This window comes from Ambystoma mexicanum, chromosome 3q (genome assembly GCF_040938575.1).
Source record: "Ambystoma mexicanum isolate Mex_15411 chromosome 3q, UKY_AmexF1_1, whole genome shotgun sequence".
NCBI lineage: Eukaryota > Metazoa > Chordata > Amphibia > Caudata > Ambystomatidae > Ambystoma > Ambystoma mexicanum.
The window spans coordinates 1,259,497,923-1,259,786,280 of NC_090926.1; the positions used below are offsets into that span (position 1 = coordinate 1,259,497,923).

Sequence of the window (288,358 nt, forward strand, 5' to 3'; positions counted from 1 at the left end):
TTGTGGTCCTTCTTCGGGGTGGGCTCTTAAAGAATACAGTACAACTAGTCTTATAGAGACTTATAATAGAATATGTCTAGTCCATACACCATAGTTAAACAATATATCATCACCCTGATAAGCCTACCTGCTCTTTAGAGAATACAACGTCATTTCCACTTATTTTCACTCGTTTCTGTGTTGATCTGCCTCCCACTCACCAGTACATATTGCCTCGACAGATGTCCAGTCATCATATTGTCAATGGTTCATTGTCGTGTTTGTAAATCAAGGCAGTAGTGTATCAGGGCACCGACACCAATAAACATTTGTAGTGTAGTGGTCTCTAGCTGATGTTTTATAGATGTTATCACCATAGAGTTGTTGCAGGGACACTTGTTGAGCTGATGGCAGTACTTGCGTTGCTCACTGGGGGGTCCTGGCACGTCGGCCCCGCATGGAGCAGAGCCGTTGTCATGGAAACAGGCCATATAGGGATTAGCATGGCCATGGGCCATCAATGACTGGGCAAATAACCAAACAAAACCTTAAGGCTGTGCTTCCCTCCTCATATGCCATTTCCTACTATGTGCACTCTGATGCAATCGTTTTGGCTAATAGGTGGCGCAAGCGACACCTAATTGCCCAAAGTAAAAGGGACAGCTACCACCAGCGTTCAAGTTAAGGTGTCTCCTGTCAAAAATGTGAGTAATAAACCACAAAATAATAGTATAGAGAAACCTAGTGCTGGCCCGAATTGTCTAGGCTCATCCTTCATGGGATGAGCCTAGAGATGACCTTAGAGTCCACTCAGAATATTCTGCTTTGTTATGTCTATTCTTCCCATCCAGCTGACAAAGTACCGCCCTTCTCGGGAGAGGCTGCGCCTCTTAATTGTGGGTAATTTGTGTGTAATTGGGATAAAACCAGCCTCAGATATACTCCAAGGTACCAAATGTGATCTCGAGCCAATGAAAAGCAACTGCGGATTTGAGGGATATGACGTCTCTAGGGATAGTGGCAGTTCCAATATCTCGGATTTAGCTTTCTTTACTTCAGATCCAGAGATCGGATGGAGAAATGATTTATCGCCTCCATAATCGCTGCGGAGCAGACCTCCGGATTCTGAACCGTTATCTTCATGTTATCCATAAACTCATTCACATTTTGTAGATGCATTTCCACACTTTTGCTGGTGTCGCACCTTTTATCCCTGGACCTTCAATTGGCTAAACAGCATATTTTGAAGCTGGAAGTCTTTTTCCGTTAATACCAATAAATAAATCCTCAGAGTACAAATTCTGAACTAATATCCTTATTCATCTCAGTATTCAATACTTCTAGGGTGGGCTTTTGAGGAGTCCTCATATGGAGTGATACAATCTCCAATTATATTAAGAAGCCATTATCTTAACTAAAGGATTTTTCCTCTAGAAGATTAATCATTTGAGTAGTAGTCCTAATAGTTGGCATATATTTCTTTAGATGTATATCCACATGTGGTTCCAGCACTGGATAGTCTTTACACTTATGTATTTTGGGGAGTTTGTTTGTTTGTTTGTTTGTTTATTCACTTATTATGTGCACCAGACCCGTGAGTAATAGGGCGCAGCTGTATGAAAATGCAACGCTTACATAGTTATACAATATACAGATATATGCAAATTTGATATAAAGGATTATGTAGTTGCAACATTATACAATGTGCAAAATATAACAGCTTATATGGTTACAACAATATACAATGTAAACATATACAAATTACAGAGTGTTACACTCCGTAGAACACTTAGTCTCACAAGTGGAATAGATTACACATGAGTTTCAAGTAGCAGTGCAGCGTTAGGTGAGGATAAAGGGTGAGAAGGAGTAGGTAGCTCCAGCTATGGACACAGCCTAAAAAAGGTAGGAGGCTAAGGGTCCGTCGAAATGATGTGTTTTATAACATTTTTTCTGAAGTGTAGGTAAGGTTGGTCAGTTCTCAAATCTTGTGCCAGTAAATTCCATGATTTAGCCGCCTTTACAGGGAAGCTATTACCACCAATAGTGGTAAGCCTGTATCTAGGTATTGCCAGGCAGTTAACATTGCCAGCTCTGGTTGGTCTAGGAGAGATTCTTCTCTGAAGTCTGTCTGTAAGGTAGCTGGGGGCAGCGTTATTGAGAGCTTTATGAGTCAATGACAACGTCTTTAGCTGTATTTTATTGCCCGTAGTCAGCCATTTATGTTGGCGTCTAAGGGAGGAGGTATGAGTTCTTTTGTTTATGCCTAGGGCTGCTCTTAAGGCATTAATTTGGAATGTTTGGAGCTTCCGGATGGTAGTTTTATTGGCACCACTATATAGGGCATTACAATAATCAATTCTAGAGAGAATTAAGGCTCTGGCCAGGATCAGGCAGCTATCATCAGAGAGGAATGGTATGCCAGCTCTCAGCAGCTTGCAAGTGTAGGCCGTGGAGGAGGGTAGGGATTTTATCTGTTTATCAAAAGACAGTGTGGAGTCCAAGTAGAAACCCAGAGATTTTACCTCCTTGGAGACTTTGATGGTATTCCCGTCAATATTGAATGAAGAAAACTGCTGTCCTAGTTTTTTAATGTTAGCCTGTGAGCCCAAAATTAACAACTCAGTCTTATCGTCGTTCAAACATAGGCCATGAATGGCCATCCATGCTTGGTTGATAAGATATACCTTGTTCACCAACTCCGTGTCCTTACTATGAACCCCAGAAAGCGGGAGGAGAATCTGGGTGTCATCTGCATAGTTCGTGTAGGTGATGCCCAGATGGCCCAGATCATCGACCAGGGGTTTGGTGAAGATATTGTAAAGAGTTGGCGAGACACAAGAGCCCTGAGGAACACCACACAGGATAGAGGTCGGGTCTGCAGCTGCCGAAGGAGAGAAGATTCTCATGGTTCTCTCGCTCAGGAAGGATTCAATACATCTGATAGCCTCCGGGGAGAAGTGGGCGGCAGAGTCAAGGTGTCTGCAGAGAACCTTATGATCAACCAGATCAAATGCGGCTGAGAGATCAAGTAGGAGCAGAAGTACTGTCTTCCCTTTGTCTCTCAGCTTGTCTATTTGGGATTTTAAAACGATTAAGGCTGTTTCCGTTCCGTGTAATGGGCGGAAGCCGGATTGTCTATTACCTAGGAGTTTATGCAGTTCAAGGTTTTTTGAATTTGATTGTAGGCGGCTTTGTCCAATATTTTGAGTAAAAATGGAACCGTGGTAATGGGGTGGTAATTAGTGGGGATGAGAGGATCTAAAGTCTGTTTCTTGAGTAGAGGTAGCACCAAAGATTGTTTAAGGTTGGCAGGGATGGTGCCTGAGGCAAAGGAAGCATTATCAGTTTAGTGATAAATGGAGATAGTTCTCTGGCAGCCTCTTTTATTAGTTGTGAAGGAGAGATGTCTCCTTAGCAATTAGAGGGCTTCAGTGACAGGATGATTGTTTCTACTTCCAAAGTAGACATTTTGGAGAAGTGGAATATATTATTGGGTACCAGCGGTGATGCACCAGGCAGAGGGTTTTTGGGCGAGTGCTGTAGATTCGGTGCTTATTTTATTTGCTGGATTTTGTTTTGGAGAATGTTGATTCTATTGGCTAGCACATGGAGTGTGTAAGAGACAAGTAGCCTCAGATGTGTCTGTATCAGAAGAGCTGCCTATTGCTGAGAAATGTAGCCATTATATGTAGCACATACTACTCGGTACTGGAGACACTCGTGACGTCTGGGATCTATATCCAGATGGGAATACGCCACTCGATCTACTGGCTGTCTCGTGCATTCTCCTGTCATTGCACATCATGAGAGTGTGGAGAGGATTTTGAGAAGGAAAACTAGAAATTGCAAACAGGGAAGCCCTAGTGAAGCTATGCGACTCAACATGTAATTGCATCGAGGTGAGAGGGCAAGCTACTAACATGGATACAAGATTTTGATATAATTAGAAGATAATACATTACAAATAAAATACTAAATTTCGCATTCTTTTTTTTTTTTTTTTTTTTTTTTTTTGGTTTTGCATAATTTTAATTTCTTTTTTTTTTTTTATTTTCAATTAACAACGTAACTACATACAACAGACAAACATACGAACATTCAACTGGCATTTTGGCTTTTTCGGCGGATTCTGCCGTGGGGTCATCGTCTTAAAGTGTCCAGCTGCTTATCTGCCCAGTCTGTGGCTGCTTCCGCTAGCTGCCTCCGTGTCCATACGACGGTGTCTATTCTTCCATTCCTTGTGTCTCCCTGTCCTGGGCGCTCTGGTATCCCCCAGCCTCCTCCGGATCCTCCTCGTCGGTTTCCTCTTCTTCTCGTCCAAATAGATTCTGCACTAGGGAATTCCATGCCGCTATTTTCCCAACCGTTTCCCCCTCCCCTCTTTGCACTGCTCTGATCCACACCGCAGTCTCCGCTAGTGTCCACTTTCGGAGGTCTGCCCACCATGCTTCTATGGTCGGGCCTCCTCTAGATTTCCAGGACATGGCTATCCTTCTTTTAGCTAGTATGCAAATCAGGTCTTTCATTTTTGCTAGGTGCACCCTGTCCCTGCCTCCTCGAGGGAAGAGGCCCAGTAGGTACCATTCGGGGTGCTCCATCTGTATCTGGAGGCCACTTTTCGCTATTTTGGTCCTGATGCCTTCCCAAAACGTCTGTATCACCGGGCATTCCCAAAACATGTGCACCATGTCTGCCTCCTCGGTCGAGCACCGTGGGCACCCGCTGGGGTCGCCTCCGCGTATCACTTTCATCCTCTTAGGTGTGAGGTACGCCCTGTGTGTCACGTACAACTGGGCCTGTTTGAACCTTGCGTTCCTGGACACTGTTTTGGGGTATCTCAGCACCCTGTTCCATTCATGGTCGCTGAGCGGCCTTTGGAGTTCTTCTTCCCAACTTTGTTTTATGTGTAGTTTTTGGTCTGTGTGGGGTCTCAGCATCTGCTCGTATAGTCTGGAGGTCGTGTGTGTCCCCTCTGAAATGTCGTACCACATGTCTAATGCTCCTGCCGGTTCTTCTTGGTCTTCCCATTCTGGCCATCTATCCTTGATTCTGAGGATCAGTCTATTATACAGGATGAATTGGCCCTCATGTATTTCGTATTCTTCCCTCATCTCCTGGAAGTCTGCCCATCTCCCCTCTCTTCTCATGTCTCCGATTTGCGCTACCCCCTTGGCCTCCCATTGTGTTCGGAACGCTGCCAACAGGCTCATGTCTGTGCCCACCAGGCCCGCCAGGGGTATTTGCGCTGAGTAGGGGTCCTTCGTCCCTTGCAGCTTCCATGCTCTCCACCACAATCTCACTGCGAGATTTAGCATGTACGGTAAAGTCCTGAGCAGGGGTTTGTCCAGCCACAGTATTTCCCTCAGGTAGTGTGTTTTCAGTGTGGGCTGGAAGTTGGTTTTGTCCATTGTTTCATCCTCCCCTAACCATTTGACCACAAATTGTAACTGTCCAGCCAGATAATACTTTTCAAAGTCCGGCAAACGAATGCCTCCTCCCTCATAGTCTCTCTGTAGAGTGCTCATTGCAACCCTGTTTCTCCCCCCTGCCCATAGGTAGTTTCTTGCTATTGTGTTTAGGTTCGTGAAGAATGTCCTGGGAATGTTATATGGGATGTTGGTGAAAAAGTACAACAGGCGTGGGAGTACTACCATTTTCAGGAGGGCGGCCCTACCTATCATCCCCAGTGGGAGTGTTCTCCAGAAGGCCATGCATTTTCGTGTTGTGTCCAGGGCTGCTTGCGTGTTGTGTCGGTGAGTGTCTGCAATGTCATGATGGACCTTTATCCCCAAATATTTGAAGGACTGTGGCGCCCATGTTAGGCCCACTTCTGGGAGTCCCTCCGGGGGGGCCCGTCTCAGATCTGCCAGGGGGAAGATCAGGGACTTCTCTTTATTTATTGCTATGCCTGAGAGTCTGGTGTATGCTCCTATTGCTTCCAAGAGGCAGGGCAGGTTAATGCTGGGATTTTCTACAAACAATAACATGTCGTCCGCGTACAGCGAGACTTGATGGAGCACCCCGTCCACCTCAATCCCCGTGTCTCCATATTCTGCTCTAAGGAAGACCGCCAGTGGCTCCAGGGCCAGGATATATAACATTGGCGATAGTGGGCACCCTTGTTTCGTTCCTCTATAGATCCTCCATTCCTTTGAAATATATCTCCCTGTCTTAACCCTGGCTCTGGGCTCACTATACAGTAGTCTGATCCACCTGAGGAACCCTTCGCCAATGCCGAAGTGGGCGAGGACCCTCACCATCCACCCCCAATTCACCGAATCGAATGCTTTGACAGCATCAAGAGACACTATCGCACGTTCTCCCCGTACCTGGTTCGTTCTATCTATCACGTGGTGTAGTCTACAGAGGTTCCATGATGTGTTCCGCCCAGGAACGTACCCTGTTTGATCGGGGTGTATCAATGTGGGGATCACCTGCTTCAGACGGTTGGCTAGAGCCGCCGTTAGTATCTTAACGTCCTGGTTTATAAGGGAAATTGGCCTGTATGCCGTACACCTTGTGGGCAGCTTCCCTGGCTTAAGGATCGGGACGATGATTGTCTCCGACATACTAGCGGGTAATCGTGCACTTTCGTATGCATCTAAATATGTCTCCAGTAACCTTGGGGTGATAGTGTCTTTGAACTTTTTATAGAACTCTCCTGGGAGTCCGTCCGGGCCCGGGGACTTGCCTGTAGGAAGCTCTGCTATTATACCCGCTATCTCTTCCTCTGTGAGTGGGGCATCAAGCATTTGGGCCTGCTCTTCTGTTAATTTCGGCAACCTTATTTCTGCCAATGCATCGGTTATGTCCTCAGGGTCTACCTCCGGGTTGGGGGCATATAGTTCCTCGTAGAACTCCGCGAATAACTGATTGATGTGCACTTGGCCCCTCACCTCCTCCCCTGTCTCGTCTTCTATCACCGTTATGGGTTCCCTCTTATTTTCTTGCCTAGTGAGCCAGGCCAGGAGCCTACTGGGTTTGTCCCCTTCCGCATGTAACCTTTGTAAATACCTCCCATAATTCAACCGTCCCAGCTTCTCCCAGAGTCTTATGCACCCCATTCTCAGCTCCATCAGTTCCTCTGACTCCTCCCCCGCTGCCTGCGCCCTCAGTTCCTCTATTTCTATCCGCTTTTCTAGGTCGTTGAGTTCTGCTATGGCCGCTCCCTTTAATCCGCCCATTTTACCGATCGCTGCCCCCCTTAATACCACCTTGAACGCATCCCAAAGCGTGGTATTACACTCCACACTCCCTGTGTTGTGTTCAAAGTAATCATCTATTGCCCCCTGTAGGTGTTCTTGGAATTCGCCCTCGTCCAGAGCTTCTGCCCGGAGTCGCCACGTAGGTATCGGGGCTCTCCCTTGTGTGTGTGCCCATGATGTCAGTATTGGAGCGTGGTCTGAGAGCGTTCAGGCTTTAATGCTAATACCTGTGAATTCGTGTAGTGATTCAGTGCCCGTGAGTATGTAATCTATCCGTGTAAATGTTCCGTGGGGTGCACTGTAGTGTGTGTACCCTCTCCTTGTCCCGTGTACCTGTCTCCAGACGTCCGCCAGCTTCAAGTGATCTAGTGCCCTCTGTAGTTCCTTGGCTGGTGGTGCTGGCCTCCTGAGCTTGTCATCCGATCGATCCAGGAGCGGGTTCAGGGCGCAGTTGAAATCCCCGGCCCAGATGAACATTGTGTCTCTGTACTGGGCTAATTTGGGTGTTAGTTTTCTGAGGTACTCTCTCGTGTCGTGATTTGGAGCATAAGTGTTCACTAGGCACACTTCCCTATTCTCCAACATGCCATGCACGATCACCGTTCTTCCTTCTTGGTCGATCTCCTTTTTAATGAGTTGGAATGGTACTCCCGGGGCGATCCAAATCATTGCCCCTCTTGCATAGTTGGAATATGTAGCACTAAACACCTGCCCTCCCCATTTTTTGCGATCTTGGATTGCTTTTCTCTTGTCAGGTGCGTTTCTTGGAGCATTGCTATCTTGACCTTCATTTTATTCAGCCAGGCGTAAACTCGCAGCCTCTTGACGTACGCGTTAAGGCCTCTCACGTTCCATGTCGCTATCGTTAGCTCATCCCGGCTCATGGGTGTTTGCAGTCCTGGCCTCGTCGTCCCATGGCCCTATTTGTTTGTCCATTTCCCTGCTTCCATGTTCACTGCTGTTGACCGGGGTCGCCCGCGTGGGGCTCAGTCTCTTCTCCTTTTGTAGGCCCCGTCTCCTGGGTCCCTGTTGTGGTTCGCTCCAGTCACGGTGTGCTGGCGTCCCCCCATCATAGTCTTTAACCATTCCTTCAACGCCAATGCCTTCTTCCGATTCTTCCTGTCTATCGATAACCTGAACTGTAACTAAACAACAACAACAAACGCCCAGCCACCCTCCCCCTGCTCGGGCCTCGCCGCTTCTCCTGCCTTGCTCCTCTGGGTGAGGCCGGCTTGCTGCAGCGTGATGCCTTAAAACTGGCATCTGAACTCTCGGTCGCACTTCTTGGGGGTGCGTCGTACTAGGCTAGTGCGGTTTGTTAGGGTTGGTTGCTCCCTTCATATTTATCGTCCTGTTCCTAACTTCTCGTCCGTTTGATACTCTGCACCCTTGGTTCTAATTATCTGCGGATTGCACGCCCGGGCTGGGCTCTGCCTCTGTTAGCGTTTCGCTGCTCCAGTTGGGGGATTCCTTGGGTATCCATCCACGCATTTGCCTCTTCCGTGGACTCGAAGAAGTGTGTCTTCCCCTTGTGTATCACCTTCAATTTGGCCGGAAACAGGAGCATGTATCGTATCTCTGCTTTTCTGAGGCGTTCCTTTGTGGGGCCGAACTGTGCCCTTTGTTTTTGGACTGTCATTGTATAGTCCGGGTATATGGCAATCTTGGATGAATTTCTGATAATCTCTCCTCCCCCCCTCGAGAACTCCAGTATCTTTTCTCTATCCTTAAAGTTCATGATTTTAGCGATCATGGCTCTGGGAGGGGCCCCCGGCTGGGGTCTTCGCATCAGTGCTCTGTGTGCCCGTTCCACCACAAAGCCTTGGGACAGGGTTCCAGCTCCGACCTCCTGTAGGAGCATATTTTCGATATATTCCGTGGGGTCGTTCCCTTCCTCCCCTTCCGGAACCCCGATTATGCGGATATTATTTCTCCTTGCCCTCCCTTCTGCGTCTTCTGCTCTCCTTTCCAAGATCTTGACTCTCTGGAGCACCTCCGTCAACTGGGTCCTCGTGGTGGCGGAGTCCGCTGTGTTCTGCTGTACCTGCTGCTCCGCTGTTGTCACTCTGTCCGCCAGGTTTCTCGCGTCCTGGCGAAGGAGGCCTACGTCCACCATAACTCTGTCCAATTTTTGTTCCAGAGATGCCTTCAGGGCCCCTATGGCCGAGTCCATTTTCTTCTCGAGCGTCGCCTGTAGGGTGGCGATTGCCTCTAGGATTTGCCCCTCTTTACCTGGTGGGTGTGGGGTGTTGGCCTCCACCAATGCTGTCTCCGATGAATTCGGCTGCCTATTGTCTGGTGCTTTGGCAAAGTGATCCATGCTAACTTGTTTCGTTTTCCCCTCCACCTTCTTGTTGGGCATGCTCGCCGTGCGGGCCTCGGGTACTGCACTGCAATGCTTCTTGTCCGCTATCTGTGGCTTGTACACCGGGTCCGTGTGGGGTCCGGTTCTAGTTGGATGGGGACTGTCCGTTGTGCTATTCTCCTCCCGCCAGGGGTTCCCTGTGTCGTCGGGTGTTTCCACACGCCTCCCCGGGTGCCGTGCGGGCCTGCAGGCGCTCTCCTCACCTGCTAGCCGTTGGATCTCTCCGGTGCCCTGAGTTGGTCCGGCGGAGAGCCGTCTCGCCCCTCTGCTCTCCCTTGGGTCCCCTGTTCTCGTGCTAGCGAGGCCGGCAGGGGCTGGAGGTGACGCTGTCCTCGGCACGGATCTCCCTCGGCTTGCGGAGCTTGCTGCGTTCCCTCGGCGCCGCCTTCTCGCGGCCGCGACCGCGCCCTGTCGCCGCTGTTCTCCTCTCGCCAGGCGCTCGCTATTGTCGTTCCGCTTCCTGGGGAGCGTATCCTGCTCCGCCGTGGCCTCTCTTCCTTCCTTCCCGGGTTCGCAGCGCCGAACTACAGCCTTTCGTAGCCTCCCGCTCTGGGTCTCTGGGCCGTTGGCCGTGTGTTAGGGGGCCGCCATCTTGCTTTCGATGCTCCGCGTGTTTGCTGCCGTTTTTCGCCTCGTTCCCCAGTCCGGTTCTCCTCAGGGCTTGGATCGGGTGGTCGGTGGATCTTCCTACACCCGTCGGTAAACTTTCCAGCCGAGTAAGTTAGTTTTAAAAGCGGATTAAGTCAGGATCGTACGGGAGCTTCCCTTTCGTGCTCCTCAACGCATGGCCGCCTAGCCACGCCCCAAAATTTCCCATTCTTAAATATTATTTTATACTTAGATGATTATTAAGAAGTGAATCAACTTACAAACAACTTGTCATTTGGGTGCAAGAGGATACCATACTAAACTCATGGATGGAAGGCAATACCCTTGACATTGTCATTAACTTAAATGTATAATGATAGCTGTAGGGTTAAGTTGAGTTCTGTTGTTCCTACAGCTTGACCATACGTGGACATATCGAAATAGAGGATGATATGCAGTACTCTTTATGGCCCTTATCAATACCCCTGATGAAAGTCTATGCACCAAGGGCATGCGAAGGGCAGAAACATGTACTCGTCGGGGAACATAGATATGATTATCTATGTCTGCCTCTAACATGTTATGCCACAAAGGAGGTTAAAAAAGAGCTATTAGCTGTTATACTTCCCATCCCTGAAACTACTACTATCACATAGGTAGATAGATCCAACTTTACTCTAAATTTAAAATAAGAGAACCATCCAGTGACTAATTTGTTTCCCTCTAGAAAAAGCATAGCTTTGCCTCGATCTGGATGAATATCCCTAGGTAACGGCGGTGTGCTGCTTATCTAGAAAAAGAGGATACAGATCACATGTCCACATATGTGACTGTCTGTAATATGTGCCATTTCGGATCATAAATAATGATACTTAGCATGTCTATATTATGAAATTGGAAGGATACAGGTCATGTTTAGTCAATGGCGTGCCTTTGTCTGTGTATATTATGTGTACCTGTTGATGAGAGGCAGTTGCGAAAAGTTGTTTACATATGATAATCACTTCAATATTAATTTGTTATTAATGTATATTAGATATTTACCAGATGGCAATACAAGCAAGATTAAAAGCATGATGCAAATTGACATTAATTAGGACCTCGATGTATGAGATGATGACATCATGGTATTAGCGGACGACGTGTTCTATAAGCAGTGGATACCAGGTGTCCTTGGTTTCCACGGCAGGTGTGCTCATATCTAATGTGCACACACCCATGGGGACTGGGACTCGGCTGAAGGGGTCTTCCAGAATTCCAAGATGAGAGGCAGAGGGTGCACCCCCAGGTTGGTGAAGGACTGAACATCCAAGAAAGATCACAGGAAGAGACAAATATACCAACTTACCAACTTTTCTGTAAGAAGACCATGAAGCCACCTTATCTGTTTCTGACAAAACCGGGGTCAATAGGTCCCAAGAAGACACCCTAGGAAGATAACATGGAAGGAAACCAGGAACTCAGAATATGAACACATGGATGAGGGGAAGCCATCCTGGTTCAGAGCTATACACAATGGGCCTCATTACAACTTGGGCGGTACCGGCTCGGCTGCCGCCGGAGTCGTTTTGCTTCCGGCGCACAGGAACGGGCAATTATCGGATCATTACGGCCTGCCGGACCTGGTAATTGCCCATTCCCGAGTGCCGGTAAAAAATGCTCCCCATTCCCATTCGAGCTCAATAGGGCTCAATGGGAATGGGGAGGCCGGATGCACCGGCACCATTCAGAATGGTGCCGGTGCATCAGACATGGTCTGCTCGCGGGTGCCGTTCCGCTTGCCAGGTCAGACCTAGCGGGCGGAAAGGCACCCGCGAGCATATCTCGTTGTAAGCCGGTACGGTAACAACTGTACCGGCAAGCTTACCAGTGCCGTTGTTACTGCACCAGCAAACTTGCAATGCCGCCCATTGTATATATTCGCAGAACCCCGGAGTCCCCACTTAACTGAGCGCCCCAATCATTAACACGAGGAAAGGTATCTTTAAGGTCTCTTGGAAAACAGGTGCAGCATTTTGTATTTTCTTAGCCCGGCCTTATGAAGACCTTGAATAAAGATGTACTTGTGTCTCTTATTTCCTGTGTCTGTGTGACGTACCACACTCAGATTTGTGATGGTGAAAATAAAATGGAATTTAATGATATTTTATTTATATTGTGCTCGGACACAAGTGTTTCATAGCGCGACCAGGCAAAAAGGGAGGGGAACAAGGGAGAACAAAAAAGAAAACAGCGATATTACTAGGCCCAGTGACATTTAAGAAAGCGCAAGTGCATGGAAAAGGGAAAAGGGGGAAATTGCATGGAGGGGGGAGTGGAAAGTGTGGAGCAGAGGACAGAAAACAGAAATCAATGTTAAATAAATAAATAAATAAGGGCAATAAACCATGGTAGCACAGCCAGCAAACTGCAGGAGAAAGTTAGTCAGATAAGGTATATCTGATAAGTTCAGAAGAAAAGTGGGAGGGGGACTGTATGGGTACAGATACAGAACCCTAGTGCAGAGGGTGGCCTGGAGGCAGTGCAGGAGGGTGGCAGGGTGAGCAGGTACCTGGGCCCGAATGACAGAGGGGGGCCAGGTGCACGATGCCAAGAGAAGAAACAGATCAACAGGAGAAAAGGGGAGCAAAGGCAGAGGTAAAGAGGAAGGTCTTGAGATGCTTCCGGAACTGGAGAGGGTACAATGCCAGGGCTTGAGGCCAAGGACAAGTCTTGCAGTCCTGTTCCAGAACTTGGGAGACAGTGAGCTTTAGGGAAGGAGAGGAAAGACAGAGTACCTCTGAGGAGTTGCAATGAAAAGTCTGACTTTTTGGAGACGTCAGAGATGTGTGCGGAGAAGGAAAGTGTAGAGTCAATGATAACCCCAAGGTTCTTAGCCGCGCAAGTGGGGGTAGGAGGCGGACCAAGGGAGGCGGGTCAGAGAGTGAGAGGAAAGGATGGATATGATGCACCAAAGAGGAGGATTTCAGTCTTGTTGGCATTTAGGCAAAGATCGTTGGCGGCGCGCCAATTTTGAATGGCGATCAGAGATGAGGGAAGGGGAAGAGGAGGCTGAAGGAAGCCTGAAAATGAGTAGGGTGTCGTCAGCATAGCACTGGAAAGTTGAGCAGAAAATGGAGATGCAGTAAGCGAGAGTTGCCAGGTATTGGTTGAAAAGCCAGGGCAAGAGGTTAGGCCCTTGGGAACACCACATGTGGAGAGGGAGATAGAAGATCGGAAGGACCCAAGTTGTACCTGGGAGGGTCAATCATAGAGAAAAGAGGTAAGCCAGGCCAGACCCTGATCAGTGATACCCAGGTTTTCACAGAGACGATTGAGCAGGGTGGAATGGTTGACTGTGTCGAACGCAGAGGAGAGATCAAAAAGGATGAGGACAGAGGGAATGTTAGAATTGAGGCTGGAGAATAGATCTTCACGGATGTTCAGGAGAGCAGTTTCTGTGTTTCTGGCAGCTCTGAAGCCAGATTGGTGGTCATGGAGGGAGCCAACAGAGTCGGAATCAAGATTAAGCTGAAAGATGGCCAGCTTTTCCAGGAGCTTACCCAAAAAGGGAGTGATGGAGATTGGGCAGTAGTTTGCTGGACATGATGGATCAGCAGTGGACTTCTTACCAAGAGGATGCACAAGTGAGTGCTTAAGAGGGGAGGGGAAAGAGCCAGAGGCAAAGGAGAGGATGCAGAAATCGGCAAGGGTGTCAATGTGGTCCTTAATGGTTTTAGAGGAAGAGGGATGGACCTTTTTTGATGCGGTTTTCACAGATCAGACTTGTCTAGCTACCTAGCTACCTCATCAGGGGGAAAAAGAGGAAAGGGGGGCGGTAGCTGAGGGAGGGTCAGCAAGCTGAGAAGGAGAGGGGGGAGGAGGATGGGGAATGGAGGAAAGGGTGGACAGGATGTCCTGGGTTTTAGAGATAAAGTGAGAGGCAAGGGCATTGCAAAGAGCATGGAAGGTGAGAGGAGGGGTGGAGACTGCAGCAGGGTTGGCCAGCTCCTTGTAGATTTTGAAGAGTTTGGCCGAATTGTTAGATGCCGCAGAGACGCGGGCTTGTATGTGGACTCTCTTCTTGGTGTGGACAGCAAGTTGGTATTGCCTTTGGAGCAGCGGCTGGCCAGTTTGTCAGAGGATGAGCAAAAAGCCCTCCATTTCCTCTCCGCCGCCCTACACTTATGTTTAAGTGTAGCTAGGTCAGAGTCATACCAAGAATTGCACTTGGGTTTGGATCCTCATGACGGGGGCAACAGTATCAAGAGTAGCAGAAACAGAAGAGTAGAGAAGAGAGAGGGCTGTGTCAGGGTGTGAGTCAGCCTGGGGTGGAGGAGGGGGGAAAAGGTTGCAGCAAAGGCCTCAACTGACACACGCTTCATGGGTCAGATATCTGAGAAGGTGGGTGGCAATCTAGGAGTGAACTTGGCTTGGGGGAGGAGATGGTGAGATGCTAGGAGAGGAGGCAATGATCACTCCAGGAGAGAGTAGTGGTAAGGGGGGTAGAGAGAGGGAGGCCAGATGTGATTAAGACATCAAGTGTGTGCCCAGCAGAGTGAGTCGGGCCGGAGGGAAGGATAGAGAGGGAGTGTGAATCGCAGAGGTCACGAAAGAGTGCAGATGAGGGACAGGCAGGAACAAGATGGATGTTGAGGTCACCAAGGAGAAGAAGTTGAGTGGTTGAGGCCAAGCGGGAGGAGGAGAGGTCAGCCCACTAGGAGAGAAAAGAGGTGATTTGACCAGGGGGCCGGTAGAGAGTAGCAACAGTAAGACAGTGGCTAGGAGAGAGAGAGAGCCCGCATACTAGGCATTCAAAAGAGGAGTAAGCTTGAGTGGGAATGATAGAGGCAGGAATCCACTCAGGGAAGATCAGGGCTACACCCCCTCCAGGCCGGTTGGATCTGGGGGCAGAGAGGATCTTGTAGCCATCTGGGGAGGAGAGTGTCAAAACTCGTGACAGAGCTGGTCATGAACCACGTCTCAGTGAGACCGAGGACATCAAGGTTGAGTTCTTCTAGGAGGTGACAGATGTCAGAGGAGTGTTTGACAGAAGAGCGATAATTGAGTGTGGCGAGATGGAGAAGGTTGCCAGCCTTAAAGACCTTTCCGGAGAGGGGTACAGATCAGAGTTATGCCCTGCAGAGTTGTGGAAGGAGATTGAGATGGGGCAGAGGAGGAAGCGGGGGAGGGAAAGGTATCCAGAGGAAGAGAGTAGGGGACAGCTGGAGATGAGAGGAAGTTGATGAGCCGAGGGAACCGCCTATCAAAGGGAAGGAGATTAGCCTGAGGGCCTTGCGCCATGACAGTACCATTTAGATAGACATTAATGATGATTCTGGAGGAGTCAAAGAGATCCATAAGGGCTTCCCAACGAGTTCCACCATTAATAGGAGAGGAGACGTCAAGACAGAGCATAGAGATCACATGAGGGGTCCAGAGATCTGGTGAGGGAACGAAGAAGAGGATGTCAGTGAGGGTTTGTCTGGCAGAGACGCTGGAATAGGTATCAGCGATGGGGAGACCTGGGTTGGAAGCCAAGATATCCTTTTTAAATGTCTTACCAGACTTAGTGAGAAGGGAAGGAAAGTTGATATAGAAACAGTTGGAATAGATAGGAGAAACAGATAACGCCATGGGCAGGTAGAGAGAGGAGGCAGTAGGAGAAATATACAGAGGTATGGAGCAGTCACTGGGCTAGCAGGTTACTTTTGAGGGACGAAGTATGGTGAGAAAAAGAACAGACCCAAATTTGGCTTTCCCAAACAGACCTAAATTTGTCTTGCCCAAACACACCCAAATTTGACTTTCCCAAAACAAACCCAAATTTGGCTTTCCCAAACAGACCCAAATTTGTCTTGCCCAAACACACCCAAATTTGACTTTCCCAAAACAAACCCAAATTTGGCTTTCCCAAACAGACCCAAATTTGTCTTGCCCAAACACACCCAAATTTGACTTTCCCAAGACACACCCAAATCTGACTTTCCCAAAACACACCCAAATTTGACTTTCCCAAAATACCAAAATTTGACTTTCCCAAAGCACACCCAAATTTGGCTTTCCCAAACAGACCCAAATTTGTCTTGCCCAAACACACCCAAATTTGACTTTCCCAAGACACACCCAAATCTGACTTTCCCAAGACACACCCAAATTTTACTTTCCCAAAACACACCCAAATTTTACTTTCCCAAAAGAACCCAAATTTGGCTTTCCCAAACAGACCCAAATTTGTCTTGCCCAAACATACCCAAATTTGACTTTCCGAAACACACCCAAATTTGACTTTCCCAAGACACACCCAAATGTGACTTTCCCAAACAGACCAAAATATTACTTTCACAAACAGACACACATTTGCCTTTCCCAAACAGACCCAAATTTGCCTTTCCCAAACAGACCCAAATCTGACTTTCCCAAAACACACCCAAATTTGGCTTTCAAGGCAATTGCTAAGGAATCAATACGTAAAAGAAATGAGGTTATAGGTGAGTGCTTAGACGAGAGCATGAAGGGAAGACCAGTTGTAAACAAGAAGAAGGTAGAGTGAAGGTCAATGAAGTGATATCAAAAGGGTAGGCAGAAGGAGGGAAACTAACCAATAGCGAGGGAAGTAAGAGTGTTGGACGTCCAATTTCATAGCTGAGGGAGCTAGCTGCCCCAGGGAGGGTCAGGCGACATGTAGCATCGCGCTAAGTGGACAGGGAAACTGACAGGGGTCTCAGAAGTGGGCCCTTGTTGAGGGGGGCCGGTTAAAGCCTGCCGGTGCCCCGATTGGTTGCAAAGGTAGAATAGTAGCCAATCAATTTAGACGATGGAGGAAGGCACTTCTGGAGTCACTGCCTCACAAACACAAAGAATCTGGCAGCCATGTTGGACACATAGCAGCAGCAGGCGAAATTAGCAATTTCAATGACTTTGACTATGAAAGTAAAGGAAACAGGAAAGTAGAACACACTGCCAACTAGCACAGTGTTGTTGCACTAATCAAAAATGAAATTGCACTGCAAACTCCGCTTTTTGGCGATTTTTCGTTTTTCTTTATTTGTGTTTTTGTTTATGGGTGATGCATAGTGACTGCAGAGGCTGATCAAACGTTTTCTTCATTTGATACCGAATAGTCATGAGTTATTTTGTTTAGCAAACTAAATCTTACCACAAAGTTCCACTTCCACGACCCTGTACAGGAGGGTATTCGTGGCTTGACTATCTTGCCCCCCCCCCCTTGTTCTCAGCTCCTCATGTTTTTCGCCTCAATGTGCTCTTGGCAGGTCCCGGAGCAAATTATGATGTCTGCAACTATCCACTGCATGTATGGTGATGATGCTATAACAGCAAACACTCTGTGTGTTTTACATGCAATCATCTCAGTAGTTGTTTTTGTACTAATATACCGTTGCCATAGTACTAACTTTTATTCCTAGTTTGTATTAGTAAGTTTGACTCCTCTTGAAATTAAACTGTTTTCTATTACTGCACTTACTGGAATGATGGCAGTTACTGCACTTACTCGGATGATGGCCGTTACTGCATTTACTGGGCTGATGGCAGTTTCTGCACTTATTGGGATGATGGCAGTTCCTGCACTTGCTGGGATGATGGCAGTTACTGCACTTACTCGGATGATGGAAGTTCCTGCACTTACTGTGATGATGGCAGTTACTGCACACATTTGGACGATGGCAGTTACTGCAGTTACTGGGATGATGGCAGTTACTGCACTTATTGGGATGATGGCAGTTACTGCACCTACTGTGATGACAGCAGTTACTGCACTTATTGGGATGATGGCAGTTACTGCAGTTACTGGGATGATGGTAGTTACTGCACTTACTGTGATGACAGCAGTTACTGCACTTATTGAGATGATGGCAGTTACTGCACCTACTGTGATGACAGCAGTTACTGCACTTATTGGGATGATGGCAGTTACTGCACTTAATGTGATGACAGCAGTTACTGCATTTATTGGGATGATGGCAGTTACTGCAGTTACTGGGATGATGGCAGTTGCTGCACTTACTGTGATGACAGCAGTTACTGCACTAATTGGGATGATGGCAGTTACTGCACTTACTGTGATGACAGCAGTTACTGCACTTATTGGGATGATGGCAGTTACTACAGTTACTGGGATGACGGCCGTTACTGCACTTACTATGATGACAGCAGTTACTGCACTTATTGGGATGATGGCAGTTACTGCACTTACTGTGATGACAACAGTTACTGCACTTATTGGGATGATGGCAGTTACTGCACTTAATGTGATGACAGCAGTTACTGCCTTGATTGGGATGATGGCAGTTACTGCCGTTACTGGGATGATGGCAGTTACTGCACTTACTGTGATGACAGCAGTTACTGCACTTATTGGGAGGATGGCTGTTACTGCAGTTACTGGGATGATGGCAGTTACTACACTTACTGTGATGACAGCAGTTACTGCACTTATTGGGAGGATGGCTGTTACTGCAGTTACTGGGATGATGGCAGTTACTGCACTTACTGGGTTGATGGCAGTTACTGCACTTACACAAATCATGATAGTTACTGCACTTACTGGGTTGATGGCAGTTACTGCACTTACTCAGATTATGGCAGTTACTGCACTTACAGGGCTGATGGCAGTTACTGCACTTATTGGGATGATGGCAGTTACTGCACCTACTGTGATAACAGCACTTACTGCACTTATTGGGATGATGGCAGTTACTGCAGTTACTGGGATGATGGCAGTTACTGCACTTACTGTGATGACAGCAGTTACTGCACTTATTGGGATGATGGCAGTTACTGCACTTACTGTGATGACAGCAGTCACTGCACTTATTGGGATGATGGCAGTTACTGCACTTAATGTGATGACAGCAGTTACTGCATTTATCGGGATGTTGGCAGTTACTGCAGTTACTGGGATGATGGCAGTTACTGCACTTACTGTGATGACAGCAGTTACTGCACTTAGTGGGATGATGGCAGTTACTGCACGTACTGTGATGACAGGAGTTACTGCACCTATTGGGATTATGGCAGTTACTGCAGTTACTGGGATGATGGCAGTTACTGCACTTACTGTGATGACAGCAGTTACTGCACTTATTGGGATGATGGCAGTTACTGCACTTACTGTGATGACAGCAGTTACTGCACTTATTGGAATGATGGCAGTTACTGCACTTAATGTGATGACAGCAGTTACTGCATTTATTGGGATGATGGCAGTTACTGCAGTTGCTGGAATGATGGAAGTTACTGTACTTACTGCGATGACAGCAGTTACTGCACTTATTGGGAGGATGGCTGTTACTGCAGTTACTGGGATGATGGCAGTTACTGCACTTACTGTGATGACAGCAGTTACTGCACTTACTGGGATGATGGCTGTTACTGCAGTTACTGGGATGATGGCAGTTACTACACTTACTGTGATGACAGCAGTTACTGCACTCATTGGGATGATGGCAGTTACTGAAGTTACTGGGATGATGGCAGTTACTGCACTTACTGTGATGACAGCAGTTACTGCACTTATTGGGATGATGGCAGTTACTGGGATGATGGCAATTACTGCGCATACTGTGATGACAGCAGTTACTGCACTTATTGGGATGATGGCAGTTACTGCAGTTACTGGGATGATGGCAGTTACTGCACTAACTGTGAAGACGGCAGTTACTGCACTTATTGGGATGATGACAGTTACTGCAGTTACTGGGATGATGGCAGTTACTGCACTTACTGTGATGATGGCAGTTACTGCATTTATTGGGATGACAGCAGTTACTGCACTTATTGGGATGATGGCAGTTACTGAAGTTACTGGGATGATGGCAGTTACTGCACTAACTGTGATGACAGCAGTTACTGCACCTATTGGGATGATGGCAGTTACTGAAGTTACTGGGACTATGGCAGTTACTGCACTTACTGTGATGACAGCAGTTACTGCACTTTTTGGGATGATGGCAGTTACTGCAGTTACTGGGATGATGGCAGTTACAGCACTTACTGTGATGACGGCAGTTTCTGCACTTATTGGGATGATGGCAGTTACTGCACTTACTGGGATGACAGCAGTTACTGAAGTTACTGGGATGATGGCAGTTACTGCACTTACTGTGATGACAGCAGTTACTGCACTTATTGGGGTGATGGCAGTTACTGAAGTTACTGGGATGATGGCAGTTACTGCACTTACTGTGATGACAGCAGTTACTGCACTTATTGGGATGATGGCAGTTACTGAAGTTACTGGGATGATGGCAGTTACTGCACTTACTGTGATGACAGCAGTTACTGCACTTACTGTGATGACAGCAGTTACTGCACTTATTGGGATGATGGCAGTTACTGCAGTTACTGGGATGATGGCAGTTACTGCACTTAATGTGATGACGGCAGTTTCTGCACTTATTGGGATGATGGCAGTTACTGAAGTTACTGGGATGATGGCAGTTACTGCACTTATTGGGATGATGGCAGTTAATGAAGTTACTGGGATGATGGCAGTTATTGAAGTTACTGGGATGATGGCAGTTACTGCACTTATTGGGATGATGGCAGTTACTGAAGTTACTGTGACGATGGCAGTTATTGAAGTTACTGGGATGATGGCAGTTACTGCACTTATTGGGATGATGGCAGTTACTGAAGTTACTGTGATGATGGCTGTTACTGAAGTTACTGGGATGATGGAAGTTACTGCACTGATTGGGATGATGGCAGTTACTGCAGTTACTGGGATGATGGCAGTTACTGCACCTACTGTGATGACAGCAGTTATTGCACTTATTGGGATGATGGCAGTTACTGCAGTTACTGGGATGATGGCAGTTACTGCACTTACTGTGATGACAGCAGTTACTGCACTTATTAGGATGATGGCAGTTACTGCAGTTACTGGGATGATGGCAGTTACTGCACTTGCTAGGATGATGGCAGTTACTGAGGTTACTGGGATGATGGCAGTTACTGCAGTTACTGGGATGATGGCAGTTACTGCACTTGCTGGGATGATGGCAGTTACTGAGGTTACTGGGATGACAGCAGTTACTGCACTTATTGGGATGATGGCAGTTACTGCACTTGTTGGGATGATGGCAGTTACTGCACTTACTGTGATGACAGCAGTTACTGCACTTATTGGGATGATGGCAGTTACTGCAGTTACTGTGATGACAGCAGTTACTGCACTTATTGGGATGATGACAGTTACTGCAGTTACTGGGATGATGGCAGTTACTGCACTTACTGTGATGACGGCAGTTACTGCATCTATTGGGATGACGGCAGTTACTGCACTTATTGGGATGATGGCAGTTACTGCAGTTACTGGGATGATGGCAGTTACTGCACTTACTGTGATGACGGCAGTTACTGCACTTATTGGGATGATGACAGTTACTGCAGTTACTGGGATGATGGCAGTTACTGCACTTACTGTGATGACGGCAGTTACTGCATTTATTGGGATGATAGCAGTTACTGCACTTATTGGGATGATGGCAGTTACTGAAGTTACTGGGATGATGGCAGTTACTGCACTTACTGTGGTGACAGCAGTTACTGCACCTATTGGGATGATGGCAGTTACTGAAGTTACTGGGATGATGGCATTTACTGCACTTACTGTGATGACAGCAGTTACTGCACTTATTGGGATGATGGCAGTTACTGCAGTTACTGGGATGATGGCAGTTACTGCACTTACTGCGATGACAGCAGTTTCTGCACTTATTGGGATGATGGCAGTTACTGCACTTACTGGGATGACAGCAGTTACTGAAGTTACTGGGATGATGGCAGTTACTGCACTTACTGTGATACTGTGATGACAGCAGTTACTGCATTTATTGGGATGATGGCAGTTACTGAAGTTACTGGGATGATGGCAGTTACAGCACTTACTGTGATGACAGCAATTACTGCACCTATTGGGATGATGGCAGTTACTGAAGTTACTGGGATGATGGCAGTTACTGCACTTACTGTGATGACAGCAGTTACTGCACTTATTGGGATGATGGCAGTTACTGCAGTTACTGGGATGATGGCAGTTACTGCACTTACTGTGATGACAGCAGTTTCTGCACTTATTGGGATGATGGCAGTTACTGAAGTTACTGGGATGATGGCAGTTACTGAAGTTACTGGGATGATGGCAGTTATTGCACTTATTGGGATAATGGCAGTTAATGAGGTTACTGGGATAATGGCAGTTACTGTAGTTACTGGGATGATGGCAGTTACTGCACTTTTTGGGATAATGGCAGTTAATGAAGTTACTGGGATGATGGCAGTTATTGTACTTATTTGGATGATGGCAGTTACTGAAGTTACTGGGATGATGGCAGTTACTGCACTTATTGGGATGATGGCCGTTACTGAAGTTACTGGGATGATGGCACTTACTGCAATTATTGGGATGATGGCAGTTACTGCAGTTACTGGGATGATGGCAGTTACTGCACCTACTGTGATGACAGCAGTTACTGCACTTATTGGGATGATGGCAGTTACTGCAGTTACTGGGATGATGGCAGTTACTGCACTTACTGGGATGACAGCAGTTACTGCACTTATTGGGATGATGGCAGTTACTGCAGTTACTGGGATGATGGCAGTTACTGCACTTACTGGGATGACAGCAGTTACTGCACTTATTGGGATGATGGCAGTTACTGCACTTACTGTGATACTGTGATGACAGCAGTTACTGCATTTATTGGGATGATGGCAGTTACTGAAGTTACTGGGATGATGGCAGTTACAGCACTTACTGTGATGACAGCAATTACTGCACCTATTGGGATGATGGCAGTTACTGAAGTTACTGGGATGATGGCAGTTACTGCACTTACTGTGATGACAGCAGTTACTGCACTTATTGGGATGATGGCAGTTACTGCAGTTACTGGGATGATGGCAGTTACTGCACTTACTGTGATGACAGCAGTTTCTGCACTTATTGGGATGATGGCAGTTACTGAAGTTACTGGGATGATGGCAGTTACTGAAGTTACTGGGATGATGGCAGTTATTGCACTTATTGGGATAATGGCAGTTAATGAGGTTACTGGGATAATGGCAGTTACTGTAGTTACTGGGATGATGGCAGTTACTGCACTTTTTGGGATAATGGCAGTTAATGAAGTTACTGGGATGATGGCAGTTATTGTACTTATTTGGATGATGGCAGTTACTGAAGTTACTGGGATGATGGCAGTTACTGCACTTATTGGGATGATGGCCGTTACTGAAGTTACTGGGATGATGGCACTTACTGCAATTATTGGGATGATGGCAGTTACTGCAGTTACTGGGATGATGGCAGTTAATGCACCTACTGTGATGACAGCAGTTACTGCACTTATTGGGATGATGGCAGTTACTGCAGTTACTGGGATGATGGCAGTTACTGCACTTACTGGGATGACAGCAGTTACTGCACTTATTGGGATGATGGCAGTTACTGCAGTTACTGGGATGATGGCAGTTACTGCACTTACTGGGATGACAGCAGTTACTGCACTTATTGGGATGATGGCAGTTACTGCAGTTACTGGGATGATGACAGTTACTGCACTTGCTGGGATGATGGCAGTTACTGAGGTTACTGGGATGATGGCAGTTAGTGCACTTGCTGGGATGATGGCAGTTACTGAGGTTACTGGGATGATGGCAGTTACTGCAGTTACTGGGATGATGGCAGTTACTGAACTCACTGTGATGACCGCAGTTACTGCACTTATTGGGATGATGGCAGTTGCTGTAGTTACTGGATGATGGCAGTTACTGCACTTATTGGGATGATAGCAGTTACTGAGGTTACTGGGATGATGGCAGTTACTGCAGTTACTGGGATGATGGCAGTTACTGCACTTGCTGGGATGATGGCAGTTACTGAGGTTACTGGGATGATGGCAGTTACTGCACTTACTGTGGTGACAGCAGTTACTGCACTTATTGGGATGATGGCAGTTACTGCAGATACTGGGATGATGGCAGTTACTTCACTTGCTGGGATGATGGCAGTTACTGAGGTTACTGGGATGATGGCAGTTACTGAAGTTACTGGGGTGATGGCAATTACTGCACTTGCTCGGATGATGGCAGTTACTGAGGTTACTGGGATGATGGCAGTTACTGAAGTTACTGGGATGATGGCAGTTACTGCACTTATTGGGATGATGGCAGTTACTGAAGTTACTGGGATGATGGCATTTACAGCACTTACTGTGATGACAGCAGTTACTGCACTTATTGGGATGATGGCAGTTACTGAAGTTACTGGGATGATGGCAGTTACTGCACTTACTGTGATGACAGCAGTTACTGCACTTATTGGGATGATGGCAGTTACTGCAGTTACTGGGATGATGGCAGTTACTGCACTTACTGTGATGACAGCAGTTTCTGCACTTATTGGGATGATGGCAGTTACTGAAGTTACTGGGATGATGGCAGTTACTGAAGTTACTGGGATGACGGCAGTTATTGCACTTATTGGAATAATGGCAGTTAATGAAGTTACTGGGATGATGACAGTTACTGAAGTTACTGGGATGACGGCAGTTATTGTACTTATTTGGATGATGGCAGTTACTGAAGTTACTGTGATGATGGCAGTTACTGAAGTTACTGGGATGATGGCAGCTACTGCACTTATTGGGATGATGGCTGTTGCTGAAGTTACTGGGATGATGGCAGTTACTGCACTTATTGGGATGATGGCTGTTACTGCAGTTACTGGGATGATGGCAGTTACTGCACCTACTGTGATGACAGCAGTTACTGCACTTATTGGGATGATGGCAGTTACTGCAGTTACTGGGATGATGGCAGTTACTGCAATTACTGGGATAACAGCAGTTACTGCACTTATTGGGATGATGGCAGTTACTGCAGTTACTGGGATGATGGCAGTTACTGCACTTGCTGGGATGATGGCAGTTACTGAGGTTACTGGGATGATGGCAGTTACTGCACTTGCTGGGATGATGGCAGTTACTGCAGTTACTGGGATGACGGTAGTTACTGCACTTACTATGATGACAGCAGTTACTGCACTTATTGGGATGATGACAGTTACTGCAGTTACTGGAATGATAGCAGTTACTGCACTTGCTGGGATGATGGCAGTTACTGAGGTTACTGGGATGATGGCAGTTACTGCACTTACTGTGATGACAGCAGTTACTACACTTATTGGGATGATGGCAGTTACTGCAGTTACTGGGATGATGGCAGTTACTTCACTTGCTGGGATGATGGCGTTACTGAGGTTACTGGGATGATGGCAGTTACTGAAGTTACTGGGATGATGGCAGTTACTGCACTTATTGGGATGATGGCAGTTACTGCAGTTACTGGAATGATGACAGTTACTGCACTTGCTGGGATGATGGCAGTTACTGAGGTTACTGGGATGATGGCAGTTACTGTAGTTACTGGGATGATGGCAGTTACTGCACTTATTGGGATGATGGCAGGTACTGAGGTTACTGGGATGATGGCAGTTACTGCAGTTACTGGGATGACAGCAGTTACTGCACTTATTGGGATGATGGCAGTTACTGCAGTTACAGGGATGATGGCAGTTACTGCACTTGCTGGGATAATGGCAGTTACTGAAGTTACTGGGATGATGCCAGTTACTGCACTTACTGTGATGACAGCAGTTTCTGCACTTATTGGGATGATGGCAGTTACTGCAGTTACTGGGATGATGGCAGTTACTGCACTTACTGTGATGACAGCAGTTTCTGCACTTATTGGGGTGATGGCAGTTACTGAGGTTACTGGGATGATGGCAGTTACTGCACTTACTGTGATGACAGCAGTTACTGCATTTATTGGGATGATGGCAGTTACTGAGGTTACTGGGATGATGGCAGTTACTGCACTTACTGTGATGACAGCAGTTACTGCACTTATTGGGATGATGGCAGTTACTGAAGTTACTGGGATGATGGCAGTTACAGCACTTACTGTGATGACAGCAGTTACTGCACTTATTGGGATGATGGCAGTTACTGCAGTTACTGGGATGATGGCAGTTACTGAAGTTACTGGGATGATGCCAGTTACTGCACTTACTGTGATGACAGCAGTTACTGCACTTATTGGGATAATGGCAGTTAATGAAGTTACTGGGATGATGGCAGTTACTGAAGTTACTGGGATGATGGCAGTTACTGCACTTATTGGGATAATGGCAGTTAATGAAGTTACTGGGATGATGGCAGTTATTGTACTTATTTGGATGATGGCAGTTACTGAAGTTACTGTGATGATGGCAGTTACTGAAGTTACTGGGCTGATGGCAGTTACTGCACTTATTGGGATGATGGCTGTTGCTGAAGTTACTGGGATGATGGCAGTTACTGCACTTATTGGGATGATGGCAGTTACTGCAGTTACTGAGATGATGGCAGTTACTGCACCTACTGTGATGACAGCAGTTACTGCACTTATTGGGATGATGGCAGTTACTGCAGTTACTGGGATGATGGCAGTTACTGCACTTACTGTGATGACAGCAGTTACTGCACTTATTGGGATGATGGCAGTTACTGCAGTTACTGGAATGATGACAGTTACTGCACTTGCTGGGATGATGGCAGTTACTGAGGTTACTGGGATGATGGCAGTTACTGTAGTTACTGGGATGATGGCAGTTACTGCACTTATTGGGATGATGGCAGGTACTGAGGTTACTGGGATGATGGCAGTTACTGCAGTTACTGGGATGACAGCAGTTACTGCACTTATTGGGATGATGGCAGTTACTGCAGTTACAGGGATGATGGCAGTTACTGCACTTGCTGGGATGATGGCAGTTACTGAAGTTACTGGGATGATGCCAGTTACTGCACTTACTGTGATGACAGCAGTTACTGCACTTATTGGGATGATGCCAGTTACTGCAGTTACTGGGATGATGGCAGTTACTGCACTTACTGTGATGACAGCAGTTTCTGCACTTATTGGGGTGATGGCAGTTACTGAGGTTACTGGGATGATGGCAGTTACTGCACTTACTGTGATGACAGCAGTTACTGCACTTATTGGGATGATTGCAGTTACTGAGGTTACTGGGATGATGGCAGTTACTGCACTTACTGTGATGACAGCAGTTACTGCACTTATTGGGATGATGGCAGTTACTGAAGTTACTGGGATGATGGCAGTTACAGCACTTACTGTGATGACAGCAGTTACTGCACTTATTGGGATGATGGCGGTTACTGCAGTTACTGGGATGATGGCAGTTACTGAAGTTACTGGGATGATGCCAGTTACTGCACTTACTGTGATGACAGCAGTTACTGCACTTATTGGGATAATGGCAGTTAATGAAGTTACTGGGATGATGGCAGTTACTGAAGTTACTGGGATGATGGCAGTTACTGCACTTATTGGGATAATGGCAGTTAATGAAGTTACTGGGATGATGGCAGTTATTGTACTTATTTGGATGATGGCAGTTACTGAAGTTACTGTGATGATGGCAGTTACTGAAGTTACTGGGCTGATGGCAGTTACTGCACTTATTGGGATGATGGCTGTTGCTGAAGTTACTGGGATGATGGCAGTTACTGCACTTATTGGGATGATGGCAGTTACTGCAGTTACTGAGATGATGGCAATTACTGCACCTACTGTGATGACAGCAGTTACTGCACTTATTGGGATGATGGCAGTTATTACAGTTACTGGGATGATGGCAGTTACTGCACTTACTGGGATGACAGCAGTTACTGCACTTATTGGGATGATGGCAGTTACCGCAGTTACTGGGATGATGGCAGTTACTGCACTTGCTGGGATGATGACAGTTACTGAGGTTACTGGGATGATGGCAGTTACTGCACTTGCTGGGATGATGGCAGTTACTGAGGTTACTGGGATGATGGCAGTTACTGCAGTTACTGGGATGATGGCAGTTACTGCACTTACTGTGATGACAGCAGTTACTGCACTTATTGGGATGATGGCAGTTACTGCAGTTACTGGAATGATGACAGTTACTGCACTTGCTGGGATGGTGGCAGTTACTGCAGTTACTGGAATGATGACAGTTACTGCACTTGCTGGGATGATGGCAGTTACTGAGGTTACTGGGATGATGGCAGTTACTGTAGTTACTGGGATGATGGCAGTTACTGCACTTATTGGGATGATGGCAGGTACTGAGGTTACTGGGATGATGGCAGTTACTGCAGTTACTGGGATGACAGCAGTTACTGCACTTATTGGGATGATGGCAGTTACTGCAGTTACTGGGATGATGGCAGTTACTGCACTTGCTGGGATGATGGTAGTTACTGAGGTTACTGGGATGATGACAGTTACTGAGGTTACTAGGCTGATGGCAGTTACTGCACTTGCTGGGATGATGGCAGTTACTGAGGTTACTGGGATGATGGCAGTTACTGCAGTTACTGGGATGATGGCAGTTACTGCACTTACTGTGATGACAGCAGTTACTGCACTTATTGGGATGATGGCAGTTACTGCAGTTACTGGAATGATGACAGTTACTGCACTTGCTGGGATGATGGCAGTTACTGAGGTTACTGGGGTGATGGCAGTTACTGTAGTTACTGGGATGATGGCAGTTACTGCACTTACTGTGATGACAGCAGTTACTGCATTTATTGGGATGATGGCAGTTACTGAGGTTACTGGGATGATGGCAGTTACTGCACTTACTGTGATGACAGCAGTTACTGCACTTATTGGGATGATGGCAGTTACTGAAGTTACTGGGATGATGGCAGTTACAGCACTTACTGTGATGACAGCAGTTACTGCACTTATTGGGATGATGGCAGTTACTGCAGTTACTGGGATGATGGCAGTTACTGAAGTTACTGGGATGATGCCAGTTACTGCACTTACTGTGATGACAGCAGTTACTGCACTTATTGGGATAATGGCAGTTAATGAAGTTACTGGGATGATGGCAGTTACTGAAGTTACTGGGATGATGGCAGTTACTGCACTTATTGGGATAATGGCAGTTAATGAAGTTACTGGGATGATGGCAGTTATTGTACTTATTTGGATGATGGCACTTACTGAAGTTACTGTGATGATGGCAGTTACTGAAGTTACTGGGCTGATGGCAGTTACTGCACTTATTGGGATGATGGCTGTTGCTGAAGTTACTGGGATGATGGCAGTTACTGCACTTATTGGGATGATGGCAGTTACTGCAGTTACTGAGATGATGGCAGTTACTGCACCTACTGTGATGACAGCAGTTACTGCACTTATTGGGATGATGGCAGTTACTGCAGTTACTGGGATGATGGCAGTTACTGCACTTACTGTGATGACAGCAGTTACTGCACTTATTGGGATGATGGCAGTTACTGCAGTTACTGGAATGATGACAGTTACTGCACTTGCTGGGATGATGGCAGTTACTGAGGTTACTGGGATGATGGCAGTTACTGTAGTTACTGGGATGATGGCAGTTACTGCACTTATTGGGATGATGGCAGGTACTGAGGTTACTGGGATGATGGCAGTTACTGCAGTTACTGGGATGACAGCAGTTACTGCACTTATTGGGATGATGGCAGTTACTGCAGTTACAGGGATGATGGCAGTTACTGCACTTGCTGGGATGATGGCAGATACTGAAGTTACTGGGATGATGCCAGTTACTGCACTTACTGTGATGACAGCAGTTACTGCACTTATTGGGATGATGGCAGTTACTGCAGTTACTGGGATGATGGCAGTTACTGCACTTACTGTGATGACAGCAGTTTCTGCACTTATTGGGGTGATGGCAGTTACTGAGGTTACTGGGATGATGGCAGTTACTGCACTTACTGTGATGACAGCAGTTACTGCACTTATTGGGATGATTGCAGTTACTGAGGTTACTGGGATGATGGCAGTTACTGCACTTACTGTGATGACAGCAGTTACTGCACTTATTGGGATGATGGCAGTTACTGAAGTTACTGGGATGATGGCAGTTACAGCACTTACTGTGATGACAGCAGTTACTGCACTTATTGGGATGATGGCAGTTACTGCAGTTACTGGGATGATGGCAGTTACTGAAGTTACTGGGATGATGCCAGTTACTGCACTTACTGTGATGACAGCAGTTACTGCACTTATTGGGATAATGGCAGTTAATGAAGTTACTGGGATGATGGCAGTTACTGAAGTTACTGGGATGATGGCAGTTACTGCACTTATTGGGATAATGGCAGTTAATGAAGTTACTGGGATGATGGCAGTTATTGTACTTATTTGGATGATGGCAGTTACTGAAGTTACTGTGATGATGGCAGTTACTGAAGTTACTGGGCTGATGGCAGTTACTGCACTTATTGGGATGATGGCTGTTGCTGAAGTTACTGGGATGATGGCAGTTACTGCACTTATTGGGATGATGGCAGTTACTGCAGTTACTGAGATGATGGCAATTACTGCACCTACTGTGATGACAGCAGTTACTGCACTTATTGGGATGATGGCAGTTATTGCAGTTACTGGGATGATGGCAGTTACTGCACTTACTGGGATGACAGCAGTTACTGCACTTATTGGGATGATGGCAGTTACCGCAGTTACTGGGATGATGGCAGTTACTGCACTTGCTGGGATGATGACATTTACTGAGGTTACTGGGATGATGGCAGTTACTGCACTTGCTGGGATGATGGCAGTTACTGAGGTTACTGGGATGATGGCAGTTACTGTAGTTACTGGGATGATGGCAGTTACTGCACTTATTGGGATGATGGCAGGTACTGAGGTTACTGGGATGATGGCAGTTACTGCAGTTACTGGGATGACAGCAGTTACTGCACTTATTGGGATGATGGCAGTTACTGCAGTTACAGGGATGATGGCAGTTACTGCACTTGCTGGGATGATGGCAGTTACTGCAGTTACTGGAATGATGACAGTTACTGCACTTGCTGGGATGATGGCAGTTACTGAGGTTACTGGGATGATGGCAGTTACTGTAGTTACTGGGATGATGGCAGTTACTGCACTTATTGGGATGATGGCAGGTACTGAGGTTACTGGGATGATGGCAGTTACTGCAGTTACTGGGATGACAGCAGTTACTGCACTTATTGGGATGATGGCAGTTACTGCAGTTACTGGGATGATGGCAGTTACTGCACTTGCTGGGATGATGGCAGTTACTGAGGTTACTGGGATGATGACAGTTACTGAGGTTACTAGGCTGATGGCAGTTACTGCACTTGCTGGGATGATGGCAGTTACTGAGGTTACTGGGATGATGGCAGTTACTGCAGTTACTGGGATGATGGCAGTTACTGCACTTACTGTGATGACAGCAGTTACTGCACTTATTGGGATGATGGCAGTTACTGCAGTTACTGGAATGATGACAGTTACTGCACTTGCTGGGATGATGGCAGTTACTGAGGTTACTGGGGTGATGGCAGTTACTGTAGTTACTGGGATGATGGCAGTTACTGCACTTACTGTGATGACAGCAGTTACTGCATTTATTGGGATGATGGCAGTTACTGAGGTTACTGGGATGATGGCAGTTACTGCACTTACTGTGATGACAGCAGTTACTGCACTTATTGGGATGATGGCAGTTACTGAAGTTACTGGGATGATGGCAGTTACAGCACTTACTGTGATGACAGCAGTTACTGCACTTATTGGGATGATGGCAGTTACTGCAGTTACTGGGATGATGGCAGTTACTGAAGTTACTGGGATGATGCCAGTTACTGCACTTACTGTGATGACAGCAGTTACTGCACTTATTGGGATAATGGCAGTTAATGAAGTTACTGGGATGATGGCAGTTACTGAAGTTACTGGGATGATGGCAGTTACTGCACTTATTGGGATAATGGCAGTTAATGAAGTTACTGGGATGATGGCAGTTATTGTACTTATTTGGATGATGGCAGTTACTGAAGTTACTGTGATGATGGCAGTTACTGAAGTTACTGGGCTGATGGCAGTTACTGCACTTATTGGGATGATGGCTGTTGCTGAAGTTACTGGGATGATGGCAGTTACTGCACTTATTGGGATGATGGCAGTTACTGCAGTTACTGAGATGATGGCAGTTACTGCACCTACTGTGATGACAGCAGTTACTGCACTTATTGGGATGATGGCAGTTACTGCAGTTACTGGGATGATGGCAGTTACTGCACTTACTGTGATGACAGCAGTTACTGCACTTATTGGGATGATGGCAGTTACTGCAGATACTGGAATGATGACAGTTACTGCACTTGCTGGGATGATGGCAGTTACTGAGGTTACTGGGATGATGGCAGTTACTGTAGTTACTGGGATGATGGCAGTTACTGCACTTATTGGGATGATGGCAGGTACTGAGGTTACTGGGATGATGGCAGTTACTGCACTTATTGGGATGATGGCAGTTACTGCAGTTACAGGGATGATGGCAGTTACTGCACTTGCTGGGATGATGGCAGATACTGAAGTTACTGGGATGATGCCAGTTACTGCACTTACTGTGATGACAGCAGTTACTGCACTTATTGGGATGATGGCAGTTACTGCAGTTACTGGGATGATGGCAGTTACTGCACTTACTGTGATGACAGCAGTTTCTGCACTTATTGGGGTGATGGCAGTTACTGAGGTTACTGGGATGATGGCAGTTACTGCACTTACTGTGATGACAGCAGTTACTGCACTTATTGGGATGATTGTAGTTACTGAGGTTACTGGGATGATGGCAGTTACTGCACTTACTGTGATGACAGCAGTTACTGCACTTATTGGGATGATGGCAGTTACTGAAGTTACTGGGATGATGGCAGTTACAGCACTTACTGTGATGACAGCAGTTACTGCACTTATTGGGATGATGGCAGTTACTGCAGTTACTGGGATGATGGCAGTTACTGAAGTTACTGGGATGATGCCAGTTACTGCACTTACTGTGATGACAGCAGTTACTGCACTTATTGGGATAATGGCAGTTAATGAAGTTACTGGGATGATGGCAGTTACTGAAGTTACTGGGATGATGGCAGTTACTGCACTTATTGGGATAATGGCAGTTAATGAAGTTACTGGGATGATGGCAGTTATTGTACTTATTTGGATGATGGCAGTTACTGAAGTTACTGTGATGATGGCAGTTACTGAAGTTACTGGGCTGATGGCAGTTACTGCACTTATTGGGATGATGGCTGTTGCTGAAGTTACTGGGATGATGGCAGTTACTGCACTTATTGGGATGATGGCAGTTACTGCAGTTACTGAGATGATGGCAATTACTGCACCTACTGTGATGACAGCAGTTACTGCACTTATTGGGATGATGGCAGTTATTGCAGTTACTGGGATGATGGCAGTTACTGCACTTACTGGGATGACAGCAGTTACTGCACTTATTGGGATGATGGCAGTTACCGCAGTTACTGGGATGATGGCAGTTACTGCACTTGCTGGGATGATGACATTTACTGAGGTTACTGGGATGATGGCAGTTACTGCACTTGCTGGGATGATGGCAGTTACTGAGGTTACTGGGATGATGGCAGTTACTGTAGTTACTGGGATGATGGCAGTTACTGCACTTATTGGGATGATGGCAGGTACTGAGGTTACTGGGATGATGGCAGTTACTGCAGTTACTGGGATGACAGCAGTTACTGCACTTATTGGGATGATGGCAGTTACTGCAGTTACAGGGATGATGGCAGTTACTGCACTTGCTGGGATGATGGCAGTTACTGCAGTTACTGGAATGATGACAGTTACTGCACTTGCTGGGATGATGGCAGTTACTGAGGTTACTGGGATGATGGCAGTTACTGTAGTTACTGGGATGATGGCAGTTACTGCACTTATTGGGATGATGGCAGGTACTGAGGTTACTGGGATGATGGCAGTTACTGCAGTTACTGGGATGACAGCAGTTACTGCACTTATTGGGATGATGGCAGTTACTGCAGTTACTGGGATGATGGCAGTTACTGCACTTGCTGGGATGATGGCAGTTACTGAGGTTACTGGGATGATGACAGTTACTGAGGTTACTAGGCTGATGGCAGTTACTGCACTTGCTGGGATGATGGCAGTTACTGAGGTTACTGGGATGATGGCAGTTACTGCAGTTACTGGGATGATGGCAGTTACTGCACTTACTGTGATGACAGCAGTTACTGCACTTATTGGGATGATGGCAGTTACTGCAGTTACTGGAATGATGACAGTTACTGCACTTGCTGGGATGATGGCAGTTACTGAGGTTACTGGGGTGATGGCAGTTACTGTAGTTACTGGGATGATGGCAGTTACTGCACTTACTGTGATGACAGCAGTTACTGCATTTATTGGGATGATGGCAGTTACTGAGGTTACTGGGATGATGGCAGTTACTGCACTTACTGTGATGACAGCAGTTACTGCACTTATTGGGATGATGGCAGTTACTGAAGTTACTGGGATGATGGCAGTTACAGCACTTACTGTGATGACAGCAGTTACTGCACTTATTGGGATGATGGCAGTTACTGCAGTTACTGGGATGATGGCAGTTACTGAAGTTACTGGGATGATGCCAGTTACTGCACTTACTGTGATGACAGCAGTTACTGCACTTATTGGGATAATGGCAGTTAATGAAGTTACTGGGATGATGGCAGTTACTGAAGTTACTGGGATGATGGCAGTTACTGCACTTATTGGGATAATGGCAGTTAATGAAGTTACTGGGATGATGGCAGTTATTGTACTTATTTGGATGATGGCAGTTACTGAAGTTACTGTGATGATGGCAGTTACTGAAGTTACTGGGCTGATGGCAGTTACTGCACTTATTGGGATGATGGCTGTTGCTGAAGTTACTGGGATGATGGCAGTTACTGCACTTATTGGGATGATGGCAGTTACTGCAGTTACTGAGATGATGGCAGTTACTGCACCTACTGTGATGACAGCAGTTACTGCACTTATTGGGATGATGGCAGTTACTGCAGTTACTGGGATGATGGCAGTTACTGCACTTACTGTGATGACAGCAGTTACTGCACTTATTGGGATGATGGCAGTTACTGCAGATACTGGAATGATGACAGTTACTGCACTTGCTGGGATGATGGCAGTTACTGAGGTTACTGGGATGATGGCAGTTACTGTAGTTACTGGGATGATGGCAGTTACTGCACTTATTGGGATGATGGCAGGTACTGAGGTTACTGGGATGATGGCAGTTACTGCAGTTACTGGGATGACAGCAGTTACTGCACTTATTGGGATGATGGCAGTTACTGCAGTTACAGGGATGATGGCAGTTACTGCACTTGCTGGGATGATGGCAGATACTGAAGTTACTGGGATGATGCCAGTTACTGCACTTACTGTGATGACAGCAGTTACTGCACTTATTGGGATGATGGCAGTTACTGCAGTTACTGGGATGATGGCAGTTACTGCACTTACTGTGATGACAGCAGTTTCTGCACTTATTGGGGTGATGGCAGTTACTGAGGTTACTGGGATGATGGCAGTTACTGCACTTACTGTGATGACAGCAGTTACTGCACTTATTGGGATGATTGCAGTTACTGAGGTTACTGGGATGATGGCAGTTACTGCACTTACTATGATGAAAGCAGTTACTGCACTTATTGGGATGATGGCAGTTACTGAAGTTACTGGGATGATGGCAGTTACAGCACTTACTGTGATGACAGCAGTTACTGCACTTATTGGGATGATGGCAGTTACTGCAGTTACTGGGATGATGGCAGTTACTGAAGTTACTGGGATGATGCCAGTTACTGCACTTACTGTGATGACAGCAGTTACTGCACTTATTGGGATAATGGCAGTTAATGAAGTTACTGGGATGATGGCAGTTACTGAAGTTACTGGGATGATGGCAGTTACTGCACTTATTGGGATAATGGCAGTTAATGAAGTTACTGGGATGATGGCAGTTATTGTACTTATTTGGATGATGGCAGTTACTGAAGTTACTGTGATGATGGCAGTTACTGAAGTTACTGGGCTGATGGCAGTTACTGCACTTATTGGGATGATGGCTGTTGCTGAAGTTACTGGGATGATGGCAGTTACTGCACTTATTGGGATGATGGCAGTTACTGCAGTTACTGAGATGATGGCAATTACTGCACCTACTGTGATAACAGCAGTTACTGCACTTATTGGGATGATGGCAGTTATTGCAGTTACTGGGATGATGGCAGTTACTGCACTTACTGGGATGACAGCAGTTACTGCACTTATTGGGCTGATGGCAGTTACCGCAGTTACTGGGATGATGGCAGTTACTGCACTTGCTGGGATGATGACAGTTACTGAGGTTACTGGGATGATGGCAGTTACTGCACTTGCTGGGATGATGGCAGTTACTGAGGTTACTGGGATGATGGCAGTTACTGCAGTTACTGGGATGATGGCAGTTACTGCACTTACTGTGATGACATCAGTTACTGCACTTATTGGGATGATGGCAGTTACTGCAGTTACTGGAATGATGACAGTTACTGCACTTGCTGGGATGATGGCAGTTACTGAGGTTACTGGGATGATGGCAGTTACTGTAGTTACTGGGATGATGGCAGTTACTGCACTTATTGGGATGATGGCAGGTACTGAGGTTACTGGGATGATGGCAGTTACTGCAGTTACTGGGATGACAGCAGTTACTGCACTTATTGGGATGATGGCAGTTACTGCAGTTACAGGGATGATGGCAGTTACTGCACTTGCTGGGATGATGGCAGTTACTGCAGTTACTGGAATGATGACAGTTACTGCACTTGCTGGGATGATGGCAGTTACTGAGGTTACTGGGATGATGGCAGTTACTGTAGTTACTGGGATGATGGCAGTTACTGCACTTATTGGGATGATGGCAGGTACTGAGGTTACTGGGATGATGGCAGTTACTGCAGTTACTGGGATGACAGCAGTTACTGCACTTATTGGGATGATGGCAGTTACTGCAGTTACTGGGATGATGGCAGTTACTGCACTTGCTGGGATGATGGCAGTTACTGAGGTTACTGGGATGATGACAGTTACTGAGGTTACTGGGATGATGGCAGTTACTGCACTTGCTGGGATGATGGCAGTTACTGAGGTTACTGGGATGATGGCAGTTACTGCAGTTACTGGGTAATGGCAGTTACTGCACTTACTGTGATGACAGCAGTTACTGCACTTATTGGGATGATGGCAGTTACTGCAGTTACTGGAATGATGACAGTTACTGCACTTGCTGGGATGATGGCAGTTACTGTAGTTACTGGGATGATGGCAGTTACTGCACTTATTGGGATGATGGCAGGTACTGAGGTTACTGGGATGATGGCAGGTACTGCAGTTACTGGGATGACAGCAGTTACTGCACTTATTGGGATGATGGCAGTTACTGCAGTTACTGGGATGATGGCAGTTACTGCACTTGCTGGGATGATGGCAGTTACTGCAGTTACTGGAATGATGACAGTTACTGCACTTGCTGGGATGATGGCAGTTACTGAGGTTACTGGGATGATGGCAGTTACTGTAGTTACTGGGATGATGGCAGTTACTGCACTTATTGGGATGATGGTAGGTACTGAGGTTACTGGGATGATGGCAGTTACTGCAGTTACTGGGATGACAGCAGTTACTGCACTTATTGGGATGGTGGCAGTTACTGCAGTTACTGGGATGATGGCAGTTACTGCACTTGCTGGGATGATGGCAGTTACTGAGGTTACTGGGACGATGGCAGTTACTGAAGTTACTGGGATGATGGCAGTTACTGCACTTGCTGGACCAATGGCAGTGGTGATGTTTATGGCCTGTCTTGTATTTCCTTATCATGTGCTTTCTTCTCTCTGTCTCTTGTGTCACTATAATGAAATGAGAGGTGTATATTTTGGCACCTGTATTTAGGTTATATTTTGCAGTGGGCCCCTTACCAGACAGTCCTGTGGCACAGTCAGACAGGAGGTACCATTGGTTTCCCTTTAGTCTGTAAAGAGATGTTGGTTTTCTGTTTGGCTGTATCTTTCCAGCAGAGCGTGTGTGTGTGTCTTTCTGGTGTTATCTGGAGTTTGTAGTTGTGTCTGTTGTGAGCTTTCTTGAGTGTGGGGTTTTGTCTCAAGGAATCCATGGATAAGAAAGAAATGGACAGAGGCAGCCCCATAGCGACCCTTTCTGATAGCTTTCTCCCATAAAAGATGACCCCACATCATATAGAGGAGTAAGTTCACCTTCCTCTGCAACTCCCCAGGGTTTTAAAGTCTTGCATCGCCTTTCCCTGTCTTGGTTCTGTGCATCACAATGTCGAGAGGGCCTGCTCCTAAGGTTTGGCGCCTTCAATCTTTAGCCCAAAAGGGTTAACACGAGAGAGAAGAGTCTTCCATAGGCTCTGTACATTATATTCCATAATTCATCGGAATGACATCATCCCCGTGAAATATGGTCATCACCAGATGGGGAACTGATTATATAAACATGGTCAGTTACACCCACTGTCCTCTAAAAATGCCAATCTCTTGAAATAATGAAAACAGAGCCTGTCTTTGGCCCTCATTCGAATCTGCCCATTGGGGCACATTGTGAGGTGGGCATTGCAGGGAGCAGCTGTGGGCCAAGTTAATCCCTCTCCTCTACCTACTCATCAGCTTTGAACCCATGTAATCAGGCCTCATCGATTAATCGGCAGAAAGGGTTAACTGTAGACAGAACCTATGCAAACCCACGTCTTCTGCAGATCAAATCCTTGGAAAGACATCAGTTTGAAGATGAAATGTAAACATCTTCAGTAAAACCTCATCTCCTGGAGAGCTTGAATGAAGAATAGTTCATATTTGCATTCTGCAGTCTAGCAACTGGGGTGCAACCTGCCTGAACTAACCCCCTTCCAAGAGGAAAACATGTGATACTGATCATTTAAAAAATGTACAAGAAAAGAACATGTCAATGTCTTGTGAACTACAAATGCAAATAACAACACTAATGGACAAATATTTTTATATATTGAAATCACAGGACCGGCTTCTTATTAGAAGATGGTTTTCCGGAATGTAGGATTTCACTCATTGTGTAGCTGACATATTTCTTTACTTGTGATGTTATAAGTACACAATGGATAATGTGTATTATAGTGCACTAATTTCCCTCCTGGGGTTCATGTGATATTTCCAAACACCTCAGCTTTGGGTTTGCGGTTTATCATGCTGCCTACATTACGAGTTGGCCGGTGCGGTGTTAACATGCCGGCAATTCCGTGTATTGGTAATTCCATTTACCGGCATGTTACCGCACCGAACAACTCAGAGTTTGCTGGTGGGGTGGCTGGAATTAGCACAAGCTCAGAGCTGGAGGTAATTTTGGTACCCCACCAGCAAAAATTGCCAGTATCACAGGTACCAGTATACCAGCAACTCCACCCATGGAGACCCGTGGGACTCCATGGAATGGGAAGTAACTGCCCTTACTGCTAATTCTGCCAGACCAAGTGCCGGTAACGGTAATTCCATTTGGTGGTATCCCAGCGGATTTACTGGCGGGATACCTTAAACCTATACAGAGGCCCAATGCCTTTATTGAAGCAAAATAAACAGTTACCTTTTGTGTATTCTATACACGACAAGCCACACAACTCGCTTTAATTTCAGTATTGATGTGAGCTAATATTTAAGCCGAGCATTGCTAAGCACTGGTACAGTGTGAGTTAGGGTTTGATGCTTAATGTGAATTCGCCTGATTACAAATCCGGCGGTAACCCTGCCGGTGCTACCAGTGCGTTACCGCCAGACTTGCAAGATTTACCGGCGCCTGGCTTGCCAGAGACACCAGGGGATTACAATGGGAATGGGGACGACGGAAGCACCAGCACCGTTAATAATGGTGCCTGGTGCTTCCGTGAAACTCTGCGGGCGGGTGCCGTTCCGCCCACCAGGTCCGACACTGGCAGGTGGGACGCACCCACCCCCAGAGTTGTACTATGCCGGTCCGGTAATAACGGTGTCGGTAGGCTGCTGTTACCAGACCGGCACAGTTGGAACAAGGTCCAATGACTTTGTCTAAACCAAGTGTGTGTTGTAATATGGGCATGCAGACTGTTTGTAAACTTGTCCTGTTATTGATACTAGCTTGCACTCTCTAAGAGAGTGTGTCTGTGTGTTTGTGTAGTTGTGCATTTGTTATCTACAGCGGTGGCCAAGTTTGAGCAAATGTGGTGGTTGGTGGTAGATGTGTGTGTTGTTGTGCATGCGTCGTTCATGTGTGTATCAAGGTGTTGGAGTTCAGGTACGCAGGGGCGTCAGTGCGTCATGGGGCAGATTGCAATAGTGGGAGAGGGGACAAGGTTCAGGAGCAGGGATGTGTGCCGTGGTGCATGATGGATGTGTGCATGTCCTTCTGCCGCTTCCACATGTGGTCTGCATTTATAGGCATATTTGTAATAGTTCTGGTAGTGTGAATTCTGCCCATGTCATCCCTAGAGAAGACTCCTGGACATAGGAGCTAAGCACAGAAACACCTATGTCCCTGCCTTGAGATGATAGTGTGAGGATGGCCATTGTTATTCATATCAGCCAGGCCAGTGGAGTCTTTGTCGTGATTGGCTGGGAGCCCTGACCCAGGTTTCAGGAGGCAATGTGTTTCTCTCTTCCTCCCAGCTTACACTCTGCCCCTGTTTCTAGGCCACAGTTTCTCTTCTATTCTCAGCATATTAAAGGATACTCGAGCAGCATGAACTTTCACTACAGGTTCCAGCATGCAGCACTGTTCTCTTTGCTCCGCCCAATGTTCAATATGTGTAGGCGTGCACATTGTAGGGACCCTCTCTACAGATTTCAGGATGTAGTGCAGCTTCTCATGTATTCTCACAATGTTTAATTAGTGCTCGTGCATGCTTGGGGCCCCTTGATCCATGTTATATCATATGTATCACTGTTTCACTACATGCAGTGCTTAATACGTGTGTGAGTTGAGGGGGGGTACCTTCCCAGGGCTCAGCCCCAGCACTTATTTCTGAGCCGGGCACTTATTTCTAAGCCCAGCTTGATTAAGTTGTGGTGTTTTGGCAACTTTATCATTTGAACTGTCAGTCAGTCACAGTAACATAACAATCAACCAGAGTGCACGGGCCCGTGGCTCTGCACCCTGGGCATTGGCAGGGTCTCTGCATCGGGGCCCGGGTCTCTGCATCCTGGGCACAGGCATGGGGCTCTGCACCCAGGCCTGGCTCGTTGTTATTCATAAACCTGATGGCCCAGTCTGGCACGGCAGGGCTGTTCATCCATTTTCATAAATAACAGTGAGTTGGGCAATGCTGGGCCCACCCACACACTACTCCACTCAGCCTGAATAACATTGTTGCACATTCTCTACTGTAATCACCAGCGGGGTGGGTGGAGAAGAAGCAGCCAGCAGCCCCAACACCAGGGCAAGGTCAGTGAAAAGGCCCATACTGGAAAGGAGCGCCTGTCACGAGCAAAACATCACACGGAGATCGTGCCGCAGTGTTTGACAGGCAAGTTCATCAGTTCAGTACAGTTTTGCCTGCATTTGTCCACAATTTACCAAGGGGTAAAGCATGTTTGCTCTTTATTTCTCTGAATAAATGCTTAACATGTTCCTCTTGCCTCCCATAGGATCAGAGCCAAATGTTAACAAAGTCTTTGAAAGAAACATTTAAACATTTATTTTATTTGAAGACACAATGATTATGTTATGCAGCTTAGTATCTGTAAAACGCACAATGTATCCATCATCCTCAATGAACTGGTGCGGTTTGCAGCTTTAACCCCAAATATGTTGACGCTGTATGGAGCAGCCATGGGTCTTCCAAGCGGCAGCTGCACAACTGCAGCAACACATCGACACCAACAATCTCCTCCAGACCCACCATCAGACCCAGATGCAGCACAGAGACAGCAACCATACAGGTAGTCATTAACTCCCTCAACATCCTTGGAGACGGCCACCCCTGCCTCCTGGTTCACAGTAGAGCACCTGGCACTTACAGACACCCTACATCGACACATAGGGATCAGCAGCCTTGTCATACTCTGGTTCAAGTCCTACCTCGCCAACCGCAAGCAGTTTGTTCAGATGGACTCCTCTAGATCGCTAATGCTACCCGTCACCTGTGGAGGCCTATAGAGTTCCATCCTCTCCCCAGTGATCTTCAATCTATACATGGAGCTGATGGGAGCCATCCTTCCCTCACACAACATCCACATCCACCAATCGGCTGACGACATACAGCTACACCTCAAGATCGACTCCATCAAGGACATCCATACGCTCAAAACCTGACCCTTGCTGATCCCCTCTTGAATGCACAGTGCATACTTGAAGCTCAACTCCTCCTCCTCCTCACCAAGAGTGAACACCCAGACATACAAACATGGCTATCAACCATGAACTCTGAGGGATTCACACTTGAACTCGCCTCCTGCAGCAAGTCCCCCGGGTTCCACATCGACAACCACCTCTCCTTCAAGACACACATAGCTAAAAAAAAACTCAAGACAGCTTGGTATCAGCTCTCCCTCATGCAGCAGCTAAGTCCTTTGTCATTAGATCCACAGATCAAGCACTGGTCCTATACCACCTGGATGGGGAAGTGCCTTCCATGAAGACCTCTCGTCATCCTCCCTTGTGCTCCTGAGAAGTGTCCTACATGCGGCCGCCTGCCTCATCAAGGGTCTACGCAGATACAACCACATCACCTCGGCCCTAATTGACCTTCACTGGCTCCCACTGCATGCACAAATCAACTTCAAGTCTTGCTGCATCATCTATTAGGCAGTCACCCTCAATTCACCAGACTACCTTGCCGAGAAACTGCATCTCCTGCGGACAGCGCACCATCAGAAGCCAGGACACGTGCAGACTTCAAATCTGCTGCTGCAAAAAGGGAAAGACCAGAAAACAAGCCTACTCCGCCTACGCCCCAAGACTTTAGAACCTCCTCCCCGTCAGCATCACACTCACCCCCACGCTCCTACAATTCAGAAAAGAACTCAGACCCACATCTTCAAGGAATTTCTCTGCCTCAACACTAAGGTCATCACATCGTCCCTCCCGCCATCTGACTCGCTAGACAGCGGTCACCCCTCTCCTCCCTGCCACTCAGTACAGCTGTACCCCTCTTCTATGCCACTCTGTATCCTACCCACAATGTATGTTGTTACCTCTGAAAAGCACTCTGTTACGCATCTATATTGTTGTATAACTCTGTAAAGCGCTCTGTTATGTATCTGTATTGTTGTTACTTCTGTAAAGTGCTCTGTTATGGATCTGTATTGTTGTATAACTCTGTAAAGCGCTCTGTTGTATAACTCTGTAAAGCGCTCTGTTGTATAACTCTGTAAAGCGCTCTGTTGTGTATCTGTATTGTTGTATAAGTCTGTAAAGCACTCTGTTGTGTATCTGTATTGTTGTTACTTCTGTAAAGCGCTGTTATGGATCTGTATTGTTGTATAACTCTGTAAAGCGCTCTGTTGTATAACTCTGTGAAGCGCTATGTTGTATAACTCTGTAAAGCGCTCAGTTGTGTATCTGTATTGTTGTATAACTCTGTAAAGCGCTCTTTTGTGTATCTGTATTGTTGTTACTTCTGTAAAGCGCTCTGTTATGGATCTGTATTGTTGTATAACTCTGTAAAGCGCTCTGCTGTATAACTCTGTAAAGCGCTCTGTTGTATAACTCTGTAAAGCACTCCTCTGCTTCTCAATGCCAGGTCCGCACTCAATAAATACCATAATAATAATGGGTGGTGTCAACAGAGGGCGGGCAGCTACCTGCCCCGATGTGTTGCAGTAGGCGAGAACATATTTGGGCCCGTTTCTTTCAAATGAAGCACTAAGGTGCACTGCTTGTGTGTGCTCTAGGAAACCAGGCTGTGCCTTTTACCTCTTCACAAAGGTCTGTAGTGGTTGGTATGAGCTTCAGATGCAGGTTCCTCGATGCAGCGCAACCTTCTTTCTTCGTCCCAATGATCAAGTTTTGAGGATGGGCACTAGGGAGTCTTCACTAAGTTCCAGGATGCTGTGTTTTTTCTCTTTCCACGTCTCAGTGCTGCAAGGTGCTTGGCGACCTGCACTGCACTCTTCAAGATGCAGCATGTTTTCTCATGCCCATATAAATCCTGTATGACCCAGTAACGCAGGCTCCCACTTGTTCCGTCGGCCGATTCTCTGTCCTTTGCTTTGATTCTCAGACAGGCACGCTCTTTCCTGCAGAGGCGTCACTAGGGGGGTGGGCTTGCCTGGGCTTTTTTGAAATTTTAAATGAAGATGGATGATGGTAGATCCACCTCTGGAACATGTGTGTGGCTAATCCGCACACAGTTTGCTATGCTCACCGCACCACATACGCATAGACCCGTGTACACTGGGTAAATTAAGCCTACAGGCGCAGTTCCATCTGTAATATTTAGTTGGGATCTGACAGGTGAAGTACACAATGCTTCTCCGGCCTAATTAACTAACAAAGTCTCCATGGATCCACCCTATCCTTTTGTTGAGCCCTGCAGCTGGTGGTAGCATTCAAATACTGTGCAGAGTTTAATTCAAACAGGCCCACATGGGGCCATGCTGCAGAGGTTCAAAAAGGAGACAGAAAACCCCAACACCCTTTCATGTGCACTGTGTCAACCTGAAGCCAGCTCCCTCCATCAGAATCGATTGACAGTGAAGTGTCATTTCTGCAACTGCGTGATTACAGTAGTCATCCCCACAGGGGGTCCCCATTCAGAAGGTATGAGTATGTGATTTGACAGAGCCAGAATGCCTGGTCTCACCGCAGCTTTAAGGGAGACCTGCCGCTTTAATCAGGAACCACAGAGAGCACCATTAACCAGAGGGACCCTTTGATTCACAACATACAGGAAGATGGTGGGACTTAGTAGTACGTGTTTTTGCCACTTTACCTTTTCTGCTGCAAAGGACTCTGGTTATGACCTCACACGTACAGAAGATTTTTGGTGGGGACCCAGGATTGGTTCATTAAGGTAGGGTTAACCTACACCAATCACTGTTGTCCATTTGGCTTTAAATGAGGGCTGATCCCGTCTTTCGGCAGATCATCTGAAGGCTTCACCAGAATCAGAAGGAAGAACTCATCATTGGACCCTGGCTGAAGGTGCACTCTGCCTTACATCTATCACCAGTTAAGGAAAGGCAGGACCTCCAAGAGGAAAGCAAGTTGCCTCCTTTAAACATCTCCCAGGGAACAAAGGGAGATACAGAATCCAGAGGAACCTCCAGCAGCTCCAGAAACAGTACCCAGCCAGCACACAGCGTGCCCTGCTAGGCTCTGCCAGCAAGCTTCCTAGGTGGGAAGTGCCAGAGAGTCTCTGAACCAGACCAAGGGAAAAGCAGCTGCCTGTACCACTCCCCTCAGCTTAGGGCTGTCGGCCTTCAAAGACGACACAAGCCTAGTGAAGAAGCAGGAGAAGTGCATCGAAAAGCATCTACTGGCATCTGCCTTAAAGGACATTTTCAAGCCAGTCGAACCCCTCGAGCTGCAACCGACTGCACCACTGACTGTTGTTATGCCGCAGTCGATAAAGCCGTCTGAGATGCCTCGACCAGTGCTTCTGAACCTCCGACCATCATGGAGACAATGATTCCAGACCCTGACCCACCATGTAGGCCAGCCAGCCTGCAGCTGTCCATCCAGCTTCACTCGCCAAACTGCCTGCTGCCTGATACCCACAGCTGCCTACCGTCTTGCACTCTGTTGCAGAAGCTGCAATGCGCCCTGAAACCAACTCGACCCCTTCAAGCACCAAGAACTTCTACAGCACAAGGTACATTGTGGTTTTGTCCCCCTGGTCCTTCTCCGAAGGCCCCTAGGGACATTTTATGACGCATTGCCCCCTTTGTGTTGAAAACAAGTATCCTTGAATTATTGCGACAAATTACTAGATCGACTACCCTCCTGTCAGTATCCAGAGTGCATTTCTTTTCCTTATTTTAAACTGTCTGTCCTATTCATTCCTATACAAGGTGTGTTGTATTTTGTAGTGTTGCTAGAACTGTTGGTTTTGATAATAGTAAAGTAGATATTTGTATACAACCTTGACTGGACAGTCCCTTTTATCATTGGGTAATAATTGTATTTTTGCTGTGTTTCAACCAACCAACTATCCACAACCTTGCGGAAATAAGCCTGCTGTTCCATCCAGGTTACCAAAATTGGACAAGAAGGTTTATAATTTTCTTGTGTTTCCAATCTGTTTGGATCCCTTCTAGTGTACTCGAGGTGTTGGACTGATTGATGGTTTAGAAACCGATATTCATCCCTGGACCACTGGTGCCCCGGAAGTTGATTTGTCACAGGGAGAACTTAGGGGTAGGGGATATAGCCCCAGGACCTTTGATTTCAGCCCCGGGTAGGAGCTCAGGGGCTAGAACCAAAAGGCTAGCTAGCCCCGAGCCCGACAGTCCCTACATTAGTGTTGACCCGGATCTTTTCCAGACATAGCAACACCCCTAGGTCTCTCATTCAACCTTCACTTTACATCTCCTCCCCTTTCTAGGTGTTCTTCACCCATCTCCTCATGGTGACATCGTGTGCCCCTTGTACACCACTCCCCCTCTTGAGTAATTGCTCACCAGAAGGCTCCTTCCGTCTCGCGTTCGCGTCCCTCCTCGGGTACGTCGGTTGTGTCTCCGCCTTCCTCTCTATCTCGTCCTCCCCCACTGCCACTGCTCAAGGCCTTGGAGTCAGGCCTTCAGATGTGAAGGGTTCTCGTTGGAAGGCACCATCCCTTTGCAAAGTACCAGTCGATGAATCTCGCTGCAGTCTCTCCCCGTTCTCTTCCACTAGAGTAGGATCTCTTCAGCCTTGGGCAAACAATGCCAGCTGGCAGGTTTTTGATCACCTTCCAATGTGTACTCACATTATAGATACATTTCTTTCATAGCAAATATCTTGAGTTTGCCTGATCTGATGTTTGAAACTGTATCTGGCATTCACAAGTTTCACTTAAGGACTAGGTGTAGGCCAACAATTTCTAAAATGGAAGAGGAGAAGTTCAGTCAATTGTTCCCAAAAGTCAATTTGTTGATCAATGGCAAAAAATACCTTCTTTTTCAACATGAAAGTGTTCATCAAAGTTCACCAAAATGTTGGCAAATGTCTTTGGCTGTGGCCTCATTTTTTTCTGGACAACCCTGGTGACAAGTTTTCATGAACAAGCACAAAAGCTACAGAGGAAAATGTCTGTCACATATTGTACCGACAGTATAGTTAAGGTTACATTACACTTTACATGGGAAACAGAAAAAGCCATTTCGCCTATAAATGTTGACCTCTTAATGGAACGTCACCAAATGTGGCCCAACCATTTATTTATTTACATTTTTAAAGTGTTCAACTGCCCCGGGGGCATTGAGACGCTGTTACAGGAATATGTCTTAGTTGCGTATTTATAACGCGCTTATTACCCAGAGGTTTCTAAACGCGGACCCGGGGATCAAACCTGTGTTGCTTCGCGTTGTCTTGTTTCCAAGGTGAGCACGTTGCCCCTGGGCTATCCTCCCGAGACGCAGATTGCAGTGTGCAGGCCAAGATTGGGGAAAATTCATGAACACTTCCATATTTCCAAAACAAACTGAATAACAACAATTTTCACTTTTCACACAAGGGGATTATCCTTAGATCCCCAAAACCCCACTCTTTTAGCACAATTATCTCAAATTGTCCTACTTCACTTTAGAGATTTAGGGTGTGCAGCAAGATCCCTTGGGGCTCTGCTGCACGCAAAGGAAACCTGGAACCAGTCGATACTGAAATATTCCATTGTGAAATTCTCATCATGTAACTAACTTTTGAAGATGAACGCACCACAGGAAAAATACACAGACATAAATGAAAACACAATGGGCCCGATTCATGGGCTATTTTCCCAGTTCAAAGTGAATTTGCACCGCATAGCAAATTCACTTTGAACCGGGCAAATTTTCGATGAATCGGGCCCACAATGTTCTGTGACACACAGGTCTGAAAATTGAAAAATAATCTGAACATTTAAAATCCCATAGGAACATAGGGAAATACCACAGAGGTCCGAAAAAGCCCCGGGTAGGAGCTCAGGGGCTAGAACCAAAAGGCTAGCTAGCCCCGAGCCCGACAGTCCCTACATTAGTGTTGACCCGGATCTTTTCCAGACATAGCAACACCCCTAGGTCTCTCATTCAACCTTCACTTTACATCTCCTCCCCTTTCTAGGTGTTCTTCACCCATCTCCTCATGGTGACATCGTGTGCCCCTTGTACACCACTCCCCCTCTTGAGTAATTGCTCACCAGAAGGCTCCTTCCGTCTCGCGTTCGCGTCCCTCCTCGGGTACGTCGGTTGTGTCTCCGCCTTCCTCTCTATCTCGTCCTCCCCCACTGCCACTGCTCAAGGCCTTGGAGTCAGGCCTTCAGATGTGAAGGGTTCTCGTTGGAAGGCACCATCCCTTTGCAAAGTACCAGTCGATGAATCTCGCTGCAGTCTCTCCCCGTTCTCTTCCACTAGAGTAGGATCTCTTCAGCCTTGGGCAAACAATGCCAGCTGGCAGGTTTTTGATCACCTTCCAATGTGTACTCACATTATAGATACATTTCTTTCATAGCAAATATCTTGAGTTTGCCTGATCTGATGTTTGAAACTGTATCTGGCATTCACAAGTTTCACTTAAGGACTAGGTGTAGGCCAACAATTTCTAAAATGGAAGAGGAGAAGTTCAGTCAATTGTTCCCAAAAGTCAATTTGTTGATCAATGGCAAAAAATACCTTCTTTTTCAACATGAAAGTGTTCATCAAAGTTCACCAAAATGTTGGCAAATGTCTTTGGCTGTGGCCTCATTTTTTTCTGGACAACCCTGGTGACAAGTTTTCATGAACAAGCACAAAAGCTACAGAGGAAAATGTCTGTCACATATTGTACCGACAGTATAGTTAAGGTTACATTACACTTTACATGGGAAACAGAAAAAGCCATTTCGCCTATAAATGTTGACCTCTTAATGGAACGTCACCAAATGTGGCCCAACCATTTATTTATTTACATTTTTAAAGTGTTCAACTGCCCCGGGGGCATTGAGACGCTGTTACAGGAATATGTCTTAGTTGCGTATTTATAACGCGCTTATTACCCAGAGGTTTCTAAACGCGGACCCGGGGATCAAACCTGTGTTGCTTCGCGTTGTCTTGTTTCCAAGGTGAGCACGTTGCCCCTGGGCTATCCTCCCGAGACGCAGATTGCAGTGTGCAGGCCAAGATTGGGGAAAATTCATGAACACTTCCATATTTCCAAAACAAACTGAATAACAACAATTTTCACTTTTCACACAAGGGGATTATCCTTAGATCCCCAAAACCCCACTCTTTTAGCACAATTATCTCAAATTGTCCTACTTCACTTTAGAGATTTAGGGTGTGCAGCAAGATCCCTTGGGGCTCTGCTGCACGCAAAGGAAACCTGGAACCAGTCGATACTGAAATATTCCATTGTGAAATTCTCATCATGTAACTAACTTTTGAAGATGAACGCACCACAGGAAAAATACACAGACATAAATGAAAACACAATGGGCCCGATTCATGGGCTATTTTCCCAGTTCAAAGTGAATTTGCACCGCATAGCAAATTCACTTTGAACCGGGCAAATTTTCGATGAATCGGGCCCACAATGTTCTGTGACACACAGGTCTGAAAATTGAAAAATAATCTGAACATTTAAAATCCCATAGGAACATAGGGAAATACCACAGAGGTCCGAAAATGCTAACAAAAATCCATCAATTATAAAAATTCACAAATATCTGCAGAAATTAGACAAATCGTCCTAAAAGTTAGAAAATTATCTCTCAGAGACACAAGAAGGTCTGAAAACCTGAGCATTTCAGAAAATCGAATTTCCTTTTTGACAGAAGGGTAGAGTGCACACAACAATAAAAACATAGGGAACAGAACCTCAAGAAAGTTTTAAAATAGTGCTACACTTTCAACCTACAAAAAAGTAAAGACTATGAACTTTGGGAATGGTAATGTAAGGATGCTGAAACTCGCTGATCAAAAAAACTGACCCTGCAGCAAAACGTCACAACAGTCATTTTGAATATAATGCAAGTTACATGATTGTTCTACAAGTGCAGTGCCATGGACGAGTAGGCTTGTCCTTTTTGCATAGACTATATACTAGCCTGGCATTTAAGGGGTTAAAGTTAGTGTATGAACATTTCCTGTAGCGTAAATTAAGGTTTGGCCAGTGAGTGCTCGTACCTTAACGTTGGCTTCCCAATGTTCATAGACTTTACTTTTTGTCGATGCTAACCGTAACTCCCTTAAAAAATAAATAAATTTATATACACTTACAGCAAGCCGGCACATTTCATGTCTGCCTGCCGGAGCCGCCGTGCCCGGCAGGTCTGACCCTGCTGTGCACAGTGGCCACGGTAAGCAGACCGTCACGGAAGCACTGGCACCGTTGCTAACGATGCCAGTTCTTTCGTGTTCCCTATTCCCGTGGAGTCCTGTGGGACTCCACAGGAATGGGGAACAACATTTTGATGGCACCTAGGTTGCAGTCCGCCAGGACTTTTAAGGTCCCAGTGTTACCGGGAAGCTAGGTGCCGGTAACTTTTACGGGTGAGGCGGCACCCGCCGGTAGTACCAGCAAGGTTACCGCCAGAACCGGAATGAGGCCCAATGCGTCTGCATACATATCTATATGCCCATAGAGTTTGGGACACGGTCATCGAGTCTTGCTTTTTATCCTTTGCTTCTGGGACTTGCAATCCTGGATTTATAAAAAAGAAAAGCAAAACTACAAGTCCCAGAATGCAAACAAAATGCAAAGAAAGAAATCAACACGGCTTGCAAAATATACTAGCCCACTAGCATTGGCGAGTGGTTTTTATGAAGGGTTAGTATAATATGAAATGATAAGTAATTTATAACGCCCCGGTACACAAGTGTTTCTAGGCGCGACAAGACAAGGAAGGGAAGACAGAGGGTGGACGAGACAAACGATCTCACTAGGCCCTTTGTCGTTCAGATGGCGCAAGTACGAGAATGCAAAGTGCAGTTGGAAGGGAGAGTGGAGAGGGAGGGAGAGGAGGGGTGCAATCAGGGTATCAATGCTCTGGGTAAGTGCAGCCAGGGCAGAGTGGCGCTGGGCAAGGGCAAGGAGGCCGGGGAGCATTAGGAGTTACAGACAGAGGCCCTAAGTGCACAGTAGGCCCACGGACAGTGCAGGGGAGACTGACCATGTAGGAACATGGTACCCAGTGAGACTCAGAGGACCACTCGTGGTGCAGCAGACAGGTAAGTCAGCCGGGGAGGAAGAGAGAGAAAGCAGAGGAGAAAAGGAAGATCTTGAGCAGCATCTGGAATTTCAGGTGGTCCGGCTCAGGTTTGAGGGGGGCAGGAAGGCCATTCCAGAGGGAAACAACTGCAGAGAAGACAGATCTACCCCCCACTCTCTGCCTGGAGAAGCGTCTGACACTCAGCGAGTTGGAGGTAACTGAGCGAAGGCCTCAAGAAGGAAGGTATTTAGGAAGAGAGAGTTGGATGTAGTGCGGGCATCGACTTCAGAAAGCCTTCTGGGTGATGCAGAGGGTCTTGTACTTGACACACTTTGTTGGCAGTAAATGTCAAATACAACTTTCACTGCATGCTTGACAGCATTGCAGCAAATATGAAGTGTTCTAATGGTGACATGCACCATTTTACAAAAAGCACTGGTAAACATGTTGTCACCAGTCACTTTGGGGCAAGTGCATTTCTCACAGGTCGAGTTTGTAAACTAATGAACTCGTCCTGCAGGTCTAGTGGTATTTTTAAGAATTTGCAAGGCCTTTCTTGGGCCCTGTTTGCACTGCTGATAGCTTTCCCATTAGAGCCTATGAGGGGCCCATATCCCCCTCAATGCCCCCCCATCACCCTTTACATATTTGTCAATCACCCCCATCAGCAGGTGGGGCAACAGCCTGAGCATGGCCATATACAGCACATGCTCGCAGGCTGCCTGTCACACATGGGATGGCGGCGTCCAGTCTTAGCAAGGTTACGTACTTTGCACCAAATCAGGGAATCTGATAGTGGGCACTCCCAGCTGATGGTAGAGGCACACCTGCCAGCTGATAATGCCCTCAAGGTCAGGCCTTAACGATTGGGAACTCTCTGCCATCCTGACCTACTGGGGGCATGTGGAGTCAGCCGGGAAAGGAGTTTTTTTACATTAAAGAGGTTTGCATGGGGAGCGCACCCTGTCTACCAAAAAAGAAATATAAAAAAGGTGGCCACCTTGACTATAGCAAGCGAGTTCAACAAAGGGCCCTCTTTCTCTTTCCATGGTGTCCAGAAAAAGGGAGAGGAGGCAAGGGGTCAAAGAGCTGAGGCGAAAGGTCATTTTGCTAAATGTTATTTTTGGGTGGTGGGATAAGCAGAGTACAGGGGTAACCAGAGCACTGTGCCATCTGGACGTCTAGAACGTGGGCTTGTATCAGTACCGAGCATCCAGACTGGCCGACTCCCCCACTCGAGAGCTAATTTCCCATTCAAACGTTTTCATTCGTACATTTTTTTGACAAGGCACATTTCAAATGTGTAAAACAAACCACAACTCCTATTCACATACATTGTTCGGAGGACTTCTCCCTCCCCCGTATGGTTTGTGACATTGCAGCCCATGAGGGAGAGCTGTGGTCTGAGTTATAAGCCTGAGGCAAAGATGAGGGGGCAGAACGAGGTTAAGGGATGATGGCATCTGCGACGGCCCTGTCTTTGGTTTGCAAGAGTATTAATAATGCATGGCCGCCTGCAATGTCTGTATAACAACCTGAATATAGTGTTCTTTTAATACATAGCCTGCAATATCTTTATTAAACCATGAAAATTATGTTCTCATAATGCATGGCACCGTGCAATACCTGAATGAACGCCTGGAAATGATGTATCTGAATAAACGCCTGGAAATGATGTTCTTATAATCCATGGCACCGCGCAATATCTGAATAAACGCCTGGAAATGATGTTCTCATAATGCATGGCGGCCTGCAATATCTGAATAAACGCCTGGAAATGATGTTCTCATAATGCATGGCGGCCTGCAATATCTGAATAAACGCCTGGAAATGATGTTCTCATAATGCATGGCGGCCTGCAATATCTGAATAAACGCCTAGAAATGATGTTCTTATAATGCATGGCACCGTGCAATATCTGAATAAACGCCTGGAAATGATGTTCTCATAATGCATGGCGGCCTGCAATATCTGAATAAACGCCTGGAAATGATGTTCTCATAATGCATGGCGGCCTGCAATATCTGAATAAACGCCTGGAAATGATGTTCTCATAATGCATGGCGGCCTGCAATATCTGAATAAACGCCTGGAAATGATGTTCTCATAATGCATGGCGGCCTGCAATATCTGAATAAACGCCTGGAAATGATGTTCTCATAATGCACGGCGGCCTGAAATATCTGAATAAACGCCTGGAAATGATGTTCTTATAATGCACGGCGGCCTGCAATATCTGAATAAACGCCTGGAAATGATGTTCTCATAATGCATGGCGGCCTGCAATATCTGAATAAACGCCTGGAAATGATGTTCTTATAATGCATGGCGGCCTGCAATATCTGAATAAACGCCTGGAAATGATGTTCTCATAATGCATGGCGGCCTGCAATATCTGAATAAACGCCTGGAAATGATGTTCTCATAATGCATGGCGGCCTGCAATATCTGAATAAACGCCTGGAAATGATGTTCTCATAATGCATGGCGGCCTGCAATATCTGAATAAACGCCTGGAAATGATGTTCTTATAATGCATGGCGGCCTGCAATATCTGAATAAACGCCTGGAAATGATGTTCTCATAATGCATGGCGGCCTGCAATATCTGAATAAACGCCTGGAAATGATGTTCTCATAATGCATGGCGGCCTGCAATATCTGAATAAACGCCTGGAAATGATGTTCTCATAATGCATGGCGGCCTGCAATATCTGAATAAACGCCTGGAAATGATGTTCTCATAATGCATGGCGGCCTGCAATATCTGAATAAACGCCTGAAAATGATGTTCTTATAATGCATGGCGGCCTGCAATATCTGAATAAACGCCTGGAAATGATGTTCTCATAATGCATGGCGGCCTGCAATATCTGAATAAACGCCTGGAAATGATGTTCTCATAATGCATGGCGGCCTGCAATATCTGAATAAACGCCTGGAAATGATGTTCTTATAATGCATGGCACCGTGCAATATCTGAATAAACGCCTGGAAATGATGTTCTCATAATGCATGGCGGCCTGCAATATCTGAATAAACGCCTGGAAATGATGTTCTTATAATGCATGGCGGCCTGCAATATCGGAATAAACGCCTGGAAATGATGTTCTCATAATGCATGGCGGCCTGCAATATCGGAATAAACGCCTGGAAATAATGTTCTTATAACGCATGGCACCGTGCAATATCTGAATAAACGCCTGGAAATGATGTTCTCATAATGCATGGCGGCCTGCAATATCTGAATAAACGCCTGGAAATGATGTTCTCATAATGCATGGCGGCCTGCAATATCTGAATAAACGCCTGGAAATGATGTTCTCATAATGCATGGCGGCCTGCAATATCTGAATAAACGCCTGGAAATGATGTTCTCAAATGCATGGCGGCCTGCAATATCTGAATAAACGCCTGGAAATGATGTTCTCATAATGCATGGCGGCCTGCAATATCTGAATAAACGCCTGGAAATGATGTTCTCATAATGCATGGCGGCCTGCAATATCTGAATAAACGCCTGGAAATGATGTTCTCAAATGCATGGCGGCCTGCAATATCTGAATAAATGCCTGGAAATGATGTTCTCATAATGCATGGCGGCCTGCAATATCTGAATAAACGCCTGGAAATGATGTTCTCATAATGCATGGCGGCCTGCAATATCTGAATAAACGCCTGGAAATGATGTTCTCATAATGCATGGCACCGTGCAATATCTGAATAAACGCCTGGAAATGATGTTCTCATAATGCATGGCGGCCTGCAATATCTGAATAAACGCCTGGAAATGATGTTCTCATAATGCATGGCACCGTGCAATATCTGAATAAACGCCTGGAAATGATGTTCTCATAATGCATGGCGGCCTGCAATATCTGAATAAACGCCTGGAAATGATGTTCTCATAATGCATGGCGGCCTGCAATATCTGAATAAACGCCTGGAAATGATGTTCTTATAATGCATGGCGGCCTGCAATATCTGAATAAACGCCTGGAAATGATGTTCTCATAATGCATGGCGGCCTGCAATATCTGAATAAACGCCTGGAAATGATGTTCTTATAATGCATGGCACCGTGCAATATCTGAATAAACGCCTGGAAATGATGTTCTTATAATGCATGGCGGCCTCAATATCTGAATAAACGCCTGGAAATGATGTTCTCATAATGCATGGCGGCCTGCAATATCTGAATAAACGCCTGGAAATGATGTTCTCATAATGCATGGCGGCCTGCAATATCTGAATAAACGCCTGGAAATGATGTTCTGATAATGCATGGCGGCCTGCAATATCTGAATAAACGCCTGGAAATAATGTTCTCATAATGCATGGCGGCCTGCAATATCTGAATAAACGCCTGGAAATGATGTTCTCATAATGCATGGCGGGCTGCAATATCTGAATAAACGCCTGGAAATGATGTTCTCATAATGCATGGCGGCCTGCAATATCTGAATAAACGCCTGGAAATGATGTTCTCATAATGCATGGCGGCCTGCAATATCTGAATAAACGCCTGGAAATGATGTTCTCATAATGCATGGCGGCCTGCAATATCTGAATAAACGCCTGGAAATGATGTTCTCATAATGCATGGCACCGTGCAATATCTGAATAAACGCCTGGAAATGATGTTCTTATAATGCATGGCGGCCTGCAATATCTGAATAAACGCCTGGAAATGATGTTCTCATAATGCATGTCGGCCTGCAATATCTGAATAAACGTCTGGAAATTATGTTCTCATAATGCATGGCGGCCTGCAATATCTGAATAAACGCCTGGAAATGATGTTCTCATAATGCATGGCGGCCTGCAATATCTGAATAAACGCCTGGAAATGATGTTCTCATAATGCATGGCGGCCTGCAATATCTGAATAAACGCCTGGAAATGATGTTCTCATAATGGATGGCGGCCTGCAATATCTGAATAAACGCCTGGAAATGATGTTCTCATAATGCATGGCGGCCTGCAATATCTGAATAAACGCCTGGAAATGATGTTCTTATAATGCATGGCGGCCTGCAATATCTGAATAAACGCCTGGAAATGATGTTCTCATAATGCATGGCGGGCTGCAATATCTGAATAAACGCCTGGAAATGATGTTCTCATAATGCATGGCGGCCTGCAATATCTGAATAAACGCCTGGAAATGATGTTCTCATAATGCATGGCGGCCTGCAATATCTGAATAAACGCCTGGAAATGATGTTCTTATAATGCATGGCACCGTGCAATATCTGAATAAACGCCTGGAAATGATGTTCTCATAATGCATGGCGGCCTGCAATATCTGAATATTAGCCTGGAAATGATGTTCTTATAATGCATGGCGGCCTGCAATATCTGAATAAACGCCTGGAAATGATGTTCTCATAATGCATGGCGGCCTGCAATATCTGAATAAACGCCTGGAAATGATGTTCTCATAATGCATGGCGGCCTGCAATATCTGAATAAACGCCTGGAAATGATGTTCTCATAATGCATGGCGGCCTGCAATATCTGAATAAACGCCTGGAAATGATGTTCTCATAATGCATGGGGGCCTGCAATATCTGAATAAACGCCTGGAAATGATGTTCTCATAATGCATGGCGGCCTGCAATATCTGAATAAACGCCTGGAAATGATGTTCTCATAATGCATGGCGGCCTGCAATATCGGAATAAACGCCTGGAAATGATGTTCTCAAATGCATGGCGGCCTGCAATATCTGAATAAACGCCTGGAAATGATGTTCTCAAATGCATGGCGGCCTGCAATATCTGAATATTAGCCTGGAAATGATGTTCTCATAATGCATGGCGGCCTGCAATATCTGAATAAACGCCTGGAAATGATGTTCTCATAATGCATGGCGGCCTGCAATATCTGAATAAACGCCTGGAAATGATGTTCTCATAATGCATGGCACCGTGCAATATCTGAATAAACGCCTGGAAATGATGTTCTCATAATGCATGGCGGCCTGCAATATCTGAATAAACGCCTGGAAATGATGTTCTCATAATGCATGGCGGCCTGCAATATCTGAATAAACGCCTGGAAATGATGTTCTCATAATGCATGGCGGCCTGCAATATCTGAATAAACGCCTGGAAATGATGTTCTCATAATGCATGGCGGCCTGCAATATCTGAATAAACGCCTGGAAATGATGTTCTTATAATGCATGGCGGCCTGCAATATCTGAATAAACGCCTGGAAATGATGTTCTTATAATGCATGGCGGCCTGCAATATCTGAATAAACGCCTGGAAATGATGTTCTCATAATGCATGGCGGCCTGCAATATCTGAATAAACGCCTGGAAATGATGTTCTCATAATGCATGGCGGCCTGCAATATCTGAATAAACGCCTGGAAATGATGTTCTCATAATGCATGGCGGCCTGCAATATCGGAATAAACGCCTGGAAATGATGTTCTCATAATGCATGGCGGCCTGCAATATCGGAATAAACGCCTGGAAATGATGTTCTCATAATGCATGGCGGGCTGCAATATCTGAATAAACGCCTGGAAATGATGTTCTCATAATGCATGGCGGCCTGCAATATCGGAATAAACGCCTGGAAATGATGTTCTCATAATGCATGGCGGCCTGCAATATCGGAATAAACGCCTGGAAATGATGTTCTCATAATGCATGGCGGCCTGCAATATCGGAATAAACGCCTGGAAATGATGTTCTCATAATGCATGGCGGCCTGCAATATCTGAATAAACGCCTGGAAATGATGTTCTCATAATGCATGGCGGCCTGCAATATCTGAATAAACGCCTGGAAATGATGTTCTCATAATGCATGGCGGCCTGCAATATCTGAATAAACGCCTGGAAATGATGTTCTCATAATGCATGGCGGCCTGCAATATCTGAATAAACGCCTGGAAATGATGTTCTCATAATGCATGGCGGCCTGCAATATCTGAATAAACGCCTGGAAATGATGTTCTCATAATGCATGGCGGCCTGCAATATCTGAATAAACGCCTGGAAATGATGTTCTCATAATGCATGGCGGCCTGCAATATCTGAATAAACGCCTGGAAATGATGTTCTCATAATGCATGGCGGCCTGCAATATCTGAATAAACGCCTGGAAATGATGTTCTCATAATGCATGGCGGCCTGCAATATCTGAATAAACGCCTGGAAATGATGTTCTCATAATGCATGGCGGCCTGCAATATCTGAATAAACGCCTGGAAATGATGTTCTCATAATGCATGGCGGCCTGCAATATCTGAATAAATAATGCATGGCGGCCTGCAATATCTGAATAAACGCCTGGAAATGATGTTCTCATAATGCATGGCGGCCTGCAATATCTGAATAAACGCCTGGAAATGATGTTCTCATAATGCATGGCGGCCTGCAATATCTGAATAAACGCCTGGAAATGATGTTCTCATAATGCATGGCGGCCTGCAATATCTGAATAAACGCCTGGAAATGATGTTCTCATAATGCATGGCGGCCTGCAATATCTGAATAAACGCCTGGAAATGATGTTCTCATAATGCATGGCGGCCTGCAATATCTGAATAAACGCCTGGAAATGATGTTCTCATAATGCATGGCGGCCTGCAATATCTGAATAAACGCCTGGAAATGATGTTCTCATAATGCATGGCGGCCTGCAATATCTGAATAAACGCCTGGAAATGATGTTCTCATAATGCATGGCGGCCTGCAATATCTGAATAAACGCCTGGAAATGATGTTCTCATAATGCATGGCGGCCTGCAATATCTGAATAAACGCCTGGAAATGATGTTCTCATAATGCATGGCGGCCTGCAATATCTGAATAAACGCCTGGAAATGATGTTCTCATAATGCATGGCGGCCTGCAATATCTGAATAAACGCCTGGAAATGATGTTCTCATAATGCATGGCGGCCTGCAATATCTGAATAAACGCCTGGAAATGATGTTCTCATAATGCATGGCGGCCTGCAATATCTGAATAAACGCCTGGAAATGATGTTCTTATAATGCATGGCGGCCTGCAATATCTGAATAAACGCCTGGAAATGATGTTCTCATAATGCATGGCGGCCTGCAATATCTGAATAAACGCCTGGAAATGATGTTCTCATAATGCATGGCGGCCTGCAATATCTGAATAAACGCCTGGAAATGATGTTCTTATAATGCATGGCGGCCTGCAATATCTGAATAAACGCCTGGAAATGATGTTCTCATAATGCATGGCGGCCTGCAATATCTGAATAAACGCCTGGAAATATTGTTCTTATAATGCATGGCACCGTGCAATATCTGAATAAACGCCTGGAAATAATGTTCTTATAATGCATGGCACCGCGCAATATCTGAATAAACGCCCGGAAATGATGTTCTCATAATGCATGGCGGCCTGCAATATCTGAATAAACGCCTGGAAATGATGTTCTCATAATGCATGGCGGCCTGCAATATCTGAATAAACGCCTGGAAATGATGTTCTCATAATGCATGGCGGCCTGCAATATCTGAATAAACGCCTGGAAATGATGTTCTCATAATGCATGGCGGCCTGCAATATCTGAATAAACGCCTGGAAATGATGTTCTCATAATGCATGGCGGCCTGCAATATCTGAATAAACGCCTGGAAATGATGTTCTCATAATGCATGGCGGCCTGCAATATCTGAATAAACGCCTGGAAATGATGTTCTCATAATGCATGGCGGCCTGCAATATCTGAATAAACGCCTGGAAATGATGTTCTCATAATGCATGGCGGCCTGCAATATCTGAATAAACGCCTGGAAATGATGTTCTTATAATGCATGGCGGCCTGCAATATCTGAATAAACGCCTGGAAATGATGTTCTCATAATGCATGGCGGCCTGCAATATCTGAATAAATGCCTGGAAATGATGTTCTTATAATGCATGGCGGCCTGCAATATCTGAATAAACGCCTGGAAATGATGTTCTCATAATGCATGGCGGCCTGCAATATCTGAAAAAACGCCCGGAAATGATGTTCTCATAATGCATGGCGGCCTGCAATATCTGATTAAACACCTGGAAATGATGTTCTCATAATGCATGGCGGCCTGCAATATCTGAATAAACGCCTGGAAATGATGTTCTCATAATGCATGGCGGCCTGCAATATCGGAATAAACGCCTGGAAATGATGTTCTCATAATGCATGGCGGCCTGCAATATCGGAATAAACGCCTGGAAATAATGTTCTTATAACGCATGGCACCGTGCAATATCTGAATAAACGCCTGGAAATGATGTTCTCATAATGCATGGCGGCCTGCAATATCTGAATAAACGCCTGGAAATGATGTTCTCATAATGCATGGCGGCCTGCAATATCTGAATAAACGCCTGAAAATGATGTTCTTATAATGCATGGCGGCCTGCAATATCTGAAAAACGCCTGGAAATGATGTTCTCATAATGCATGGCGGCCTGCAATATCTGAAAAACGCCTGGAAATGATGTTCTCATAATGCATGGCGGCCTGCAATATCTGAATAAACGCCTGGAAATGATGTTCTCATAATGCATGGCGGCCTGCAATATCTGAATAAACGCCTGGAAATGATGTTCTCATAATGCATGGCGGCCTGCAATATCTGAATAAACGCCTGGAAATGATGTTCTCATAATGCATGGCGGCCTGCAATATCTGAATAAACGCCTGGAAATTATGTTCTCATAATGCATGGCGGCCTGCAATATCTGAATAAACGCCTGGAAATTATGTTCTCATAATGCATGGCGGCCTGCAATATCGGAATAAACGCCTGGAAATGATGTTCTCATAATGCATGGCGGCCTGCAATATCGGAATAAACGCCTGGAAATAATGTTCTTATAACGCATGGCACCGTGCAATATCTGAATAAACGCCTGGAAATGATGTTCTCATAATGCATGGCGGCCTGCAATATCTGAATAAACGCCTGGAAAGATGTTCTCATAATGCATGGCGGGCTGCAATATCTGAATAAACGCCTGGAAATGATGTTCTCATAATGCATGGCGGCCTGCAATATCTGAATAAACGCCTGGAAATGATGTTCTCATAATGCATGGCGGCCTGCAATATCTGAATAAACGCCTGGAAATGATGTTCTCATAATGCATGGCGGCCTGCAATATCTGAATAAACGCCTGGAAATGATGTTCTCATAATGCATGGCGGCCTGCAATATCTGAATAAACGCCTGGAAATGATGTTCTCATAATGCATGGCGGCCTGCAATATCTGAATAAACGCCTGGAAATGATGTTCTCATAATGCATGGCGGCCTGCAATATCTGAATAAACGCCTGGAAATGATGTTCTCATAATGCATGGCGGCCTGCAATATCTGAATAAACGCCTGGAAATGATGTTCTCATAATGCATGGCGACCTGCAATATCTGAATAAACGCCTGGAAATGATGTTCTTATAATGCATGGCGGCCTGCAATATCTGAATAAACGCCTGGAAATGATGTTCTTATAATGCATGGCGGCCTGCAATATCTGAATAAACGCCTGGAAATGATGTTCTCATAATGCATGGCGGCCTGCAATATCTGAATAAACGCCTGGAAATGATGTTCTCATAATGCATGGCGGCCTGCAATATCTGAATAAACGCCTGGAAATGATGTTCTCATAATGCATGGCGGCCTGCAATACCTGAATAAACGCCTGGAAATAATGTAATTGAATAAACGCCTGGAAATGATGTTCTCATAATGCATTGCGGCCTGCAATATCTGAATAAACGCCTGGAAATGATGTTCTCATAATGCATGGCGGCCTGCAATATCTGAATAAACGCCTGGAAATGATGTTCTGATAATGCATGGCGGCCTGCAATATCTGAATAAACGCCTGGAAATGATGTTCTCATAATGCATGGCGGCCTGCAATATCTGAATAAACGCCTGGAAATGATGTTCTCATAATGCATGGCGGCCTGCAATATCTGAATAAACGCCTGGAAATGATGTTCTGATAATGCATGGCGGCCTGCAATATCTGAATAAACGCCTGGAAATGATGTTCTCATAATGCATGGCGGCCTGCAATATCTGAATAAACGCCTGGAAATGATGTTCTCATAATGCATGCCGGCCTGCAATATCTGAATAAACGCCTGGAAATGATGTTCTCATAATGCATGGCGGCCTGCAATATCTGAATAAACGCCTGGAAATGATGTTCTCATAATGCATGGCGGCCTGCAATATCTGAATAAACGCCTGGAAATGATGTTCTCATAATGCATGGCGGCCTGCAATATCTGAATAAACGCCTGGAAATGATGTTCTCATAATGCATGGCGGGCTGCAATATCTGAATAAACGCCTGGAAATGATGTTCTCATAATGCATGGCGGCCTGCAATATCTGAATAAACGCCTGGAAATGATGTTCTCAAATGCATGGCGGCCTGCAATATCGGAATAAACGCCTGGAAATATTGTTCTTATAATGCAAAACGGCCTGTAATATCTGAATAAACGCCTGGAAATGATGTTCTTATAATGCATGGCGGCCTGCAATATCTGAATAAACGCCTGGAAATGATGTTCTCATAATGCATGGCGGCCTGCAATATCTGAATAAACGCCTGGAAATGATGTTCTCATAATGCATGGCGGCCTGCAATATCTGAATAAACGCCTGGAAATGATGTTCTCATAATGCATGGCGGCCTGCAAAATCTGAATAAACGCCTGGAAATGATGTTCTTATAATGCATGGCGGCCTGCAATATCTGAATAAACGCCTGGAAATGATGTTCTCATAATGCATGGCGGCCTGCAATATCTGAATAAACGCCTGGAAATGATGTTCTCATAATGCATGGCGGCCTGCAATATCTGAATAAACGCCTGGAAATGATGTTCTCATAATGCATGGCGGCCTGCAATATCTGAATAAACGCCTGGAAATGATGTTCTTATAATGCATGGCGGCCTGCAATATCTGAATAAACGCCTGGAAATGATGTTCTTATAATGCATGGCGGCCTGCAATATCTGAATAAACGCCTGGAAATGATGTTCTCATAATGCATGGCGGGCTGCAATATCTGAATAAACGCCTGGAAATGATGTTCTCATAATGCATGGCGGGCTGCAATATCTGAATAAACGCCTGGAAATGATGTTCTCATAATGCATGGTGGCCTGCAATATCGGAATAAACGCCTGGAAATGATGTTCTCATAATGCATGGCGGCCTGCAATATCGGAATAAACGCCTGGAAATGATGTTCTCATAATGCATGGCGGCCTGCAATATCTGAATAAACGCCTGGAAATGATGTTCTCATAATGCATGGCGGCCTGCAATATCTGAATAAACGCCTGGAAATGATGTTCTCATAATGCATGGCGGCCTGCAATATCTGAATAAACGCCTGGAAATGATGTTCTCATAATGCATGGCGGCCTGCAATATCTGAATAAACGCCTGGAAATGATGTTCTCATAATGCATGGCGGCCTGCAATATCTGAATAAACGCCTGGAAATGATGTTCTCATAATGCATGGCGGCCTGCAATATCTGAATAAACGCCTGGAAATGATGTTCTCATAATGCATGGCGGCCTGCAATATCTGAATAAACACCTGGAAATGATGTTCTCATAATGCATGGCGGCCTGCAATATCGGAATAAACGCCTGGAAATAATGTTCTTATAACGCATGGCACCGTGCAATATCTGAATAAACGCCTGGAAATGATGTTCTCATAATGCATGGCGGCCTGCAATATCTGAATAAACGCCTGGAAATGATGTTCTCATAATGCATGGCGGCCTGCAATATCTGAATAAACGCCTGGAAATGATGTTCTCATAATGCATGGCGGCCTGCAATATCGGAATAAACGCCTGGAAATGATGTTCTCATAATGCATGGCGGCCTGCAATATCGGAATAAACGCCTGAAAATAATGTTCTTATAACGCATGGCACCGTGCAATATCTGAATAAACGCCTGGAAATGATATTCTCATAATGCATGGCGGCCTGCAATATCTGAATAAACGCCTGGAAATGATGTTCTCATAATGCATGGCGGCCTGCAATATCTGAATAAACGCCTGGAAATGATGTTCTCATAATGCATGGCGGCCTGCAATATCTGAATAAACGCCTGGAAATGATGTTCTCATAATGCATGGCGGCCTGCAATATCTGAATAAACGCCTGGAAATGATGTTCTCAAATGCATGGCGGCCTGCAATATCGGAATAAACGCCTGGAAATGATGTTCTCAAATGCATGGCGGCCTGCAATATCGGAATAAACGCCTGGAAATAATGTAATATCTGAATAAACGCCTGGAAATGATGTTCTCATAATGCATGGCGGCCTGCAATATCTGAATAAACGCCTGGAAATGATGTTCTTATAATGCAAAACGGCCTGTAATATCTGAATAAACGCCTGGAAATGATGTTCTCATAATGCATGGCGGGCTGCAATATCTGAATAAACGCCTGGAAATTATGTTCTCATAATGCATGGCGGCCTGCAATATCTGAATAAACGCCTGGAAATGATGTTCTCATAATGCATGGCGGCCTGCAATATCTGAATAAACGCCTGGAAATGATGTTCTCATAATGCATGGCGGCCTGCAATATCTGAATAAACGCCTGGAAATGATGTTCTCATAATGCATGGCGGCCTGCAATATCTGAATAAACGCCTGGAAATGATGTTCTCATAATGCATGGCGGCCTGCAATATCTGAATAAACGCCTGGAAATGATGTTCTCATAATGCATGGCGGCCTGCAATATCTGAATAAACGCCTGGAAATGATGTTCTCATAATGCATGGCGGCCTGCAATATCTGAATAAACGCCTGGAAATAATGTTCTCATAACGCATGGCACCGTGCAATATCTGAATAAACGCCTGGAAATGATGTTCTCATAACGCATGGCGGCCTGCAATATCTGAATAAACGCCTGGAAATGATGTTCTCATAACGCATGGCGGCCTGCAATATCTGAATAAACGCCTGGAAATGATGTTCTCATAATGCATGGCGGCCTGCAATATCTGAATAAACGCCTGGAAATGATGTTCTCATAATGCATGGCGGCCTGCAATATCTGAATAAACGCCTGGAAATGATGTTCTCAAATGCATGGCGGCCTGCAATATCTGAATAAACGCCTGGAAATGATGTTCTCATAATGCATGGCGGGCTGCAATATCTGAATAAACGCCTGGAAATGATGTTCTCATAATGCATGGCGGCCTGCAATATCTGAAAAACGCCTGGAAATGATGTTCTCATAATGCATGGCGGCCTGCAATATCTGAATAAACGCCTGGAAATGATGTTCTCAAATGCACGGCGGCCTGCAATATCTGAATAAACGCCTGGAAATGATGTTCTGATAATGCATGGCACCGTGCAATATCTGAATAAACGCCTGGAAATGATGTTCTCATAATGCATGGCGGCCTGCAATATCTGAATAAACGCCTGGAAATGATGTTCTTATAATGCATGGCGGCCTGCAATATCTGAATAAACGCCTGGAAATGATGTTCTCATAATGCATGGCGGCCTGCAATATCTGAATAAACGCCTGGAAATGATGTTCTCATAATGCATGGCGGCCTGCAATATCTGAATAAACGCCTGGAAATGATGTTCTCATAATGCATGGCGGCCTGCAATATCTGAATAAACGCCTGGAAATGATGTTCTCATAATGCATGGCGGCCTGCAATATCTGAATAAACGCCTGGAAATGATGTTCTCATAATGCATGGCGGCCTGCAATATCTGAATATTAGCCTGGAAATGATGTTCTTATAATGCATGGCGGCCTGCAATATCTGAATATTAGCCTGGAAATGATGTTCTTATAATGCATGGCGGCCTGCAATATCTGAATAAACGCCTGGAAATGATGTTCTCATAATGCATGGCGGCCTGCAATATCTGAATAAACGCCTGGAAATGATGTTCTCATAATGCATGGCGGCCTGCAATATCTGAATAAACGCCTGGAAATGATGTTCTCATAATGCATGGCGGCCTGCAATATCTGAATAAACGCCTGGAAATTATGTTCGCATAATGCATGGCGGCCTGCAATATCTGAATAAACGCCTGGAAATGATGTTCTCATAATGCATGGCGGCCTGCAATATCTGAATAAACGCCTGGAAATGATGTTCTCATAATGCATGGCGGCCTGCAATATCTGAATAAACGCCTGGAAATGATGTTCTCATAATGCATGGCGGCATGCAATATCTGAATAAACGCCTGGAAATGATGTTCTTATAATGCATGGCGGCCTGCAATATCTGAATAAACGCCTGGAAATGATGTTCTCATAATGCATGGCGGGCTGCAATATCTGAATAAACGCCTGGAAATGATGTTCTCATAATGCATGGCGGCATGCAATATCTGAATAAACGCCTGGAAATGATGTTCTTATAATGCATGGCGGCCTGCAATATCTGAATAAACGCCTGGAAATGATGTTCTCATAATGCATGGCGGGCTGCAATATCGGAATAAACGCCTGGAAATGATGTTCTCATAATGCATGACGGGCTGCAATATCTGAATAAACGCCTGGAAATGATGTTCTCATAATGCATGGCGGCCTGCAATATCTGAATAAACGCCTGGAAATGATGTTCTCATAATGCATGGCGGCCTGCAATATCTGAATAAACGCCTGGAAATGATGTTCTCATAATGCATGTCGGCCTCAATATCTGAATAAACGCCTGGAAATTATGTTCTCATAATGCATGTCGGCCTGCAATATCTGAATAAACGCCTGGAAATGATGTTCTCATAATGCATGGCGGCCTGCAATATCTGAATAAACGCCTGGAAATGATGTTCTCATAATGCATGGCGGCCTGCAATATCTGAATAAACGCCTGGAAATGATGTTCTCATAATGCATGGCGGCCTGCAATATCTGAATAAACGCCTGGAAATGATGTTCTCATAATGCATGGCGGCCTGCAATATCTGAATAAACGCCTGGAAATGATGTTCTCATAATGCATGGCGGCATGCAATATCTGAATAAACGCCTGGAAATGATGTTCTCATAATGCATGGCGGCATGCAATATCTGAATAAACGCCTGGAAATGATGTTCTCATAATGCATGGCGGCCTGCAATATCTGAATAAACGCCTGGAAATGATGTTCTCATAATGCATGGCGGCCTGCAATATCTGAATAAACGCCTGGAAATGATGTTCTCATAATGCATGGCGGCCTGCAATATCTGAATAAACGCCTGGAAATTATGTTCTCATAATGCATGGCGGCCTGCAATATCGGAATAAACGCCTGGAAATGATGTTCTCATAATGCATGGCGGCCTGCAATATCGGAATAAACGCCTGGAAATAATGTTCTTATAACGCATGGCACCGTGCAATATCTGAATAAACGCCTGGAAATGATGTTCTCATAATGCATGGCGGCCTGCAATATCTGAATAAACGCCTGGAAAGATGTTCTCATAATGCATGGCGGGCTGCAATATCTGAATAAACGCCTGGAAATGATGTTCTCATAATGCATGGCGGCCTGCAATATCTGAATAAACGCCTGGAAATGATGTTCTCATAATGCATGGCGGCCTGCAATATCTGAATAAACGCCTGGAAATGATGTTCTCATAATGCATGGCGGCCTGCAATATCTGAATAAACGCCTGGAAATGATGTTCTCATAATGCATGGCGGCCTGCAATATCTGAATAAACGCCTGGAAATGATGTTCTCATAATGCATGGCGGCCTGCAATATCTGAATAAACGCCTGGAAATGATGTTCTCATAATGCATGGCGGCCTGCAATATCTGAATAAACGCCTGGAAATGATGTTCTCATAATGCATGGCGGCCTGCAATATCTGAATAAACGCCTGGAAATGATGTTCTCATAATGCATGGCGACCTGCAATATCTGAATAAACGCCTGGAAATGATGTTCTTATAATGCATGGCGGCCTGCAATATCTGAATAAACGCCTGGAAATGATGTTCTTATAATGCATGGCGGCCTGCAATATCTGAATAAACGCCTGGAAATGATGTTCTCATAATGCATGGCGGCCTGCAATATCTGAATAAACGCCTGGAAATGATGTTCTCATAATGCATGGCGGCCTGCAATATCTGAATAAACGCCTGGAAATGATGTTCTCATAATGCATGGCGGCCTGCAATACCTGAATAAACGCCTGGAAATAATGTAATTGAATAAACGCCTGGAAATGATGTTCTCATAATGCATTGCGGCCTGCAATATCTGAATAAACGCCTGGAAATGATGTTCTCATAATGCATGGCGGCCTGCAATATCTGAATAAACGCCTGGAAATGATGTTCTGATAATGCATGGCGGCCTGCAATATCTGAATAAACGCCTGGAAATGATGTTCTCATAATGCATGGCGGCCTGCAATATCTGAATAAACGCCTGGAAATGATGTTCTCATAATGCATGGCGGCCTGCAATATCTGAATAAACGCCTGGAAATGATGTTCTGATAATGCATGGCGGCCTGCAATATCTGAATAAACGCCTGGAAATGATGTTCTCATAATGCATGGCGGCCTGCAATATCTGAATAAACGCCTGGAAATGATGTTCTCATAATGCATGCCGGCCTGCAATATCTGAATAAACGCCTGGAAATGATGTTCTCATAATGCATGGCGGCCTGCAATATCTGAATAAACGCCTGGAAATGATGTTCTCATAATGCATGGCGGCCTGCAATATCTGAATAAACACCTGGAAATGATGTTCTCATAATGCATGGCGGCCTGCAATATCTGAATAAACGCCTGGAAATGATGTTCTCATAATGCATGGCGGGCAGCAATATCTGAATAAACGCCTGGAAATGGTGTTCTCATAATGCATGGCGGCCTGCAATATCTGAATAAACGCCTGGAAATGATGTTCTCAAATGCATGGCGGCCTGCAATATCGGAATAAACGCCTGGAAATATTGTTCTTATAATGCAAAACGGCCTGTAATATCTGAATAAACGCCTGGAAATGATGTTCTTATAATGCATGGCGGCCTGCAATATCTGAATAAACGCCTGGAAATGATGTTCTCATAATGCATGGCGGCCTGCAATATCTGAATAAACGCCTGGAAATGATGTTCTCATAATGCATGGCGGCCTGCAATATCTGAATAAACGCCTGGAAATGATGTTCTCATAATGCATGGCGGCCTGCAAAATCTGAATAAACGCCTGGAAATGATGTTCTTATAATGCATGGCGGCCTGCAATATCTGAATAAACGCCTGGAAATGATGTTCTCATAATGCATGGCGGCCTGCAATATCTGAATAAACGCCTGGAAATGATGTTCTCATAATGCATGGCGGCCTGCAATATCTGAATAAACGCCTGGAAATGATGTTCTCATAATGCATGGCGGCCTGCAATATCTGAATAAACGCCTGGAAATGATGTTCTTATAATGCATGGCGGCCTGCAATATCTGAATAAACGCCTGGAAATGATGTTCTTATAATGCATGGCGGCCTGCAATATCTGAATAAACGCCTGGAAATGATGTTCTCATAATGCATGGCGGGCTGCAATATCTGAATAAACGCCTGGAAATGATGTTCTCATAATGCATGGCGGGCTGCAATATCTGAATAAACGCCTGGAAATGATGTTCTCATAATGCATGGCGGCCTGCAATATCGGAATAAACGCCTGGAAATGATGTTCTCATAATGCATGGCGGCCTGCAATATCGGAATAAACGCCTGGAAATGATGTTCTCATAATGCATGGCGGCCTGCAATATCTGAATAAACGCCTGGAAATGATGTTCTCATAATGCATGGCGGCCTGCAATATCTGAATAAACGCCTGGAAATGATGTTCTCATAATGCATGGCGGCCTGCAATATCTGAATAAACGCCTGGAAATGATGTTCTCATAATGCATGGCGGCCTGCAATATCTGAATAAACGCCTGGAAATGATGTTCTCATAATGCATGGCGGCCTGCAATATCTGAATAAACGCCTGGAAATGATGTTCTCATAATGCATGGCGGCCTGCAATATCTGAATAAACGCCTGGAAATGATGTTCTCATAATGCATGGCGGCCTGCAATATCTGAATAAACACCTGGAAATGATGTTCTCATAATGCATGGCGGCCTGCAATATCGGAATAAACGCCTGGAAATAATGTTCTTATAACGCATGGCACCGTGCAATATCTGAATAAACGCCTGGAAATGATGTTCTCATAATGCATGGCGGCCTGCAATATCTGAATAAACGCCTGGAAATGATGTTCTCATAATGCATGGCGGCCTGCAATATCTGAATAAACGCCTGGAAATGATGTTCTCATAATGCATGGCGGCCTGCAATATCGGAATAAACGCCTGGAAATGATGTTCTCATAATGCATGGCGGCCTGCAATATCGGAATAAACGCCTGAAAATAATGTTCTTATAACGCATGGCACCGTGCAATATCTGAATAAACGCCTGGAAATGATATTCTCATAATGCATGGCGGCCTGCAATATCTGAATAAACGCCTGGAAATGATGTTCTCATAATGCATGGCGGCCTGCAATATCTGAATAAACGCCTGGAAATGATGTTCTCATAATGCATGGCGGCCTGCAATATCTGAATAAACGCCTGGAAATGATGTTCTCATAATGCATGGCGGCCTGCAATATCTGAATAAACGCCTGGAAATGATGTTCTCAAATGCATGGCGGCCTGCAATATCGGAATAAACGCCTGGAAATGATGTTCTCAAATGCATGGCGGCCTGCAATATCGGAATAAACGCCTGGAAATAATGTAATATCTGAATAAACGCCTGGAAATGATGTTCTCATAATGCATGGCGGCCTGCAATATCTGAATAAACGCCTGGAAATGATGTTCTTATAATGCAAAACGGCCTGTAATATCTGAATAAACGCCTGGAAATGATGTTCTCATAATGCATGGCGGGCTGCAATATCTGAATAAACGCCTGGAAATTATGTTCTCATAATGCATGGCGGCCTGCAATATCTGAATAAACGCCTGGAAATGATGTTCTCATAATGCATGGCGGCCTGCAATATCTGAATAAACGCCTGGAAATGATGTTCTCATAATGCATGGCGGCCTGCAATATCTGAATAAACGCCTGGAAATGATGTTCTCATAATGCATGGCGGCCTGCAATATCTGAATAAACGCCTGGAAATGATGTTCTCATAATGCATGGCGGCCTGCAATATCTGAATAAACGCCTGGAAATGATGTTCTCATAATGCATGGCGGCCTGCAATATCTGAATAAACGCCTGGAAATGATGTTCTCATAATGCATGGCGGCCTGCAATATCTGAATAAACGCCTGGAAATAATGTTCTCATAACGCATGGCACCGTGCAATATCTGAATAAACGCCTGGAAATGATGTTCTCATAACGCATGGCGGCCTGCAATATCTGAATAAACGCCTGGAAATGATGTTCTCATAACGCATGGCGGCCTGCAATATCTGAATAAACGCCTGGAAATGATGTTCTCATAATGCATGGCGGCCTGCAATATCTGAATAAACGCCTGGAAATGATGTTCTCATAATGCATGGCGGCCTGCAATATCTGAATAAACGCCTGGAAATGATGTTCTCAAATGCATGGCGGCCTGCAATATCTGAATAAACGCCTGGAAATGATGTTCTCATAATGCATGGCGGGCTGCAATATCTGAATAAACGCCTGGAAATGATGTTCTCATAATGCATGGCGGCCTGCAATATCTGAAAAACGCCTGGAAATGATGTTCTCATAATGCATGGCGGCCTGCAATATCTGAATAAACGCCTGGAAATGATGTTCTCAAATGCATGGCGGCCTGCAATATCTGAATAAACGCCTGGAAATGATGTTCTGATAATGCATGGCACCGTGCAATATCTGAATAAACGCCTGGAAATGATGTTCTCATAATGCATGGCGGCCTGCAATATCTGAATAAACGCCTGGAAATGATGTTCTTATAATGCATGGCGGCCTGCAATATCTGAATAAACGCCTGGAAATGATGTTCTCATAATGCATGGCGGCCTGCAATATCTGAATAAACGCCTGGAAATGATGTTCTCATAATGCATGGCGGCCTGCAATATCTGAATAAACGCCTGGAAATGATGTTCTCATAATGCATGGCGGCCTGCAATATCTGAATAAACGCCTGGAAATGATGTTCTCATAATGCATGGCGGCCTGCAATATCTGAATAAACGCCTGGAAATGATGTTCTCATAATGCATGGCGGCCTGCAATATCTGAATATTAGCCTGGAAATGATGTTCTTATAATGCATGGCGGCCTGCAATATCTGAATATTAGCCTGGAAATGATGTTCTTATAATGCATGGCGGCCTGCAATATCTGAATAAACGCCTGGAAATGATGTTCTCATAATGCATGGCGGCCTGCAATATCTGAATAAACGCCTGGAAATAATGTTCTCATAATGCATGGCGGCCTGCAATATCTGAATAAACGCCTGGAAATGATGTTCTCATAATGCATGGCGGCCTGCAATATCTGAATAAACGCCTGGAAATTATGTTCGCATAATGCATGGCGGCCTGCAATATCTGAATAAACGCCTGGAAATGATGTTCTCATAATGCATGGCGGCCTGCAATATCTGAATAAACGCCTGGAAATGATGTTCTCATAATGCATGGCGGCCTGCAATATCTGAATAAACGCCTGGAAATGATGTTCTCATAATGCATGGCGGCATGCAATATCTGAATAAACGCCTGGAAATGATGTTCTTATAATGCATGGCGGCCTGCAATATCTGAATAAACGCCTGGAAATGATGTTCTCATAATGCATGGCGGGCTGCAATATCTGAATAAACGCCTGGAAATGATGTTCTCATAATGCATGGCGGCATGCAATATCTGAATAAACGCCTGGAAATGATGTTCTTATAATGCATGGCGGCCTGCAATATCTGAATAAACGCCTGGAAATGATGTTCTCATAATGCATGGCGGGCTGCAATATCGGAATAAACGCCTGGAAATGATGTTCTCATAATGCATGACGGGCTGCAATATCTGAATAAACGCCTGGAAATGATGTTCTCATAATGCATGGCGGCCTGCAATATCTGAATAAACGCCTGGAAATGATGTTCTCATAATGCATGGCAGCCTGCAATATCTGAATAAACGCCTGGAAATGATGTTCTCATAATGCATGTCGGCCTCAATATCTGAATAAACGCCTGGAAATTATGTTCTCATAATGCATGGCGGCCTGCAATATCTGAATAAACGCCTGGAAATGATGTTCTCATAATGCATGGCGGCCTGCAATATCTGAATAAACGCCTGGAAATGATGTTCTCATAATGCATGGCGGCCTGCAATATCTGAATAAACGCCTGGAAATGATGTTCTCATAATGCATGGCGGCCTGCAATATCTGAATAAACGCCTGGAAATGATGTTCTCATAATGCATGGCGGCCTGCAATATCTGAATAAACGCCTGGAAATGATGTTCTCATAATGCATGGCGGCATGCAATATCTGAATAAACGCCTGGAAATGATGTTCTCATAATGCATGGCGGCATGCAATATCTGAATAAACGCCTGGAAATGATGTTCTCATAATGCATGGCGGCCTGCAATATCTGAATAAACGCCTGGAAATGATGTTCTCATAATGCATGGCGGCCTGCAATATCTGAATAAACGCCTGGAAATGATGTTCTCATAATGCATGGCGGCCTGCAATATCTGAATAAACGCCTGGAAATGATGTTCTCATAATGCATGGCGGCCTGCAATATCTGAATAAACGCCTGGAAATGATGTTCTCATAATGCATGGCGGCCTGCAATATCTGAATAAACGCCCGGAAATGATGTTCTCATAATGCATGGCGGCCTGCAATATCTGAATAAACGCCCGGAAATGATGTTCTCATAATGCATGGCGCCCTGCAATATCTGAATAAACGCCCGGAAATGATGTTCTCATAATGCATGGCGGCCTGCAATATCTGAATAAACGCCTGGAAATGATGTTCTCATAATGCATGGCGGCCTGCAATATCTGAATAAACGCCTGGAAATGATGTTCTCATAATGCATGGCGGCCTGCAATATCTGAATAAACGCCTGGAAATGATGTTCTCATAATGCATGGCGGCCTGCAATATCTGAATAAACGCCTGGAAATGATGTTCTCATAATGCATGGCGGCCTGCAATATCTGAATAAACGCCTGGAAATGATGTTCTCATAATGCATGGCGGCCTGCAATATCTGAAAAACGCCCGGAAATGATGTTCTCATAATGCATGGCGGCCTGCAATATCTGAATAAACGCCCGGAAATGATGTTCTCATAATGCATGGCGGCCTGCAATATCTGAATAAACGCCCGGAAATGATGTTCTGATAATGCATGGCGGCCTGCAATATCTGAATAAACGCCTGGAAATGATGTTCTGATAATGCATGGCGGCCTGCAATATCTGAATAAACGCCTGGAAATGATGTTCTGATAATGCATGGCGGCCTGCAATATCTGAATAAACGCCTGGAAATGATGTTCTCATAATGCATGGCGGCCTGCAATATCTGAATAAACGCCTGGAAATGATGTTCTCATAATGCATGGCGGCCTGCAATATCTGAATAAACGCCTGGAAATGATGTTCTCATAATGCATGGCACCGTGCAATATCTGAATAAACGCCTGGAAATGATGTTCTCATAATGCATGGCGGCCTGCAATATCTGAATAAACGCCTGGAAATGATGTTCTCATAATGCATGGCGGCCTGCAATATCTGAATAAACGCCTGGAAATGATGTTCTCATAATGCATGGCGGCCTGCAATATCTGAATAAACGCCTGGAAATGATGTTCTCATAATGCATGGCGGCCTGCAATATCTGAATAAACGCCTGGAAATGATGTTCTCATAATGCATGGCGGCCTGCAATATCTGAATAAACGCCTGGAAATGATGTTCTTATAATGCAAAACGGCCTGTAATATCTGAATAAACGCCTGGAAATGATGTTCTTATAATGCAAAACGGCCTGTAATATCTGAATAAACGCCTGGAAATGATGTTCTTATAATGCATGGCACCGTGCAATATCTGAATAAACGCCTGGAAATGATGTTCTCATAATGCATGGCGGCCTGCAATATCTGAATAAACGCCTGGAAATGATGTTCTCATAATGCATGGCGGCCTGCAATATCTGAATAAACGCCTGGAAATGATGTTCTCATAATGCATGGCGGCCTGCAATATCTGAATAAACGCCTGGAAATGATGTTCTTATAATGCATGGCGGCCTGCAATATCTGAATAAACGCCTGGAAATGATGTTCTCATAATGCATGGCGGCCTGCAATATCTGAATAAACGCCTGGAAATATTGTTCTTATAATGCATGGCAATGTGCAATATCTGAATAAACGCCTGGAAATGATGTTCTTATAATGCATGGCGGCCTGCAATATCTGAATAAACGTCTGGAAATGATGTTCTTATAATGCATGGCGGCCTGCAATATCTGAATAAACGCCTGGAAATGATGTTCTTATAATGAATGGCACCGTGCAATATCTGAATAAACGCCTGGAAATGATGTTCTCATAATGCATGGCGGCCTGCAATATCTGAATAAACGCCTGGAAATGATGTTCTCATAATGCATGGCGGCCTGCAATATCTGAATAAACGCCTGGAAATGATGTTCTCATAATGCATGGCGGCCTGCAATATCTGAATAAACGCCTGGAAATGATGTTCTCATAATGCATGGCGGCCTGCAATATCTGAATAAACGCCTGGAAATGATGTTCTCATAATGCATGGCGGCCTGCAATATCTGAATAAACGCCTGGAAATGATGTTCTTATAATGCAAAACGGCCTGTAATATCTGAATAAACGCCTGGAAATGATGTTCTTATAATGCAAAACGGCCTGTAATATCTGAATAAACGCCTGGAAATGATGTTCTTATAATGCATGGCACCGTGCAATATCTGAATAAACGCCTGGAAATGATGTTCTCATAATGCATGGCGGCCTGCAATATCTGAATAAACGCCTGGAAATGATGTTCTCATAATGCATGGCGGCCTGCAATATCTGAATAAACGCCTGGAAATGATGTTCTCATAATGCATGGCGGCCTGCAATATCTGAATAAACGCCTGGAAATGATGTTCTTATAATGCATGGCGGCCTGCAATATCTGAATAAACGCCTGGAAATGATGTTCTCATAATGCATGGCGGCCTGCAATATCTGAATAAACGCCTGGAAATATTGTTCTTATAATGCATGGCAATGTGCAATATCTGAATAAACGCCTGGAAATGATGTTCTTATAATGCATGGCGGCCTGCAATATCTGAATAAACGTCTGGAAATGATGTTCTTATAATGCATGGCGGCCTGCAATATCTGAATAAACGCCTGGAAATGATGTTCTTATAATGCATGGCGGCCTGCAATATCTGAATAAACGCCTGGAAATGATGTTCTTATAATGCATGGCGGCCTGCAATATCTGAATAAATGCCTGGAAATTATGTTCTCATAATGCATGGCGGCCTGCAATATCTGAATAAACGCCCGGAAATGATGTTCTCATAATGCATGGCGGCCTGCAATATCTGAATAAACGCCCGAAAATGATGTTCTCATAATGCATGGCGGCCTGCAATATCTGAATAAACGCCTGGAAATGATGTTCTCATAATGCATGGCGGCCTGCAATATCTGAATAAACGCCTGGAAATGATGTTCTCATAATGCATGGCGGCCTGCAATATCTGAATAAACGCCTGGAAATGATGTTCTCATAATGCATGGCGGCCTGCAATATCTGAATAAACGCCTGGAAATGATGTTCTCATAATGCATGGCGGCCTGCAATATCTGAATAAACGCCTGGAAATGATGTTCTTATAATGCAAAACGGCCTGTAATATCTGAATAAACGCCTGGAAATGATGTTCTTATAATGCAAAACGGCCTGTAATATCTGAATAAACGCCTGGAAATGATGTTCTTATAATGCATGGCACCGTGCAATATCTGAATAAACGCCTGGAAATGATGTTCTCATAATGCATGGCGGCCTGCAATATTTGAATAAACGCCTGGAAATGATGTTCTCATAATGCATGGCGGCCTGCAATATCTGAATAAACGCCTGGAAATGATGTTCTCATAATGCATGGCGGCCTGCAATATCTGAATAAACGCCTGGAAATGATGTTCTTATAATGCATGGCGGCCTGCAATATCTGAATAAACGCCTGGAAATGATGTTCTCATAATGCATGGCGGCCTGCAATATCTGAATAAACGCCTGGAAATATTGTTCTTATAATGCATGGCAATGTGCAATATCTGAATAAACGCCTGGAAATGATGTTCTTATAATGCATGGCGGCCTGCAATATCTGAATAAACGTCTGGAAATGATGTTCTTATAATGCATGGCGGCCTGCAATATCTGAATAAACACCTGGAAATGATGTTCTTATAATGCATGGCGGCCTGCAATATCTGAATAAACGCCTGGAAATGATGTTCTTATAATGCATGGCGGCCTGCAATATCTGAATAAATGCCTGGAAATTATGTTCTCATAATGCATGGCGGCCTGCAATATCTGAATAAACGCCCGGAAATGATGTTCTCATAATGCATGGCGGCCTGCAATATCTGAATAAACGCCTGAAAATGATGTTCTTATAATGCATGGCGGCCTGCAATATCTGAATAAACGCCTGGAAATGATGTTCTCATAATGCATGGCGGCCTGCAATATCTGAATAAACGCCTGGAAATGATGTTCTCATAATGCATGGCGGGCTGCAATATCTGAATAAACGCCTGGAAATGATGTTCTCATAATGCATGGCGGCCTGCAATATCGGAATAAACGCCTGGAAATGATGTTCTCATAATGCATGGCGGCCTGCAATATCGGAATAAACGCCTGGAAATGATGTTCTCATAATGCATGGCGGCCTGCAATATCTGAATAAACGCCTGGAAATGATGTTCTCATAATGCATGGCGGCCTGCAATATCTGAATAAACGCCTGGAAATGATGTTCTCATAATGCATGGCGGCCTGCAATATCTGAATAAACGCCTGGAAATGATGTTCTCATAATGCATGGCGGCCTGCAATATCTGAATAAACGCCTGGAAATGATGTTCTCATAATGCATGGCGGCCTGCAATATCTGAATAAACGCCTGGAAATGATGTTCTCATAATGCATGGCGGCCTGCAATATCTGAATAAACGCCTGGAAATGATGTTCTCATAATGCATGGCGGCCTGCAATATCTGAATAAACACCTGGAAATGATGTTCTCATAATGCATGGCGGCCTGCAATATCGGAATAAACGCCTGGAAATAATGTTCTTATAACGCATGGCACCGTGCAATATCTGAATAAACGCCTGGAAATGATGTTCTCATAATGCATGGCGGCCTGCAATATCTGAATAAACGCCTGGAAATGATGTTCTCATAATGCATGGCGGCCTGCAATATCGGAATAAACGCCTGGAAATAATGTTCTTATAACGCATGGCACCGTGCAATATCTGAATAAACGCCTGGAAATGATATTCTCATAATGCATGGCGGCCTGCAATATCTGAATAAACGCCTGGAAATGATGTTCTCATAATGCATGGCGGCCTGCAATATCTGAATAAACGCCTGGAAATGATGTTCTCATAATGCATGGCGGCCTGCAATATCTGAATAAACGCCTGGAAATGATGTTCTCATAATGCATGGCGGCCTGCAATATCTGAATAAACGCCTGGAAATGATGTTCTCAAATGCATGGCGGCCTGCAATATCGGAATAAACGCCTGGAAATAATGTAATATCTGAATAAACGCCTGGAAATTATGTTCTCATAATGCATGGCGGCCTGCAATATCTGAATAAACGCCTGGAAATGATGTTCTTATAATGCAAAACGGCCTGTAATATCTGAATAAACGCCTGGAAATGATGTTCTCATAATGCATGGCGGGCTGCAATATCTGAATAAACGCCTGGAAATTATGTTCTCATAATGCATGGCGGCCTGCAATATCTGAATAAACGCCTGGAAATGATGTTCTCATAATGCATGGCGGCCTGCAATATCTGAATAAACGCCTGGAAATGATGTTCTCATAATGCATGGCGGCCTGCAATATCTGAATAAACGCCTGGAAATGATGTTCTCATAATGCATGGCGGCCTGCAATATCTGAATAAACGCCTGGAAATGATGTTCTCATAATGCATGGCGGCCTGCAATATCTGAATAAACGCCTGGAAATGATGTTCTCATAATGCATGGCGGCCTGCAATATCTGAATAAACGCCTGGAAATGATGTTCTCATAATGCATGGCTGCCTGCAATATCTGAATAAACGCCTGGAAATGATGTTCTCATAATGCATGGCGGCCTGCAATATCTGAATAAACGCCTGGAAATAATGTTCTCATAACGCATGGCACCGTGCAATATCTGAATAAACGCCTGGAAATGATGTTCTCATAACGCATGGCGGCCTGCAATATCTGAATAAACGCCTGGAAATGATGTTCTCATAATGCATGGCGGCCTGCAATATCTGAATAAACGCCTGGAAATGATGTTCTCATAATGCATGGCGGCCTGCAATATCTGAATAAACGCCTGGAAATGATGTTCTCATAATGCATGGCGGCCTGCAATATCTGAATAAACGCCTGGAAATGATGTTCTCAAATGCATGGCGGCCTGCAATATCTGAATAAACGCCTGGAAATGATGTTCTCATAATGCATGGCGGGCTGCAATATCTGAATAAACGCCTGGAAATGATGTTCTCATAATGCATGGCGGCCTGCAATATCTGAAAAACGCCTGGAAATGATGTTCTCATAATGCATGGCGGCCTGCAATATCTGAATAAACGCCTGGAAATGATGTTCTCAAATGCATGGCGGCCTGCAATATCTGAATAAACGCCTGGAAATGATGTTCTGATAATGCATGGCACCGTGCAATATCTGAATAAACGCCTGGAAATGATGTTCTCATAATGCATGGCGGCCTGCAATATCTGAATAAACGCCTGGAAATGATGTTCTTATAATGCATGGCGGCCTGCAATATCTGAATAAACGCCTGGAAATGATGTTCTCATAATGCATGGCGGCCTGCAATATCTGAATAAACGCCTGGAAATGATGTTCTCATAATGCATGGCGGCCTGCAATATCTGAATAAACGCCTGGAAATGATGTTCTCATAATGCATGGCGGCCTGCAATATCTGAATAAACGCCTGGAAATGATGTTCTCATAATGCATGGCGGCCTGCAATATCTGAATAAACGCCTGGAAATGATGTTCTCATAATGCATGGCGGCCTGCAATATCTGAATATTAGCCTGGAAATGATGTTCTTATAATGCATGGCGGCCTGCAATATCTGAATATTAGCCTGGAAATGATGTTCTTATAATGCATGGCGGCCTGCAATATCTGAATAAACGCCTGGAAATGATGTTCTCATAATGCATGGCGGCCTGCAATATCTGAATAAACGCCTGGAAATGATGTTCTCATAATGCATGGCGGCCTGCAATATCTGAATAAACGCCTGGAAATGATGTTCTCATAATGCATGGCGGCCTGCAATATCTGAATAAACGCCTGGAAATGATGTTCGCATAATGCATGGCGGCCTGCAATATCTGAATAAACGCCTGGAAATGATGTTCTCATAATGCATGGCGGCCTGCAATATCTGAATAAACGCCTGGAAATGATGTTCTCATAATGCATGGCGGCCTGCAATATCTGAATAAACGCCTGGAAATGATGTTCTCATAATGCATGGCGGCATGCAATATCTGAATAAACGCCTGGAAATGATGTTCTTATAATGCATGGCGGCCTGCAATATCTGAATAAACGCCTGGAAATGATGTTCTCATAATGCATGGCGGCCTGCAATATCTGAATAAACGCCTGGAAATGATGTTCTCATAATGCATGGCGGCCTGCAATATCTGAATAAACGCCTGGAAATGATGTTCTCATAATGCATGGCGGCCTGCAATATCTGAATAAACGCCTGGAAATGATGTTCTCATAATGCATGGCGGCCTGCAATATCTGAATAAACGCACGGAAATGATGTTCTCATAATGCATGGCGGCCTGCAATATCTGAATAAACGCCCGGAAATGATGTTCTCATAATGCATGGCGGCCTGCAATATCTGAATAAACGCCCGGAAATGATGTTCTCATAATGCATGGCGGCCTGCAATATCTGAATAAACGCCCGGAAATGATGTTCTCATAATGCATGGCGGCCTGCAATATCTGAATAAACGCCTGGAAATGATGTTCTCATAATGCATGGCGGCCTGCAATATCTGAATAAACGCCTGGAAATGATGTTCTCATAATGCATGGCGGCCTGCAATATCTGAATAAACGCCTGGAAATGATGTTCTCATAATGCATGGCGGCCTGCAATATCTGAATAAACGCCCGGAAATGATGTTCTCATAATGCATGGCGGCCTGCAATATCTGAAAAACGCCCGGAAATGATGTTCTCATAATGCATGGCGGCCTGCAATATCTGAATAAACGCCCGGAAATGATGTTCTCATAATGCATAGCGGCCTGCAATATCTGAATAAACGCCCGGAAATGATGTTCTGATAATGCATGGCGGCCTGCAATATCTGAATAAACGCCTGGAAATGATGTTCTCATAATGCATGGCGGCCTGCAATATCTGAATAAACGCCTGGAAATGATGTTCTGATAATGCATGGCGGCCTGCAATATCTGAATAAACGCCTGGAAATGATGTTCTGATAATGCATGGCGGCCTGCAATATCTGAATAAACGCCTGGAAATGATGTTCTCATAATGCATGGCGGCCTGCAATATCTGAATAAACGCCTGGAAATGATGTTCTCATAATGCATGGCGGCCTGCAATATCTGAATAAACGCCTGGAAATGATGTTCTCATAATGCATGGCGGCCTGCAATATCTGAATAAACGCCTGGAAATGATGTTCTCATAATGCATGGCGGCCTGCAATATCTGAATAAACGCCTGGAAATGATGTTCTCATAATGCATGGCACCGTGCAATATCTGAATAAACGCCTGGAAATGATGTTCTCTTAATTCATGGCGGTCTGCAATATCTGAATAAACGCCTGGAAATGATGTTCTCATAATGCATGGCGGCCTGCAATATCTGAATAAACGCCTGGAAATGATGTTCTCATAATGCATGGCGGCCTGCAATATCTGAATAAACGCCTGGAAATGATGTTCTCATAATGCATGGCGGCCTGCAATATCTGAATAAACGCCTGGAAATGATGTTCTCATAATGCATGGCGGCCTGCAATATCTGAATAAACGCCTGGAAATGATGTTCTTATAATGCAAAACGGCCTGTAATATCTGAATAAACGCCTGGAAATGATGTTCTTATAATGCAAAACGGCCTGTAATATCTGAATAAACGCCTGGAAATGATGTTCTCATAATGCATGGCGGCCTGCAATATCTGAATAAACGCCTGGAAATGATGTTCTCATAATGCATGGCGGCCTGCAATATCTGAATAAACGCCTGGAAATGATGTTCTCATAATGCATGGCGGCCTGCAATATCTGAATAAACGCCTGGAAATGATGTTCTTATAATGCATGGCGGCCTGCAATATCTGAATAAACGCCTGGAAATGATGTTCTCATAATGCATGGCGGCCTGCAATATCTGAATAAACGCCTGGAAATATTGTTCTTATAATGCATGGCAATGTGCAATATCTGAATAAACGCCTGGAAATGATGTTCTTATAATGCATGGCGGCCTGCAATATCTGAATAAACGTCTGGAAATGATGTTCTTATAATGCATGGCGGCCTGCAATATCTGAATAAACGCCTGGAAATGATGTTCTTATAATGCATGGCGGCCTGCAATATCTGAATAAACGCCTGGAAATGATGTTCTTATAATGCATGGCGGCCTGCAATATCTGAATAAATGCCTGGAAATTATGTTCTCATAATGCATGGCGGCCTGCAATATCTGAATAAACGCCCGGAAATGATGTTCTCATAATGCATGGCGGCCTGCAATATCTGAATAAACGCCTGAAAATGATGTTCTTATAATGCATGGCGGCCTGCAATATCTGAATAAACGCCTGGAAATGATGTTCTCATAATGCATGGCGGCCTGCAATATCTGAATAAACGCCTGGAAATGATGTTCTTATAATGCATGGCGGCCTGCAATATCTGAATAAACGCCTGGAAATGATGTTCTCATAATGCATGGCGGCCTGCAATATCTGAATAAACGCCTGGAAATGATGTTCTCATAATGCATGGCGGCCTGCAATATCTGAATAAACGCCTGGAAATGATGTTCTTATAATGCATGGCGGCCTGTAATATCTGAATAAACGCCTGGAAATGATGTTCTCATAATGCATGGCGGCCTGCAATATCTGAATAAACGCCTGGAAATGATGTTCTCATAATGCATGGCGGCCTGCAATATCTGAATAAACGCCTGGAAATGATGTTCTCATAATGCATGGCGGCCTGCAATATCTGAATAAACGCCTGGAAATGATGTTCTCATAATGCATGGCGGCCTGCAATATCTGAATAAACGCCTGGAAATGATGTTCTCATAATGCATGGCGGCCTGCAATATCTGAATAAACGCCTGGAAATGATGTTCTTATAATGCAAAACGGCCTGTAATATCTGAATAAACGCCTGGAAATGATGTTCTTATAATGCAAAACGGCCTGTAATATCTGAATAAACGCCTGGAAATGATGTTCTTATAATGCATGGCACCGTGCAATATCTGAATAAACGCCTGGAAATGATGTTCTCATAATGCATGGCGGCCTGCAATATCTGAATAAACGCCCGGAAATGATGTTCTCATAATGCATGGCGGCCTGCAATATCTGAATAAACGCCTGGAAATGATGTTCTCATAATGCATGTCGGCCTGCAATATCTGAATAAACGCCTGGAAATGATGTTCTCATAATGCATGGCGCCTGCAATATCTGAATAAACGCCTGGAAATGATGTTCTCATAATGCATGGCGGCCTGCAATATCTGAATAAACGCCTGGAAATGATGTTCTCATAATGCATGGCGGCCTGCAATATCTGAATAAACGCCTGGAAATGATGTTCTCATAATGCATGGCGGCATGCAATATCTGAATAAACGCCTGGAAATGATGTTCTCATAATGCATGGCGGCCTGCAATATCTGAATAAACGCCTGGAAATGATGTTCTCATAATGCATGGCGGCCTGCAATATCTGAATAAACGCCTGGAAATGATGTTCTCATAATGCATGGCGGCCTGCAATATCTGAATAAACGCCTGGAAATGATGTTCTCATAATGCATGGCGGCCTGCAATATCTGAATAAACGCCTGGAAATGATGTTCTCATAATGCATGGCGGCCTGCAATATCTGAATATTAGCCTGGAAATGATGTTCTCATAATGCATGGCGGCCTGCAATATCTGAATAAACGCCTGGAAATGATGTTCTCATAATGCATGGCGGCCTGCAATATCTGAATAAACGCCTGGAAATGATGTTCTCATAATGCATGGCGGCCTGCAATATCTGAATAAACGCCTGGAAATGATGTTCTTATAATGCATGGCGGCCTGCAATATCTGAATATTAGCCTGGAAATGATGTTCTTATAATGCATGGCGGCCTGCAATATCTGAATAAATGCCTGGAAATTATGTTCTCATAATGCATGGCGGCCTGCAATATCTGAATAAACGCCCGGAAATGATGTTCTCATAATGCATGGCGGCCTGCAATATCTGAATAAACGCCTGAAAATGATGTTCTCATAATGCATGGCGGCCTGCAATATCTGAATAAACGCCTGGAAATGATGTTCTCATAATCCATGGCGGCCTGCAATATCTGAATAAATGCCTGGAAATTATGTTCTCATAATGCATGGCGGCCTGCAATATCTGAATAAACGCCCGGAAATGATGTTCTCATAATGCATGGCGGCCTGCAATATCTGAATAAACGCCTGAAAATGATGTTCTTATAATGCATGGCGGCCTGCAATATCTGAATAAACGCCTGGAAATGATGTTCTCATAATGCATGGCGGCCTGCAATATCTGAATAAATGCCTGGAAATTATGTTCTCATAATGCATGGCGGCCTGCAATATCTGAATATTAGCCTGGAAATGATGTTCTTATAATGCATGGCGGCCTGCAATATCTGAATAAACGCCTGGAAATGATGTTCTCATAATGCATGGCGGCCTGCAATATCTGAATAAACGCCTGGAAATTATGTTCTCATAATGCATGGCGGCCTGCAATATCTGAATAAACGCCCGGAAATGATGTTCTCATAATGCATGGCGGCCGTCAATATCTGAAAAAACGCCTGAAAATGATGTTCTTATAATGCATGGCGGCCTGCAATATCTGAATAAACGCCTGGAAATGATGTTCTCATAATGCATGGCGGCCTGCAATATCTGAATAAACGCCTGGAAATAATGTTCTTATAATGCATGGCGGCCTGCAATATCTGAATAAACGCCTGGAAATGATGTTCTCATAATGCATGGCGGCCTGCAATATCTGAATAAACGCCCGGAAATGATGTTCTCATAATGCATGGCGGCCTGCAATATCTGAATAAACGCCTGGAAATGATGTTCTCATAATGCACGGCGGCCTGCAATATCTGAATAAACGCCTGGAAATGATGTTCTCATAATGCATGGCGGCCTGCAATATCTGAATAAACGCCTGGAAATGATGTTCTCATAATGCATGGCGGCCTGCAATATCTGAATAAACGCCTGGAAATATTGTTCTTATAATGCAAAACGGCCTGTAATATCTGAATAAACGCCTGGAAATGATGTTCTCATAATGCATGGCGGCCTGCAATATCTGAATAAACGCCTGGAAATGATGTTCTCATAATGCATGGCGGCCTGCAATATCTGAATAAACGCCTGGAAATGATGTTCTCATAATGCATGGCGGCCTGCAATATCTGAATAAACGCCTGGAAATGATGTTCTCATAATGCATGGTGGCCTGCAATATCTGAATAAACGCCTGGAAATGATGTTCTCATAATGCATGGCGGCCTGCAATATCTGAATAAACGCCTAGAAATGATGTTCTTATAATGCATGGCGGCCTGCAATATCTGAATAAACGCCTGGAAATGATGTTCTCATAATGCATGGCGGCCTGCAATATCTGAATATTAGCCTGGAAATGATGTTCTCATAATGCATGGCGGCCTGCAATATCTGAATAAACGCCTGGAAATGATGTTCTCATAATGCATGGCGGCCTGCAATATCTGAATAAACGCCTGGAAATGATGTTCTCATAATGCATGGCGGCCTGCAATATCTGAATAAACGCCTGGAAATGATGTTCTTATAATGCATGGCGGCCTGCAATATCTGAATATTAGCCTGGAAATGATGTTCTTATAATGCATGGCGGCCTGCAATATCTGAATAAACGCCCGGAAATGATGTACTCATAATGCATGGCGGCCTGCAATATCTGAATAAACGCCTGGAAATGATGTTCTCATAATGCATGGCGGCCTGCAATATCTGAATAAACGCCTGGAAATGATGTTCTCATAATGCATGTCGGCCTGCAATATCTGAATAAACGCCTGGAAATGATGTTCTCATAATGCATGTCGGCCTGCAATATCTGAATAAACGCCTGGAAATGATGTTCTCATAATGCATGGCGGCCTGCAATATCTGAATAAACGCCTGGAAATGATGTTCTCATAATGCATGGCGGCCTGCAATATCGGAATAAACGCCTGGAAATAATGTTCTTATAACGCATGGCACCGTGCAATATCTGAATAAACGCCTGGAAATGATGTTCTCATAATGCATGGCGGCCTGCAATATCTGAATAAACGCCTGGAAATGATGTTCTCATAATGCATGGCGGCCTGCAATATCTGAATAAACGCCTGGAAATGATGTTCTCATAATGCATGGCGGCCTGCAATATCTGAATAAACGCCTGGAAATGATGTTCTCATAATGCATGGCGGCCTGCAATATCTGAATAAACGCCTGGAAATGATGTTCTCATAATGCATGGCGGCCTGCAATATCTGAATAAACGCCTGGAAATGATGTTCTCATAATGCATGGCGGCCTGCAATATCTGAATAAACGCCTGGAAATGATGTTCTCATAATGCATGGCGGCCTGCAATATCTGAATAAACGCCTGGAAATGATGTTCTCATAATGCATGGCGGCCTGCAATATCTGAATAAACGCCTGGAAATGATGTTCTCATAATGCATGGCGGCCTGCAATATCTGAATAAACGCCTGGAAATGATGTTCTCATAATGCATGGCGGGCTGCAATATCTGAATAAACGCCTGGAAATGATGTTCTCATAATGCATGGCGGCCTGCAATATCTGAATAAACGCCTGGAAATGATGTTCTCATAATGCATGGCGGCCTGCAATATCTGAATAAACGCCTGGAAATGATGTTCTCATAATGCATGGCGGCCTGCAATATCTGAATAAACGCCTGGAAATGATGTTCTCATAATGCATGGCGGCCTGCAATATCTGAATAAACGCCTGGAAATGATGTTCTCATAATGCATGGCGGCCTGCAATATCTGAATAAACGCCTGGAAATGATGTTCTCATAATGCATGGCGGCCTGCAATATCTGAATAAACGCCTGGAAATGATGTTCTCATAATGCATGGCGGCCTGCAATATCTGAATAAACGCCTGGAAATGATGTTCTCATAATGCATGGCGGCCTGCAATATCTGAATAAACGCCTGGAAATGATGTTCTCATAATGCATGGCGGCCTGCAATATCTGAATAAACGCCTGGAAATGATGTTCTCATAATGCATGGCGGCCTGCAATATCTGAATAAACGCCTGGAAATGATGTTCTCATAATGCATGGCGGCCTGCAATATCTGAATAAACGCCTGGAAATGATGTTCTCATAATGCATGGCGGCCTGCAATATCTGAATAAACGCCTGGAAATGATGTTCTCATAATGCATGGCGGCCTGCAATATCTGAATAAACGCCTGGAAATGATGTTCTCATAATGCATGGAGGCCTGCAATATCTGAATAAACGCCTGGAAATGATGTTCTCATAATGCATGGCGGCCTGCAATATCTGAATAAACGCCTGGAAATGATGTTCTCATAATGCATGGCGGCCTGCAATATCTGAATAAACGCCTGGAAATGATGTTCTCATAATGCATGGCGGCCTGCAATATCTGAATAAACGCCTGGAAATGATGTTCTCATAATGCATGGCGGCCTGCAATATCTGAATAAACGCCTGGAAATGATGTTCTCATAATGCATGGCGGCCTGCAATATCTGAATAAACGCCTGGAAATGATGTTCTCATAATGCATGGCGGCCTGCAATATCTGAATAAACGCCTGGAAATGATGTTCTCATAATGCATGGCGGGCTGCAATATCTGAATAAACGCCTGGAAATGATGTTCTCATAATGCATGGCGGCCTGCAATATCTGAATAAACGCCTGGAAATGATGTTCTCATAATGCATGGCGGCCTGCAATATCTGAATAAACGCCTGGAAATGATGTTCTCATAATGCATGGCGGCCTGCAATATCTGAATAAACGCCTGGAAATGATGTTCTCATAATGCATGGCGGCCTGCAATATCTGAATAAACGCCTGGAAATGATGTTCTCATAATGCATGGCACCGTGCAATATCTGAATAAACGCCTGGAAATGATGTTCTCATAATGCATGGCGGCCTGCAATATCTGAATAAACGCCTGGAAATGATGTTCTCATAATGCATGGCGGCCTGCAATATCTGAATAAACGCCTGGAAATGATGTTCTCATAATGCATGGCGGGCTGCAATATCTGAATAAACGCCTGGAAATGATGTTCTCATAATGCATGGCGGCCTGCAATATCTGAATAAACGCCTGGAAATGATGTTCTCATAATGCATGGCGGCCTGCAATATCTGAATAAACGCCTGGAAATGATGTTCTCATAATGCATGGCGGCCTGCAATATCTGAATAAACGCCTGGAAATGATGTTCTCATAATGCATGGCGGCCTGCAATATCTGAATAAACGCCTGGAAATGATGTTCTCATAATGCATGGCGGCCTGCAATATCTGAATAAACGCCTGGAAATGATGTTCTCATAATGCATGGCGGCCTGCAATATCTGAATAAACGCCTGGAAATGATGTTCTCATAATGCATGGCGGCCTGCAATATCTGAATAAACGCCTGGAAATGATGTTCTCATAATGCATGGCGGCCTGCAATATCTGAATAAACGCCTGGAAATGATGTTCTCATAATGCATGTCGGCCTGCAATATCTGAATAAACGCCTGGAAATGATGTTCTCATAATGCATGTCGGCCTGCAATATCTGAATAAACGCCTGGAAATGATGTTCTCATAATGCATGTCGGCCTGCAATATCTGAATAAACGCCTGGAAATGATGTTCTCATAATGCATGGCGGCCTGCAATATCTGAATAAACGCCTGGAAATGATGTTCTCATAATGCATGGCGGCCTGCAATATCTGAATAAACGCCTGGAAATGATGTTCTCATAATGCATGGCGGCCTGCAATATCTGAATAAACGCCTGGAAATGATGTTCTCATAATGCATGGCGGCCTGCAATATCTGAATAAACGCCTAGAAATGATGTTCTTATAATGCATGGCACCGTGCAATATCTGAATAAACGCCTGGAAATGATGTTCTCATAATGCATAGCGGCCTGCAATATCTGAATAAACGCCTGGAAATGATGTTCTCATAATGCATGGCGGCCTGCAATATCGGAATAAACGCCTGGAAATAATGTTCTTATAACGCATGGCACCGTGCAATATCTGAATAAACGCCTGGAAATGATGTTCTCATAATGCATGGCGGCCTGCAATATCTGAATAAACGCCTGGAAATGATGTTCTCATAATGCATGGCGGCCTGCAATATCTGAATAAACGCCTAGAAATGATGTTCTTATAACGCATGGCACCGTGCAATATCTGAATAAACGCCTGGAAATGATGTTCTCATAATGCATAGCGGCCTGCAATATCTGAATAAACGCCTGGAAATGATGTTCTCATAATGCATGGCGGCCTGCAATATCGGAATAAACGCCTGGAAATAATGTTCTTATAACGCATGGCACCGTGCAATATCTGAATAAACGCCTGGAAATGATGTTCTCATAATGCATGGCGGCCTGCAATATCTGAATAAACGCCTGGAAATGATGTTCTCATAATGCATGGCGGCCTGCAATATCTGAATAAACGCCTGGAAATGATGTTCTCATAATGCATGGCGGCCTGCAATATCTGAATAAACGCCTGGAAATGATGTTCTCATAATGCATGTCGGCCTGCAATATCTGAATAAACGCCTGGAAATGATGTTCTCATAATGCATGGCGGCCTGCAATATCTGAATAAACGCCTGGAAATGATGTTCTCATAATGCATGGCGGCCTGCAATATCTGAATAAACGCCTGGAAATGATGTTCTCATAATGCATGGCGGCCTGCAATATCTGAATAAACGCCTGGAAATGATGTTCTCATAATGCATGGCGGCCTGCAATATCTGAATAAACGCCTGGAAATGATGTTCTCATAATGCATGGCGGCCTGCAATATCTGAATAAACGCCTGGAAATGATGTTCTCATAATGCATGGCGGCCTGCAATATCTGAATAAACGCCTGGAAATGATGTTCTCATAATGCATGGCGGCCTGCAATATCTGAATAAACGCCTGGAAATGATGTTCTCATAATGCATGGCGGCCTGCAATATCTGAATAAACGCCTGGAAATGATGTTCTCATAATGCATGGCGGCCTGCAATATCTGAATAAACGCCTGGAAATGATGTTCTCATAATGCATGGCGGCCTGCAATATCTGAATAAACGCCTGGAAATGATGTTCTCATAATGCATGGCGGCCTGCAATATCTGAATAAACGCCTGGAAATGATGTTCTCATAATGCATGGCGGCCTGCAATATCTGAATAAACGCCTGGAAATGATGTTCTCATAATGCATGGCGGCCTGCAATATCTGAATAAACGCCTGGAAATGATGTTCTCATAATGCATGGCGGCCTGCAATATCTGAATAAACGCCTGGAAATGATGTTCTCATAATGCATGGCGGCCTGCAATATCTGAATAAACGCCTGGAAATGATGTTCTCATAATGCATGGCGGCCTGCAATATCTGAATAAACGCCTGGAAATGATGTTCTCATAATGCATGGCGGCCTGCAATATCTGAATAAACGCCTGGAAATGATGTTCTCATAATGCATGGCGGCCTGCAATATCTGAATAAACGCCTGGAAATGATGTTCTCATAATGCATGGCGGCCTGCAATATCTGAATAAACGCCTGGAAATGATGTTCTCATAATGCATGGCGGCCTGCAATATCTGAATAAACGCCTGGAAATGATGTTCTCATAATGCATGGCGGCCTGCAATATCTGAATAAACGCCTGGAAATGATGTTCTCATAATGCATGGCGGCCTGCAATATCTGAATAAACGCCTGGAAATGATGTTCTCATAATGCATGGCGGCCTGCAATATCTGAATAAACGCCTGGAAATGATGTTCTGATAATGCATGGCGGCCTGCAATATCTGAATAAACGCCTGGAAATGATGTTCTCATAATGCATGGCGGCCTGCAATATCTGAATAAACGCCTGGAAATGATGTTCTCATAATGCATGGCGGCCTGCAATATCTGAATAAACGCCTGGAAATGATGTTCTCATAATGCATGGCGGCCTGCAATATCTGAATAAACGCCTGGAAATGATGTTCTCATAATGCATGGTTGCCTGCAATATCTGAATAAACGCCTGGAAATGATGTTCTCATAATGCATGGCGGCCTGCAATATCTGAATAAATGCCTGGAAATGATGTTCTCATAATGCATGGCACCGTGCAATATCTGAATAAACGCCTGGAAATGATGTTCTGATAATGCATGGCGGCCTGCAATATCTGAATAAACGCCTGGAAATGATGTCCTTATATATCTGAATAAACAATGGGGCAACAGGAGGGGGAGGAGGTGAGGGTGGCATGTGGTCTGATGGAAACAGAGGGGAGATGCAAGTAGCTCACAGCTTGCACAGAACGTGAGCTTATAGCAGTAGGTATAGTCTGTGATCTGGGCAATCTAATTGGCCACTGCACCACCACGGGTGTTAACCAGGCAATAGTGCCATGTTCTGAGGGCGGTTCTTCAGAATGTGGCAGCATGGCTATCTGAACCCTGATAAGTACCAATTTCGGTAGAGTGATATTATATGTGTATATATGTGCTCTGTAAAGCGCTTTGGATAAAGGCGCTATATAAATAACACATCATTACCATCATCATAAGCAGCCTATGGTGCTAAGGACCTTTTATGACAAAAGAAATGTCTCGCATTGAGAACACAAGACATTCATTTTGTTAAATAAAACTACAAACAAGATGGCCACCAAGGAACTGGGCAGTGATGATTGGTGCACGGCTGGTGATGGCATGGGGTGCGCATGGGCAGTGAGAGGCAGAGAGGGTCTGGTGGGAGATAGGACGACGGAGTGGGACAGGCCCGGGTGAGTGGGCTGCATCCGTGCTAGCGGCAGTTTGCTTAGAACACAGGCCATGAGTGGCAGTACCACTGTCAGCCCGTGTTCCTCGCATCCTGCTTGGCCAGTACTCCTGCCCTGGCTGTTAATGTCTATTAGTGCTGTCTGAGAAGGGCTGTCACTCTTCTCTAGTGACGTCTACTGTCATTCACTAGAGAGTGACTGTACGTCCCCTATCCACAGGAGAGGGGTGTTGGGCTGTGCGCTCGTCTGGACCCCGATGTCACAGTCTTTAGTTCTCGAGACATGCGCGCAATCAGGGGTGTTGCTAGGTCTGGAAAAGATCTGGGGCTACGCTAATGTCGGGACTGTCGGGACTCGGGGCTAGGTAGCCTTTTGGTTGTAGCCCCTGAGATTCTATCTGGGGCTACAACCAAAAGACCTGGGGCTATAGCCCCCTAAGCCACCCCCTAGCAACGCCTCTGCGCGCAATGCTCTGGGAGCTGGGGGGGCATCCCAGGAGGATTTCCAGTCGCCATGTTGGGTGAGTATCAAACAGACTTCAAGATGTTTGGTGGCATTTGCCATTCTCAAAATGAATGATTGGAGCGATTACCACAGTGCGGACACCATGCATATTCACTCATCATGCTGAGAAGGGGCTAGGGCCAGAGCCCCCAAGCAGAGCGTGTGTCCATTGTTTTTGTCCCTTAGGGAGAGGTGAAAAGATGATTGAGACAGGAGAAATCATGAGGTCTTTGTTAGAGCCTGCATAACAGTTCCCTATACCTGAGAGCCCTGGACTCAAGGCGCTGTGTCCAGAACACTGTGAATTTGGAACACTGCACCCACCTAGCCAGGGGTATTGCTAGAAGGGGTTGATGGGGCTTTTGCCCCAGGTCATTTGGTTATTACCCCGGATAGAAGCTCAGGGGCTACTGTGCTTGTTTGATTCCTGCAATCCCGCAGCACTCCTGTCAGAGTTAACCTTTTGGCTCAGTCTGCGGTACTTAAAGGTGAGCCAAGGGCAATTCGGGGAAGCTGTTGGCATGTCTCTGTATGCAAAGAGCTGCTTCAAGTGTTGTGTAACCTTTACTTGAGGTAATAAGCTTCTACACATTTCAGGTTTCTAGTTCACACCCCACAATGTCCTAGACGGTGCATTAGGCCCACTAAACTGTGCCGGACATCTCACACAGCTCGGGAGTCCTTACACCCGTTTAGTGCCTGGGATAATTTCAGATGTTTTTGACCAGTTGCATGGACAGCCGACGCGCCTTCCCGGAACACCCGGTCTCACTCTTTCCCTGGCTCTTGAATCTTTTTTCTGTCTTAATGGATGCTTTTTTGATGTTGTTTTTGTGTGCGCACTGAGACACTCCGGAGAGTTGCACGTTATAAGAATAAAAATAGATAAATAAATACGCGGCAGGGCGGTTCCTAAGGGTTGTCCTGAGGCTATTGCTGGTTTGGCGCCTTAGCAGGATGTTAGTCACTTGGATGTGTTACTGACGCGTGCCTTGGAACGCTGGTCAGCCCCCCAGGCCCTTGCACAGCTTGGTTGAATTTCGTACCTGCAGTTCGGCCCTACAAGCATTCAGAGCTATGTTACGCTATGTTATGTACCGAGTCTTACTATATATATACAGCTCAGCATCTGCCATTTGCATGGCCTCCTGGTTCCATCGGTCCAGGAAGAAACACCGTTGGGAGTTGTGAGTGGAAGGGCGGGACTAGAGCAACGGCTGTTATTGTATTAGCCCGCGCGGTCGTCTATGGACTACTGTGGCCCGCGTTCTGGTGAGCGTGTAGTTGAGTTATCGCTGCGTGTCTCTTTTGTTCTCTTAAATTCTTCCTGTCTCTGTGCACAGAGTCCTGAGTGAGTGGCAGGTGCATACGATGCTGTGGAGTCTTTGTGCCAATGTTCTGCCCTTGTGTTCCAAGCTTGCATCCATTAATGTTGGCTGCTTGCCTCCTCTGTTCTCCTCTGCTTTGCACTTGGTGTATCCTTACCACTAACGTGTAGGGCGCCTTGGTCTAGAGCGTGAGGGATCTGCCACCTTTGGCGCTCCAGATGTCCCTGATAACAATTGCCTTGATATCTGGATATTGACTAGGCTGGTTAGGGATGATGGGAGTTGTAGTCCAAAACATCTGACCAGCCAAAGTAAAGCCAACTACCTGACAAAGCTTTCTCTGTACCTTATCTGAGCCCCCAAACTGGATTACAACCATGTTGGTGTTCCGCAGGCCAGGGACCCATCACATTATGCGGTTATCCGCAACGCATTGAGGTGGAGCAACCCGGGGCGCTGGATGATTGGAGTAGTGATTACCAAATGCTGCACCTGTCGCCGCTCCGCCACGTGCCCCGTCTCTAAATGGAGACGTCTCCAGTGTGCTGATGAGCAGCTGGCTTTGTTTACCGCGGGCGCTAAGAGCGCCAACGATCTCTGAGATTACCGGGTACATCAGTATCGGCCTCGGCGAGGACAACGCAGCTGTCGGTAGGAAACTATCAGGGCGAGTACAACGGCGATAATCTGGGAAAACATGTGCCGGCCGCAGTGCAAGAGATTACTGAACAAACTGTTGGGCCCTCGTCCATGTGATTAATAAGGCAGTATTTGCTTTTCCAGCTCTAGAATTTATCCCGGGAAAGCGGAGTTCACAACTCAGAGCATTCAGCCACCACCGAGCAAACACAATCATGATAAAAAAAATAATGTTCTCACAGTAAGAAGTGATTTAAAAATGTATGGCATTCTGTCTGGGCATCAGGAAAATTCCAGGCAAGGACAGGTTAGAATTCAGTTTAAGAGCTGTAGTTATAGGACTGGAGTATTTATAGGGCTGCACTTATAGGATTGAGGTTATAGGGTGTAGGGGTGTACCGAAGAGTAGATTTAAGTATCCGGCCAAATACAGAGCCGAATAGTTGCCTTTTTAATAAGTAAAGTTATGTAGACAAGAAAAACACTTTGTAAATTAAAAGCACACTTTAAAATATGTTTGCACATTCATTAGTGCATCTCTTTTCTTTGTTGTCTACAGAGGATGTGTGTATAAACCCTGAAAGGAATACATTATCAGAAAATCAACTGTTCAATAACAGCACAGTTTGTATTTTTGTGCATTCACAAGTGTTGCCTGTTGGGCAGGGCCCAAGGAACCACGACTAGCCCATAAGTAGAGCATGCATGCGTGCAGTCACTGTAAGGGGAGACTGGCATGTGTCTACTTGGCACTTTCAAATGTTCCTTTTCTGCAGCAAGGCACTGAAAGGAAAAAGGAGTGATGACATCTGTGATCACCCTGCTGACTGCTGAAGTGCTACTGAATGCAAGCCCTAGCTCAGCTCCCTGCTGACTGCTGAAGTGCTACTGAATGCAAACCCTAGCCCCCTGCTGACTGCTGAAGTGCTACTGAATGCAAACCCTAGCCCAGCTCCCTGATGACTGCTGAAGTGCTACTGAATGCAAACCCTAGCCTCCTGCTGACTGCTGAAGTGCTACTGAATTCAAACCTCTGGGATGGTAAAGCCCTGGTTTCTACCTGTGGTACTGAGTGCAGATGAGGCATGTGAAACATTTCTTTTCATTAATAGGTAGTATTTTTCCTTCTGTTTCGGGTGGGGTATGTTTGTAGTGTTTAGGGACATGGTAAAAGACGCCAGACACAAATCTATAGGGAATGCTGAGTGCTCCAGGGTTCTCAGCTGACCCGATAGGGAAGGGGCGGCGCTGATTTTCAGATCTGTAATTGTCATGTCCATGTTTATTTTACTTATTTGATTCACTTGTACCTCAATTTGCTCCAATGTTTCTAAATTGTAAATCTGTGTCTTCTTGTCTTTATTTATTTGTAAATATTTCATTTTATTGGGCATTTATACGGCACTTATACAAGTCAGTTTTTCAAAGCGCCAAATATCACACAAATACCACTCTTTCTAACTCTCTAAAGTTAGGAGGAATATTTCTGCTGCCACCGACTGGGGCATTTTGGCTAAACAATTGTCGCCTTGTTCTTTAGTAACATCTGTCACTTTTACTAAATTCAAAGGGACTCATTTTGGCAACATGAGAAAGTTGTAGTGCACGAATTGTAACCTAGGTTTCGATACAATCACATCTCTGCCACAGGCACATTTCTCACTGAGACATCTTACTTGCTTTATAACCTTGCCTGCATGCTGAATACAGCTCTTTGCTGCCGGCACACTACCTCCTGAGCTATTTTACTCAGGGTTTGGAACTTACTGAGATCTCTGCAACAGCAATATTAGTCCACTTCTTTATATTATTTAGATTGGGAATTGGTGGGAGTGGAACCTGTAACTTTCAGATTCCTTTCACAGGTCATCAGCAAATCAATAAGCGACCTACAGAAAAAAACATTTCCAATTTAGACTTAATGAACTACTGTTCCAGCTCCGTGGTTTTTATCTGCAAAATACAGGGGACATCATAGATGCATTAAAAATATTTAGAGTTTTGCTTGAGCCTACCCCTCTCCAAGCAAACCACCAGATGAAAGTCTGTCTGTCCAGGATATGAAGGGCAGTGACTTGGTACTTTCACACCTCTTCTCTGCCTTTACTAAATCAAAAATGTGACAGCGGCATTCTCTAATGATCCTTTTAAAGGATAAACACGACATGCCTGAATGATTCCGGACATGCAGGAAAAGTAGTACTCATTGTATTTTGTAAAAGCAACTATTCGGTTTTGAGTGATAATTGATAAAGTATTCAGCCGAAACTGAATATCTCATTTTCAGCTGGAATTCGGCCGAATGCTTACTCAAATTACATTACACCCCTAATTGCGTGGGGGTCACCTCAGTCCAGTCAGTTTATCTATAGGACACCATGCCCATATGACATTGTACAGCGCAAGACCACCTGGCACGCTCCAGAGACGATATCAACCGGAACTTTGCAACCCACTAGTTACCGCAGGACCACTCAGCTGACCCAGATAGGGTGTGCAATTCCTGGAGGATGCAACACTGAGGCTTTAATGGCATAATATCCATCACGAACTAGGAACCAGAGCACCAACCTTGCAAAACAGGATGAAATAGAGACAGGAGCCAATCAGGTCTGCCTCCATGGCACGTGCAATAGGCCTGCGCGCAACACCTATACCAAGAACATAATGGAGATCCTACCCATTGTGCTGAACCATTATAAAATGGAACCCAGGAAACAAGAACACCTCATGCTGATGGATGGCACCACGCGGAGACCTTTCCAACAGCAGACTGGAACTCTACCAGTTCAGCTCAGCCTTAAATGCAACAGCAGACTGGAACTCTACCAGTTCAGCCCAGCCTTACACACCAATAACGGTACTCCTCAAGAACCCTGCAACACCTCCCTCTCTCCCCCAACAAACTGAATTGCATGTCAATCTACTAGCACCAATATTCTACATATGTGTACCCACTCTCCCACACACACACACACCTCACCACATGAACCTCAGTGGAACCGCTCCAGGAACTCGAGGTCCAAGACATGTCTGATTATGAGGAGGGATTATGGGGTAGGTACACAATTATGGGTAGAAGGTGTGCTTGATAGCGTTACGGCTTTCGCAGTTGCTTTACTGTTACATGGATTGTGTTGTGTTGTGGGTGTTGCAGTTATAGAGTTTGTGTTGGTGGGTTGTAGTTGATCAGTGAGGGTATGGGGATTGAGTTAGGCTAAATGGTTAAAGGGTGGCTTACACTATTCGGGATTGAGGAATGGATGCATGGGTGAGGTTATAGGATTAGCAAAGGTTTTGCAGGTGTTAGGATTATAACTATAGGGTAAATGTTAAAAGGTTGATGTTAGCATAGTTTGGTAAATGAAGATAGGTTAGAGTAGAATTGTTAGGGACATAAAGTTGGGGGTAGATAGGATTAGGGTTTTGTTGAAGGGCTCCAGAGTATGAGGTTAGGGACATAAGGGCCTGGGGATTGGATAAGGATTGAAGAATTCATGAGGTCTTCTTTTTAGGGTTGGCATTAGGGTTAGTGTGTGACTCTAGGCGATGTCTGTCTACAGCAGAGGTCTTAGCAATGCTGGCGGCTGACCCAGGTGACGTCACTGCATTACTGCAACTGACTCAGCTGCAACGAGCCTGCACTGGGGCCTAGCCATGCTTAATTTTTTCATCACCCAAAACACGTTGTCAGTTATTTGGTTAAAGCTCTTGTGTCGCGACAGGGCTGACGCGTGATGATTTCATTGTGTACTTGCACGTGTTCTTGGCTCATATCGTTTGTGTCTCAGGTGTGGTAGGGAATGACTTCTGGGTTTGTTGTCGCGGAGTTAGCTGCCATCTTGCGCGGCCCTACTTCACAGTCAGCAGATTGGAGGAGCTGCCGTATTCTCCAGTCCCCAGTTGCTTGGAAAGTACAGCTTCCGTCATCAATGAGCAGCTGTACCTTTGTGTGAAAAGTCAAATGACTGTGTCACTGGGACACTTCTCCGGTCCTAGCCTTCCCTCTAACACAACAGAGCATTGTGGGAGTTGTAGTCTTCGTTCGTTCCAAACAAGCCATTGGACTAATCCACTTGATAACAAGGATGTGTAAAGTGAAAGTCCAGGACTGGAAAAGAGCCGAGTGCGGAACCAAAGTGTAATACACTAGAGACAATCCCTTCAAGTCAGATATCCCATCTCCTTACACTTCAGGCTCAGAATCAGAAAAAAACAGCCCAGAAAAGTACTTTGCAATACCAGTTTGCACAGTTCAGCATAATACATCATAAAATCATCAAGGAAAGAAAACGTTTTAAATACATTCTCTAGAAAAGTAAACAATCAATGCATGGAAAGAGAACACCTGAGGCGCCGCTCCTGCCGTGATTAATGCTGCTCTTATTCACGAGGCCTTTGCTAAAAAGCTCGAGACCGCGACGACAGCGTCACTTGCGCATGACAACTTTCAGACCGTGCACGCGTCAGGCAGGGCGCGAGCCTGGTGTTTAAACAGATCCAGGATACCCCGCTTGGCCCTCGGGATGGGAACTGGGGCATGCTAACACACAAGCATGGGTTCATTCTGTTACTGAGGGGCAGGGGCAAAAAGGGCAGCAAAAAGACCTAGCTCCTGGCAATATATTTAACCTAAATTTGATGTACAAGACTTTGTCAAATGTTGGATATATATTTCATTCGCACCCAGGGAAGGGCGCTCGGCCGAATCAGGTGGTTGGAACAGCGGGAGAGACTACACATTCTACGACTGCTCTTTCCAGCCACCCGAGGCCCATCCCCGGGTCCCACCATCTTCTTTCTTTTTTATGTGGGGAGGTAACAGAGAGCCTCTCCCTGTTACCTCCCCAATCCCCCAAAAAATCCATACCCTTTCTCCACCCTCTCCCTCCCTCCCAACTTACCTGATGGACTTGAACTTTGTCTACCCATCCCGGTGCTCCTCGCATCTCTCGGCCGCCATAAAAATGGATAATGGACTTAGTCCCTTTTTCTTGGGCTATAGGCTGCACAAACGACGCCAAACTCCAGAGGAAAAAATAAACCATTTGCACCCCAGATAAACCCCGGGGTGCGAATGGCTTTCAGCCCCACTATGTGGAGAGGACATGGCCTTTAACGGCCTGAGCCCTAGCCGCGGAATGCGCTTCACCCCGGCTTTCCTACGCTCGGCTTGGCGGGTCGTTACTGGTCATAGTTGCACCCCACAGTGGTGGTGGAAGGCATACGCAGTACTCTGGTTCTAAGTCAACTTTGTTTATAATGTATCCAATGAATGACCATCCAATGTATCTTTTACACCCCTGGAGCCTATTCCCTCCAGCAGAGATTGAAGGTGACCGAGCCTTTTCCAGGATTAACCTCCTAGAGATTGGATTACGCCTCAAACCATCTCTTTCAAACACGTCAAACTGGTATTTTTGTGTAACCGTGACCAGAAAAGAAGTGGATTACACAGTGCCTAGAGGTGTTTTGTTATTAGCATTATTATAGTGTGTTACAGTTAAAAATGTTAACTTTTCATACTCAAAAGAGGAAAATATACTTCACACACAAATTAATAAGAAAAAACAGTATAACAATCAAAAAACCTTAAATTCGGATTCTGTCAGTTGAAAAATAATGTCATTGCAATCTCTTAAAATATAATTTTTGCCAATTTTAACACTCTCCTATAATCTTTAAATTCATACTTAAATTCATGATCTCAGCCCATAGATGTAGTAAGGACATGATTAATGAGTGCATCCTCCCAGCGAGCCAGTCCAACCAACCTGTGTCGTGTTTGAAAGTTGCTTTGTTATTTGCAAAGCGGCCCAAGTACAAGTTCTGTTTACTTTTTATGCCCACACACTGTGTGAGCAAATACTCGCCTGCCAGCGTCTAATACCTTCTTGTCCTTAGATATGTGACAAATTCATTCCTTTGTACTAATCTGTTTATCAGCATAAAGGTGTGCAGGGGATGGGAGAGTCCATTCTTTTCGTTCATGTCCTTGGAGAATCAACAGTATTGGTCCTCACAGGCAATTTTATTTTGATGTCCCGTGACTGACAGACACGACAACAAATTAAACTTCTACCGAATTAAGTGTGTCTGTATCCAAAAACTAGGAAATGTAATCAAATAAGGCCGGGTATAAGTCCTGTTATATGTATACACATATCTTGATCTTGTGCAGACAAGTGTTGGCTTAATTTCTCTAAGTTGTCTCCAGAGTCCTGTATCGATGTTTTGGTTATTAGTTCCTTTCTTAATGAAATGATATCCTTTTCCCAATCGATTGTCCATTCCATTGGCTCTAAGAATGTCGTGCATCTATTTCTGAAATCTAAGTAGAGACGTTGTGGTTAACCCAGGGCTCCTTTTGCAAATATATTTTCTAATATGGTGAGATGATCAAAGATCCGGTTCCCCAGAGCTCACTGCCACTAAGAGGGGCCGGCAGTGTCCAGGGCTAGTAAAGGTAAGTGGCCCCCTGAATAGCTCAGTAGGTGAAGGGTCCCTGATCATCTTTTTAAGACCACTTCACCTTTATTGCATTGAGAATTCGACTTTGCATCTCTGCAGAATCTGATCCCCAAGTAGTCGTATGATTCTACTTCCTGCAGCAATTCCTTGTTGACTGTGTGGTGGCATGTGTTCGATTCATTGGTAGTTTCCTGTTCCGGAAGAAATCTGATAGGATCATCAGCCGTTTTCAAAGGCTGTGCCTAGTCTTGCGTATCAGCGCGATAACAATTAGCATTCCGTGGTGCATCGACCTCTGCATTTGAAATTCCAGTTGCCAAGTCATGTATGTTAATTACCAAGAGGGGGGCGGTTCCCCCTTAGAGATTAGGAATCCCTTTTTTCTCTCTCCTTCTTGTCCAAATCTAATATTGGTAGAGCTGTTTGCGTATAGTTGCTGGATCGGATATAGGATATATAGGGGATTTTGAAATCTCTTAGTACATCCCATAGAATATTTCGGTCAACAGAACTGGAGGCCGTTGTAAAATTCACGAAAATCAAATATAATGGTTGTTTCCTGAGAATAGCATATTTATTTAAGATCAGATAGGAGCCCATAACTTGCCCAAAACCCGCTTGGAGCTCAGAGTTGAGTTTCCTTTCCAACACCCAGTTTCCTAACCCATTGAAAGTGATTTTACCGTATACCTTCGTAAGATTATCGATAGGCCTATAATTCACAGGGAGGTCTCAATCTCCTTTTTTGAAAATTGGGCTGATTTCGGCCTGCTTCCAGCTAGAAGGCACATTCTCTGCCGCACATAAATGGTCAAAGAACCAGGTTAGAAAGGGGATCCCTCTCTGGGTTCTACCCAGATCTGCTCGCTTGGAATTTAGTCCGGGCAGGCGGCCTTAACTTCTTTTGGAGAGTTAAGAGCCAAGCCACTTCAGCTGTAATTTAATGTAGTCTTACGTAGAATTCTTCAGTAAAATGAGAAAACATAAATTGAAACGCCAGGCATGGTATTGAACAGAAATGGACAATGCCTACTTTGCATACCAAACAAGACAAGAGGACATAGTGCCTTGGTAACCACACATAGACTTCTAAGCACTATGTATCTTTTTCTTTTTACAGAGTGGTGCTGTCCATGTTTTCAGCTAGCTATGTTCACGTTCATGCTTTAATGTCCAGAGACCTCCAGAACAGACACCTTTAACCCAGTGGCTGGAGTTCATTTGTCGAAATCGAAATAATATTATACCTCCTATCGCATTGTTTGAATGTGTGTTGGCCTACGCCAAGTTGTCTAAAAACATTGTGTAAATAGATTCCGCGGCAAGGTCTTGACCTTACTGTATTGTGCAAATCGCCATCTTGGATTAAGCCGCCATTTTAGGTACTCTTGCAGTGTGGAAGTCACCCTGAACATCAAAATGGAGGCTGAATGACATTTCGAGTGGGATTCTGGCCGTTGTGACCTCCGCACACATGAATAAGTAATATGCCTGCAGGCCACTTGTTGGGTTCGCGAACTGAGACCTTGTCCTATCCCTGACCTGTGTGTAAATGAACAACTGTATCAGCGAAACTGATCAAGATGCATACATTATGGGATTGACCTGGCAACGAACTCTAGGCCTGGTTCTAAGAATGGTTAACCCGCGAGGGAGTTGGCCAGAACTGGATAAAAAGTATAAAAACCTGAGTACCCCAATGTACGGTCTCTCACACTAATGCAGCGAACTACCGTTGAAAGTTCGTTCTGTTATTCTGAGAGCCGAATAGCTATCCGTTTGTCAATTGACCTATTGGTAATTGTTGTAGCTTTTGAATAAAGCACTTTGTATGTTCTTTGTAACCTGTGTTGGTGTGTTTCCTTTGGGCTTCCCGGCCTCATATCAATTTCTCTGTTTCCACACATTCAGTCGCTGGTTTATGGTTGAAGAGATTGAGTTCCCTCCACTTCCATTTCCCAGTGTCTGACACAAATGAAAGGACTGGTCAAGGCATATGGCTGTGGGTGAAACATTCTTAGTTCGCTCCGGCGGGCGTGGGGGCACATGTACATTCCATGCACGCGGGTCCAGCAGGCCCACCTTGTGACCGCCCTGGACTGACGCGTGGCTGTCCCGTCCTGCAGCGCTGCCACTTTCGGAGCACTTCTGTATATGATCATACCTTGCATCGAAGGCTACAAAATACTCTACTTTGCCTACTTCCAAGTAAGGCGTCACCCTGTCTCAGTGCCAACTGGAATAACGTCTGGCATGACATGACATGGAACAGGCCCGTAGTAAGGTGTCTGGCATCAAAGGGGCCAGTCCCTTTATTTTTCATACGCTCTATCCTTGACTACGCCCAGGGGCGTTGCTAGGGGGGGGCGAAGGGGGCTATAGCCCCTGATCTTTTGGTTGTAGCCCCGGATAGAATCTCAGGAGCTACAGCCAAAAGACCAGCTAGCCCCCAGTCCCAACAGTTCCGACATCAGCTTAGCCCCGGGTCTTTTCCAGACCTAGCAACTCTACGCCACTCTTGGCCCAGGCTTGGCAGTCACAGAATTAACCTGAAGCCGTTCCACCAGGGTGCAAAGTATAGACGCCCAAACAAACCCCCCAAACTTCCCGGATTTCCTGGGCACAATGTCGAGCTCCTCGTGCATGGTGCATCCAACAGTACCTTGTGTGCTTCTTAAAATTCCCCACATCTGCCTTGGAAAGACCATCCCAAAAAGCGCTGGCGAAATTGCAAGATTCCTCTCCACCAGTCGCGGAAATTAAATCTCTCGATTTCGACCCACTTAGCCCATCTCTGCCATCCTGCCACACCCGTGAATTCACCAAAAATGTTCGCACTCGCATATTCGCTGTTGCGTGCTGCACCACCGCTGGACCATGTGGAAGTCCGGTCCGCTGAAGCCCTATCACGTACCAAATAGTTCACGTACCTTGCGTATTTCATATTATTCCTTTTCGCATGAATGCACGCATCGGTCCTTTTTGGTTTAGGCCACGTAGGCTGCACATTTAGTGACCGTGTGTATGTACTTATCGCTGCATTTCAGCACAGCAAGACCGAAGCGGTTCATCATATCAAAAACATTTTGGGGTGCCGCAATATGGTTTGCATGGACGAAATCTGACAACGGTTTGCAATATATACCTTTGTAGTGGTGTGAAGGTTCGCGCGAATGAACTCAGGCAACGGCAAATGAAACTCACAAGAACCCGTATGAAATACTCCACTTGGCCCACAAAATTCTGGTGGTGGCAGAGCCACGATGGCGCATACGCGGAACGCGAAGAAGCAAAAACCAGTGCGAATTCCAACGGTTTTGCTTTGCGGGTGGAATTTTCTCACGGCACTAATCCCAATTACCGCCACACTTTAGCATATATCCACCTCCTCCCTTTGGCAGAACCATGGTCCACCTAACAGGAGTGACGCACACCATTGCTACGACGAAGCATTCTTCCCCAGCGGGATCCCTCCTTCCCTGTGTTCATAGCATGTATTTCCCGCTTTCCCATCCTCTTACCTTCCCCCTCACTCGTTCTCTTTCTTCCAGCAGACTAAGGCCTGGATACCCCTCTCCCCAGACAAGCCTAGGAGCTCTGATATTACTATTGGTGCAGGATAAAAGTACATTATGAAGCATTTTGACAATGTGCGGGTGAAGTTTTCAGAAAACTCCAGAACACTCATCAGTGGAGTAACTTTGCTGAAAATGTTGGGGGGAACATGACATCTAAAGGAATGGTGCCCCTGCCAAATGAGGGGGACAAACTGGTGTGCCACGAAATATGGGGGGGACGAACACCCTTGTCCCCGACCCTACAATTCCCGCCCATGACACTAGTGTCACTCCTTCAGCTCGCTGACCTGGCCCAGGCCCGCCAGCTTGGTGCGGAACTCCCCCCGGCTGTGTCCATGAGAGACATGAAGAGCCTCCTTCTCTGGGTTGGTATCAATTTGTGCATGAAGTCAACAACTAGGCGCCTTAACACTCGCATGTGCCACTAATGCGTGCAGTGATGCATGGAACTTGCGATGTGCTGCAAATGTGTGAATCTGCGTGGCAGGTGCATGGGCATGCTGTATGCGCAAAGGCACTAAACACGGAGATTAACCGCATGCATGCAGTCATTCCACATATGTTCTTTGCAGCATGTGGAACCTGGGTGATTCCCACAGGTATAGCCCCACCACAGACGCGGGTGGGCTATTCCTTAGGACATCACCCATCTGGTTTTCTTTTCCTTTCTAAATGAAAGAGTATCTGTAGTGAAGAAGACATGTGTGGTGTTCCACCTCTGCCGACGTGTGACTTTTTCAGGGATCCAGGCTTTGGATCCAGGCTTTGGGAGAAGCAGAGGCTCGTGTTTCCCATCAATGTCTTCTGAAGATGCCAAATCTGAGAGAATCACAGGCCTGATGTTCTTCAGCAGCGAGGAGATCCCAAGATGTCTCCAGGAACGTCCCACCATCATAGGACCTGGGACTATCCATCGAGAAGGTGAATCCCGGAGTAGACTCGGAGGTCAAGCATCCAGGTGCCCTGTCCAGACCAGTGACAGTTGATCTGAGAGATCCACGGGACCGATGTTCTCCAGCAGCGAGGAGATCCCAAGATGTCTCCAGGAACATCCCACCATCAGAGGACCTGGGACTATCCATCAAGAAGGCGAATCCTGGAGTAGACTCGGAGAGCAAGACTCTAGGTGTCCTGTCCAGACCAGTGAGAGTTGATCTGAGAGATCCACAGGACCGATGTTCTCCAGCAGCGAGGAGATCCCAAGATGTCTCCAGGAGCATCCCACCATCAGAGGACTTGGGACTATCCATCGGGAAGGCGAATCCAGGAGTAGACTCGGAGATCTAGCCTCCAGGTGCCCTTTCCAGACCAGTGAGAGTTGATCTGAGAAATCCACAGAGCTGATGTTCTCCAGCAGCGAGGAGATCCCAAAATGTCTCCAGGAGCGTCCCACCATCAGAGGACCTGGTACTATCCATCGAGAAGGCGAATCCCGGAGTAGACACGGAGATCTAGCCTCCAGGTGCCCTGCCCAGACCAGTGAGAGTTGGGGGAAGAATACAAAATGATATTAAGCTGCAAATATCAAGTCAGGCATGTGAACAAATATGTAGAGAGTCAAATGCTCCGAAATCCACCCATATCAAAAGATTACTGTAGATGAACTGGAGATCTGCAGCAAGAACAATGCATGGATTGGAGAACCAATGCATGGACAGGAGGTCTGTGGGCATGCAGAACGCATCTAGTAAGCAAACAAAACATTTAGTGTGCAAGCAGACACATTTAGTGAGCAAGCCGAACGAATTTAGTGAGCAAGCAGAACGCATCTAGTGAGCAAACAAAGCATTTAGTGCGCAAGCAGACACATTTAGTGTGCAAACAGAACATATCTAGTGAGCAAGCAGAACGGATCTAGTGAGCAAGCAGAACGCATCTAGTGAGCAAGCCGAACGCATCTAGTGAGCAAGCAGAACGCATCTAGTGAGCAAGCCGAACGAATTTAGTGAGCAAGCAGAACGCATCTAGTGAGCAAACAAAGCATTTAGTGCGCAAGCAGACACATTTAGTGTGCAAACAGAACATATCTAGTGAGCAAGCAGAACGCATCTAGTGAGCAAGCAGAACGCATCTAGTGAGCAAGCAGAACGCATCTAGTGAGCAAGCCGAACGAATTTAGTGAGCAAGCAGAACGCATCTAGTGAGCAAGCAGAACGCATCTAGTGAGCAAAGCATTTAGTGAGCAAGCAGAAGACATTTAGTGAGCAAGCAGAACACATTTAGGGAGCAAACAGAAAGCATTTAGTTAGAGAACAGAAAGCATTAAGGGCCCGATTCATGAAATGTTTTCCACGGTTCAAAGTGACTTTGCACTGCTGAAAACTGACTTTGCAATGCAGACACAAACCCTGAATAATGCAACTGTGCAAAGTGTATTTTTGTAGTGCAAAGTCATTTTGTAAGTCATTTTGCAGTAGAAAATGACTTTGAACTGACTTTGCATTGCAAAAATCCACTACGCACAGTTCCATGAATCAGGGTTTGTGTCAGAAGTGCAAAGTCACTTTTCAGCAGTGAAAGGTCACTTTGCACCATGCCAAAAATTCCATGAATCAGGCCCTTAGTGAGCAAACAAAGCATTTAGGGCCCGATGCATGGAAATGTGTGCAGAAATGGCGCAACGGCCAAACGCTGAGAAGGACACTGTGCAAGCCTGTGGCAGAAAGAAAAATACACCCTTGCATTTTCATGGAATTTACAGCGCAAAGTAACCATATTCCCACGTCGGGCCCGGCACGCCCCCGAAAAGCCCACACGCAAAGCATAAACAGCCAGAAAAGCTACCTTTGCGTGTTCATCTGGGTGCGAATACCCACACTCTTCAACCAGTGCTTGGGGTCCCCTATAAGCAGGCCTGCGACTCGGGGTCCCTGCTGGGGTCCACCGTAACTGATCCGGCACCCCAACAACATGCGTTTAAAAATCATAACTCGGAAATAACTCGGGAAATCTGTGTGCAAACCCCGTAAAATGTTCCTGCACCATGATACACTGCTTATGTTCACCCCTAAATTACATCGGAACCCCAATTGAGTACACACACCCCAAAATCTGACATGCAACCCCACCTGCACTACATGCAAGTGTATTTACACCAGCCTTCGGGTGGCGGATCGTATGTAGCACTTGCGTGGCCATTTCCCAGCAGCGACGTTGTGCGATTGATTCCATGAATACGTTTTGTGCCGCGCAATTGGGGCGTGCGAGGGACTGCCTGCAGGCTGTCCCTCCGAACGGCCACTTTTTCACAAGTTCGTCCCCATTTTTGGTGTTCCGCCCTCTTCCCAGCCCTCTGCGCTAGCCAACGCCCCCTACCCCTGATCTGCTTGGAGTCTCATGCAAGGCCCTCAATGGCTCGCACAAACGTGCCAAGCCAGTGCGAACTCCACGCAACTTCAGGAAAAGTACAGCGCAATCGATTCCATGAATCAACGAAGGTGGATTTGCATGCAGTTGTGCATGCAGGACCCTGTTTTCCGCGCAGATAATCCCATGAATCTGAATTTTGTGAGCAAGCAGAAAACATTTCCTGAGCAAGGAGAAAGCATTTAGTAGGCAACCAGAAAGCATTTAGTGAGCAAGCAGAACATTTTTGGCGAGCAAGCAGTACACATTTATTAAGCAAGCAGACCGCTTTTAGTAAGCTGAGGGGAAACAAGCATAACTGCAAAGAAGCAATTTACAACCTGGGTTTTCTTACAGGGCACATATTTAGTATGAATTAAATGTCTTGGTATGGTTGCCAGGGCACCGCCGCGGCCCACTGCTCTATTCACCAAACGTATTTCATAACTTAAAGGGACCAGATCAGAATTGGGCCAGAACCATCAGTGATACAATTTCAGTTAAAATATTTAAAATAAGGCTACAATTTCAGTTAAAATGTTTAACATAACGCTGCCAAAAATAATTAAATACGTGGTCTCCAGGCACTTTCATTCAAGGATTCAAACATTCAGCAAAGCAAGTGCAAGATTTGGGGTGTTAACATTAGGCTTAGAAATACTAATAAGGGAAGGAGGGGACTGTGAAGGCTTGTAGAAAGTATTTAGGACAAGTAGCAACTCTGCAGTATCTTTGGGAGGTGGAACATCTAGTGCTGACAATGGTCTAAGTAGCATAGCGCGAATTACAGAAGAAAAAAAGGGAGAGGGCACTGCCACGTCCTGCTCTGCATAGCTGGAGACATGCTTGCATTTGGCGCACCGCTGCGCGCTCACTGCCTGCGATCACTGTTTGGACAGCATAGTACATCAATCTATGCCTCCAAGAGAAATTTTATAATAGGACTAATCAACAGATTTATAGGACAGGCTGAAATAGTGCTAAAAACAGGCTATGTCCATATTATCATAATGGAGAGAGTATGGGCCTTGGTAACCCGTCGGTGCTACCAGCGGGTTGCCGCCAAACTCGTGACAATGTTCTGCCAGCCTGCTATCCCTCTGCCACGGGACAATACAAGTCCCAGCGGCCCGGGCTGTCAGTCGACGGAAAGTGTAAGTCCCCCATTATCGTGGAGTCCTGCAGGAAGGACCGAAACCTTTGCTAACGCTGCTGGTGCTTCTGTCAAAACCATGTCTGCAGGGTCAGGTGCCCCCGGCAGGTCAGACCTGCTGGCAGCAATGGCCCCTGCAGGCATACTTGTAGTCTGGTGGTCCGGAAAGGGTGCCGGTACGCTGCTACCGGCAGCCTTATTTCCGGACAACCATGCTTTTATGAGGCCCAAATGTCCCTCGAATGGATAAGACAGCAAAATGAAAGTCAAACGCGCACAAGCATGGAACGAGATATAAAACAGTATGCTTCCTGCAACATCAACAGCAGAGAGAACCAGCATCCTGAACACCGCTGAGGTCTGGGCATGCTCTTACTGAAACCCAGCCCCTTCTCCTCTAACATTCTCCCAAGCAAGAAGCTAAACAGCCCTTGAACACTAACGAAGTGAATGATCTCACAGTCATTTTAACCTCCAAAGCAATTCCTGAGGATGTCTAAATTTGTATGTATAGTTCATGGTTGCAAACATTTTATGTTAGGATGAGTCAGGAAAAGTGAAATGAGAACCAGGCCCCAGTGTGAATTATGTACTTGCACTTCAAGCCATAGCCCCTTTAACACAGAACGGGATCTTACATATAAAGAACATTTGTAAATGTTTATGTTCCCAAAATGCTCTATGATTTTATGTAAAGCAGCCAGAGGTCCTCATTGCTTCTATTTGTGTAAAACAATAGAAGCAGTCTTATTAGGATTACAACATATACTGGAAATCATCATTAGAATTGAATTTGTAACATTTTACAGATTACCACTTTACAATGAAGGCCCGATGAAATAATTTCCTTTTTTGCAGCTTCTTTTACAAAAGAACACATCCCCCACCCTCATGCAAGACATCAGTGTTTCTTCTCGGCTCACACTGCCATCAGCAACGGCTGGCTGGCTCTATCTAGTAGGACTACACCTGGAAGTGTGGCTCCTGCCCGCAGAGAGAAACGCGGAAAGAAAGAAGACGCAGAGATGAAGAAAGCCATGTAAGCGAGCTCGATCGGGGTAACGGAAGGTTTGGACGCGGAAACATTTGTCGAATCAGATTTCATTGAATGGGTTTAGGTGAATAACTAATATGGGAGGTTTTGGGAGGCAGCAGAGGTCTCCACCTCCTACCTCCTATAATTTGCAGCAAAGTAAAAAAAAGAAAAGATGAAATCGTTTGCAACCCAAAAAATTCGATCAGATCACGTAGAAGGGCTAAATCAGTGTATGATGAGTCGGGGGTAACACCACATTTGATCGAAAAAAACTGGGCGTATGGACATTTTGATCGAATTGGGTGTTACCAATTTATTCGAGACCAAAATAACCGAACATGAGCGGCGGGGGCTGCAGGGATGTCCCTTGCTCCCCATGTTCGGTAATTTGCAGTTTCGGGGTGTGTGGGGGGGTGTCCCGATTTTCCATAGCATTGGCGGCAGAGGACAAAAAAAGTGAACGGAAAAAACGGGGCCTGATCAATTAGGCTGCGGGCAGTTCGGCCGCGAACAAATACGTCACGAACAAACAACCCACATCCGAGCCGGGTACAGGTAGTACGTATCATTAATGTGGATAGATGAGCATTTGAATTCTACGTGGCACATCCTGACGTGGCAGCCATTTTCAGTGCGATCACATATGTGTGGGAAGGCGCCGCGCTCCCAGAAGCCCCTTCCGGATCCTTGCGACGCTCAGAGACGTGTCTGCCAAATGAGGCAAAGTTTACAAAACAGCACTTACGCTGATTTCCAGAGAAGTCTCTGCCTGATTTCTGCTTCTGCGCCGCATAATGAAAGGCCCTCAGGAGCTGCCTGATTGCTTTAATTCCCTCAGGGGTGGGGGAGGGGAAGGTGTGCATACGTCCCCCCACTCTTCCTAGGCAGGGGGCAGGGAGAAGGTGGCCTCAGCTGGAGGGACTTCCAAACCCCCACTCTCCAGCCCCCCGACCCTCTTCTTACTGCTGCCCAGGGGTGTTGCTAGGTCTGGAAAAGCCCCGGGGCTACGCTGATGTCGCAACTGTTGGGACTGGGGGCTAGCTAGTCTTTTGGCTGTAGCTCCTGAGATTCTATCCGGGGCTACAAGCAAAAGATCCGGGGCTCTGGCTAGGATCAGGATCCTGAAAGTCTGGGCTCTGTAGGAAACCAGGGTTCATGTTGGTGCCATTCAAATCAACGAAGACGCGACACAAAAAGGGGGGACATTTTGTGGAGCAGCCTTTTATGGGGTTCCACTTGAAGCGGAAAAGGTAAATGCAATCAGAAGCGGTAACAAACATAAGGCCCGATTCATGGAATTTCTCAGATTCGTGAAACTGTGCAAAGTGTATTCTTGCAGTGCAAAGTGCTTGCAAAGTGAGCGCGTAGTCATTTCTGCAGTAAAAAATGCAAAGTCAGTGCTTAGTCACTTCTGCAGTACAAAATGACTTTGCACGGACTTTGCACAGCAAAAATACACTTTGCACTGTTTCACGAATCAGGGTTTGTGTCGGCAGAGCAAAGTCACTTTGAATCGTGCCCATAGTATTCTAAACTGGCATATGTCCAAGCACTTACATGTTTGGTTATAAACCGTTTAAACCAACATCCATAATTTTGTCAAGAGAGGGAGCTTGGATTAGAACTCAGGTTTCATGGACAGTGGGCAACAGTTTACCCACTAGGAGAGGAGAACTAGTTAAGAGAGCAAGTTAACGCTGACTCCCAAATAAGCTACTGTTTCTTGCGTTGGAGGGATGGATGAATATTGCCAAAATAGATGTTTGGTATATATTTTAAGACCCTTTTTGGGGTGGGACCAAACCTGATTTACATATGGTCTTTCCCCTTCTGTAATGGCTTGGCAGGCGAAGAACCATGGCTTGGAGGGTTGTCCAGAGCAATGGCCGTGGTTTTGATTAATTCTAAACCTTCCAGCCCTTTTGTCTAGTATTTCAGGCCGCCAGGAGGAGCAATGCACAAACACTGAGACCCGAAGACCAACCCCGGGGGGCCCATTGTTGAGCCACGACCCCACCCCGGTCCAGGGAGCGACATAGCACATACATCCACAGGAACCGTGCCTATTATTCTGGGGGGTAGTGATTTTAAGGTAATCATTAGGAAGGTTGCCAACAGGCCTTAATTTCTTGACTCTTTAGAGCGAGTGTCCTGCTATGCAGTCCGCAGAGCACCCACCTCACTTCTGGAAACGGCCAAGCCTTTGCCCACACTTTCTCTGCACACATGGCCTCCCCCAAATTAGAGCATGGTGGCTCTGGAGGGGGTGTAAAATGGGGTTTCTGGAGGTTCCCACTGCAAACTCTTTACATAACATGTGACAGTCACAGGTTAACATTAGCCCCTTTCACCAATGTTGCAAACAACCAATGCTGCAAGCAGCCCACAGGAAGAGGTTGGAAAACAACCTTGAGGAAGGGGACCCAATTCTCAACCAACTATTGGAAAGGGAAGACACTACAACTCCCATTATTCTCGATATGGTTCAAGTCAAAACCTGGTCCGGATACAGAAGAGGTGAATGGGGATTTGGGAGGAGATCAGTGTACGGTATATCAAGCCAGGTCCCCAAAGCCTAAAAGAATACCAGTGACTCTGTTCCCAACCCAGACCACCCCAATCATGTCCACAGATCAGAAGCAGGAGAAAGAACTCCATCTCTCATAACCCCTTTAGCCTGCAGAGGGAAAACTAAGACTAGATCACTGATCTACCAGTACTGATTTGGGGAAAATAATCTTAAGGGGAGGTCCTGAGTGCCTCGTGCCAGTCCCTCCCACTCCCCAATAAGGACTGTCAGAGGGAGCTCACCCCCCTGGCCCAGAGGGAGGAGAGACGCCCCACTTTTACCTTTGCAATGAGGGGACACTCCCGCCATCTCTTCTCTACCTTCTGCCACTGCTGGAATTGACAGGAAACAGGAATCCCGGCCCACCCCTTCAAGGACAAATTGTTCTCTTTTGTCGTTATAAAATGTTTGTTATATGTGCATTCGTTATAAAATGAGTCGTTATAAAGACATGTAATCCTTATGCAGACACAACAGAGACAATTGGTGAGTCTTTCGAGGGGGAGAAGGAGGTGGTAAAGTAGACGTGGAAAGTTATTTTATTTTATTGATTTGATTTTATTTTTACTTTTATAAAGCACACTGAACCTAAGGGCACCTGGGCACTCGTTACAGGGGTACAGCAAGAGCAGTGTGAGTCTCGGCATTGCTTGCAGAAAAGCATCGAGAAGCAGAGCAGAGGAAGAGGGCAAGGACTCTGAATGTAAAGCGATCTCAGACTGGAAGCCCGTGAACGTTTCTTCTGGAAGCAATGCTATGATCTCGCTTCGGGAGATCAAGAGCAGGACGCAGCGCATTGTTCTGTACGCCTTGCAGCTTATTAAGGTTCCGTCTGAGATCCAGCAAGGAGAGCGTCGCAATAGTCAAGTCTGACGCCGATAACGGCAGCTGCGATGGTTAGGCAGTTGCTGGTGGAGAGGAAAGGTTTGCGGGTATTCAGTACTTTTATGGTGCGCGCAGCTGGGGAGGAATTGACATTGACATGTCTACGCGTGTTGAGGGTGGTGTAAAGGTAGACCCTAGTGTTTTCACGACAGGGGATACTGAAATTGTAATGCCATCTTTAATGAAGGGCTGGTATAATGGATCGAGTTTAGAGCGTGAAGAGTGGGTCTCGATGATCAGAAACTCAATTTGGTCATCGTTTAGGCAAAGCCGATGGGATACCATCCAAACTTGAAGGCTTATATATATATTGTTGGGGTGTCCTCATTATAGGAGCAAGGGAGGGGGGTGAGGATTTGTGTATTGTCTGCATAGGAGATACCTACAGAGTCAGGAAGGTCAAAGAGCGGTCTAGTATAAATATTATAAAGGTTGGGGGATACACAGTAGCCTTGAGGTACACCGCCGGTGACTGGGGTTTGGGGAGCAGCTGCATTGCCAACATAGAGTCTGGATGATCAGTCTCCCAGAAAGGAGGCAATCCATGTCAAGGTTTCAGGGGCCGAAATTAGCCGCAGAGGTGAGATGCTGGCAGAGAGTCTGATGGCCGACTAAGGTGAAAGAGGCGGAAAGGTGAAGAAGGAAGAGGGCAAGTTTGGCAGAGTCTCGGAGGTCGTTGAGCTGGTTTATTGGGCCCAGTAAAGAAGATTCTGCTCCATGGTGAGATCAGAATCTCAATGGTGGGAGACGGAGGATGTGCTGATGTTCTCGGTAGGATTGGATTTGGAGGAATGCAGCTCGGTCAAGGATTTTTAGAAGGAAAGGTACCATGCTGATGGGGCGGTAGTTGGTTGGGATAGATGGGTCGAGTGAAGGCTTGCTGAGAAGGGGTAAAACCCAGGCTTCTTTTGGTGAGGATGGGACGGAGCAGGGTGCAAAGGATGTGTTGAGGGAGGAAAGGATTGTGGGAAGGATTACAATATCAAGAGGCGAAAGGGAGAGGGTGATTGTTGGAGTGCTTTGGGGGAGTTAAGTAGGAGGAGGTGGTAAGGTTTTTTAAAGAGGTCGCGTAACTTAACAAGCAGATGGGAAGAGTTCAAGAGGTGCTGGAGAGGTTAGGGCAGAAATGGCAGAATTGTCAGAGCCAGCTGTTAGAGTCAAGGAGAAGGTCAGGAGGTTGTTGGAGGCAGTTGTTAAGTCGAAGGGGAATGTGTTAAAGTTGAGGAGGATGTTGGAGTTTTGTCAGAGGATCTTAGTGAGCTGCACATGGTGAAGTTGGAGAAGGAAGTGAGGTTGAGCAGGAGGCATGGCGTTCCGGTGAGGCAAACATTTATGATGAGGGGCTCAGTTTGGAGAGAGTTGGAGGAATGCGTATTGGAGAGGATGAGAGAGGTAGAACACCTGCGATTGAGAGAGAGATCTTGGAAAGGGAAAGTTATATAGAACAGATGAAAGAAGTCTAGGGGACAAGGGGCCATTCAAGAAAGTGTGGAAAGGAGAGCGAGAGAGAGGTCGAGCTTGTGAAGTGTGACTCGAGTAGAGGCTCGGTGACACTCTTGGTTTGAAATGTAACTTCCTTAATTCAATAGAAAATGTAATCCTATCTCCCTAAACTTCGGGAAGTCTCCCTGCATTCCTAACAGTCTCTGAATCTGATATTCACCCCAAAGTTTCCATCCAAAGGTTTGTGAGATGAATAGATTTACAAGTTATCATCTTGAAGTAGTTTATAAGGCCCACAGTCTTCCTGAACTCGCGGGAGTCTCCACGAAGTCTCCATAACCTGCCAAATTGTGAGTCTAATCCCAAATCACCATGAAAAGGAATTGTTTCTATGCAGTTGCACGTTACGTTATATGATTTGGCATCTGTATAGCGCCTACTGCCTCGAAGCGCTGTGAGGAGGAACGCCCCTTCGAAGACCGCAGTCTGAGTTGAGAAGTATGATATGATATGATATGATAATTTATTTATATCCCGCTGGTACACAAGTGTTTCAGTGCGCGACAAGGCCAGGGAGGGGAACAGGGGAGAACACAACGATCTTACTAGGCCCAGTGACATTGAGAACACGCAAGTGCATGGGAAAGGGAAAGGGGAAAAAGTGCATGGAAAGGGGGGAGTGGTGAGTGCGGAGTAGAGAAGAAACAGATAAATAATAAATAAAAATAAATAGATAGTAGAGGCAAAAAACAGTGGTAGTGCAGCCAGAAAGTGCTGTATTTAAGGCTGCAGACTGGGTAAGTCTGATAAGTGCAGAAAAAAGAAGAAAATGGGGGTGTGGGGAACTGTATGGGTACAGATACAGTCCACCAGTGCAAGGGGTGGCCAGGAGGCAGTGCAGGAGGGTAGCAGGGTGAGCAGGTACCTGGGCCCAGCGGACAGAGGGTGGCCAGGTGCACGGTGCCAAGAGAGAACAGATCAGATGGGGAGAGTGGGGGCGAAGGCAGAAGGGAAGAGGAAGGTCTTGAGGTGCTTCCGGAACTAGAGATCGTTCTCCTCAAGTTTCAAGGTGGCAGGGAGGCTGTTCCAGAGGGAGGCCCCAGACGAATACAGAGATCTACCCCCAGCTCGTTTCTTTGAAAAACGACTGACCCTGAGGGAGTTAGAAGTAGATGAGCGAAGAGCTCGAGTCTTGAGGAGCTTCCGGAACCAGAGATGGTAAAGTAGGGAGAGGAGTGGTAAAATACATGTGTGCATTTACAGCCTGATCGAAGTCAGGCAGGGAATGGCTAAGTTCCTAACAGCAGCCCATATTATTGAGTGTGGGACGGGTGCTGTGTCAATTTCTCAGGAGACTCAAGCTATGGCAACAGCTGGACTGAATTTTGTGTGTGACTCAGCTGTATTCTATGGGTGGTGGCGCTCGGGCCAAGGGTGATGTATGTTTAGGGTATAGTCATATAGTGTGCATGCCAGCGATATGAGCAACTGGAATGACCCCCGGCGGGACTCTGCTGCATTCTGTGGGGTGCAGCGGGAGACTGTCAGCAAAATATAGCAGTGGGGAGATTCACGGTGGCAAACCCTTCTTCGGAAAACACAGTGAAAAAACGCAAGTGTGGCAGAATATAAACAGTGGTGGGATGCAAGTGGCGATCTCAATCAATAGCCTTAGTCGGGCCGAATCAGAAGGCACGCGTGCAAAACACGAATATTAGTGAGATGCAAGTGGCGATCTCAATCAATAGCCTTAGTCGGGCCGAATCAGAAGGCACGCATGCAAAACACGAATATTAGTGAGATGCAAGTGGCGATCTCCATCAATAGCCTTAGTCGGGCCGAATCAGAAGGCACGCGTGCGAAACACGAATATTAGTGAGATGCAAGTGGCGATCTCAATCAATAGCCTTAGTCGGGCCAAATCAGAAGGCACGCGTTCAAAACACGAATATTAGTGAGATGAGGCAGAATGCAAGTGTGCAAAACATGAATAGTAGCAAGATTTTAGTGGCAATCTAAAACAGGTGCCCTAGTAAGGCAGAATGCAAGTGTGCAAAACATCAAAAGTGACGAGATTCAAGTGGTGGTCTAAAACAGGTGCCCTAGTCGGGCAAAATACAAGTGCAGCAAAATTCAAGCAGTGTTGAGATTCAAAGCAGCAATATCAATTAGGAGGCCTTGTCAGGCAAAATACAAGTGTGGCAAACATTGTCTGGCTGAACATGAGGCGTTCTCCAGATGTTTTGCCTTAAAATGGACACAGTTTCACCAAATATCCCTAATAAAATGAAAAGTGATCCGGGTCAGCTTGAACACTAGAGTTCCCTCCTGGCATTCAATTGTCCTTTTTCAGCTTTAAAACCCTTGACAATAATAGGATTGCAAGAAACCCTAAATGATATTGGAGGTTTTTTTAATCCATGACTGCCTTTGGTAGTGAGGGGTCGTGAATGGGGAGGTGCTGCGCGATAGCACCCCTGCTGTCTCTTCCTGAGGAATAGGGTCTGTGTAAGAACAGACTCTGGGATCTTCTTGATTGTGCTGAGAACAAATTATGAAACAATAACAAGACAAAGGAAATAACAAGTTGCACTAACAATGACATGAATGCTGACCTTTGTGTGGAGGACCATTGTTTGCCATCCGAAAGCCAATCAAAGGGCCATGCTTCCTTAATAATATTGTTTACAGAATGGGCTCTCGTCACTTGAATAGCGTGTCATTAATCTATTGATATTTCATTGTTCCTTTCCTCTAAAGTTGGCTGACTGTTATAAGATGACTGACTCTTATAAAATGGCTTTCTGTTAAAAGTTGGCTGACTGTTATAAGATGACTGACTCATCAATTGAATAACGTGTGTCATTAAGTCTATTGATATTTCATGTTTCCTTTCCTCTAAATATGGTTGACTGTTAAAGGATGGCTTACTATTATAATATGACTGACTCTTATAGGATGGCTTACTGTTATAAGATGGCTGTTATAAGATGGCTTACTTTTATAAGATAACTGACTCTTATAAGTTGGCTGACTGTTAAAAGTTGTCTGACTCTTATAAACTGACTGACTCTTATAAGATGACTGACTCTTACAGGTTGGCTGACTGTAATAACAATGCCTGACTCTTATAAGTTGGCTTTCTGTTATAAGATGGCTTACTTTTATAAGATAACTGACTCTTATAAGTTGGCTGACTGTTAAAAGTTGTCTGACTCTTATAAACTGGCTGACTCTTATAAGATGGCTGACTCTTATAAGATGACTGACTCTTACAGGTTGGCTGACTGTAATAACAATGCCTGATTCTTATAAGTTGGCTGACTGTTATAATATGCCTGACTCTTATAAGATGACTCGCTCTTATATGTTGGCTGACTGTCATAAGATTGCTGACTCTTATAAGATGACTGACCTATATCCCAGGTCTTCTAGCTGTAGCCCTGGATAGAAGCTCAGGGGCTACAATCAAAAGGCAATCTAGCCCTGAGTCCTGACAGTTCCGACATTAGCGTAGCCCTGGGTCTTTTGCAGACCTAGCAACACCCCTGCCTGCAGGTCCTTGCTGTGGTGTCTGGCAGCTCTCATCTGTGGACGGTTGACCTTGGGCTTGGGAATGACTTCAGTTCTGGGTCTGTTTCCCGCACTCTGTGGAGTGTGGATAGAATGACACGTGAGGTCCCACCTCGCAATTGCATACGTGTCGACTTGACAATCCGCACTGCACCGGATCATTGCAGTCTTCTCTCTGAATGGCTGGATCTTTGCCGTAATTGGTGATTCTTTAGTCCCCTTCGTGTAGTAGCTCTGTCTGCCTCTTAAGTGTCAGGCTGTGGTCGCAGATGTGCCACACACACATATCATTGTCATGTCAATAGATGCATTTGTCATGGTACACAATACAATGTTAAGGCCCATTCAATGTTCCACAACTTGTATAAGTCTATGTGATTGCTTGGTGTGGGTCAGTAGTCTAGCCTTTGAATGTCATACACTTTTGATCATACTCTAACATGTTCTGGTACGTGAACATGCTCAGACTGTATTGTCTACCTGTTTACTAATTATGCATGTAATTTACATGCAACTTCATTAATTCTTTGTGAACGTGTTCTGCATGTAAATTATAGCAGAGCCCTCAACTGTAGACAGTTGTCCTTGGGGTTTATACACTGATTTTATGTTAGCTCTGTTTCCTTCTATTGCTTTGCCAGATGTCACCGGATGGCAACTATTCAGCCCACTGCCTTCAGGAGACAAGTCACCTGTCTGCCAAAATCTTTGGAGATGTCACTTGTGTTGTTCAGCCATCCTAATTCAATGAAAGTATCCACAGTGCTCTGCACGCACTCTCTGACTGGGTCCAAGTCACTCACTACCTATCCTTACCCTTTTCTTACAAGAGCTCTTAATACGCCTAAACTTCCTTAAATGGCATAAACCTGCCTCCAGCAACAAGCTCCTAACTCTCTAAAATCTGCCTGAGGCTGCGTGGAAACTTTAGTCATGTGAAGCCATTTCATCCAGGCGGGCACATTTCAGACATTGCCAAACGATCATTGGAGGTTCACCCTCGACGAATCACCCAAGGTTCTGGTGATTTGGTGTCATTACAGGAAAGTTGGTCCAGGCCTAGTGCTGTTGCGTGTGGAGGTGTGGAAGTACGCCACACTAGTGTGAACTACAGCGCATAGTCACCAGAGGTATCTTGGCGCTAATAGAGAGAGAGAGAGGACCACCATCAGTCTACCACCGCTTGTTAGAATAAAAGTGTCTTTAAGTACTTTCTAAGGGCCAAATGATTTGATAGGGCCTTGACCGATAGCGGGAGCTCGTTCCACATTCGGGCAGCAGCCACTGAAAAAGCTCAACCTGCATTACGCTCACGGCGGTAGGGAGGCACTACCAGCATGCTTGCCGATGCCGAACGCAACGAGCGTTCGGCCTCGGCAAGCTCACTGAAAAAGCTCAACCTGCATTACGCTCACGGCGGTAGGGAGGCACTACCAGCATGCTTGCCGATGCCGAACGCAACGAGCGGGAGGGACAGTAGCGAAAAAACTTGGACTGAAGGTATTCTGCCCCCAATCAATGGAGCGCCCAATGCACAATACAGAGTGTCTTGAACTCAATTCCCCGGCTCACAGGGAGCCAGTGCATGGCCTGCAACACCGGGGAGATATAAGCTTGATACAGTAACCCTGTGGCTACCCGGGCAGCCAGATTTTGGAGGCACTGAAGCCGTTGGATCAGTCTTTTAGGCTGCGCAAGATCTAGCGAATTACAATAATCCACCCGGCTGAGCACCAGGGCAGCAACAACCGGTGGGTGTGGAGAAGTCGGCAGGAATGGAAGGACCCTCTTCAGTGTCTTAAGATGGAAATGACCCACTTTGCAAATGGCAGAGACTTGGTCACTCATAGACAAGGAAGCCGAGAGGGTTACACCAAGATTCTTCCCCGTCCTCACTGGGACAGGGAGAGGACCCAAGAAAGAGGGCCAGAAAGAGGCCACCCACAGTGAAAGATCGGGGGGAGCGCCTACCACCAACACTTCTGTCTTGTCCCCATTCAGCTTCAGCCAGTTTCGACCCATCCACTCACCTACGGCGGCCAGGCACTGATAGATGCGCGACGACCCCTCAGCAGGATCCAGATCAAGGCAGATCAAAAACTGAGTGCCGTCGGCATAAGAGCAGCACCTGACGCCGAGGGAACGGATGAGACAAATCAAGGGCCAGATGTATATGTTGAAGAGAATGGGAGACAAGCCGGAGCCCTGCGGGACCCCACAGGTAAGGTGGCAGGAACGCGAAAAGAAAGGAAGAAGACAGAGCATCTGAGTGCAGTCAGCCAGGAATGATGAGAACCGGGCTAGGACCTGACCAGCAATCCCGATCAGAGACAGACAGTACAGCAGGGTCTGGTGAACTATTATCTATAATCTGAACTTTCAATAAATGGTATTTTGGGGAGAGAAAAAATAGTAAAGATCTCCAAGGAAATTTGGTGGGTGGGTGCATGTATTATAATCAGGAATCTGAGGGTGGAAGGGAAAATACTGGTGCAGGAAAGTTAGCATGCGTGAATAAAAAGGGGGAAGGAGTGCAGCAAGGCCGGCACGCCTCCAGCTAGGACTCTGCCAGCCTCTCCCCTCCCCCTCAGCCAGCCCTGCAAGGGGGTATATAATGTTCTGTTCCGGCGCAGGAGGGGGTGTCCTGTGGGAGGGAGGGTTCCCTGCTAGTTGTGGGCAATCTGGCGCCAGCGGTGAGTCACAGCCACAAGCCAGCTGTGACTAACAGACCCCTCACAACACCCTGCTGAGCCCAGGCCCGGTGCTTGCTGCAGGAAACACTGGGGCATGGAGGCTGGGGCATCATCACACTTCTGCTCTGAGGCTGCATGCCAAGCCTCATCCTTGCCCTCATCTCTCCACAGGCAGGCGCCTCGAAGACAAGCCGATGATACGTGGGACAGTACTCATTAACGCAAGGATAATAACAATACAGATACTGACAATGACAGTAATACGAGCAATGTGAACAAGAAGAGGAAAAACAGCAAGTGTCAAAGTCAACAGTTTGGCCTTTTGTGTAGGCATGGAAAAGGCACTTGCCAGGCACCCCCTTAGTGGTATTAACTGGCCATTGATGGTAGCAGGTGAAAAATGGTGCAGATACCCAGTCATCTAATAGCAGGGCCTGGCAAATGCCTAATACTCATACCCAAGCCAAAACTGTTGGCTTTGCCAATGCTTGTTTTTAACAGGACTTCAAAGAAAGGACCCACGTAGTTCTTTTAAATCGGGAATCTGAAGGGACATCTGGTTAAGACATTTTTATTACGACGCTCGAATCAAGTCATCAACTCTCAGAAGACAATTCCCATGATTTGTGGCTGTTGACTAAGCTTGTGGTGGAGGTGGGAGTTGTAGTCCAAAACATCTGGAGATCCAAAGGTTGCAGACCCCTGCTCTGCCCATTGAAGGCGCCATCCAGGACAGATGGCCAATTTGCTCGGACTGTTTTTGTTTTAAATTTCTTCACTTGAACACAGGTCAATACATTTGTATACACTGATTCTAAATGTATGCACATTTTAACGCATGAATATTGATTGCAGACCCCTGGTGGCGAGTAACAGAAGACAGATCAAGCAGTGCACGTGGCGGCTTTGCGGATCTCCGTCATTGCGACGCTCCTTTAGGACCCAGACATGCTGCCGCGGCTGTGGTGCGAGGACCAGAGGTGTGGTCAGCAGAGTCACACCCGAAAGATCGTTCTTATTTTCCAGACAGAAGCTGTACGCTCTTCTGAGCTCCTGACTGCGGAGCTCTTCTTCTAGGCGCTAGCATACACCCAGGGAAGAATACAGGCAGAACGACTGCTGCGTTCATATAGAAATGTGAAAGAGCCGCGGGGGCGGGTAGATAAGTACTACCTCTTGGCGTCTTCCACTTCTATGGTGCAGACGGTCACTCGGACGGTCACTCAGGCCCAGATGTGTTGGACTACAAATCCCAAGATCCCTCACCCATGACTGTGCTGGCCGGGGCTGATAGGGGTCCCATGTTGCAGAGGTCCCGGCTCTGCAGGGATAACTGCCACAGGGTGTGGAAGGTGGAGCCAGAGCAGTCAGTCATGTTCCCCTCTGTGGTGGAAGCCTTAGGCCACGCCCCCAAGGACTGTAGCGTGCGTCCTGGCAGGAGAGGTGCCTTCCTGGCGGAGGAAGCAGCGTGCTCTGACATGCGCACTACAGCCGCCGTAACGAGCAGCTAATTAGCATCTTGAATTCTGGTGACATCATTAAGCAGAAGATGGATGCATGAATCACCGGAACCCAAGACGCCAATTACAGCCTTAATTATGTATCGCTGGGAAAAGACGAGGCTTATTAATGTATGTGAAAAGGGGGCCCGCGGGACTGCGCGCTCAGGCCGTCCTCGCTCCCCAGGTCCATGTCTCGCGCTCCCTCGCTTTCTTCTCTCTCTCTCTCTTCCCTCTTGCTTCTCACGCTCTCTCTCTCTCTCTCTCTCTCTCTCTCTCTCTCTCTTTCTTCTCTCTCACTCATTCTCTCTCTGTTTCTGATCTCTCTTTCTGTCTTTCTTCTCTCACTCTCTCTCTTTCTCGCTGTCTCTCTCGCTCTTTCACCACTCTCTCACTTTCTGCTCTCTCTTTCTCCTGCTCTCTCTTCACTCTCTCTCCCCCACTCACTCTTTTCTCTCTCGTCTTCTCTGTCTTTCTTCCCTCACTCTCTCTTGCTCCCCATCTCTTTTTCACTCTTTCTCTGTTATTCTGCTCCCTTTCTGTCTTTCCTCTCGCTCCTCTCTCTCTCTCTCTCTCTCTCTCTTTCTTCTCTCTCACTCATTCTCTCTCTGTGTCTGATCTCTCTTTCTGTCTTTCTTCCCTGACTCTCTCTTTCTCCCCATCTCTTTTTCACTCTTTCTGTTATTCTGCTCTCTTTCTGTCTTTCCTCTCTCTCTCTCTCTCTCTCTCTCTCTCTCTTTCACCACTCTCTCACTTTCTTCTCTCTCTTTCTCCTGCTCTCTCTTCACTCTCTCTCCCCCACTCACTCTTTTCTCTCTCGTCTTCTCTGTCTTTCTTCTCTCTCACTCACTCTCTCGCTCTTTCATCTACCTGTCTCTCCCTTTCTGCTCTCTCTCTTCACTCACTTCCCATCTCTCTATTCTCTATTTTCTCTCTCTTTCTTCTCCCTCTTTCTCAGTTTTTCTGCTTTCTCTTTCAGGGCCTTTTAAGCATTTCAGTTAAAAGGGCCTCGAGCCTCAGGGGGGACCCAGCACCTGCCCCATGTTGCCAGTCAGCAGTCTTAGAGCAAAGCGATATATAACTTTCTATATTAGTTTTGTTCTGGGGCTTTAAATGTGCGCTTTGCGGGGCTTGTCTTGGAAGCTGCGTTTGGTGGAGCCGTTGCAGCTGTCCCTTCCCTCGGGGTATACAGAAGTGTTATCACCTCATTGCATTTTAACACCAGTTCCTCCGTATCAGTCACTTGCTGACAAAGAAGGATTTATATCTTTTCAGTGGGCATTTAGTGTTTCGGCTCCCTGCTGTCAGGCCATGACGTGAGAAGCGGGTGGCTATTAACCCCTGGCTGCTGTATTCTTTGTCTCCATTATAACGTATGTACCCCGCGGGTGGCTCAGACTGTTTTTGCTCTAAGCAAAGGTGGACGCAACCATCATGTTGAAATGGACCCCCACACATTTTCAGCCAGCTGTGGTATCAAGGAGCAAGCAGTGGGGGGCACTTTGGCCCTAAGGTACTCATTAGGAGAAGTGGGCTAGCGCACACCCTAGGAATGCAGCTACATTGTAGGGGCTGCAGAAAGCGAGAAGGGGCAAGCGGGAGACCAGCAGATGATGGATTCCAGGACATGTGGAAACTTCCAGATGGTAATGGTGGTCCGGTCCGACATTTTGAGACTGCTGAATACTGGACCCGCAGTTTTGGTCGGCCCTGGTCATTTAGAGTTAGACCATGCACATGTATTGCATGCTGGCCTCCCTGAGTACAGTAACTCCAGCTCTATGAGATGCAGCTGTCGGATGATTGATCTTTAGATTTCCCCAAACACATCCCGTGTCCCCCCTTAATCCATCTGTTCATTGGCTCCCTACATTACTATGCCTGGTTTTCACGTGTACCCCAGTATAAGCGCTTTGAAACACATTGTGTATAGGCGCTATATAAATAAACTATCATTTACACCTTGCAAGGAAAACTCATCCTCTTCTTCCCAGTAGAACACTTTGTTCCCAACATGATTTGCCATTGAATAGTCTTGGAATGGTATGCAGTAATAAAACTGCTGCAAAAATGTCGCCTTTACAAAAAATCACGGCAAAAATGCTGTGGTTTGACCCGGTAAAGGTGTACCCCATTATACAATTTAAGGGGAGCAGTGTTGGGGGGGTGTCCCTGCTCCCCTTCAATGGTATAAAGGGTCTGGGGGTTGCAGGGGTATCCTCTGCATTCTTTACATGGATTGCGGCGGCAAAACCATAGCCTTTTTGCCGCAATATTTTGTGTAAACGGCCATTTTAACACATGGAACCCTTGGAACCAGGTGCAATGGCAGCTGGGACAGGAGCTCTGCAGTTCTTGGCCCACGCCTTTGCAAGGCGCCACTCTCTGCTGTCCTTCGGTGGGGATCGGAGACTCCCCTCTTCTGGGAGGTTTCCTCTTTCTTAGCTCTTGCTGTTTATTAAGTTCTGGGCCTAGACACAGCTCAGCCTCTTTGCCCTTTGCCATTTATACATTTAAACTGGAAAGCATGGAACGCTAGACGTAAGCAGTGTGCTATACATCAGAGCTCTTATCATATGCGCACAGATTATCCATCCACCGTGGCACACTCCTAGAGCACTGACCCACTACGGTCACAGTTCACGCATTGAAATCGCACCCCAAGATGATTCCTGTTCATGCTAAGGTGACTGTCTTTTATTTCTAACAGATTGTCATCCACAAGGCTTTTTCAAGGTTTTTTGCCCAGCCTTACCTGGACCCCATATAACCAACACTAGTGGAGTCCCGGCCACGCCGTTTTCAACAAGGTTCCCACGGTAAGCCCCTCAGGGGTTCCGTTATTAACTAAAGCAATAATAGCTTATCGAATAATCAATGATACACCCGAATGGCAACCCAGTGACTCAAACATCACCCTTTGTTTAATTTTCCACAGATAAACACAGGATCCATCATTTATTGCCTTTCCACCTTTTTTCTTTCGTCCTGATGAAGGCCACCCAATCTTAAGCACCCCAGATCTGCTACAAGTGGCCGAAACACACTGTGTCGACATTTCTTTCTACAGTGTCAAACGTCAACACTGTCAATTCAAAGCTGCTTCAATCAGCCAAAGATAAAGGATTTGGGCTCCCAATAGATGAAAGGGCACCAACCTGTTCTGTACAACATGTTTTGTGAATAATGTCTCTGTTGTTTATCCATATGTGCATTGATCTCTTTGCCGATTTGACCAGATCACATATACGTAGTGTTTTCTTTTTAATCCTGTGTAACTAAGATCTCCTTTTTGTATTAGGTAATTAATTTTGTGATGACTAAATTCCTTTGGAAACTCGGTATGAGTAAAGCATTTCTTAAACGTCTCTGAGTCATGAGAGTTTTTCATCCATTCGGGACGCCCTGATCAATTGTGCGCAACATCATGAATTAAATTGCAGACTTCTTGCTCTGCAAATCAGCACTTGCTTTATAGTTATTTTATTTCTGTATGTTTTATCATATTAATGCATAATCGCAAGCAATGCTCCCGCCCCCCGCCGCCACAGTAGTACACACTCGGTGTGTTTTATTGCATAAAGCTGTTTTTAAAGTACATATTTGTGCCTAATGGGTTTGCTTGATTAACTATACAGCATAAAACAGTACGCAGTCATGTCTTTGTCTCCAGTGCAGCAGGGCTGCTTAGGTTTTATGGTTTGTCTCTGTGCCCGCCAATTTATGAAGCAGTACCAGCATAGTCTGGTCTAGTATGCCATCTATGCCAGGTAAATCCTCTTTCTCACAGCTGCAATGCAAAATCCTCTTTAACAAGAGGTACAGGCCTGGGAAGAGCGCTGGTCAGCCTTCTTACCCATCCCTTTTGAGTCTGCTACCTCATTGCAGAGGGTAAAAACCCCAATGCTGCCCCCACGGTATGTATAAAGGTGCATTCAAACATGTTATGCATTGATATTATTCTTACACATATAGTTAGGTAGTTCTTATCTGCCTGGAGCACCCTATATTCCGATGTATTTGCATATCACACCCAAGTACAGCCACCTATCTTCTGGAACAGCCTCATATGTATTCTTATTCCCGTGTCCATACGAACACATGTGTTGCAGTGCACACATGACTCTGCCTTCCCAGAATCATGGAAAATGCAGCGCATCAGGTGCTGGTTTCCATCTACCATGCCTCGGTTATGCGGCTGCAAAAATAATGTGTGCTCTTATAAAGCGCTTCATGCTGCGCTTCTATCGCTTCTAGGTGCTTAACTGCTGCCTCAGCTTTTGCATGGCCCATGCTTTCAATAACTAAAAAAAAGTGTATTTGTGTGCATGCAGGGATTGTATGTATGCATGCATGTATGAATGTATGAATGCATGCAAGGGATTGTGTAAGTGGGCATATGTTTGTATTTAAGGAGGTGTCTGCAAGTGCACACCTATTAATGAATGCAGGGGGAGTAGTGTGCACTGTGTGTGTTAATGAGCGCACAGTCTAAATGTTATGGGTGCTCCTGTGAATGACAGATCATCTGCCTGGTGGATGAATGTGCCTACATCTCTGTGTGTATCTGTGTGTATGCACGCTGGGGCATGGGGAGGGGCACTGGAGCAGGACACATTTTGTGACAAGAGCTTGGCACGTTTTACTGTTGTTTTTGGGTGAAAGAAAGTCAACTTGAGTGTTTTTCCGTGATGATGGGATTAGAGGGAGGGTTGGGGGAAATGCTACAGTGGGGCAGGCCTGGCTGGCTCTTACTGTGGCATGGAATGCTGTACTCGGCCTGGCTGGCTCTTACTGTGGCATGGAATGCTGTACTCGGCCTGGCTGGCTCTAACTGTGGCATGGAATGCTGTACTCGGCCTGGCTGGCTCTTACTGTGGCATGGAATGCTGTACTCGGCCTGGCTGGCTCTTACTGTGGCATGGAATGCTGTACTCGGCCTGGCTGGCTCTTACTGTGGCATGGAATGCTGTACTCGCATTGAGGGCAAAGCCAACATGAGTCTTTGCTTTGGCTTTTTATTTTACCAGTGTTAAGGTCAAAGGCAACATAAATACTCTTAAATGGGGGGGGGTGTAACACGATGAGTGCAACATAAGTGTTCTTATATGGGGGGATTTCTGGAATGATATTATGTTATTTATATAGCGCGTTCGCCAAAGTGCTGTACAGAGAACATATTTACATAAAATGCATCACCCAGCAACTCATTTAATGAGCTTTATTTATCTACTGCTTTTATTGACAGCGCCCAAAACCTGTAATTATCAAGGCTGAATAGCTGGGAATTCTAAGGCAGGGATTCTAAGGCCGGGAGAAGTCAACAATAGGCTGCATAGCTGGGAAATCTAAGGCAAGGTGAGGTCAACAATAGGCTGAATAGCTGGGATTTCTAAGGCAGGGAGAAGTCAACAATAGGCTGAATAGCTGGGAAATCTAAGGCAAGGTGAGGTCAACAATAGGCTGAATAGCTGGTAATTCTAAGGCAGGGATTCTAAGGCAGGGAGAAGTCAACAATAGGCTGAATAGCTGGGAAATCTAAGGCAAGGTGAGGTCAACAATAGGCTGAATAGCTGGTAATTCTAAGGCAGGGATTCTAAGGCCGGGAGAAGTCAACAATAGGCTGCATAGCTGGGAAATCTAAGGCAAGGTGAGGTCAACAATAGGCTGAATAGCTGGTAATTCTAAGGCAGGGATTCTAAGGCAGGGAGAAGTCAACAATAGGCTGAATAGCTGGGAAATCTAAGGCAAGGTGAGGTCAACAATAGGCTGAATAGCTGGTAATTCTAAGGCAGGGATTCTAAGGCAGGGAGAAGTCAACAATAGGCTGAATAGCTGGGAAATCTAAGGCAAGGTGAGGTCAACAATAGGCTGAATAGCTGGGAATTCTAAGGCAGGGATTCTAAGGCAGGGAGAAGTCAACAATAGGCTGAATAGCTGGAAATTCTAAGGCAAGGTGAGGTCAACAATAGGCTGAATAGCTGGGAATTCTAGGGCGGGGAGAAGTCAACAATAGGCTGAATAGCTGGGAATTCTAAGGCAGGGAGAAGTCAACAATAGGCTGAATAGCTGGGAAATCTAAGGCAAGGTGAGGTCAACAATAGGCTGAATAGCTGGGAATTCTAAGGCAAGGTGAGGTCAACAATAGGCTGAATAGCTGGGAATTCTAGGGCAGGGAGAAGTCAACAATAGGCTGAATAGCTGGGAATTCTAAGGCAGGGAGAAGTCAACAATAGGCTGAATAGCTGGGAAATCTAAGGCAAGGTGAGGTCAACAATAGGCTGAATAGCTGGGAATTCTAGGGCAAGGTGAGGGCAGCAATAGGCTGAATAGCTGGGAATTCTAGGGCAAGGTGAGGTCAACAATAGGCTGAATAGCTGGGAATTCTAAGGCAGGGATTCTAAGGCAGGGAGAAGTCAACAATAGGCTGAATAGCTGGGAAATCTAAGGCAAGGTGAGGTCAACAATAGGCTGAATAGCTGGGAATTCTAAGGCAGGGATTCTAAGGCAGGGAGAAGTCAACAATAGGCTGAATAGCTGGAAATTCTAAGGCAAGGTGAGGTCAACAATAGGCTGAATAGCTGGGAATTCTAGGGCAGGGAGAAGTCAACAATAGGCTGAATAGCTGGGAATTCTAAGGCAGGGAGAAGTCAACAATAGGCTGAATAGCTGGGAAATCTAAGGCAAGGTGAGGTCAACAATAGGCTGAATAGCTGGGAATTCTAAGGCAAGGTGAGGTCAACAATAGGCTGAATAGCTGGGAATTCTAGGGCAGGGAGAAGTCAACAATAGGCTGAATAGCTGGGAATTCTAAGGCAGGGAGAAGTCAACAATAGGCTGAATAGCTGGGAAATCTAAGGCAAGGTGAGGTCAACAATAGGCTGAATGGCTGGGAATTCTAGGGCAAGGTGAGGGCAGCAATAGGCTGAATAGCTGGGAATTCTAGGGCAAGGTGAGGTCAACAATAGGCTGAATAGCTGGGAATTCTAAGGCAGGGAGAAGTCAACAATAGGCTGAATATCTGGGAATTCTAAGGCAAGGTGAGGTCAACAATAGGCTGAATAGCTGGGAATTCTAAGGCAGGGATTCTAAGGCAGGGAGAAGTCAACAATAGGCTGAATAGCTGGGAATTCTAAGGCAGGGATTCTAAGGCAGGGAGAAGTCAACAATAGGCTGAATAGCTGGGAAATCTAAGGCAAGGTGAGTTCAACAATAGGCTGAATAGCTGGGAATTCTAAGGCAGGGATTCTAAGGCAGGGAGAAGTCAACAATAGGCTGAATAGCTGGGAAATCTAAGGCAAGGTGAGGTCAACAATAGCCTGAATAGCTGGGAATTCTAAGGCAGGGATTCTAAGGCAGGGAGAAGTCAACAATAGGCTGAAAAGCTGGGAATTCTAAGGCAAGGTGAGGTCAACAATAGGCTGAATAGCTGGGAATTCTAGGGTAGGGAGAAGTCAACAATAGGCTGAATAGCTGGGAATTCTAAGGCAGGGAGAAGTCAACAATAGGCTGAATAGCTGGGAAATCTAAGGCAAGGTGAGGTCAACAATAGGCTGAATAGCTGGGAATTCTAGGGCAAGGTGAGGGCAGCAATAGGCTGAATAGCTGGGAATTCTAGGGCAAGGTGAGGTCAACAATAGGCTGAATAGCTGGGAATTCTAAGGCAGGGATTCTAAGGCCGGGAGAAGTCAACAATAGGCTGAATAGCTGGGAAATCTAAGGCAAGGTAAGGTCAACAATAGCCTGAATAGCTGGGAATTCTAAGGCAGGGATTCTAAGGCAGGGAGAAGTCAACAATAGGCTGAAAAGCTGGGAATTCTAAGGCAAGGTGAGGTCAACAATAGGCTGAACAGCTGGGAATTCTAAGGCAGGGATTCTAAGGCAGGGAGAAGTCAACAATAGGCTGAATAGCTGGGAATTCTAAGGCAGGGATTCTAAGGCAGGGAGAAGTCAACAATAGGCTGAATAGCTGGGAAATCTAAGGCAAGGTGAGGTCAACAATAGCCTGAATAGCTGGGAATTCTAAGGCAGGGATTCTAAGGCAGGGAGAAGTCAACAATAGACTGAAAAGCTGGGAATTCTAAGGCAAGGTGAGGTCAACAATAGGCTGAATAGCTGGGAATTCTAGGGTAGGGAGAAGTCAACAATAGGCTGAATAGCTGGGAATTCTAAGGCAGGAAGAAGTCAAGAATAGGCTGAATAGCTGGGAAATCTAAGGCAAGGTGAGGTCAACAATAGGCTGAATAGCTGGGAATTCTAGGGCAAGGTGAGGGCAGCAATAGGCTGAATAGCTGGGAATTCTAGGGCAAGGTGAGGTCAACAATAGGCTGAATAGCTGGGAATTCTAAGGCAGGGAGAAGTCAACAATAGGCTGAATAGCCGGGAATTCTAAGGCAAGGTGAGGTCAACAATAGGCTGAATAGCTGGGAATTCTAAGGCAGGGAGAAGTCAAGTATAGGCTGAATAGCTGGGAATTCTAAGGCAGGGTGAGGTCGACAATATACTGAATAGCTGGGAATTCCAAGGCAAGGTGAGGTCAACAAGATACTGAATAGCTGGGAATTCCAAGGCAAGGTGAGGTCAGCAATAGGCTGAATAGCTGGTAATTCTAAGGCAAGGTGAGGTCAACAAGATACTGAATAGCTGGGAATTCCAAGGCAAGGTGAGGTCAACAAGATACTGAATACCTGGGAATTCCAAGGCAGGGAGAAGTCAACAATAGGCTGAATAGCTGGGAATTCTAAGGCAAGGTGAGGTCAACATTAGGCTGAATAGCTGGGAATTCTAAGGCAAGGTGAGGTCAACAATAGGGTGAATAGCTGGGAATTCCAAAGCAAGGTGAGGGCAGAAATAGGCTGAATAGCTGGGAATTCTAAGGCAAGGTGAGGTCAACATTAGGCTGAATAGCTGGGAATTCTAAGGCAAGGTGAGGTCAACAATAGGGTGAATAGCTGGGAATTCCAAAGCAAGGTGAGGGCAGAAATAGGCTGAATAGCTGGGAATTCTAAGGCAAGGTGAGGTCAACAATAGCCTGAATAGCTGGGAATTCTAAGGCAGGGATTCTAAGGCAGGGAGAAGTCAACAATAGGCTGAAAAGCTGGGAATTCTAAGGCAAGGTGAGGTCAACAATAGGCTGAATAGCTGGGAATTCTAGGGTAGGGAGAAGTCAACAATAGGCTGAATAGCTGGGAATTCTAAGGCAGGGAGAAGTCAACAATAGGCTGAATAGCTGGGAAATCTAAGGCAAGGTGAGGTCAACAATAGGCTGAATAGCTGGGAATTCTAGGGCAAGGTGAGGGCAGCAATAGGCTGAATAGCTGGGAATTCTAGGGCAAGGTGAGGTCAACAATAGGCTGAATAGCTGGGAATTCTAAGGCAGGGATTCTAAGGCCGGGAGAAGTCAACAATAGGCTGAATAGCTGGGAAATCTAAGGCAAGGTGAGGTCAACAATAGCCTGAATAGCTGGGAATTCTAAGGCAGGGATTCTAAGGCAGGGAGAAGTCAACAATAGGCTGAAAAGCTGGGAATTCTAAGGCAAGGTGAGGTCAACAATAGGCTGAACAGCTGGGAATTCTAAGGCAGGGATTCTAAGGCAGGGAGAAGTCAACAATAGGCTGAATAGCTGGGAATTCTAAGGCAGGGATTCTAAGGCAGGGAGAAGTCAACAATAGGCTGAATAGCTGGGAAATCTAAGGCAAGGTGAGGTCAACAATAGCCTGAATAGCTGGGAATTCTAAGGCAGGGATTCTAAGGCAGGGAGAAGTCAACAATAGACTGAAAAGCTGGGAATTCTAAGGCAAGGTGAGGTCAACAATAGGCTGAATAGCTGGGAATTCTAGGGTAGGGAGAAGTCAACAATAGGCTGAATAGCTGGGAATTCTAAGGCAGGAAGAAGTCAACAATAGGCTGAATAGCTGGGAAATCTAAGGCAAGGTGAGGTCAACAATAGGCTGAATAGCTGGGAATTCTAGGGCAAGGTGAGGGCAGCAATAGGCTGAATAGCTGGGAATTCTAGGGCAAGGTGAGGTCAACAATAGGCTGAATAGCTGGGAATTCTAAGGCAGGGAGAAGTCAACAATAGGCTGAATAGCCGGGAATTCTAAGGCAAGGTGAGGTCAACAATAGGCTGAATAGCTGGGAATTCTAAGGCAGGGAGAAGTCAAGTATAGGCTGAATAGCTGGGAATTCTAAGGCAGGGTGAGGTCGACAATATACTGAATAGCTGGGAATTCCAAGGCAAGGTGAGGTCAACAAGATACTGAATAGCTGGGAATTCCAAGGCAAGGTGAGGTCAGCAATAGGCTGAATAGCTGGTAATTCTAAGGCAAGGTGAGGTCAACAAGATACTGAATAGCTGGGAATTCCAAGGCAAGGTGAGGTCAACAAGATACTGAATACCTGGGAATTCCAAGGCAGGGAGAAGTCAACAATAGGCTGAATAGCTGGGAATTCTAAGGCAAGGTGAGGTCAACATTAGGCTGAATAGCTGGGAATTCTAAGGCAAGGTGAGGTCAACAATAGGGTGAATAGCTGGGAATTCCAAAGCAAGGTGAGGGCAGAAATAGGCTGAATAGCTGGGAATTCTAAGGCAAGGTGAGGTCAACAATAGGGTGAATAGCTGGGAATTCTAAGGCAGGGAGAAGTCAACAATACGCTGAATAGCTGGGAATTCTAAGGCAAGGTGAGGTCAACAAGATACTGAATAACTGGGAATTCCAAGGCAAGGTGAGGGCAGCAATAGGCCGAATAGCTTGGAATTCTAAGGCAAGGTGAAGTCAACAATAGGCTGAATAGCTGGGAATTCTAAGGCAAGGTGAGGTCAACAATAGGGTGAATAGCTGGGTATTCTATTGCAAGGTGATGTCAGCAATAGGCTGAATAGCTGGGAATTCTAAGGCAAGGTGAGGTCAACAAGATACTGAATAGCTGGGAATTCCAAGGCAAGGTGTGGTCAACAATAGGGTGAATAGCTGGGAATTCTAAGGCAGGGAGAAGTCAACAATAGGCTGAATAGCTGGGAATTCTAAGGCAAGGTGAGGTCAACAAGATACTGAATAGCTGGGAATTCCAAGGCAAGGTGAAGTCAACAATAGGCTGCATAGCTGGGAATTCTAAGGCAAGGTGAGGTCAACAAGAGATTGAATAGCTGGGAAATCTAAGGCAAGGTGAGGTCAACAATAGGCTGAATAGCTGGGAATTCTAAGGCAGGGATTCTAAGGCAGGGAGAAGTCAACAATAGGCTGAATAGCTGGGAATTCTAAGGCAAGGTGAGGTCAACAATAGGCTGAATAGCTGGGAAATCTAAGGCAAGGTGAGGTCAACAATAGGCTGAATAGCTGGGAATTCTAAGGCAGGGATTCTAAGGCAGGGAGAAGTCAACAATAGGCTGAATAGCTGGGAATTCTAAGGCAAGGTGAGGTCAACAATAGGCTGAATAGCTGGGAATTCTAGGGCAGGGAGAAGTCAACAATAGGCTGAATAGCTGGGAATTCTAAGGCAGGGAGAAGTCAACAATAGGCTGAATAGCTGGGAAATCTAAGGCAAGGTGAGGTCAACAATAGGCTGAATAGCTGGGAATTCTAGGGCAAGGTGAGGGCAGCAATAGGCTGAATAGCTGGGAATTCTAGGGCAAGGTGAGGTCAACAATAGGCTGAATAGCTGGGAATTATAAGGCAGGGAGAAGTCAACAATAGGCTGAATAGCTGGGAATTCTAAGGCAAGGTGAGGTCAACAATAGGCTGAATAGCTGGGAATTCTAAGGCAGGGAGAAGTCAACAATAGGCTGAATAGCTGGGAATTCTAAGGCAAGGTGAGGTCGACAATATACTGAATAGCTGGGAAATCCAAGGCAAGGTGAGGTCAACAAGATACTGAATAGCTGGGAATTCCAAGGCAAGGTGAGGTCAGCAATAGGCTGAATAGCTGGTAATTCTAAGGCAAGGTGAGGTCAACAAGATACTGAATAGCTGGGAATTCCAAGGCAAGGTGAGGTCAACAAGATACTGAATAGCTGGGAATTCCAAGGCAAGGTGAGGTCAGCAATAGGCTGAATAGCTGGGAATTCTAAGGCAAGGTGAAGTCAACAATAGGCTGAATAGCTGGGAATTCTAAGGCAGGTGAAGTCAACAATAGACTTAGTAGCTGGGAATTCTAAGGCAAGGTGAGGTCAACAATAGGGTGAATAGCTGGGAATTCCAAGGCAAGGTGAGGTCAACAATAGGGTGAATAGCTGGGAATTCCAAAGCAAGGTGAGGGCAGCAATAGGCTGAATAGCTGGGAATTCTAAGGCAAGGTGAGGTCAACAATAGGGTGAATAGCTGGGAATTCTAAGGCAGGGAGAAGTCAACAATACGCTGAATAGCTGGGAATTCTAAGGCAAGGTGAGGTCAACAAGATACTGAATAACTGGGAATTCCAAGGCAAGGTGAGGGCAGCAATAGGCCGAATAGCTTGGAATTCTAAGGCAAGGTGAAGTCAACAATAGGCTGAATAGCTGGGAATTCAAAGGCAAGGTGAGGTCAACAATAGGGTGAATAGCTGGGAATTCTAAGGCAGGTGAAGTCAACAATAGACTTAGTAGCTGGGAATTCTAAGGCAAGTTGAGGTCAACAATAGGCTGAATAGCTGGGAATTCCAAGGCAAGGTGAGGTCAACAATAGGGTGAATAGCTGGGAATTCCAAAGCAAGGTGAGGGCAGCAATAGGCTGAATAGCTGGGAATTCTAAGGCAAGGTGAGGTCAACAATAGGGTGAATAGCTGGGAATTCTAAGGCAGGGAGAAGTCAACAATACGCTGAATAGCTGGGAATTCTAAGGCAAGGTGAGGTCAACAAGATACTGAATAACTGGGAATTCCAAGGCAAGGTGAGTGCAGCAATAGGCCGAATAGCTTGGAATTCTAAGGCAAGGTGAAGTCAACAATAGGCTGAATAGCTGGGAATTCTAAGGCAAGGTGAGGTCAACAATAGGGTGAATAGCTGGGAATTCTATTGCAAGGTGATGTCAGCAATAGGCTGAATAGCTGGGAATTCTAAGGCAAGGTGAGGTCAACAAGATACTGAATAGCTGGGAATTCCAAGGCAAGGTGTGGTCAACAATAGGGTGAATAGCTGGGAATTCTAAGGCAGGGAGAAGTCAACAATAGGCTGAATAGCTGGGAATTCTAAGGCAAGGTGAGGTCAACAAGATACTGAATAGCTGGGAATTCCAAGGCAAGGTGAGGGCAGCAATAGGCTGAATAGCTGGGAATTCTATGGCAAGGTGAACTCAACAATAGGCTGAATAGCTGGGAATTCTAAGGCAAGGTGAGGTCAACAATAGGGGGAATAGCTGGGAATTCTAAGGCAGGGAGAAATCAACAATAGGCTGAATAGCTGGGAATTCTAAGGCAAGGTGAGGTCAACAAGATTCTGAATAGCTGGGAATTCCAAGGCAAGGTGAGGTCAGCAATAGGCTGAATAGCTGGGAATTCTATTGCAAGGTGATGTCAACAATAGGCTGAATAGCTGGGAATTCTAAGGCAAGGTGAGGTCGACAAGATACTGAATAGCTGGGAATTCCAAGGCAAGGTGAGGTCTGCAATAGGCTAAATAGCTGGGAATTCTAAGGCAGGGAGGAGTCAACAATAGGCTGAATAGCTGGGAATTCCAAGGCAAGGTGAGGTCAACAAGAGATTGAATAGGTAGGAGTTCTAGGGCAAGGTGAAGTCAACAATAGGCTGCATAGCTGGGAATTCTAAGGCAAGGTGAGGTCAACAAGACGCTGAATAGCTGGGAATTCTAAGGCAGGGAGAAGTCAACAGTAGGCTGAATAGCTGGGAATTCTAAGGCAAGGTGAGGTCAACAATATACTGAATAGCTGGGAATTCCAAGGCAAGGTGAGGTCAACAAGATACTGAATAGCTGGGAATTCCAAGGCAAAGTGAGGTCAGCAATAGGCTGAATAGCTGGTAATTCTAAGGCAGGGTGAGGTCAACAAGATACTGAATAGCTGGGAATTCCAAGGCAAGGTGAGGTCAACAAGATACTGAATAGCTATGAATTCTAAGGTAAGGTGAAGTCAACAATAGGCTGAATAGCTGGGAATTCTAAGGCAAGGTGAAGTCAACAATAGACTGAATAGCTGGGAATTCTAAGGCAGAGAAAAATCAACAATAGGCTGAATAGCTGGGAATTCTAAGGCAAGGTGAGGTCAACAATAGGCTGAATAGCTGGGATTTCTAAGGCAGGGAGAAGTCAACAATAGGCTGAATAGCTGGGAATTCTAAGGCAAGGTGAGGTCAACAAGATACTGAATAGCTGGGAATTCCAAGGCAGGGAAAAGTCAACAATAGGCTGAATAGCTGGGAATTCTAAGGCATGGTGAGGTCAACAATAGGGTGAAAAGCTGGGATTTCTAAGGCAGGGAGAAGTCAACAATAGGCTGAATAGCTGGGAATTCTAAGGCAAGGTGAGGTCAACAAGATACTGAATAGCTGGGAATTCCAAGCAAAGGTGAGGGCAGCAATAGGCTGAATAGCTGGGAATTCTAAGGCAAGGTGAGGTCAACAATAGGGTGAATAGCTGGGAATACTAAGACAGGGAGAAGTCAACAATACGCTGAATAGCTGGGAATTCTAAGGCAAGGTGAGGTCAACAATAGGGTGAAAAGCTGGGATTTCTAAGGCAGGGAGAATTCAACAATAGGCTGAATAGCTGGGAATTCTAAGGCAAGGTGAGGTCAACAAGATACTGAATAGCTGGGAATTCCAAGGCAAGGTGAGGGCAGCAATAGGCTGAATAGCTTGGAATTCTAAGGCAAGCTGAAGTCAACAATAGGCTGAATAGCTGGGAATTCTAAAGCAAGGTGAGGTCAACAATAGGGTGAATAGCTGGGAATTCTAAGGCAGGGAGAAGTCAACAATAGGCTGAATAGCTGGGAATTCAAAGGCAAGGTGAGGTCAACAAGATACTGAATAGCTGGGAATTCCAAGGCAAGGTGAGGTCAGCAATAGGCTGAATAGCCGGCAATTCTATTGCAAGTTGATGTCAGCAATAGGCTGAATAGCTGGGAATTCTAAGGCAAGGTGAGGTCAACAAGATACTGAATAGCTGGGAATTCCAAGGCAAGGTGAGGTCAGCAATAGGCTGAATAGCTGGCAATTCTATTGCAAGTTGATGTCAGCAATAGGCTGAATAGCTGGGAATTCTAAGGCAAGGTGAGGTCAACAAGAGATTGAATGGCTAGGAGTTCTAAGGCAAGGTGAAGTCAACAATAGGCTGCATAGCTGGGAATTCTAAGGCAAGGTGAGGTCAACAAGAGATTGAATAGCTAGGAGTTCTAAGGCAAGGTGAGGTCAACAAGAGATTTAATAGCTGGGAATTCTAAGGCAGGGAGAAGTCAACAATAGGCTGAATAGCTGGGAATTCTATTGCAAGGTGATGTCAGCAATAGGCTGAATAGCTGGGAATTCTAACGCAAGGTGAGGTCAACAAGATACTGAATAGCTGGGAATTCGAAGGCAAGGTGAGGTCTGCAATAGGCTGAATAGCTGGGAATTCTAAGGCAGGGAGGAGTCAACAATAGGCTGAATAGCTGGGAATTCCAAGGCAAGGTGAGGTCAACAAGAGATTGAATAGGTAGGAGTTCTAAGGCAAGGTGAAGTCAACAATAGGCTGCATAGCTGGGAATTCTAAGGCAAGGTGAGGTCAACAAGAGGCTGAATAGCTGGGAATTCTAAGGCAGGGAGAAGTCAACAAAAGGCTGAATAGCTGGGAATTCTAAGGCAAGGTGAGGTCAACAATAGGCTGAATAGCTGGGAATTCTAAGGCAGGGAGAAGTCAACAGTAGGCTGAATAGCTGGGAATTCTAAGGCAAGGTGAGGTCAACAAGATACTGAATTGCTTGGGAATTCCAAGGCAAGGTGAGGTCAGCAATAGGCTGAATAGCTGGTAATTCTAAGGCAGGGTGAGGTCAACAAGATACTGAATAGCTGGGAATTCCAAGGCAAGGTGAGGTCAACAAGATACTGAATAGCTGGGGATTCTAAGGCAAGGTGAAGTCAACAATAGGCTGAATAGCTGGGGATTCTAAGGCAAGGTGAAGTCAACAATAGACTGAATAGCTGGGAATTCTAAGGCAGGGAAAAGTCAACAATAGGCTGAATAGCTGGGACTTCTAAGGCAAGGTGAGGTCAACAATAGGCTGAATAGCTGGGAATTCTAAGGCAAGGTGAGGTCAACAATAGGGTGAAAAGCTGGGATTTCTAAGGCAGGGCGAAGTCAACAATAGGCTGAATAGCTGGGGATTCTAAGGCAAGGTGAAGTCAACAATAGACTGAATAGCTGGGAATTCTAAGGCAGGGAAAAGTCAACAATAGGCTGAATAGCTGGGACTTCTAAGGCAAGGTGAGGTCAACAATAGGCTGAATAGCTGGGAATTCTAAGGCAAGGTGAGGTCAACAATAGGGTGAAAAGCTGGGATTTCTAAGGCAGGGCGAAGTCAACAATAGGCTGAATAGCTGGGAATTCTAAGGCAAGGTGAGGTCAACAAGATACTGAATAGCTGGGAATTCCAAGGCAAGGTGAGGGCAGCAATAGGCTGAATAGCTGGGAATTCTAAGGCAAGGTGAGGTCAACAATAGGGTGAATAGCTGGGAATTCTAAGGCAGGGAGAAGTCAACAATACGCTGAATAGCTGGGAATTCTAAGGCAAGGTGAGGTCAACAAGATACTGAATAGCTGGGAATTCCAAGGCAAGGTGAGGGCAGCAATAGGCTGAATAGCTTGGAATTCTAAGGCAAGGTGAAGTCAACAATAGGCTGAATAGCTGGGAATTCTAAAGCAAGGTGAGGTCAACAATAGGGTGAATAGCTGGGAATTCTAAGGCAGGGAGAAGTCAACAATAGGCTGAATAGCTGGGAATTCTAAGGCAAGGTGAGGTCAACAAGATACTGAATAGCTGGGAATTCCAAGGCAAGGTGAGGTCAGAAATAGGCTGAATAGCTGGCAATTCTATTGCAAGTTGATGTCAGCAATAGGCTGAATAGCTGGGAATTCTAAGGCAAGGTGAGGTCAACAAGATACTGAATAGCTGCGAATTCCAAGGCAAGGTGAGGTCAGCAATAGGCGGAATAGCTGGGAATTCTAAGGCAAGGTGAGGTCAACAAGAGATTGAATGGCTAGGAGTTCTAAGGCAAGGTGAAGTCAACAATAGGCTGCATAGCTGGGAATTCTAAGGCAAGGTGAGGTCAACAAGAGATTGAATAGCTAGGAGTTCTAAGGCAAGGTGAGGTCAACAAGAGATTGAATAGCTGGGAATTCTAAGGCAGGGAGAAGTCAACAATAGGCTGAATAGCTGGGAATTCTAAGGCAAGGTGAGGTCAACAAGAGATTGAATAGCTGGGAATTCTAAGGCAGGGAGAAGTCAACAATAGGCTGAATAGCTGGGAATTCTAAGGCAAGTTGAGGTCAACAAGAAATTGAATAGCTGGGAATTCTAAGGCAAGGTGAAGTCAACAATAGGCTGAATAGCTGGGAATTCTAAGGCAATGTGAGGTCAACAATAGGGTGAAAAGCTGGGATTTCTAAGGCAGGGAGAATTCAACAATAGGCTGAATAGCTGGGAATTCTAAGGCAAGGTGAGGTCAACAAGATACTGAATAGCTGGGAATTCCAAGGCAAGGTGAGGGCAGCAATAGGCTGATGAGCTTGGAATTCTAAGGCAAGCTGAAGTCAACAATAGGCTGAATAGCTGGCAATTCTATTGCAAGTTGATGTCAGCAATAGGCTGAATAGCTGGGAATTCCAAGGCAAGGTGAGGTCAGCAATAGGCTGAATAGCTGGGAATTCTAAGGCAGGGAGGAGTCAACAATAGGCTGAATAGCTGGGAATTCTAAGGCAAGGTGAGGTCAACAAGAGATTGAATGGCTAGGAGTTCTAAGTCAAGGTGAAGTCAACAATAGGCTGCATAGCTGGGAATTCTAAGGCAAGGTGAGGTCAACAAGAGATTGAATAGCTAGGAGTTCTAAGGCAAGGTGAGGTCAACAAGAGATTTAATAGCTGGGAATTCTAAGGCAGGGAGAAGTCAACAATAGGCTGAATAGCTGGGAATTTTATTGCAAGGTGATGTCAGCAATAGGCTGAATAGCTGGGAATTCTAAGGCAAGGTGAGGTCAACAAGATACTGAATAGCTGGGAATTCGAAGGCAAGGTGAGGTCTGCAATAGGCTGAATAGCTGGGAATTCTAAGGCAGGGAGGAGTCAACAATAGGCTGAATAGCTGGGAATTCCAAGGCAAGGTGAGGTCAACAAGAGATTGAATAGGTAGGAGTTCTAAGGCAAGGTGAAGTCAACAATAGGCTGCATAGCTGGGAATTCTAAGGCAAGGTGAGGTCAACAAGAGGCTGAATAGCTGGGAATTCTAAGGCAGGGAGAAGTCAACAAAAGGCTGAATAGCTGGGAATTCTAAGGCAAGGTGAGGTCAACAAGAGGCTGAATAGCTGGGAATTCTAAGGCAGGGAGAAGTCAACAAAAGGCTGAATAGCTGGGAATTCTAAGGCAAGGTGAGGTCAACAATAGGCTGAATAGCTGGGAATTCTAAGGCAAGGTGAGGTCAACAAGATACTGAATAGCTGGGAATTCCAAGGCAAGGTGAGGTCAGCAATAGGCTGAATAGCTGGTAATTCTAAGGCAGGGTGAGGTCAACAAGATACTGAATAGCTGGGAATTCCAAGGCAAGGTGAGGTCAACAAGATACTGAATAGCTGGGGATTCTAAGGCAAGGTGAAGTCAACAATAGGCTGAATAGCTGGGAATTCTAAGGCAAGGTGAAGTCAACAATAGACTGAATAGCTGGGAATTCTAAGGCAGGGAAAAGTCAACAATAGGCTGAATAGCTGGGACTTCTAAGGCAAGGTGAGGTCAACAATAGGCTGAATAGCTGGGAATTCTAAGGCAAGGTGAGGTCAACAATAGGGTGAAAAGCTGGGATTTCTAAGGCAGGGAGAAGTCAACAATAGGCTGAATAGCTGGGAATTCTAAGGCAAGGTGAGGTCAACAAGATACTGAATAGCTGGGAATTCCAAGGCAAGGTGAGGTCAGCAATAGGCTGAATAGCTCGGAATTCTAAGGCAGGGAGGAGTCAACAATAGGCTGAATAGCTGGGAATTCTAAGGCAAGGTGAGGTCAACAAGAGATTGAATGGCTAGGAGTTCTAAGGCAAGGTGAAGTCAACAATAGGCTGCATAGCTGGGAATTCTAAGGCAAGGTGAGGTCAACAAGAGATTGAATAGCTAGGAGTTCTAAGGCAAGGTGAGGTCAACAAGAGATTGAATACCTGGGAATTCTAAGGCAGGGAGAAGTCAACAATAGGCTGAATAGCTGGGAATTCTAAGGCAAGTTGAGGTCAACAAGAGATTGAATAGCTGGGAATTCTAAGGCAAGGTGAAGTCAACAATAGGCTGAATAGCTGGGAATTCTAAGGCAAGTTGAGGTCAACAAGAGGCTGAATTGCTGGGAATTCCAAGGCAAGGTGAGGTCAGCAGTAGGCTGAATAGCTGGGAATTCTATTGCAAGGTGAGGTCAACAAGATACTGAATAGCTGGGAATTATAAGGCAGGGAGAAGTCGACAATGGGCTGAATAGCTGGGAATTCTAAGGCAAGTTGAGGTCAACAAGAGGCTGAATAGCTGGGAATTCTAAGGCAGGGAGAAGTCAGCAACAGGCTGATCGGCTGGGAATTCTAAGGTAAGGTGAGGTCAACAATAGGCTGAATAGCTGGAAATTCTATTGCAAGCTGATGTCAAGAATAGGCTGCATAGCTGGGAATTATAATGCATTGTGATGTCAACAATAGGCTGAATAGCTGGGAATTCTAAGGCAGGTTGAGGTCAACAAGAGGCTGAATTGCTGGGAATTCCAAGGCAGGGTGAGGGCAGCAATAGGCTGAATAGCTGGGAATTCTAAGGCAAGGTGAAGTCAACAATAGGGGGAATAGCTGGGAATTCTAAGGCAGGGAGAAGTCAACAAGAGGCTGAATAGCTGGGAATTCTAAGGCAGGGAGAAGTCAGCAACAGGCTGATCGGCTGGGAATTCTAAGGTAAGGTGAGGTCAGCAATAGGCTGAATAGCTGGGAATTCTAAGGCAGAGAGGAGTCAATAATAGGCTGAATAGCTGGGAATTCTAAGGCAAGGTGAGGTCAACAAGATACTGAATAGCTGGGAATTTCAAGGCAAGGTGAGGTCAGCAATAGGCTGAATAGCTGGGAATTCTAAGGCAGAGAGGAGTCAACAATAGGCTGAATAGCTGGGAATTCTAAGGCAAGGTGAGGTCAACAAGAGATTGAATAGCTAGGAGTTCTAAGGCAAGGTGAAGTCAACAATAGGCTGCATAGCTGGGAATTCTAAGGCAAGGTGAGGTCAACAATAGGCTGAAGAGCTGGGATTTCTAAGGCAGGGAGAAGTCAACAATAGGCTGAATAGCTGGGAATTCTAATGCATTGTGATGTCAACAATAGGCTGAATAGCTGGGAATTCTAAGGCAAGGTGATGTCACCAATTTGTGAATTAAACCAAAAGGGGAGAGAGCACATGCATGCTTCTTTCTTAGGGCCATGGATGTGATGTGGCACTTGGCAAGTCTCTACAGCTGAAGATAAGGCTTTATGACCACGGTACCTACAGTGCCTGGTGCTGGCACATACTGCTCTATTCACTAACTTAGTCTTTGGTTGCTAGGCTCGATGAAGCAGGTGGGCAGTTCCACGGGTTCGATCACTGGCTTGAAGTCCTAGGTGGGATTATATCAGGTGGTCTTGTGGTCTATGCATTATCTGAAGGGTGCCCCGTCACAGAGGTGATGTCCTCAAAGGGACTGGCTTGATCAATGGATTGATGCAGTGAAGCGGGAATCGAATCCTCAGGTGGCAGCCTGCTACATGGGAGCGTGCTCTGTTTCCACTGGCATTTTGATGGTGACTCAAAGGTACTTTTAGGATCTGCTGGCCAGTAGGGGTTTGGATTCTGGTTCTCCTCCCAAGAACCAATCAAACTCTAGCTCTCTTCTTCTCCTCCCACTCAAACTGATGTCACTGAGCAACTTTCAGGCACACTCTTTAACTTTGAGTAACTAGTGTCTTGTGTGTCTGCTCCTCCACATCAGGCAACCTACTTGTTTCACCCACGAAATATCTCTTTTAACCTTCAGCCATAAGGAGTGTCTTTCTTCCTTCTTGTTTATCCTCTGTTTCCTCCTTGGTTGCCTACAGAGTGGACCTTTACCGACCTATACATTCACTGGTACTGGTTGACGATTGGTCAGTTCCATGCTTCGGTCTATGGCCCAATGGAGAGTCGTCCCTCTTTTGCATCTATGTCCAGTATGTCTTGCTTGTGATGGAATTGCAAAGTGGTGGCTGCTTATCATGCTGGAAGATTCACAATGCTGCAGATTTCGCCCACTCTCCCTGAGCTCCCACGCTCCCTGAGCTCCTAGTCTGCCTGAGCTCCCACTCTCCCTGAGCTCCCACTCTCCCTGAGCTCGCACTCTAAATGAGCTCCTAGTCTGCCTGAGCTCCCACTCTCCCTGAGCTCCCAGTCTCCCTGTGCTCCCACTTTCCCTGGGCTCCCACTCTCCCTGAGCTCCCTGTCTGCCTGAGCTCCCACTCTCCCAGAGCTCCCAGTCTGCCTGAGCTCTCAGTCTCCCTGTGCTCCCACTCTGCGTGAGCTTCCACTCTCCCTGAGCTCGCAGTCTGCCTGAACTCCCACTATCCCTGAGCTCCCAGTCTGCCTGAGCTCCCAGTCCCCCTGTGCTCCCAGTCTGCCTGAGCTCCCAGTCTGCCTGGGATCCCACTCTCACAGAGCCCCCAATTGGCCTGAGCTCCCACTCTCCCTGAGCTCTCACTTTCACTGAGCTCCCACTCTCCCTGAGCCCCCAGTCTGCCTGAGCTCCCAGTCTCCATGGCTCCCAGTCTACCTGAGTTCCCAGTCTGCCTGTGCTCCCACTCTCCCTGAGCCCCCAGTCTGCCTGAGCTCCAACTCTCCCTGAGCTCTCACTTTCCCTGGGCTCCCACTCTCCCTGAGCTCCCTGTCTGCCTGAGCTCCCACTCTCCCTGAGCTGCCAGTCTGACTGAACGCCCAGTCTCCCTGTGCTCCCACTCTGCCTGCGCTCCCACTCTCCTTGAGCTCCCGGTCTGCCTGAGCTCCCACTATCCCTGAGCTCCCACTCCCCCTGAGCTCCTAGTCTGCCTGAGCTCCCACTCTACCTGAGCCCCCACTCTCCCTGAGCTCCCAGTCTGCCTGAGCTCCCACTCTACCTGAGCTCCCAGTCTGCCTGAACTCCCACTCTCCCTGAGCTCCTAGTCTGCCTGAGCTCCCAGTCCCCTTGAGCTCCCAGTCTGCCTGAGCTCTCACTCTCACTGAGCCCCCAGTCGGCCTGAGCTCCCACTCTCCCTGAGCTCTCACCTTCACTGAGCTCCCACTCTCCCTGAGCCCCCACTCTCCCTGAGCTCCCAGTCTGCCTGAGCTCCGAGTTCCCCTGAGCTCCCAGTCTACCTGAGCTCCCAGTCTGCCTGAGCTCCCACTCTCACCTAGCCCCCAGTTAGCCTGAGCTCCCACTCTCCCTGAGCTCTCACCTTCACTGAGCTCCCACTCTCCATGAGCCCCCAGTCTCCCTGAGCTCCCAGTTTCCCTGAGCTCCCAGTCTGCCTGAGCTCCCAGTCTGCCTGAGCTCTCACTCTCCATGAGCCCCCAGTCTCCCTGAGCTCCCAGTTTCCCTGAGCTCCCAGTCTACCTGATCTCCCAATCTCCCTGCGTTCCGAGTCTGCCTGAGCTCCCACTCTCCCGTAGCTCCCAGTCTGCCTAGCCCCCACTCTCCCTTAGCTCCCAGTCTGCCTGAGCTCCCACTCTCCCTGAGCTCCCAGTCCACCTGAGCTCACAGTCTCTCTGAGCTCCAGTCTGCCTGAGCTCCTAGACTGCCTGAGCTCACGGTCTGCCTGTGCTCCCACTCTTCCTGAGCCCCCAGTCTGCTTGAGCTCCCACTCTTCTTGAGCGCTCACTTTCCCTGAGTTCTCACTTTTCCTGAGCTCCCACTCTCCCTGAGCTCCCAGTCTGCCTGAGCTCCCATTCTCCTTGAGCTCCCAGTCTGCTTGAGCTCCGAGTCTCCCTGTGCTCCCAGTCTGCCTGTGCTCCCAGTCTGCCTGTGCTCCCAGTCTACCTGAGCTCCCACTCTCCCTGAGCGCCAGTCTGCCTGTGCTCTGACTCTTTCTGAGCTCTCACTTTCCCTGATGCCCACTCTCCCTGAGCTCCCAGTCTGCCTGAGCTCCCACTCTCCCTGAGCCCCCAGTCTGCCTGAGCTCATAGTCTGCCTGAGCTCCCAGTCTGCCTGAGCTCCCACTCTCCCTGAGCCCCCAGTCTGCCTATGCTCCCAGTCTCCCTGACCTCCCAGTCTCCCTGAGCTCCCAGTCTGCCTGAGCTCCCAGTCTGCCTGAGCTCCCAGTCTTCCTGAGCTCCCTGCCTGAGGAGCTCCCACTCTCCCTGAGCCCCCAGTTTGTCTGAGCTCCCACTCTCCCTGAGCTCTCACTTTCCCTGCGCACCCACTCTCCCTGAGCTACCAGTCTGCCCGAGCTCCCAGTCTGCCTGAGCTCCCACTGCCCCTTAGTGTCCAGTCGGCCTGAGCTCCCAGTCTCCCTGAGCTCCCAGTCTACCTGAGCTCCCAGTCTGCCTGAGCTCCCAGTCTGCCTGTGCTCCCACTCTCCCTGAGCCCCCAGTCTGCCTCAGCTCCCAGTCTGCCTGAGCTCCCTGCCTGAGGAGCTCCCACTCTCCCTGAGCCCCCAGTCTGTCTGAGCTCCCATTCTCCCTGAGCTCTCACTTTCCCTGCGCACCCACTCTCCCTGAGCTCCCAGTCTGCCCGAGCTCCCACTCTCCCTTAGTGTCCAGTTGGCCTGAGCTCCCAGTCTCCCTGAGCTCCCAGTCTACCTGAGCTCCCACTCTCCCTGAGCTCCCAGTCTGCCTGAGCTCCCACTCTCCCTGAGCTCTCACTTTCCCTGAGCTCCCACTCTCCCTGAGCTCCCAGTCTGCCTGAAGTCCCACTCTCCCTGAGCTCCCAGGCTGCCTGAGCTGCCACTCTCCCTGAGCTCCCAGTCCGCCTGAGCTCCCACTGTCCCTGAGCTCCCACTCATGCTGAGCTCCCAGTCTGCCTGTGCTTCCACTCTCCCCGAGCTCCCACTTTCCCTGAGCTCCCAGTCTAACGGAGCTCCCAGTCTCTCTGAGTTCCCAGTCTCCCCAAGCTCCGACTTTCCCTGAGCTCCCAGGCTGCCTGTGTTCCCACACTCCATGAGCCCCTAGTTTGCCCGGGCTCCCACTCTCCCTGAGCTCTCACTTTCCCTGAGCGCCCACTCTCCCTGAGCTCCCACTCTCCCTGAGCTTCCAGTCTGCCTGAGCTCCCACTCTCCCTGAGCTCCTAGTCTGCCTGAGCTCCCAGTCCCCCTGACCTCCCATTCTGCCTGAGCTCCCAGTCTGCCTGAGCTCCTACTCTCACTGAGCCCCCAGACTGCCTGAGCTCCCTCTCTCCCTGAGCTCTCAGTTTTGCTGAGCTACTGCTCTCCCTGAGCTCCCAGTCTGCCTCAGCTCCCACTCTCCTTGAGCTCCCAATCTGCCTGAGCTCCCATTCTGCCTGAGCTCCCAGTTTCCTTGTGCTCCTAGTCTGCCTGTACTCCCAGTCTACCTGAGCTCCCACTCTCCCTGAGCCCCCAGCCTGCCTAAGCTCCCACTCTCTCTGAGCTTTCACTTTCCCTAATGCGCACTCTCCCTGAGCTCCCAGTCTGCCTCAGCTCCCACTCTCCCTGAGCTCCCAATCTGCCTGAGCTCCCATTCTGCCTGAGCTCCCAGTTTCCTTGTGCTCCTAGTCTGCCTGTACTCCCAGTCTACCTGAGCTCCCACTCTCCCTGAGCCCCCAGTCTGCCTAAACTCCCACTCTCTCTGAGCTTTCACTTTCCCTAATGTGCACTCTCCCTGAACTCCCAGTCTGCCAAAGCTCCCAGTCTGCCTGAGCTCCCAGTCTGCCAGAGCTCCCAGTCTGCCAGAGCTCCCAGTCTGCCAGAGCTCCCACTCTCCCTGAGCCCCCAGTCTGCCTGAGCTCCCACTCTCCCTGAGCTGTCACTTTCCCTGAGCTTCCACTCTCCCTGAGCTTCCAGTCTGCCTGAGCTTCCAGTCTGCCTGAGCTCCCACTCTCCCTGAGCTCCCAGTCTCCCTGAGCTCCCCGTCTCCCTGAGCTCCCAGTCTGCCTGAGCTCCCAGTCTGCCTGAGCTCCCAGCATGCCTGAGCTCCCGGTCTGCCTGAGGAGCTCCCACTCTCCCTGAGCCCCCAGTCTGCCTGAGCTCCCAGTCTGCCTGAGCTCTCAATTTCCCTGAGCGCCCACTCTCCATGAGCTCCCAGTCTGCCTGAGCTCCCACTCTCCCTGAGTGCCCAGTCTGCCTGAGCTCCCAGTCTCCCTGAGCTCCCAGTCTCCCCGAGCTCTCCCTGAGCTCCCAGTCTGCCTGAGCTCGCAGTCTGCCTGTGCTCCCACTCTTCCTGAGCCCCCCAGTCTGCCTGAGTTCCCACTCTCCCTGAGCTCTCACTTTCCCTGAGCCTCCACTCTCCCTGAGCTCCCAGTTTGCCTGAGCTCCTACTCTCCCTGAGCTCCCAGGCTGCCTGAGCTGCCACTCTCCCTGAGCTCCCAGTCTGCGTGAGCTCCCACTGTCCCTGAGCTCCCACTCTTTCTGAGCTCTCATTTTGCCTGAGCTCCCACTCTCCCGCAGCTCCCACTTTCCCTGAGCTTCCAGTCTGACTGAGCTGCCACTCTCCCTTGAGCTCCAGTTCTGCCTGTGCTCCCACTCTCCCCGAGCTCCCACTTCCCCTGAGCTGCCACTCTCCCTGAGCTCCCAGTCTGCCTGAGCTCCCACTCTCCCCAAGCACCCTCTTTCCTTGAGCTCCCACTCTCCCTGAGCTCCCACCTTCCCTAAGCTCCCAGTCTGCCTGAGCTGCCACTCTCCCGGAGCTCCCAGTCTGCCTGAGATCTCAGTGCCCCTAAGCTCCTATTCTCCCTGATCTCCCAGTCTGCCTGAGCTCCCACTCTTCCCGAGCTCCCACTCTCCCTGAGCTCCCAGTCTGCCTGTGCTCCCACTGCCCCTGAGCTCCCACTCATGCTGAGCTCCCAGTCTGCCTGAGCTCCCACTCTCCCCGAGCTCCTACTTTCCCTGAGCTCCCAGTCTAACGGAGCTCCCAGTCTCTGAGCTCCCAGTCTCCCCAAGCTCCCACTTTCCCTGAGCTCCCAGTCTGCCTGTGTTCCCACTCTCCATGAGCCCCCAGTCTGCCCGGGCTCCCACTCTCCTGAGCTCCCACTCTCCCTGAGCTCTCACTTTCCCTGAGCACCCACTCTCCCTGAGCTCCCACTCTCCCTGAGCTTCCAGTCTGCCTGAGCTCCCAGTCTGCCTAAGCTCCCAGTTTCCCTGTGCTCCTAGTCTGCCTGTGCTCCCAGTCTACCTGAGCTCCCACTCTCCCTGAGCTCCCAGTCTGCCTGAGCTCCCACTGTCCCTGAGCTCACACTCATGCTGAGCTCCCAGTCTGCCTGAGCTCCCACTCTCCCCGAGCTCCCACTTTCCCTGAGCTCCCAGTCTAACAGAGCTCCCAGTCTCTGAGCTCCCAGTCTCCCCAAGCCACCACTTTCGCTGAGCTCCCAGTCTGCCTGTGTTCCCACTCTCCATGAGCCCCCAGTCTGCCCGGGCTCCCACTCTCCTGAGCTCCCACTCTCCCTGAGCTCTCACTTTCCCTGAGCGCCCACTCTCCCTGAGCTCCCACTCTCCCTGAGCTCCCGATGTGCCTGAGCTCCCAGTCTGCCTGAGCTCCCAGTTTCCCTGTGCTCCTAGTCTGCCTGTGCTCCCAGTTTACCTGAGCTCCCACTCTCCCTGAGCCCCCAGTCTGCCTAAGCTCCCACTCTCTCTGAGCTTTCACTTTCCCTGATGCCCACTCTTCCTGAGCTCCCAGTCTGCGTGAGCTCCCAGTCTGCCTGAGCTCCCAGTCTGCCAGAGCTCCCACTCTCCCTGAGCCCCCAGTCTGCCTGAGCTCCCACTCTCCCTGAGCTCTCACTTTCCCTGAGCTCCCACTCTCCCCGAGCTCCCAGTCTCCCTGAGCTCCCAGTCTGCTTGAGCTCCCAGCATGCCTAAACTCCCGGTCTGCCTGAGGAGCTCCCACTCTAGTCTGCCTGAGCTCCCAGTCTGCCTGAGCTCTCAATTTCCCTGAGCGCCCACTCTCCATGAGCTCCCAGTCTCCCTGAGCTCCCATTCTCCCCGAGCTCTCCCTGACCTCCCAGTCTGCCTGAGCTCCCAGTCTGCCTGTGCTCCCACTCTTCCTGAGCGCCCCAGTCTGCCTGAGTTCCCACTCTCCCCTTGCTCTCACTTTTCCTGAGACCCCACTCTCCCTGAGCTCCCAGTTTGACTGAGCTCCCACTCTCCCTGAGCTCCCAGGCAGCCTGAGCTGCCACTCTCCCTGAGCTCCCAGTCTGTGTGAGCTCCCACTGTCCCCCAGCTCCCACTTTCCCTGAGCTTCCAGTCTGACTGAGCTCCCACTCTCCCTGAGCTCCCACCTTCCCTAAGCTCCCTGTCTGCCTGAGCTGCCACTCTCCCTGAGCTCCCAATCTGCCTGAGATCCCAGTGTCCCTGAGCTCCTACTCTTCCTGATCTCCCAGTCTGCCTGAGCTCCCACTCTTCCCGAGCTCCCACTTTCCCTGAGCTCCTAGTCTGACGGAGCTGCCACTCTCCCTGAGCTCCCAGTCTGCCTGAGCTCCCACTCGCCCTGAGCACCCACTTTCACTGAGCTCCCACTCTCCCTGAGCTCCCACCTTCCCTAAGCTCCTAGTCTGACTGAGCTGCCACTTTCCCTGAGCTCCCAGTCTGCCTGAGCTCCCACTTTCCCCGAGCACCCACTTTCCCTGAGCTCCCACTCTCCCCGAGCTCACACTCCCTCTGAGCTCCCACCTTCCCTCAGCTCCCAGTCTGCCTGAGCTGTCACTCTCCCTGAGCTCCCCCTCTGCCTGAGATCCCACTGTCCCTGAGCTCCTACTCTCCCTGATCTCCCAGTCTGCCTGAGCTCCCACTCTCCCCGAGCTCCCACTTTCCCTGAGCTCCTATTCTGACTGGGCTGCCACTCTCCCCGAGCTCCCAGTCTGCCTGAGCGCCCACTCTCCCTGAGCACCCACTTTCCCTGAGCTCCCACTCTCCCTGAGCTCCCACTCTCCCTGAGCTCCCACCTTCCCTAAGCTCCCAGTCTGCCTGAGCTGCCACTCTCCCTGATCTCCCAGTCTGCCTGAGCTCCCACTCTTCCCGAGCTCCCACTTTCCCTGAGCTCCCAGTCTGACTGAGCTGCCACTCTCCCTGAGCTCCCAGTTTGCCTGAGCTCCCACTCTCCCCGAGCACCCACTTTCCCTGAGCTCCCACTCTTCCTGAGCTCCCACCTTCCCTAAGCTCCTAGTCTGACTGAGCTGCCACTTTCCCTGAGCTCCCAGTCTGCCTGAGCTCCCACTCTCCTCAAGCACCCAGTTTCCCTGAGCTCCCACTCTCCCTGAGCTCCCACTCTCCCTGAGCTCCCACCTTCCCTCAGCTCCCAGTCTGCCTGAGCTGCCACTCTCCCTGAGCTCCCCGTCTGCCTGAGCTCCCACTGTCCCTGAGCTCCTACTCTCCCTGATCTCCCAGTCTGCCTGAGCTCCCACTCTCCCCGAGCTCCCACTTTCCCTGAGCTCCTAGTCTGACTGAGCTGCCACTCTCCCCGAGCTCCCAGTCTGCCTGTGCTCCCACTCTCCCCGAGCACCCACTTTCCCTGAGCTCCCACTCTCCCTGAGCTCCCACCTTCCCTCAGCTCCCAGTCTGCCTGAGCTGCCACTCTCCCTGAGCTCCCCGTCTGCCTGAACTCCCACTGTCCCTGAGATCCTACTCTCCCTGATCTCCCAGTCTGCCTGAGCTCCCACTCTTCCCGAGCTCCCACTTTCCCTGAGCTCCCAGTCTGACTGAGCTGCCACTTTCCCTGAGCTCCCAGTCTGCCTGAGCTCCCACTCTCCCCGAGCACCCACTTTCCCTGAGCTCCCACTGTCCCTGAGCTCCCACTCTCCCTGAGCTCCCACCTTCCCTAAACTCCCAGTCTGCCTGAGCTGCCACTCTCCCTGAGCTCCCAGTCTTCCTGAGCTCCCACTGTCCCTGAGCTCCCACTCTCCGCGAGCTCCCAGTCTGCCTGAGCTCCCACTCTCCCCGAGCACCCACTTTCCCTGAGCTCCCACTCTCCCTGAGCTCCCACTCTCCCTGAGCTCCCACCTTCCCTAAGCTCCCAGTCTGCCTGAGCTGCCACTCTCCCTAAGCTCCCACTATCCCTTAGTTCCCACTGTCCCTGAGCTCCCACTCTCCCTGATCTCCCAGTCTGCCTGAGCTCCCACTCTCCCCGAGCTCCCACTTTCCCTGAGCTCCTAGTCTGACTGAGCTGCCACTCTCCCCGAGCTCCCAGTCTGCCTGTGCTCCCACTCTCCCCGAGCACCCACTTTCCCTGAGCTCCCACTCTCCCTGAGCTCCCACCTTCCCTCAGCTCCCAGTCTGCCTGAGCTGCCACTCTCCCTGAGCTCCCCGTCTGCCTGAACTCCCACTGTCCCTGAGATCCTACTCTCCCTGATCTCCCAGTCTGCCTGAGCTCCCACTCTTCCCGAGCTCCCACTTTCCCTGAGCTCCCAGTCTGACTGAGCTGCCACTTTCCCTGAGCTCCCAGTCTGCCTGAGCTCCCACTCTCCCCGAGCACCCACTTTCCCTGAGCTCCCACTGTCCCTGAGCTCCCACTGTCCCTGAGCTCCCACCTTCCCTAAACTCCCAGTCTGCCTGAGCTGCCACTCTCCCTGAGCTCCCAGTCTTCCTGAGCTCCCACTGTCCCTGAGCTCCCACTCTCCGCGAGCTCCCAGTCTGCCTGAGCTCCCACTCTCCCCGAGCACCCACTTTCCCTGAGGTCCCACTCTCCCTGAGCTCCCACTCTCCCTGAGCTCCCACCTTCCCTAAGCTCCCAGTCTGCCTGAGCTGCCACTCTCCCTAAGCTCCCACTATCCCTTAGTTCCCACTGTCCCTGAGCTCCCACTCTCCCTGAGCTCCCACCTTCCCTAAGCTCCCAGTCTGCCTGAGTTGCCACTCTCCCTGAGCTCCCAATCTGCCTGAGCTCCCACTCTCCCTGAGCTCACAGTCTGCCTGAGCTCCACCCATATCTTGCCTCCTGATTGAATCATCCTTTGCCTTCATCATCCTCCCAGTAGAATCGCCACGGCTCTTATGGTCTCATCTTTGGAAGTCCTAGTTTCATGCAAATTAGAAATTAAATTGTTTTTATATCACACTTCATCAGCTTCTAAGCACGGGGCAAGGTCTAAACCGTGTGCTGCCTGGCATGGTCTTGTTTGCAAGACAAATGTGTTGCACCTGACCTAGAAGAGGTACAATGGCTTCACTTGCTCTGACAAAGGGGACCTCTGGGGTGGGGGGGCATCAGGTGTAGGTTCTGTTCTCTGGGCTGCAGAGTACATTATTCAAAATGTTAGTCGTACAAACTGTAAAGTGGAGGTGTTGAACCACAAGATCCTATGGGATGGGTATAAATGGCAATAGGGTGGGTTTCATTCTGCCTGCCCATGGCTTTAGGCCTGGCAGTCAATTGGATAGTTCACTTCCTCTGACTGCTAAAGCCACACCTGACAAAAGTGTCCATGTCGACTAACAGCCCTTGGCTCATCATTAGATTGTGGACAGCAGAAGGGGTACATGTGTGTCACCTGCATGGATTTCAGTGCTTCAGTTAGGCGTTCCACGGAACAGAAGGCCCACCTATTGAGGAAGCCCTCGCTCTACCTTTTAGGCACCCCCCATGTAATAAAAGTGAAACTATTTGGCAAACTTAAGGTTTGCTCTGAAACACTTGTGTACGAGCGCGATACAAATAAAATATCATATATCATAACTTAACTTGTCTGCAGAATCCATTTAGCTAGGCTCCTTCAATGAGGTTTCACCCAACAGATGGCAATAGGTCACAACTCCCTTCCCTCTTACACCATCGCACACTCTGAGAGGGGCAGCGGGAGGGAAGGGAACAGACTGTGGGAAGGAGAAGCAGAGTGTGTAACGGTGCAGAGTATGACTGTGACTAAACTCCCGGGGCACCAGTGGTCCAGGGATGAATATCAGTTTCTAAACCATCAATCAGCCCCACACCTCTAGTACACCAGAGAGGGATCCAAACAAATTGGAAACACAAGTCAATTATAAACCTCCTTGTCCAATTTTGGTAACGTGGACGGAACGGTAGGCTTATCTCTGCAAGATCGTTGATCGTGGGTTAGTTGCAACACAGCAAAAATACAATTACCCAATGATAAAAGGGACTGTCCAGTCATGGTTGTATAAAAATATTTACTTTATTATTATTACAACAGACAGTTCTACCACACTACAAAATACAAGCCACCCTGTAAAGGAACTCAGGCAACAGACACTTTCATGAAGGAAAGGAAAGCACTTTGAATACTTGTGTATGAGCGCGATACAAATAAACTATACATATCATACTGACAGGAGGGTAGTCGGTAAAGCAATCGGTCTTAACTGTTCAAGGTTATTTGGTTTCAAGGGAGCAAGGGGTTGTAAATGTCTCTAGGGGCCTCCAGAGAAGGACCAGGGGGACAGAACCACAATTTGCCTGGTGCTTGAGATGCTCTTGATGCTCAACAGTGTTGAATCGGTTCCAGGGCACATTGCAGCTTCTGCGACCGAGTTCAAGACGAGAGACAGCTGCGGGTCCAGGCGGCAGGCAATTTGGCAAACAAGCCAGGATGGATGGCTTCAGGCTGGCCTACACAGCGGCTCGGGGTCAAGAATCATTGTCTGTGCTGGTTGGCAGTTCTGGAACGCTGTTCGAGGTGTCTCGGACGGTTTCAGTGACTGCAGCATCACAACTGTCAGTGGTGCAGCCGGTCGGGGTTTGAGGACTCAACTGCCTCAAAAATGTCTTTAAAAAAATTAACGCTGGTTCATGCTTGTTGTGACACTCCTCCTAGCTTCTTCGCAGGGCTCGTGTTGTCCTTTAAGGTGGGTGGCCGAAAACTGACCTCGTCCTTTGATCAGATGTTCTCTGGTACTTCCCACCTAGGAAGCTTGCTGGGAGAAGCTAGGAAGGCACGCTGTGTGCTGGATGGATATAGCTTGTGGAGCTGCTGGGCGGGTCCTCTGAGGTCGGTATCTCCCTCTGTTCCCTGGGAGATGTTTAGGGGAGGGATCTTGCTTCCCTCTTGGAAACCCTGGCCTTCCTTCAATGGCAGAAGCTGTAATGCAGACTGTACCTTCAGCCAGGGTCCAAATGAGTCCTTCTTCTTACTCCTTTGGAAGTCACCGGATGATCTGCTAAGTGAGGGGTTCAGCCCTCTTTTAAAGCCAAATGAGCCCCAGTGATTGGTCCAGGTTAAGCCCACCTTAATGAACCAATCCTGGGTCCCCACCAACAATCGTCTGTTATGCGTGAGATCAGAAACATATCGCTTTTCAACAGGAAACGTAAGGGGTCACCACATGTACTACTAAGTCCCACCCATCTTCATGTCTGTTGTGGTTTAAAGTGTCTCTCCGGTTAATTGAGCTCTCTGTGGCTCCTGATCAAAGCACAGGTCTACCTTGAAGTTTGTGGCGAGAATAGACTTTCTGTCTTCATCAAATCACATAATTCTTCCCTCTGAAAGGGGGTCCCCCTTCAGGGGTTGCCTTCTGTAAACAGTTTTCCTAGACATGACATTCACTACCCTTCGTAGAGAAGGATGGGCGCTAGTTTCAAGTTCACACATTGCATGTGTTGGTTTCCTGTAGACTTTTGTCAGTTCTGCGATTAGGCCTCTCACTGGCGTGTTTCAATTAACTCTCATCAGTATGCGCTGCCACCAGTAGAACTTTGACAATGCACAGGGCGGATCCATGGAGCCTTTGATATTTAATTAGGCTGGCCATGGCAGAAGGAAGGTGTTGCCTTAACCCTTCCTGCGAGCCTTGACTTGCCTGTGGCAGTCACATTCCAGCTGAACATGACAGGGGGACTGCGCCTGTAGGCTGTGTCCACCCAGAGAATACTTGACTATGTGTATGTTGTGCGGCGAGCAAAGGAGAATGTGTGAGGTTTAGCCCCACACATTTTCCAAGGTTGATCTCCCATATTCAATTTCTTAAAAAATATCAAAAAAGCCCAGCCAAGAGCACACGCACCGTGCGGATGGTCGAATTCCTCACAATGCTTGGCAGGAGAGTGTTAGAGGGGCAGTGGGGGAGAAGGTAGCAGAGTGTGGGAAGGGGAAGCAGAGTGTGTAAGGGTGTAGAGTATTACATGGCAGAAGGGTATGAGAGTGGACAGTGGCAGATAAGGGAGCAGAGTGTGGGAAGTATAGTGTGTAAGGGTGTAGAGTATTACATGGCAGGATAGTATGAGAGTGGACAGTGGGAGAGAAGGCGGAAGAGTGTGGGAAGGGGAAGCAGAGTGGACAAGGGTGTAGAGTATGACATGGCAGGAGAATGTGAGAGTGGGCAGTGGGAGAAGGGGGCAGAGTGTGGGAAGTGGAAGCAGAGTGGACAAGGGTATAGAGTATGACATGGCAGGAGAATGTGAGAGTGAGAGTGGGCAGTGGGAGAGAAGGGGGCAGAGTGCTGGAAGGGGAAGCAAAGTGTGTAAGGGTGTAGAGTATGACAGGGCAGGATAGTGTGAGGTTGGGCAGCGGGAGAGAAGGGATCAGAGTGCATGAAGGGGAACACAGAGTGTGTAAGGGTGTACAGTATGACATAGCTAGAGAGTGTCAGAGTGAGCAGTGGGGTAGAAGGGACCGGTTTGTGGGAAGGGGAAACAGAGTGTGTAAGGGTGTAGATTATGACATGGCTGGAGAGTGTGAGAGTGGGCAGTGGGAGAGAAGGGGGAAGAGTGTGGGAAGGGGAAGCAGAGTGGACAAGGGTGTAGAGTATGACATGGCAGGAAAATGTGAGAGTGGGCAGTGGGAGAGAAGGGAGCAGAGTGCGTGAAGTGGAACGCAGAGTGTGTAAGGGTGTAGATTATGACATGGCTGGAGAGTGTGAGAGTGGGCAGTGGGAGAGAAGGGGGAGAGTGTGGGAAGGGGAAGCAGAGTGTGCAAGGGTGTAGAGTATGACATGGCTGCAGAGTGTGAGAGTTGGCAGTGGGAGCGAAGGCAGCAGGGTGTGGGAAGAGGAACAGAGTGTGTAAGGGTGTAGATTATGACATGGCTTGAGAGTGTGTGAGTGGGCAGTGGTAGAGAAGAGGGGAGAGTGCAGGCAGGGGAAGCAGAGTGTGTAATGGTGTAGAGTATGACATGGCAGGATAGTGTGAGAGTGGGCAGTGGGAGAGAACGGAGCAGAGTGTGGGAAGGGGAAGCAGAGTGTACAAGGGTGTAGAGTATGACATGGCAGGAGAGTGTGAGAGTGGGCAGTCTGGGAGAAGGGAGAAGAGTGTGGGGAGGGGAAGCAGAGTGAGCAAGGGTGTAGAGTATGACATGGCAGGAGAATGTAGAGTGGACAGTGGGAGAGAATGGAGCAAAGTGTGGGAAGGGGAAGCAGAGTGTTTAAGGGTGTAGAGTATGGCATGTAAGGAGAGTATGAGAGTGGGCAGTGGGAGAGAAGGGAGCAGAGTGTGAGAAGGGGCAGCAGAGTGTGTAAAGGTGTAGAGTATGACATGGCAGGAGAATGTGAGAATGGGCAGTGAGAGAGAAGGGCGCATAGTGTAGGAAGGGGAAGCAGAGTGTGCAAGGGTGTAGAGTATGACATTGCAGGATAGTGTGAGAGTGGGCAGCGGGGGAGATGGGAGCAGAGTGTGGGAAAGGGAAGCAGAGTGTGTAAGACTGTAGAGTGTGGCATGGCAGGAGAATATGAGAATGGGCAGTGAGAGAGAAGGGGGCAGAGTGTGGGAAGGGGCAGCAGAGTGTGTAAGGGTGTAGAGTATGACATTGCTGGATAGTGTGAGAGTGGGCAGCGGGGGAGATGGGAGCAGAGTGTGGGAAATGGAAGCAGAGTGTGTAAGGGTGTAGAGTGTGGCATAGCAGGAGAATATGAGAATGGGCAGTTAGAGAGAAGGGGGCAGAGTGTTGGAAGGGGAAGCAAAGCGTGTAAGGGTGTAGAGTATGACATTTCAGGATAGTGTGAGAGTGGGCAGCGGGAGAGATGGGGTCAGAGTGTGGGAAGGGGAAGCAGAGTGTGTAAGGGTGTAGAGCATGACATGGCTGGAGAGTGTGAGAGTGGGCAGCGGGAGAGAAGGGGGAGAGAGTGGGAAGGGGAAGCAGAGTGTGTAAGGGTGTAGAGTATGACATTTCAGGATAGTGTGAGAGTGGGCAGCGGGAGAGATGGGAGCAGAGTGTGGGAAGGGAATGCAGAGTGTGTAAGGGTGTAGAGTATGACATTTCAGGATAGTGTGAGAGTGGGCAGCGGGAGAGATGGGAGCAGAGTGTGGGAAGGGGAAGCAGAGTGTGTAAGGGTGTAGAGTATGACATGGCGGGAGAGTGTGAGAGTGGGCAGCGGGAGAGAAGGGGGAGAGAGTGGGAAGGGGAAGCAGAGTGTGTAAGGGTGTAGAGCATGACATGGCTGGAGAGTGTGAGAGTGGGCAGCGGGAGAGAAGGGGGAGAGAGTGGGAAGGAGAAGCAGAGTGTGTAAGGGTGTAGAGTATGACATTTCAGGATAGTGTGAGAGTGGGCAGCGGGAGAGATGGGAGCAGAGTGTGGGAAGGGGATGCAGAGTGTGTAAGGGTGTAGAGTATGACATGGCGGGAGAGTGTGAGAGTGGGCAGCGGGAGAGAAGGGGGAGAGAGTGGGAAGGGGAAGCAGAGTGTGTAAGGGTGTAGAGCATGACATGGCTGGAGAGTGTGAGAGTGGGCAGCGGGAGAGAAGGGGGAGAGAGTGGGAAGGGGAAGCAGAGTGTGTAAGGGTGTAGAGTATGACATTTCAGGATAGTGTGAGAGTGGGCAGCGGGAGAGATGGGAGCAGAGTGTGGGAAGGGGATGCAGAGTGTGTAAGGGTGTAGAGTATGACATGGCGGGAGAGTGTGAGAGTGGGCAGTGGGAGAGAAGGGGGAGAGAGTGGGAAGGGGAAGCAGAATGTGTAAGGGTGTAGAGTATGACATTTCAGGGTAGTGTGAGAGTGGACAGCGGGAGAGATGGGAGCAGAGTGTGGGAAGGGGAAGCAGAGTGTGTAAGGGTGTAGAGTATGACATGGCGGGAGAGTGTGAGAGTGGGCAGTGGGGGGGAAGGGAGCAGAGGGGGAAGCACACCTGCTGACATGCCATACTCTACACCCTCACACACTCTGCTTCCCTCTCCCTCTGCCACTCCCACACTTTGCCCTCATCTTATTTTCTGGTGCTTCACACTCGTTCTCTGCCCATTTGTGTCAATTTCCTGTGTCTTTGCATGACATTGACTTCATATTGCCATCTTCATAAACCGGATACTTTCTCTGTCTGCATGCCGCCCCGCCCCCCTTGCAATGTCTCATTCTCTCGGTCCCGCTCCCCATCGCCCTAAATAACCTTCCTCCTCTGATCGCCCCGCTCCGCCCCGCCCCCTATGTATGTCATATACGGGGGGCATATTGCCCGTAGCTTATCTACCTGCGGCCGCATTCCCTGCCAATCCTGCCCTCATCAGTAAAGCACATCCGGCTCAACCCTCGCGAGACAAACAGACCCATCCCCAGGTTTCTCCAAATGCTTCATTTTCTGAGAAAGCTCATGACGTCAGCAGCGGAAGCATCAGTTTTACAGGAATTGGAGAGGCCTGGGGCTGACGTCAACCCCATAGAGCTGGCAGTGCCAGGAAATAGCAGCGGTGTGTATGCAGGGGGGGCATGCAAGGGAAAACTGAACAGAAAGAGCAGCAGTGGGGCATGTTTGTACCAGAGGCGCTCCCACAAGAGACACCCATTCTCTGATAAAAAAAGCAATGCCCAGCCCGACCAGGCGACTGCATCCTGTTGCACAAGGAACCCTACATAGTCTCCAACTGTGTTCTCACCAAAGAGAGCGCCCGAATCGCGTACATTCACACCTGTACAAACAAGCATTGGCAATGCCAACAGTTTGGCCTTTTGTATAGGGATGGTAAAGGCACGTGCCCGGCACTGCCATACTGGTATTAATTGGCCATTGATGATAACAGAAGCAAAATGGTGCGAGCACCTGGGCATCTAATAGCAGAGCCTGGCAAATGCCTAATACTTATACACAAGCCAAAACATTTGGCTTTGCCAATGCGTGTTTATAACAGGACTTCAGTGAAGGACACACATAGTGCTTGTAAACAGAGTGCTAAAGTTAGACTGGTTGACATGTGTATAACACCAGAAGCAGGTTTACAGCTCCATTTAAGTCATTAACTCTTAGAAGACTGCTTGGGAAAACACTAGCAGGCACTTCGAGCACAAAGGTTGATTTTAAGTTGTTAGAGAGATCCCAGGAGGAGGCGTGTAGGCAATGGCCAAAGGGATTAGCACGGCCATTGGACGTCAATGGGTGGGTAAATACGCAAACAATACCCACAAGCCATGTGTCCCTCCTCATGTGCCCTTTTTCCCTGGCTGGAGTCCAATTTTGTTTTTTGATCATTTTATTTTCACGTTTTCAATAAACACAATAAAAAAGCGTCACAAATCATGAATTATACAAATATTACATTCAATCGCAAAGAACAATGTAAGCCAAAAAGAGCATCCATCCCCCCATTAACCAATCAAAAACAAGGAACGCGCAACTAACCGGAAAAAGCATACACCCCCGGACCCAAACAACCCCCTAACCTCAAATCCCATCGATACATAGAATCAGTCAACCAAGCGAACCAGACAGCGCATTAGAAGGTGCCCACAACTCAAGGTACTCCTCTGTCCTACTCTGCCTCGAAAACGAAACCTTCTCAAAACTAGAGGAACCCCTGCAACTCATCCACCTGCACTTTCTTCCTGGTCTTCCAAACGTCCAGTATCTGCTTAACCGCCACTATTGACGACCTGTCCATCCGGCCATAATGTCCGCGAGCCTCCACACACCTCTCCGCATTCGACACTAAAACAGACGATGCCGGCAGGCGAGGAAAGGACGCACCCATGATCAAATCCACCGTATCCCCCCCAAAAAGAAAATACTCTGCACCCCCGTACAATCCCACAATGCACGCAACACGGTTCCTTTCTCAGTGTCACAACGCCAACACAAATCATGACCTAGTATCCCATGTTGTGCAAACGCACAGGTGTCCAATACAAGCGCCCCAGTATTTTCTGATGGATCAATCTCAGGTTTAAGTCCCGTTTCGCCCTGAACCCCGCGCTTAACACATAGTCCCAATGGTCTGGTGTAATATCGCACCGCATTTCCGTTACCCATTCCCGCCGTAACTGTAGAAGCAATGTGAGGGGTGGGAGCTATTGCATGACCCCGGCCTGTTCTCCATCGGGGATTGTAACAGCCCTAACCTATGCCACAGCAAGCTCCTAAGCGGTCTATACCTATATCCCCTTCCGGTTTCCCTATGCAGCTAAGCTCAGCAATACATCACCAATCCTGAGCACCCCCTTCGTAGCCCCACTCTGCCAATTCAAGGACCTACTGGCAATCTGGAATGCTGGATTGTGCCACAGCGACACCTCATAATTCAGCCACCAATTCTGCCCATTGTTCTCAAAGCAGGAAACAAATGTATTAGTTGTATTTGGTTAGATTTAAATCTTTCCACTGTGTGTACTAATAAAATAAATTATTAACGTCATAATTAGAAGGAATAATAATGTCATTAGCCAGCTGAGCAATCGCTAACATGATTCCAATTTTATTGATATCACTTTCCAAACCAAGAAAGCCGCGCGTGTCATGACTCTGGAAAGAGCACCCACAATAGTGGACCAAAACCGGTCCAAATTAATATCCTCAATCTGAGCTATACAATGAAGATAGTGGAACCCATATAGATCACGCAGAATAAGTACATTGAGTCAGCAAGTGTCTGCCCATCCCCAAGAAACTAGGCCCACGGTGGCATCTACGTTCGTCCCTAGGGATCTGCTTTCTAACTGCAAGCACCGGCCCAAGGCGGCATCTACGTTCGTCCCTAGGGATCTGCTTTCTAACTGCAAGCACCGGCCCAAGGCGGCATCTACGTTCGTCCCTAGGGATCTGCTTTCTAACTGCAAGCACCGGCCCAAGGCGGCATCTACGTTCGTCCCTAGGGATCTGCTTTCTAACTGCAAGCACCGGTCCAAGGTGGCATCTACGTTCCTCCCTAGGGATCGGCTTTCTTGCTGCAAGCACCGGGTCAAGGCGGCATCTACGTTCGTCCCTAGGGATCTGCTTTCTAACTTCAAGCACCGGTCCAAGGCGGCATCTACGTTCGTCCCTAGGGATCTGCTTTCTAACTGCAAGCACCGGTCCAAGGCGGCATCTACGTTCGTCCCTAGGGATCTGCTTTCTAACTGCAAGCACCAGTCCAAGGTGGCATCTACGTTCGTCCCTAGGGATCGGCTTTCTTGCTGCAAGCACCGGGTCAAGGCGGCATCTACGTTCGTCCCTAGGGATCTGCTTTCTAACTGCAAGCACCGGTCCAAGGCGGCATCTACGTTCGTCCCTAGGGATCTGCTTTCTAACTGCAAGCACCGGTCCAAGGTGGCATCTACGTTCGTCCCTAGGGATCAGCTTTCTTGCTGCAAGCACCGGGTCAAGGCAGCACCTACGTTCGTCCCTAGGGATTTGCTTTCTTGCTGCAAGCACTGGGCCGAGGCGACATCTACGTTCGTCCCTAGGGATTTGCTTTCTAACTGCAAGCACCGGTCCAAGGTGGCATCTATGTTCGTCCCTATGGATCGGCTTTCTTGCTGCAAGCAACGGGCCAAGGCGGCACCTACGTTCGTCCCTAGGGATTTGCTTTCTTGCTGCAAGCACTGGGCCGAGGCGGCATCTGCGTTCGTCCCTAGGGATCTGCTTTCTAACTGCAAGCACCGGTCCAAGGCGGCATCTACGTTCGTCCCTAGGGATCTGCTTTCTAACTGCAAGCACCGGTCCAAGGTGGCATCTACGTTCGTCCCTAGGGATCAGCTTTCTTGCTGCAAGCACCGGGTCAAGGCGGCACCTACGTTCGTCCCTAGGGATTTGCTTTCTTGCTGCAAGCACTGGGCCGAGGGGACATCTACGTTCGTCCCTAGGGATTTGCTTTCTAACTGCAAGCACCGGTCCAAGGTGGCATCTACGTTCGTCCCTATGGATCGGCTTTCTTGCTGCAAGCAACGGGCCAAGGCGGCACCTACGTTCGTCCCTAGGGATTTGCTTTCTTGCTGCAAGCACTGGGCCGAGGCGGCATCTACGTTCGTCCCTAGGGATCTGCTTTCTTGCTGCAAGCACCCAGCCACGGTGTCATCTACGTTTGTACCTAGGGTTCTGCTTTCTTGCTTCAAGCACCGGGCCACAGCAGCACCTACGTTCGTCCTTAGGGATCTGCTTTCTTGCTGCAAGCACCATGCCGAGACGGAATCTACATTCGTCCCTAGGGATCTGCTTTATTGCTGCAAGCACTGGGCCGAGGTGACATCTACGTTCATCCCTAGGGATCTGCTTTCTTGCTGCAAGTACCGGGCCGAGACGGCACCTACGTTCGTCCCTAGGGATCTGCTTTCTTGCTGCAAGTACCGGGCCGAGGCGGCACCTACGTTCGTCCCTAGGGATCTGCTTTCTTGCTGCAAGTACCGGGCCTTGCTGCTTTCTTGCTGCAAGCACCATGCCGAGGCGGAATCTACATTCGTCCCTAGGGATCTGCTTTCTTGCTGCAAGCACTGGGCCGAGGTGACATCTACGTTCGTCCCTAGGGATCTGCTTTCTTGCTGCAAGTACCGGGCCGAGGCGGCATCTACGTTCGTCCCTAGGGATCTGCTTTCTAACTGCAAGCACCGGTCCAAGGCGGCATCTACGTTCGTCCCTAGGGATCTGCTTTCTTGCTGCAAGCACTGGTCCAAGGCGGCATCTACGTTCGTCCCTAGGGATCTGCTTTCTAACTGCAAGCACCGGTCCAGGGCGGCATCTACGTTCGTCCCTAGGGATGGGCTTTCTTGCTGCAAGCACCGGGTCGAGGCGGCACCTACGTTTGTCCCTACGGATCTGCTTTCTTGCTGCAAGCACTGGGCCGAGGCGGCACCTACGTTCGTCCCTAGGGATCTGCTTTCTTGCTGCAAGCACCGGTCCAAGGTGGCATCTACGTTCGTCCCTAGGGATCTGCTTTCTTGCTGCAAGCACCGGGCCGAGGCAGCATCTACATTCATCCCTAGAGATATGCTTTCTTACTGCAAGCACCGGACCGAGGCGGCATCTACGTTTGTCCCTAGGGATATGCTTTCTTGCTGCAAGTACCGGGCCAAAGCGGCACCTACGTTCGTCCTTAGGGATCTGCTTTCTTGCTGCAAGCACCGGACCAAGGCGGCATCTACGTTTATCCCTAGGGATCTGCTTTCCTGCTGCAAGCACCGGGCCAAGGCGGCATCTACGTTCATCCCTAGGGATCTGCTTTCTTGCTGCAAGCACCGGGCCAAGGCGCCATCTACGTTCGTCCATAGGGATTTGCTTTCTAGCTGCAAGCACCGGGGCTAGGCGCCATCTACGTTCGTCCCTAGGGATCGGCTTTCTTGCTACAAGCACCGGGCCAAGACGGCACCTACGTTCGTCCCTAGGGATTTGCATTCTTGCTCCAAGCACCATAATTGTGAGCAATGAGTTTAAATGCAAAAACTTAATAAAATGTTGTAGGCCCTGATCAATTGTGTAAGTTAAGTAATCAGCCGGTTTGGATAGGAGAAATGCTGGGGTGGCGTATTCACTATACAATGACTTGGTGCTCAAATAATCAACGGACTGAGCCTTATCCCAAAGGATGGCCTTATCAATTAATAAACGTCTGGCCAGCGTAAAATGACAATGATCATCGTCTGGCCATTCCCAACCGATCACCCGATGGAAATCCGCACAAGCCTTCTTCATGTTTCCAAAAGGACTAGGGAGGCGACGATCGACAAAAGACGCCAAGGAATGGTGCCAAGAAAGAATGGTCCTCCCCCATCTTGGAGGATTTTAAATAGCAGGAGTGATCTTTTAATCTTGCCTTGGGTAAGTAGCGGAGATCAGCAACTGGCACGGATTGAGGGAGCCCGAGATTGCGACACCACAGCTTACCCTCCAAGACATCAACCATTGTAGTTGGTTCTCTGTGTAGACCGCCAAGCCATAAAGCAGGCCCAGAACAACACTCAGGTGATAGATCATAAGAAGGCCCTCGATTGAGGACCCACCTTTGTGCTGTGTGAAGGTCCTAGCTGCCCAAATTTGGAGAAGGCCTTAGGAGTGACAAATGCTTGGAGCGGCTTAGAAGAAAGAGTAGACGTTAGCAAGGTAGCCAGATATACATAGAAGTCTACTTGATCCAAAATCTGATCTCCTGTGAAGTGGGAGAATGGAACAAAAGGCTCCCACCAATCTCCTCACGCCCCTGGCCTAGAGGATCGCGGCCCAAACACCCGCCACGAGAGGAGTTTGCCTATCTACCAGAAAACCAAATACCCTGGTACAGGAACATACGGATGTGCCCACCAGCCTGCCCACCAGCCTGCCCTGCCCATGCCGACACCTGCGGCATGGATGAACTCGACTGAACCATTCAACAGTAAATGAACACATCGTTAGAGATGCCATGACGACCTAGCCAACGGTCAGCACACCCGTGCAAACATGCACACTGGACACTCCCACACCAATCCACACGAAGAACATATTCAGTGCTATGACGTAGGTGACGGGCACACTCACTGACGCGCATCTTTATTATTTTTCACATAGCTTTTTCAAAATGCAGAAACGCAAGACGATCAACAAACTCATCTAAAATGCTTGCTGACGCTTCTCCTATCCCATGCATTGCAATGAGAAATATAACGAAGACATGATACTGGGGATAAAGCAATATGATACCATAACCTAAAGCACCGTACATCAAACATCCCCACCTATGCACCAGGCCCAAGTAGGCCGCAAGCAAGAGCCTCCATGAACATTGAACGAGCAAGAGTACAATTGCTGACCCTGCAGAATGAGCCCGGCGAGAACAGACAGTCAAGGGCACAATGTTGCAAACTCGCATGCCACAAGCCGAAGCCAAGGTCACACCTGCAAACTAAGCCAGACACACAGTGGAAAATGCAATATTAAATGTGCAGAATTCTGCCTTAACCACGGTCTCTCCTCACGTGACCAAGCCGAACCTGACAGGGTGCCAGGCCCAGGAGGAAGGAGGCGCCTGGATCCCACGTTTTGAGACACAGGCAGCAACAATTAAGCGACTCAATGGACATCTGCGGCAGTGGGAGTAGTCTGCCCTCCAGCATATGAACAAATCCTCGCATTGTCTGCACATACCCATAGTTATACATTGTTGCAAATGACAGGTGCACCGCAAGCTGGGAAGAGCGATGGTACCAGACTGGGGGGCTCGCGAGTGGACCAATCAGAACATGGGGCACTTATCACTGACGCCATTAACATTAGCCAATCCTCAGGGGTCTTCATGTAACAATTTTCATGTATCTAATTGAAGGGACAACCCAAGTATAACACCTGACTGACCCTCAACCACTAACAGCGTTCTCTATACGTATGCTATACTAACCCTACCACTCGAGGAACCAATCCAGAGTGGCGATAGGTTTTTTGCTAACTTTCCCAGGTGACGCGAGTAGCGTGTCATACCGAGGTAAAAAGGGCCTGCGAGCCCCACGAAGAGAGAGAGTGTGTCAGGACGGACGCGTACGATCCTTGACCCATCCCTGCCGTTTGTTTAATAAACAGCAGAACCACCTTGCTTCTTGCGTGTGCCTCATACTCATTTTTGGGATACGCGGGAGGAGTTGGGGCCTCCCTGCCCGGAGGTCCGCGGACGGCCCAGCCGGCCCCGGAAGAATTTCCCCCCGACAAGTTGGAGGCACTGCTGAGATCTGTTTAAGATCTGCTTTTATTTTATTTTTTTCCGAGTGCTCCCGTTGCGAGGAGGCCCGGCGGCGTGGCCCCCTCTGCCGCTGCCCCCTTTTGAGGACTACAGGACCATCGCGGAACTGCGAGAAGACCGGACAGCGCAATCCGGATATTGGCCTTCGGGAGCCGGTTGAGAAGTATCCCGCCCGCGGTTGGCGAGTGTCCAGACGTGGTCCAGACGAGGGGAGGTGGCGAGCCGCTTGGAGGGGTGCACGCAGTCGAGCAGCCCCGCATCAAGAGAACTTGGTGAGTATGCCACGCCCAACAAGCAATGTGAAATTGTGAGGGAGGGGGGAGGAATAGAATACGGGAGGCGGGAGGTGTTACACAGGTGCGCGGCGAAGGTTTGATAAATTGACGGTGAAGTGAACGGTAGCTGGACAAGTACGAGAGCAGTCTGCTACGTTACGGAAGAGGAGGGGGCGGAGCACGAAAACATCACGTGCGGCCGCTCGTAGAAACTGATTGGCCTAGGTCGCGACCACGAGTAAGGGTGTGTGTGTGTGCGGTTTCCTACGATTTGGTGATTATTGATCAATGAGTAGATGAGGATCCCTATTGATCGAGCAGGAAACTCGATAGATAGATGGCGTTCCCCTGTAGGCGGTAGCTAGCTGGTTGCCTAATACGGAAGATAATTGGCTGGTTAAGCCCTCCTGTCGAGGGCCGTAACACACGCGAGGCGACGCAGCGTGCGCAGTCCGATTATATTGTTGATTACCTTGTTCCAGGCGTGACAAGAAGACAGCTGTGGGGTTAACGGGGGTGGATTGCAAGCATATTTTGGCCTTTTAAAAAAAACATGAAAAGAATTTACCAGTAGTTTTGGAAGAGATCGGTGACGTCACCAGTAGGGCTTTCATAGCATATCTCGAACGCGAGGCATTTTTCGGAGAGTGGTGGGGAAGAGAATAATGGTAAGGGAATGGAGACGGAGATAAACGGTAACGAGTAGATAGGGGCAAGGTGAAAAGGGGGACGTGGCAGCGCACGGAGAACGCCGGCCACGACAAGTGAAGAAAGAGGAGGAGGGGTAAAAGAAAGTGGGACGGCTGTACAAGAACGTCACACGGGGCACTCAGCCTCAGGGGGCTACGTGCGCCTCGGCCGCAGGGCGCCGTAAAGGTGTTCGGTAAAGGAAGAAAAGAAAGAAAAGAATATACAAATGCAAATGCTATATTTTACTATTTTGTTTCAGCGGACAATCGCAAGTCCCCAAAATTACGGGGCCAGGTAAAGATCTGAAATTGTATAGCGTAGACTATTAGCAAGATAACCACTACTATATAGAGGGAGAATAACAATTGAAGTGCTACTATGTCACACGGGACAGAATCGGGAGGGTGGGGAAACACCCTCACTACCCCGCTGCAGCATATATGTAAAACACTGTCACCCCATAGGGAGAAACTGATCAAATACAGCATAGAATGGACACAGGGGACGGACAACAAAATGACGACACCATGGCCGCCTAATGGCAGTTTCGATCCATATACCCAACATTCACTATTAACCCATCTGCATAACACATACAAGGGGAAGAAGTTGACACACCACGTGGAGGTGTTTAACTTATGGAGGATGTTCCAAGGGTCCCGACCAGGACCAAACGGAATGTTCATTGTGGGGGAAACAACGGAAGAAAAGGAGATTAAGGAGGAAGGAGAGAATGGGGAAAAAGAGAGTGAAGGCACACAGAACACGGGGAACGGACAAGAGGAAGGAGAAAAGAGTAACAACTCAAACGAAAATGAAATAAAAAATGAACAGAGCGACGATATACCCCTAGCGAAGGTAGTGAAAACGGAGGGAGGGGGGTTGTATCCTTTAAGAGAACTAGGAGAAATAGCAAGAGAACAATTAAGGGCGGCTGAGGGGTACTCGAACCCGGCATACAGCCCGCCACCATATACAGCTACAGGTGGCCACACGGGAGGGGAGCGGACTAGTACGACGGGATCAGCTCATAGGAAGATGCCCGCAGGGGAGGGGAGGAATGGAGAAGAGCAGATCGCGGAAATAGGACATGATGAGTGGGTAGCTGCGCAGGTACTATTAAAATTACGAGGTTCATTAACAGGAGAAGAGAAGGAGGTAGTAAGGAAAATGGACGGGGATAATACCAGGGAGAGTGAAATGAAAGGGGAAGAGGGGAAAAGGAAGGAGGAAGAGCTGTTACGACAAAAGGAAGAGATTTTGGAGGAACAATTAGCAGAATTAAGGGATGAGCAGAATGCACTGATCAAGCAGCTCGAGAGAGAGGAAAGAGAGAGAGCCCGGGAAAGGAAAGAAAGTAAGAATGAGTTGGACAAAATGAGGGAATGAACTGAGGAGCAAAAGAGAGAAGCCGAAAGGGTAAAGGCAGTAGCAGAAAGGTTATCGAGAGCAGCACTGCGTGACAGGAAAAGAGAGGAAGAAGAGAAAGAAAAAGAAATGGCAATATGGAAGAGGAGATTACTATCAGAATCGACAAGGAAATACGAAGAAGGGAGGATGATAGAGAGTATATTAGAACGGGAGAGGGAGAGATGGGAAAGGAAGAAAGAAGATGAAAGGATATTGGAAAAGATGAGTAGTGAAGTAATGGAGGAATTAAAAAAGAAAAGAGAGGAAATTGGTAGAGTAATAGCTGAAAAAAATGAAGGGGAAAGAGAAGATAGGAGAGGGGAGAGTGAAGTAAGGAGGTATGTACACAGAGACACAGAAGTAGCAACAACATCAGCACAAAGGGGAGCAATTGGTAAAAAAGAAACGGGAGGAACGGATCTAATAGACTTAAAAACAGTAACGATTAGGGGGAAAAAGACAGATTGGGGGTTGCCATTCCTGAATGACCTTTGTAGTGAGGAAGAAGATGGAATGGAGAAGGAAGGAAGAAACAGTGAAAGGGAAGCCTAGATAAATTATACATCACCCGGACAAATAGAGACTCACCATGGGCCTGCAGGAGAAAGGAAGAACTGGAGGGAAGTGAGGGGGAAGAGCAAGGAATGGCGGGAAGGCAGACACGTGCAGCTACACCCTCATCATCCCGCCCAACATGCTCCACCACCCCACACTCATTACGTGCAACATGCCCACCTAAACTCGCACCCATACCCCACGAACTGACACCCTATGGAAGCAGGCTTAGAGACCTCCCTGGGCTCAGGCAGGGAGAACAAATACACACGCCCACATTAAATAAAGGAAATGATGAAAGAAGGGGAAGAGATGGAGGAGAAACAGTTACAAGCAGGGGAAATATGGACGCAATTGACGATGTAGAAGACACGGAAGAAGAGGAGAGGTGCGCGGACTCGATTTTGTGGAACCCAAGGGGTCAAACAGGACACAACTTAATGCCACTTCTGGAGAGGGGAGGGGTTAGACCACAATACGTCCCTTGGAAGCATGCAGACAAGGAAAATATAAAGTGCAGGCTCGCATCATTAAGTGGAGGTGCGGGAAAATGGATATATGAAATGGAAAAACACACCGCAGGACAGAAACTGGCAGTGGGGGATGTAAAGGGCCTTCTAATATCAATATTGGGGGATGCAGCAGATGACATCTGGAAGAGAGCAGGCTTCCCCGGAGTCACAATAACAAACACATCACACGATGGGGCACCATTCGCAAACTGCAGACATACATTATGGCAAGCGCTGAGGGTACAGTACCCAGACACATCAGACATAGGAGCAATTACCTCACGCAAGATGCGGGAGAACGAAGATCCTGTTGATTATATCCAGGAAATTCAAGAGAAGTGGCGTATGGAAACTAGAGAACAATGGGACAAAACACCAGCAATATTCTATCATATACTAATACAAGGGCTCCCAGAAGCAGTTGAGAAACAACTGAAGAAGGTAGTGGGGATGGAAGCAAAAGCATGGCCAGAAATACAACTGACGATAGTACATCATTGTAGGACATGGCAAGAAAAAATGAAACAAAAGGAAGAGGATAGAAAATCGAAGAGGCTAAATTGGTACAGAAAAAACTTACCAAATACACGATGGAAGGTGCACTAATAACTACACCTGCAACAATGACTCAAAACCCCACACAAGTAGTGGCTGCAGAAGATCCCTCCCAAATACAACCATCACAGATTGTAGCACAACAGCTGGCACCGCCCCAACCATACACGACTAACATGGGAGGAGGATACTCAACGCCAGGAGCTGGATATTATAATTATAACAGGGGAAGGTGAGGAATAATAAGGGGGAGGGGATACGGCTATAACACACAACAGCAAGGGGGAGGATTCAGAAATTTCTACCCCTTCGGGCAACCAGTATACCAGGACAATTCAGGGAGCTTTCCATGGCAGAACAGGGAACCGCCGGTATGTTGGATTTGTGGATTACTAGGGCACATGTCACGCAAATATAGAATGAGACCAGGCACACCATCATGGGGAGAACAGGGACAACAAGGGCCTACAAGAGAACAGCAGGACACCCAACAACAGCAGGCACTGCAACCGGGAAATGTGCAGCAACAACTAGTAACACAACAACAGCCACAGACATATTCACTACCACAACAACATGTAGCGATAACACAACAACATCAAGTGCAGCAGGTACAGCAACCAGCCCAAATTCAAGACCATAAAATAACCTCTACCAATACACAACTACAGCAAACACAACTGGGAAGGGTGACGGTCCTGGGACACAACCCTTACACAGGAAGTGGTCAATCATTATACCCACAATAGGACAGCCCACAGACGGCCTTGGTGTGTCCCATCCTGTCGGTAACACCTAATAGTGTGGAGGAACCACGCATAGAGGTAACGATAGGTGACAAAAAATTGTCATTCCTTGTTGACACCGGGGCGACCCGGTCTTGCATAAGGGAAGGTAAATTTAAGATGTCAGGTGAAGCCATGAACACCCAAGGATTCTCTGGGGCTAGGGGGTTGGTTCCCTTTACTGATAACATTCCCTTATCAATAGGGGATTATGACATGTCCGTCCCGCTTTTATATTCTAGGGCCTCACCAGTAAACATACTGGGGAGAGACATGATGAGCAGGTTGAATATGGCATAATTTGCTCCACTCCAGGAATAAACATGCTCACTGCACGACAAATTATGCAAGCCTATTGTGGACAGACAGTGATTAGGGCTGAGCCAGTAGATGGCGAACTATTCCAGTACGGAACAGACATGGCATTTGCATGGATGCCAGGAATAGAAGGAAAGATCTGGAGGAGGCCAACAGCCTATTTGTTTAGACCAGAAACACCAGCCAATGAACCAGAAGGAAAGGTGATTTCAGTGAGCATGGAGAGCATTATAGCAACTGCTGATTACATCGCAGTACATGCCCAAGACAGAGAAGGAAGAGCATGGAGGGCAGTGATAGCCCTAGCAGAGGGATGCAGGCTCACCCAGGTGTCAGACGAGGAGCTCTTTTCAGAAGAAAAGGAAGAAGGTGAAATGGTATTTATGATGAGTGTAGACATATGGCTAAGAGTAACATACAAACAAGTGGCACAGAAAATTGCAATGGCACTTGAAGCACCCACATCCACCCCAGTTCCCTTATTTGAGGAGGACATGGCAAAAGTCCCAACATCATTATGGACTACTAGTCCCTATGACGTGGGGTGCATAAAGAGCATAGGGGGAGTAAGAATAAAATTGAAAAAAGGTGCAATACTCCCTAGAGTGAAGCAATACCCACTATCAAAAGAGGCAGATGAGGGCATATATGAAACAATAACGGCCCTTATAAACAATGGCATATTGGTACCATCAGAATCACCATGTAACACAGCTGTATATCCAGTGCGTAAAGCTAAAGGAGGGTCTTGGCGCTTCATCCAGGACCTCAGGCCCTTGAACAACATAGTGGAAGCAGAATACCCCATAGCAGCAAACCCGGCCACAATATTGTGTGGCATTCCAGCAGAGGCATCACGATTTACAGAGATTGACCTCAAAAATGCCTTTTTCTCAATACCCCTGCACCCAGACTCACAAGATCTAACAAGCTTCACGTACAGAAACACAAAAAGGAAACACACCAGATTGCCACAAGGGTACTGCGAGTCACCCTCAATTTTCAACAGAGTAATACAGATGGACTTGGGAAACATTGAAGTGGAAAGCACAGTGTTGCAATATGTTGACGATATAATAGTTTGCAGTATAAGCGAAAAGCAATGCAGAGAGGACTCATTGAAGATGCTGACAATATTGGCTGAAAAGGGTTACAAGGTAGACAAAGAGAAGTTACAGTACTGTCAGTAACAGGTACTATACATTGGCCAGCTCATATCCCAATACGGAAGAAAGATTGCACCACAAAGAGCACAGGCCATATCAAAAACGCCGTTGTCACAAACAGTGAGGGAACTGCAGCAGTTCCTGGGACTGTGCAACTACTGTAGAGCATGGGTATTTGATTACAGCTCGTACATAGGACCCCTACTTGAGGCATTAAGAGAAGCTAACAAAGGGGAGAAAAAATTGGGGTGGACAATGGAAATGAAAGAGGCCTTTGATGAACTGAAAGATGCAATATCAACTGCTCCGGTACTGGCCACCCCAGATTATGAACGACAATTTTTTATATTTTCACATTGCGACTCAGCAGTAATGAAAGCAGTGTTGGCTCAAAAAACAAGCATGGGTTACAAACCAGTAGCATTTTACAGCGGTCACTTGGATCCTGTAATGTTAGGACATTTCCCCTGCGAACAAGGTCTCGCCGCAGCTGCCTTCGCAGTAGAGAAAGCATCATCAATTACAATGGGGTGCCCAACCACACTATTTGTGGAACATGCACTATTTGCAATATTGAATAAGCCTAAGTCCACACTAACCACACAGAGGACGTCAGGTTATGAGATCATCTTATCTAGACCAGAATTATCAATTGTTAGATGCAGTACAGTCAATCCTGCAAGGTTTATAGCGGAAGTGATTGAGGAAGGCGACTATGCACATGATTGTACGCAGACTACCGAAATGTACTCATTTAGTAGAAAAGTTGAAGAGGACGCGCTAAATGGAGGAGAGCTCTTGTTCATTGATGGGTCATCAACAATAGACCAAAGTGATGGGATAAGGAGAACTGGGGCAGCAGTGGTAAAAATGACAGAGGAATCGGTGTATGTGGCGGTGAAATGCGTACAATTACCACAACATTACTCTGCTCAAGCAGCAGAATTGTTTGCACTGATCTTGGCGTTGAAGGAAAGCTTTGACAAAAGAGTAACTATATATTCTGACAGCGCATATGTCACGTCTACGGTCCACTCAGGATTGTCCAAATGGAAGAGAAGAGGGTTTAGGAGAGCTGACGGCACCCCAGTGCAACATGCTCTCTTATTAGCTGAATTAATTGAAGTAATAAATGACCCCCAAGAATTAGCTTTGGTCAAATGTACTGCACACACTAATGGAGAAGATCATATCTCACGAGGAAATGCAGCAGCAGACACACATGCAAAGTATGCCGCATATTCTGGTGAGATATGGAACCCCCCAGAGTCAGAGAGAGGGAGAGGGAGGGGGATAGCTAAAGAGATGTTGATAAGAGAAGGGTACACCCACCTCCCAGCCACACAGATAATGGAGTTACAAGCGGCTGCACCAATGGCAGAAAAAGAAATATGGGTAAAAAGAGGATGTACAATGTCACCAACTGACGCACTATGGCGCCAGGGTAACACTGGAAAGATGGTAATGCCATTGGCACTATTGAACACCGCCCTGAGCCAACTCCACCACCCAGCCCACACAGGCAGGACGAATTAGGGAAGATTGGTTCTGTGTCGAGTTAAAATCCCATGTGACAAATTTTATCAGCAATTGTCTCACATGTCAACAGTTTACGGCCGGTCACACGCTGAAAGTGATAAAAGGTACTATACCCCGGCCAGAGAGACCTTTCCTGCACATCCATATTGACTATGCTGATATGATCAACGTATGTCAAGGAAATAGGTATATGATTGTAGTGGTATGCCCATTCTCCAGGTGGATTGAGGCAGGACCCTGCTCACATCCAGATGCATTTAGAGCAGCTAAATTTCTAGTGAGGGAGGTTTTCCCCAGGTGGGGAGTGTGCGAGGTACTGCGGTCGGATAACGGCCCGCATTTCGCTAATGAAATGTTCCAGCACATCATATCCTTACTGAACATCAAGCATAAATTTGCATGTGCATATCACCCGCAAGCCAACGGTATATGCGAACGCCTGAATGGCCTACTGAAGGAGGCGATTGCAAAGATACAGCAAACAACAAAGAAGAGTTGGTTGTATTGCCTTCCGCTAGCTCTATTTGAGCTGAGGAATAGACCAGGCTCCGACCACCACCTCACTCCTCATGAGGTGGTGACCGGACGACAAATGCGCCTTCCCCTAACGCCAACATCAAGGGCATTCACAGACTATGAAAACACTGCAACTGTTCTTGGTGATGAAATGTACCAATATGTGTCTTCTTTGGTTTGGTTCTTTGGTTTGTGTCGTCTGCTCATTGTGTCTCAACAGCTTGAGCGCACGCGGGGCAGGTATAAGAGTTACCAACAACAAGACGAGGACCAAGGACCGGAAAAGGAAAAACTGTGCAGAATTGCTAAAGGTGACCACGTGCTAATCCACAACTTCAATAGAAAGTGGAACAGCCCACGCTTCACTGGTCCCCACCTTATAGAGGAGGTATCTACAAGAGCAGTAAAGTTGCAGGACAAGCGTGCTTGGAATCACCTACACGACGTAAAGATCTGCAAACTCGAGACCCGCCCTAGCGTCACCGACAGGGCCATTGGAAGAACAACGACAGCGTCACCCACGGAGGAAGAGACTTCTACCACAGCTGACGACCTAAGTGTCTCCATACCCTGCCACCCCCCAGATTCCCCAGAGACAACTACTGAAACTGGTAATTCCTATACCGCCCACCCCATGGTCACACGATCAAAGAGTAAAGAGATTTCCGCCAGCTGAGCCCAAACCCTCTGCCCATCGACCCCCTACCCACTACAGTAACCACCCAATTGACGGACATTGTCTTGCACATATACACATGTAAACACTTGAATGTTCTCTTTTTCCTTTTTCGCACATGCAGGTACCGCGTATTGTTGTATTGCTAAGAAAACAGATAACTAACAAAGTTCATCGCCCAGGAGTAGATGCTACCCTCAGACGATAACTACCCTGAAGCCCTATCACACCAATTTGTCTATCACATAAAAAGGCCAAAGTACCTAAAAAGAAGGAGGGTACGTGTCTACTACACAGCATTTATCTTGGCCATAGAACAATCAATGCCCCATCTTCACCAACACTTGCCTGCCCTAAGAGACAGATCGCTTAGATTGGCGTGGGAACAGCTCTTCGCCTGGGCACTGAACGACTACTTGATAGGGAGAGCTTGAAAACAACAACTAACACTAATAACAAGCCTATTGAGAATTTTCAGGCGGGCAACTTTAACGTCGCAAGAATAAGCTGCCAGACTGCAGCAAGGTAAGAGCAAGATGCCGGTGAGAGTAGCTTTTGTAATAAAGATGGTAGGGATTTTGATGGTCACCGGATTTTTGGCTGCCTCTGTATGGCAGAAAAGTTATGCTATCAATATTTTGGCTGTACCCAAACCTAATATACCCCCACCCACGGCTGCAACAGGTGTCACGTCAGGTGGTACTAGCAAGATTCCACATAAGGGAAATAGAGTTAAACGCAGCACATACTCAGATAATAAAGGTATTGATAACTACATAACAGATTCAGCATACTTCTCGAACAACATGTGGTACCAACACATGACCCAAATAGGTAAGCAGACAACAGAAGACAGCTGCTACGTCTGCTCATTGATCCCATATGCCATGAGCGCTTCTCGAACATTCGTTGCCACGCAAATAGATGAAAAGACAGCACGATGTATAATATACTTGGCACTGTTCCAAACGAAAGGGAGATTTCAAGGGACGGTGGTGAACCTGGTGTGGAAAACGCAAGACACATATCCATACGAAAACAACTTCCTCAAGACTTATTTGAGTTACCACAAGAGCAGTTTGCATGCTGAAGCATTCAGATACATGACAAGTGGCCCTGAAAAGGGAGAAACAAAGAAAGTAACACTACAATACCTACCATGTGACTGGTACGCCACTGAGGTTCCTGGTAAACAAGGATGTTGGGAAAGACCACTGGTAACAATAACCGGGAAGGTGTACATGGACAACAAATGGGACATAGGAGTGATTGGCAGCAACATGGTAACAAGAGAAAATATTACAACTATTAATGAACACAATAACAGATGTTGGACGATTTGGGTCAAGTACGTACCCATGCTGACGTGGATAGAGAAGGATGAAGACCCAATAAGCATACTGCCGCTGTATGCACCTAAGATATGCTACCAACATAGAGGAGAAGTGGACGTGGGCTACAACACCAACTGTGCAACCGTGATGGAGTTACTTGAGGGGGGAGCAGGAACAGCAGTATTAATGGACCATTATTGGGCCTGCGGAAACAAGGCATACCACACACTGCCTCCTCTGTGGAACGGTATATGCACAATGGTGCCCCAGAAACATGTGAACATGGTGAACTTCCCTAAAATGGATGAAGGAAACAAGAGGAAGAAGAGATCTGTAAAACCTCAGAAGGAGTCAGAGAACAAAAACAAAAACACCAACAATGTCCTGAATAGAAAGAAAAGACAAGGAGAACCTCTGACAGGAAATTACCTATGGGGAAGGTCGGAAACAGCACTCACTTCAATCCCACAAGAACACAGACTATTCAGCAGAGCAGCAATGTTCTTCTCGTCAATAATACATCTGGGACTGCAAGCTTACCAAACGCAAAATGGCTCCAGATAACTCGATGGGAGCTAATGATGACAATTAATTCTACAATAAATGGATTCAACGCAATAAAAGAGGAACTGCGAGCAGTGAGGATGGTAGCACTACAGAACAGATATGTATTGGATCTCCTTACAGCAATGGAAGGAGGAGTCTGCGCAAAGATAGGACAATCATGCTGCACATTCATTCCTGCTAACGATGCTGACAATGGTACACTGACAGAAGCAGTATCACAACTGGCCCAGATGCACTCCAAAATGATGAATGAAAGTAAAGGAGTGAAGAAGGATGACAACTGGCTTTCACTGTTATGGTCATGGATGCCATCTTGGCTGTCGGACGGACTGAAGATTATAGTTGTATGCATAATACTGGCTGGAGCTGTACTGATCATAATAAGATTTTGGAAGGCCCGGAAGGCACGCACCACAGACGAAATGATCGAAATGGTTGGTATGCACCCCTTGATGCCGGCAGATGATGGCCAGCACACAGGCACAATAATAAAAGAGAGAGAAAAACTGCGCAAACAGATCATCACCAACCACCTGGACCCACCATCTGTGAAGCTCGAAAACCCAAGAAACCCAAGGAGTTACATAGGGAAATGGGTATACTGCACACCTGGAGGAACCTGTGTATATATGTACTGGTCATTTGAAGACCATGTCAACCACTATGGACATTTGGGAGGAGTAACTAAAATATGGAGAGTAAGAGGAGATAAGGATAAGGATATGTTTGTGGTCGACAAGTCGACCAGAGGGGGGACTGAAGTGGGAGAATGGAACAAAAGGCTCCCACCAATCCTCTCACACCCCTGGCCTAGAGGATCGCGGCCCAGACACCCACCACGAGAGGAGTTTGCCTATCTACCAGACGACCAAATACCCTGGTACAGGAACATACGGATGTGCCCACCAGCCTGCCCACCAGCCTGCCCTGCCCATGCCGACACCTGCGGCATGGATGAACTCGACTGAACCATTCAACAGTAAATGAACACATCGTTAGCGATGCCATGACGACCTAGCCAACGGTCAGCACACCCGTGCAAACATGCACACTGGACACTCCCACACCAATCCACACGAAGAACATATTCAGTGCTATGACGTAGGTGACGGGCACACCCACTGACGCGCATCTTTATTATTTTTCACATAGCTTTTTCAAAATGCAGAAACGCAAGACGCACAACGAACTCATCTAAAATGCTTGCTGATGCTTCTCCTACCCCATGCATTGCAATGAGAAATATAACGAAGACATGATACTGGGGATAAAGCAATATGATACCATAACCTAAAGCACCGTACATCAAACATCCCCACCTATGCACCAGGCCCAAGTAGGCCGCAAGCAAGAGCCTCCATGAACATTGAACGAGCAAGAGTACAATTGCTGACCCTGCAGAATGAGCCCGGCGAGAACAGACAGTCAAGGGCACAATGTTGCAAACTCGCATGCCACAAGCCGAAGCCAAGGTCACACCTCCAAACTAAGCCAGACACACAGTGGAAAATGCAATATTAAATGTGCAGAATTCTGCCTTAACCACGGTCTCTCCTCACGTGACCAAGCCGAACCTGACAGGGTGCCAGGCCCAGGAGGAAGGAGGCGCCTGGATCCCACGTTTTGAGACACAGGCAGCAACAATTAAGTGACTCAATGGACATCTGCGGCAGTGGGAGTAGTCTGCCCTCCAGCATATGAACAAATCCTCGCATTGTCTGCACATACCCATAGTTATATATTGCTGCAAATGACAGGTGCACCGCGAGCTGGGAACAGCGATGGTCCCAGACTGGGGGGCTCGCGAGTGGACCAATCAGAACATGGGGCACTTATCACTGACGCCATTATCATTAGCCAATCCTCAGGGGTCTTCATGTAACAATTTTCATGTATCTAATTGAAGGGACAACCCAAGTATACCACCTGACTGACCCTCAACCACTAACAGCGTTCTCTATACGTATGCTATACTAACCCTACCACTCGAGGAACCAATCCAGAGTGGCGATAGGTTTTTTGCTAACTTTCCCAGGTGATGCGAGTAGCGCGTCATACCGAGGTAAAAAGGGCCTGCGAGCCCCACGAAGAGAGAGAGTGTGTCAGGACGGACGGGTACGATCCTTGACCCATCCCTGCCGTTTGTTTAATAAACAGCAGAACCACCACTCATTTTTGGGATACGCGGGAGGAGTTGGGGCCTCCCTGCCCGGAGGTCTGCGGACGGCCCAGCCGGCCCCGGGAGAATTTCCCCCCTACACCTGTTGTCCATTTAAATCTCTGTACCCGTCCCTTATTAGTCACTATCATGGCTTTTGACTTCACTGCCTTTATCTCCAAGTTGGTGTCCAAAGAATGATGATATAGAACCTTGAGTGACCTTTGGAGGCCAATGAGAGCTTTGTCGAAGATACCAATATCGGCGGCGTAAGCCAACCAGTAGATGGAAACAGATGACAACCTAGGGGGAAGGGTGTTACAAAAGTCAAATACATCAGCCACATCTGTAGCGTAGCGGTCATAGGGAAGAGAACACACGCCGTCAGCGGCAGCAATATTAACCCTCTCTATCTAGCCTCGCCGCTACCGAAGTGTCAGCAGAGGAGCCCTTGATATGGTCCAATAAAGGGAGAATGATACCCCATTTAGGGTCCCATGCCATAGATTTGGCTAAATTGATGTGCCACCTAATACCCCATAAAAAAGCCTAGATGATGCTTGCATGCTTTAAAGCAATTCGCAGGTCACCTTATTCGAAAATGTGATCTGTGCATTTGTATGGGGCTGTGCACCCGTGCAGATGATGCAATTGCAAGCCTCCAGGCATGCATTAGAGTCGAGAGTGGGCCCCTGGCACAAATTCAGAACTGCCCCCGCCACTCCAGCACCCACGGGAATGCCCAGAGCACACTTCATGGTGACAGACCTACAAGAGTCTAACTATGAAATGTGAAAAAAGATCTGACAAAGAAACATCTATCCGGCATCATTCCAATACAGGACAATGTTTGTTTGTTTGTTTGCTTGTTTATTTGTATTGCGCACCAGACCCGAGGGCATCAAGGCGCAGAGGTTACAAAGAGATTCACAGCTTAGGTTACAGAAATAAATTACACATATGATACACATGTGAACACAGTAGGCATGGGTAGCAGATGCATACACGTCTTTACAAGCAAAAAGAAATAGGCGCACGAGCAAGGTGTGCTAAGATAGAAAGCATGAGGACAGCAAGATAACAGACATACCTTAATGATCTGTTGACTTAAGCCAATTGATGCAGTTGAGCCTAAAGTTCTGGTAAGATTGGTCTTCTCGGAGTAAGGGTGGTAGGGAGTTCCATAACTGGGCCGCTTTGACGGGGAAGCTGCTGCCTCCCATCTTGGATAGTTTAAATCTGGGAATGGAGAGGAGGCTCGTGTTGACTAGTCTGGCGGGTCTAGTAGAGGTTCTTCTGTGGAATCTCTCAGTAAGGTGGCTGGGAGCGGCATTCTTCAAAGATTTATGGATAAGTGAATTTAGCTGGATTTTGTTGATGGTTGAAAGCCAGTTATTTTGTCGCCTAATCACGGATATGTGATCTCCCCAGGGACCGCTCTGAAGGTGTTATTTTGGAGGGTTTGGATTCTCCTGATGATAGTTTCATTGGATCTGATGTAAAGGGCGTTAAAGTAATTCAACCTGGACAGGATAAGGGCTCTGGCCAGGATGATGCAACTATTGTTGGAGAAAGAAGGTTTGCTGGTTCTGATGAGCTTACAGGTGTAGGCAGTAGCGGAGGCCAAGGCAGTCACTTGTTTAGTAAAGGACAGAGTAGAGTCTAGGGAAAAACCTGAGGTTTTGACCTCATTGGCCACTTTGATGAGGTTGCCATCAATTATGAAGGAGGAATATTCATGTCCTAGTTTGTTGAGGTTGGAAGTGTCAAACGAGAAATTATATCTGACCTCCTATTGCAACAAATATGCGTATATTGGCCTACGCCAAGCTGCTTATAAGCCACTTGCGAAGAAAATCCGTGTTGTAAGGTCCTGACCTTAGAATCAATGTAAGCTGCCATTTTAGGTCAATCCGTCATTTTAGGTTCTCTCTGTAAAGTCAACCTGTGAGCTAAAATGGTGGACGATGTCATTCCAAAATACAACATGGTCGTCTTGACCTCTGCGTGTAATTAATATGTAACTTGCCTGAAGGCCACTTGTTGGGGTCAGGGACTGAGATCTTGTCCTTCGCTGACCTGTGTGTAAAGGATTACTCTTGCCAATGAAACTAATCTGCGAGCATATGTTAAGAACAATGTATCCACATACTGAACTAAGAACACTTGTTTAACTACATTGTATTAATGTATGAGAAGACCTTTATGAGAAATCCTAAAATACACTATTGCCGTGTAGGCTTGTTGACGTATGTATTAAAGTCAAACTTGTTGCATGTAGATGTGCGAACTCGGCATGAACCCTAGATCAGTAATGTATTAGAGGAATATTGACCCGAAGTAGGGTTGGACATCATGTTCGCAAATGGTATAAAAGAGCAATAAATTCTAATGTACAGTGAGTAGAGTGCATTCCCGAGTGTATGCGGTCCTGTGGGGTATCAATAGTGAGTGAGTAGAGTTCATTCCAGCGTGCATATGGTCCTGTGGGGTACCTATAGTGAGTGAGTGGAGTGCATTCCAGAGTGCACGTCGTCCTGTGGGGTATCTATAGTGAGTGAGTGGAGTGCACTCCAAAGAGCATGTGGTCCTGTGGGGTATCTATAGTGAGTGAGTAGAGTGCATTCCAGCGTGCATATGGTCCTGTGGGGTACCTATAGTGAGTGAGTGGAGTGCATTCCAGAGTGCATGTGGTCCTGTGGGGTATCTATAGTGAGCGAGTGGAGTGCATTCCAGCGTGCATATGGTCCTGTGGAGTATCTATAGTAGGTGAGTGGAGTGGATTCCAGCGTGCATGTGGTCCTGTGGGGTATCTATAGTGAGTGAGTGGAGTGCACTCCAGAGAGCATGTGGTCCTGTGGGGTATCTATAGTGAGTGAGTAGAGTGCATTCCAGCGTGCATGTGGTCCTGTGGGGTATCTATAGTGAGTGAGTGGAGTTCACTCCAGAGAGCATGTGGTCCTGTGGGGTATCTATAGTGAGTGAGTAGAGTGCAGTGTGCATATGGTCCTGTGGAGTATCTATGATGAGTGAGTGGAGTGCATTCCAGAGTGTGTGTGGTCCTGTGGGGTATCTATAGTGAGTGAGTGGGGTGCATTCCAGAGTGCACGTGGTCCTGTGGGGTATCTATAGTGAGTGAGTAAAGTGCATTCCAGCGTGCATATGGTCCTGTGGAGTATCTATAGTGAGTGGAGTGCACTCCAGAGTGCATGTGGTCCTGTGGGGTATCTATAGTGAGTGAGTGGAGTGCATTCCAGAGTGCATGTGGTCCTGTGGGGTATCTATAGTGAGTGAGTGGAGTGCATTCCAGAGTGCATGTGGTCCTGTGGGGTATCTATAGGGAGTGAGTGGGGTGCACTCCAGAGAGCATGTGGTCCTGTGGGGTATCTATAGTGAGTGAGTAGAGTGCATTCCAACGTGCATATGGTCCTGTGGGGTATCTATAGTGAGTGAGTAGAGTGCATTCCAGAGTGCATGTGGTCCCATGGGATATCTATACTGAGTGAGGCAGAGTGCATTCCAAACATGAGGCCCTGTGGGGTATCTATAGTGAGTGAGTAGAGTCCATTCCAGAGTGCATGTGGTCCCATGGGATATCTATACTGAGTGAGGCAGAGTGCATTCCAAACATGAGGTCCTGTGGGGTATCTATAGTGAGTGAGTAGAGTGCATTCCAGAGTGCATGTGGTCCCATGGGATATCTATACTGAGTGAGGCAGAGTGCATTCCAGGGCATGACGTCCTGTGGGGTATCTATAGTGAGTAAGGCAGAGTGCATTCCAGAGTGCATGTGTTCCTGTGGGGTATCTATAGTGAGTGAAGCAGAGTGAATTCCAGAGTGCATGTGGTCCCATGGGATATCTATACTGAGTGAGGCAGAGTGCATTCCAAACATGAGGACCTGTGGGATATCTATACTGAGTGAGGCAGAGTGCATTCCAGGGCATGACGTCCTGTGGGGTAATTATAGTGAGTAAGGCAGAGTGCATTCCAGAGTGCATGTGTTCCTGTGGGGTATCTATAGTGAGTGAAGCAGAGTGAATTCCAGAGTGCATGTGGTCCCATGGGATATCTATACTGAGTGAGGCAGAGTACATTCCAAACATGAGGTCCTGTGGGGTATCTATAGTGAGTGAGTAGAGTGCATTCCAGAGTGCATGTGGTCCCATGGGATATCTATACTGAGTGAGGCAGAGTACATTCCAAACATGAGGTCCTGTGGGGTATCTATAGTGAGTGAGTAGAGTGCATTCAAGAGTGCATATGGTCCCATGGGATATCTATACTGAGTGAGTCAGAGTGCATTCCAAACATGAGGTCCTGTGGGATATCTATAGTGAGTGAGGCAGAGTGCATTCCAGAGTGCATGTGGTCCCATGGGATATCTATACTGAGTGAGGCAGAGTGCATTCCAGGGCATGACGTCCTGTGGGGTATCTATAGTGAGTGAGGCAGAGTGCATTCCAGAGTGTATGTGGTCTTGTGTGTAGACCCCTAGCTCCGCAGTAAAGGAAGTATGGTCCTCAGGAAAGGTGGGACAGGGTTTTCCACTGGGTGCCACTGCACCACCTGTGTGTAGACCTCCAGCACCCACTGAGTGCCAATGCTCCACCTGTGTGTAGACCTCCAGGTCCTCAAGAAAGGTGGTATAGGGACTTCCACTGGGTGCCACTGCCCCGCGGTGTGTAGACCGGCAGGAGCTACTGGATGCTACTGATCCACCTGTGTGTAAAGCCCCAGGAGCTACTGGGTACCACTGCTCCACCTGTGTAAACATCTCCAGTTCTTCAGGAAAGGTGGTATAGGGACTTCCACTGGTGCCACGGCTCCACCCGTGTGTAGACTTCAGGCCCTCAGCAAAGGTGGTATAGTGATTTGCACTGGGTGCCACTGTTGCACCTGTGTAGACCTCCAGAACATTAGTAAAGGAGATGCGATGACTGCCGCTTGGGGCTACTACTGCACACGTGTCAAGCCTATTCCCCACCTAGGCGTTCAGTAAACGGGATGCTGGGACTTCCACTGAGCGCCAGTGCTGCACCTGTTTCTACACCTCCAGGACCTCTGTAAAGGTGAAACCGTGACTGTAGCTGGATGCCATTACTGCAAGGATTTCGAGCCCTCCATCACCTGACTACAGTCCCCATATAGTCCATACTGTGACTGCTACTGGGGGACACTGCCACACTTGTGTCTAACATTCCAGGTCCCATAGTGTGACTATCCACTGTGATTGTGACTGCTACAGGCGTGCCTACGCCCTCCAGAGTCTTGGAGAGGGAGAGGAACTCTGAAGGCCCATCATGTCTAGGAATGTGGGCTGGGGGGCTAGACAGTCTGTCTCTTCTAGAGATGCCCCCGGGCAACGTTGGGAGCGGGAGGAGGGGGTTGGATGCCCTGTGACCGCCCCTGGTGAACTGGTTACATAATTACTGGTTAGTCTCTTTAATTAAGGAGGTGTGCATTAAGTGTGTGGATGCAGTGACGAGGCTTGAGCATCGAGGGCAGGTGTGTGCATGGAGGCAGATAGATCTAGACCCAATGGAAAGTTCAGAATGATTGGCGGGACAGGGCTAACGGGTCAGCGGGAGACCCCTGATTAGTTACTCAAGGCCAGCCGGAATTTAGGTGAGGGGAGGGTCCTTAATGATGCTCCACGGTGGCAAAACACAGAGCAGTATCACAGCAAGATCCAATCACAAGGCAGCGGCACTGCACACGGGTGAGGCTGAGCCGCTGGCAGTCCTTTTGCGAGACGGAAGGCGCAATAGCACGCTTCATTCCACAAGTAATCATCTGGCACACAACATCAAAAATATTCCTTATGGAGAGTTCTTGCGAATTAAAAGGAACTGCAGTGAAGAGTTGGTAAATGAGAAACACCTAACAAAAAGCAAAGAGAAATTCCTGGCTAGAGGCTATTGAAAAATAACCGTGCACACAGCTGAAAAGAAAGCATCACAGAAAGACAGAAGTGAACTATTAGTCAATGAAGAAAAAATAGAGGCACAAATGGATTCCAAGTACAGACCAACAAGGCTGATCACCACCACAGGATAAGGGAAATACTCTTTAAACACTGGAAGATTCTCCAACTTGACCCAATCCTGATCAAATACATAGATGACAAACCATCACTAACTTTCAGATAAGCAAAAACGTTCAAATCCATCATCAGTCCAAATTATATGAGACCCCGTCAAGAAAGAAGAGGAACAATACAGTCACTATGGAACGTGAGAAAGATTGAAGGCATCCATAAAAGGGGAGGTTGTAAAACCTGTCCGCATATTCTGGGCAGACTAAATGCGATTCACCTGCCTAACGGAAAAAGCAAAAGGATCACTGATTTCATCAACTTCAATACACAACTTGAAGTTTATGGAATAAAGTGTGCCTGCAATAAATGGTATATAGGTAGTACGACCAGAAAACTAGGATCTTGGAACATCTGAGAGCGATAAATAACAGAGATCCGTAATACCCACTGACTACCCTTTTTACTTTGGAGCAAGATCAAGAGAATATCAAGTGTCTCAAAGTGGCAGGCTTTGCGACCATAAAAGAGACTGTGAGCTCATATAGCGCAAGCAAACTAATATTTAGAAACTGTAAAAAGATAGTATATACAGACAGCAAATATATTCACATTTCTACTTTCCTTTCCCACCTGAAATGTACAGCTTTTAAAAAATTGGAAGTGAACTAACTGCAACAGAAATCCAAAAACAAAGGATAAAAGCTGAAGCGCCAACAAATACTGAAGAGGTAAGAGGGGCAATCATTTATGCCATCTTATTGAGCCCTTCAAAAACGCTCAACTGATTTGAATTAATTAGCGAATATCTACACATAAAACTTTATTTTTATTTCTTTAAACTTTATTTTTTCCTTAAATTACAGAAAAAAACAATCTTGTTTCAAAAGGTCCACATGCTATGTGGTGAAACACGTGTTGAGTTTATTTCATTTGCATAACGGACACTTGTTAAACAATTCAGATTTGCAGGTATTTGGATTACTGGAAAGGTTATTTCTTTTTCGCAACTGAGAAAGATATTACAATACAGAAACTCAATAAAATTGAAAATTGAATACCTTTGTCATCCTTTACTCATGAACAACAAAGATCAACTCTTTCTGTTTACATCAATTTCATTTTATTATTTTCCCCCAAAAAATTCTAAAATATGTTATCTTTCAACCTTGAAAGCAATACAGTTCATGGAGAATTGGTCCTAAATCTTCATTTGAGCCGGATGTGCACAATCCATACTCCTCTTTCTATCTACCATTACAGGGCCCCACCCTCTCATACGTTTCATGGATATGAAAAACCACTGCAAATCTATTCACCAACCTACTCACCAATTTTCACCTATTCACCAACCTATTCACCAATTTCAGATTATTTTTTGTGATTGCATGAAATAATTGCAAATTATTTTTACAGCTTCATTTTCAAATATTGAAACAATATATGTCTTTCCGAAAGATATGCCTTTCTTTTAATCTCTTGTATTTTGTAATATACTGAACCACCAATAGTCTGTTCAAAAGCAATACATTAACAAATGGTCTGTATTCTTCCGCAAATACATTAATAAAACTACAATTTTCCATTTCTATTGCCTTTTTTAAAATACATAGTCTATAACCAACCTCGGATCCCATCAGTTTCAAAAATACTACAGCCTTTCTGATCAATGCTTTAGTATAAAATGATTAATTTACATTTAATTCCTCTAGTAAAACTTTAGCCAACATAGATGGGGGGGCAATGTAGGCACGATCTCAAGACTCTAGCAGATTTTTCCTTGATTCAACCCCTGCCACTTTTGTACTGAATTATTCTGTTATTCTATGCCATAGAAAATGATAGTACACATTTCTGCTGACATGCTAGCGACATTGGCATGACGTAATAGGTGCCATATTGGCAGGCATCATTTTTCGAACTAGTTACAACTGGAATTAATCTTTTTTTTATAATTTAATCCATCTCTATACTTTCTTTTTTTTTTAGACTATATTTTGGCATTCGTCCTTAACAAGTCAGAAATACAAACACATAGTAGACATATAAATAAATAATCTAAAGGAAAATTCCTAAAATGTCATGATATGATTACATCTTTCGACCAATATGTCATATAGAGGTGACTAGGAAATCCCATAAGATAAGATGACAGCTACACATACCTAAACTCAAAACTATTAAACAGCGTGGCCTAACCATTGATCCCTACCTGAACAAAGTGCAAGTGCTTTCTACACTCCCAAAAATATTTGTACGCTTTGTACTCCAATTTACAAAAAGAATTCTGTTGATATTGTCTCCCTTTGATGTACAATTATAACAAAGAAGATTTCAGACGCGTTACTTTTCTGTAATATCTGTTTTCATTACATATGTAGATGACATTGTTTCCCTAAGCTAAGTCTTCGACAATGACTTGAAACCATTATAGCACATTGTCAGCCCACATTTAGACTAGCTAATTTCTCTCTAGGCTGCTTAAATATATGGAAGTTTTCCTTTCTCGGGCCCTTCACACACTTAGCTATGCCTCTACAAGTTCTTCAAGAGCTCAAGCACGAGGCAGGAACTGAGCTGTTTTTAGAGTAATACTGGGATCGCCAGAGGATCTACATAGATCCTCTGTCCCTGCCAAGGTCCTAATACCTGCAGACCGAAGTAGAGGTTTAAAAATCTCAGTCTAAATTTTACCATATGGGGACAGAGAAGCATAAAATGTTGGTTATTTTCTACTAGATTAGAAGAAAACGGGCAACAGGGATACTTACTTGGACCCCTTGTATCGAGAACACTTCTTACGGGCAAGATCCCAAATCTAAATTTTAGGCATGTCGCTCTTTCCCAATCAAATGCATGTGATCCTGGGAGGTTTCAAAATCTCCTATAGATTTTACAGAAAGCTATAAGCCATTAGAGTCTGTTCTAACCAACATATGGGAATTATGTAGCCTAAATAGCCATATTCTTTTTTTCTTCAATTGGGAAGTGATTTAAGGGATAGAGGTTGTTTGACCTAAAAAACATGACCTACTGCCCATTTGATCTAATTGTTTTGACCTAATTTCTTTTGACCTACTGCCGAGGGAGATCGCCCGCAGGCCCCTGAGTCCCCCCACCTCAACCTATTCCCTTACCCCACCTCGCAACTATTTTTTAATTAAAGTGTACCATTTGACCTAACGAATTAGGTCAAAAAGATGCAGTGAAATGGGAGTAGGTCAAGTTTGCATTAGGTCAACTATGCCAATACCCATTTTAAGAACCACCTAGAATTCTTCCTTTGACGTGGCGCGTGGTGTTTCGTTTCCACGTTGGTTTCATGTAGCAAGATGAGATACTTTGCACGGGTCTTTCTTAAGTGAAGGTTTTAGCACTATTCATTGTCATATCATTAGACTTAGGCTAGGCTTCTTTGCAAGCTCACTTGCCTATGGTCCAAGATCACAGCATCATCAGTAAACACTAGCGATTTAATATGTGTCCTTTGAGGTCAACAAGACATTCAGCAGCACAGGGAAAAGCTGGAGTCTAAGATGGCAGACTCTTAAGACACATTGAGCAGCACAGCACCTTCTTTTTCCATGGCTGCAGCACACAATCCCGGCAACCCGTGCGTGTAGGGGGACTCTGGACTACGTAGAACGCCTGATTTGACCCTTAGCTGGAGATGGCCGTGGTGGGAATGGGAGACCGCCAGACATAATAGGTTAATATTATCGACCGCCGCTCAGTGTTTGCCACGCAGAGGCACCTCCAAGAGGTGGCCAAGGGGGGCCATGGCCACCCTTATAAAAATGCTGGCCTCCCACCGGCCCACCTGCCTCTTATGAATGCAACTTTGTGTGCCACCCCAAGACTTCCATCAGGCCCCCCTTAGAAACATTTCTGGGGGTGCCACTTTTGCCACTATGGTAATGTCCCAAGGGATGGAGAACTTTCCGGCGCCGCAGCCCTGCCCCACTCCGAATGAACTCCCATTTCTCCTCTCCTTTCTGATGCCGAAGCGACTTTATGGATCGGGGAGATGTGTTTTCGGAAAGGAGGAGAGAGATTTATGCCAGCCGGCTCGCTTTCCCCTTGGCAGACCTACATCACTCTTCATCTGGCGACGAGGAAGGCGAGCACAGCCAAGATCGTTCTCTCAAGCTGTTGGGCGCTCGCCTGGGATTTCTCAACATATTGGCGAAGTTTCCAGAACGCAAAGCTCCTGGCGCTGGGGCGGGGCGTCGGCGAGAGGGAACTCAGTGGGCTTGAACCTGCACAGAAGAGTCTCTGTCTTTCCGAGTCATCATAGACTCATTACAGGGTCGACATTATTGTTGTGTCCTGCTCTGGGGGCACCCGAGCAGGACACACAGCAGCCGTGGAGCACCCGGCTGGACATGGGTACTGCGATCACGCAGTAGAGCACACAGTAGGGGGCAGCCTGTGGGTGTCAGGATCGCCCGACGGGACACCCACATTGGGATCACCCCGTGCACTGGCTCCTCGGCTCTGTGATCACACAGACCGAGGATCCGACACAGGCCGTAGGCACACGGCTAACACACCATAGTAACTGACACGGACACAGGGTTGCCACTTTCTGGGTCTCTGCTGCAGTACCTGCACGTGCACACAGGGGCTCCTTGAATTACTTCGAGTCATGACAAAGACATGACTCGTTTTCTTAAAAGGGCAACGCGCCCCAGTTAAAGGGGCTACACCACAAACATGAGTAACATTGATTTGGGCAACACGACATCCCAGAGACGAGTCACTATAGCGGGTCACTTGGCTCAGTTTTAACTTGTTGTCTGGCTTTTAGCAGACAGAATTGCCTCCTGAGGCTAGCTCTGAGACTAACATGGAACGAGGCTCGGCGTAGCATCACATGTGTATGTCGTGTTTAGCGGCATTTGTGAACGTGCAACATTCACCCTTTCCAAGGCTTCATGGATTCTCCCAGGAGGAGTTGGTGGTGAAATCACATTTGATATATACCTACACCCTAGAGCAGATGCTCTCCAGACCTTTTAGACTACAATTCCCATGATTCCTCACCATTGACTACGCTGGCTGGAGCTGATGGAAGTTGTAGTCCAAAACATCTGCAGCGCCAGAGGTTGCTGGCCCCGGCCCTAGAGTCAGTTGTGGGCATGCGTTTGGCTGTGAGGCGGTCAGGCTTTGAGGACATCTTCGTTGTGGGAGGGTTTTTCCTTGAAAGAGCACCCCGTATTCAGAAACAGTATGTACATTTCCATGCAGGTAAAATGCAGGCCTTCACCTGCCCCTGTTTGAGACAGGAAGGGGGGAGGTGCAATGCATGTCTGGGGCATTTCTCATGCATGCTTTACTGACTGGACCGCACAGGGGCAGCGGCGGTTCATACGGCAGCACGGCCTACAGATGGCAGCAGGGCAGCTCCATCGCTTCCACGTGGAGGGAAATGCACACTCCACTTCTTTTGATCAGTTTTGGCTATAAGGTGGCACTTAAGCACCATCCACGAACCACAACTATTTCCTTCAAGTGCAGATAGGAGGGAGAAGGGGCATAAGGAGCGACACCAAGTCTGTGGATGTGCCTGACACTGCTATAATGGTACTACCTGACCACAAGATGACAAAAGCTGGCAAATAGTGGTAGCACCTGGGCATATTATGGCAAAGTCCTATGCAATGCCTATCCATGAGCCCAAACGGTTTGCTTGACTAATGCTTGTTTTTAATTGGACTTCAGTACTAGGAACCGATGCAAGGACATACACACTGCATATAAATCAAGTGGCTGAAGGCAGGGCCGGTGCAAGGATTTTTGCCACCTCTGGCAAACTATCAGATTGGTGCCCCCCCCCCACTCCGGGCTCTTGTCCCCATGCCCACCACCTCTCCCTGCACAGTGGGCAAACATGACGGTTATTGCACAGTCAGCAGTCCTGGGAACAAAGACATGTTGGCATCAAGTCTGCCAGGATGAGCAGGGCTATGGTGCCAAACAGGGTGAATTCATTGGCGGGGGCAGTATGTGAGAGGAGAGTTACAGAGGACATCTGCCCAAGGGACTAACGACCCTTCCATCATGGTTAATTTATATAACCACAGCATCCTTGCAGCCATTGGCAACGTAGCTCCACTATACATGTGCAAAGCTAAACCAGTAGCCCATCTCAACTCTTGGTACATTCGGAACCTAAAAACCTTGTCTAGCTCTAAGAGTGAAGCTAACTGGAAAGAATTACCGGATAAAAGTAAAGTAAAGACAAAGCAAAGTTCGCTGAGGAGTCCAAAAATTATAAACATGCAGTCATCCAAACGAAAATGAGAGAATAACTAAAGCCAATTCAGGAACTAAGGAACTCTTTGCTATCCTGAGAGAACATGAGCCGTCAGTGCCACCACTCGAAGTCTGCAACAAAAATGCTAACTGGTGCAACGGTATTCAAAAAGCCCTTTTCGATAAAAGAGCCCTTTTACAATCCAATGAGACTAAAAAAACTAATATCAAACCCGCCCTACAACCTCAGCTGACAACAAGTCACACTAGTCATAACACTGATCCACTATCCGAATTCACACGGGTCTCCAACTAAGAAGTTCTGAAAATGATTTCCAGTCTTAAACCATCAAGTTGCCAAGGTGACCAATGTCCAGCTGCAACTATCAAAGACTGCACCTGATCGGATTCCTTTCACCACGAGTGTAATCAACTCTTCCTTTGAAAATAGCATGGTCCCAACCAATCTTAAGGATGCGTGGGTCCTCCCCTTACAAAGAAAACCTACTTTAGATCCCAACATACAGGCAAACTACTGACCGATTACCACAGTGCCCTTTCTCCTCAAAATAATGCACAGGGTAGCTTATCTCCAGATCAAAAACTATTTGAAAACTAAAAACCTCCTTGGCCTACACCAATCAGGCTTCCGCCCAAGAGACGGGACGGGAACAGCATTACTGGACTTGAAAATTCAAATGGATGAGTTTAAAGACAATGGTAAATTAGCCCTCCTCCTCCCACTTAACCTTTCCGCAGCGTTTGATTTAGGCAATCACAAAATACTGTAATCATCCAGCGTTAGCGGGCCACTTCTCACCGAAAGCCATTCAGTGGATACCATCTTTCCTTACGGACAGAACCATGAGAGTATTCTCACTCAGTGCAGTTGCACAGCCAACCCCAGTCACTTACAGTGTACCACAAGGATCTTGCGTCTCACCCACACTCTATAACATCTTTATGAAACCTCTACTCGACTGCCTTGACGACTTGGGTGTCACATACACTAATTATGCGGATGAGACCCAGATCCTCATTCCTATCTCAGGCTGTCATGACATTGATCCTGCCTCACTTAACGCAATCTATCAAACCATCCACCCCTGGATGGCCCATCACGGATTATGCTTGAATGATGAAAAAAAAGGAACTCCTCCCCATTGGATCACAATACCGCTTGAACAAACTTGACGACTTCTTTACGGCCTTCAATATAGACGGCATCGTCATTAAGGTGTCGAAGGAAGTACAAACTCTCGGCTTTTATCTAGACTCCGCCCTAACTTTAACCAAACAAGTAAATGGCACTGCATCAGCAGCAGCGCACACATCTAAGCTTATCAATGCTTGCAGACCCTTCCTGTCACCTGACAGTTGAATCACTCGAGCCAGAGCCCTTATTTTGTCCAGACTAACCTATTGTAATGCCCTTTATGCCGGCACTAAGAACAACAATACTAAAAAACTACAAGTGATCCAAAATACCATCCTAAGAGCAGCTCCAACCATTCCTAACAACACACACATCTCCTTGACGAGAAGGAATGCCCATTGGCTACCAGCCCAGGAGGTCATCCTATTCAAAACACTCACCTTGACACATAAATGTCCACATGAGTCAGCCCCAAAATACCTGGCAGATAAAGTCACTACCTTTAATCATACAGGACTATGCGCTCAGCACACCTGCACCTGCTCTCCACCCCTCCATTTAAATTGCAGAAAGCCATAGGCAGCAGCTTCCCAGTGATAGCTGCCAGACACTGGAGCACATTATCAGCCGCACTGAGGTCAGAAGTTTCCTTCTGGACCTTCTGAAAACACCTGGCAACCTGGCTTTTCTCACAGGAACTCCTAAACAAGTCATGATCAATAATCAGCACGCCATCTACAACTAGTATCACTGCAACCTAAGACGATGTTATGATCAAGCATTGTGTAAATATTTATTTATTTAGATTTTTGTACCGCGGCACATGTCCGTAGGCCTCAGGGCGCATAAAAAACAAGACAGGACGCACAAACATACAAGAGTCAGACCAGAAGAGAACTGAAGAGAACAGGTAATCCATTAATCAGGACTGCGATTGAAGAGGTGAGTCTTGATGGCCTTTTTGAAGGGCAAGTAGTCCTCAATTTAGCATATAAAAATGGGAAGAGAGTTCCAGAGAAGAGGGGCCTGGATGTCAAAACCTGTGCCGCCAAAATGAGCCAATTTGAATCTTGGATAGGCAAGTGCCGGAGCTTTGGATGACCGAAGATTTCGAATGGGTGTCTTGCTCTTAATGTGATGCGATAAGTATACAGGGCACGAGAGTGATAGGCAATTATGGGCCAGAGTGAGAGCCTTGTGTGAGATTCTCTGTCTCATGGGAAGCCGGTGTAGGGTTTTCCTGACAGTGGAGATATGTGTGTGACGTGAAAGCTCAAAGATGGCGCACACAGCATTGTTCTGTGTAACCTGAAGGGCTCGAATGTTGAGAGCAGTGGTGCCAGCCAGAAGACTATTACAATAGTCAAGCCTAGAATGTATTAGCGCTCTGGACAGCAATGTGCAATTTTCAGAGGTGATGAAAGGTCGAATGTATTGTATGCGCTTGTTGATGAAACCGCAAGCCGACTGAATGTAGGATACGTGGGGCTTCATGGACAATTCATCATCAAGGATGACTCCTAAGGTTTTCACCTTTTTTAGAGACCGGAATGATGTGATCAGCAATCAAGAAGTCACAGTTGTCAGATGAAAGCTTGCTCCGAGTGTTTTTCGTGGCAACAATCAAGGGCTCTGTCTTCTTGTTATTTAGGGCTAAAGAGTTACAGGCTATCCAGTTCTGGATGGCACTGTAGATGTTGTCAAGAGTGGTAAGGTCCTGCTTGAAATGTCCACTGAGCTGAAGAACAACCTGGGTGTCATCAGTGTAATTGGTATATTGGACTGTTCAACAGGTCGAGCAGGGGCTGAAAGTAAATATTAAAAAGAAGCGGCGACAAGCACGATCTCTCCAGAATGCTGCATATTTGTGTTATGGGGATAGAGTGGTTATTCCCTGTACAAACCCTTACTGTCCGTGGTCTTAAGAAGGAATATATGTCATTGTCTATGTATATACGCAACTATGTAACCATTACCAAGAACAGCATCTACAACTAGGATCACTGCAACCTAAGACGACGTTACAATCAAGCATCTTGAAAATATATGTCATTGTCTATGTTTATACGCAACCATGTAACCATTGTGTTACAGCACCCAGCGCCCAGATGCCTTTGGGTTGGGTGTGCTATACAATTTGCAAAATAAATTAAATACATAAATGTGTTAAGCATAGCACTATCCACAAAAACGACCCCCTCCATGCTTCAAATATATTTACAAAGTGTGCTTGTAATCCCACTCCCTCGTTCAGAGTATGGAGGCTCTATTAAGCAGTTCCTTCTGCGAGGTGGTGCTGCGCAAAACACCTACATGAATAAATGTGTGCAATGCTGGACGATGGGCGTAAAGCAACTTAATAAACCCCATCTAGATTGCTAGCACTGCCCGCCACCTCCCGCCACCTTCCCAATTCACAGATATTCTCAACCACTGCCACCCATGTTCCCATTCACCAGGCTTTGCCACGTCTGCTCACCACCTCCATGTTCTTGTCACTGCCCATCTGATTCCATCACCTTTCACAAGTGCCGGCCAGCCCCTCGATGTCCCCCGTCACATCTCCATGCTCTGTACCCCTTTCATGTCTCCATTCTAGGCTCGGACTGCCCTATAGGGCAATAGGGCAATGGTCTGGGCCAGTTTTTTGGTCAAAGTGGCTCACTTTTTTAGCCAATGTACTACGTGTAGTCCCTTCTCCCCTTCCATGGTGGCCATTTTATTTGTTTAATATGGCCACCGCAGAAAGGGAGAATGGACTATGTTTCCCAGTCCGTGGCGGCCATTTTTTCTTTGTCAGCATGGGAATGTTGTGTGTGGCATTTTTGTGTGTTGTCTCTGCCATTATGCATTGTGCATGTCCTGCCATATTTCTCATCACCTCATATATAGCTGGGTTGCGCTGTGGTTGTAATATCGGTGAGTTGTCAGTAGACAGTTGAATGAAAGCTGATGGCAAATTCACAACCATTTGCAAGGCCTTGCGTTCACATCTGACACAGCATGGCAGGACATGGTGGATAAAAGCGGCTTGGCGCTAGAAGTAGATTCCGATCAGCCAGACAAAGCGCTTAGAAGAACTCCCGAACAGGATGAAAATGTGTGGGGTTCAGATTCATATAGGCACTGGACATCCACCCCTTATTGAAGGCGGTGCAGACGCTCACACACTGGATGTTCACGCAGTTTGCCGTCAGGCACATCTCTCCATCTTCATAGTCTACGTGTGTCCTGACGATGTGGCTATCCAGGACTCCCTGTGCAGACTGAAGATGACAGGAGAGGCTATGGACCCCTTGGGGACTCCACTGATTGCAGGGTTTGAGTGAATTGGGTCACTTCCCATCTCCGTTTGCAAGGTATGTAACGTAATGTGTCATTTGTATAGCACCTTTCACCATTGGTATGGTTCCAGCACGCTGTAGGTTGAGTGCCCTTGGGGGACAGAAGTCCAGGTGTGGGAAAAGAATCAGAGAATTATAGAATGCGTGTGTGCAGACAAAGATATAATGTTCAGATATAATGCAAATGATTACAGGGCAGCTTCAGCGAATCCCGTGCAGATGGCCAGGATGCTGAAGAGCGCTCTGTGGTCCACCGTGTCGAATGAGACAGAAAGGTTGAGTTGGCCCTGGAAGACAGGGGTCCCCTTTGGCAAATATGTTAAGAGCGCTGTCGATTACCTGGAATTTGGCCATTGGCGGAGGAAGGAAAGATCAGGGGCAACATGTTTGTCTTGGAAGCAAGACAACGTAGCACAACACAGGTTTGAACTTGTCCAAGTCCTGCTCTTCGAAACCACTCGCTGGTATTAAGCGCATTATAAATAAACAATTATAATTATAATGATATGCCTCATCTGAAATGGAGGCTGGGTTGATAGTTCTGAAATCCTACCCTCCGGCGGGAGGGCAACCGTTTCCTCAATGCTCTTCCTGAGAGGGCGGTAGACGAGCACGTGTTTAGGGTCAGGTGTCGGCTTGCCAGGATAGGGAGAAGCTGGCCGGTCTTCAGGGCGTATGGGTGGATGTCTTGCAAGAGGCGAGCGTTGCTGACGCACACGGGCTTTTACCTTCGAGAGTGGATGGGGTGACGCCTTCACCATAACATTAGAGGGCGGAAATCCGATAATAACATTTACCCACCAGCGGAAAAAAACCAACAGGTTTCTCAGCCTTGCAGGATCGCAGCATTAAATGTCACCTAGAATATGGGGGTAATTATGATCAAGAAGACCCACTCTCCCAGGAATGGTAAACATAGATTAAGAATATGACATATTTGTTTCATTTTGAAAGTGTGTAAAGTGCACTTAACATGGTTTCCCTTTCACAATTTACAACATTTTCACTAAGCCTCTATTTGACAATTTAAACTCCATTGGCATAGCATACACCGACTGTGCCGATGACACCCAAGTCCTCCCCCCACTCTCCTGTAACTATAAAATTGATGCCAAGGCCCTCAACAGAGCCTACTCCACTATTCAGGCCTGGATGTCAACCAACAGTCTCTGACTCAATGGCGAAAAGACGGATATCCTCCTAGTAGGTCCCCAGGAAACCCTAAAGAAACTCACTAGCCAATACACCACTTTCACAATTGACTACATTCAGATCCCTGTCTCCTCCGGGGTCAAGACCTCAGGAGTCTACCATGAGGCCACCCTCTCCATGTCACGTCCAGTCAGCGCCATAGCCTCCTCAGCGGCTTACTACACCAAGCTGAGTGATGCAGTTAAACCATTTCTATCCGCAGAGAACTGCCTCTCCATCGATAGAGCAATAATAGGCTCAAGACTGGATAACTGCAACCTCCTCTTTGCTGGCACTTCCTCAAACAACTTAATGAAACTCCATATAATCCACAACAAGGCACTCTGCGCTGCTGTCAACATTCCCAAAAGACAACACAGCTCTGCAGCCAGACGTGAAGCCCACCTGCTCCCCATTACAGAAAGCGTCTTATTTAAAACTCTCGCAATCACACAGAAGTGCATCAGTCACACAGCCCCCCCATACCTCTGTTCGAAAATAGCTAAAGCGTGCTCCTCCAGACCCATTAGAACACCATATTCCCAATGACTCATTATACCCAGAGTCAAACGTGCCAAAGCAGGTGGGCCTAGCTTTCCATTCATTGTTGCCAGCCAATGGAATTCCATGCCACTTACCCTCAGAAATGAACCCTCCCACATTGCATTCCGCAAAGCCCTCAAAACATGGCATTTCCACTAACCTCTGCGCTCCTGCTTTTGACCTACTCTTGCGTACTCAGTGTCCCTGTAACCAAACGAACTGGGTACACTTGATGAGTTATGTCCTTTACCATTGTAACAAAGTAACCCACCGCTGTATTAGCTATGATATTCAATGTATGCACCACTGTAACTAAGGAGTTTACCTACCTCTGTAACAGCGCCACGCTGCCCAAGGGCGGTATAAATAAATAACAAATAAAAAAATAAAACAATTAAATGCACTTTATGTTCCGCAGCCAGCCCGAAGAATGGACCCTGCGAGACCGTGGGGCGGTCTGCTGCCCCAATCTTGCATGGCCCATTGGGGATGCAGGCTAGGCTTCTGAGGGCTTGCATGTGAATAGGGGGTGCTCTTGTGCCTCCCCCACACATTCAGTGCTCCAGGGGGCGGTACAAAGGAGAAACGCCGGCTCCATCACACATGCCCTCGGGAACCAGGAATCTCTTTCTGTTCTCTAGTTCGCCTGGCATACTGCACAGGAGCTAGGCGACATTGCGGCAGGTGGAATCCAAGCAAGGGCTGCAGGTAAGGACCAAGATGTATGTTTGCACCTATGAGGGTATGCATGCAGATGAGAATGTGTGCCTGAAACTGTGCACCTGAATGAGAGGGATTATGTGGTGGCATTAATGCTGTATGAATTGAATATGTGCCTGGCTGGGGATTGGGCCTCTGGGGGTAGGGCTAGGCTGGTCTACATTGGTGCAACCAGTATGGATATGTTTTATTTTAATAGTTTGTATTTGTTTTTACAACAAACAAACCATAACTCTCACTCCCGACATTTTCAGTTACAGGTATCATCATACAATACATGTTTCTTAACCAGTATGGATATATATCCTCATTGTGACATGGTATTGTCTTACTGGGCTTCAAATTGGAAGTCATTTGAGAGTTAGCAGCTGCTATCCAGGCTCTCTCCCTGATACCCCTGGCTTTGTCCTTGACACCTATGTCAGACAGAGGTCACAAAAGCAGAGCCATGGAGAGAAAGAAAAACAGTTGTTTGAGTGGTGTTCCCTCTCTTGTATTTGGGAGAGCAGCACAAGTAAGAGTTGTGTGTGTGTTCATCCCATAACAAACTGTGTGGACCAGTAATGTAGCACTGGCCTGCACAGCCCTGCAGCTAGAGAGCAAAGAGGTAGGTGTGAGAAGTGCTGATGTAGTGCTTCTTGCAACACACACTCCTCCTTTTCATTCTTAAGTTTGGCCAAACGTTGCAGGAGTGACCCTGCAATGGCTCGCTAATTAATATCTCTCATCCACACGTGAGTCCTCCGACTTACTTACGGATTGGCAATATGATTTCCCGATGAATAGAAAAAGGAATGTGATTTGTGGGCTATCTGCCCAAAATCCTGACAAAAGCAGTAGAGAAAGCGAAACAATGTTTGAGAAGCTATCTGCAAACTGACAAACCGAGAGCAAAAAACAAAATGGCCAAAGCGAACTTCATTGTGACATACAACAGCGATGCATACATCACAAAGGGAATATTACAAAAGCACAGGAGCAGATGAAAGTATTAGGAAATACTTGATGAAAGCCCCACAACCACTTTTCGGAAAGCCCCAACTATAAAGCAACAGATCAGTCCAAGCTTCCTCAAACCGGAGCCAGGTAAAGACCTCAGTACACTTCTCAACCTACCAACACCTATTGGAAGGCACAGGTGTGGGAACTGTAAACTATGCCCACAGGTGCTCAATGGAATGAGTAGTCTGGTTCTACTGAATGGAAAAAGTAAAACATTTGCACAATTCATAAATTGTAACAGCAGGTTTGTGATTTATGGCCTTAAATGCGTTTGCCAGAAACTGTACATAGGTTGCACAATTAGGGCCCTCAAAATACAACTGCTTGAACATAGGAGAGCCATCAAAAACAAGGACTTCAGGATCCCCAGAGCAATACATTTCTGCATGGAACATAAAGATACATAAATGGACCAAATTGCACTAGAAAAAGCGAAAGCTCCAGCAAGAGGACGAAACAGGGAGCTACTACTCAGAAAAAAGGAAGCAACAGGGATTTGCCTTATGGACGCCTACATCACTGGTCTGAATTCAGACCACGAAATGTCACATTGGTTAGAACATACCTGGTAGATGGATCGGAACTCAGACCAGGATTTGTGATCTTTGTTATCTGGCTAATATGAAACCCCAGATAGGAGACATTGTGACTCACGTGTACCTAAAGTACGGCATAATCATGCAAAACAAAGAATGTGGTGATGACTCACTGAACAATAAGGATCCGCCACTGCATTCATAACAGGAGCAAAAATGTCAATTTATGTAGCGCAATGATGAAAAACACAGAATGTGACTGAACCACATGAGGGAGTTAATTACACTAGAAATGTCAACCCATGTACATTTAAAGGTCTTACTTGTGCTACGCAAGAGGAAAATAATGAATAGCCACAAAATACCTAACAAGGACAAAATATTACCGATAGCCGCAGCTACAATTCCAAACTAAATATGAAAATTAAAAAGATCTTGTAAGACTAACGGGTTATCAGTATAAAAGAAATGAATACGTCATAATTTAGAAAAATTCTATTATAGAAGCCTTTGAAAATGTACTTATAGAATACATTCACATCCTTCACTGGGATGATTAATACGGAATCAACAAATCAGTGTTAGCGCCCAAGGAAACAAACACATCTTTTTGTGTAAATCGGGAAATTCGGCATTCAAAATGGCTGCGGGACGTTGCGCGCAGTGACGTCATCGCGCAAAATGACGGCTCGTTTACTAAAAGCGGCTCAGAAAGAGCCACAACACAACGCAGAACAATCGGATCCAAATAAGAACATGCTCTGATTACTTACCGGTAATATTCATTACTCCTAGTCCTACTCTTCCTCGTCACAGTACTTACTTCATGAGGCACCCGCCTCCGACACAGGACCTTCTTCTATTTCTTTAAATCCCTATAACTCCTCCCCCACATCCATGTCACTCAGTTTCATATTACCAAGCCGGAGCATGGGACCTTCCCCGCAGGGAGGGTGAGGAGGGTCGTCAGTACTGTGACGAGGAAGAGTAGGACTAGGAGTAATGAAGATTACCGGTAAGTAATCAGAGCATTACCTCCACGTCCACTCTTCCTCGTCCCAGTACTTACTTCATGAGGTATACCAAAGCATCAACGGGGAAAAGGTCCCAATGAGACAGAGCCAAAAACAGTGCAGCAAAACACACCCACAATGACTCTTAAATCACATCCCCACAGACAAAAACTCCAACCACGAAGGAACCAACCCCCGAGTGGGAGAAACTCAACCCATAGCGGTTGATGAAAATGCCTAGACCAGCCAAGGCGGCAGCCATACAAATCTCTTGCAGAGAAAAACTCTCCTTACATCGGGCCAGGAAGCCGCGAAACCCTGGTAGACCGCCCCTGATCGTGCGCAGGCACAGGCAGGCCAGAAGCCACATAGGCCCTAGAGATCACAACCCGGAACGACCGGAAAATGGAAACCACAGATGCGTTATGCCCAGCCCCAGCCAGACCACAAGCAATCAGAAGACTATCAGATTGGTGGAAAAGGCAAACCAAGCCAAATACTCCAACGCGACCCTCCGGACATCAATGTTAAGCCGAGCCACCTCCTCAGGCGTTCTTGGATCATGAAAGAAGTCAGGGAGAACCAGACCCTGAGAGGTGTGAAACCCGAGAGACAACTGAAGGGAGAAACTTTGGACCACACCCCGGCACCACCGAGTCTGGCAGCACCCTCAGGAAAGGAGCGTGACATAAGAGAGCCCCAATCTCCCCAAGCATACGGGCAGAAGTGAGGGCAATAAGAAAAGCAGATTTCAGTGTAAGATGTTTGATATCAATCCCGGAAATGGGCTCAAAAGGAGGCCCTTGAAGGAACCCTAATACAAGAGGGAGATCCCAAGGGGGAAGCCCTTTATCAGCACAAGGAAGGGAACAAGAAAAACCCTGGATCAACTTCCCCACCAACATCTCCCCATCCAAGTGACCGTCAGAGTCCCCCAAAAGGAATTTCATGAAGGCCCACTGAGAGCGAAGCCTGGAAAAACTGCCAGGCCCCTGTCAAAACCCCTCCTGGAGGAACCGAAGGATAGCAGAGGCCAGAACGCAGGGGAGGGATCCCAGACTGCCCATACCAGTCTCGGAAATGGCCCCAATGTCTGCCTAACACCTTCAGAGTGGAGGGTCTAAGAGCATCCATTTGGACTCAACTACAGGATCTGAGAACCCCTAAGATATCAACCTAGACTGAGCAATAGCCACACCGCCCATTGCATCCGGTGGAATTCTAACCGCAGATCCCCTTGAAGGTGACACGGCCACCTCGGAACCAGCCAAGGTTCCTAGGAACGAAGCTCCAACAGAGAGGGGAGCCAACTCCGGCGGCACCAGAACAGAGCTAACAACAACACAGTCACCCTGGACACTCAGATGCGCCAAACCACCCGGGGCAGAAGGGGAATAGGCGGAAAGGCATAAAGGAAAACCCCAAGGCCACTGTACAGAGAGGGCGTCCATCCCCCAATCCCCTCAGCCTGAAACCTAGAGCAGAAGAGGGGAACTTCTGCTGAGGCCGGGGATGCAAACAGGTCTAGAACCAAGGACCCTAATCTGACACAGGTCACCGCAAAGACCTGGGCCAACAGGACCAGTTCTGCAGAGGAGTGAATACCGGCGTCTGAGAAGATCCGCTTGAACATTGTCCACCCTTCTGATACGTAAGGCCAGCAGATACACCAGATGAGATTCCTCCCAGGTGCCTATCAGCGCTGCCAGAGCATTCAAGGAACAGCCGGAACCCCTTTTGCAGTTCACATATGCCAAGGCCGTCGTATTGTCCGATCGGACCAAAAACCGCCGACCGTCCAGCAACTCCTCGAAATACACCAGAGCTTGCACAATGGCACAACTCTTGCCAATTGGATGATCACCGGCTCTCCCCAGATCTCACAACCCTTGAGCTGAGAGGACCCCCAATGTATACCCTTTCTGCTGGTGTTGGTAGTAGGAGAGGTCACAGGAGGAAGGACCATGCACACCTCAGCCTGTAGACCTGAAACCCCCCGCCACCATAGCAGGGACACTCGCAGCGCTGGGGACACTGAAAACAAAACTACGAAAGCCGAGATGTCGGGAGCCAGTGGGAGAGAGTATAAGACACCAGGAGACGTAACCGAAGACAGGCTCAAGGAACTGGAAAACATGCAAGACGCCACGTGCCACGTAACTTCAGCAACAGGTGAGTCGAGACATACTGCCTTCTGAGAACCCAGCCCAGAACAGCCAGCAAGCGCCCCCCCTGCACAACATCCAGAGTACGCTCTCCCCAGACGTCCGGACAAGCAGTGCAGGGTCTTGAGACCCATAAGCAGGTGACACATCCTAGAAGGCATAGGGACCAGGAACACCCGCAAGTAGAAAACTTGACCCTGAACAGGGAGAGGAACGGGCAAGACGGTAACCCACAACAAACGTTCGGAGAGAACGGATCCCATGGCCAACTACTTGGACCGTGAGCTGGGTACCAAAGTCCTAACCATGCAAACCTGGACAGGAGGAGACAGGAACGGCAACTGATACCCCCTCCAGAAGGAGCCCATTACCCAGGAAGCCGAACCCCACCGGTCCCATACACCTCCGAGAAGATAGAGACGAGGAGCCAGGGAAAACCGCCAGTCACTGCACTTGCACCAGAGGGAAATCACAGGACGTTGAAACAGGCCTGCGCCACAATATAACAGCATGCTTGTCAGCCCACAAAAAGATTTGACCTATCAAAAGGAAGATACTGGACAGCCCAGAAGTCCAGCAGACTATGGCCCCCTCAGCCGACAGAGGAGCCACCAGGCTGGCGTCAAAAGGGCAGAGTACTGTCCCAAAGCGGGGCAAAGCAATCCATCCCGGATAGCGGACATCAAAGGCAACCCCCTACCTGAGGTATGCCTATACTGGAAAACCCACTGAAGTGACATCCCCCTCCACCGGCACCAGGGGCTCTGAGAACCCCTCTAAGCACAGACATGTGCCACCATGTGCCCTATCACTTCCCACAAGTCTGAGAGGAGGCGTGAAAGCAACACGTCAGCACCGGAGGACCCAGGGCCTAAAAGAAGAGACACTGGGAACCCCCTGCATGGCCGTTACTTCCATGATCATTTTCCATAATCCGATGCCGGACAAGGGAAAAGCAAATCAACTCCTTTGACTTTCCCTTGCGCAGTTTAGAGGAAGAGGACAGGACAAGGAGTCTGCGTCCATAGCTAGCACAGACCCAAACACACCACTAACACGCCACATGACTGAGAGGTGGCTTGAGCCCTGTATCCAGTAGCTGGTAGCCCCATGCTCTAAATCGTTCCAATGCATCGGTCTAGGAAGGATGAAGGACCGAGTCAGCACCGCTGAGACTCGAACCCGAAGTGTAGACTATGCCAGGCCGGTACCCTTCCGGCCGCTTGCAGATGTGTCCAAAATCTGCGCCGTATTCACAGGCAGCACACAAGGAATGCAGCCAACATCCGGTGCAAACTGGGCTGTGTGTGTCTGAGGAGCTGGTGGTATGTGACATGTCTGTGACAGAACAGAGCCCCGCACTTTCAAATACTCTGTCACAGTCACCCCACGACAAGAAGTAGAGAGTCCTCACAACAAAAAAGGAAGGCTAGCCCATACTGCCAAGTGCTTGCCATCATTTCCAATAAAGATGTGTACACAGAGCACGAGGTAACGGCCTTTCAAAGGAGTCAAGATGGCCATACCAGCAAGAGAGGGGAAAACATCAAGCACAGTCCTCCCCTCTCCTTACCTTCCCCCAGAGAATGCAGCTGACATCCGGTGCATCCTGGGCCGTGTGTCTCTGAGGAGCGGGTGGTATGTGGCATGCCTGCGACAGAACAGAGCCCCCGCACTTTCAAATACTCTGTCACAGTCACCCCACGACAAGAAGCAGAGAGGCCTCACAACAAAAGGGAAGGCTTAGCCCATACTGCCAAGTGCTTGCCATCATTTCCAATAAAGATGTGCACACAAAGCACGAGGAAAACGGCATGTTGAAGGAGTCAAAATAGCCATACCAGCAAGAGAGGGGAAAACATCAAGCACAGTCCTCCCCTCTCCTTACCTTCCCCCAGATAATGCAGCTAACATCCGGTGCATCCTGTGCTGTGTGTGTCTGAGGAGCGGGTGGTATGTGACATGCCTGCGACAGAACAGAGCCCCCGCACTCCCAAAGACTCTCTGCCACTGTCACCCCACGACAAGAAGCAGAGATGCCTCACAACAAAAGGGAAGGCTAGCCCATACTGCCAAGTCCAATCAAGATGGCCAAAACAGGAGGAGAGGGGAAAAACATCAAGCCCAGTCCTCCCCTCTCCTTACCTTCCCCCGGGCCGTGCAGGACCCGGGACACAATGCTCACGCTGCGGTCCGGAGCCCAGCAAAGAACCGAGCGAGGCAATCCAGCTCAACTGTGACCCCAAGCCCCGCAGGGGGCCCAGGAGCAGTGCCGCACCTGAGGGAGCCGAGGGCCCCGCCACACAGCCCCCCCAGGGGGCCAGCAATCGGTGCTCCCTGGTGCCCCGCACCGGGAAGAAAAAGTCCAACCTGCCGGAGGCAGGAAAAATTTAAACTGAGTGACATGGATGTGGGGGAGGAGTTATAGGGATTTAAAGAAATAGAAGAAGGTCCTGTGTCGGAGGCGGGTGCCTCATGAAGTAAGTACTGTGACGAGGAAGAGTGGACGTGGAGGTAATGCAGGTGAGAAGAAAGTTCTTGGACTTCTCCACCACTCCCACCTGTAACGCCCAAGTTATTTAGTAAAGTGTAGTCTTATTGCAAGCCTCAAAATGAATACTTGGAGGGGACGAAAAGGGCCTAACTCAGACAAAAAAATGACCTTAATCTAACATTGACATTAGAAGGCAAAAGGATTGTGTTGTATCCCAGGGCATGATGCACTATGAAATGAGGGGATAACAAAGATTTGGGGTGTAACATTGGGCTTCAGCATCTACTCATAGACGGGGAGCAATAGGAATGCCTCCTGGCCCATAATGCCCCTGGAAAATAATGTAATGCTAATTGTAAAATGGAGCATTTCAAAATGAAAGCTTCACTTCATTGGGGCAAACCTTAGAACATGTTGAATCGAGTGAAATACCTAGCTCACTCATGAAAAGTAAAACTTAAACAGCAGTATCTTTCAGGTAACCGAATAGGAAAAGAAAACTACAACAAGCTGATAGAAAAATTGAAAAACAATCTTCACCTTGCGAGATCAACTCTAAATAATCAATAGGGTGAGTAACACATGTGCAGAACAAGAGTATTATGGAATCAAGAGACATGTCTAAGGAGTGCTTAGGAATTTGATTGTGAGCAATGCCAATGTCTTGTAAATGATTGGCTTCATTGATAGATTCTCTCCTGATGAACCACAGAAGAAAAACTACGCTGAAACACGTGTAGAGAGAAAGTAAAGTGAATAAGATAAGATTAGGAGTGGTCTGTTACAAGGAAGATGAAAGGAGTACACTCTAACTTTTCTTGGACAACCTGCGATGAAAAAATAAAAAAGCAATATTGAAAAAATCATTGGGATTAGTCTGAAAAAGCAATCCCCCCTAAAACTCAGCACAGGAAAGGACCCCAATAGAGAACATTCTGTGAGTGGTGATGGTCCTTGTCCCCAGAGGGGAGTCCCTCCCCATGAGGTCCTCCTGCATTAAACCACCCCAAAAAGAACTATTGGGTAGCGGCCACACCTCCCTAGCCTCATGGAAAAGGGCACCACATTGAGGAGCAGTGATGACACATTGCCAATCGCCACAATTAGTAAAGATGTGCTACTGCATCCATGTCAACATGCCCCACGGCATTTGGGAGATAGAGGCCCTGTCCCATGTTTCTTTGCATTCTGTGGGGCTGTTTCTATAAAGGGAGAGGCAGAACTACAAGTTCCAGAATGCAAAGAATCAATTAGGACACAACCTTCTCCCAAATGGCATGGAGCATGCTCTTATCATGCACGAGGCTGATAAAACACTCCATTGCGCTGCCAGGTTGTGATATACTAGGGCAGCTCAAAGGAGACTTGCCCCAAAATGCACTCAGATCATTGGGGAATAAGTGCACCAGCAAAGTACTTTAGTCCTATTAGGTGCACGGGGAGCGTGCGAGCTGCACTTGCACTTTGACAGGCACTTTGAAGTTGCAGTGCTGTTTCCCTTAATGCTTTAGTGTGTACAAGCTTCGCCCCGGCTTCTGCTTGCTGAGCAGTAGAGAGGCCCTTCATGTGCAGGGGGAAGCTTGAGAGCTGCACTTGCACTTTGACAGGCACTCTGAAGTTGCAGTGCTGTAGGGTGTACAAGCTTCGCCCCTGCTTCTGCTTGCTGAGGAGTAGAGAGGCCCTTCATGTGCAGGGGGAGCGTGCGAGCTGCACTTGCACTTTGACAGGCACTTTGAAGTTGCAGTGCTGTTTCCCTCAATGCTGTAGTGTGTACAAGCTTCGCCCCTGCTTCTGCTTGCTGAGGAGTAGAGAGGCCCTTCATGTGCAGGGGGAAGCGTGAGAGCTGCACTTGCACTTTGACAGGCACTTTGAAGTTGCAGTGCTATTTCCCTCAATGCTGTAGTGTCTACAAGCCTCGACCCTGCTTCTGCTTGCTGAGGAGTAGAGAGGCCCTTCATGTGCAGGGGGAAGCGTGAGAGCTGCACTTGCACTTTGACAGGCACTTTGAAGTTGCAGTGCTGTTTCCCTCAATGCTGTAGTGTGTACAAGCTTCGCCCCTGCTTCTGCTTGCTGAGGAGTAGAGAGGCCCTTCATGTGCCGGGGGGAAGCGTGAGAGCTGCACTTGCACTTTGACAGGCACTTTGAAGTTGCAGTGCTGTTTCCCTCAATGCTGTAGTGTGTACAAGCCTCGCTCCTGCTTCTGCTTGCTGAGGAGTAGGGAGGCCCAGGGAGGCTTTTTGAGTTGAGGGGTCGACTTGGGTAGAGAAGGCATTGTGGCGCCACTGAGCAGTTAAGGCTCCTTATAAATGATAACTATATCAGGCATATACGCAATTAAGTGGCATTTGAGGCTGCACTTGGCATATTGTGGCAGCCCCTAGCCATGTGAGATTGCAGTTTACATACAGTGACTGTACATGTTCTATAACTGGATGGCATAACTGGGGCATTTTAGGCTCCACCGGACATGCCATGGCAGCACCGGCCAGGCTGTACTCTAGATATGGTGAGTACACAGGCATGTCACCCCCAACCTGGCACTGTATGACAATACTGGGCATGTGGGCTGCACTCTGCATAGGATGACAGCACATGGGCATGCACGGCTGTAATGTGAGTGTTTATCTGCCATGGCATTGCTCTGGCTCGACGTCTGAGCGTGTACTTGTCTTGGTGTGGCATTGCCTGGCATTGTAAGGCTGCAGCGTTGACCACACCCAGATAGGAGGCTGTCCCTGGCACGAGGCAGCATTTCTTCCAGATGTGGGCTGGCACTTCAAGCATGGTAGCAGCACGTGCACCTGCCGGGTTCTGCATGGCATACGGCGGCTCTGCCAGGCACATGATTGGCATACAGTGCCAGCCTTGGGCCGTTTCTGGACTGCACTTGGCATATGCTAGCATTCCCCTGCCCCTTTTGACTACAGATGGCATGCGAAGCTATACCTGGCATAAAATGGCAGTCGGTTCATCTAGGAGACCGCCCTCCGCATGTTGTGTCGGGTATTTCGGAGCTCTTTTCGGCATAGGATGGCGGGGCCTCATAGGATGGCAGGACCCACCCTGTATGAGTTTGTACTTGCATATGAAGCCCGCGCCTCTGCCCTAACGCCCCTCTCCTACACTCATGGCCTATTTCGAGACAATCCGTGGAAGGTTTGTGTATCCGGCTGTGCAGCTGTTTGTTGTTGTATCAATCTCAAGTTTATTTTTTATTTGTGTTGCAACTGCAACAACGTCGGTTTCTATTATGTGTTCAGGGCTGGAAATGGACATTCCTAACTGTGGGATCCCACTGCGATGATGGGGGGCAGGGGTGTGGGGAGTTGGTGAACGCGGGAGATTTTTTCTAAGCCCCCCCCCCTACCATAATTAAACATTTGCATTTCAGGAGTTAATTATTGACACCTGAAAAATAACCCAGGAGAGGAGGAGTATGCCCCATGGTTGCACACCTTTTAAACATAGAAAGCCTGCATAACTAGTTTCTGCAGAATGCAACCCTAACACGCATGTCACATGTTCCCTGACCAGATATTCAAGTGGTCTGTTCGGTAAATCTCTCAACCGTCGTCCTGAAGACCCGTTATTGAGATATGGGAACATCTGTCCCAATGATCAGTGCTGGTCAGGGTTAAAGGTCATATGGTGATACTTCCTGTGATGTCATCAGCAGTAACGGCTGTGTGATGCCACATCCTATGATGTAAACAGCTGAGTAATGTCACCTTCATTATCCCTGGAATGTATGTGAATTGACGTCCCTTGGCATCAAGTGTTAAGCCAGCATGATGAGTGTTATTACGTGGCAAGACTGGCCTACTTTGGTGCAACCAGTCTGGATATATGTGTTTCACCACCTGAAAGGATGAAGAAGCACTAACGCCATGATGAGGTGGGAGATACTATGCTCACCCAATACAGTAATTTCAAGAGTACAAATAGAGGCAGACATCTTAAAATGGGAACGCCACCAGTAGAGTCATGAAACAAATCCACTCCACCATCACAAAGGCCAATTAACGGGAGCCCAATAGGAGGCCGAGCAGGATGGAGAAGCAGAGACACATCTGGAATTCGATGCCTATGTCAGTGAAACCGCTCCTCACCCCGGCCAGGCTGCGCTGCTCACAATGAATTGGGCTGCCAGGCTGACCCACTGTATAGCAGTATACCTCTGCCCCTCCCCAATCCCAAACAGCCAGGGTTCACCAGGGAGCTGTGGGTTAAACTGCCACAGCAATGCAGGTGAAAAGACATGGGCCATCATCGCCTGAAAGAGCAGTGACAAGCAGGGGTGGACTGGCCTACAGGGAACTCTGGAGATTTCCTGCTAGGTCTCTGCACCCTGGGCAGGGGTGGACTGGCCTACAGGGAACTCTCGAGATTTCCCAGTAGGCTGCTGCACCCTGGGCAGGGGCGGACTGGCCTACAGGGAACTCTTGAGATTTCCCAGTAGGCTGCTGCACCCTGGGCAGGGGTGGACTGGCCTACAGGGAACTCTGTATATTTCCCAGTAGACCGCTGCACCCTGGGCAGGGGTGGACTGGCCTATAGGAAACTCTGGAGATGTTCCGGTTGACCTCTGTACCCTGGGCAGGGGTGTACTGGCCTATAGGTAAATCTGGAGATTTCCTGCTAGGTCTCTGCACCCTGGGAAGAGGTGGAGTGGCCTACAGGGAACTCTGGGGATTTCCCAGTAGGCCGCTGCACTCTGGGCAGGGGTGGACTGGCCTACAGGGAACTCTGGAGATTTCCCAGTAGGCCGCAGCACTCTGGGCAGGAGTGGACTGGTCTATAGGGAGCTCTGGCGATTTCCTGATGGGTCTCTGTACCCTGGGCAGGGGTGGACTGGCCTACAGGGAACTCTGGATATTTCCTGCTAGGTCTCTGCACCCTGGGCAGGGGTGGGGTAGCCTATAGGAAACTCTGGAGATTTTCTGATAGGTCTCTGCACCCTGGGCAGAGATGGACTGGCCTACAGGGAACCCTGGAGATGTCCTGATGGGTCTCTGCACCCTGGGCAGGGGTGGACTGGCCTATAGGGAGCTCTGGAGATTTCCCGATAGACCTCTGCACCCTGGGCAGGGGTGGACTTGCCTATAGGGAACTCTGGAGATTTCCTGATGTGTCTCCACACCCTGGGCAGGGGTAGACTGGCCTACAGGGAACTCTGGAGATTTCCCAGTAGGCTGCTGCACCCTGGGAAGGTGTGGACTGGCCTATAGAGAACCTTGGAGATTTCCCAGTAGACCGCAGCACTCTGGACAGGGGTGGACTGGCCTATAGGGAACTCTGGATATTTCATGCTAGGTCTCTGCACCCTGGGCAGGGGTAGACTGGCCTACAGGGAACTCTGGATATTTCCTGCTAGGTCTCTGCACCCTGGGCAGGGGTGGGGTAGCCTATAGGAAACTCTGGAGATTTTCTGATAGGTCTCCGCACCCTGGGCAGAGATGGACTGGCCTACAGGGAACCCTGGAGATGTCCTGTTGGGTCTCTACACCCTGGGCAGGGGTGGACTGGCCTATAGGGAGCTCTGGAGATTTCCCGATAGACCTCTGCACCCTGGGCAGGGGTGGACTTGCCTATAGGGAACTCTGGAGATTTCCTGATGTGTCTCCACACCCTGGGCAGGGGTAGACTGGCCTACAGGGAACTCTGGAGATTTCCCAGTAGGCTGCTGCACCCTGGGAAGGTGTGGACTGGCCTATAGAGAACCTTGGAGATTTCCCAGTAGACTGCAGCACTCTGGACAGGGGTGGACTGGCCTATAGGGAACTCTGGATATTTCATGCTAGGTCTCTGCACCCTGGGCAGGGGTAGACTGGCCTACAGGGAACTCTGGAGATTTCCCAGTAGGCTGCTGCACCCTGGGCAGGTGTGGATTGGCCTTGGGGGAACCTTGGAGATTTCCTGGTAGACCGCTGCACTCTGGACAGGGGTAGACTGGCCTATGGGAAAATCTGGATATTTCCTGCTAGGTCTCTGCACCCTGGGCAGGGGTAGACTGGCCTACAGGGAACTCCAGAGATTTCCCGGTAGGCCTCTGCACGCTGGGCAGGGGTGGACTAGCCTATAGGGAGCTCTGGAGATTTCCCTGTAGACCTCTACCCTGAGCAGGGGTGGACTGGCCTATAGGGAACTCTGGCATTTTCACGCTAGGTCTCTGCACCCTGGGCCTCTTTTGTGTGGTAACCTTTTTTATTTCCAAATGTTCTCATTGGAAAACGGTTGGGTTTGCTGAAAATGTGTTAAATGGGGCCACTTCGAGGGCCTCTTTTTGGTTCCAAGTCAACCCCTGGAGACAGGATCACTTTTCCAACCAACGGAACACTGCATGGATATCAAAGATTCCCAGGACCTCAAGCTCGTCACTGCCACCCACCACAATCCATGGTGGGGGTCTCATCATGTGACTAAAGGAACCCGGCACAAGAGGGTATCCAAAAAATAGAAGCCACTGCCAACATCAAACAATAGAAGCCACTGCCAGCATCAAACAATAGAAGCCACTGCCAGCATCAAACAATAGAAGCCACTGCCCGCATCAAACAATAGAAGCCACTGCCCACATCAAACAGTAGAAGCCACTGCCAAAATCAAACAATCTGGCCAAACATGGCTGGCAACCACACCTTTTGGCAGGCCAGTGAGACACTTTCTGGGCAAAATGTGGGCCACTGTAATTGCTTAGTGCACGCTGCAGCAGCGGATTTAAACAATGGTGCCGAACCAAGCTTTGAAAAGAATAGTTTGCCACAAATATTCACGCACAATACTACTTTACCGTTTGTGATCAAAATAATGGCTAGTGACTTGTGACTTTACCGTTTGTGATCAAAATAATGGCTAGTGACTTGTGAGTGTGGGCTAGTGTTTTTGCTGCCCACGGCTATTTTTCCTCCAAGTCCGATCCCTGCTCTCTGAATGCATTCATTTAAGATACCAAGAGAATGTAATTGAGGAAATGCCAGTCCCTGGGTTTCCAGCTCTGTCTTGGGCGTGTTTCTGGGATCACAGCCAAACGATGCCAGGGTGCACAGATGGCCTGGGAATAAACAGTGCTCACAGGTATATCTGCCACTATAGTGACAAAGACTTCCTCAATGCTCTGGTGTCTTTCTCCTGTGGTCCCAGACCCCTCCCTGGTGGCCAGTGGGATTCTCCTCCCCACGGTGGTTATGGACAGGGTCCCAGACCCCCCCCCTGATGGCCAGTGGGCTTCTCCTCCCCACTGTGGTTATGAACAGGGTCTCAGACCATTCCCTGGTGGCCAGTGGGCTTCCCCTCCCCACGGTGGTTATGGACAAGGTCCCAGACCCCTCCCTGGTGGCCAGTGGGCTTCTCCTCCCCACTGTGGTTATGGACAGGTTCTCAGACCCCTCCCTGGTGGCCAGTGGGCTTCTCATCCCCACTGCAGTTATGGACAAGGTCCCAGACCCCTCCCTTGTGGCCAGTGGCCTTCTCATCCCCACTGCAGTTATGGACTGGGTCTCAGACCCCTCCCTGGTGGCCAGTGGGCTTCTCCTCCCCACTGCGGTTATGAACAGGGTGCCAGACCCTTCCCTGGTGGCCACTGGGCTTCTCCTCCCCAGTGTGGTTATGGACAGGGTCTCAGACCCCTGCCTGGTGGCCAGTGGGCTTCTCTTCCCCACTGCGGTTATGGACAGGGTCCCAGACCGACCCCTCCCTGGTGGCCAGTGGGCTTCTCCTCCCCACTGCGGTTATGGACAGGATCTCAGACCCTTCCCTGGTGGCCAGTTGGCTTCTCCTCCCCACTGCTGTTATGGACAGGGTCCCAGACCCCTCCCTGGTGGCCAGTTGGCTACCCCTCCCCACTGCGGTTATGGAAGGGTCCCAGACCCATCCCTGGTGGCCACTGGGCTTCCCCTCCCCACTGCTGTTATGGACAGGGTCCCAGACCCCTCCCTGGTGGCCACTGTGCTTCCCCTCCCCACTGCGGTTATGGACAGGGTCCCAGACCCTTCCCTGGTGGCCACTGGGCTTCCCCTCCCCACTGCGGTTATGGACAGGGTCCCAGACCCTTCCCTGGTGGCCACTGGGCTTCCCCTCCCCACTGTGGTTATGGACAGGGTCCCAGACCCCTCCCTGGTGGCCAGTGGGCTTCCCCTCCCCACTGCCGTTATGGACAGGGTCCCAGACCCCTCCATGCTGGCCACTGGGCTTCCCCTCCCCACTGCGGTTATGGACAGGGTGCCAGACCTTTCCCTGGTGGCCAGTAGGCTTCCCCCCACTGCGGTTGTGGACAGGGTCCCAGACCCCTCCCTGGTTGCCAGTGGGCTTCTCCTCCCCACTGTGTTTAAGGACAGGGTGCCAGACCCTTCCCTGGTGGCCAGTGGGCTTCTCCTCCCCACTGCGGTTATGGACAGGGTGCCAGACCCTTCCCTGGTGTCCAGTGAGCTTCCCCTCCCCACTGCGGTTATGGACAGGGTGCCAGACCCTTCCCTGGTGGCCAGTGGGATTCTCCTCCCCACGGTGGTTATGGACAGGGTCCCAGACCCCTACCTGATGGCCAGTGGGCTTCTCCTCCCCACTGTGGTTATGGACAGGGTCTCAGACCCCTACCTGATGGCCAGTGGGCTTCCCCTCCCCACGGTGGTTATGGACAGGGTGCCAGACCTTTCACTGGTGGCCAGTAGGCTTCCCCCCACTGCGGTTGTGGACAGGGTCCCAGACCCCTCCCTGGTGGCCAGTGGGCTTCTCCTCCCCACTGTGTTTAAGGACAGGGTGCCAGACCCTTCCCTGGTGGCCAGTGGGCTTCTCCTCCCCACTGCGGTTATGGACAGGGTGCCAGACCCTTCCCTGGTGTCCAGTGAGCTTCCCCTCCCCACTGCGGTTATGGACAGGGTGCCAGACCCTTCCCTGGTGGCCAGTGGGATTCTCCTCCCCACGGTGGTTATGGACAGGGTCCCAGACCCCTACCTGATGGCCAGTGGGCTTCTCCTCCCCACTGTGGTTATGGACAGGGTCTCAGACCCCTCCCTGGTGGCCAGTGGGCTTCCCCTCCCCACGGTGGTTATGGAAAAGGTCCCAGATCCCTCCCTGGTGGCCAGTGGGCTTCTCCTCCCCACTGTGGTTATGGGCAGGGTCCCAGACCCCTCCCTGGTGGCCAGTGGGCGTTATGGACAGGGTCTCAGACCCCTCCCTGGTGGCCAGTGGGCTTCTCATCCCCACTGCGGTTATGGACAGGGTCCCAGGCCCCTCCCTGGTGGCCATTGGGCTTCTCCTCGCCACTGCGGTTATGGACAGGGTCTCAGGACCCTCCCTGGTGGCCAGTGGGCTTCTCCTCCCCACTGCGGTTATGGACAGGGTCCCAGACCTTTTCCTGGTGGCCAGTGGGCTTCTCCTCCCCACTGCGGTTATGGACAGGATCCCAGACCCTTCCCTGGTGGCCAGTGGGCTTCTCCTCCCCACTGCGGTTATGGACAGGGTCCCAGACCCCTCCCTGGTGGCCAGTGGGCTTCCCCTCCCCACTTCGGTTATGGACAGGGTCCCAGACCCCTCCCTGGTGGCCAGTGGGCTTCCCCTCCCCACTGCGGTTATGGACAGGGTCGAAGACCCCTCCCTGGTGGCCACTGGGCTTCCCCTCCCCACTGCGGTTATGGACAGGGTCCCAGACCCCTCCCTGGTGGCCACTGGGCTTCCCCTCCCCACTGCGGTTATGGACAGGGTCCCAGACCCCTCCCTAGTGGCCAGTGGGCTTCGCCTCCCCACTGCGGTTATGGACAGGGTCCCAGACCCTTCCCTGGTGGCCAGTGGGCTTCTCCTCCCCACTGCGCTTAAGGACAGGGTGCCAGACCCCTCCCTGGTGGCCAGTGGGCTTCTCCTCCCCACTGCGGTTGTGGACAGGGTCCCAGACCCCTCCCTGGTGGCCACTGGGCTTCCCCTCCCCACTGTGGTTGTGGACAGGGTCTCAGACCCTTCCCTGGTGGCCAGTGGGCTTCCCCTTGGCCAGTGGGCTTCCCCTCCCCACTGCAGTTGTGGACAGGGTCTCAGACCCTTCCCTGGTGGCCAGTGCGCTTCCCCTCCCCACTGCAGTTATGGACAGGGTTATGGACAGGGTCTCAGACCCTTCCCTGGTGGCCAGTGGGCTTCTCCTCCCCACTGCGGTTATGGACAGGGTCCCAGACCCCTCCCTGGTGGCCAGTAGACTTCTCCTCCCCACTGTGGTAGTGGACAGGGTCCAAGACCCTTCCCTGGTAGGCAGTAGGCTTCTTCTCCCCACTGCGGTTATGGACAGGGTCTCAGACCCCTCCCTGGTGGCCAGTGGGCTTCTCCTCCCCACTGCGTTATAGACAGGGTGCCAGACCCTTCCCTGGTGGCCAGTGGACCTCTCCTCCCCACTGCGGTTATGGACAGGGTGCCAGACCCTTCCCTGGTGGCCAGTGGACTTCTCCTCCCCACTGTGGTTATGGATAGGGTCCCAGGCCCTTCCTTGGTGGCCAGTAGGCTTCCCCTCCCTACTGCGGTAGTGGGCAGGGTCCCAGACCCTTCTCTGGTAGCCAGTGGGATTATTTCTGCCTCTGGTATTTGCTTGATACTGGTTCGGATCCCAGACCCTTGTCTTGCTTGGGCTACAAACCCTTGTCTCTCTCTATCCCTCTCTTGCGCGTGGCCCACTTGGTTGATTCTCCTTTCAAGTACTGCCACGAAGGAGAGAACTTGCATTAATTCACCAACTTTACTCACCTAGTGGTTCAAAATGTGCTCCCGTTACCTTCACTGGCTCCGGTATGCTGTGCTGGTTCTTCCTGAGGTCATGTTTCATTTGCGAGTGTTGCGTTTCATCTCCGTTGCGCACGCTCTTTGTGTCTCATTCCCATTCTCTGGACTGGCGTTGCAGGCGCTGTTGCAGGACCACACAGTACACCTTCCTGAGGTCACGCCACTGCTTCCGAGCCTCAAGCCAAGTTCCAGACTTGCTCCACAACACCGGGCAAAGAACTCTTGATGCCTGCTTCACGTCTCTAGCAGATGACAGCCTTCTGATTCTCCAGAACATTCACCATATCTCCTTTGCTTTCTGGGCTGGACTCTCTCCTGTGTTGCTCTCCTTCTCGGCTCGCCGGCATGCAGGACGACCTCTCACTGAGTTCTCCATCTATGTTTATGTTGCTGAGGTCAACACTCCCCCGCAAGGCACTAGAACATTTCCTCCAGTTCCATGGACCACTCTGCATGGCTCCTTGGGGGCCACCTCTTCTCAGTACTTTCATTCGGAGTAATCTTTATGTCTCGGATGATCTTCTTCGTCTCAGTTGGGGAAACTGACATGATGTTGCAATAGCAATGGGTCTGTCAGTCAGAGGGTGGGGGTGTGAAAGGGTAATAGAGGTTTCAGGCAGGTTTGGGTGTTGTGCTGCCACTTACCTAGGTGGTCGTTCTTATCCCCAGTATGGAGTCCCTACTCATGAGGTCCACCCACATTAAACCACCCCTAGGGGGAATATTGGGTAGCAGCCTCCCCCTAGCCTCATGAGAAGGGACACCCCCTGGGGAGAAGTGACAACATCATCTGAATCGTCACAGTTGAGATACACTGGCAGAGCTGTATATTGGTCACAGTGCAGGAATAGTTGGCGTGTGGGAGGTCATGATTTGGGTTTGCTGGCAGTGGTTTGCTGGTATATTGCAAAACAAAAGAGGTGATGGCTGAAAGGTTTATAATTAATCATAACCACAGACATTGCACTGGGCAACCCTCCAGACACTCGTTCCTCAACTGCCCAGCCATTATAGAAAGAGGAATGACGTATGCAAATCAGGGCTTGGCCCCACCCCCAAAGGGGCAGTCCAGCCCGAACTGCTAGGTTTTTAGGTTTCGCGCTCTGAAACACCTGTGTATGGGCGCGATATAAATAAAATATCATATCATATCATAGGTCACATCCCTTCTGCACGAGCCACAAGCACCCCAGACATGTTTCAGCCTCATTGGGCCTCCTCAGTGAGGAGTAGCTTGGGTGTCTCGGTTCCCACGTCTGGGCACTCCTGTCCCACTCGGGGACCAAGCTTTGCCCTTTCTATAATGGCTTGGCACACGAAGAGCAATGTTCCGGAGGGTTGCCCAGAGCGATGCCAGAGGTTACGATTAATTCTAAATATTGAAGCCATCACCCCATTTTGTAGAACTGTATCACTCACAGTACTGGTTGCTGGCCTCAAAATTTGCCAATCAGGATGAAGCTGCTCTGGCACAGGTGGGTCTTTGATGCAGTACGGGGGGTTCTGCAGACCAGGATAGCAGGCCTGCCCCTACTACTGGAGCCGCTGGGAGTGCTGCAAACCAGTACTGCGGTGCACTGACAGAGCAGTGATTGACCATCTGTACTACAAAAGAAAAGGTGCTTAATAACAGGATTGAGGTGCACTGGCAAATGTTTGCTAGTTTCAGTACTGGAATAGGGAGACTCTGCAGGGAAGAACTGAGGTGCATTGGCAGAGCAGTCGGGGAATAGAAGGTTCTTCTGCCCTGGATGGAGGAGCATGTGTAGAGCTGTGTGCGCATCCCTCCACTGCCATAGTGATTGGAGGTGTTTTGGTAGAGCCGTCTGTGTGCCCCAGGGCTGTAGTTGCACATCAGAACTGAGGTGCATTGGCAGAGCAGTGTGCCACTACCAGTCGGGGAATAGAAGGTTCTTCTGCCCTGGATGGAGGAGCATGTGTAGAGCTGTGTGCGCGTCTCTCCACTGCCATAGTGATTGGAGGTGTTTTGGTAGAGCCGTCTGTGTGCCCCAGGGCTGTAGTTGCAGGTCAGAAATGAGGTGAACTGGCAGAGCAGGGTGCCACTACCAGTCGGGGAATAGAAGGTTCTTCTGCCCTGGATGGAGGAGCATGTGCAGAGCTGTGTGCTCGTCCCTCCACTGCCTCAGTGAGTGGAGCTGTGACTCGGAATGAGGTGTTTTGGCAGGGCCGTCGGTGTGCACCAGCGCTGTGGTTGCAGATCTGATCTGAGGAGCATTGGCGGAGCTGCGACTCTCCCTGAGTGTTAAGCCTCAGGCAAGAAGCCCCTTTTCAGTGGGACCCGCGTCTGCTTTTTTGTCCGGTTTCCAGTTCCACGTCAGCCTTTGTCGGAAGACTGAATGCCTCGTGCTATTTTAGTCTGGGCTGGAAAATTCAATCAGACGTTTCCAATTTTAATTTCTATTCTTACTCAGCTGGCACTTCCTACTTCTCATAACAAGGATGTTTTTCAAGAGATGACAGTCAATTAGTCCGACTCTGTGACAAGCCAAAGAAGGAAACGGGGGAAGCGACGAGAGGCAGTGAATCTGCCGTGGTGGGAGAATCCGCGAGGGTGCAGCCTGGCGTGCCCACGAGACGGGCACTGCTCCTCTGGCCTGGCTGCCAGCGTGGAGGGCGGAGAAACACAGAGGCCGGCCCTTGACTCTACAGCCCGAGCAAGACGGTCTTCTGGCATGTGGCCTGTAGGGGGCGCTGGTCCCCCTGCATGCCACCCTCAATGCTCGGCCATTATGAATGCCACCTGCACCCCCCTTTGCTATTCTAAGGTGAACCGGGAGCAAGGCTGGACTGGGAACTAAGAGGCCCTGGAAATAATTACTGGGGACCAAAAGAGGCCCTGGAAATAAAGTTCAAAGTGGCCCTGTATGACACCTTTTCAGCAAGCCCAATGCTTTTCCTATGAGAACATTTGGAAATACCACAGAAAAGAGGCCCAGGGTGCAGAGGCCCACCGGGAAATCTCCAGAGTTCCCTATGGGCCAGTCCACCCCTGACCGGGAGTACACCTCGGAGAAGACGGCATATGCAGAGGGACGCAGGGCCTGTAGGGGTTCTTTGGTTATTTAGCCAGCCATCGTCTTTGGGGGACAGCTCAGGGGCAACGTGCTCGCCTAGGAAGAAAAAAGACGCGGAGGAACACAGGCTCGATCTCCAGGTCTGGGCGTGGAAACCTCGGGGTACTCTATCGTAAGCATTCACTGCAATGTTTTGTTTTTTTGAGCACTGGGAACTGGGGGTTGCTGCAAGTCTTGAATGCACTGGCAGCCGCTGGGTAGAAACTGGAAGGGCCCATGCTCGTGCTGCCCATTGTCTAAGTCCTGGTAGTTTGGTTTTAGTTCCTACTCGATTGGCGCCGCTGCTGTAATTACTATATCAACAGGCGGTGTCCCCCTCAGCTGAGGAGGCAGGGAGAGTCCACACAATTCATTCTTTCTCTTTATTTTGATTTGGTTTATTCACTTTCTTGATGATTTATTTATTCCACTGTTCCTAATACAGCAACATCTCGGGGTGTATTAACGCTGATCTTCCGGTGGTGCCGACACGTGTTTCATCAGTGCAGGTCTTTATCAAGGCTACCGAAGTTTAACAGGCCCATAAAATATCATATATTGCATCACCATAATTGGTGAAAAGTGCATCACACTATTCCCACCTGGCAATGACGAAGAAACTTTTGGAATTTACACTGGCAAACAGCATCTTCTGGTTTAACGGCATATACTACAACAGAAGAGGGTATTTCCAGTAATCGCACCAGATTGCATTGCTGTCGTAGCATACCCGGGGTCAGGATATCATGGTTTCCAGAAGACACTATGCAAAGTATGGAGGTAGTGCACCAGTTGGGTATGCGGACAGGTCACAGACACCTGCGCACGCTTCCCTAAGGCTGCGGAAAACAGTGCGCGTGCGTCTGCCCCCTCCCTTTTACAGCGGGGAGTGAAGAACGGCTAGACACCTTGGTAACCAGCTGCAACTGGCTTCCAAGAGTACGGGCGTGCAAACAAGCAGTTACGTCATCCATTCAGGACCTAGCAGTGCCCTAGGTGTTCATCCAAGCTCTACGGCAGCCTTTCTGAATGCACCATGTGTGGTCAGTCGCCACCCCACTGACGCCCTCTGTACGTGTAGTACTTAATACTGCCATGATCTTGTCCCAGTAGTGACTAAAGCAAGTCACCGTAGCAGCGTGCTCTTCCGGTGGGATGAGAATCGCCCACCATATAACCGAGAGGGGGTTCTAGACAGTTATTTAAATGTTAAAGGTATCTGTACCGCGCACCGTCGCCAACGGAGTTGGCCCCCAGGCGCTCGGGCGGCTCTGTAAACGAGAAGGCAGGATGGGTTAATAGGGTGAAGAGGGAGTAGGATAGTGAGAGGAGTGGTGTTCTTTTGGCAGCTTCATCTTGGTATACACTGGGTGCTGAGCTTTGGTGCGATTATCGGATCGATGTCGGTCCTTGTGTGCTGTTGGTCGGCTTATGTGTTGTTGCGGTGTGGTGAAGGGCCTGCGGCTTGTTATGCGAGAGATGGTTGTGTGGGTTTTTTGAGTGAGATACGTATGCAGAAAATTTGAGCTTTTTTGGTTAGTGGGTTATATGTTTTGCAGTTTATCCTCACAGTATGACTGAATGTCTAGATTTTGTGAATCCTGCATGGTGCGGCGGTAGCTAGATTGGAGAGTCCTGGATAGTGGTTCGATAGGCCCACGCCTAGCAGAACAATTGAGTATGGTACCACACGCAGCTGGATTTGAGAAACAAATAGAATTCAATGCAATCCTAAAACACAGCTAGATTTGAGAGTCCTGCACGGTTGGGAGAGGGGCCCACGCCAACAGAACAATTGAGGTTTTAACGTGGTGCACTCCCTGTTGTATTCTAATGAACTATGTGTAGTGAGGTTGGAGTGTCTATTCTCTTCCTTGGGCTTTGGAGCAGGAGTAGGGGTTTCCCTTGCCTACTATCTGTGAAATTGTCTGCTAGAGCTTCGGGTGTGTTACAGGCCGACAGGCTGTGGGTGAGTCATCTAAGTGCTTCCGTCTTAGTCTGTCTATGTGTTTAGTCTTTTGTATTGAGATTAATAGAGTAGAAACACTAAAGCACCTTGTGGTAATTTGTCTGATGCTGCATTTTAAATGTATTTTAGATATTTCATTTATAGTGCAGATTTGATAGATTGTGAGATTGTATGGTTTATTTGCTGTCTGGTCACTCAAATAATGGATTCTTTCACTTTTAACCTTCGCTATTAATTTAGTGGACACGTATTGTTTATCAAGATGAATGTTCCCTTTTCTTCTTCTCCATGTTTCTTCTACTGATGTGAAATGTTTTCCAGTCTTTTATTATGGAAATGTTCTTTTTTCTGAACTATTATGTAATATTGTAAAGGTATGTTATGTACCATATACAATTAAACATTAAAAATAAAATAGACTTCAGAAGCTATTCATTCACATGATCAGCTATTCATTTGTATTTCCCATATGACACTCATCTTTCCCTCCCTTCTTTACCCCCTCTCTTCCTTCCTTCTCTTCCTTCTTGTCTTCCATCCCTCTCTGTCCCTCCCTCCTTCCCTCCCTTCTTCCCTCCCTCTCTTCCTCCCTTCCCTTCTTTCCTTCCTTCCATCCCTCTCTGTCCCTCCCTCCCTCCCTCTCTTCCTCCCTTCTCTTCCTTCCTGCCTTCCACCCCTCTCTGTCCCTCCCTCCCTCCCTCCCTTCTTTCCTTCCTCTCTTCCTCCCTTCTCTTCCTTCCTCCCTTCCTTCGTCCCTTCCACTATCTCTCTGTCTCCTGCCTTCCTCTCACACCCCACTCGTGAGACTGCCTCCAGTGACGCCCGACAGGCCCATCAAATAAAACTGAGCAGGCCTCTGTTTTCTTCGTCCAGCTCCTCCGCGTGAAAGCAGCTCACCTGCAAAGCTCCTGTACACTCCATCACATGTATATGCCTATCCATGCATCTTACATGGATGCACATGTCGCCACTAGGGTGGCCACCTTTGTGAGATCCTTTAGCGGGGACAAGGCGGTGATGACGTCACAGCGTCATTCACCTGGCAGAATCAATGCATTTCCGGCACTCGGGGCTATGGGCGACGGTATGTTCATTCTGGTGGCCTGCGAAGGTGATAGATGCGTGCTTCAGTGTTACTCACTTCCTGTGTCCAGAGTGATCTGTCTGTTCCGTCACCAGCAGGACGGGTGAGACCCTTAGCGGTTGCCCCTGTTACCCCCACCATTGGCATAATAAATGGACACATTTTAAGACTGGGGTTGCCCCCGTCTACCTCAATGATGGTTGCTGTGGCTACCAGTCTAAAAATGTTACATTGTTGAATTGTTCTCCATATTGTGGTTTGCTTCCACCAGCAGAAATGGTAGATTTCTTGTTACTGAAATTCTTCCCCTACACGGGTTTCCACATATGAGTATTTCTGATCGAGGCTTGCATAAAATGACAACATTTTGGGGAGCAGTGAGCAGAGATTTGAGGCTTTTTCTTCTAACATCATCCACAGAAAAATGGACTGACAAAGAGGAGGAACCCAACTTTATGGCCGTAGCTCCAGTGTTTTGTAAGTACCACAAAATCCAAGTGGAAGATGTTACCTGAGAGAGAGTTTGCATATAACAATTCCTTGCCTGCTGCTGCTATTCTGTTTCAGAGAAAACAGCGTTGGGCATGTGGATAGATCATCTCGGGGAGGGATTGGATGGGTGCAGGATGCTGTGTTCCAGGATCTTGGTCGAGGCAACCAAATGTAACATTAGAAACCCTCTGTGCTCATAGAGAGATGCCACGTTCATCCAGAGACACACATAATTATAGGCATTGCTCCAGATAAGATTTTGAAGTAGGAGTCATTTACTCTTATTTTTTAAAGTTGGGAGTAAACTCGCAAGTCCATTTACTAATGGGAGTATTTTATGAGCAAGTACATTTTTTTTAACTGGAAATGCTTTTGTAATAATTATTTCTTTGCACCTGGCTATTCATGTACATTAAAATATACATGTTTACTCTTCTAATCAGGCAGTAATGACAGCAGTTTCCTCCTCTGGTTCTACTTGCACACTGGACAGAGCATATCCCTGGAGCTATGTGGGTGAACACAGGGGCAGAAGCTCTTGTGTGTCTGTTTTCTATTTTTGTTGGGAGTATTTTCGCTCCCTATTCTCATTGTATGGGAGTAGTTGCCTATTTTTAGGGAGTGAAAGTGGCTGATACACTCCTCATCTGTAAAGGCTCGATGAGAGTGGTTAGTCCAGGAGGTGGTGGAAGATGACCTCTTTCTGACCCCTACCTGCACATGCCCCCACCTTGATACATGATGACTGTTCCACCAATCAGAAAAGCGCTACATATTACCAAGCAGACTCTCTACAAATCCCGTGTGACTAAGGAGAAACGCGGGTCAGTTCCCCTACAATCTTCGAACATCCGGGAGGCCATAAGGGAGGGGTCTGGGACCCTGTCCACCATAACCGTGGGGAAGAGAAGCCCACTGGCCACCAGGGAAGGGTCTGGGACCCTGTCCACAACCACAGTGGGGAAGAGGGGCCCAATGGCCACCAGGGAAGGGTTTGGGACCCTGTCCACAAACACAGTGGGGAGGAGAAGCCTACTGGCCACCAGGGAAGGGTCTGGGACCCTGTCCATAACCGCAGTGGGGAGGGAGGAGAAGCCTACTGGCCACCAGGGAAGGGTATGGGAGCCTGTCCACAACCGCAGTGGGGGGGAAGCCAACTGGCCACCAGGGAAGGGTCTGGGACCCTGTCCACCATAACCGTGGGGAAGAGAAGCCCACTGGCCACCAGGAAAGGGTCTTGGACCGCAACAGAAAGACACCAGAGCATTAAGGAAGTCTTTTTCACTATAGTGGCAGATATACGTCCACTAGTCATAAGAGAAGAATCTGGGATCACAACAAGATTCGGCAGAGTGTTGAAAGCGAGTCACAATGGCAATATATATCAACCTGGAAGCACTAAGAAAGGATTGTATCAAGCAGCACCAGGAGAAGGAAGCCATGGATCCTACATTGAAAGTTTTGATAGAAACGCCACGGGAAGGCAGTCATTTCCCCCTGGCATTGTGTTGAACTGTGCCAAGGCAGGCCTAGAGAAGGGAGGCACTCTTTGTTCTGCAAAAGGAGTTGAGCTGGAGACGCCAGGAGAAGGGAGTCATTCAACTGATACCACATTAGAGGTTTTGATAGAAACGTCACCGGAAGGGAGTCATTTCCGTCTGGCCTTGTTGTGCATAGTATGAAGACATACCAGCGGAAGGGAGTCATTCCCCCTGGCTTTGTTGTGCATAGTATGAAGACATACCAGCGGAAGGGGGTCATTCCAGCCTGGCCTTGTTGTGCATAGTATGAAGACACACCAGGGGAAAGGAGTCAATCCCCCCCGTCCGTGTTGTGCATATTATGAAGACGTACCAGGGATAGGGAGTCATTCCCCTTGGCCTTGTTGTGCATAGTATGAAGACATAACAGGGGAAGGGAGTCATTCCCGTCTGGCCTTATTGTGCATAGTATGAAGACATACATGAGGAAGGGAGTCATTTCCCCTGGCTGTGTTGTGCATATTATGAAGACGTACCAGGGATTTCCCCTGGCTGTGTTGTGCATATTATGAAGACGTACCAGGGATAGGGAGTCATTTCCCCTGGCCTTGTTGTGCATATTATGAAGACGTACCAGGGATAGGGAGTCATTCCCCCCTGGCCGTGTTGTGCATAGTATGAAGACATACATGAGGAAGGGAGTCATTCCCCCTGGCCGTGTTGTGCATAGTGTGATGACATACATGAGGAAGGGAGTCATTCCCCCTGGCTTTGTTGTGCATAGTGTGATGACATACATGAGGAAGGGAGTCATTCCCCTGGCTTTGTTGTGCATAGTGTGATGACATACACGAGGAAGGGAGTCATTCCCCTGGCTTTGTTGTGAATTGCACCAAGCCATCCCAGGGGAAGGGAGTCATTCCCCCCTGGCCGTGTTGTGCATAGTTTGAAGACATACATGAGGAAGGGAGTCATTTCCCCTGGCTGTGTTGTGCATATTATGAAGACGTACCAGGGATTTCCCCTGGCTGTGTTGTGCATATTATGAAGACGTACCAGGGATAGGGAGTCATTTCCCCTGGCCTTGTTGTGCATATTATGAAGACGTACCAGGGATAGGGAGTCATTCCCCCCTGGCCGTGTTGTGCATAGTATGAAGACATACATGAGGAAGGGAGTCATTCCCCCTGGCCGTGTTGTGCATAGTGTGATGACATACATGAGGAAGGGAGTCATTCCCCCTGGCTTTGTTGTGCATAGTGTGATGACATACATGAGGAAGGGAGTCATTCCCCTGGCTTTGTTGTGCATAGTGTGATGACATACACGAGGAAGGGAGTCATTCCCCTGGCTTTGTTGTGAATTGCACCAAGCCATCCCAGGGGAAGGGAGTCATTCCCCCCTGGCCGTGTTGTGCATAGTTTGGAGACATACATGAGGAAGGGAGTCATTTCCCCTGGCTGTGTTGTGCATATTATGAAGACGTACCAGGGATTTCCCCTGGCTGTGTTGTGCATATTATGAAGACGTACCAGGGATAGGGAGTCATTTCCCCTGGCCTTGTTGTGCATATTATGAAGACGTACCAGGGATAGGGAGTCATTCCCCCCTGGCCGTGTTGTGCATAGTATGAAGACATACATGAGGAAGGGAGTCATTCCCCCTGGCCGTGTTGTGCATAGTGTGATGACATACATGAGGAAGGGAGTCATTCCCCCTGGCTTTGTTGTGCATAGTGTGATGACATACATGAGGAAGGGAGTCATTCCCCTGGCTTTGTTGTGCATAGTGTGATGACATACACGAGGAAGGGAGTCATTCCCCTGGCTTTGTTGTGAATTGCACCAAGCCATCCCAGGGGAAGGGAGTCATTCCCCCCTGGCCGTGTTGTGCATAGTTTGAAGACATACATGAGGAAGGGAGTCATTTCCCCTGGCTGTGTTGTGCATATTATGAAGACGTACCAGGGATTTCCCCTGGCTGTGTTGTGCATATTATGAAGACGTACCAGGGATAGGGAGTCATTTCCCCTGGCCTTGTTGTGCATATTATGAAGACGTACCAGGGATAGGGAGTCATTCCCCCCTGGCCGTGTTGTGCATAGTATGAAGACATACATGAGGAAGGGAGTCATTCCCCCTGGCCGTGTTGTGCATAGTGTGATGACATACATGAGGAAGGGAGTCATTTCCCTGGCTTTGTTGTGCATAGTATGATGACATACCAGTGGAAGGGAGTCATTCCTCCTGGTTTTATTGGAAGTTGTTCAGAACAACACTAGGACAAGGAGTCATTCTCCTGGAGAGAAGATTGTATAGAGACCATAGTCTGAAACCTGCAAACCAGGGGAAGGCAGTCGGCTCCCTGGTAGTTTTGTTTTGAATGAACCTTTGGTTAAACACCATCCAATAAGCAAGAGAAGGGAACCATTCTCCTTAAAGTAGTGTGAGAGTAGGTTGTGACACAGGACGGTGGAATTTACTTTGACGGACATTCTGACATACCCTTTTAAGATTAGCTTTGATGCAGGGAAACCCCTCACCTTAACACAAAAATAACCAAAACCATGCCACCTTTGTGCCAGTCTCCTTCTTCGACACCCTTACACAACCCTGACCTACAGCACACAGTACTGGGGGCCAGCTCTCAGCTCTGCAGCATGCCTAAAATCCCAGTACAGCTTGCCAGTGTATCTCAACCCTGACCTACAGCACACAGTACTGGGGGCCAGCACTCAGCTCTGCAGCATGCCTAAAATCCCAGTACAGGGAACAATATACAGCTCGGCCAGTGTATCTCAACCCTGACCTACAGCACACAGTACTGGGGGCCAGCACTCAGCTCTGCAGCATGCCTAAAATCCCAGTACAGCTCAGCCAGTGTATCTCAACCCTGATCTACAGCACACCGTACTGGCGACCAGCACTCAGCTCTGCAGCTTCCCGACAATCCCAGTACAGCAATCAATAGACAGTGCTGCTCGTGTTTCTTGTTACCTACAACCACCAATATTTCCTGCATTGTGATCAATATACAGCTCTGCCAGTGTATCTCAACCATGACCTACAGCACACAGTGCCAGGACCAGCACTCACCTCTGCCCTCAACCTGGCCTCAACCACGGCCTGCAGCACACCAACTATTCAAATACTGCAAACCACGCCTATGCACGTCAATTCAGGTCTAGAAAAAACGCTACTAGGAGCAGCACTCCATCTGCCAGTTCACCTTAATCGTGCCCTACTGCATCCGACAGTGCTGTGACCAATGCATAGCTCTTCCAGACCACCTCAGTCCAGACCTATAGCACACAGTAAAAGGATGAGCATTCAGCTCTGCCAGTGGACCTCAATCCAGGCCTAGAGACCAAAGTCCAGGACCAGCTCCCATCTCATCCAGCATGCCTAAATCGTGACCTGCAGTACACCTACTATTCCAGTGCTGTGGCCTATACAGAGCTCTGTCAGTGCACCTCACTAGGTATGGTATGCTAATGTTTATTTATTTATTTATTTTATTTATTTATTTGTGATATAGTTTAAATTCAAACTTTACACATACAAAATAAATTATACATATAAAACAGAATAGAAATGCACAATTTTAAACTTACAAACATAGAAATGAAATAAGTAGAATAGACTGTTTAAAATTTAAAATTAAAATTAAAATAAGCCTAGATATACTTAATCCAGTCTGCCATTTGTTAAAATATCTTTACATATCCATAATCGATAAAAACGTCTAAATTCATATTGAAAGAAGAATCTCAATAAAATAAGATGTAGGTATCGAGAGCAATCCTCTCTTCAGACTAAACCAACCTGAGAATTGGTGGTCATTCTCCGCATACTAAGAATCCATAACGTCCGACTGTTGAAGCGTATTACGTAATTAAGCTCTATTAACTGACCTGGACGCTATACATTTCCCATTTCTTACTTCTCATTGAGTTCTCAATAGCCTTATAGGTGACTTCCATCCTCAGTCACTTCATCAGATAGGCTGTCTCTAAGATTGTCCAAAAATGTAGATCTTAATGCCCCACAGACTTTCAATCTTCATCCAGACTTTGGATGAGGAGAGATACCTCTAGATATTAGTGGTGTTTATGCTATTATACTAAAATAGCTTCTCCCCAATACTTTCCAGATTATGTACATATCTTCCATAATGTAATCCATATGTACTTTGCAGTGTTTATTTATATAACGCCTATACACAGGCAAGTATTTCAAAACGCTCAAGGAGGGTGTGAACATGGGGGAAAAAACAACAGTCGCTCAGAGCCCTTGAATTTCTGAGGCGATAATGGTCTGCACAGGCAGATTAAGTGAATATGATACATTTCACTGTTTAGATACAGCAAATAGGCCTGGCCGCGATTCTGCGGTTTTTTTCAAGTGCACATTAAGTGGTGAAGACATGGGAGAACAAACAGAACGATCTTCAGGCAGGGCTGTAAACGGATTGTGCAAGTGCGGGAAGGCAAGGGGGGGGCAGGGGACCAAGTGCACCCAATCAGTAGAGACTGGTGAAGCTCTGAGAGAAACTCTCAAGGTTTATTACAAGTGCAGTGGGGTGTAGGGCCTTGTGGCAAGTGCTGAAAGGACTGGCAGGGGTGCCTGGAACCTGTGAGACTCTGAGGTACACCAGGCGGTCAGTCAGTAAGCTGTGTGGAAAGGAGGGAGAGAAGGAAGGGCAGAGAGCTAAGTTAGCAGGGTAGGTTGAGAGAGACGGAAGAGGAGAAGAGGAAGGGCTTGAGAAGTTTCAGAAATTTAGGAATATCAGGCTCAAGACAGAGGCTGGCAGGGAGACTGTTCCAGAGGGAGGTGCCCCCCAAAGCTCTGCTTGGAGAACCGGCTCACTTGCAGAAGGTTGGAGGTAGATGAGCGAAAGCCTCGAGAGGGAGAGTATTGAGGAAGGTAGGTCATCGAGAGGAAATTTTGGCGGAGGATTTTAAGTTTACCTGCCTGTATACCCATGGCCCTTATAAGACTGGAGTTAGGGCTGATTTCCCTAAAAGCCATAGTTCAGAAGAAGAGGGCAGGACTCTATTAATAATATGCAACAAATGCATCATTAACAGCATTTTATCAGGAAATGTCCAAAGCAAATACCACCTGCTTGCTGAAAAGCCATATGGAAAAACCCCTTGTTGATATTTACTGGATATGTAGAGGTGGGAGCTTATCAGAGGAAAGGTAGAACGCTTTGGGGAGGCGCATTGACCTCTGGTATTGGTTGGAGAACTTTGACCATCTGAATAACACTGGACATTAGAGGTGAAAGTGGCAATCACACTTGCAAGGATAGCCATGGTTGTTTGTTTGTTTATTCATTTATAGGATGCTCCAAACCCTGGGGTATCTGGGCGCATTACACGTTATTTGGTTACACACATTTACATGATCACAGGAGAGCACAACGGTTATCTACTTCATACGTCACAAAGTTGCAAATAAATTTACTATCTATATATACATTTTGAAAAACAGATAATGAGCAAAGGTTTGCAATATAGTTCACTAGCGTAGGAGTATCATAACAGCAAATTACATAAACAGGTTGTATAGGAATAGAGTTTTTCAGAGAAGTGAATGACCTGGAGAAAGTCCCGGAGAAAAGGGACTCATAGTCGTGATGTCAGAGTTCATTGGTCTAAAGAAAACAGCCAAGTTTTGGTGCCTTCCCTGAACATGTAGACGTTGAAGAACCAGGGGGCTAGGTTAGAACCCTGGGGAACGCCGCAGGTTGAGAGGCTGTACATACAGACATGTAGAGCTCCCCGGCTGCACCGGTACTAGTGAAGCTTGAGATGTTTGTATAGCGTACATCTCCTGTGTGTGTCCAGAAGCTCTTAGAGGCTCTTCAAGGTCTGTAAAGTGTTTTCCTGTGGCTTGAGTGGCCCCAGGGTGGCTGGATGCTCCCGGTGTTTATACATGAACTGTAATTCAGAATTATTCATTCAGGATGAATATTCTGAGGGGCCAAGAAGAGAGCGGCAGGCATAATACAAACGTGCCCAATTATAGTGTCCACAAACACACGCTGTACTCTCAGGGTGCTTATTTATTGCGATAATACTCATGTTGTCGACTTCCGAAGCAAACTCCATCATGGACAGATTTCTGAAGGCCAACAGGGCTGGGGCAGAGCACTGGCAGTCTGAGTGCTGCTACGGCTCCCTCATTCTCTCACACCCGGTGCCATTTGCTGTGAGTGTCCTCAGCCTGCTAAAACAAGACAGCCATCACCTGGCTCCCAAAGGATAGCTCTGCCTCCAAATCTGGATATATATGATTCGTAGTTTGCAGTCACTTTACTGGTAGATTGGTATCATAAACGAGGTAAACTGAAAGGCAAATGTGCGTTATGTACTGCAGCATCTATAACGCAGTCGCCCTCAAGTCACACAGCTGCCTCACGGAGAAACTCAGCATCTCCGGTGGACAGCGCACTACCAGAGGCCAGGACACGTGCAGACTTGAAGTCCGCCACTGCAAAAAGTAAAGGACCACAAAACAAGCCTTCTCTGCCTAGGTCCCAAGATAATGGAACCTCCTCCCTGTCAGCATCAGACTCGCCCCCATGCTCCTACAATTCAGAAAAGAACTCAAGACCCACCCCTTCAAGGAGTCTCTCCACCGCAACAACTAGGCCATCACGTCACCCGCTAGGCACCATCTGCCTCTGTCCTCCCTGCCATCCTGTACAGATGTACCCCTCCTCTGTACCCCTCTGCGTCCTACACCTACTGTATATCTGTTCTGTTGTTACTTCTAAAAAGTGCTCTGTTATGCATATGGACTGCTGTATACCTCTGTAAGGCACTCTGCTGTGCATCTGTACTGCTGTATACCTCTGTAAGGCACTCTGCTGTGCATCTGTACTGCTGTATACCTCTGTAAGGCACTCTGGTGTGTATCTGTACTGCTGTTTACCTCTGTAAGGCACTGCAATGTATATCTGTACTGCTGTATACCTTGTAAGGCACTCAATGTGCCTCTGTACTGCTCTATACCTCTGTAAGGCACTCTGCTGTGCATCCGTACTGCTGTATACCTCTGTAAGGCACTCAGCTATGCATCTGTACTGCTGTATACCTCTGTAAGGCACTCTGCTGTGCATCTGTACTGCTGTATACCTCTGTAAGGCACTCTGCTGTGCATCTGTACTGCTGTATACCTCTGTAAGGCACTGCAATGTATATCTGTACTACTGTATACCTTGTAAGGCACTCCAATGTGCCTCTGTACTGCTCTATACCTCTGTAAGGCACTCTGCTGTGCATCCGTACTGCTGTATACCTCTGTAAGGCACTCAGCTATGCATCTGTACTGCTGTATACCTCTGTAAGGCACTCTGCTGTGCATCTGTACTGCTGTATACCTCTGTAAGGCACTCCGATGTGTATCTGTACTGCTGTATACCTCTGTAAGGCACTGCAATGTGCATCTGTACTGCTGTATACCTCTGAAAGGCACTCCACTATGCATCTGTACTGCTGTATCCCTCTGTAAGGCACTCCGATGTGCATCTGTACTGCTGTATACCTCTGTAAGGCCCTCCGATGTGTATCCGTACTGCTGTATACCTCTGTAAGGCACTGCGATGTGCATCTGTACTGCTGTATACCTCTGTAAGGCACTCCGCTGTGCATCTGTACTGCTGTATACCTCTGAAAGGCACTCCGCTATGCATCTGTACTGCTGAATCCCTCTGTAAGGCACGCAGATGTGTATCTGTACTGCTGTATACCTCTGTAAGGCACTGCAATGTGCATCTGTACTGCTGTATACCTCTGAAAGGCACTCCACTATGCATCTGTACTGCTGTATCCCTCTGTAAGGCACTCCGATGTGTATCTGTACTGCTGTATACCTCTGTAAGGCACTGCGAAGTGCATCTGTACTGCTGTATACCTCTGAAAGGCACTCCGCTATGCATCTGTACTGCTGTATCCCTCTGTAAGGCACTCCGATGTGCATCTGTACTGGTGTATACCTCTGTAAGGCCCTGTGGTGTGTATCTGTACTGCTGTATACCTCTGTAAGGCACACCGATGTGCATCTGTACTGCTGTATACCTCTTTAAGGCACTCCGCTATGCATCTGTACTGCTGAATCCCTCTGTAAGGCACTCCGATGTGCATCTGTACTGCTGTATACCTCTGAAAGGCACTCCACTATGCATCTGTACTGCTGTATCCCTCTGTAAGGCCCTCCGATGTGCATCTGTACTGCTGTATACCTCTGTAAGGCACTGCGATGTGCATCTGTACTGCTGTATACCTCTGTAAGGCACTCCGATGTGCATCTGTACTGGTGTATACCTCTGTAAGGCCCTGTGGTGTGTATCTGTACTGCCGTATACCTCTGTAAGGCACTCCGATGTGCATCTGTACTGCTGTATACCTCTGAAAGGCACTCCACTATGTATCTGTACTGCTGTATCCCTCTGTAAGGCACTCCGATGTGCATCTGTACTGCTGTATACCTCTGTAAGGCACTCCGCTGTGCATCTGTACTGCTGTATACCTCTGAAAGGCACTCCACTATGCATCTGTACTGCTGAATCCCTCTGTAAGGCACTCCGATGTGTATCTGTACTGCTGTATACCTCTGTAAGGCACTGCAATGTGCATCTGTACTGCTGTATCCATCTGTAAGGCACTCCGCTATGCATCTGTACTGCTGTATCCCTCTGTAAGGCACTCCGATGTGTATCTGTACTGCTGTATACTTCTGTAAGTCACTGCAAAGTGCATCTGTACTGCTGTATACCTCTGGAAGGCACTCCGCTATGCATCTGTACTGCTGTATCCCTCTGTAAGGCACTCCGATGTGCATCTGTACTGGTGTATACCTCTGTAAGGCCCTGTGGTGTGTATCTGTACTGCTGTATACCTCTGTAAGGCCCTGTGGTGTGTATCTGTACTGCTGTATACCTCTGTAAGGCCCTGTGGTGTGTATCTGTACTGCTGTATACCTCTGTAAGGCACACTGATGTGCATCTGTACTGCTGTATAACTCTGCAAGGCACTCCGCTATGCATCTGTACTGCTGTATCCCTCTGTAAGGCACTCCGATGTGCATCTGTACTGCTGTATACCTCTGTAAGGCACTGCGATGTGCATCTGTACTGCTGTATACCTCTGAAAGGCACTCCGCTATGCATCTGTACTGCTGTATCCCTCTGTAAGGCACTCCGATGTGTATCTGTACTGCTGTATACCTCTGTAAGGCACTGCGAAGTGCATCTGTACTGCTGTATACCTCTGAAAGGCACTCTGCTATGCATCTGTACTGCTGTATCCCTCTGTAAGGCACTCCGATGTGCATCTGTACTGCTGTATCCCTCTGTAAGGCACTCCGATGTGCATCTGTACTGCTGTATCCCTCTGTAAGGCACTCCGATGTGCATCTGTACTGCTGTATCCCTCTGTAAGGCACTGTGGTGTGTATCTGTACTGCTGTATCCCTCTGTAAGGCACTGTGGTGTGTATCTGTACTGCTGTATACCTCTGTAAGGCACTGGAATGAGTTTCTGTATGGTTGTGTGCTTCTGTAAAGCGCTCCGTTGCTTCTCAAAGCCAAGTTCGCGACCTCAATAAATACCATAATATTAATAATAATAATGTACTCAGAAGGGTTTCCAGCTTCAATCACTGCTACAGTTATGTCATAAATAAAAACTGCCGTTTGTTCTTATGTTCCCAAAATGCCCTTTGATTTTATGTAAATCACCAAGTAGTTCACATTGGTGCTATTGGTCCGCCTCCACTTTTGCAAGAGTGCTTTGAATTGGTGCTGTTTTTCCTCCTCACCCATTCTCCCTTCCTGGGGGATTTCAGGGTCAGCTGAAGATGTCATGGATAAGTTAACACCTTGATGTCTGTCTTCCGCCGTTTAAAGGGCCTCAGCCTTTAGTTTGAGAAGACTGGGGGGCTCCCTGGGGAATATGTGCGTGCTTTGCTAAAAGCACCTCCTATCAGCGGCATAATAGCTATATATGATCATGGTAAAGGCAGTCAGCAGAGGAGCTGAAACACTAAATGACCACTTTAGAAAAGCTATTAAGCACACAGGACCTGGGCCTATGAATGAAGGTCATTCAATAACAGAATGAACAGACATCAGTTCCTTTAGAAATGGAGCCGACTGAATGCAAAGAGTACCACCTGAGGCCATGCGGGGTGTTTGCAGGACCTCATGATGTATTGTTTGTTTGGAGCAGGTAGCCTTACCTAAGTCACCTGTCCATTTTTAAGGTCACACCTTGCACAATTCGACCACGCCCCCTTTTCCAGAGGCACCTCCGAATTTAGGATCCCACTTAAAGGGCTGCAGGCCAGTGTGGGCAATTTCAAAGACTTAAGGTCAGCTGCCAGTTTTCCACATATTTTCCCAACAAGTACCCCAAGTAATACCCTGACACTTGGTTGAAAAAAGTCACAAATTGTGATTCGGGAAAGTGGGCTGCTCCCCGTCTGACGTCGAAAACAGAAGGTTGGTGACGAGTACATGGCAAGACGGCAAGGCCTAACTCCTTAGCTAAATGCACTCCGCGGCGCACAAGTGAAGCGTTACTATTACATCTACTAAAAGCACAAGTCCAAAAAAAGAAGTCGGGGTAATGAGTCAACATGCGCAACCGTAAGTGACATCACAGGAAAGTCCCCTTGACCAACTTGGATTTCCTATGGTAAAATGGCAGGTAAAGAAGGATATTTTAATATCATACTGACTCATTAGTGCACCTTCACGCAATTACACCTTTTGGTACCGAAAACTGGGATGTGCCTTATTTTACACTGAAGGACAATGAAGCGTCGGTGCTTTCGCAAAGGCTTCTGGGTAAGTTCGGATTCACACTTTCGCACATCACTGAATCCATGTAGGCCTATGCAGTAATGCAGTTTCTGTTCCTGTCATGGGTTTTCTGCATGGCCCCGGATTTGTTTATCAACATAACTTTCTAGGAGTTTCACCGGGTGTGGGTGTTTGGGATTGGTCAGTAGTTCATTAGGTGTTCTGTATTTTCTTATGGGTCTTTAAGGAGAGGCTTGCTGTAGGCTGATTTGAAGGCTTGTGGCACAGCTCCTGTTGCTAGTGAGTGGTTGAAGAGGTTGGGAAATATTCTGCAGGTGTTTTCTGGGGGAGTACAGTCTTGTATATACATCAGTTGCTTTTGCTCACGAGGCTGTTGAATTATTCTGTTGCAATTGTTGGGAGGTGATTTCATCTAGTCGACGCTTCCGGTATTAGCTGGCTAGGGAGGTAGTTGGTCAATTTCGGAATGCTCTTAATGACTTGTTTGTGATTTTGTTTTTGAAGTGATCCGCAAGGTCATCTCATAGTTTTTGTGATAGCATGGGTGTGCTGTTGAAGGTTGTTGGGTTTCTTAGCTCGTTTATGTTTGTTTGTTTATGTTTATTGAATGTATATAGCGCTTTAAGCCAAAGAGCTTTACAATATAACAACTGGTACAAGAGTAAGAGAAGCATATTACAAACATGAGTCAAGTCATTAGAACAACATGTAGAACAATTTACAAGGATGAGGGGGAGAGTGGGGGAAGGTGAAGGGGGTTCCAGAGTTTGTATTGTGGTCTGGGAGTGGGAGGAAGGGGGTAGGGGGAGGGGAAGGGAAAGGGGAGTGGGCTGGTGACCTTAACGTTCAAGTAGTATCAGTGGCGAATTTGAGGTCCTGAGGGAGGGGAATGAGGGGAGAGGCGTAGCGAAGGGGAGTCAGGGGGGGAGTGAAGAAGAAAGGCTTTTAGGGAGGAGCGCAAGGATGAGTAGGTGGGGGAGGAGGGAAAGGGGATGGAGTTCCAGTGTAGGGGGGGCCAAGAGTTGGAAGGAGCGGAAGCACGAGGAGGCACATGGGGCTGGGTGTACAGAGAGGAGGTAGAGGAGACAGAGTGCGGATAGAGGAGTGGTAGATGGATTTTAGGGGAGTTAGGCGAGAGACAGGTAGTGCAAAGAGGAGAGGGGAGCAGTAGAAGAGGCAGGAAAAAATAAGGGGGGAGATTAGGAGTTTGGAGGCATGGAATGTGAGAGAGGAGTGGATCTTGCGGATGTTGAAGAGGTGACGACAGGTTCGGGAGGTTTAGAGAGATGTGGGTGGAGAAGGGAGAGAGGAGTCAAGATGGAGGCCAAGATTGCGGGCAAGTTTAGACATGGGGAGGTTAGAAGGTGGAAAGGTTTAGGATATTCAACCTCTCTTGCTGGATGCTGTTTGAGTTTGTGATCCATTCGTTGTAGTATGTCTTTTGTGCTTTGAGTATTTCAGCTTTGTATAGTCCTGTTGGTCTTTGGTATGTGATTCTTTTCTGTTTGTCGTAGTTTTTCCTCCATTTGTGTTCCAGTTCTCCGTTAGCCTTATTCACTGCACGGAGGTGGAATGTGAGCCTTCTTGCCATTCTTTTCTTTCAAGAAGGGGTGAATGTGTTTTCTTGTGCAATGTCATCCAAAGTTTTATTTCACCCATTTTGGAGTGTGTCAGTTCTTTCTTCTATACTGGTTGAGTCTAGAACGTTGATTGACGGTTCTGTGGCTTCCAGTCTCGCATTTATGTCCACACTGTTAATGGATTTCCCGTTTCTTTTCAGAATTGGAAGTGTTTTTGGGAGGTTAGCTAGTATACGTGTTGGTTCCTGGATCACAAAGTGTATAATGAGGTGGCTGCTGCAGAGGATTTGCATTGGAGGTGCAGTTGTGACCAGGTTTTAGTTGCAGAAGATTGATATGGTATGATATGATATTGCATTTATAACGCGCCTATAGACAAGTGTTTCAAGGCGCGATGTGACCTGCTGTATGTGTGTCGCTCCTTTCACCAGTTGTTGTAGATGCATCATTGCTAGTTCATTTGTTAATGTTTTGCGTGAGTCAATGTTTTCTTCTTCGAACCAAATGTTGAAATCTCCCAGTATGATCCCGTGATCATGATTGATGGTGATGCCGTCCACAAATGTGTCTGTGAAAGTGGGGTTGTATGCTAGTGGCCTGCAGACAAGTAGAAATGATAGGTTGGTGTGGTGATTTAAGGCTAAGAGCAGGAGGAGGGATTGCCAGTTTGGGAAGTTTGGGATGTTTAGTGGTGGTGCTGTTGTTATTTGTGTCATTGTATGCCGCGGCAAGACTGCCTCCTCTTTTTCCTCCTCAGTTGGCTTGTTTGCATAGAACTTGCACTCTGTACCTCCATCCTGTACAGCAAAGGACCTCTGCTTTTGTGGGAGAGCCCTCCACATATGTATCCACATTATCTATTTCACTCGGGAAATAATAGCCCAGTCCACTTTTTAACTTTGCATTGTAGGATCTATAATCCTGAATTTATAATGGTGGAAATCCAGGCCTACAAGTTCCAGAATGCAAAGTAAAAATCAGTATTGGAGTAGTATTATAAGAACATTGCATGTGGGATGCTCTAAAAACCAACGCAGACTCCAACGTCAAATCGGCACTAACAGTACTCGATCTATAAGCAGCCTTTGGCACAGATCACCATGAAACACTCATCAAAAGACTTGAAGGTATTGGAATCGTAAATACAGCATTACTTTGGCTAAAATCCATCATGGAAGAAAGAATAGAAGAACACTCTGCACAGCAACTTGTGGAATCCCACAAGGCACTCACCACTGCTTTTCAACAGTTACATGACGCCTCATTATCCTCATCAAAATACACTGGCTCGCCTGCTACAATTACGCAGACACACACATCGTCTACAAAATCGATGCCAGCAAAGAACAAAGCCCCACCTTTAGCGACTGCCTCACAGAAATAAACCATTGGATGAGCATCAACAGCCTTAAGCTGAATCCAGACGAAACCGATATCATGATCGCTCCCAATGACCCATCAAACCATTACCACATTCCATGGCCTACTGAACTGGGAAACCTACCAGAACCATCCAAAGTGGTAAAAAATGTTTGGGAAGTTTAATGGACAATGAACTAACACTAGAACCACAAGTCAGTGCAGTAGTTAAGAAATGCGTCTTCCACTTACAGAAAATCAAGAGGATACTTCCCTTCTTCACCTTCCAACACAGAACACTCTCGTCATCTCTCTTGGCATGTCAACAATGGACTACGGTAACAGCATCAATCGTGGAATGCCAGAATAGCTTATGAGTAAACTGAAATGTATACAAAACGCCGCAGCAAGACTACTGCTCGAATGCACTATGAGGCAACACATCACACCAACATTGAGAACTTTGGCTACAAATTTCCTTCAAAACACTCTGCATAATACATAGAACAATCCACGGCCAAGGAGTGAAATTCATAAAGGGAAAAATCTTCATCTACAAAACAAAATGAACATTCAGGTCCATCAATGACATTCACTTTGAACGAAAACAATACTCACAGCACACATTTGGGGGATCAGCAGTCTCCTGCATTACAGTGAGACTTTGGAACTTGCTCCCAAAGGAATTACGAACAGAAGATCACCTAAAATCCAGACAAATGCTAAAAACATGTCTCTTTAACTCACCAAATGAAAGAGGAAACACCAGCGATGGAAAACTGCCAACTCAACACAATATAAACAACGGAAACCTGATTTGCGAAAACAAGACCACCCAAAGAAATAAAGCATCCAACGGAAAAACACCATAGAATAATACTAACCGGACGAATCAACCCAAAAAAGACTCAGAGAACCGTTGACTAACCCTACTAAAAGCTATCTAATACTCTGCATACCCACCGCCCAAAACTGAACAAACCAGACACATACCTCCACCACAAACACCGGAAACCAAAGATAGTCTATTGACACTCCACAACACCCAACAGGACATTCAAGCTAACACACACAAACCACCCACATGCAACCTTGTACCAAACACCACACGTCAACCAACAAAGAACAAACCACCACACGGTGACCAGTTTTTCCAAACTGAAGCCTCCATCAAAGCTCTCCTTCACTTTTCCCTCTCAATCCTGCTAACTAAGGCCCCTCAAACCCCTTCATTCTTGTCCCTCTCAATCCCGCTAACTAACAGCCCAGGCCCCTCAAACCCCTTCATTCTTGTCCCTCTCAATCCCACTAACTAACCGCCCAGGCCCCTCAACCCCCGTCCTTCTTTTCCCTCTCAATCCCGCTAACTAACTGCCCAGGCCCCTCAAATCCCTTCATTCTTGTCCCTCTCAATCCCGCTAACTAACCGCCCAGGCCCCTCAAACCCCTTCATTCTTGTCCCTCTCAATCCCACTAACTAACCGCCCAGGCCCCTCAACCCCCTTCCTTCTTTTCCCTCTCAATCCCGCTTACTAACCGCCCAGGCCCCTCAAACCCCTTCATTCTTGTCCCTCTCAATCCCACTAACTAACCGCCCAGGCCCCTCAACCCCGTCCTTCTTTTCCCTCTCAATCCCGCTAACTAACCGCCGAGGCCCCTTAACCCCCTTCCTTCTTTTCCCTCTCAATCCCGCTAACTAACCGCCCGGCCCCTCAAACCCCTTCATTCTTGTCCCTCTCAATCCCGCTAACTAACCGCCCAGGCCCCTCAAACCCCTTCATTCTTGTCCCTCTCAATCCCACTAACTAACCGCCCAGGCCCCTCAACCCCCGTCCTTCTTTTCCCTCTCAATCCCGCTAACTAACCGCCCAGGCCCCTCAACCCCCGTCCTTCTTTTCCCTCTCAATCCCGCTAACTAACCGCCGACGCCCCTCAACCCCCGTCCTTCTTTTCCCTCTCAATCCCGCTAACTAACCGCCCAGGCCCCTCAACCCCCGTCCTTCTTGTCCCTCTCAATCCCGCTAACTAACCGCCCAGGCCCCTCAACCCCCTTGCTTTTCAGATCCGCCAGAGCAACTGGAGACGATGAAAACGGCAGCGGTGCACGGTACAAGTCACAATAACATAACATAACAATAAAGCTGTATGGATGCTAAACACACGCCATAACTGGCAGGCAGCAATGCATATGCTATGTGCAGGGGAACCGATCAAGGGCTCAAGTTTCTTTACTTTCGAAAGAGACTCAGGTTGTAATCCATTGTGAGGACATCTGCTGGCAGTTCAGGGAACTGCCTTCAATCTTACAAGGGGGCCTGCAGCTGCCCTCTGAGGAAAGTGGGCAGGCTCAGTCCGCCCAAGTGTAGTCTCGATTCGAGGCCTGAGTGTATCTCTCGCACAATGCCGATTCTCATGCATTTTATTGTGTACAGGAATCAGCTCCGTGGACATGCAGCAACGCACGTATGGACACCTCATTTAGTAGACTTCATGCTTACTACTCACTTTTGTGTGCATGCACGGGGATCGGCTGTGTAGAGAACGAGCTATGTACCCCCACCTCAATCAGTTCGCCCATATTGCCTATCTGCTGGACTCCAGAATGTGACACACGTACAAAGCCCTTTGAACTACAGATACCAAGGAGAATTCTGGAAGCAAGGTTCCCATTGAGACAACCATACCTGCATACAAGACAGTGGGCCTCATTACGACCCAGGCGGTCGTGAATGCAGGCAGACGTCTAAGGCCAAAGAATAATGATGTGTTATTATAAAGCACTTACACTTAAGGGCTTTATATAGAAGAAATATACTAATATCACCCAACCTTTGTTGCTACTCATTTATCAATCGAACCTGCAACCTGCAGATCAGACACATCGCTGTAGCGAGCACTCAACCCAATGAGCTAGCTTACTGGCTATAGTAAAATGAGCAATTACATGCCTGAATGTTCTCAAAGTCAGAAAGCAAATTATACTCTGTAGTGGATACCATTAAACTGATGAGATTTAACAGCAGGCCAGTTCATCTGCAGGTCTGGTGCATAGTTGGCTACATGTCAAGCCTGCGTGGACCTACTTTTCAGGCTTCAGAGGTTGGCAAAATACATACCATTGGGAGGGTTCATAATTGTGTATTAAAGAATTTAGAGTAGCGCAGGGAAAGCAGCGCACTCACACGGCAACCCGTACTCTGGGCATGCATCATACATGCAAACATCCTGAACAGCATGCCATGGAGATAGGAAAGATGGACACATTACAACAAATAATTAATTGTGGCACAATGAAATCAAAGGCCAATTTATGTGCTATGGTCAAACATTTCTACACTATACACAAGCTTTTAGACACAAGGATTTTGTCAAGTGATGGAGGACACAGAGATGGAATATCTTGTGATGATAGTAAAAGAGACAACGGCAGAAAAAAACATGCTATATCTGCAACTTGGGAAAAGCAAAATACACAGTCCAAAATGGATGCTTATTCTACACTAAATGTTTTTGGAGGTATTTGTCTGCATTGTGAAATGAGGTGTTTAAGAACAGACTAAATCAGTGACTCACCCCCTGACGTGTGCCTGAAATAAACATTGAATGAGCCTAGCAATTATTGCATAGAATTCCAGAAAGACACATTATTTGTTATTTCTATTCTTTCTTATTTAGGGTCACTGCTCAAAGTGTTACACTTGTGGAACCCCCTGTTTTTTAAGAGGCTTGAACAAGAAAGCCAGCCTCTCCAGAAACAAAGAGCCACATAGTGCTGGCCACAGCCCAGGAGCATTAATATAAAAACAAGATATATCTTTTTCGTTTTTAGGGTTAGAATGGGGACCACAGGGATAGCAAAGGAGACCTCAGAGGTCACAGACGTGACCCGTGGCAACCCCCAAATGACGTTCTTGGTGATACAAATAGCGGCATAAAAAACTCAAGAATTAAAGGGATGGTCTAGTAAAAAAATTTATTTAAAAAATAGATAGGCAACATAAAAAAAAAATACTAGCATTCTCCGTTTTAAAACTTCCTATGTAAAAACCGCAGCGTTTTCCAACACAACAGCGTTGTTTCTGCCTGAATCTGCTTTACCATTTGGGGCTCTCGGGCTCCCCACGGGGAGCCAGAGAGCCCCAAATGGTAAAGCAGATTCAGGCAGAAACAACGCGGCATTGCGGAAAACAACCGCATGTGCTTATGTTTACATGCCGCGTAGTGTTTCTACCTGCAGCTGATTTCCCATTTGGGGCTCTCGGGCTCCCCAAGGGGAGCCCGAGAGCCCCAAATGGGAAAGCAGATTTAGGCAGACAACGCAGCATTTAGCATTTCCCATTTGGGTCTCTCGGGCTCCCCACGGGGAGCCCGAGAGCCCCAAATGGGAAATCAGCTGCAGGTAGAAACACTACGCGGCATGTAAACATAACCGCGTGTGTTTCTGCCTGCTGTGGCTTTCACTTTGGGTCTCCGGTGCTGGAGCACCGGAGACCCAAAGTGATAGCCACAGCAGGCAGAAACGCACGCGGTTGTGTTGGAAAACGCTGCGGTTTTTCTTTCCAAGTTTCTCAGGCTCCTCCGAGCCGGAGGAGCCTGAGAAACTTGGAAAGAAAAACCACAGCGTTTTCCAACACAATAACGTTGTATTTATGTTTGCGGTCGCTTCAAAAGCGACCGCAAACATAAATACAACGTTTTAAAGCTGCAGTTTTATTTCTAAGTTTTCCGGGCTCCTCCAGCCCGGAAAACTTAGAAAAAAAACCGCAGCTAGTGCTTATTTTAAAAAAAATAAATAAATAGAACTTACCTAGATTCAGTTGCAGCTTTCCTGCTCTGGTCTCCGGTCCCCGTCCTCCGCCTACAGCACTAATGAATGGAAAGCCATCCAGCGGTAGCCTTTGTTTACTACAGCTGGCTGGCTTTTCCTTCATTAGTGCCGCAAAAGCCAGCACAGGAGGGCCTCCATTTCACAAAATGGATGCGCCCATGTGCTTGCTTTTGCGAATTTTGAGCTTGAATAGCTCAAAATATTACATAGGAAATTTTAAAACGGAGAATGCTAGTATTTTTTTTAATGTTGCCTATCTATTTTTTAAATAAAAATGTTTACTAGACCATCCCTTTAAGGAGACATCGCACCTAGAAACACTTGTGTACAGGCGTGCTATAAATGACTTATATCATATTGCTACCTTTATGGCAGATGTGCAGGTCTTAAAATCCCAGATCAGACTACAATTCCCCAAACCCTGGGGCAAAGCTTTAACATCTTCCTCTTTTCTGAATGCAGACTATGTGCTGCACCCACAGTCAGTCAAATGTGGGTAACTTACCAGGCACCTTGCAGGACCCTGAGAGGTCTGTGTACAGTGTTGAGCACATGTCTGTGTGTATGCATGCCCAAACTGAGCACATGTTACACATTGTGTAGAGTTTACAGTCCATCTGTAGGCCACTACTGGGCACATGATACAAACAGGGCAGTGTTTACAGTCTGTGTGTAATCCATGCTGAGCACAAGATGCAAGCAGTGCAGAGTTTACATTATGTGTGTAGGCCTCTACTGGGCATATGGTACAGACAGTGCAGTTCTTACAGCCCATGTGTAGACCCATGCTGAGCACATTATACAAACAGTGCAATGTATACTGTTTGTGTGTAGGCCACTACTGGGCATATGCTACAAACAGTGGTCCAGTGTTTACAGTCTGTGTACACCACATTGAGAACATTATAGAAACAGTGAAGCGTTCACAGTCTGTGTGCAGGTCTATACTGAGCTCATGATACAAACAGTGCAGTGTTTACAATCTGTGTGTAGGCCCCACTGAGCACATGATAAAACATTGCAGAGTTTACAGTATGTGTGTATGTCCTATGAGAAATCTAGCGAGCTCGTCACTACTTCCCCGGGAGAAAGCTCCCCTGATGTGGCCAGGGAAAGGCAGAAGCTACCCGACTCTGATCCTGGGGGTGGATGACTGTGGGAGGACCATGTGGGGTAGGACAACCCTCGGGGAGGTGAAGTGAGACCGCTGGGTCAGAACAGGTCTTTACCTGCACTCCTTGGTAACACCCATCTACTTTTCCCCTTTCTTGTATGGCATATTGTGGTTGTGCAGCCCAGCAGAACTCCCCAACATGACCAAACTGCATGTTCAGCAGTTACAAGTAGAATGGCAGCGCTGGCTCTGCTGAGCACTATTCCCTTGCATCAGAACTGCGTTTTGCGGCTACAAAAATGACGGCTGCGCTGTCATTGCCTGGCACATATGGGGCGAGATGAAACATAGAACACCCGAGAATTTCTGCAAGTTATTTTCTTCAGGTGCACCAAAGAAAATCATTCAATGGCAGTGCTGCTATGCTGCCAGCTTAAAACCTCCAACTAAAAAAGGAAATGTTCTGAGTTTAAAATGGCTTTGCACTGGTGCCATTTTGCATCCTTCAACATTACAAAGTTTGGCTCAAGACAAGACACATTCATGCCTATCCATCTTCAGGCTACACACCAGCAAAGGAGGGCATTCCTCTCTGAAAGGTATATTATGTAAAAGGAAATCTGTGAACTAGCAGAGAAACTCACTCCAGGCTGCACGGCAAACGTTTTATTTTTTGCAACAATCTAAAAGAGTCAAAACGCTTCACAAAAAGATCCTTCTCATTTTTTTAATGTCAGTTTCAGAGAACCCTTTACTTGAACAGATTCATGTGTATTAGAAATTGACTAGGGCTATGGAAGGGTTCAGAATATGGATGTGAGGAAAAATCGCATCTGAAAAAGTGACATCCAAGCAGAATTAACCTATGAGTGAAATGGTGCTTTTGCCAAGCAAGAAAATGTCTTTTTAAAGTGAAATGTTAAAATGAGGCCCTGTGCTTGATTAGAAATATGATGGGAGATGGTGGTTTGCTTTAGAAATATACATGATATTCATTTCCAAAACGATTAGTGTTTTGTAAAAGAAAGTAAGAAAATAAAAAATGTGTGTTTCAAAACAGCAGAATAAAGGGGCCTGGCCAGGAAATTCAAAGGCACTAAACCTTCCTGGGACAGGAAACTCCCCCACAAATCATGAATGGGCCAAGGTGGAGAATCTAGTACCCTCATCAGACAATGCGGCATTGCTGCTGCCTGACACAATGGACTGGCCTGGCACAGAGGTGTATATTCCTGGTGACAACTCCCCTCAGCTTCAACTGACTAAGATCAAAGGTTAATCCATGGCAACCCTGGGCTAAGCTGACCAGAGCCTGACATGTGGCTGGCGGTGGGGAGGACTGCCCATATTTGGAAGACAAAGCCAGCCCAGTTGATTTCAGAGACTGTTCAGATCATAAATTATAAACTTTATGATTGGTACTCTTGTGACGTGCGATCCCCGGAAAAAATTTCAATGAATTTTCCAATATGATTTGATTTGTTTATTTTGTGTATATATGGTTCTTCATGTATTCCTTTCATACATTTAAACTTATGCACTGTCCATATTGCATATTTTCATTGTACACTTCCATGTATTCAATTTCATACACATGTATACAGTTCCATATGTTGTATTATTGTTTAGTGAGTAATCTCCCAACACGTGTTTCCCCACAACTTTAGCTGTGGTTCCTCAGGAGATATAAACAACGGAAACCTGATTTGCGAAAACAAGACCACCCAAAGAAAATAAGACATGTTCTAATTTGTTTCATCTAGAAAATATTAGCACAAAAAAAGGAAGGCCACACATATATGATTGTAGAACGAGGACCTTTTTTTCAAAATAAATATGTCCACTCACCCTTGTTTCAGTTTCCTTGATTTTGGTTGATATTGAAGTTGTACTATTCACTTTTTAAGGTACACTGTTCAGATCATAAAATGTATTTCAATAATCAAAAGAAACAGCAATGTGAAATTAGGACTGTTTAAATGTTATTTTTGCGCCATTCAAATAAGACATTGTAGGTTTTTCTAGCATGTTGGGGCGGCAAACGCCAGGAAAATGTCATTTCGGGGAAAAGCGTACATGGTACGGTTTTGTAATATAAAGAAAATATGCCCAGTGATGATGTGTATATAATTACAAAATTGTATAATTTTAGGTGGGATGTTTTCTAGAGAAATGGCGAAAGATTGCCAAATAACTAAACAGCATCGCACCATCTTGGGAGTTGGATCAGCATGTGTCTTGTAAAATATGGAGTCTGCACATCTAATTTTCATGTTGATGACATGTGTAAAATTAAGTGTTTTGCTCCATAATTTATTTTGGCAAAAGTAACTTGGTGAAACAAAAGTACATCATAAAAAACCCATCCTAAAAAACGTCATCTCCTTCAGTCCAATCTGCTTCCAGGGAGGAGGCGACATTACAGCTTGACCTATCCGATTTGGAAGTATGTCTAGCTTAGTTCAGCCCGCATAGTAAAAATACTCTGATGTCATCCGGCCAATAAAGGGGGAGACATTCAAAGCTCAGGACACACAAATTCCAGAAAGACAGGCATTCAAAAAAATCCAGCATTCATAAACCGACATCCAGATATTCCACATTCACCCTGCAAGATTACAGAAGCCAGGCCAGAGCTAGCTGACCCTATCCAGGCAGAACCACTGATCCAGAATTAAAACCCTACTAAAATCTGTATAATTCAGGGATGAAGGGGGAAAGTCTGTGGTACCCTTTTGGGGAGTATCCTGTGACAAGACCGGCTTTGCCTCGCTACCTGCTTGCCCAGCTGATGTACCTCGCTGTATACCGTGACCAGACCAGGCGCAGCTGTCCCCTTGTAGGAGAGCCCGCCGCTGCGCAGAGACCAGATCTTGCCTCGCTGTCAAGAAACCCGATTCGCTGTCCCAACTACCCCATTCAAGTGCTTGTTGTAAGTATTACCTCCCCCTGTAACCAAAAAGCTGCATCCCTTGCTTTGTTACCTTGTAGTAGGTCAATTCCCATAGAAATCCTATAAATATCCCAGTAAATCCTTAAAATTAGGAAAATCTGAGTTAATTTCAAAGTGTTAGCCCCATTCTTTCCAACTCATTTTAGTCCTTGTGTAAGTCTGTAGTACTATTTTGAATAATTTAATTAATTCCCATAGAGAGCTGAACACAGCATGGAAAGGTTGCCATTGCAAGTAACCTCCTCACATACCGTGTCTTTCTTTAACAATCTAGTCACTAAAATATAGTTTCAGTAAAAGAATTCACATTACTAACAAAACCGAGTTGTCCCCTGACAACTGAGTTTCCTTTCCCTTTAAGAATTCCATATTGCCCTCCATCCAGAGTTACCCTTTCACTTCCATATTATACCTGTGATGTGCCTTTGTACCTTAGCATCAAACCTGCATTCCGATTTTGTCTGTTTAACCCATTTTCAAAGCCGTTTTGCTATTTTCAACCCGTGAAACTAAGCAAATGCAATTTCTCCACGTGTGATTTTGCTGCACTGTGTTTTGCCTTCCAAAGTCGATTTTCTCAACTGTATGCCTGTTGTTAGTGCATTGCCTTGTAGTTGCTCGTGTTCTCACTTCTGTGATACGGCCATACTCATTTCTCCCTTGTTCATTCAACCGCACATGTAAAACAAATATTTAGGAATTCTGAGTGCTATTTTGCTCAATTTCAAGGATCTTGCCGCCCATTCAGGGGTGGAAGTTCGGATTTTCATTCTGTGTGTTGCCTAGTAGACCTGACTCCTTGCTACTCCTCTCTACCCACAGGATTTGGTTTACAGGGGCAAATACTAACTGTGGTGCTATCTGAAGATAATACCCGAAAAGGGATCTTGCTTTTATTCAATTGTGCATTGTGTATCTGATGTTTGCGCTCGTTTTGACATCCGTGCAGAGCCTGTTAACGCAGGTTCGAATCCCGGCGGGCCACACTCAGCCTTTCATCCTTCCGAGGTCTATAAATGAGCACCACACACCGTGGGTAATAATTAGCAGCGCTCAGGTACCTGAGGGTTCGTAGCGCTATATAAATGCCTAATTATTTTATTTTTATTATTAAAGGTCAAACTAAGTGTGTTCTATCATTTTACAGTGTAATTATCACCACACTGGTGATTGCTGCCCTATATTGAATGTGCCTGATTTTTATTCCAAATTAAAATAAATAAATATTTCATTATCACACACCGGCCTGGTTCATGGTCCATTGCGACACAGGGTGTACGTTAAGGGGGGTGTGAGATGGATTGGCTGCCTTCTCAAAGCTGAATCCAAATTCATACATTTAAAAGTGTTTTAATTGTGCGCTGCATCCTTGGCCAGTCTCAAGAGCCCTGGTCTGGAGAGTGACGCCCCTTTAAAATCCTTAACATGGTGTGGATAAAGGAATTCCACTATTTACTGAACACTGACCCTATGTACATCCTTCCCCCTTTAATAACACAGAAACAACAAGTAATGGATGGGACTTATGTACACCCCCACGCACCACTGAGATGAGGAAGATGGATGGAGTGATGAAGATCACTAGAGGCGGCAAGCCATCGCTGTGTTCTAGTCATTGGAAGATGTTAACAAGTGATAGGACATTCAAATATGTAACCCCTAAACAAGATGGGAGATTCTACCCTCTTGAGGCTGGATGGGACACAGTAGGAAAGCGAGCTGTACACCGGAGAGAAGAAGCTGCCGAGGATGGCATCCAGGGAAGTCCGGCAGCAGAGTGTCTGCCACGCTGCCATCCTGAGCAGTAGGAGCTGCTGAGCGAAGGAGAAGGTCAGACGGGAACCAGGCAGCCAACGAGATGCGCTCTGAGACAGCAGATAGACTGCAGAGGAAACAGTGAGGCATGAGGGATGCCGAAGCTGCCAGAGATTACCGGTAAACCCAGAGGAGATTGAGATACTATGGCGCATGACGCAAGCCGTTAGTAAAGAGCAAAAACCCACACAAGTGAGCTGGGACATTTAACACTGTTGGAGAAGGGTCGGTGGACTGACATATGAAAAATATAATTACCTGGATACAGAAACGGGTGAATGATAATGAAGAGTGTGAACCTGGGACTTGAACTGGAATATTGAGAGGACTCAAAAGGCCCTGGCAGGAGAGTAAACCAGGCATACGGTGAGTCTGGAACTCACACCCAAGTAGCAAAATAAAATAAAGGAGAGTAAATCAGGGATTGAAGAAATGGGGCAGAGACCCCCAGGAAGCACTGAGAAAATCGGGAAAGAAACCACCCCTTTTTTGAATTGTGGACCAAAAGAGAAAACCACGCCCCTGTCTTAAAAAGTCATCAGGGGTCCAGAGAAAGAACTGTAAAGTGTTGTATAAATGGAGAAAGCTCAAGGGAAGAGCCATCCCCTTTGGGACTTTGGAACATATGAGAAGTGACACTTTGAATAACCAGAAAGACTCTCGGGGAAGGGAAGGCCCTTCTCTAGGTGGAACTTTATTCATTCTTCTTTTCTGCACCTTAGAGAGAAGCACATGCCTGTGTGTATGCCCCACTGAGCACATGTTCAACCAGTGCAGAAGCACATGCCTGTGTGTATGCCCCACTGAGCACATGTTCAACCAGTGCAGAAGCACATGCCTGTGTGTATGCCCCACTGAGCACATGTTCAACCAGTGCAGAAGCACATGCCTGTGTGTATGCCCCACTGAGCACATGTTCAACCAGTGCAGAGTTTTCAGCCCGTGTGCACTGTATGGAGCACATGCCTGTGTGTATGCCCCACTGAGTACATGTTCAACCAGTGCAGAGTTTTCAGCCCGTGTGCACTGTATGGAGCACATGCCTGTGTGTATGCCCCACTGAGCACATGTTCAACCAGTGCAGAGTTTTCAGCCCGTGTGCACTGTATGGAACACATGCCTGTGTGTATGCCCCACTGAGCACATGTTCAACCAGTGCAGAGTTTTCAGCCCGTGTGCACTGTATGGAGCACATGCCTGTGTGTATGCCCCACTGAGTACATGTTCAACCAGTGCAGAGTTTTCAGCCCGTGTGCACTGTATGGAGCACATGCCTGTGTGTATGCCCCACTGAGCACATGTTCAACCAGTGCAGAGTTTTCAGCCCGTGTGCACTGTATGGAACACATGCCTGTGTGTATGCCCCACTGAGCACATGTTCAACCAGTGCAGAGTTTTCAGCCTGTGTGCACTGTATGGAGCACATGCCTGTGTGTATGCCCGTATTGAGCACATGATACAGTGTGCTGTTTGCCGCCTGTGAGTATGCCCGTATTGAGCACATGATACAGTGTGCTGTTTGCCGCCTGTGAGTATGCCCGTATTGAGCACATGATACGGTGTGCTGTTTGCCGCCTGTGAGTATGCCCGTTTTGAGCACATGATACGGTGTGCTGTTTGCCGCCTGTGAGTATGCCCGTATTGAGCAAATGATACGGTGTGCTGTTTGCAGCCAGTGAGTGTACCCGTATTGAGCACATGATACAGTGTGCTGTTTGCATCCTGTGAGTATGCCCGTATTGGGCACATGATACTGTGTGCTGTTTGCCGCCTGTGCGTATGCCCTATTGAGCACATGATACGGTGTGCTGTTTGCAGCCAGTGAGTATTCCCGTATTGAGCACATGATACGGTGTGCTGTTTGCCGCCTGTGAGTATGCCCGTTTTGAGCACATGATACGGTGTGCTGTTTGCGCCTGAGAGTATGCCCGTGTTGAGCACATGATACGGTGTGCTGTTTTCATCCTGTGAGTGTGCCCGTATTGAGCACATGATACGGTGTGCTGTTTTCATCCTGTGAGTGTGCCCGTATTGAGCAAATGATACGGTGTGCTGTTTGCAGCCAGTGAGTGTACCCGTATTGAGCACATGATACGGTGTGCTGTTTGCCGTCTGTGAGTATGCCCGTTTTGAGCACATGATACGGTGTGCTGTTTGCCGCCTGTAAGTATGCCCATTGTGAGCACATGATACGGGGTGCTGTTTGCCGCCTGTGAGTATGCCTGTATTGAGCACATGAATCAAATGATGCAGATACACTGTGCTGTTTGCCGCCTGTGAGTATGCCCATATTGAGCACATGAATCAAATGATGCAGATACGGTGTGCTGTTTGCAGCCTGTGAGTATGCCCGTATTGAGCACATGATACAGTGTGCTGTTTGCCGCCAGTGAGTATGCCTTTATTGAGCACATGATACGGTGTGCTGTTTGCCGCCTATGAGTATGCCCATATTGAGCACATGAATCAAATGATGCAGATACAGTGTGCTGTTTGCCGCCTGTGAGTATGCCCGTATTGAGCACATGAATCAAATGATGCAGATACGGTGTGCTGTTTGCAGCCTGTGAGTATGCCCGTATTGAGCACATGATACGGTGTGCTGTTTGCCGCCTGTGAGTATGCCCGTATGGAGCACAGGATACGGTGTGCTGCTTGCCGCCTGTGAGTATGCCCGTATTCAGCACATGATACAGTTTGCTGTTTGCCACCTGTGAGTATGCCCGTATTGAGCACATGATACGGTGTGCTGTTTGCCGCCTGTGAGTATGCCCGTATTCAGCACAGGATACGGTGTGCTGCTTGCCGCCTGTGAGTATGCCCGTATTCAGCACATGATACAGTTTGCTGTTTGCCGCCTGTGAGTATGCCCGTATTCAGCACATGATACAGTTTGTTGTTTGCCGCCTGTGAGTATGCCCGTATTGAGCACATGATACAGTGTGCTGTTTGCCGCCTGTGAGTATGCCCGTATTGAGCACATGATACGGTGTGCTGTTTGCCGCCTGTGAGTATGCCCGTATTGAGCACATGATACGGTGTGCTGTTTGCCGCCTGTGAGTATGCCCGTATTGAGCACATGATACGGTGTGCTGTTTGCCGCCTGTGAGTATGCCCGTATTGAGCACATGATACGGTGTGCTGTTTGCCGCCTGTGAGTATGCCCGTATTGAGCACATGAATCAAATGATGCAGATACAGTGTGCTGTTTGCCGCCTGTGAGTATGCCCGTATTGAGCACATGAATCAAATGATGCAGATACGGTGTGCTGTTTGCAGCCTGTGAGTATGCCCGTATTGAGCACATGATACGGTGTGCTGTTTGCCGCCTGTGAGTATGCCCGTATGGAGCACAGGATACGGTGTGCTGCTTGCCGCCTGTGAGTATGCCCGTATTCAGCACATGATACAGTTTGCTGTTTGCCACCTGTGAGTATGCCCGTATTGAGCACATGATACGGTGTGCTGTTTGCCGCCTGTGAGTATGCCCGTATTCAGCACAGGATACGGTGTGCTGCTTGCCGCCTGTGAGTATGCCCGTATTCAGCACATGATACAGTTTGCTGTTTGCCGCCTGTGAGTATGCCCGTATTCAGCACATGATACAGTTTGCTGTTTGCCGCCTGTGAGTATGCCCGTATTGAGCACATGATACAGTGTGCTGTTTGCCGCCTGTGAGTATGCCCGTATTGAGCACATGATACGGTGTGCTGTTTGCCGCCTGTGAGTATGCCCGTATTGAGCACATGAATCAAATGATGCAGACATTGCAGGAGATATCGTTTGTTTATCAGTACCGAAAATTGATTGTGTGGTACAAAATGTGTGCTGGGTACAGTTTGTGTTTATGCCCACACTGAGCACATGATACAAACGGTGCAGTGTTTACAGTCCTTGTGTATGTCCGTAAAGAGAACATGCTCAAACAGTGCAATGTTCACAGTCTCTGTATGGCCTTACAGAGCATGTGATACAAACAGTGCAGAGTTTACAATCTGTGTTCACTATATGGAGCACATGTGTGCTTGGCCATGCCTATACTGAACACATGATACAAAGAGTGCAGAGTTTACAGCCTGTGTTTCAGCCCACACGTTTACAATCTGTGCGTAGGCCTGCAGTAAGCAGTTGATTCAAAGAGTGCAGTGTTTGCAGTCTGTGTATATGCCTGTACTGAGGAAGGGGCACATTTGAAGTCAGTCAGTGAGGATTATGACAATATTGTGATTAACAGTTTGACAACAGATCTTTTGAAAAACTGCTTGAGACCAGAATAAAATAGCGCTAAAGGAAGAAGAGTAAACATAGGAAAAGAAGAACACAAAGACGGGGTAAGTAAGTGGGAAGGAGAGCAGTAGAGGCTATCTTAATGTTCAAGTTTTTATACCACGCACCATTGCTACTTGTGTGGTCTCGAGGCGCTCAGGCCGATTTGAAATGCAAGGTGGCAGGGTGGGTGGGTAGTGGGGTTGAGCAGGAGAAGTGCAAGAGAGCTGTGATGCGCTGTTGGCAGCTTCAGTTTGGAAACACCGTTCACTGAGCATAAATGTGTTGATGAGAGTCCTTGTAATCCATCTAGGTGTTCCACAACTCGCACCCCTGAAATCCACCCAAGTGCACCACATCTCCCCTTCTAGGAATCCATCCAACTGCGCCCCTCCACGTCCGGAAGAAAACACCCAAGTGCACCACTTCCACACCACAGGGATCAATCCAGGTGAGTCATACCTCCCCCAACCCCTTTAAAAATATATCCAAGTGTATCACACCTCCCACCCCCAGAGTCAAACCAGGTGCGCCACAATTCCCACCCCTGAAATCCATGCAAGTGTGTCATACCTCCCACCCCAGGAGTCAATCCGAATGTGTCACACCCTCCCCCTAAAAATCAATTGGAGGGCATCACATTTTTACCCCCCAAAGTCACCCAAGTGTGTCATATTTCCCAGCTCTGACATCCATCCAAGTGCATCACAATTCCCTCTCCTGAAGTCTAAGTGCGTAACATTTCTTCGTCGTGACACTTGTCTACCTGTGGCCGTCGTGATCTTTGTCTCCCTCCTAGTTGCCCTTTCTGGGTTATGCCTTGATTGTCATCTCAGTGGTCCTAATTCCTAAGCTCCTCCTGGATCCGTTCTGCTGTCTATTTTTCTTTTTCCTTTTTAGGTCAGGCCCTATTTCTAGCTATTTCATTGGTCTAGGGGGGGATCCGCAGGGAATGGTTAGCTGTTTCTTCGGTACCCTATGGCACGTTATCTATTGGGGAGGATCTGGTGCATTACTCCTGTTCACGTGTGGGTCCTCAATGGGGGTACTCTTGGGCTGAGAGATTCCCTTCTCTGACTTTCCCTCCCCTGGTTTCCTCTGGATCTCCTTCCCAGGCCTAATCATATCGGGCCTTCCAGCTTCTACTGTTTCTTGTTAGTCTCTCGTTAGGGGGTGGTGAATGGGGTCTCTCTTCCCAGTACTATCCCCCATTCCTCTGGTCTTTTCGCACTCCTTTTCCATTTTCAGTGCTTGACTGGTTACGAGGTGTGCGTGTGCTGCTCAATCGGTGTCATTGTGTTCGGTGCTGAATTTTGTGTGGTCCTCCATAGTTCATATTCCCTGGGAAGGGGGTTATATAGTTTCACGGCTAAGCAGGAGAAAGCTGATGCACCCAGTTGTTTCTTTGTGTATTGTTTGGATCCTAGTTGGATGTCGTTGCAGGATCACAGGGTTCTGGTGGTTTTGTAGATGGAGAGTTTCTTCTGAATTAATTCCGCTCCCTGGCTGTGTATTGCTCTGTGCGTTATGCACATTGTTTTGAAAGTGATTCTTTTTTTGACCAAGAGCCAATGTAACATCCTGAGAGCTGGTGTGATGTGATCTCTTCTGTTGACTTTAAGGAGAAGGCTGGCTGCCGCGTTTTGTTTTCGTTGCAGTTTCCTTGGTAGGTAGTCTGGCAATCCGAGGTATGGGCTGTTAACGTAATCGATCCTGGACATGATGAGGGATATGATGGCCAGTCTTTTGTGCGTGAACGAGAGGAAGGGTAGAATTGTTTAATCATTTGGAAGAAGCACTTCTGGATTATCGTATAAACTGGGGGTTCTGGTGTTAACTCTTTGTCCATGATGATTCCAAGGTTTTGTACAGCTGCAGATGGTGTCAGTGGGTTTCCCAGTTCTATGGCCCATGGAATCTGCTGATTGTTTCCTCTGTTTTCAGGTGTAATCATGATTTTGGTTTGGTCTGGGTTGATTTTGAGTTTGTTGATGTTCACTCATTTGTAGAGCTCCTTGAGGCACTCTATTAGAGTTTGCGTTGTCGAACGGGAAAACATATTATACCCTCTAGACCGTGTGTATATATATTGGCCTAGGCCAAGTTGCTCTGCGAGGAAATCCGCGTTGCAAGGGCCTGACCTTAGATCTGTGTAGGCCGCCATTTTAGATTCATCCGCCATTTTAGATTCTCTCTCTCAAGTCACCCTGTGTTCTAAGATGGTGGACAGTGTCGTTTTGAATGTAACATGGCCGTCTTGACCTCTGTGTGCAAGTTAATGTCTAAACTGCCTGCAGGCTAAATGTTAGGGTTATGTACTGAGACCTTGTCCTTCGTTGACCTGTGTATAAAGGATTACCTGTACCAACAAGATTAATCCATGAACATATATCGTACACAATACTGTTTGAGCATCTTATGTGAACACTTGTTTTGCTATATTGTACAAAGTTATGTGCAGAGGCTCAACGTGAAAATCCAAAGACACACTGTTGCTATTGTAACTTCTTTGCGAATATGTTAAGGATAACCCCTAAATGTATAGCTGCATAAATTAGGAAACGAACTCGGCACGAACCCTAGATCCTAGACTCATTAACCTACAAGTGGGTTGGACATCATGTTTTGGAGTGTATAAAAAGTGCGACTATTCTGATGTACAGTCCCACTCACTTCCCACACTGAACGGGCTGGTATTCGTTGTGGTGAACTGAGGGCATGATAGCTATCCGATACTCTGTTTCTTTGAAAACTGTTCAGTTACTTTGAATAAAGATGTGTGTATCTTTATAACCTGCGTTTGGTGTATTTCATTTTGAAAGTACTCAGCCTCGATATCTTCTTTTGCTTTCACAGATGGCGCCCGAGTAGGGACCCTCAAGATTGATGCCAGCTCGTTGAAGGTTGACGCAGCTATCGGACCGGGATCGGACAGTGACAAAAGGGGCCCCTTTCTTAATGAGAAGCAACACCTCAGCAGCGCTGCACGGGCCGATCCCTGGACGGTGAGCACGCGGTCCGAGTTGGCATCTTGACGAGGGTCCACATATCGAGGCGGGCAGATTTGCCAAAATCACCAAACACGAGGTAAAATTCGTTAGAAAAAAATTTGAAATCCGATCGGACCTCCTTAGGCTTGATCAGGTGAGTCGTGACCCGATTCTTAAGTAGCCTGATAATTTGTTTTGGAGCATTGCACTCGCGAGTACAATTATTGACCAGGTAACACCAGTATTCTCACATGCCTGGGAAATTGTCTGCCTGCTTTCGGGCATTATTCCGCAGTGACAGACAATGTTTGGAATTGAGCTGTCCGGCACCACAGCAGGGGTCGCCGGCTTGTACTATGTACTGTAAGCATGGCATTGGTAGTATAGGGTTTAATGATATTTGGCACAGACAAAATAGACATGCTTCCGAACTTCAGTAGCCAATCAATGGTAGTTTTGAAATTCCTCGGATTGAATACTTAGAATCTATATTATTAAAGAAAAAGGCTAGGCTTGCAGCATTTAATGTATTACAGAATTGGAAGAAAGAAGCGTTGCAGCAGCTTAAGAGTAGAGAAAAACATGCGCGTCATCATAAGACGTACGCCGAAAAAGCGTTGTTTTATGACCAAGATAAACAAACTGAGTGGGATAGGAATATGGAAAGGGCTTTCTCACTTGGTATCCAGAAAATCTATCCTTCTAAAGACTTTTATGTTTCCGACGATAAATTGTTAAATGAACGAAGGCCTGGTGCCACTGCACCACCTCCGTATGTTCCTCTTCCTGCTGTTATTCCTCCTCCTGCTCCTATCGTTCCTCCTGTCGTTCCTCTTCCTCCAGTCGTTGCTCCTCCTTTTGTTGCTGCTCCTCCCCCTGCTCCTCCTCTCTTTCCTGTTGTACCAGTGATAACACCTCCATTGAACATGCCTACTCTCTCTCTTCCAAGTGGTGCTGCACCGCTTGTAGTAGATCAGGGAGCGGGATCGAGGGTTGTCACTCGCAATACTGTACCTCCAGAGAAGAAACGTGAATTGATTGCATGGGCTAAGCATTGTATGGAGAGGGATGATCAAGCTAATGTTTTTGCCATACTTTCTAATATGGACAATTTTCCTGAGAAAAATGTTTTTATTGAGGGATTAGGGATCCATTTGTGTGTAATGTGGGACAGATTAAACAATACAGAGCTCCCACAAGTGTTGAGGGATTTGAACACCTTAGCGTTCTCTAGAGACACTGTGGAGAAGGTACAAGAGCATGTTGAGAGGGTATTTGAGTATAGAAAGGAGTTGGAAAGGTTACATAATGAGGATGAAGATGAAGGTAGTATGTATGTGCAGAAACAGTTCCCTCCTTGTCGCAGATTGATATCTGAGGAAATGCGAATTTGCATGAAGGACGCGATTAGATGGATCTCAGACTCGTGGATAACTCCAGTTGAAGTATATGACACTTATAGTCGGTATACGCCAGAAATACAGAGGAAAGTGATACAGGTAATGGTAGAATACCTCCAGGATGAGTGTGTTAAAAGAAAGATTAGTTGTTCCACAGATTTATTAAGTATTTACAAGAGAGCTTTTTCATTTGACACTTCTTCCGCTGCTTTAGCGCTCGATTTGGCTCTGTTGCTTAGTAAGCGTTCGGAGTTGCCTACTTCTCAGTTGCCAATGAGAGAGGTTCCTCCGACACTTGTCCCAAACGTTGAGATCCCCGCTGATGTTGTAGCGGGTACAACTGCTCAGGAAATACCTGCACATTATGTGTCTCAGTTCGTTCACATCCCGTTCTCAAGACAGGGAGTGAACACTATTCGACAATCTATTCCCGACATTAGGAAAAATCTGACAGGGTTCTATAAAGAAATAGAGTCTGTTTTGCAATCCTCAGTATTCACTTTAAGTGATATTGATCTATTATTTCCTGTACTCCTGCCTGTAGATTTGTGGAAACAGGTTAGGACTATAGATGACGTACCAGGGTTAGGAGATACATGGGCTAACATAATTAGACTAGATGGAGAAAGGCCAGCTGGCGAAAGTCAGCCTCAGGTGATACTAACCTTGCCTGACAGAATAGTTGCGAAATTGAAAACTATAATTCCTGAGAAGAGAATTATTTGGGACAAGCTTACCGCCTGTGTCCAAGGGAAGTCTGAGGGTGCTACCGAGTTCTTTAATCAGTTCGAACAGGTATTCTCTGATTTCAGTGGAAAAGATTTAGGCACAGAGTCTGGGAAAAGATTATTTGTAGACCGATTTGTGCGTGGATAGCTGCCTGACATCCATTCGCAAATGATGTCTTCTGAGAGCGCTTGGCAAGCGAAGTCTCAATCAGAAGTACTGCATATGGCTGAGTACTATGAGAATCGTGTCAATAATGAAAAAGAAAGAGTTGAAAAGAGAAAAGGCGATTTAAAGACAAAAGTATTATTACAGCAAATCATTAGAGGCCCTAGAGGGGGTAATTCACAAACTAGAGGTCAGTATGTTCCACAAGGAAATGTACCCTTGGGTCCTGTAAATATTAACCAGTGTGCCTATTGTAGGCAAGAGGGACATTGGCGTGCACAATGCCCGATCCTCCGACAGAAGTCAAATAACACATTTGGGAATATGGGTAGACGACCCAGAGGTCGCCTGGGTGTAGGGGGGCCCTAGTAGAGGTGAGTTTTCACAAGATTCAAAGCAACCTTTTTCACAGGATAATCAGGCACCAAGTGTGGATACCAGAAACATATTTGACCATCCTTCTGCTGCTTACATCTCTGAAGAACTTCCTTTTGACGATATTCTGTTTCGTTAGGCTTGCCCGAAGCAGAGTTTGGAACCTACGCCTATTCCCGTTAATCAGAAAGGTCCCTACGTCGAAATGTTAGTGGGAAATAGGAAACATCTATTCTTGACAGATACAGGGGCACAAAAGAGTTCCATTGATCATTCTCGGGTTCCACATTCCACTATCAGGGCAAACCAATGTTTCTGTAGGGTTTTCTGGCACACCAGTTGTCTGTCCGGTTTCTTCACCGGTACCTATTTCTTTGGGTCCATTTACAGACCATTGTCCATTCCTTTTGACTTCAAATTGTGGAGAGAATTTGCTGGGGTTGAAACTGTTGAAAGAATTAAATGCGGTAATTCATTGTTCCTCTGATGGAGTGCATTTGACGATTTCACCACAGCAACTTTGTGTCTCTCAATTCTTGACTAGACCTTTGCCGCTGGAATTTAGTGATGTTCCGGAGTGTTTATGGGCAGTTGATGACAATGATGTCGGAGTTTTGCAAATTGAGCCTGTTAAGATTGTTTTGAAACATGGAGTGAAGTTGCCGCGCATTCCGCAGTATAAGATTTCAGTCGATGGTGAGCAAGCTTTGAAATGCATCGTCTCCGATTTTGTACATCGAGGGGTGATTGAGGAAATTGCAGGTATTTTGTGCAATAGTCTGATTTTGCCCGTGTACAAAAAAGGCGTTAATGTGATTCCTTTTCCTTTCATAATTGATTTGCGTGCCATCAATGCTGCTACTGCGTCTGTAAAACAGACTGAGGGAGTGGTCCTAGGCCATGCTTTAACCCTGATGGTACCTCATTCTGTAGATGTTCTACTGCACAGAACCCTAACGCAACACCTCACTTACGCACGGTTGACAAGATATGAATTGATCTTGTTTTCACCACACATCCAAATTAAGAGGTGTTGTGTTCTTAATCTGGCTGAACTCTTACCTTTTCTGCAAGGTAGTGCTTGCAGTAACGAAGAGTCACATGACTGTCTTTACACTACCGAACAAGAGACAAAGGGTAGAATTGATCTAAAAGATATTCCTTTGAACAATCCGCAAGAGGAGCTGTTTTGCGATGGCTCCTGCTTCAAACTTCCGGATGGTACATCTACAGCTGCTTATGCAATCACTACGTTGATCACGGTCGTGGAAACCAAGAGAATCACGCATAACTCCGCGCAGGCCGCAGAGATTGTAGCATTGACCCGAGCTTGCGAACTTTCCGAAGGGCTTACCGTAAATATATACACTGACAGTCAGTATGCCTTTGAGGTGGTTCATAACTTTGGGAGACTTTGGTCAGAAAGATGTTTCTTAACTTCACATGGTACAAAGATCCAGCATGGCTCCCTGATAGTACGGCTACTCTCAGCGCTTGCACTCCCTACTCAGTTAGCTATTGTAAAATGCGCAGCGCATCAAAAGATTGTAGATGATATAGGAAAAGGGAATGGATTTGCTGACCAGATAGCTAAACAGACTGCCACTGATCTCTCTTCGGACATGTATACTTCAAGTGAAGCCACAATGCCTGTAATTTGGATGAGGGTATCGATTCTGTGAGGGATATCCAAGCCGATGCCACATTGGAAGAGTCTAAAAAGTGGGCCGAGGGCTTAGGGAAACTTGATGATGATGGGTGTTGGGTGGACAGAGTTGAAGGGAAATGGCTACTTCCTGAATATTATGATGATGGTTGTTATGGCTCATGGTCCCACACATATATGTGCCTGCAAGATTACAAAAATGTTGAAAAATGTATGGGTGAATGACAAAATCTCTAAGGTAGCTGAATGTTTTGTCCAAAACTGCATGATCTGTTTACATCATAATGTGGGAAAGGGAACGCCAACTCCTAGTGGAAGTTTTGGTCCACCTTCTGTCCCCTTCGAGGTTATACACTTTGATTTTATTGAAATGGAACAATGTAATAACTTTAAATACGTGTTAGTTGTCATTTGTGCTTTTAGCAAATGGGTTGAGGCTTTTCCTGTCAAAGACGCTACAGCCATGACTAGTGCAAAGAATATGTTAAAAAACTATTTCCCGAGGTTCGGGCTACCAAGAGTCATCTCGTCGGACAATGGTCCACATTTTATCACTGCTGTAATTCTGCTCATATGCGCGGGATTACAGATCGATAAACAGTTCCATTCGGCCAGACATGCTCAGAGTGCCAGACTAGTAGAAAGACACAACGGCATCATCAAAAACAAGAGTGCTAAGACGTGTGCCGGCACCACATTAAAATTGCCGGACACATTACCGATCATGTTGTTATCCATGCGTACAACCCCTCAAACGAAGACTGGGCTCTCTCCCTTTGAGGTGGTTATGGGGAGGCCTGCTAATATCTGGAACCTTCCGAAAAGTCGTTCACTGCGAAATGTAGAAAATATACTTCTTTCAGATTACAGTAGCCAGTTGACTAAAAACCTGTATTTGATTTATCACCAGGTGCGAGAGGCTTTACCTGTATGATACAAGGGCCCCGGTTACAGCATACGACCTGGGGAGTGGGTCCTCGTAAAGTCCTTTGAGCGATCGTCATGCCTTGCACCTCGGTGGTGGGGCCCCTTCCAATTCCTGCTGGTCACGCAGACAGCGGTGCGGGTGGCTGGCCGGAAAAATTGGATCTATACAACGCACACCAAGAAGATTCCACACCCAGTGGCATACGATACAGAAGAAACAGAACCCCATCATCCGTACTGCAATCAACGATCCCGAAGCAGTAAACGGCATCGAGAGAGCGTCGGAGACTCTCCTTGAGCCCGTGGGGCCTGGGGAAACAGCCATTTTGCCTCCACACTCTCCAACAGTTTTGTTTCTGGAAGCTGGTGTTCCGGATCTTGCATCCTCTCTTGTTCTTGATACGTCACTTCCAACGGGAAGTGAGGACATGTTGTTCTCAGATCACTCAGTACCAGGAAGCACGAGGTACGATCTGCGACCTAGGAAATAGACCTACTGCACGGTTCGGCTGTGCGATCGAGGAAAATCAGCAAGGTCTTGCCTTTTTGGCCCGATCTATTGTCTATACGGGGATTCTGTTGGCTAGGGTTTGTGGAAGGACTAAGAAGACGCTCGGCCTGGAGGTCGCCAGCTAAAAACATTGGCGTGTTTGTTTGAAGATTACAATGCCTGCCACCACTACCGCTCGCACAGGACTGATAAATGAACGTGTGACCAGCTGCGAAAAAGGACAGTCTGTAACATTGGCCCCGAAAACGTACTCCTGTTTGTTGATAATGTTAATTGGTTTTATAATAGTCATTGTTTTAGGCTTCTGGTATCTAGAAGAAGTACATCCGCTCGAGAATTTGTTACCGACTAAAAAATATACCTACTGTTTCTACTCCTTTTGTGCATCTGCATACTCTATCTCCTAGGGATTCTTAGCATAGACAGAGATATCACAACAATACGCTATTACTCATCGTGAATGCTACACATGCCATCTTCAATAGGTCCAACTGTTGGGTTTGCACGCATTTACCGCAACATGGGGATAAGGGGCTAGGTTGGTATATTCATCCTTTACCTTTGACAACTGCATGTTATGCCTCTCTTAGAGCACTATTCTTTGGTCAGGGAACTTCGATGGGACTAATTTGAATCAGTTTGAAAAACGTGTTTTGACTCCCTTGGGATGCCCGCTTTTTGCAAATAGGAGTAAGCTCAACGTTGCTTCTATTAGGCCTTCTGATAGACTGTCTCGTCCTTTCCAATCTTTGATTTCCTTTAAAATGGCTCCTATAGGCAATAAGGATGCCACGCCTCCTTCTTACACTGTTAACTATAGCCCCGATTCAGTTTCTTTCTGCATACAGAGGAAAGGTACTCAGTCAATGCGTGATTTTAAAGGTTGTGCCAATGTTGCAAATTTGACTGGGGAAGACAGACCTTTGTATGTAGGCGAATCTGTCTACTTTGTTTGCGGTAATGTAGCATTTCCATGGTTACCCAGGGATTGGCAGGGAACTTGTTATTTAGGGATCCTGTTACCCGGGGTATTCATAGCCAGTACTGTAGAGGTTTCAAAGTCTCGTCCACGGCGGGACGAGAATGGTGACACTCCAGCACAAGTTCTGGGAGAAGTAGCAAAATCCTTTGTGCCATTTTGGGGAAAAATAATGAACTCAGAGGATATCAGTAGACCAGCGAGAGTACTGGAGAGAACCATCAACCGGACCACTGACATACTCTATAATATGACTCTAGAACAGAAAGCCATAAGGTTAGTAGCACTTCAGAACCGGATGGCATTAGATGTCATCCTGGCTGAACGTGGAGGGGTATGTAAATTAGTGGGGTCCGCTTGCTGTGTTTTTGTGTGCCAGATTCCTCCCCAACTATCTTCAAGGCAATACTGAATCTGCATGTCCTAAATTCAGAAGTGCATGTTCCCAAGGGAAACTGGGATCTTAGCGCTTGGTTCTGGGACTTCTTGCAATCTTGGGGTTGGAAGGTACTTTCGGTCTTACTGATCATTTTGGGAATTCTGTTGTTCCTTTAGTGTCTTTCTGGTATATGTTCGATACTAGGGGGATGTTGCGCACAGGCGATGAGTACGTTAGGATGCAAGGTATACGCCCCAGACAAAAACTCCAATGAATATGTTCTGAAAGAAATTCTGGTAATCGATCTTATGGCGATTGACATTTCCGATGGTGATTCAGGGTGTGTGGACATTGAAACGTGGAATTATTCATAAAGTGATTAGAAGTAGTTTAGCACTTGGCATAGGCAAAAGGAGGGTTTGTCAAATGGGAAAACATTATACCCTCTAGACCGTGTGTATATATATTGGCCGAGGCCAAATCGCTCTGCGAGGAAATCCGTGTTGCAAGGTCCTGACCTTAGATCTGTGTAGGCCGCCATTTTAGGTTCATCCGCCATTTTAGATTCTCTCTCTCAAGTCACCCTGTGTTCTAAGATGGTGGACAGTGTCGTTTCGAGTGTAACATGGCCGTCTTGACCTCTGTGTGCAAGTTAATGTCTAAACTGCCTGCAGGCTAAATGTTAGGGTCATGTACTGAGACCTTGTCCTTCGTTGACCTGTGTATAAAGGATTACCTGTACCAACGAGATTAATCCACGAACATATATCGTACACAATACTGTTTGAGCATCTTATGTGAACACTTTTTTTGCTATATTGTACAAAGTTATGTGCAGAGGCTCAATGCGAAAATCCAAAGACACACTGTTGCTATTGTAACTTGCTTGCGAATATGTTAAGGGTAACCCCTAAATGTATAGCTGCATAAATTAGGAAACAAACTCGCCACAAACCCTAGATCCTAGACTCATTAACCTGCAAGTGGGTTGGACATCATGTTTTGGAGTGTATAAAAAGTGCGACTATTCTGATGTACAGTCCCACTCACTTCCCACACCGAACGGGCTGGTATTCGCTGTGGTGAACTGAGGGCCTGATAGTTATCCGATACTCTGTTTCTTTGAAAACTGTTCAGTTACTTTGAATAAAGATCTGTGTATCTTTATGACCTGCGTTTGGTGTATTTCCTTTTGGAGGTACTCAGCCTCGATATCTTCTTTTGCTTTCACGGCGTTCTCTTCTTGTATGCCACTGTATTTGAAGATGATTTGTGTATCATCTGTATAGTTGTAACATGTTAGTCTGTGTTTTTTGATGAGGTTGATTGTAGATGTTGAAGAGAAGTGGTGATAGCAATGAGCCTTGGGGTACTCTACAGGTGGTGTCCCGTGGTGAGCATTTGAACGTTTTTAACCACACTGTTTCTGTTCTTTCCCAGAGTAAAGATTTGATTCAGAGTGACGCTGTCTCAGTGAGTCCTATCTTTTCCAGTCTTTTAATTAGGATGTTGTGGTTGACTGTGTCAAAGGCCGCCGAGAGATCTAGTAATATCAGTGCGGATTTGGTGTTGGAGTCTGGGTCCCTCTTCAGATCATCCCATATTGAGACTAGTGCTGTCTACTTTCCTCTCAAGCGTCTGAAGACTAGTCGAGCTTGGTCCAATAGATGGTTAGTTTCAACGTGTTCCAGAAGTTGTTCATAGACGTAGGTTTCTAATAGTTTCGCCGGGTATGGGATGTATCAGATTGGTCTGTAGTTTGAGAGGTCGTCCACATCGCCTCCTTGAGAAGGGGTTTGATGTAGGCCGTTTTGAATGTTCTTGGTACTGCCCTGTTTTATGTGATTGAAGAGCTTTAGGTAGTATTCCGATGGTGCGTCCTCTGCGAGGATGGATTTATAGATGTCTGGAGGGCAGGGGTCCATTGGGGAACCCACCTTGTTGCTCTTTGTAACCAGGTTTAGTAGTTTTTCTCCTGACATCTGTTGGTAGCCGCACATTTTGTTTTGTGGTCGTGAGGCTGGTGGTGGCTGGTGCATTGTTTGGTCAATTGATCTGCTTTGTATGACTCTGTGTATCTTGGTGATTTTGTACCTGAAGTGATCTGCAAGATCGCTGCATAGTTTTTGGGAGGGTGGTGGTGAGGTGTTGCATCCGGGTGGGTTTCTCATCTCATTTACGATGTTGAATAATTCTTTTTGGGTGTTGGCTTTTCTGATCCGGTCGTCGTCGTGCTTCTTTTTGCGGATTTGTACGATTGAATTTATAGTCGGTATTTTACTATTTTGCTCTGGTCATAGTTTTTCCTCCAAACATGTTCTAGTTTGCAGTTAGTTCTTTTCATTGCTTTTAGGTGGGGGGCGGGGGATGAACCATCGAGCCACTGCTTTCCGTCTTGAAGGGGTAGGCATTTTTCCGGGCCGAAAGCATCTGTTTCTGCAATCCATTTCTGGAGCAGGTTTGCTTTTCCTTCTATATCAATGATATGGCCACTAGCTATGGTGGGGCTGCCATTTCAAAGGGGCAATTCGTCAACACACAAGTTGTCAAAAAAGGCCCATTTGGGCCAATAGGTCAGTCGGCCGATGCATCATTCTGACAAACAATCAAGAAGCGTGGTAGAAGCTCTCAGATCACGGCACATGCGTATTCAACCGACTATATCCACCCGCCGCCCGACCACTTGTAAACACTTCCAACATCAGCACGCTTCAAATGCCACGAGACAGGGTTTTGGAAAAAACAAACCAAGAGCATCTTAGTGATTTCACGCCACAGGAGAACCATCTTTGCTGTCAATTTAAATCTCTGGGGAGCCTCATCGCTTCAGCGGGGACACATACTGAACGGCCTTGCCTTATTTACTCTGAAGCGGCTGCCTAATATATTCTGATGCCATTTTATGAAAGGCCTCAAAAGGCTTTTATTTGCTCAGATTTCAAAGAGCGTGTATATACAATCCCGCCAACATCGGTGCGTCACGCACCGAGCGCAGTAGGAGCCCATCGCGCGCAATTGGTCATTCCGCTCCAAGCTTAGCTCCACCAGTTTAGAAAATTCACTCTCGGTGGTATTAGCATTTATGTGTGCTAGAGAACCTGGCTTCAAGACGAACCGCTCCATTTCAGCACATCAAAAGCGCTGCAGTATGTTAACCGCAAGGAGCATCGAACAAGTGCGCACCCCTTACGGGATTTCCTTGGCAGAGGACAGCAACCAGAATCCCTAATTTTTGCAAACATTTTAAATATTTCAATATCAATTTTAGGTTTATTTTTTTTTACTGCACATGGATGTTGGGTAAAGCTTTGCATTAGTATATTTACTGGTAAGGGGAGATAAGGTTACTCAAAAGAAGTTGGCGCGCAATGGATGGGGTACGCCAGCCGAGTGCAACGGAGCCTTGAGTAGCTGAAATGGTGGCAGGGGAAGTTAAGGGATTGAGAAAATGGAAACGAACATCCGGAATAAATTCCTTCTCAGAAATGGGAAGGATAATTATAAAGAAAAACTCTGACCATACACATGATGGATGTTATTCCTCTTTCTTCCCTTTAGACAATCAGAAAGTGTGGAATCCAGGCTCTAATCACAATAGAAGTCTGCATTATATGCCTCTCCAATCAGCTTCCAGCTCTCTAGCCAATCAGCAAGCTTGGAATGGAGTCTCCACCCCCCTGTACACACCTGGCACTGGTTAAGAGGACACAGGCAAGCTGTGCCACAGGAACCACAGAAGGGGCTGCATTCTATGCCTCTCATTTATTCTCCAATCAGCTCCAGCTCTCTAGCCAATCAGCATTGGGATAAGCTATGCCACAGGAACCTCTGTGGAGGCGGCACGTTTTAGCATTGAAGCCCTCCCTGCCGGGCTCTATTGTGTTCTGAGTGACCTTCGTTCTCCTTAATGGCCATCGCCTGGGACAGATAAATGGGGCGGCAGTCACCTACCAGACAATAGACACATATGGTGCGCGCTCTAACGCTTCATTATGATCAAACACCGCAGAGCACTCCTTTTAAAGCTGCAGAGAAATAGCTAGAGAAAAGCACCTTGGCCTTTCCTCCAAATTAAACTACGCTACATTAAAAAAATCCTCAAATATGTAATCCAGGACCAAGTCACAAACATTGAACAGGAAACCCAGAAAGCAGAGACCCAGAAAAAAGCACCGCTGCAACAGACGTGCATCCTTGTCAGTGCAGTGAGTAAGCACTCACTCATGCAACAAGTCACATCCGGTCCATTCTAGTGGGAGCTGTAGGCGGCACCTTATCAGTCCATAAGCTTCTCACCTTGGTCCCCTTTGGGCAAGCTTGACCAACCAACTAACCACCCAAGGAGCAGGATGCCAGGTTTGGTGAATGCATGCCACAGAGACTCCCATTAAGAGCCTTTGTGCTGCCAAAGCACACATCAGAAAAGCCGGCACTCCAACTTAATTACGGTGTAGTTCCTAGTGTTGGCTGTTAGGTGGTGCTGTAAGTCCTGTGTATGAACCAAAACTACAGGTGGGTGAAAGATGGGCTGTGTGGAGGACCACACCCACTGGCTGTTCTGCGGTGTTTTGCCCACCCATTGGCCGCCCATGGCTGTGCTGCATGCTAAGGTCATTCCTACACAGTGCCTTCCTCTCCCCACCCCAAGCACCTCTCACCTGGGCTCTTTGTAAGCAGGCTTTCTACTTTAAAGGTTTTGCTGATGTTAGTTCTAAGCAGCCTTTCGAAATGTCATAGCTTAATTGGAACTATAATCAGCTCCTGGTGTCATGAACATCTCTTAACCAACTGTGCCTTATTAATGAGCAGTATGTGTGTCTTTGCATCTGTTCCTAACACCGACTTCGTGTTGAAAACAAGCGTTGGCAAAGGTAAACATCCTGGATCTTGTATAAGCATTGTTCATGCCTACACAAGAGCCACAACTGTTGGCGCTGGCAATGCTTGTCTTGAATGGCGCAAACGCGGCCCAGGTTTATTTTGTGAGCCCCATCTAAACAAAAGGTTATAAGAGCGTGTGTGTAGTGTGTCCATTAGTCAGGGAGCCATAGAGCCAGATCTTCAAATCAAACCCCAAAATAAGCATCAGAGTTCCCTGGACTTTGAAAGGGTCACTGGCCACCCACCCTGTAAAATCCGCGGGTCTACTGGTGCAGATGTGGCACACACCAAGATGACAGCGAGGGTGCAGAGCGTTCCAGGCATCGAGGGTGTAGAGCATTCCATGTAGCGAGGGTGTAGAGCGTTCCAGACAGCGAGGGTGTATAGCGTTCCATGCAGCGAGGGTGTAGAGCATTCCATGTAGCCAGGGTGTAGAGCGTTTCAGGCAGTGAGGGTGTAGAGCATTACAGGCCGCAAGAGTGTAGAGCGTTCCATGTAGCGAGGGTGTAGAGCGTTCCATGTAGCGAGGGTGTAGAGCGTTCCAGGCAGCGAGGGTGTAGAGCGTTCCAGGCAGCGAGGGTGTAGAGCGTTCCAGGCAGCGAGGGTGTAGAGCGTTCCAGGCAGCGAGGGTGTAGAGCGTTCCAGGCAGCGAGGGTGTAGAGCGTTCCAGGCAGCGAGGGTGTAGAGCGTTCCAGGCAGCGAGGATGTAGAGCGTTCCAGGCAGCGAGGGTGTAGAGCGTTCCAGGCAGCGAGGGTGTAGAGCGTTCCAGACAGCGAGGGTGTAGAGCGTTGCAGGCAGCGATGGTGTAGAGCATTAGAGGCAGCGAGGGTGTAGAGCGTTCCAGGCCGCAAGGGTGTAGAGCGTTCCATGCCGCAAGGGTGTAGAGCGTTCCAGGCAGCGAGGGTGTAGAGCGTTCCAGGCAGCGAGGGTGTAGAGCATTACAGACAGTGAGGGTGTAGCGCGTTCCATGTAGCCAGGGTGTAGAGCATTCCAGGCAGCAAGGGTGTAGAGCGTTCCAGGCAGCGAGGGTGTAGAGAGATCGAGGCAGTGAGGGTGCAGAGCGTTCCAGGCAGCGAGGGTGCAGAGCGTTCCAGGCAGCGAGGGTGTATAGCATTGCAGGCAGCGACGGTGTATAGCGTTGCAGGCAGCAAGGGTGTAGAGCGTTCCATGTAGCGAGGGTGTAGAGCGTTCCAGGCAGCGAGGGTGTAGAGCATTTCAGGCAGCGAAGGTTTAGAGCGTTAGACGCAGCGAGGGTGTAGAGCATTAGAGGCAGCGAGGGTGTAGAGCATTCCAGGCAGCGAGAGTGTAGAGAGCTCGATGCAGCGAGGGTGTAGAGAGTTCCAGGCAGCGAGGGTGTAGAGAGTTCCAGGCAGCGAGAGAGTAGAGCGTTCCAGGCAGCGAGGGTGTAGAGCATTCCAGGTAGCGAGGGTGTAGAGCGTTAGAGGCAGCGAGGGTGTAGAGCATTAGAGGCAGCGAGGGTGTAGAGCATTAGAGGCAGCGAGGGTGTAGAGCATTAGAGGCAGCGAGGGTGTAGAGCATTAGAGGCAGCGAGGGTGTAGAGCGTTCCAGGCAGCATGGGTGTAGAGCGCTCGAGGCAGCGAGGGTGTAGAGCGCTCGAGGCAGCGAGGGTGTAGAGCGCTCGAGGCAGCGAGAGTGTAGAGCATTAGAGGCAGCGAGGGTGTAGAGCATTAGAGGAAGCGAGGGTGTAAAGTGTTCGAGGCAACAAGGGTGTAAAGTGCTTGAGGCAGCGAGTGTAGAGCGTTAGAAGCTGCAAGAGTGTAGAGCGTTCGAGGCAACGAGGGTGTAGAGCATTAGAGGCAGCGAGAGTGTAGCGTATTCCAGGCAGCGAGGGTGTAGAGCATTTCAGGCAGCGAGAGTGTAAAGTGTTCGAGGTAGCATGGTGCAGGAGATTGTGTTTTCTGGAGGTGTGGCGTTCTTTCATTGGTTGCGAGGTCTGTGGGTCCCTTTCTCTGATGTGAGAGGGTGTGTGCACAGCCCAGAGAAAGGAAAAGGAATAGCTGGTCGGCAACAGTGTTGCCAGGTCCGCTTATTATAAGCGACTTTGGGCTTGTTTTTGCCCAAAGTCGCTTATAATATTTGGAGGTCGCTTGTCGCGGTTTTCGTCCGCTTGTTGGACCGTCTGTGCGCGTGTAATTGGGCTTGTTTATATTGCTGTTAAGTCCATTACACGTCGCACAGAGCGTCCTGCACTGGGCTGCTGGCAGCATTTGACGGCAATTGCTGCTTTGTCTTGCTCTCGGGTGCGCCCTGTATTTTGAATATGCTTAAGTGTTTGGCACTGATGGGATCGTTACTTGCCCACCAGGTGGCCCATCAATGCCAAATGCCTAAACATATGCAAAAAAAACGCACTTTAAAAGTTTTGTCATGCAGGCACACACACTGACATGTAAAGAAGGGGATTGGTTTAGTTTAGCAAGCGTCACTCTATAGCAATATTATCCTGGTGATATCCCCAGTGCTGACGCATTATCCACTAACATCCTTTATTTATTTATTTTTTAAAAACTTTTTTTTGCAAGACTGGGTTAGAGGATTATTCGAGTCTATATACAACATTTTCTTAGAAAGATGTATTCAGGAAGGCCATGTTTCTTTTCAGCTTCCAATTGGCCATGTTACAATATTATATAGCGCCTTGGATTAAGGCGCTATATAAAACAATAAATACAAATATTTCAGGGCCGTATTATTTTGCAATCTGGGACTTCTAGTCCCCATGCAATAAAATATTGTTGTTCTAACACACTATGTCAGTGTTCTGTCTATGTATGTTTTTCTTGTTGTGTTATGTTTCTTACTTTTGAGACCTTTCCACAACTTTTTAGGTGCACGCTTGTTTTTTTCCGCTTATTTGGATGGGAGTCAGCTTGTTTTGGGCTTGTTTTTGAAGGGCATTCAGCTTATTTTTTCCTTCCGACCTGGAAACACTGGTCGGCAAACTGTGCACACAGATGGTTTGGCAACAGTGAGTGCTCGCCTGAGCTCGGGGAAGACGATGCGGCCAAGGTGTGACCCCCAGCCGTGCCTTGGTCTCATGCTCCCTCCACACGGCAAAGATGAAGGCCGTGCCCTGTGTGAAGTGTGGAAAGCACCGCGTGCACTCCTGGCAGAAGTGTGGAGAAGACCTGGGCCCAGTCTACACCCCACGCAACCTCCTTCGGCCGGGCCTGCTGTGCTGGGGCAGCGGGTCACCTCTCATCGATGCTCGTGCACAGCTTCGGGTGTCCGTGCTGATATTGCGAGACTTACCTCTTCGGCACTGACCAGGCGGCTCCCTCCACAAAGCATGGTCCCCAATTGCACGTCACTTGCCATCGTTTGTATTATAACACACCAGGCATGACACGTGTTCCTTGCCAGAGCCCACGTGACGGCGCATCCCATTGGCAATAACGTGCTTGCTGAGGTGCATTCAAAGCGATAGGATATGCAAGGCCCAGGAGGCTCTCGCAACCTTCACCTGGCGGAAAATAAATGTATGGCAAAAAACAAAAAAGAGAAACATAATATTCTCTAAAGAGTTCCGGCCGTTATCTGAAAGAAAAAAATACATGTATGTAAAAAAGTTTTTAAAAAACGAAATATTGACTGTCTTCACCTGGATTAAATAGTTTTAGAGTAACTGTGCCAAACCTTAGCCAGGTCTGCCATAACAACGGGTGGGCTCGGTAACAAATACTGTCGGCACTCTTTTTAAGAACTCTTATTAAATCTCAAGAGAGTGGGTAAACCTGCAAGACTCCATCTTGAATAGGGATCGATGAGACGAATGCAGCGGGTGGCCTGCAAGCTGTGCTGGGCCTGGGATCTCTTGATGTGGAAATAATGAAGAAAGAGAAGGCAGACTAACCGCCAGTCCTGTCTCCAAATGTCTCTGGCGCACGTGATTGCTCGCCTCTGCGTAGATCCCTGTTCTATCCCGGTGCTGTCTCTTCTCTCCTGAGACTGAGTGAGCCTAGAACCTGCTGCTTCCAGAGCTTTCCATTCAGAACAGGAAATGGATGCACAGGCTTCCTTGGCAAATTCTGATGAGTCGAGGATCCCAGAGAAACCCAAGACCACCGTCTGAACCTGAGTGGGATGAAGAGGGAAACCCAATCTCCCATCTTGAAGTTGAGTTAAAAGAGGTCTTAGGTCCAGAATCTGGGAGCACGTGGGTACCTCAATCTCACATTTCTACATCATAATCCTTGGAGAGGACCCAAAGAAAGCTCAAGTCTTCCATCATTACCTGGGAGGGGTCTGGGGGAAACTCGCCAGTCTCGCTGCCTGAATCTGCAAGGGTTGCTGATAGAATAGTCCATGTATAACCATGTGGTCTACGTATAACCATGGCCATCTACTGTCTATCCAGGAATCGCACTCATTACATACATGGCCTCCATGGAACAGCATGGTCAACCTTGATATGTTCAATGTGACCGGGCAAGGGTTTCTCCCCGATCTGTGGACATAGATTTTGATTTTGTCTATCTCTTTATTTTGGGGATAATTGTTAATTTGCGGGGTGGTCATATTTGGGTGGAACATTTGTATTTCTGTTAACATTACTTACTGTTTTTCATTGCCCCCCCCCAAAGAAGCCCCAACCCCAAAACCACACACTTCTAAAACTCTCAAATTAAGCGCAGCCCACCCTGAATGATTCCCATTTCTCCCCGTCCCCCTAAAATGCAGTTGGTCTAAGTAATATGTTAGTGCAGTCGCTGTGAAATGTGGGCAGCGTGCCCGGGTGTTATGCAGTGTAGGGCAGAGCTGAGGCATCTGCTGTTAGGATAAAGAACAGCATGCACTGTTCCCCATATTTGCATACCCACAATCCTTTGCACAGTTACATCCATTATATTATCATTAGTACAAGAATGAATACATTCCTATACAAGTTCACATTGCACATATTCATGTTTATTTCCATTATTGGTGAGATCTTTTCACTGTAAGAATTCGCTAATGTCACCCTGATACTGTTGGGTCCTTTAAAGGCGGGGGGGGGGGGGGGGGGTTGTGCTGAGGAGATATTTGTTACTCAACAGGCAAACCTGATCTGTGATAAAAAGATGTGCTTTCTGTGCTGTTATGAGGTCTGCATAGTCATGCCACAGCCTAAGAGACACTGCTGAGTTGGGACATATGTTGCTAGCCATGGTCATATATGGTTTTCAATTGAAACCATACATTGTTGACAATCCCCAGGTAAACTGAATAAATGATGAACACAAATGCCCATCTCAGTTACCACACGTGGGTATTCCAACTCTTCAGGGGAAGGTATGTATGTCCATGGTACCATGGCCACTATTAGTCCTTCATTATCCGTGGTCTCTGCTCATGCTTATCCATGATTATGCAATGTCTGCTCAATCATGGGCAACCATGTAAGTCCATGATACCATGTACACCAACCGACTGTGGCAGGGCTCGAAATTAAGATTGGATAAGCAGGGGCTAAAAGCAGCTCCTGGGTATCCAGCATTCTCCAGTGACCAGGAGCTACCACTGGGGAACGAAAGGCTAAGAGCAGCTCCTGGGTATCCAACATTCTCCAGTGACCGGAAGCTCTCACTGGGGAATGAGGGGCTAAGAGCAATTCCTGGGTATCCAGCATTAACCAGTGACCAAGAGCTACCACTGGGGAACGAGGGGCTAAGAGCAGCTCCTGGGTATCCAGCAATCACCAGTGACCAGGAGCTACCACTGGGGAACCAGGAGCTAAGAGCAGCTCCTGGGTATCCAGCATTCTCCAGTGACCAGAAGTTACCACTGGGGAACAAGGGGCTAAGAGCAGCCCCTGGGTATCCAGCAATCTCCAGTGACCAGGAGCTACCACTGGAGAACTAGGGGCTAAGAGCAGCTCCTGGGTATCCAGCGATCACCAGTGACCAGGAGCTACCACTTTTGAACGAGGAGCTAAGAGCAGCTCCTGGGAATCCAGCGATCACCAGTGACCAGGAGCTACCACTGGGGAACGAGGGGCTAAGAGCAGCTCCTGGGTATCCAGCATTAACCAGTGACCAGGAGCTACCACTGGGGAATGAGGGGCTAAGAGCACTTCCTGGGTATCCAGCATTAACCAGTGACCAGGAGCTACCACTGGGGAACGAGGGGCTAAGAGCAGCTCCTGGGTATCCAGCATTAATCAGTGACCAGGAGCTACCACTGGGGAACGAGGGGCTAAGAGCAATTCGTGGGTAGCCAGCGTTAACCAGTGACCAGGAGCTACCACTGGGGAACGAGGGGCTAAGAGCAGCTCCTGGGTATCCAGCAATCACCAGTGACCAGGAGCTACCACTGGGGAACCAGGAGCTAAGAGCAGCTCCTGGGTATCCAGCATTCTCCAGTGACCAGGAGCTACCACTGGGGAACTAGGGGCTAAGAGCAGCTCCTGGGTATCCAGCAATCACCAGTGACCAGGAGCTACCACTGGGGATCGAGGAGCTAAGAGCAGCTCCTGGGTATCCAGCAATCACCAGTGACCAGGAGCTACCACTGGGGAACGAGGAGCTAAGAGCAGCTCCTGGGTATCCAGCATTAACCAGTGATCAGGAGCTACCACTGGGGAACGAGGGGCTAAGAGCAATTCCTGGGTATCCAGCATTAACCAGTGACCAAGAGCTACCACTGGGGAACCAGGGGCTAAGAGCAGCTCCTGGGTATCCAGCAATCACCAGTGACCAGGAGCTACCACTAGGGAACCAGGGGTTAAGAGCAGCTCCTGGGTATCCAGCATTCTCCAGTGACCAGAAGCTACCACTGGGGAACAAGGGGCTAAGAGCAGCCCCTGGGTATCCAGCAATCACCAGTGACCAGGAGCTACCACTGGGGAACTAGGGGCTAAGAGCAGCTCCTGGGTATCCAGCAATCACCAGTGACCAGGAGCTACCACTGGGGAACGAGGAGCTAAGAGCAGCTCCTGGGTATCCAGCATTCTCCAGTGACCAGGAGCTACCACTGGGGAACGAGGGGCTAAGAGCAGCTCCTGGGTATCCAGCATTAACCAGTGACCAGGGGCTACCACTGGGGAACGAGGGGCTAAGAGCACTTCCTGGGTATCCAGCATTAACCAGTGACCAGGAGCTACCACTGGGGAACGAGGGGCTAAGAGCAGCTCCTGGGTATCCAGCATTAATCAGTGACCAGGAGCTACCACTGGGGAACGAGGGGCTAAGAGCAGCTCCTGGGTATCCAGCATTCTCCGGTGACCAGGAGCTACCACTGGGGAATGAGGGGCTAAGAGCAATTCCTGGGTATCCAGCATTAACCAGTGACCAGGAGCTACCACTGGGGAACCAGGATCTAAGAGCAGCTCCTGGGTATCCAGCATTCTCCGGTGACCAGGAGCTATCACTGGGGAACGAGGGGCTAAGAGCAATTCCTGGGTATCCAGCATTAACCAGTGACCAGGAGCTACCACTGGGGAACGAGGGGCTAAGAGCAGCTCCTGGGTATCCAGCAATCAACAGTGACCAGGAGCTACCACTGGGGAATCAGGAGCTAAGAGCAGCTCCTGGGTATCCAGCAATCACCAGTGACCAGGAGCTACAACTGGGGAATGAGGGGCTAAGAGCAATTCCTGGGTATCCAGCATTCTTCAGTGACCAGGAGCTACCACTGGGGAACTAGGGGCTAAGAGCAGCTCCTGGGTATCCAGCATTCTCCAGTGACCAGGAGCTACCACTGGGGAACGAGGGGCTAAGAGCAGCTGCTGGGTATCCAGCATTCTCCAGTGACCAGGAGCTACCAATGGGTAACTAGGGGCTAAGAGCAGCTCCTGGGTATCCAGCAATCACCAGTGACCAGGAGCTCTCACTGGGGAATGAGGGGCTAAGAGCAATTCCTGGGTATCCAGCATTAACCAGTGACCAGGAGCTACCACTGGGGAACGAGGGGCTAAGAGCAGCTCCTGGGTATCCAGCAATCACCAGTGACCAGGAGCTACCACTCGGGAACCAGGAGCTAAGAGCAGCTCCTGGGTATCCAGAATTCTCCAGTGACCAGGAGCTACCACTGGGGAACAAGGGGCCAAGAGCAGCCCCTGGGCATCCAGCAATCACCAGTGACCAGGCGCTACCACTGGGGAACTAGGGGCTAAGAGCAGCTCCTGGGTATCCAGCAATCACCAGTGACCAGGAGCTACCACTGGGGAATGAGGAGCTAAGAGCAGCTCCTGGGAATCCAGCAATCACCAGTGACCAGGAGCTACCACTGGGGAACGAGGGGCTAAGAGCAGCTCCTGGGTATCCAGTATTCTCCAGTGACCAGGAGCTACCACTGGGGAACGAGGGGCTAAGAGCAGCTCCTGGGTATCCAGCATTAACCAGTGACCAGGAGCTATCACTGGGGAACGAGGGGCTAAGAGCACTTCCTGGGTATCCAGCATTAACCAGTGACCAGGAGCTACCACTGGGGAACGAGGGGCTAAGAGCAGCTCCTGGGTATCCAGCATTAATCAGTGACCAGGAGCTACCACTGGGGAACCAGGAGCTAAGAGCAGCTCCTGGGTATCCAACATTCTCCAGTGACCAGGAGCTACCACTGGGGAACGAGGGGCTAAGAGCAGCTCCTGGGTATCCAGCATTAACCAGTGACCAGGAGCTATCACTGGGGAACGAGGGGCTAAGAGCACTTCCTGGGTATCCAGCATTAACCAGTGACCAGGAGCTACCACTGGGGAACGAGGGGCTAAGAGCAGCTCCTGGGTATCCAGCATTAATCAGTGACCAGGAGCTACCACTGGGGAACCAGGAGCTAAGAGCAGCTCCTGGGTATCCAACATTCTCCAGTGACCAGGAGCTACCACTGGGGAATGAGGAGCTAAGAGCAGCTGCTGGGTATCCAGCAATCACCAGTGACCAGGAGCTACCACTGGGGAACGAGGGGCTAAGAGCAGCTCCCGGGTATCCGGCAATCACCAGTGACCAGGAGCTACCACTGGTGAACGAGGAACTAAGAGCAGCTCCTGGGTATCCAGCATTCTTCAGTGACCAGGAGCTACCACTGGGGAACGAGGAGCTAAGAGCAGCTCCTGGGTATCCAGCATTCTCCAGTGACCAGGAGCTACCACTGGGGAACGAGGAGCTAAGAGCAGCTCCTGGGTATCCAGCAATCACCAGTCACTAGGAGCTACCACTGGGGAACAAGGAGCTAAGAGCAGCTCCTGGGTATCCAACAATCACCAGTGACCAGGAGCTACCACTGGGGAATGAGGAGCTATGAGCAGCTCCTGGGTATCCAGCATTCTCCAGTGACCATGAACTACCACTGGCGAACAAGGAGCTAAGAGCAGCTCCTGGGTATCCAGCAATCACCATTGACCAGGACCTACCCCTGGGGACTGAGGAGCTCAGAGCAGCTCCTGGGTATCCAGCATTACCTAGTAACCAGGAGCTACCACTGGGGATTGAGGAGCTAAGAGCAGCTCCTGGGCATCCAGCATTCTCCAGTGACCAGGAGATACAACTGGGGAATGAGGGGCTAAGAGCAGCTCCTGGGTATCCAGCAATCACCAGTGACCAGGAGCTACCACTGGGGAATGAGGAGCTAAGAGCAGCTCCTGGGTATCCAGCATTTTCCAGTGACCAGGAGCTACCACTGGGGAACGAGGAGCTAAGAGCTGCTCCTGGGGATCCAGCAATCACCAGTGGCCAGGAGCTACCATTGGGGAACGAGGAGCTAAGAGCAGCTCCTGGGTATCCAGCAATCACCAGTGGCCAGGAGCTACCACTGGGGAACCAGGAGCTAAGAGCATCTCCTGGGTATACAGCATTCTCCAGTGACCAGGAGCTACCCCTGGGGAACGAGGAGCTAAGAGCAGCTCCTGGGTATCCAGCATTAACTAGTGACCAGGATCTACCACTGGGGAACGTGGAGCTAAGAGCAGCTCCTGGGTATCCAGCATTCTCCAGTGACCAGGAGCTACCACTGGGGAATGAGGAGCTCAGAGCAGCTCCTGAGTATCCACCATTACCTAGTGACCAGGCGCTATGGGGAATAAGGAGTTAAGAGCAGCTCCTGGGTATCCAGCATTCTCCAGTGACCAGGAGCTACCACTGGGGAATGAGGGCTAAGAGCAGCTCCTGGGTATCTAGCAATCACCAGTGACCAGGAGCTACCACTGGGGAACGAGGAGCTAAGAGCTGTTCCTGGGTATCCAGCAATCACTAGTGGCCAGGAGCTACCATTGGGGAATAAGGAGCTAAGAGCAGCTTCTGGGTATCCAGCAATCACCAGTGACCAGGAGCTACCACTGGGGAATGAGGAGCTAAGAGCTGCTCCTGGGTATTCAGCAATAACCAGTGGCCAGGAGCTACCATTGGGGAATGAGGAGCTAAGAGCAGCTCCTGGGTATCCAGCAATCACCAGTGACCAGGAGCTACCACTGGGGAACCAGGAGCTAAGAGCATCTCCTGGGTATCCAGCATTCTCCAGTGACCAGGAGCTACCTCTGGGGAACGAGGAGCTAAGAGCAGCTGCTGGGTATCCAGCATTAACTAGTGACCAGTATCTACCACTGGGGAACGTGGAGCTAAGAGCAGCTCCTGGGTATCCAGCATTCTCCAGTGACCAGGAGCTACCTCTCGGGAACGAGGAGCTAAGAACAGCTCCTGAGTATCCTCCATTACCTAGTGACCAGGAGCTATAGTGAATAAGGAGCTAAGAGCAGCTCCTGGGTATCCAGCATTCTCCAGTGACCAGGAGCTACCACTGGGCAATGAGGAGCTAAGAGCAGCTCCTGGGTATCCAGCATTCTCCAGTGACCAGGAGCTACCACTGGGGAACGAGGAGCTAAGAGCAGCTCCTGGGTATCCAGCAATCACCAGTGACCAGGAGCTACCACTGGGGAATGAGGAGCTAAGAGCAGCTCCTGGGTATCCAGCAATCACCAGTGACCAGGAGCTACCACTAGGGAACGAGGAGCTAAGAGCAGCTCCTGCGTATCCAGCATTAACCAGTGACCAGGAGCTACCACTGGGGAACGAGGAGCAAGTGGATAGTTTTCTGCAAATCCAACTTCCACAAAAGATGCCAACATAACATTCTGTCCATTATTTATGACCCCTGATGCTTTAAATGTTGTATAGACGTGAACTAATATTTATGCATGATCCCAAACACGCATAGTTGATTTCATTTGGCCTGGGGAGCCAAAAGTAGCTCCTGGCAGGTGTTGGTGCCAAGCTAACAAGGCTCCTGTAGGCTACAAGCAGGAGCTAAATAGCTCCCGCACCCCTCAATTCCGAACCCTGCCGTGGTTGTCCTTGGTCTGTCACTGAACCATTCAGCCTCTCTGATTTTCAATGGAGATCCATGGTCAAAAATATAGACAAGCCATGGTCATCCATGGACATTGTTTGTGGTTGGCCATGGTAATACCATGGACACTCATGGTCTGCCCATGAACTTAAAAGTGAGGGCCCAGGTCCCTGCTCTTGGACCTGAGTGTGACATTGATGAACATCCTAGATGCCACTGTGAACTGGAGGGGGACCCAGAGGGAACCCTGCATTCTCACCCGGCAACAGTTCCAGACATGAAACAAACCTGCAGTGCAACCGAGGGGTGAGCAGTACCTGGAGCAGGGGTAACCAACCTGTCACCCTACTGCTGTTATGGCCTAAAACTCCCATCAGCCCCACCCATCATAGTCAGTGGTGAGGAATCATGGCATATGAAGGCCAAAACCTCTAGAGGGTGACCAGTTGGCTATCTGGCAAGTCTGGGATCTCATAATGCAAGACACACTGTGCCTTGTCCTGAATCAGTGGCTGTTGGCATTCAGGTGTCTGTAGATCTAAGATTCCTTCAGTGTTGACTACTATCTTCTGATCATGTCTACTGAGATGCACGCCGATGCAGAGGACAGGCCTGGTGAGTTCAAATGTATTGCACCTAGTCAGTGATTGTAGATACTGACTTCTTCCAATTTCCTTCTCAGCAACACGAATGAAAGTCTGGACTCTGCCAGGATTGCTTTGCAACATGATTGAATTTCACATGCTGTCTACACCTCTTACGGGTGCTACATATACCCTAAAAAGCGCATTATGATTTGACCGCAGAACCTTCCCAGCTCACGGTAAGTGTGGCCAACCAGAGGCAATATTGCTCTCTGAAGAACTGAGGGTTGGGCGACACAGCAAGCTATCAGAATGTGCAAATTGGTTCAAGGTTTTTGAGAATGAAAAAAGCTACTTCGTCTGTTCGGCAAACATGGCCTAGACCTAGCCATTACAGTATTATGTCTTTGTAAAATACAAGAATCATTTTAGGTACACCTACAGCATGTCTCAGAAAACAAACATTTAGGATTACCTCAATGTAGACCAGTAGAACAAAGCAGTAAAAAAGGTGTAGTATGTGTAGTAGATATGCCCTGCAGAAGTTCAACTCATGACTTCATTAGCCGAAACATTGCTGAAAATGGGAGCAGCTTTTTTTCTTAGGGAACGTCCTTTGTACAGAATAAGTAAATACTCTTAACAATAAACCACATTTAGGAATGTCATAGAAGTGTGTGAAATAAATGACATGTGTTATACTTATCAGTAACATATTGTTAATTGTGAACAAGGACATTAAAGCTTTTCTCTTCTTGAAGTCATTTTTATAACACTTTCGAGTGAATGCAAGTTATTTTGTATTTCCCTAAAAACGTTTGTGTACAACAATGGAATATATGTAAACAAGCAATACATAACGACTTAGCATAAAGCATAAACCAGACATGTTGTGTGTGGGAACCATTTTAGTATATGTGTGTGTGAATGTGTGAGGATATTTAATATTTATGGTCCATTCAAAATAGGGGGAGAAAATGTCCTAGTGTGGTCTGGCTGTTGTTATTTTCCCAGGCTTAACATGTAGCAGTCTTAAGGTGCCGAGCATTGCCCACGTAGAGCCATTTTGTGACCCCCACTAAGGGTGGAAGCCGGACCGTGGTCTGTGGTGTTAAAGAGAGATGAGGTCAAGGAGAGTGTCAAAAATCATAGATAGAAAAATTGTGCCTTACTGTAGAATACACAGGCATTCCCGGAATCCTTACATAAACTGCAGAATTTATTAAATATTAGGGAATGTCAAGGGTCAAAGCCTGCAGGTGGCTCTTGGTCCTAGCGCTGCATATTTAGTTTCAGGGTAACCCCGTGCAGCACCCACACTGGGCACACCGTTCTATTGCTTGATGCAATGATGTTCCACACTTGAGGGTAACTGGAATCCTTGCTTTTCTCCCGATGGGAAGGCGCTGGGACTTCTCTTTGGATCACTAAACTCTAGTGGGGGGCGTTTTGTTGGGGATCCTGTGTGCCCGAGCGCTGGCATTTTGCTGCCAGGCCTGTAAAAAAACTTCATGTCATAACTACAAAATGAAAAGAGGCAGGGTTGAATGAGAGGAAAGCAGGTATGCACCCACCGAAGGCTGCGAAAGGCCATGCATTGGGGCACATCGGTGTGATACACACACAAGGACTGTGCCAGGGCCTTTCAGATTTTTCAGTTGAAATGGGCATAAGGCCTCAGTTTCCTTGCAAAGGGACCTTAGTAGGTGTTTAGTGGACATTCAGGGCGTGATTCACAGAGCATTTTCCTATGGGATTGCGCAATTCTAAAAACACTTGTTTTAATCCGGCCCTTAGTGTTTCAGCTCCCCCTGGATGCCTTTCTTTGTTCTGTGCAGAGGCTAATAAACCGGTCCTGCGATAATCTGAAGCTACTCAACCCCTCCCACCATTCCTTTATTATCCATTCTAATCTCTCCATCCGCATCCGCCTCAGACTGGTTTATCCAGGGGCTTAGAAATCTCGTCAGCGAGAACCCCCAGCACATCATCGCCCGGCCCTGTTGATGCCAGGGAATGGGTCTGGCCACATCAGTCTGATGGACCATCTTTTATCCTGGACCATTTGTACTAAATTTTGAGATTTCCATCTTTTATCCGTGAACATATAGAAAAATGTTGGATTAGAAATCATGTTTACTTTGCACAGATCCACGCGGTTTGGGTCTATTCGACCTAAAACATTTGACCTAATCACATTTGGTCGAATTTATTTGACCTTTTTTTCGGTCTAAAATGTGGGGGGAGACCCCAGCAAATCCCCTTCTTCCCCTCAACCTAATCTATACCCTTACCCCCCCATATATATATTTAATTAGATTTGACCAAAAAAAGGTCTAAAGAATTGGATGAAATGTTTTAGGTCAAATGTTTTTGGGTCAATTATGCATACAGGTGTCCCTTCCCCAAACAGGACCGTCAAGGGGATGCTCAAAATATAAACCTTCACAATACCCAGTTTCATAAATCTAGAGATAAAACATGACGTCATATCTTTCAAGGACACCCCGCAAACTCTTAAAGTCAATGGGCCTCCTTACACGGTAGGTGGTAGCCATGGCGATATTAGCGCCATGGCTACCCCTTACCGCATTCCGGGTCCGTGTTCCCGAAATGGGGATTTACCAGGTCATTCCGACCCTGGCGGGAACGGTAAATACCTATTCCGGAACCATTCCCCATTCCCATTTGAGCCCCCATAGGGCTCAATGGGAATGGGGAAGGAGCTAATAACGGGCCCGCTAAGGGACCTCGTAGTAGGGCGGTAAGGGATTACCGGCACCGGTGCCCTTACCGGTGCCGGCAATCCCTTACCGCATACCGTGTAATGAGGCCCAATGTTTACATCGATGATTGCGGTAACAAGCTAAATTCCTTGGCTGGTAAACAGGCTAAGCAGAAGGCTCTCTGGCGAGTACTGAAACAAGCAAGCAACTGGCTTGGTTAAGAAACAGGGATATCCTTTTGACCCCTTGTGATGAGGTTTTGGAGCTGCAGAGTGGGAGTTTGGAGACGGAGAAGGAGAGATGGAGGAGGTGGGAGGTGAGAACAGAAGGAGCCAGGAGGCTAGGGAGATGTTGCCAGAGATCAGGAGAGGAGGCCGGATCGGAGAATGAGTAAGGAGGTGGGTGGAGAATAAGGAGGGGGGTGCAGGAATAGCGGAAGGAGTGAAGTTAAGAAGGGAACATACGGGACTGGAAAGAGAGGAGGTAAAACAGACGATTGTGTCAAGGAGGGGGAAGGAGCGAGAAGTATGGCGGAGACTAAGCAAGTCAAGGTTGGAGCTGGAGGAAAACCAGGGGAAAAGAGAGACCCAAGGGCGGGGTGACAGAGGTCGTTTGAGAGTGTTAGCAAAAGGCTGAGCATTGAGGAGGTGGCAAGGAGAAAAGAGGAGAGGAAAGCTTAGAAAGAGAGGAGTGGAGTGAGAAAAGGCCACGGTAGGCACTAGAGCCTGGTGACTCATCCTGGAGCTAGAAGAGGAAGTGTTGTTGAGTACTAGAACCAGGACACTGAGACCGGTGGAGGCAAGGGAAAGAGATCCAGCCTATGTAGAACCAAGACCCTGAGGCCGGTGGTGGCAAGGGAAGGAGATCCAGCCTATGTAGAACCAGGACCCTGAGACCGGTGGAGGCAAGGGAAAGAGATCCAGCTATGCAGAACCAGGACCCTGAGACCGGTGGTGGCTGCGAAAGAGATCCAGCCTATGTAGAACCAGGACCCTGAGACCAGTGGTGGCAAGGGGAAATGGATCCAGTCTATGTAGAACCAGGACCCTGAGACCGGTGGAGACAAGGGGAAAGGGATCCAGCCTATGTAGAACCAGGACCCTGAGACCGGTGGTGGCAATGGGAAAAGGGATCCAGCCTATGTAGAACCAGGACCCTGGGACTGGTGGAGGCAAGGGGAAAGAGATCCAACCAGCCTATGTAGAACCAGGATACCACCCACATCTGCTATTGTCAAAGCCTAACATCCAAGCACATGTAGGGCCCAAGACCCAGGTGAAGTGGGTCTTCCTAGAGATGAGAATGATAAGTCAAGGAGCCAAAAAGGAAGAGTGAACAACGAAGAAGGAAGGGAGCCCCCAACTGAGACAACCTTACCGAATGTATCCCCGAACTGATGCGGTAGACATGAGCCTGCAGACACCACTGGACATAGCAGAACTATAAGTAAAAGTCTGACAGGTGTGAAGTAACATCATGAAGAAGAGAAGACACGCGGGTGCACTAAACCTGATGTACGAATATCTATAGAATGAAGATGTGACAGAAGCGACAAAGAAAACAAATGCGCGAAGATGAATAAAACCATAAACAATTAGAAGATAAGTAGCAAGAGATGCAATAGGTGTATGTATGCAGAAACGCAAGGTAAATAAGGCAATGTAGAAGTTTGCTAAAGTAGGAAATATAACGCGAGTAAAGCAGCCATGTTGAGAAAATGGACGTTAGAATAGTATATTAATAAGCGAGAAACCTCGAGGAGAAATACCAAGGCTGCAGAGCTCACAGGCACTGGAATACAGATTCGTGCAAGAACAAAGGATGTTGGTTTGGCTCCGAATCAAAGATGCCGCAGCAAGAAGCAACTGCAGGAACGAAAGGAGTCGAAGAAGATAAGCCATATACGTAAGACATATTTCTCTTAGATTAAGTGATGGAGTGAATAATTGTGAGTGCCAAGTATTGAACAATCAAAGATGCAGAAAACACATGCAAGACGAAGCAACCAAGTCTCCAGAGGCCGAGAAGAGTAATTGCGCCCAATATAATCAAATCAAATAGCACTAAATAAAAGGACAGAATTGACAAAATCACGGTCTCCTCACACGTGGTGCATGACCAGAAAACAAGGCCTATTCATAAAGCTCCAGCCAAAGATAGCAATGCACCTTCACTCCCTTTGAAGTTCACAGGAAGAGAACAGTCAGCAAGGTCAACTACAGAGAAGAAGCCTTGGCCTAGGGCCTAACTGATGAGAGATGGTTGGGTAATTAGGTATGGGGGGCAGTTATCTAAGGTTGTTCCCCTACCTGGGTTTTGTTGCGTACATGCTGCTAATGATACGAATGTCCAAGGTTGGAGGAGAGTGTCAACCAATCATGAGGCTCTATGTGATGGTGGATTGTACATTCTTGCAGAAGCTTATCCACCGCTGTTGTTATGTTATTAGCAGTATTTTATTTATTTAGAGGTTGGTCAAGGCGTACCTACCAGATAAGGAGCAGACAATGACGATACAAATGCGTATATATGTACTGTAGGTGGATATGTTCCCTTTTACCAATCCCTCCGTTCAATAGGTTTTTACTGTTTACCACGTAGGATAGCTGATGTACATCGGGGTATAAAGCCTTTTTCATAATTTAAATGGGTTGAGAGTGTGTGAGCTGCAATCTGTTTGTTCGCCAGGTATCCCTACTTTATTGAACTGATAATAAAGTCGTATTTTGCCATATTCTTTGAGTCTGTCCGGTTGTTTGGGGCTGAAATAATTTATTTGGTAATCCCATCCGGCACTTCGAACACTCCAGGTGCTATCGCACCCATCTGAGGGTCAGATGTGTACATTTTATTAAAGTATTTCAAAAAGAATTCAAAGGTGAAGAACATCACATCTTGTTCCTGAATTTACCAATCCTTGTGCGGCATTAACCTTGCGGGGGATAGACCTGAATTCCCCTTCCAAAGAAATGCACTGAGGTTATACGTGGTATGTTCAAATTGTATTTTCACCACCATACAAAGTGTCAGAGAAAAGAATACAATTTATGCAGTTCAGTGCACTACATTGACACTACTACACACGCTGCCTCAGTGCAGATTGCTGACAATAGGTCTAAAATCCTCAACAAATTTGTGAAGACACTAGGAGCTATCCATTTAGTTCAGAATCAGCACCCAGGAAAGAATCTAAGCTGGAGGAGCATTGACCTGGTCAAAGCAGACCATAGCATGCATTCTACAGCTTCTAGAATACAAACAATAAAACATTGTTTTATTCACACACCGAGTAGCCATGTGAAGGGTTTGAATGAATGCATTGAAGGGCCTTTACTTTTATGTAGGGTATGGTGTTTTCCACTGTGCCCAAGACTATGCAGATGAATGGACGCTACTATTCACTGTCACTAGACTGTTATGATGCATGCCTCTGTGGGCAGCTCTTTATCCCAG

The 288,358-nt window shown here is 47.3% G+C and overlaps 1 protein-coding gene across 1 annotated transcript; it reads right to left on the minus strand.

Moving 5' to 3' along the window:
- Positions 1–23,899: 23,899 nt before the first annotated feature.
- On the minus strand, positions 23,900–148,451 carry LOC138448102 (uncharacterized). The gene is made up of 17 exons (XM_069604650.1): positions 148,156–148,451; positions 47,227–47,315; positions 37,343–37,939; positions 35,161–37,238; positions 34,729–34,831; positions 33,537–34,241; positions 32,326–33,350; positions 31,894–31,996; positions 30,702–31,406; positions 29,464–30,515; positions 29,032–29,134; positions 28,110–28,544; positions 26,656–27,707; positions 26,224–26,326; positions 25,549–25,970; positions 24,547–25,462; positions 23,900–24,441 (listed from the first exon to the last, which is right to left on the minus strand). The coding sequence occupies exons 1-17, from the start codon at positions 148,449–148,451 to the stop codon at positions 23,900–23,902; spliced, it is 10,326 nt and encodes a 3,441-aa protein (XP_069460751.1).
- Between the last annotated feature and the right edge of the window lie 139,907 nt (positions 148,452–288,358).

Coding starts and splice junctions, on each gene's coding strand:
- LOC138448102 (XM_069604650.1), bottom strand. CDS start 148,451: ATGGAGTGTGGGAACACAGGCAGCCTGGGAGCTCAGGGAAAGTCGGAG. Junction 30,516..30,701: donor AACTGCCATCATCCCAATAA/GTGCAGTAACTG, acceptor CCATCATCCCAG/TAACTTCAGCAACAGCCATC. Junction 28,545..29,031: donor CAGTAACTGCTGTCATCACA/GTAAGTGCAGTA, acceptor CCATCATCCCAG/TAACCTCAGTAACTGCCATC.